The 288,358-nt window shown below is 40.6% G+C and overlaps 2 protein-coding genes, 1 long non-coding RNA gene and 1 other non-coding gene across 14 annotated transcripts; 2 read left to right on the forward strand and 2 right to left on the reverse strand.

Moving 5' to 3' along the window:
- The first annotated feature begins 10,449 nt into the window (after nucleotides 1-10,449).
- Nucleotides 10,450-136,480, forward strand: SCEL (sciellin). 11 transcript variants are annotated; one of them, XM_027557746.1, is made up of 34 exons: nucleotides 10,450-10,608; nucleotides 26,351-26,412; nucleotides 27,088-27,205; nucleotides 32,573-32,632; nucleotides 38,820-38,888; nucleotides 45,541-45,609; nucleotides 46,211-46,249; nucleotides 47,523-47,603; nucleotides 50,671-50,736; nucleotides 64,778-64,858; nucleotides 67,461-67,526; nucleotides 69,732-69,791; nucleotides 73,633-73,677; nucleotides 75,377-75,436; nucleotides 75,737-75,796; nucleotides 77,730-77,789; nucleotides 78,436-78,492; nucleotides 78,867-78,926; nucleotides 80,599-80,658; nucleotides 85,991-86,050; nucleotides 86,730-86,789; nucleotides 88,398-88,457; nucleotides 93,655-93,705; nucleotides 94,607-94,669; nucleotides 99,132-99,191; nucleotides 99,327-99,386; nucleotides 99,529-99,585; nucleotides 108,105-108,167; nucleotides 120,242-120,334; nucleotides 122,381-122,452; nucleotides 124,473-124,547; nucleotides 130,270-130,378; nucleotides 132,888-132,990; nucleotides 134,199-136,480. In XM_027557746.1, the coding sequence occupies exons 2-34, from the start codon at nucleotides 26,370-26,372 to the stop codon at nucleotides 134,213-134,215; spliced, it is 2,157 nt and encodes a 718-aa protein (XP_027413547.1). In that variant the 5' UTR covers nucleotides 10,450-10,608; nucleotides 26,351-26,369; the 3' UTR covers nucleotides 134,216-136,480. The 11 variants fall into 11 exon arrangements, with proteins under 11 accessions (XP_027413547.1, XP_027413552.1, XP_027413551.1 ...); XM_027557743.1 differs by having other exon boundaries at nucleotides 10,451-10,608; nucleotides 78,433-78,492; XM_027557745.1 differs by having other exon boundaries at nucleotides 10,451-10,608; nucleotides 78,433-78,492; nucleotides 94,610-94,669.
- On the reverse strand, nucleotides 78,171-78,243 carry TRNAR-CCU. Its single transcript has one exon. It is a non-coding gene; the product is annotated as a tRNA-Arg (tRNA).
- A 30,387-nt stretch (nucleotides 136,481-166,867) lies between the features above and the next one.
- Nucleotides 166,868-220,063, forward strand: SLAIN1 (SLAIN motif family member 1). The gene is given in 10 exon segments (XM_027557755.1): nucleotides 166,868-167,636; nucleotides 182,143-182,282; nucleotides 204,455-204,604; nucleotides 205,850-205,999; nucleotides 208,253-208,324; nucleotides 208,327-208,596; nucleotides 213,138-213,260; nucleotides 213,263-213,292; nucleotides 216,705-216,987; nucleotides 218,328-220,063. Coding segments are annotated over 10 exon segments (1,908 nt in total). The 5' UTR covers nucleotides 166,868-167,022; the 3' UTR covers nucleotides 218,404-220,063.
- Nucleotides 217,837-218,387, reverse strand: LOC113902449. The gene is made up of 2 exons (XR_003513825.1): nucleotides 218,298-218,387; nucleotides 217,837-217,965 (listed from the first exon to the last, which is right to left on the reverse strand). It is a non-coding gene; the product is annotated as an uncharacterized LOC113902449 (long non-coding RNA).
- Nucleotides 220,064-288,358: the final 68,295 nt, after the last annotated feature.

Genomic DNA, 288,358 nt, shown 5'->3' on the forward strand with positions numbered 1-288,358 from the left:
AAAGTTACTTTAAAAATGCATCTAGACCAACTTTCTGCTTGTGCCCTCTGCCTGGAACTATGTGGTATTTCAAAGTGGTTAGTGCAACTGAAGAACTGAATTTTAAATTGTATCTAATTTGATTAATTCTTATATAAGTTTTAATGTATTCATTATTTATTTTTGTCTGTGCTGAGTCTTGGCTGCTGTGCGAGCTTTTCTCTAGTTGTGGTGAGCAGGGGCTACTCTCTAGCTGCGGTTCATGGGCTTCTCATTGTGATGGCTTCTCTTACTGCAGGGCACGGACTCTCGGGCATGCAGGCTTCAGTAGTTGAGGCTCCCAGACTCTAGAGCACAGGCTCAATAGTTGTAGCCCATGAGTTTAGTTGCTCCGCAGGGTGCAGGATCTTCCTGGATCAGAGATCGAACTCCTGTCTCCTGCATTGGCAGTCTGAGCCATCAGGGAACTCCTAATTTAATTAATTTAAATTTAAATAACCACACATGGCTGGTGGCTGCTGCCTTGGAATCTAAGGAATTGATTCACGTTATGGGACATGAGGAACTTACGATGGGTTTGAAGCTGGGCAGGGACATAGTTGCATCTGTTTTGGAAAAGTAATGTTAAGGGGTGATGTGTCTTTCCTGGGAGAAGTTCTGACTTGCTGTGTGCCCTGCCTGGAGCCCACTTCTGAATAGTTACAAGGCCTAGGGGAGCAGTGCCCTGTCCCAGGCAGTGTTGTTGCCTTGGTCACAGCTGATTGAGATGGAGTAGGTGTCTGTGCAAGGTTGTCCTTGTCTGGCTCGCCAAAAGCCCAGCGGGCTGGGGGTGGGGGCAGTGGGGGTGGCTTGATGCAAGAGCTCTACCTACAGGGACCCAGCATGGCCTGGTGGCTGACCAGTGCAAGCAGCTTTCTCCCAGAGGATTTAAGCTGATCTGTGCAGGGACTGTGATAAATTGGTGACATGGTAGAACAAAGAAGCTGGAAGAAAATCAGAATCATGGTAGGGAGACTCATAGAATTGCTATCGGGTGCCCAGAGTTGCACTGGACAGCCACTGTTGCTTTGCAAAGTTAACCAATAGAGAATATTACGTAATTTCTAAAAAAGGCTGCTGACACTGTCTCCTGTCTTCCTTACAGTCCTCTGAATCTTTATACTGATTAATAGCATTGCTTTCTAACTTGTGCCCTGAGAGTTTCAGGGTGGTTTGAACCAGCTGATTGGCTTTATTTACTGTTAACAGTGAGACTGAGGACTGTACCTGGTGAGACTCTGGAACCCCTAGTCACATAGCAGGAATACTCTACGTGACTCGCAGCATGTAAGAAATTCCAGCTGAGACTCTGTTTGGGTGATTCATCCACATGTCAGTGGTTCTGGATATGAGAAAGAAAGTATATCCTGCAAAGACCCTTTCAGAGGAAGGGCAGGTGAACCCATGAGTAACTTTTCTGACCCTTTGATGAGACAGTCTTCAGCTGTGAGACTTGTCCTTAATGTGTTGCTACAGTGCATCTTGTTCTTATAACGAACTGTAGATTTCTAAGTGTCATCATTTTGGGTACCATGGCTTTTCCCATAGTTTATCTTGTTCTCTACTACCTGAAAAAGTCTGATGAACTCTGCTGGCATATTTGAACAAGGAAGAGGCCAGTTGTCAGGTGATGGAAGTAGTGTTCCCTCAAGATGGTGAGGTTTCCAGTCAAAGCGGGGGTGCTGAGAGTACAGAAGAAGGGGAAGGTTGGACTGAATTAAGGAGTAGGCTTGTTAATGATGGGCCAGTCACCATTTAATTGGACGAAGATATGAAATGGGCTTCCCAGGTGGTGCTAGTGGTAAAGAACCTGCCTGCCAATGCAGGAGACGCAAACGGGTTCTGTCCCTGGGTTAGGAAGATCCCCTGGAGAAGGAAATGGCAGCCCACTCCAGTATTCTTGCCTGGAGAATCCCATGGATGGAGGAGCCTGGTGGACTACAGTCCATGGGGTCACAAAGATACTTGACTAAAGCTACTTAACATGTGTACATGGAATGGAGAGAGGGGAGGAGGAGGCGATGACAATGAAGGATTCAACCTTAGGCAATAAGGGCAGCTATGCTAATATGGTTTGAGCAATCTCTATGAGATGCAGAGAAATCTCTTTTTTTAAGAGAATAGTGAAAGTTGTAACCTGTAGGTGAGTTGAAGAACCAATAATATAGCCTTTAGTTGAGCCTATTATATAGTCTATAGCCTATACTCCAGCCAGAGATAGAAAATTTTGATTAGAAAATCAGATTTAGAAAACAGATAAACCAGATGTTTGGCAAACAGTGGCTATACCTTGTATATGTCCTTTTATGGGGTTGCAGTCCATGGGATCGCAAAGAGTTAGACATGACTGGGGAACTGCACAACAATAATAACAACAGCAAGGTCCTTTTACTGTTTGTGATTATTATTCCTTCTTTCAGTCCACAATACTGAGTGCTGCTATGTGTCAAAACTATGCTACATGCTTAGAATAAAGCTAAATCTACAGGTCTGGCCTCTGATCGCAAGGGGCTGCTTGAGGTAACACCATGGAATATTTGGCTATGGAGAGACTAATGTAAAGTGGGAAGATTGTGAATTGAAGAAAATAAAAAGTGATGATTGTGAAACTATGAAATAACAATCTGGGTTTTTAAGTAAGGCTGTTTGCATAAAGATATTCACATAAGAATACTAGAATCTTGATAAATTGTTGGAAGATTTTGGAGCAGTTAAAATAATCAATGATCACTCTATGCTGACTCTGTTACTTTGGTAAAGTGATAAAAGAAGGTCTGCGCCAAATCTCACTCCTGGCCACGGGAACTGAATTTGCTAGGCTGCAAAACGACTGATTCTGGTGGGTACAGCAGCAAGGAGGAAGTTAGCAAAGCTTTCAGTGGGGGTTTCTCAACTTTGACACTATTGAGGTGAGTTTGGCGGCAAGCCCTGCTTACTCCATTACATCTCTGCTTCTAGTCTCTCATTAATTAAACCAGCCATGCCTCAGATTGCCAAACTCCAAACTATAAGCAAAATCATAAGCAAAATCTGGAAACATTAAGAAGAAAATCCAGGACGGCAGAATGGATGAACGGTTCATTTCCCTCTCAGCCACTTGAACTTCAAAACTGAGTGTCAACAATGTCTTCTAAGTTCAAGTGGAATTCTTTAGTCTCCTCACTATGTGACACCCTCAAAATTGCTCTGTATTACTTTAGCTTGATGTATTATAATTACTTAATTCAATGTCTATCTCCCCAGACATGGAGAGTGCCTGGAGACCAATCACCATGTCTCATTAATTTTTCTGTCCACTGGGACTGAAACAGTACCAGAAGCGTGTGTGTGTGCATGTGCTAAATCGCTTCAGTCGTGTCCTATTCTTTGCGACCCCATGGACTGTAGCCAGCCAGGCTCTTCTGTCCATTGGATTCTCCAGGAAAGAATACTGGAGTGGGTTGCCATAACCTCTTCCAGGAGATCTTCCCAACGCAGGGATCGAACCTGCGTCTCTTATGTCTCCTGCGTTGGCAGGCAGGTTCTGTATCAGTAGCGCCACCTGGGAAGTCCGTCCATGTGCATTTACTGATAAGAGCCACTGTTCTTTACTGTCACCCGTTATTCAGGGCTCAGACCTGATGTCAATGTAGCTCACCCTACAATCCAGCCACGGTCTCTTGGGTAAAGTGCCCATCTCCTTTCTGGCACTTTGGGGAGGCAGTGGACCTGCAAAGCCAAGAATGCAGGCTCTGCAGTCAGCCTGTCTAGGCGGGAATTCTGGACATGTCTAACTCCCAGCTGTGTGACCTTAGGCTTCCACTTTCTGCTGTCTATCACCTAACCACAGTTCCAATGGTTTCTATGGTGTAAGGTTTTTGTGAGGATTAAATGAAATAATAATATAGGTAAAGCATTAAGCAGTTAGAACTGGGCATGGAGCAACAGACTGGCTCAAAATTGGGAAAGGAGTACGTCAAGGCTGTATATTGTCACCCTGCTTATTTAACTTATATGCAGAGGACATCATGTGAAATCCTGGGCTGGATGAAGCATAAGCTTGATTCAAGATTGCTGGGAGAAATATCAATAACCTCAGATACGCGGATGACACCACGGCAGAAAGTGAAGAAGAATTAAAGACCCTCTTGATGAAAGTAAAAGACAAAAGTGAAAAATTTGGCTTAAAACTCGACATTCAGAAAACTAAGATCATGGCATCTGGTCCCATCACTTCATGGCAAATAGATGGGGAAACAATAGAAACAGTGAGAGGTTTTATTTTTTTGGGCTCCAAAATCACTGCAGATGGTGACTGCAGCCATGAAATTAAAAGACGCTTACTCCTTGGAAGAAAAGCTATGACCAACCTAGACAGCATATTAAAAAGCAGAGACATTACTTGGCCAACAAAAGGTCCATCTAGTCAAAGCTATGGTTTTTCCAGTAGTCATGTATGGATGTGAGAGTTAGATTATAAATAAAGCTGAGTGCTGAAGAATCGATGCTTTTGAACTGTGCTGTTGGAGAAGACTCTTGAGTGTCCCTTGGACTGCAAGGAGATCGAACCAGTCCATCCTAAAGGAAATTAGTCCTGAATATTCATTGGAAGGACTGATGCTGAAGCTGAAACTCCAGTACTCTGGCCAACTGATTTGAAGAACCGATTCCTTGGAAAAGACCCTGATGCTTGGAAAGATTGAAGGCGGGAGGAGAAGGGGATAGCAGAGGATGAGATAGTTGGATGGCATCACTGACTCGATGGACATGAATTTGAGCAAGCTCTGGAAGTTGGTGATAGACAACGAATCCTGGTATGCTGCAGTTCATGGGGTTGCAAAGAGCTGGACACAACTGAGTGACTGAACTGAACTGAACTGAACTGAACTGAAAGCCCTAAGCAGTGACTGGAACATCTTTAAACTATTGTTGTTGCTGTTGTTATTTTTTATCATCATCATTATAATCTTCATTTACCTTGCCTTATCTCTGCTGGTTTCTTTGGGTAAGGGTAGTTGCCTGTTTGGAGAATTAAGAAGAGTCAGAAAGCTTCAGGAACTCAGGGATGAGCCCTTTTGGGTCCTCCCGGTGTTGTATGTAAAGTGCAGGTATGGATTTGTGATTAAATAAACCTGATCTCTTCACTGCACCCTGTCTGGGTGGTAAAGAGATTGATGTCATCCTAATCCTCGCACTAAGAAAGACATGGACCTGAGAGTGAAGTGACTGTCTGCAGTGAGCAGTGGGTCTGCACAGGTGATGGTGCCCAGGTTCCTGTGGGGTCTCTGCTGGGCTCTCCGAGGTGGGTATGCATCATGCTGGCACTACCAGTGCCTATTAAGCAATGCACTTGCTCTTGCAACACTGGCAGTAAAGCAGTAATTCATTAATTCTGGCATCTGTCAACTCCCAGCCCAAGAGAAATTGGCACTGTAATTATCACTCAAATGATACCGCTTTTGTTGCAACATGTACATAACATTTCTTTTTTCCATCTGGGAGGAAAGTGGGAAGCCCTCTATCTTTCAACCTCTCAGAGTCCCTGCATGACAGATGTGAGAGCTTTGAGTTGCTGATTTGTCCTGTTTATATTTTTCTTTTGCATTTTCAGCATCACTTTTTGAATCTCTGTGGGTTGAGAAGGTATCTTAGTCTGTTCAGGTGGCTAAAACAAAATTACGCAGACCTGGTAGTTTAGAAACAACAGGAATTTGATTCTTCCAGGAGGCTGGGAAGTCTGAGATTAGACTGCCAGCATGGTGGGATGAGGCCCCTTTTCATGGTTCATACCCTGCATCTTCTTACTGTGTCTTTAGTTGTGGGAGGGGCTAGAAAGCTCTGAGGAGTGGGATCTCTTTTATAAGAACAATGATCCCATTCATGAAGCCTCCACCCTCATGACCTAGGCACCTCCCAAAGGCTCCACTTCCCAGCACTATCATCTTTGCAGGTTAGGATTTCACATATGAGTTTTGAGAGGACACAAACATTCAGACCAGGAGGAGGTGAAGATTTTTCATAGCAATCCTTTTTTTGTTTTTTTACTTTAAACTTTTTAATTAGTATTGAGGGTATAGTCAATTAATAGTATTGTACAACATTGCTCATTATTAGAGAATGCAAATCAAAACTACAATTAGATATCACTTCACACCAGTCAGAATGGTCATCATCAAAAATGCACAAACAATAAATGCTGGAGAGGGTGTGGAGAAAAGGGAACACTCTTGCACCATTGGTGGGAATGTAAATTGATACAACCACTATGGAAGACAGTATGGAGAGTCCTTAAAACACTAGGAATAAAACCGCCTTATGACCCAGCAATTCCACTCCTAGGCATATACCCTGAGGAAATAAAAATTGAAAGAGACACATGTATGCCATTGTTCATTGCAGCAGTATTTACAATAACTAGAACATGGAAGCAACCTAGATGTCCACTGACAGATGAATGGATAAAGAAGTTGTGGTACATATGCACAATGGAATATTACTCAGCCATAAAAAGGAACGCATTTGAGTCAGTTCTAATGAGGTGGATGAACCCAGAACCTATTATACAGAGGAAGTGAGTCAGAAAGAGGAAGATAACCACCATATTCTAACACATATATACGGAATCTAAAAAAATGGTACTGAAGAATTTACTTACAGGGCAGCAGTGGAGAAACAGACATATAGAGTAGACTTATGGACATGGGGAGAGAGGAGAAGAGGGTGAGATGTATGGAGAGAGTAACATGGAAGCTTATATTACCATATGTAAAATAGATAGCCAATGGGAATTTGCTGTATGGCTCAGGAAACTCAAACAGGGGCTCTGTATCAACCTAGAGGGGTGGAATGGGGAGGGAGATGGGAGGGAGGTTCAAAAGGGAGTGTATATATGTATACCTATGGCTGATTCATGTTGAGGTTTGACAGAAAACAACAAAATTCTGTAAAGAAATCCTTCAATAAAAAATAAATTAATTAAAAAATATAGTAGCTTCAAGTGAACAGCAAAGGGACTCAGCCATACATATACATGTATCCAATCTCCCCCAAATCGCCCTCCCATTCAGGCTGGCACATAATATTAGCAATTCTGAAATGAATGTATGACAAGTTCTTAAAACAATGCCTGGCACATGGACAGTGTTATATAAGTATTTGCTGCTGCTAAGTCGCTTCAGTCATGTCCGACTCTGTGCGACCCCATGGATGGCAGCCCACCAGGCTCCCCTGTCCCTGGGATTCTCCAGGTAAGAACACTGGAGTGGGTTGCCATTTCCTTCTCCAAGTATTTACTACTTTCCTTATAATGTAGTAATAAGTGCTCATTTTTTGGCTATTTGTTTCACTGGAATACAACATGTAGAAAAAGCTCTGCCCTGTTTCAGGCAATAGGTTCAGCAAACATTCCCCCATTTGAGAACCAATCGATCGTGGCTCTCCCCTATGTGGGGCTTCCCAAGTGGTGCTAGTGGTAAAGGATCCATCTGCCAACGCAGGAGACAAGGGTTGCAGGTTCGATCCCTGGGTCGGGAAGATCCCCTGGAGGAGGAAATGGCAACCCACTCCAGTATTCTTGCCTGGAGAATCCCATGGACAGAGAAGCCTGGTGGGCTACAGTCCATGGGGTCACAGAGTCAGGCACTACTGCTGCTGTTGCTACTAAGTCAATTCAGTCGTGTCTGACTCTGTGCAACCCCATAGACGGCAGCCCACCGGGTTCCCCCGTCCCTGGGATGCTCCAGGCAAAAACACTGGAGTGGGTTGCCATTTCCTTCTCCAATGCATGAAAGTGAAAAGGGAAAGTGAAGTCGCTCAGTAGTGTCTGACTCTGTGCGACCCCATAGATGGCAGCCCACCAGGCTCCCCAGTCCCTGGGATTCTCCAGGCAAGAGTACTGGAGTGGGTTGCCACTGCCTTCTCCGAAAGGAGTCTTCTATGAAAGTTCAAAGTCCCCTTACAAACCTCATTGTATCACCCCAGGCAGCCAGTGCCAAACGGTTGACATGGGCAACCTGGATAAAACATTTGCCATCCCAGCCTAGGAGCTTACATTCTAGAGGCCTCAAGAACTCTGCCTCTCATAGTGAACTAGGTGTGGTAAAGCTGAGTTATTCTAAGCATGTTCGAAGCTCCCCAGCTCAAAGCCTGAGTGAAACTAAGGCTAAACCTATTTGACCTCCTCCACCCCTGGCACATTCTTGATTGACCTCTTTGAACTTTAAGATTCTTAATTTTCAGCAGTCTTTTACCTGAATGTCTGTTCAGCAATGAGGAAGTCTGAATATTGCTGAGGTGTTTAGAATTAGCCCTTTTTTGAATCAAAGACTTAGTTCTAAATGGAAAGACACTGATGTGACTTACTAGTATAGGTTCTAGTATGTAAAATAAAAGGATAATAAAATAATAATTAACTAATTTTAATAATAAAAATCCTCAATTCTGTGCAGAAATGATTGTTTGGAAACTCAAAATCTTTAATGTATCGTGGGCGGTATATTTTTCTTCATTGCAAAGTAGAAAATTATTTTCTGTTTCTATATTCTACAAAGGATAAAAACATACATTTAAGCATTCTGTAATATATTACTTGTCCCTACAAGCTAACTCTGAGACTGTTTTAGCCCTTCATTCAGCTAAATGAATACTGAATGATCCTGAATATAATATTTCTAAAATACTTATTTTTTGAGATGAGCCAAGTCACATCTCGGTTTTTCAACTATCTCATCTGTAATATTAATGTCCAAACCTCAGTCCAACCAATATTTATGGGCCTCACAAAAATTTAGAATGTATTTCTTTTTTTTTTTAATGTATTTCTAAAATGCCTTTCAGACATAAAATTCTACAAAAGCACTGAATAAACATGTGTATATATACATATATATATATATGTAAACATGTGTATATATACATATATATATATAAACATACATATATATATATCTCAAGTCAAAGTGTTAGTCGCTCAGTCATGTCCAACTCTTTATGACCCCATGGACTGCAGCCTACCAGGTTCCTCTGTCCATGGGGATTCTCCAGGCAAGAACACTGGAGTGGGTAGCCATTTCCTTCTCCAGGGGATCTTCCCAACCCAGGGATCAAACTTGGGTTGCAGGCAGATTCTTTACCATCTGAACCACCAGGGAATATATATACATGTATATATATACACATATATATACATATATATATATATATATACATATATACATTGGAAAAGGAAATGGCAACCCTCTCCCATATTCTTGCCTGGAGAATCCCACATACAGAGGAGCCTAGGGGGCTACAGTCCATGGGGTCCCAAGAGTCGGACACAACTTACAGACTAAATCACCACCACCACTATATATATATATAAAACCTTTAAAGAACATTTTCAATTTGACTTTATTTTTTCAAAAAATTTTTGGCCCAGCCACACAGCATGTAAGATTTCAGCTCCATGGTTATGGATCGAATCCCTGTCCCCTGCATTGGAAGCATGGAGTTTCAACCATTGGATGGCCAAGGAAGTCCTTGTTTCCTTTTTAAATGTTCAAATCCTCAACCCAGAATAAGAGCACATTAAGATAGGGATGTCCCAGTCCATAATAGCTGCATCCTGCAATTGCCTGAACCTTCTAATGGGAATGTTTCTGTATCTTCTTATAGTCACTTCTATGACTGTAGTTCCTCTGGACTGTGGTTTTTCAGGAGCTGTCTTGAAATGGGGAGGATTTGGTTAATTATTGGTGTGGCAGATGAATAGAGGTGACCCAGGACATTCTAATGACTCGTTCCTCTCAGCAGTGTTCCAGATTCACTAAGCTTCTTTAAAGACTCCTGGCTGTCACGGAAGGTACATTTCAGAACCTGTAATAGGAGCCCCCACCTAGTGTGGCTCCGCTTCATTGTTTTTTGCTCTCTAAGGAGGTGTCGACACTGGAGTCTACTGGGCTCTCAGATGAGAAAGAAGTTTCCAGGATGCTTTTCACATTCTTATAGGCGGTGAAATCACAAAACGATCAGAATTCTTACGTTTACTTCAGGATGTAACAGATTGCTTTCCTATTTCCTGATCTCAGCCTTCCAAAGGACTTTTCTCCCCTAAGGATCTTGATTCCAAACAGCAGTGCATTTCCTGTGTGTGTATCTGGGCCCCAGTCTTCCAGGCACCATGGGCAGAGAAGAGATCCCTCCCAGCTTAAGTTTTGTGTTTTGTTTTTTAAAAGAGAATCCAAAATAGGTTGGATACTGTGGCACCTGGTCAAGGTAGAGTTGTATGTACTGTTGATGTCAATTAAAAGGGTGATAACAGAAGTACATATTTTTGGTCTACCAAGGCCATAAATTGCAGAAAGAATTCACCAAAGACAGCAGGTCGGTGAGTGAGCTGGTTTAATTGAATTGGTATTTGTACAAGGTGACACCCTCTCTCATACCACCCACCCCCTCCCTGGGTGACTCAGCCACTGAAGGAGAAGCCTCTGAACTGTTCATTAACGCAGGCAGGTGGAGGTGGAAACTGCTTTCAGTAAACCCCACGTACTCATTCGTCTCAGCCGGATCACCTGGGGGAATCACTGCAGGTTGTTTAGACAGAAAGTCCCGGTTTTCTGCCCAAGACAGGTAAGTTGAATTATATTTGCAAAGGTAAAGACATCTGCTTTATTGCATCACTTTCTCTGCTTCCTTTGCAAGTGGTTAAAATTAGAACTTACTCACTTAACTTTGTCTTCTTTCCGGTGAAATTTTGACAGCTTCCAACTGGCTGCTCTGCTTGTCCACAGCTCTGCTGCTCTTTGTTGTGATTTTAGATGGCGTTGCTTTTAAATTCTCCACAATTTTACACATTTCTGGCAGCAGAGAAATGAAAGCCTGTTTGAGTTTCCATGTGAGAGCTGTCAGCTGGCAAATCTGGTCACACATAAGGATAGTAAATTCTTAAATCGAGGGGCCAGCATTTGCTGGTTTACTTTCTCAAGATACTATAAAAACCTTTTTTAAAAGGAGCTCCCTGTCTTCACAGATGACACTTTTACTGAAATGGTGAGCTCTACCGTTTTATAGATAAGAAGTCTTATTTGTTTATCTTGACTGCTGAAAACACTTCAAGTCAGTCACTGAGCTATGTGAGAGGGCTAGCCCTCCACCCTGCCCTCTCCAAATAAGAAAATCATGTTTATTGAGTGAATGTATCAAGAAATAAAGCAGGGCGGGATTAACTGGCTGAGGGGTGGTATGCAGTTTCCCATAGAGATTCGTTCCTGTGCATTTTGCCAACTTGACTATGTTATATCCTGAGTTCCAATTTACAAATTGATTAATGTAGATGGGGGCAATTTTCAATGTCTATTCAAATCCTAGTCCTGCAAAACCAGTTTTAGAAGTCCTTTGATAAGAATAGAAAAGTTGTTTTAACCAGGCTTTCTTTTATAATTAATAGCTAAGCTGATTTGTCAGACCTGTGTTTTTCCTCCACCATTTCCATTCAAAACTCAGAGCTGTGGGAATCAAACCCAGGTGCTAATCACACTGAAAGAAAGAGAGCTCTCTTTCTTTCAGAAGGGTGCTTCCCACAGCACATCTGTCTCGGCCTTGGATTCTAGAGATTACATCACTTTCCATTGCTGAGCAGGTCACCTGCCATCTCAGAGGCATTTAGAGCTCAGTGCTCAAAGGTTACTGAGCAATTTTATAATTGGTTTTCAAACATTTTTAGCAATCAGAAAGCTAAAGGGTAGCATTTGTGGATTATAATTTTGTCATGAAATGTGATCAGATTTAAAACCGGCTTTCTCTTCCACCGTTTATAATGCACAAACGGTCCTTCTGATGTTTGCTGTCTTCCAGAACTTAAGTACTAGGAAAATCAATTTGAGAAAACTGTGAGATTACATCAATAAAAATTTTGGTAAAACATTTGGTTGATTCTGAATGTCAGGGTAGACAGAGAATGCAGATAAAAGGCCAGGATTTTTATTACAATTTTAGCTTCATGTGAAATCTTAGAGCCAATTGACATAAATTTGCAACTGGAGCAGTCAGCCCCATATAAGAAGATGATATAGTATGCACATGTAGGTTGTAGATAGGTTACAGGTTGTGATACACGCACTCAGAGCCAGCCTCACCTCAGCTGCCAGTCTGTAGGTGCTGTTCATCTGGCTGACTCCTCTAACGGCTGGAATTTTGGTTGAAATAGCTGAGAGATTCATTTTCCTGGGGACTTTGTCAACAAAGAGGAGATGTTTTGAATGACAAAGCCCAGACTGTGAAATAACTAAGCAGTCAACTCAAGCGATTTTCACTGATAGTGACCCTGTGATTTGGGCATCGACTCCAAGCACTCTTCAAGAGGGATGTGATAGATTCATTGACCAGCCAGCAGTCCATGGGAAACCTTTGCTGGCCCCACAGTTTGTCTTCTGACATGGTCCTGCTTCTAGGCTATTGGTTGATCATGTTTCTCTTGCTGAGAACTTTGAAATAAGGGTTTTGTGTATTAATTATTGGAAACTTGTCTGTAGTTGCTTGAAGTTTATTTTGAATCAAAAGTCTTTATCAAATATATTTCTTAAGGGTTTCTAGTCCTTGTAAAAAAATCCATGTGATTTTAGAATTTGGTGAAGGCCCTTCCTTAAATGGATGCTCTGTCAAATAACAGCTATATTTATTAGATTTGTGTTTATGTTAGTTGCTAAACTTTTTAAAGATATGAATCATCCTTTTACTGTGATTATTAAATGGAAGAGTGCTTTTTATAGCTACCCATTAAACAACAACTGGCTTACTTCTAGTTCTGAACTCATTGTAATTGTATACTTGAGAGCTCTAAGCGTCTAAATAATTTATTCTCTGTTTCTAGACCCAAGTTTTCCTGGCCTAAAATGTGATTAAGTCTCCTTTTAATGGAACCTTCTGGGAGAAAGTAATAAATCATATAGACCATACTTTTTTAAACTAGAATACACCCATCCAAGGAAACTGTGACAGTATTCCAGAAAATTCTTAGAAGCCACAAGATATGCAGAGTACATCTGCATCAAGAACTAATTTTAAATATTTTGGAGAAAACGGCCTCCCTGCAGCCTTACCTTCCTCACTCATCTTTCCCAGTGTTCTGTCTCTCATTAAGTAAACATTTGAAAGGAATCTACAGAAGGCTGGAATCCAGATAGACTTGGATTTAATTATGACCCCACTTTGACCAAGTGTCACTTATATGATCATACTTACCTCACAGTACCAGCAAATAAAAAGAAAATTTAGGGTTCCTACTTAATTATGCATATATTTGTATAATACGATAATATGACTTATGTAGTCTTTCACAAAAACACAAAGATATGTAAAACATGGAGAAAATTTCTGTATGAAAAATGTGGGACCTAGATTAAGAAAATCACAGAAGTTTACTATAAGGCCTAAACTTTGTTGAGAAAAAACGTCTTTGAGTAGGTTCCTGGATGAACAGATCGAACGTCACCAATGTCAGCTCTTCTTCAACCATTTTATAGGATTCATGCTGTTCCAATCAAAAGTGTTAATAGAATATTTCTTTTGAAATCAAAGAAAATAATTTTAATGTTTATCTTAAGAAATTAATAAATTAGAATAGCTGATATAATTTCTACAAGGGAAATTAGTGAGGGGTGCTTGTATTAAATATTAAAATGTATTATAAAAAGACAGAACTAAAATAGTTTGTTTCTGTTGCAAGAAACTAATGGTAGATCTATGGAACAGAAGAGACAGCAATGAAGCACATTCTTGAATATATAAGAAATTTTTTATGTGACAAAGGAAAAATCATGTATCAGTGGGAAAGGGATTATCAAAGTAAATCCATATAGATTAGAGTTTATATGTAAAAATAAAATACATCCTTTAATTAGACGAAAATGTGTAAATATTTATTAATCTCATTTTTGCAACAAATGTTCCTCTAGAATTGATTATGTGCCAGACACAATAATAATATTTGGAAATACAACTGTAGAGAAAATGGTCTTGGTAACAACCCTCAGATTTACAATGTGTGTGTGTGTTGGAGATGGAGACAAACTATTCAGCCACGCAAACAGGCAGTCTGTATGGTAATGTTGTTTTGGAGAGGTACTCTTTGCCTTGTGAACACTTAGTAAGCCTCTTAACTCAGCCTGGAGAAGTGAAGGCACAGTCAGGTTATGATGGTATCACTGAATGCCTCTAGGAGGATATGTAATGTGTGACCTTAAAAGTCTTTCCTGAAAGGAGAGTAAGGGTGATTTTCCTTCTCCATTTCCTTCTCCAATGCATGAAAGTGAGAAGTGAAAGTGAAGTCGCTCAGTCATGTCTGACTCTTGGCGACCCCATGGACTGCAGCCTTCCAGGCTCCTCCATCCATGGGATTTTCCAGGCAAGAGTACTGGAGTGGGGTGCCATTGCCTTCTCCAAGGGTGAAGAGAGGCTCAGAAAGAATGCTTTAGGCAAAAACTGTAGCGCACGCAACAGCATAAAGGTGATTAAGAGGATGGAGCCCTCAGGAATTGGAATGACAGTCTAGCAGTAGCTCAGATGGTAAAGCATCTGCCTGCAATGCAGGAGACCAAGGTTCAACCCCTGGGTCGGGAAGATCCCCTGGAGAAGAAAATGGCAACCCACTCCAGTATCCTTGCCTAGAAAATCCCATGGACAGAGGAGCCTGGCAGGCTACAGTCCATGGGGTCACAAAAAGTCAGATACGACTGAGTGGCTAAATTCCCTAGTAGAGCTTGAGTGAAGCATGGGGAGTGGGAAGAAAGAAGACCAGAGGGTACAGACTTGTAAGCCTTGTCAACAATTTGGATTTTATCCTGACAAAAATGGAGGCCATTGAAGAATTTTAAGCAGAGTGGTGACTTGTGAGAATGGATTAAGAGTGTAAGTCTAGAGATTGGGAATATAGGTAGGAAGCTGTTAAAACAGTAAGCAGATCATGTCAGCTTGAATATAGAAAGATAGACAATCAAGAGAGATGTAGGAGAAGAGTTACAGTATTTGGTGATCACTTGGATTTTGAGGTCAGAAAGAAAGTTTTATTGATGGTCTACAAGGGTTTTAAGGAGTGAAAGAATTCAAAAGGGGAAAAATAGAGAATTACAAAATTAGAAGCTGCTAATGAAAAATTAGAATTAGAAGCCAAATGAATACTGGGAAAGTAAAAATAAATATTTCTGACATATAAAGATGTCAGACATATAAACATTTTCCTACAAAGAAAATAAGAAAGCAATAAGAAATCTGTAATATTAATCAGTGGATAATTCACAAAATAAGACAATACCCAATAAAATTATAAAAATATGCATTTGAGCCAAAATGATTCTACTTTCACCTATTAAATTATTAAAGAGACTAATAAATGACAATTCTAAATCCTGGCCAGTGTGTGGACATTCATGTGCTGAGGGTGGATTGTAAACTGGTATAAAGTTTATGGGAAGATATTTCACAATAGAGACCAAGGACATTTTAGAAGTTCAACCCTTGGCAAATAATTTTACTTCTAAAGATTTATAAGACATAGATAAGAATAATAAGGGATGTGGTCAAAAGATTTGTATGGTTTTGTTGGAAAAAAACAGAGGAGTTATGTTATACTGATAGACCCACAAGATGAAATATTTTGTACTTGCAGAAGAATTAATTATTCAAATATTTTAAAATGGTATTGAAAATGTGCATCAATAGGCTGTAATATGCAAAATAATAATAATGGTAATAAAACAACCCTGGAGGAAAAGAACAAAGGTTGATGAAAGGTATCTGACTTTTTCCTTCTTTGTGCTTTCTTATATTTTCCACATTTTCTGTTGAACATATATTACTAATATAATAAGAGATTTTACTGTGTAAAATTGAGATGAAGAGTGACCAGATGACAGAGCTGTAGTGAGTATGAAATAAGATTAAAATAAAGAACTTAGGGTAACAGTGTTTTTGTTCATAGTACATGGTCTAAATTTGGGTTTTTTTACTCATTTAACAAATGTTTTCAGTTAGAACTGAAAATAGTGCTTGAGGGGCTCAGGCAATAGATAATTTTTATTAGATAGCATTTTTATTATTAATAATAAACATTAGACCAGTGTCATGATATGAATTTAATCACTGTCACAGAGACTAGGACTCTGCATGCTACAGCTTGATGTTATCTATCATCTGCAGTAAAGATTGGTGGTGGGAACAAGGGCAGCTGGGGGCTCATGCTAAAAGCAAGAACAAGCAGTAAAAACATTTTATGGTCGATGGTTTGTTGTTTAGTCACTCAGCCGTGTCCAAACTCTTTATGAACTTATGGACTGTAGCCCTCCAGGTTCCTCTGTCCGTGGGATTTCCCAGGCAAGAATACCGGAGTGGGTTGCCATTTCCTTCTCCAGGGGATCTACCTGACCCAGGGATTGAACCCGTGTCTCTTGCATATCCTGCATTGGCAGGCAGATTCTTTACCAATGAGTCACCAGGAAAGCCCTTGGTTGATAGTTTTCAGATTCCAAATTCATAGCGTATAGATAACTAACTGGCTGGCTCCAAGGTTTCCTTTGTGCTACATTCTGAACTATTTCACCCTCAGTAAGCAAGTTTTCTAATGGCAAGTGTAGACTGGGAAGCTGTTTAACTAAAGAAATAGCAAATTTCTAACCATCACAGCAGGCTAAGCAAGTCTTTCCCAGCCTCGTAATTATTGGATTTCCTTCTACAGTGCGTGTGAAGGCTAAACATAGTCCATTAACTTAAATGCACTTATTAACGTTTACACTTCGTGAAGCCCTGTTTGTTTTATCCTTACATAATATTTCATGTTCTTTTAGGTGATAATTAGTTGTTTGATGGTTTGTTGTATTTATCTCACAGAAGATAATGCTGTTGTTTATTGGGTTTTAATTATAGAGTTTCTCTTATTCTTCTGTTGAAAATAGTTTAATAGCCTTTGTGCTTTTTTCAGTTTCTAGGCGTTTTTCCCTATTATTAGTGATTTCTGGGAAGCAAGTACTAGTAGGTATTATTGAACCATGAAGGCTTTTTCATACACAAAAATGAATACCACCAAGCTACATATGTCATTCTAGACATTTTTGCTGTGTTTATTTCCATAGTCTATGTTTGCTTTTGGTTTTCCCCCCATCACTTTAGCGATTTCTCCTAAGCAACTATTCACATTTGGTCTTCCCTATAAAGATATCAATTTACCCAAGTCTATTAGAAGCTCAATAAATTAACTCTGGAGAGACTCTGGAGCATCCAACTATCTCTCTGCTGTTCCCATGATACTTTGTTAAGAAGATCAGAGAAAGTCTGCCCCAAATCTCTCAGTGGAGGTCCATCACAGATTTCTATTGCAAAGGAAACATCATTTCTCCTCACCCTTTCTTTTAACCTGGTAACTTTCTACCTATTGACACCTTTTTATTTCCCGAGCTTCTGGGACAGGAACTCTGATGTCAGCTCTGTTTGGATTGGAATCCCAATTGTGCACTAGCTTTGTAACTTGAGGCAAACTGCTCATCCTAAAAACCTCTTTCCAAAAAGAGAGATTTTTTTCCCCTACTTTCCTTTTTTTCTTTTTTTATTAGAGGACATTACTCAGCTATAAAACAGAAGGAACTAATATCACCCCCTCTCCACATTTCCAACTCATGCACTGCCTTCTGCAAACAGACTCTGACTTCATTGAAATCATTCATTATAAAGTTTACTTAGGTGGAGAAGGAGGATAATCACTGTATCAGCCTTAAGGCATTATGTGGATATGTATTATGCATAATACATGCATGCGTGCATGCTAAGCCGCTTCAGTCATGTCTGACTCTTTGTGACCCTGTGGACTGTAACCCAATAGGCTCCTCTGTCCATGGGATTCTCCATGCAAGAATACTGGAGTGGGTTGCCACGCCCTCTTCCAGGGGATCTTCCCCAACCCAGAGATTGAACCCATGTCTCCTGCAGCTCCAGCAATGCAGGCAGACTCTTGACTGCTGAGCCACTGGGGAAGCCCTGAGCATAATACATATACAATCTAAGCTGAATAGGGCTAACACTATCACGTGACCAAGTATCAGTGGTGAATTCTTTTTGTTGGCGTTTTTCTCTTTTCTTCTTTCATCTTCTAGTTTGTTATTCTATTTTCTGCTCTGCAATTTTTTTTCTTTTCTGTCTTGCTCTTCCTAGTCTCTTTTATCTCTGCACCACCTCATTCCAGTTGCTTTGCTCACACAATCTTTCTTAGGGAGAGTTAGCAGGGAGTGGTAACCCGTAGCCCTTATTAGGTATGTCGAGAGGCATTTTGTCCTTGGGAGGGAAGAGAGAAACCCACAAAGTCTTTTTGTCAGGAGGACCCAAAAGATGGAGAGGAGTGCAGCTTAGCTGGGAGGTGACCCAGGGGAGTCTTTGAGTTGGGCTAGGAGGAGCTGGGGCTGACTGGCTGCAGGGGCAGGGGGATCACCTGGTGACCTAAATCTCTCAAGGAAGTGCTATTATTCAAGATAGAAATTGAGAAGGCCCAGAGGGAGATGAAGAGAATCTGAAAAGGGGCAACTTGAGGAAATAGGGGATGTTTGATAGTTTCAAATGCATCCAAAGAAAACCATGGAAAACTTGACTGGCTTTGTAATTCAGAATTTAAGAAGACCAATGTTTTTCTAAAATCTAAATACAACATGTCTTTGGGCAGAAGCTGTAGAATTGGGTACAAACTAGTACTTTCTGGTGTTTGGCCACTAAGAGGAAACGAAAGAGAGGCCAAAAGTTGAAAATATATATATTTTTTCCTTCTACCATATTGACTTTTTTTGGCCATGCCACGTGGCTTCCCCAACCAGGGATCAAACCCAGGTCCCTGCAGTGGAAGTGTGAAGTCCTAACCACTGGACAGCCAGGGAATTCCCTCCCTATTGACTTTTGACAACATGATTTCACATCAGAGTTTTCAACTTAAGCATTTGGTGGTTTAAAAGGGAAAAGTTTCTGTAGTTCCCAGCATAATAGAGACACATCTTTTTACACATCTTTTCCCATAATATTACACATTTAAAATATACTTGTTGGCATATGTGCCAGTAACGGCATTTTAAGAAGCCAAGATGACAGTTGTATCTTTCTCATGAGAAGTTTAAAACTTGATTGGAAGGAAGCCAAGGACAGCACTTAGAAATAAATCTAATTGGCTGAACTGAGACTATTGAAGTGTGATTATCTGGGTGTTAAGTAAATATGAAACTCAGCATAACCTCAGCTGCTGAAATAAGTAATTTCTTTAAAAAATAATATAAAAATGAGATTTTGCTGCATGTATTTCTTGATATAACCAATTTGAAAGGTTTTTAATCCCCAATCCATTCTACAAATAGGTATTTGTTTAACAAGACCATTATTCACAGGGACCTATATTGTTGATCCATTTTTAATAGCAGTATAGAAAATTTCCATATGTAAAAAATGTATATTCTGGTCAAGATGGAGAGTGTTCCATTGCAGTAAAATTTCTGTGGAATTAGAGGTTGTTGAAAGAGGAGCTTGCACCTTAAAGGTTTTAGATTGGAGCTTCTAGAAATGGTTCTGGGGCCACCAAATGGACTGACATAAGGAGATAATTAGGGTGTTGTGGCCAGTGGGTCCTAAGGAAAAATAAAAGAGCAGAACCCTGAGGAAGTTTGTGCAGTTGTGAGTGAAACATGTAGATTTGATGGAAAAAAAAAATTTCCCACTGTATTAGTCATTTTTCACTTTAAAAAAAGCTCCCAGAGGGATGGTACGGGGAGGGAGGAGGGAGGAGGGTTCAGGATGGGGAACACGTGTATACCTGTAGCAGATTCATGTTGATATATGACAAAACCAATACAATATTGTAAAGCTAAAAAATAAACTTAAAAAAATAAATAAAGTGAGAAAAAAAAGCTCCTGCATACTTATTAAACTATTATCATTTAAAAATAGAATATATTATATTTTCCTGTCTCATTTCACATCAGCATTTGGTGGTTTAAAAGGAGTCAATGGACAGCAAGCAGCTAGGAAAGAGTATAAAACATTATCAAGCCACTGAACAGGGAGAGATTCAGAGAAGGAGTCAGGTAAGGAATAGTGCCAGGCCACTCACGGCTTCAGTGTGGCCATGGGAGGGGAGAGGCTCGGGGTTGAGCTGCCCAGTGGTGATGGAGCAGCTATTTACTACTGCTGCTCCTCCCAGCTACTCTCCCATTATCTCCCATCTTCTGGAACTCCTGGGCACTTCCTGCATATCTGGGATTTGTTACATCACATGATACTTTGTGCAACATGCAGTATCGTGCACTGAGAAGACCCTGGCGTTGCAATCATATAGACCTAATTGCAGTTCCTGGCTGTCACTTCCTCTGTGACCTTGGCCAGGTTATTTAGCCTCTCTTGAGTTCCTATAATTAGAGGTAATGATACTCATGTGGAGGATTAAATAAGACGATGTGCACTAAGCATGTGGCACAATCTGAAGCAACAGTAGGAACTAAACACATGATCCTTCTTGCTAGGGGCATCAAACACACGGACATGTTGCAAGAAATAGTGTTTTACTAATAAAAGAGTCACTAGTATCTCATATTTTGAAGACCACCATGGGCTTTTAGACCTTCTGTTTCAGACCTACACAATGACCTTGTAACAGGCAAGAAGAGCACTAAGCTTGAGTAACAAAAATATGAAAGAGTGATCTCATGAAGAACTAGGAGGTTTACTTCTCTCTCACCCAAAGTTAAGAATTAGATCATCCAGGGCTGTCTGGAAACTCTGTAAGGACCCCTGCTCCTTCTGACTTCCCGCTCTGCCATTGTTAGTGTGTGCCTTCAGTCCTGAGGTTAGTCCGTAGTCCAAACATGGCCACTCCTACCTTTAGTCTGGCAATTTCAGAGATGGGAAGTGTGAAGTGCAAAAGGCCTAATCCTTCCCAGGAACTTTCATGAAAGAGGGAACAAGTTGAAACTGGGGTGTCCCAGAGAAAGCAAGTGAGGTCACTGGAAGCTATTCCTAGAAAGTATCCCAGAGACTCTGGGGGTGGAGCCAGAAAGCTGTTTATGGGATACCAGAGGCTACTCATTGGCAGGGAGACAGCAGTAAGGGCCCTGATCTTGTCTGGATTTCAGAGCTTATGACTCCTGGAGAATGCCTGGCTACCAAAGCATGAAAATATCAGATGCTTCAGCAGGATCTGATTACAGCCAGCCTTGAATATAAGGTGTGTATGTGTGTGTTAGTCACTCAGTCATGTCCGACTCTGTGACCACATGGACTGTAGCCCTCCAGATTCCTCCGTCCATGAGGTTCTCCCGGCAAGAATACTGGAGTGGGTTGCCATTCCCTTCTTCAGGGGATCTTCCTAACCTGGGTTCGAACCCAGGTCTCCCGGATTACAGGCAGATTCTTTACCATCTGAGCCACCAGGGAAGCCCACATATACAGAGTTGCTACATATTACCACATTCCTCTGTCCGTCGGATTTCCCAGGCAAGAATACTGGAGTGGCTTGCAATTTCCTTCTCCATAGGACCTTCCCAACCCAGTGATTGAACGTAGGTCTCGTATATCTCTTGCACTGCAGGCAGATTCTTTATCTGCTGAGCCACTAGGGAAGGGTAAATATAAGGTAAAGAGGAGGTGCTATTCTCTCTACAACTGCAGGGAGTCTCTGGCAGAGAGGAAAAGATGAAGAACCGTGAGCTGGAAAACCTCAGGTGGAGTCCCAGCTTTGCCTCTCAGCCACTGCTCAAGCCATGTCTCTGCTAAGTTGGGATTATATTACTCTTAGAACATGGCTATGTAAATGAAATGAGATAAATTATATATTACTATAACATCATCTATAGAATTATTATTGTCTGAACTCTCCTCTTTCTTACCCAGCAGAGCCTAAAGGGGCAGCAGAAGCCTGGCTTGGGGGGAAATTGAGGTGGAATATGGGGAGGATACCAAAGAAAATCTAAAGAAACAACATCCAGATAGAACCCTACATATGTCCCCTTTAAGTCTGGCTTCTTTTGCTTAGCTTGTTTCAAGTTTCATCCACATTGTACTGCATATCAACATTTCATTTCTTTTAGTTGCCAACTAATATTCCACTGTATGGGTGTACCATATGCTGTGTACCCATTCATCCATTGATGGGCATCTGGGTTATTTTCACTTTTTGGCTATTTGGAATAATGCTGCCATGACTATTTGTGTGCACATTTTGTATGGACATAGGTTTGTAAGCTAGGAAGTATCAGGGAATACACAGATTAGGCTGCTCTGTGCGTTTGTTTGCTGTAGTGATTCCCTGAGAAGCTGTCCTGGTTCTCCTGCTGCCAGGCATTGCGGGCAGAGATCATGGGACTCCAGAGATGTCAAGAGTCAGGCAGGCCCTGCTGTGTACCAACCTTCTCTCAGTGTAATGCCAGGTACCCGTCCGGTCTTGCAGTGACTCATCACAACCATTATTGCTGGTTGCCGAGGAATGAGTTGGTTTCAGTTTAGAACCAGATTCTGCTTGTTTACACTTTGGCAGTTTACATCCTCTCCCTGAGCTTCAGGTGTCTTATCTGGGAGATGGAGGTAATAGCTGCTGTGCAGAGTTTATGTGAGGAAGAGTTTATGATGCCTCTGAGGTACCCTGTCACGAGCAGATACTATGGCAATGGACAACAGCCCTGTGCAGTGGGGCCATTAAAAAAAATGAAGGTCAGAGATACGGTGGCACGAAGCTCTTTGAATGACTTAGCTATTTTAGAAATGTTTAAACTACTTCCCCCATAAGGACTCTATTAGTTTGCTAGGGCTGCCAAAACAAAGTACCACAGGCTGGTAAGAGAAATTTGTTATCTGGGGGATTTCTTTGGAAGTCCTAAGGTTAAGGCTCTGAGATCTCAATGCAGGGGATGGGGCTCCATCCCTGGTTGGAGAACTGGGATCCCACATGCCATGTGGTGGGGCCAAAAGATTTTTTAAAAATTCTTTAAGAAAGAAAGAAATTTGTTGTCTCACAGTTCTGGAGGTTGAAAGTCTAAGATCAAGGTGTCCTCAGTTTTAGTTTCTCCTAAGGCCTGCCTTCGGAGAAGGCAATGGCACCCCACTCCAGTATTCTTGCCTGGGAAATCCCATGGACAGAGGAGCCTGGTAGGCTGCAGTCCATGGGGTCACGAAGAGTTGGACAGGACTGAGCAACTTCACTTTCACTTTCATGTACTGGAGAAGGAAATGACAACCCACTCCAGTATGCTTGCCTGGAGAATCCCAGGGACGGGAGCCTGGTGGGCTGCTGTCTATGGGGTCTCGCAGAGTCGAACACAACTGATGTGACTTAGCAGCAGCAAGGCCTCCCTTCTCAGTTTCAGGATGGCCACCTTCTTTCTGTCTGCGTCCTCTCACACCAGAGAAAAGGTTTGTGTGTCCAAATTCCTCTTCTTATAAGGTCAGAGGAGAGATTGGATTAGACCTCACCCTAATGGTCTCATTTTAAAGGAATCACTTCTTTAAAAGCCCTGCCTCCAAATACCGACACATCCTGAGACACTGGGGTGTTAGAAATTTTGAAAAGGACCTAACTCAGTGCATAGTAAGTACCGAGGGGGCATCTACTCTGTCCCACAGGCTGGAAATGAGAAGACACAGTCTTGGGTCTGACTTACAGAACACTCGGTCTTTTGTGAGAGACAAATAAGCAGTTAATTGCCAAATGCCTCTTCTCTGTGGACCCTGCCCTGTGTTTCATGGTTGAGTTTGCAATCTCTGCAAATACATTACCAGCTGTACATTCAGCATTCTGCCCATGTCAGAATCCCGGTTCAGTTGGCTACAAACCCTTCAGGTCTTTACTGGCTCAGGAAAAGGTTTATCAGAGCCCATTTAGAAACAGAAAGTTGGTTTGCCAAGAGCCCAGAGAAGTGAGGCCAGACTGAGGTGAAGTGAACAAGTGGTTGAGACTGAAGTTTGCCAGGCCCTTTTTCCTCCCCTTTCTTCCAAATTTAAGGGGCCTCCAAATACATGAGCGACTTCACTTTTAAGGACTTCCCTGATGGTAAAGCATCTGCCCACAATGCGGAAGACCAGGGTTCAATCTCTGGGTCGGGAAGATCCTCTGGAGAAGGAAATGGCAACCCACTCCAGTACTCTTGCCTGGAAAATCCCACAGACAGAGGAGCGTGGTAGGCTACAGTCCATGGGGTTGCAAAGGGTCAGACATGACTGAGCGACATCACTCACTCACTCAAATACATGAGACAGGGTCTGCTCTACACCCCTTGCGTGTCCAGCACCCAGTGGCCCAGGCCGTGCATCTCCTCCCCACTCCCAACCACACCTCCTCTATGTCTTTGCTTTATACTTTCCGAGGTGATAGAAGCCTGTGTCATCATCTTGATAGACAAATCTGACCCTCAAAACAACCACAGTTCATCTCATTTTACTCATAAGGGAGCTGAACTATAAATATCATTGCCAAAGTGACACAGTAGATGGCACACCTTAGATACAGGTCTTTCCAATTCCCTGGTGGTGAGGTGGTAAAGAGTCCATCTGCCAAACAGGAGACACGAGCTGACCCCTGGGTTGGGAAGAACCCCTGGAAAAAGAAATAGCAATCCACTCCGGTGGATTGTTTGGAGAATCCCATGGACAGAGGAGCCCGGCAGGCCACAGTCCACGGGGTCACAAAAGAGTCGGACGTAAGTTCATGACAACTTTTTAATTTCACTGAGACCTTGAGACTCTCTGCAGAGTGAATAGCTGCCAGTCTTATGCTGGTTGTTAGTCTGAGGTTGGGTCCTCTCAAAGCAGTGACTGAGAGGCCCTTGGGTGCCTGTGATTTATGAAGGGTATATGTCCAAGAGAAGGAGAAAGGGAAGAGGGGGAGGGTTGGGGAGGCAGGGGAATGAGCTGGGCAATGATGCGCCCCCTGCTGGCCTAACAATGCCACGGTGAGGGCTGAAGCCCCAGTCGCCCGCAGAAGTGGCTCTGCGTTCCGGGGTAGTCAAGTTGCTGGCTGCGGATGTAGTGGATGAGGGTGTACAACTGGCAGCCCCACCAGCCAAGGGCAATTTCCCAGAAGAGATGAAGCTGTGAGCCCATAGTGCCAAGCCCTAGGCTGGTAAAGTCACCAGCAGCTTCCTCTTCTCACCCACTCTTGGGGCACTGATATTCTAAATGAAGACCCCAGGGAAACAATGCCTTGATCCAGAAAATATATCTTTACCTTTTCAGGTCCTATAGTCCATTATCGTAGGAGATACATTTGAACCAGAGGGTGGGAGATGGGGGCTTTATAACCCTCACGTTATACCTGTAAACTGCTGTCTGATGATGCAACTGTAAGTCTCAACTCATTTATAGTTTGACAAGGGATTTTTGTGTACCTTGTTCAGATGATCATCACAACCTTATGAGGTAGGTAGTGGGTTTCATTAGACCATTTTACAGGGAGATTAAGTAGTTCAGAACTTTGATGTCATGAAGCTGGACCTAGGACTTGATTCTGACTCAAGACGGAGGGCCCCCCCACATTCCATACACCATCTGGTGGGATGGACTCTGCAAAAAATATAACACCCCACCTAGGGTGACCAAGTCATCACTATTGGCCCAGGACTTTTCCAGTTTAAAAACTGCTGCTGCTGTTGCTAAGTCGCTGCAGTTGTGTCCGACTCTGTGCGACCTAGTAGATGGTCGCCCACCAGGCTCCCCCATCCCTGAGATTCTCCAGGCAAGAACACTGGAGTGGCTTGCCATTTCCTTCTCCAATGCATGAAAGTGAAAAGTGAAAGTGAAGTCGTTCAGTCATGTCCGACTCTTAGCGACCCCATGGGCTGCAGCCCACCAGGCTCCTCTGTCCATGGGATTTTCCAGGCAAGAGCACTGGAAAGACTAGAAAGAGCATTGACTCCTCGGGTTTAAAAACTGAGAGTCTCACATTTGTGGAAATTCAGGGCTGACTTCTCTGTTAAGCAGAAAGGCCACACCTGGGGCTCGCAGTACCTTTAGGGCCCCAGAACAGACACTTGTCATATTATCTTTCTTGTCTCCACCTCCTGGCTCAGTGCCAAGCTCTCAATGCATATTTAGTCACTGAATAAATGAATTAACTGATGGGCTGATTCAGTCAATTGCCTGTCCTGTAACATAGGGGACACTAAATACTCCTGACTTCAGTATCTTCATCTGTAAAATAAATACATTGGAATAGATGAACTCTCATGTTCTCAGGGGACAGTTTATATCATATATCAAATCCAGGTTATGGGACTGTCCATATCATTGAAAAATGTGTCTCATTAGCAATGAACGAGCCCCTTGTTGATTCTTTGTTGAGTCATTGTCGTGTTTTTCCCCATCCCCGTTTTTCTTTTAGGTCCTGACTGGAAGGCAGCATGTCCAATTTCACCTTGAGAAAAACATCTCCCACAGGAAACGGTAATGTAGATGCTGTTTCCCTTACTCAGAAAACTTAAAAATCTGGGGAAAACAATCCATAGTTCCTAATTTTTTTCATGTAGCTATGAATGCTTAGAAGCAGCAGTCTAATTTAATTAACATGGCCAAAGTTAGGCTTAAGATAAAAGTCAGAGTGCTGTAGATTTAACTCATCTAATTGCAATTCAAAGATTTCTTTTAAAAATCATGTATAGGTGACCTTCTGTATTTCTGACTCCCATGGGATCAAAGAATCATGTTATTTATAATCAGAAGTGTCAAGACTTATTGAGTATTATAAGTACTTCCAAAACAGTCTTGTGTGTCCTTCCAAGGCATATTTCTTTCTGAGCAAAGTGGCCCACCCACTAAACCCAGTATTGATTTAGCTGAGCCTGTGGTTCTACCTTCCCAGCTGCAGGGCAGGGCTTCATAACGTGCACAGGTAGTTTCAGTTGGCACCAGAGCAGTCTTATATGTTATGTTATCTTTGATGATAGGTGTGGGATTTGTTCTTTCTTGCCAGTGCATCCTACTTTGAAACAGTACTGGAGGTTCCAGCCTGGAAGATGGAGGCTGGACCATCAGATGCGCCTCTCAAGATTTCCAAGTTAGCAAACACACACTCAACTCCATGGCACTGTGTCTCTTGAGGTTTCATTTTTCTGTTGTTAGATATGAGGACTACCACGCAGGGGACCACACTGAGGCAACAGGGTTTCCAAGAGGTCAACAAAAGAAGGACTTTCTTACAGGATAATAGCTGGATAAAGAAACGTCCTGAAGAGGAAAGGTAAGCGGGCATGGAGAGGAAGGAGCGGGGAGAAGAAAGAGCTATTCTCCATTTAGGAAACTAATGGCCGACTGGAAAGTGGATGCTTTTTTTTTCCTAAAGCACTTTGTTGCTTGGCCTCATTTTTGGTAAGATTTAGTAAACATACTTTGGTTATATCAGATTTTTAATATCTGATTTTTAATAATCTCTCTACCATCTTAAATATCCATATACCTAAAAGAACATGAGTTGTGAGTGAGAGAAAGCAGGATTTCAGTATTATGAGTAGCATAGACATTGATAACCTGAAAAAATAAAAAGACATTCCAGTTTCCAAAAAGGTAATATTTAGTCCATGGTGGGGATATTCCTGGTATATATTGATCATGTCAGTTGAAACAAACAGAAGTATGATTCCAAATTTACAAATTTAATAATAACTTATCTGAAATTTCCTTATAAGCAAGTGAAATAGATAAATTCTTGGCTCATTTTAGTTCCCACTGGCTGTATACCTCTAGATCCAGGAAGCTGCTAAATGCACTGTCACTTCGTGAGTGAAGACATTTACCAAGAAAGTATTGTCTGTTTTAACCATTACGTCTATTAGCTATATGTTTAAAGGTTTGAAGACTATGTCCCTAAATATATTGCCTCATTGCCAGCACAGATTTATAATAGATATTTGTCTAACCCAGATATATTTATTATAAATTGTGTGTGTATATATGTGTGTGTGTGTGTGTGTGTGTGTGTGTAGGAGGCTGTCTATGGGGTTGCACAGAGTCGGACACAACTGAAGCAACTGAGCAGCAGCAGCAGCAGCAGCAGCATACACACACATACATGTGTGTGTCCTTAGTCACTCAGTTGTATCCGATTCTTCGACTCCATGGACTGTAACCTGCCAGGCTCCTCTGTCCATGGGGACTTTCCAGGCAAGAAACTGGAGAGGGTTGCTATGCCCTCCTGCAAGGGGTCTTCCCAACCCAGGGATCAAACCCAGGTCTCTCGCATTGCAGGCAGATTCTTTACTGGCTGCGTCACCAGGGAAGCCCAAGAATACTGGAGTGGGTAGCCTAGCTCTTCTCCAGGGGAACTTCCTGACCCAGGATTTACCCGGGGTCTCCTGCATTGCAGACAGATTCTTTACCAGCTGAGCTACCAGGGAAGCCCATGTATATACATATGTGTGTGTGTATATATATATATATAGATAGATAGATAGATAGATAGACGCATATGCATATGCCTATGTTCTTTGATTCCCTCTTACATGTCAAGTTAGATGCAAGATACTTTACATATAAAGCATCACTAAATCTCACAACTATCATCAGTTCAGTTCAGTTCAGTTCAGTCGCTCAGTCGTGTCCGACTCTTTGCGACCCCATGAATCACAGCACGCCAGGCCTCCCTGTCCATCATCAACTCCCAGAGTTCACTCAGACTCATGTCCATTGAGTCGGTGATACCATCCAGCCATCTCATCCTCTGTTGTCCCCTTCTCCTGCCCACAATCCCTCCCAGCATCAGGGTCTTTTCCAACGAGTCAATTCTTCGCATGAGGTGCCCAAAGTACTGGAGTTTCAGCTTCAGCATCAGTCCTTCCAATGAACACCCAGGACTGATCTCCTTTAGGATGGACTGGTTGGATCTCCTTGCAGTCCAAGGGACTCTCAAGAGTCTTCTCCAACACCACAGTTCAAAAGCATCAATTCTTCAGCGCTCAGCTTTCTTCACAGTCCAACTCTCACATCCATACATGACCACTGGAAAAACCATAGCCTTGACTTCTGGCAAAGTAATGTCTCTGCTTTTGAATATGCTATCTAGGTTGGTCATAACTTTCCTTCCAAGGAGTAAGCGTCTTTTAATTTCATGGCTGCAATCACCATCTGCCGCGATTTTGGAGCCCCCCAAAATAAAGTCTGACACTGTTTCCACTGTTGCCCCATCTATTTCCCATGAAGTGATGGGACCAGATGCCATGATCTTCGTTTTCTGAATGTTGAGCTTTAAGCCAACTTTTTCACTCTCCTCTTTCACTTTCATCAAGAGGCTTTTTAGTTCCTCTTCACTTTCTGCCATAAGGGTGGTGTCACCTGCATATTTGAGGTTATTGATATTTCTCCCGACAATCTTGATTCCAGCTTGTGTTCCTTCCAGCCCAGCGTTTCTCATGATGTACTCTGCATAGAAGTTAAATAAGCAGGGTGACAATATACAGTCTTGTCATACTCCTTTTCCTATCTGGAACCAGTCTGTTGTTTCATGTCCAGTTCTAACTGTTGCTTCCTGACCTGCATACAGGTTTCTCAAGAGGCAGGTCAGGTTGTCTGGGATTCCCATCCCTTTAAGAATTTTCCACAGTTTATTGTGATCCACACAGTCAAAGGCTTTGGCATAGCCAATAAAGCAGAAATAGATGTTTTTCTGGAACTCTCTTGTTTTTTCAATGATCCAGCAGATGTTGGCAATTTGGTCTCTGGTTCCTCTGCTTTTTCTAAAACCAGCTTGAACATCTGGAAGTTCGTGGTTCACGTACTGCTGAAGCCTGGCTTGGAGAATTTTGAGCATTACTTTACTAGCATGTGAGATGAGTGCTTTTGTACAGTAGTTTGAGCATTCTTTGGCATTGCCTTTCTTTGGGATTGGAATGAAGACTGACCTTTTCCAGTCCTGTGGCCATTGCTGAGTTTTCCAGATTTGCTGGCATATTGAGTGTAGCACTTTCACAGCATCATCTTTCAGGATTTGAAATAGCTCCACTGGAATTCCATCACCTCCACTAGCTTTGTTCGTAGTGATGCTTTCTAAGGCCCACTTGACTTCACATTCCAGGATGTCTGGCTCTAGGTGAGTGATCACACCATCGTGATTATCTGGGTCGTGAAGCTTTTTTTGGTACAGTTCTTCTGTGTATTCTTGGTACCTCTTCTTAATATCTTCTGCTTCTGTTAGGCCCATACCATCTCTGTCCTTTATAGAGCCTATCTTTGCATGAAATATTCCTTTGGTATCTCTAATTTTCTTGAAGAGATCATACAAGGTAGTTATTACATTCTCATTTTACAGAAGAGGAGTCTGAGGCTCAGAGAAGTTAGGTAACTTGTCCAAGAGCGCACATCTATTAAGTGGTAGAGCTGAGAGTAACATGACCCATTGTCTTTCCGTTACACCAGCGGTTCTCAGTCAGGGACAATTTTGCTCCCAGGGTATGTTTGACAAGGTCAGGAGACATTTACAGATGTCCAAACTAGGGGTGGGGTACCCCTGACATCTAGTCAGTAGAGGCTAGGAATGCCACCAAACAACCTATTAATACAATGCACAGGACACTCCTCACAACAAAAAATGATCAAACCCATAGTGTCAAGAGCACTGAAGATGGGAAGCCTACATTACAGGATACTTACTTCAAGCTTTCTACTAAACTATTCATGCATGGTTGTTTGAGGAACATACTTGTAATTGGTGAACAAAAATGTCTCTTAAATTCTGTTATTAAATTCTATTATTTAAGGAACTATAGGGGTATTTGGAGATACACTAAGTTTTGGAGGTAACACTCTTAGATAACAATCAGTTTCACATACTAAGTTTTGGAGTTAACACTCTTGGCCTACAGTCATTTTCCTCTATAAAGCAACATTTACAGCTTCTATTGAAACCTATTATGACATTTCTATTTTTCCAAAGTGACAGAGGGAGATCAAAGGTAAATTTGGTGCTGCAAGTATTTGCACAGATGTGGGGAGATAGAGATGTCTAAGACAATTTACAGTCGGTAGGAGCGATGGTTTTATGCCAGGCACACTTCCTTAAAAAGGCCTAGGGAAGCTTGGACAGCGTGACAGCTTCTCAGTGAAGGGGAAATTGGCTCTGATGCTTCCCCCACACTTGCTGGCCCAGTGCTGGGCTCCTTGTTAGGATTTTTCTTCAGGCAAAAAGTGCGTCTGTCGTCTGCTGCTCTCCCCCAGGTGTAGGGAGGGGATAATTGGGAATCTGGAGGGTTCTCTTGGGATCTTTGAAGGTGTATATTTGCTGGAATTGTTTCAGTTTCACTGTTCATCTTTCTTTTTAATTATCTACTGCAGTTCTTTTATAGCTTTATTGTCGGTGGTTCCAGAGTGTTGAGTAACATTAGTGGAGCAGAACCAGGAGAAATGTAATATTTCAGGTTTGGTTGGGTTCACACTGAAAGGTTCAGATACTTACTCTCTGCCTTGGCTCAAGGCCAAAGTCTTTACTACATGTTTTGACATTTCCTAACATTGCCTGTGGGCTTCCCAGGTGGTAAAGAACCTGCCTGCCAGTGCTGGGGACATAAGAGGTGCAGGTTCAATCCCTGGGTTTGGAAGATCCCCTGGATGAGAGCATGGCAACCCATTCCAGTATTCTTCCCTGGAGAATCCCATGAACAGAGGAACCTGGCGGGCTACAGTCCCCTGGAAGATGGCATGGCAACCCACTCCAGTATTCTTGCCTAGAGAATCCCATGGAGAGAGAAACCTGACAGTCTGTAGGGTTGCAAAGAGTCAGACATGACTGAAGCAACCTCCCACATACACACACAACATTGCCTATATCTTCAGGTCCACTGTACAAAGTAAGAAGATAGAACTTCATTTTATGTATGAAGTCCTATTGCATGATTGACCAGTAGGAAAAGCAAAAGTTTGGAATATAGAGATCTGGGACCTAAACCTACCCTTGTCACTTGCTAATCTTTTAGCTTTAGGAAAGCCACAGACTCCTTGATTTTCTCATCCATGAATTGGATATGAGTGTCTCCCTTGCCTAATTTATAGGGTATTTTAAGGACCAAACAGAGCACACTATATAATCTCATGGGTCAAAAATAGGCTAAATCTGTGAACAATCAACCTTCTTAATCACAAATACTGGTATATATTTTCCTACACTTTGTCAAGGAAAACTATCAAGGTGATCGAGGGGAAAAATTTCAGACATAACAGGCTTAATTAAATTTAAAACATGTTTGAAAAAAAGTTTGCCTTCCTGCAGAAAAGCATGCTTCTAATATACACAAAGTAGTTGGCCAAGCATTCCCACACTCTGATGAAAGAAACCAAAACCAAAAAAACCAAAAAGCAAACACTCATTCTGTTGTGGAATCACCTGGAGATCTCATGGGATAAATCCGAATAATGGTCGTTTGTACTCCCAAACTTGTTTCTTTTCACCGTGCTCTTTCAAGTGGTGACTGGTTAAAATAAATGCATAGTTGTATTCTTACGCCTGAAGTAAAATGAATTAACTTTGCCAAGCATTGCGAGCTCTTTCCTGTCTGCCTTATTTAATGCTTACTAAAGGCTGTGATAACTTTTCACGTGACTTAATTTTGTTCTTTCTCTGCAGAGACGAAAATTACGGTAGGGCGGTGCTCCACAGACACAATTCCCACAATGCCTTGGACAGGTAGGTGTTTCAGACAAGTTACATCATTAGCAGAAACACAAAGACAGTTGTTTTTGAGAGTAGACTTGTTCGAGGCTGAATATTGGTGCCTAGCTGCAGGCTTTCCCTGATGTTCTGGGCACGTGAAAGAGAATCTGATAACATTAGGGATTTTCACAAAGCAAACTGTGCTTCTCCAGCTTTCTGCTCCCAAAATGCAGCTTGAAGGCATAGAATCATCAGTCCACTGCTCACCCTACCACGGTGGCCTTCCTGATGGGAAAGAGCAAGGGCTCCCACAGAAACATGATGAGGTAAGATATTTCCAAGCCTTAGAGAAAGGAACTCTAAAAGAGAAATAACAGCTGAGTTCACTTGCTTTATGGGACAGTATGTTTCTTTTCTGCGGACGGTGACTGCAGCCATGAAATTAAAAGATTCTTGCTCTTTGGAAGGAAAGCTATGACAAACCTACACAGCGTATTAAAAAGTAGAGACATCACTTTGCCAACTAGGTCCATAGAGTCAAAGCTGTGATTTTCCTAGTAGTCACGTATGGATGTGAGAGTTGGACCATAAAGAAGGCTGAGCACTGAAGAATCGATGGTTTTGAATGTGGTGCTGGAGAAGACCCTTGAGAGTCCCTTGACAACAAGGAGACCAAACCAGTCAATCCTAAAGGAAATCAACCCTGAATATTCATTGGAAGGACTGATGCTGAAGCTGAAACTCCAATACTTTGGCCACCTGATATGAAAAACTGACTTAAGGGAAAAATACCTGATGCTGGGAAAGATTGAGGGCAGGAAGAGAAGGAGGCAATAGAGGATGAGTTGGTTGGATGGCATCACTGACTCAATGGACATAAGTCTGAGCAAACTCCAGGAGATAGTGAAGGACAGAGAAGCCCAGTGTGTTGCAGTCTATAGGGTTTCAAAGAGTTGGACATAATTTAGTGACTGAAAACAACATTTCTTTTCAGAAACTCCTAGGCATGTGGAAAATCACTAAATGATACTCAGTGGCCAGACAAATGCAAATTAGTAGGAAAATTTAAGCAAAACTCATAGTCACAATGATGTAAATAATCTAAGATTGATAAAATGAAAAGACAATATTCTTACTAAAGCACATTGACACTAACACACATACAAAGAACCACACCCAGCAGAAGAACCTAGTTATTTCTCAGACAAAAGTGTTATCTGGTTTAATAGGCAGATTCATGGGGTCGCAAAGAGTCAGACATGACTGAGCAACTGAACTGAACCGAACTGACCACCAAGACATACTTAGTAAAGGACTATGATTGTTTTTCATGGTGGGGCTTTAAAAAGATAAGTATACATTGTAAAGTAACTGTTGTGTTATTTAGTTGCTAAGTTGTATACAACTCTTTTGTGACCCCCATGGACTGTAGTCCACCAGGCTCTTCTGTCCATGGAATTCTCTGGAGTGAGTTGCTACTTCATTCTCCAGGGGATCTTCCTGACCCAGGGATCAAACCCATGTCACCTACATTGGCAAGTGGATTCTTTACTACTGAACCACCTGGGAAGCCCCGAAGTAACTATACTCAAGTAAAAATTAATTAAAAAAACGTTAAGTGGACACTTTGAATATGTCTATTTTGGAATTTTTATCTGTGAATTTTTCTAAACCATTTAAAAAATGTTCAGAATTTTGATGTGTTGGAGGAGGAAATGACAACCTACTCCAGTGTTCTTGCCTGGAGAATCCCAGGGATGGCGGGGACTGGTGGGCTGCCATCTATGGGGTCACACAGAGCCGGACACGACTGAAGCGACTTAGCAGCAGCAAGGAACTAAAAAGCCTCTTGATGAAAGTGAAAGAGGAGAGTGAAAAAGTTGGCTTAAAGCTCAACATTCAGGAAACGAAGATCATGGCATCTGGTCCCATCACTTCATGGGAAATAGATGGGGAAACAGTGGAAACAGTGTCAGACTTTATTTTGGGGGGCTCCAAAATTGAGGCAGATGGTGATTGCAGCCATGAAATTAAAAGACACTTACTCCTTGGAAGGAAAATTATGACCAACCTAGATAGCATATTCAAAAGCAGAGACATTACTTTGCCAACAAAGGTCTGTCTAGGAAGGCTATGGTTTTTCCAGTAGTCATGTATGGATGTGAGGGTTGGACTGTGAAGAAAGCTGAGTGCCGAAGAATTGATGATTTTGAACTGTGGTGTTGGAGAAGACTCTTGAGAGTCCCTTGCACTGCAAGGAGATCCAACCAGTCCATCCTAAAGGAAATCAGTCCTGGGTGTTCACTGGAAGGACTGATGCTGAAGCTGAAACTCCAATACTTTAGCCACCTCATGCGAAGAGTTGACTCATTGGAAAAGACCCTATTGCTGGGAGGGATTGATGGCAGGAAGAGAAGGGGACAACAGAGGATGAGATGGCTGGATGACATCACCGACTCAATGGACATGAGTTTGAGTGAACTCTGGGAGTTGGTGATGGACAAGGAGGCCTGGCATGCTGTGATTCATGGGGTTGCAAAGAGTCGGACACGACTGAGCGACTAAACTGAACTGAACTGAAGGGTCCCGAGTTTACCCCCCTCTACATGAAGTATCCCACTGGTTTTTGGGTTCCCAGCCTTAGTTCTTCTGTTTGACTGTTCTGTGATTTAGCTGACTGTCCTGTGACCTGTCCTGGTCTTCATGATTTTGAAGCTTATGTTCTTGTTCTCTGTTGGCCCTCTCTTACCAAACAAAGGGAACCTGATAACTTGAATCCAGGCACTAGTGGAAAACACACCCTCCATTGTATTTGCCTTTCTCTGGAACTATTAAAGAACATACTTTTTGTGAAGCATGACCAGGAAAACTAATATTCATGTTCTTAATATGTTTCAAGATATGTGTGTGTGCTTAGTTGCTCAGTCATGTCCGACTCTTTGTGACCATGGACTGTAGCCCACTAGGTTTCTTTGTCTGTGGGGACTCTCCAGGCAAGAATACTGGAGTGGGTTGCCTTGCCCTCCTCCAGGGGATCTTCCCAACCCAGGGATCAAACCCAGGTTTCCCACATTACAGGTGGATTCTTTACCATCTGAGCTACCAGGGAAGCCCATGTTTCAAGATAATGTAATTGTAATGCCTTCTATGGTAATTTTATATATTTAAAATTGACTGAGCGACTGATCTGATATGATATGATCTGATCTGAACCCTTCATGTTGCTGGACAGCATTCTGGCTAAAGCAGCATATTGAGCTGCTTTAGTTTTATTTTATTTTATTTATTTATTTAGAAGTTTTATCTTCACAAATAAAAATCTATAAGCCTGAGACATTTCCCCCTGGACTCCTTGGCGAGTATCTCAAATGACATCTTTATAAAAGGTAGTGTAGGTTATTTTTCTCCTTGCATTTGCACAAACAGATGTCCATGTGACACTTTTGCATCCTTCTGCAGAGTTTGTGTCCACTTTGGTGCTCACCCAACACCACTTTGGAGCACCTACTGTGTGCTGACACTGTGCCAGGTGCTGGGAATACAAAGATGCATCAGACACCAGCTGTGATCTTAAGGCGCTCTCACATTTCATGGAAAAAGATGTATCCATAGACACAGATACTCAGATTTACCATGCAAAGTGCTTGTAGAAGTGTGGGCCATGCTATGGGAAGAAGCAGAGGGTAACTCTGACTGAAAGAGTGGAAGCCCGCCCTGAGGAAGTGCTCATTGGTGTTGCTGCTTGAAGGATGGAAGCTGTTTCCAACTAGGAAAGGGTAGCTGGTGAGCGAGGGGCTGGGAAAGAGGCACTTCCAGCAGAAGTGATAACATGCCCAAGAATTCCACATGAGCAGAGACTGAAAATAAAGGAAAATAAATAATTGTCTCGTCATGCTAGAAGACAAGCTTCATAGGACGCACAAACAGCAGGACATTTTACTATGTCCTTTCTCTGCAAGATCATTAACATGTGTCAAAGGAGGCAGAAGGCACAACAAATAGTACCAGTGGAGATGCCCTTCGGAGCCAGACAATATTCTGCAGTCTGGGAACAAAACGAAACCCTTGCTTCCATAAAACTTCAAGTGATTCAAGTGAAAGTCACTCAGTCACGTCCAACTCTTTGTGACCATGTACAGTCCATGGAATTCTCCAGACCAGAATACTGGAGAGGGTAGCCTTTCCATTCTCCAGGGGGTCTTCCAAATCCAGGGATTGAACCCAGGTCTCCCGCATTGCGGGTGGATTCTTTACAAGCTGAGCCACCAGAGAAATCCAAGAATACTGGAATGGGTAGCCTATCCCTTCTCCCATGGATCTTCCTGACCCAGGAATTGAACCGGGGTCTCCTGCATTGCAGGCGGATTCTTTACCCACTGAGCTATCAGGGAAGCTTCCTGGTTAAAGGTCGAGGAGGGAGAGATTGAATGTAGATGAACACAGTATGGTATGTCCTGTGGTGATAAGGACCTGAAAGAATGAAGCAGCTAATGAGACAAAGCAATGGCGTCTGTGAGGGGCTATTTCCTGGATGGGGGTCAGTTCCATCTGCACCCATGCATTACACCTGCTAATGAGTCTCACCATGACCTCACTCTGGAGTTTCCTTAAAAACACAAGAGATTGCATTAGCCATTTTTAATAAACATTATTCTTTCCTTAATAAACACTATTCCCTCTATCTCTGTTCATTCATGTCTGTTTATCCTCCAAGTCCCAGCTCAACCTGTATCTCATCCAGGAAGCCTTCTCTGATCCCCACCTCCTCCAAACAAGCTTTCTCAGCTTCAAACTCCCTTGTACTTGACCTGAACCTCTTTTCTGATACTGACCGCTTTCTATGCTTGGATGTACATGTCTTGTCCTGCTAGCTCTGTGTGTGCAGGGTCTGTCTATAGTTAATTCATAACTCATTCCTCAGCTGATGATATACTGTCATCAGTATAGTATATGGTTTACCTGCAAATATTTGCTTAATAAAGATACACTACATCAAGTTAAAAATTGCATCTTAAATAGTATACTGTTTTGGTACATTTTCTGATTCAGTACCTTTGATCTGTCAGCTTCAAATGATGCTTTGAAGTGCAAATACAGTCAATCATGGTAGAATTCTCCAAAGAGCTTACTTTCCCTGTATTACTGGGTTAAGACATTGAACAGGCTTTTCTTGCTGACTGATCAGTCTGATCAAGCTATCTCCAGTGCTTTGATGATCATGGTTCCTTCTCTAATTTTCTTGTCTTCTCTCTGCTCCCTCTTTTTCAAATTATCTGTCTGTCTCAGCTCTCTGCCACTGTCTCTCCTCCCCCTACTTCTCCCAGGCTCCCCTCTCTTCTCTTCTTCCTATCCATCCTTTCTCTTTTCTACCACTTTCCTCTGTTCATTTTCTTCCTGTGTTTCCTGTTTCTCTCTTTTCTTCTCTTGCTCCCTCTTTCTTCCAGCAAGGCCTCTTCTTTCAACCCTGTCCACGGTGCTGAACTGGTAATAGACTGATTTGTATGTAGCCATCCCACCGCTGCCAGACCAGAGTTTTGGAGAAGGCAATGGCACCCCACTCCAGTACTCCTGCCTGGAAAATCCCATGGACGGAGGAGCCTGGTAGGCTGCAGTCCATGGGGTCGCTAAGAGTCGGACACGACTGCACAACTTCGCTTTCATTTTTGACTTTCATGCATTGGAGAAGGAAATGGCAACCCACTCCAGTGTTCTTGCCTGGAGAATCACAGGGGCAGGTGGGCTGCTGTCTCTGGGGTCACACAGAGTTGGACACGACTGAAGCGACTTAGCAGTAGCAGCAGCAGCATTGTGCTGGCATAAGGCTCTGATGAAACTGTAAACAAACAGAGCTGATGATAAAGGATTGAGTTCCTCTTACACAAAAATCAACAACACTGAAAGCGGTACATATTAGTAATTAACTCTTTTGCATGATGTGTTGCTTGTTTCACATATCCTTATCTTTGACTTGAATACGTTCCATTGTAATTAGATTAATTGGACCTAAAGAAGAATTCTTTTATTAGCATGGGGAATTGGGTTTGCTAATTTATCCTAGTCAGGTCAAAGCCTGGGACAATTTTGGTACTCCAAATAGGCCTTTTCTGGTAACATATCTATCTCCCACCCCAACAGGCCAAGATTTTACCAAATCTGTGGAAGTTGTATAAACTATTTTTTATAATTTATTTGATCTTCCTATAATTATTTTTTGCTACAGGAAAACAAATGAGAGGGAAGAGCCAAAAGCCACAATCAGTCGGTACAGATCTGACGACACTTTGGACAGGTAAGGTGTTTTGAACCAGCAAGTGGAATGTGTAACATATGTTAAATCCCATTTCTTATAAGGCATGAGGCAGATAAATGTTTACCAAAGTGAGCTTCAAACTATGATATTTTATCCCCAGGAACAGAAGGGCTATAAAGATGGAATTATCTTCTTCAAAACTCACAAAATCTTGACTTGCTATGCTATTTTCCTAAAATCTTGCTAATAGTACATCAAAAGGAAAAATCCTAAAGGAACTGGTTTGAGTATAGATGGGATGGGCACTGCATGTTATCTTCTTAATTTTAAAAGGAGAATATAGTTTTTTGTGTGTGAGTCACCAGTTCTTGTTCTAACTTCTATTTTTCCATTCTGGAGGCAGAGAAACAGCAGTTTTTGTTTTAACTGTCTTATAGAGAGACTATACATTTTAATAACACAGTAGTTTTGATTCACTCTAGGATAAAGACATTAGCTCTTTAGAAAGTAAAACTGCTCTTTCGGCCATGGAGTCACCGCATGGCTGTACATGAGTCATTGTGTTGTGCCTGTTGTTGGCTCACTCCTAGGTGGAAGGAAAGGAAGGGCTCATAAATAGAAAACTTAGGAATATCTATTCAGGTTGAAGTGTAAATGCTACGAGTCACATTTAAATTTTATATCTCGTAGAGGTGCTTATCGGGAGAAGGCAATGACACCCCACTCCAGTACTCTTGCCTGGAAAATCCCATGGACAGAGGAGCCTGGAAGGCTGCAGTCCATGGGGTTGCTAGGAGTCGGACACGACTGGGCAACTTCACTTTCACTTTTCACCTTCATGCATTGGAGAAGGAAGTGGCAACCCACTCCAGTGTTCTTGCCTGGAGAATCCCAGGGATGGGGGAGCCTGGTGGGCTGCTCTCTATGGCGTCGCACAGAGACGGACACGACTGACGTGACTTAGCAGCAGCAGCAGAGGTGCTTCCCAGGTGGCTCAGTGTTAAAGAATCTGCCTGCCAGCATAGGAGACACAAGAGACTTGGATGCAGTGCCTGGGTGGGGAAGATCACCTGGAGGAGGTCATGGCAACCCACGCCAGTATTCTTGCCTAGAGAATTCTAGGGACATGAGACTGTTGGGCTACAGTCTGTGGGGTTGCATGGAGTCAGACACAACTTAGCAGCTGAGTACAGAAGTGTTTATTAAGCATAGATAAAGAACAAAGTTAATATCTTCATTTGGAGTCTAGACACACTGAATGCCCGAGGCCATCAATAGTCGAAGCCACACCCCTGTAGGCTAAAGATGTGCTGTCTTTGGAAACAAACATGCAACCTGCTGCCCTTGCAGCATATACACTGAAACTTATGGCATCTAATAGATTCCATATTCAGACCAGGCCAAAGTCAATTAAAACAGCAAATGCATGCACTTCTGCACTCTTTATAGGCTTTTAAGTCAATCTCCCTAATAGCGAACTAAGGGGGTGACATCTCTCTTGTAATTAACAACCTTGACAAGAATCAGTTTGTGAAAGTATATACCCAGGATCTCATCTCCACAGTACTGAGTGAGAGAGGAGTCACAGTGCTTCTGTCTGTTCATCTTGGCCTTGTGGGCTGTTCTAGTGCTCTGTTAATTGAAGCAGGAAACCCTACTTCTAGGGATGAATTTACAAGTGAGGCAATTATATCTCAAGAAAGGTAAATATGTGGGAGACCTAAGCCTTCACAGGCTGAATGTTTGTGTTTGAATGTTTATATCAGGCCAGTCAAGATGGAACCTTAGAACACCAGCAGTGAACTAGACCAGACCTCACAGTCAAGCCAGTTAGTCATTCTCAACCTCAGCAGCAGATTAGAAGCACTTAGAAAGTGAAGATGTCAGTCTCTCAGTCTTGTCTCTTTACTACCCCATGGACTATAGCCCACCAGGTTCCTCTGTCCATGGGGTTCTCTAGGCAAGAATATTGGAGTGGGTAGCCATTCCTTTCTCCAGGGGATCTTCCCAACCCAGGGATTGAACCTGGGTCTCCAGCACTGCAGGCAGATTCTTTACCATCTGAGCCACCAGGGAAGCCCAAATCACCTAGAGAGCTTTTGGACTGCACTGATAATTTCCTTCCAACAGCTCTTAGTCCCTAAATCCTAATCTAATTAGTCTGAGGGGGACTTGGGCATCTTTTAAAGTCTATGACATGATTCTGATGAGCAGCCAAAATTCCAAACCACCAAACCAGCCCAAACCCTTCATTTTAAAACTAGAAAATGAAGCCAGAGATTTCTTGCTTTATCTACACAGAGGATTAGCAGTGCATATTGGGAAGATGAGCTCCTTCCCCGGGCACTCCTATCCCCAGCTCACCCCCAACAGTGAACTGCATTCATCTCTCTAAATGTGGGCACAGGTGTGAGGGAGAGAACACAGACGAGGTCAAGAAAGGCAAGCCCTGGTAGCAGGAGTCAGACCCCATCATGCAGGGCATTCCAAGTGTAAGATGCGAAATAATTTTAGGAGGAAGATGATCAAATATATTAGGAGTGTGCATGTGTGTGCCGTTTTAGTACTAACGTGTGTAATAAGTAAATATGAGAAAAGTACTGAGTTACCTTTAAGGAGTTCCCTTTTAAAATATACATCTGTCGGTAAAAATATGAAGTGTTCTAAAGAAGCATAGGTAATCAATAGTACACCGTAGCATTTCGCTATGGCTCAAACCCTGAAGATTGTTTCATATCTAATTTGGAAAAACCAAGGTTAGGGAGACCTCTAGTGTTCTGTTGTGGAAGTGTAACTTTTCCTTTGGTTCTTTCGATCGTGTTGCTGATTAAGTATTTCCTGTCTCCAAGACTGACCAATCTATCTCATATCACAAGTTGATAGAAACTTCATTTCTAAGGGAAGTACCAAGTTAATCTCCCTAAGAAATGAGAAATTGATGAATACATTGGAATGATGTTTAAATTGATGATACATTGGAATGATGGTTCTGTCCATTATGATTTATATTATTTATATTTATATAAATTATTATTTACATTATACACAATTATTTATATGTTATTTATAGACTGACCCCCTAGTGTTGTGAAAGAGATAGTGGAGGTGAAAAATAATAACTGAAGAAAGACCTGTTGCTCATGAGTGTTGCAACAATTAGACTACAGAACCAGGTGTACGACAGTGGGCCCTATGGAAAGACTTGGAGACAGACTGCTTCCTGGTTGTATGGCCAAGAGAAAGCCACTCACATTCTCTGAGACTCTATTTCTTCAGCTATAAAATGAAAATAATTACATCTACCTTGTAGAGATGTTCTGAAGAGCAGAGAAAATTGCAGAGTAGTAGGGAGCTATTTTGACTATTCCACGCTATATTGCCCACAAAGACAAACACTGTAGAATTTTGATTAACTTCATTTAATTTTAACATCACAACTCTCCTTTATTTAAACCTTGAAGATGATTGAAATTAAGGTTCTGTTTTCTTTAGACAGATTGTTATTTTCAGGGTACCAGAGAAGCAATTTCCCAGGATTATTTTTATCTTATATGAAGATCTTATAGATGGCTCTAAAGTCTGAGCAGTTTGCAAGGAACATTTAAGTTTTATGATTTAGGATCGCATGACATCAAGTTTATGATATTCACCATGGTTTACTGCAGAACCCTTTAAATATAAACATATCAGAGGCTCAGTAGCAATTAGTGCAGAGAATATACTTGTAGTCTTTGGTCTAATGATCACCTGAGTGATCTTCATGAGTTTTTTTTTTTTTTGCATGTCTGTGCAAATCCTTTATTAAAGCAACAGCCAAAATACAGGATGGCTCACATTATTTTTTTTTCTTTTCTTGCTACTGTATCAACTTTAATACTAATCATTTGTTTATACCTTTAAATTATTTTTAAAAGGTAAACATTTATAATTTACAAATCAACAGAGTGACATTTCCATCCAGATACATTTTTCCATCTTATTTCCCACTTTTAACAAGGGATATCTAGAACCAGAGGGACAGCACATCAAATGGAAGAGCCAGCACCTTCTGCGAGCAGCAGCGCCAGACTGTCTAAGAGATACACTGAAGGTTTACATTCCTTATTAACTAAAAATAATTTATGCCAGAATATTCTCAAACCTATTTGCCTTCTGTTTTTACATTCTCTATGAGCTTCGATTTCGATGGTGGTATTCTGAGCATTAGACCCCTTACATATGACATCTCTAAAAAAAAATTTCAATTAAAGGTCATTATCACCATCATATAATATTTTCTCATATAACAGACACTCAGTCCTTCAGGAAGCATAACAAGCTATTTTGTTTTATTCCATTGCCTCCCCCCACACACACTAATTTGTTTAATCCAAACCTTGTTAATCACTGTAGAAACCCTACAAATCATTAGGAAGATGAACTTTGTTATATACTAGAGGATTTTTAAACAAACAAGTGAATGTAAAAGTGATTAATACCTTGAGGATGGTGGTGGTTTAGTTGCTAAGTTGTATCTGACTCTTTGTAATCCCATGGACTGTAGCCTGCCAGGCTCCTCTGTCCATGGGATTTCCCAGACAAGAATACTGGAGTGGGTTGCCATTTCCTTCTCCACATCATGAGTTTGAAATGCGGATTCATTCTGTACAAGTTAATACCTGGATTGTGAACAGTCAGTTGAGAATATGGAGCTCTGGATGATTCAGTGTTCCTCCCTTTTTGCATGCGAGAGTTACCAGTTTACATTCAAAGTATCAGCATTATGCACCATAAACAGAAACTGTGGGGTTGACTTGGGGAGTTTTCATGTATTAGTGTTAGTTATCAAGTGTTTTAGTTACACGTGTCACAATGACATCTAGGAACTGAAATCATTTTAAAGCTGGGAAAATAAGCCATATTTTTTCACCATGACTTGTTTTTAGAGCAAGGCAAGGTGATCATCCATCTTCCCAGGAACAGTTTATATAAAGCCCTGTAGTAAAGTGGATGGTGGGACTTCCCTGGTGGTCCAGTGGTTAAGAATCCACCTTGCGATTCACGGGTTCGATTTGTGATCAGGGACCTAAGGTCTCACATGTGGGATTGCAGCCAAGTCTGCTCACGGAAACTACTAAGCCCACCCACTACAAGGAAAGCTCTCGCTCGACACAATGAAGATCCTGTGTACTGCAACTTAGACCCGATGCAGCCTAAAGAAATATATAAATATTTTAAAAAAAGAAACAGATGCTATGTGCTCATTTCCATGGCTTATTTTTTTTAGATAACATAAATGATAAAGATAACAGTTTAGAGAAAATTATATTAATAGTAGACCCATAGTATGAGATCAGCAGAAGAATCTTGCGAACCTTTTGTTTTCCAGAACCTAATTTTTCCGCATCCTAGTTTTGTGCAACGTGGGGAAGGGAATGACAACCCACTCCAGTATTCTTGCCTGGAGAATCCCATGTACAGAGGAGCCTGGTGGGCTGCAGTCTATGGGGCTGCAGTTTTGTGCAAACCTGCAGAATCCAGAAGACAGCCTCACATCTCAGGAAGAGCTTTCCTTTCTGATGTGCTTTTCTAGGGGTTGCAGTTGTGAGATCCCACCACTGGCATGCAGGCTACAGGATTCCTAATTTGTCTTCTGACCCAAAAGACAGACAAACACACCTTTCCCAGACCTACTCTCCTATGGAGATCTGAGTTTAGAGTGTTTTAAACCTCTGATGGTCCCCAGGACCTATTAACACAATGTGTTAGTCAGTGTAAACAAATTTGCCAGGGTAGAGCAATTTTTGTGACGAGTTCTCTCCCCTGCCTCCAAATCTCCATGGTTTAGCCCAATAGAAGATTATTGCTTGCTCTCAGCAGAGTTCAAAGTGATAGCCTGGAAAATTAGGGGAAATCTCTGCTCCAGGAAATGACTCAGAGACCTAGGTTCTTTCCATGTTTTAATTCTACTATCTTCAACACGTGAGCACCAAAGCTACAGTAGAAGAGGAGGAAAGAGCATGGAGGATCGTGCAAGAGGTTTTATGGTGGTTTGGGAATCATGAATAATATTTCTGTCCACATGCTGTAGGATTCAATCACATGATCCCAATATACGTGTACTGAAGATTGGGATGTGCAGTCTTCCTGTGTGCTCAGAAGGAAAACAAAGAGATTGACAAACATATAGCCTTGTCTATACCATAGCGAACTCTGAGCTGGTGATGGGCAGGGAGGCCTGGTGTGCTGCGATTCATGGGATCGCAAAGAGTCGGACACGACTGAGTGACTGAAATGAACTGAACTGAACTGATCTGATGCCATAGAACATTTGTTTAAATTGCTTAAGTCTTCCATTGATTCCTTTCAGTGACATAGAAAGTACTGTCATTGGGTAAATTATTAAACAACAATGAAAAGGAAATAGTTAATGAATTAAATGCTCAGTGAGTCAGAAAGGCTAGCTGAAAAGCATAAACTTTAAAAGTTACAAACTGTCAAAATGGCCCAATAAATAGATTTTGTGGTGAGTATAATAGTTTTTTTTTTTAATTGTAAAATTTTATAAAATGTAACACCTGAAAAGCAATTGTTTTCACTAGAGAAAGGTTATGTTGATTCAGGCTAGAAGTGATTCTAGCCTGAAAGAGGTCTAAGAGGAGTTTAAAAACTTAAATGTTGATCCAGACTTTTGTCTTATTTCTTTATAAAGGATTTCAAACAGAAATGATGCTGCTAAAACATATAAGGCCAATACCCTGGATAACCGACTAACCAATAGGTACCAGTATCTACTAACTTGGGGAAAGGTTCAAGTACAATATTTTTCTAAGCATTACTTACTTACATACAGTTCTTCAGTCCTACTTATTATCTTTCTGTAAACCCTTATCCTCTATTTTTTAAACAGAAATAATTTTGGCATAAAAACTTGGCTCCTACTCATGGTTAAAGAAAAATAAAATCTTATTCCTGGCTTCAAAATGAAGAGAATTCATTTCTTCAGGCCATAATTCTTACCACATTTATATTTCTGTTTAAATTATCCTGGTGGCAACAGGATGTATTATGAAATACATGTAAATGTAAAGTTTACATTCCTAGTGTACAAAAATTATTGAACCCATCAAAGAAAAACACTGGGCTTAAAAGATGAAATTTCTAAAGAAAAAAACCTTTTTTTGGAATCTAATACACAAAAAGGTGAAAAATCATGAGATCAACTTTTCAAATGTATTCAACTACTGATACTTTCTTTTTCTTTCTCACAACTAATGTTAACTTTTAATAGTAATAACTCTAACTTCATGGACAACTGCAAATTGATGCAAGAATTTATTCTTTGCTGCTGGTCAAACTTTGCCTTCTTGTTTTCTTACCAGAAATGTGTCCACGTTTCAACCACCAGAAGTGACAAAGATGTATGTACTTCTCTAACTAATCTTACATTTTAAGAATAAAGTGTATTTCTTCCTATATGTCCAAGAAAAAATCAAGGTGTATTGTCTTTAGGCCAAAGTTTCATTGTAACACAGCCATGCCCGCCCCCGCCAACTTTGACAGGTTAAATAGTATTGATAGAAATACTGAAGTGGTCAGCAAAACTTAAAGTACTTTCTATGTGGACTTTAACACAAGAAGTTTGCCAACCTCTGCTCTAATCAAACACCGAAGCTTAAGTCATTCTTTATTTCTTTTCTTTTTAAAAGTCTAGATTCTTTACTTTTTTGCCCATAGAACTTTAAAATTTTTTCCTACTCCTATGGCAACTCTTTATTCTTGTACATTACGCTTGCCTCCCAAAACACCCATCACATCTACAGCTCAGCTGAGTCTTGAAATCATGGTTTTGCTAACAATCTGTATAGACAAAATGCATTTTCCCTGGAATGTACTAATGGTGGTTATAAACAAGCAAAGTAGATATATTTTTGAAAACTTGGTTGATTTTTAAATTTGTATTTTCAAAAAAAGTAATTTTCACCCTGGACTGCCCTCCAATAGTTGAAACAGGCCTGAGTCACTTCAATTTTTTGAGGGTCTGCATATATTAACAAATGCTAAATAGAGATTTGGCTTCCCTAGTGGCTCAGACAGTAAAGAACCTGCCTGCAATACAGGAGACCTGGGTTCAATCCCTGGGTCAGGAAGATCTCCTGGAGAAGGGAATGAAAACCCACTCCAGTATTCTTGCTTGGAGAATTCCATGGACAGAGAAGCTTAGTGGGCTACAGTCCACGGGGTCACACATAGTCAGACACGACTGAGCAACTAACACACACACAGATTTAAAACAGTGTGATTTTTAAATGTTTTCTTAAACAAGCTAATGTATTTAATAAAAAAAATTGTAATATAATTCTGTGAGTCACAGCATAGACAGGATTTAAAAATATTTGTTGGAATCGTTTGATGTGGAATCAAAGCACATTGAAATTGATTGGTCTGGGTTTCGGACACAGAATGTCATATAAGGAATGACTTCTCCATTCAATTCCTTCTGTTTTAATTATTTGAATGGAAGCCAGGTGATTTGTAAAATGGGTAAACTAAGGAAGAACTTTTTCTGTTGTTCTTTCATCCTCAAGTGAAACATTTTGTGGTGGGATTAGGAGTAGATTGTAAGTCCTTTCAAAGGTGGGATAAAATGAAGTTTCAGCAATGTGCTCACTGCTTGTTCTTGTGACAAAACAGGCAACCTGGAGGTCTGTCCAGTGCAAAGGCCACCAGCACCCCCACTTCCACCTCCACTACTACTCCTGTGAAGAAAAAGAGGTAGGATGGGCTTGTTGGGCGCCCCTCTTCCTGCTGTTCTCTCACAGATTGATCTTTATTAACGTCTGAACCAAATCATCCACCAAGGCCCCCGGGTCGCATCTAGAGTTTGCTCTCTGCCCTTCCTCCTCCTTCCCTCCTCCCCTTCCCAGGGATCCGGTGCCTACTGCCTTCTGCTGCCTTCACACTTCAGTCCTTTCCTCTCCAGTCTCCTTTTCAAAAATGCTGTCTTTTCCTTCAATTTTATTGAGAAATAATTGACATACATCGCTGTGTAAGCTTAAGATGTATAGTGTGATTTACACATATGGTGAGGTGATCACCCAGTATGTTTAATTAGCATCCATCATATCTTCCCAGGTGGCGCTAGTGGTAAGGAGCCCTCCTGCCAATGCAGGAGACATAAGAGACATGGGTTCGATCCCTGGGTGGGGAAGATCCCCTGAAGAAGTGCATGGCAACCCACTCCAGTGTTCTTGTCTGGAGAATCCCATGGGCAGAGGACCCTGGCGAGCCACAGTCCGTAGGGTTGCCAAGAGTTGAACATGATTGAAGCAACGTAGCATGCACAAGATTCATCATCTCACAGAACATCCATTATGTCAATAAAAACATTTCTCCTTTTGATGAGAACTCTTAAGATCTACTCTCTTAACTACTTTTCTATGTATAATGAAATGATATGAAAGAGAAGTTGCTCACTCGTGTCTGACTCTTTGCAACCCCAGGGACTGAAACCTGGCAGGCTCCTCTGTTCATGTGATTTTCCAGGCAAGAATACTGGAATGGGTTGCCATTTCCTTCTCCAGGGAATCTTCCTGACCCAGGGATAGAACCCAGGTCTCCCACATCGCAGACAGACTCTTTACCATCTGAGCCATCAGGGACTCCTATGTATAATACAATCATGGTAACTGTAGTCATCATGTTATATATTACAACCCTAGAGCTTATAACTTCTTTATCCTTTGTTGGACGATGTTTCAAATGGATATAAAATAAGTTGGCCTAAAGGACAAATAAAAAAATGTAAGTTTTTACCTTTTGGCCACCTTCCTCCAATCTCCCTCAATCTGCCTGCCTCTGATAACCACACATCTGATCTTGTTTTCATATGTGCCATCTTAGGGTCTTGAATAGCTAGGTAATGTTTTGATGCTAGAACTCAGATAGTAAAGCTACTTCAGGTAACGCATGTTAACAGAGTCCTACTACAGAGAATGCCTTATCCTGCACAACAGCTGCAGTGTGGCCTAGTGTCACTAGACTCCAGAAACCAGTCTGCATCTTGGAGGCCTCCTCTGCTATGTAGATCGGGTTTCCTCCACATTCAGGGTCAAGGGTCCTATCTGGAGGCATCAGTCTCTGTTTGTGTGCTTATTACCTCTTCCTTCAACTTCCCCTGTACGGCCTTCCACTTTCACCTGGGCTAACTTCCATTTATCTAGTAGGCATGGAGGAAGAGGTAGATCTTCAGTGGTAGAATCTTCTTTATGTAGCAGAATGGGATGGTGGGAGTGATTTTTGCATGTTGAAGGGAACATAGTACCAGTGAATCGTGACATGAATGGAAAACAAGCTTTCGTGAACCTCACTGCTTTTGATATTTTCTTATTTTCTTTGCTTGCTCCTCTGCCCATGCTTGGGCTTCCCAGATGGTGCTAGAGGTAAAGAACCTGCCTGCCAATGCATGAGACGCAAAAGACATGGGTTCCTCTCTGGGTCGGGAAGATCCCCTGGAGAAGGGCATGGCAACCCACTCCAGTATTTTTGCCTGGGACAATCCCCATGGACAGAGGAATCTGGCGGACTACAGTCCATGTGGTTGCAAAGAGTCAGAAACGACTGAAGCGACTTCGCACGCACACACAGGACTCTGCCTGGTATAGGGCAGGTGTTCAGTGCTTGCTGATGAGCTGGCTGACTGCCACGCTGCTCCTGAAATCCTCCTGGAGGGAAATGACTGATTCTATTTTCTCCTGCAGACGAAATTTTGATTGTGTCTACAGAGTCTCAGGAAATAAGATTATCCTTCTCTTGGATCCAAATTTCACACTTCCCCTGATCCTTTCTTTGTCGTTAGGAGAAACTGAAAGGGAAATTTAAGGTCAGTTAGTTCAATCTCCTACCCAGGGCAAGAATCTTTCCTCTGATAGGCTAGGCATCATTCAGGAGCATTGCAGCCAGAAGCATGACTCTCACTTTTGTGATGTGCCTTGACTAAGCTCTTAGGGGTTGCATTGAGCTGAAATTGGCTTTGATTTACTCCCATCCCATCAGCGCAGTCCTGAAATCTCAGAGAATAGACCAGCTTCGAGAATTTAAAGGACTCTCCTGTCCTTATCCTTGATCTTCCTTTTCCAGGCTATCTTACTCTCCTCTGAACATCATTTTTGATATATAACTTAGTCTTTTTGACAGAGTCCTTAGCTATCTCTACCAATTAAAATGATGTCTTAATAATGGGAAAACATCTTTCTAATTGGATGTGTGTGTGTGTGTGTGTGTGTGTGTGTGTACATTTATGTATAAATGTATGTGCTTAGTTGCTCATATATGCATCTATATAAAATTGAGCTTGGCATTGCTGTGGCATTCATTTATACTTTCAATATTCTTACTTTCAGCATTTCCTGTCATACAGAATTTTTAAAACCATATTTTGAGTAGAAGATAAGTGTTGTTATTTTTATTATGAAATGTTTCAGAAATGCAGACAAACAGAGAGGTGTGTTGATAATGAGCAACCATGAACCTACCATACAGATTCAACATTATTATTTTCCAGATTTCCTGCAGATTTATTTTTAAAAAGTGTCTACATTGTTTACTGTCAAAGGAAATGGGCAAAGGGATTTATTTGGGAGAGCAGATTGCCTGCAATATAGGCCGTTACTTCCTATGGCAGGAAGTAAATAGTTTTCATTTTATCTCTAAGACCTTGTAGGAAAGTCATCTCATTTCCTTTTCACCTGTCAATTTATTTTCAGCTTTTCCTGGAAGACATGCGGGTGGGGGGTCAGGTCTTTGGAGCACAATGCTTATAACTGATGTCATTTCTTAACAGACAGTCCTGGTTTCCACCACCTCCTCCAGGTTACACCACCACCCCAAACACAGGAGCAAGCAGAAGGTAAGAGAAAGATGTCAGAGGTAATTGCTATGTAATATGATGGAAGAATGTGTTAGATATTGACAACATATAACTGTGGATGCTTTGGAATAAAGCTGAGGCAATTTTGTGAACTCTGAGCTCTGAATAAGATAGTGCCCAGTGAAAGTGAGGTCAGGGTACAAGTGTGCCTGGTAGGAAATCTGACATGCTTTGAGGCGTAAATGACTGTATTTTTAGTTTGCTAAGGGTTGCTGTAGCAAAGTACCATAAAGGTGGGTGGTATGAGAGAAATGTATTGTCTCACAGTTGCAGAGGCTGGAAGCCCAAGAGCAAGGTGTTGACGGGGTTCCTTCTGAGAGTTGTGAGAAGGGATCTATTCCACCCTTTTTCCGGGCTTCCGGTGTTTTCCTAGCAATCTTTGGTATTCCTGAGTTTGTATAAGGGCTTCCCTGGTGGCTAAGATGGTAAAGAATCTGCCCTCAATGCAGGAGACCCAGGTTCGATCCCTTGGTCAGGAAGGTCCCCTTTAGAAGGGAATGGCTACCCACTCCAGTATTCTTGCCTGGAGAATTCCATGGACAGAGGGGCCTGGCGGGCTACAGTCCATGGGGTCGCGCCATTTCAATCTTCACCTTCATCTTTACATGGTGTTTACCCTGTGTGCCTGTCTGTGTCCAAAGTTCCCCCTCTTATAAGGACACCAGGCCTATCGAATGGGGGCTCATCCAACTCTGGTATGATCTCATCCTGACTCAGCTACTTATGTCCATGACTCATGCCTTACCTACTTGTGTCTACTAATGTCCCCATTTTCCAAACAAATTTGGAGAGGACATCATTCGATCCATAAGGGGGGCAGGGGAGAGAACAGGGCCCATCACTAGGTGGGGCCCAGTGTGGGCTCTCGTGCACAGTCAGTTTTGCTCTGATGAACCCAGATGTCAGGATGGGAATGTGTATGGCAAGTTCTTGGTGAACTTAAAGTGGCAGATGAGTAGTGTGTGTTTGCTTGTACTTTTTTGTTGCTGTTGAGAGCAATAATTATAACTAAATTAGAGCCCATGTGGAGAACACCTGGCTCTACCGTTTCCATACTGGGAATGTCAACAACTATTTAACTGAATAAATATTTAATAATAAGTGATTACTGTATGCCAGATATTGTTCTAGGATCTTGGGAGATATCAGGGAACAAAACACGGAGCCTACACTCAAGACTTCAGTGCAATAGCCACAGTGTAGGCCTCTAATAATCTATGTTGTCATTAGCACTTGACGAAAAATAGGTCTCCAAGGTGGTTTTGGTTTAGGTATCCAAAATTATTTTCATGTCATCAACCTCTAGAATATCTTCACCCAATATTTCCATGTTTAAATGGGATTCATTTTCCCAATCCAACACTTGGAAAAAGGGTATGAAGCAGTGCCCTTGTTTCATATGAGACTGTTTTATTTCCAAAAGTTTTCATCTGTTGAACAGGCTTTTAATGTGTCTTTAATTTCCCAAATAATAGGTATATTTGGAAATAAATGTCTTATAATTTAACTTGAATCTATAAGGACATAAATAACTTTAGTTGACTAATAGACAAAAAGAACTCTAATTGTCTTTCATACCCGTGGCTTCATCTGTATATATGTGTGTGTACATATGTATTATATTATATGTGTATAACATATGTATAAAATTATTGGACTTGTTGAAAAATCACAGCTTGGAATTATACCAACCTTCTCTTAAAATATTTTCTTTTTAAACCTGTTCATCTTTTTAAACCTGTGGGTGGTTTCCAATTATATGAACTGCCAAATATGGATTGTGTCTCTAATTATAACCTCCTTTCTCCTCGGGCTGTGTTTAGATATTTCTCCATGAGTGGTACCTTTCATGGAACTACCCAAGATATTATTGTAAGATACCACTGTATATTCCATCCAATTTTGTCTTGATAGACAGTAACTGATACTTAGAAACATTTATTATGAATTTCCCAAATAACTTATTTTTATCTTTTACCTGTTACTCCATTGTTCATGTAAATTATCATCATAATAAGCATGTGTTATGTAACTGTGTAAAGATGCGAAAGGACTATTCCTGCACCACCATCATATGTGCTCAGTGCACATTCAGCTATGGATCTGTTTGAACAGAACTGATACTGCCTGGCTATATGCCCTTACAATTTATGCATAGCTGGATGTGATTTACATGGAAGATAAAATTAGTTACAATGCTTCTATTTCTGATTTCTGGATCAGATGCCTAGCACCAGATTTAAGGGAGAGAGAAGATTATTGGATAAGGTTGATGAATTTAAATATCCACTCCTTTCTTAAAGTCACAGATTATTAATAGAATGGCTAGACCAAACGACTTCTCTTCGAGGATCAGAGCTAATGTTATCCCAAGCTTTCAAGGAAAGGAGTGAATAATAGCAGTATAGCAATGCCTTTGATTCCTAAAGCTCTTTTCTTTGGAACAGCTCCAAGTACTGCTTCTGTTTCTCACCTTTAATACCAGTGCATTCTCGGGGCTGAGAAGTAGCCTTTTCACCAGAAGCCAAAAACTAGAAGCAATTATTAAATGATGAAAGGAATCAAAGATTTCAAAAAGAGATCTTTGTCCCCAGAAGAACAAAAAGAAGATGGAAATAGGTCAGGAACAAATAAAAAGGGAGAACTGTGATTTTTAATACTAGCTAATAGCCAGTGCTAACTTTATTTCCCTTCCACCTTTACTAATTCACTGGTCTCCATCTCCCTCTCTCCCCTTTCTCCTCTTCTGCAAAAGAATTTCCCCTTAATACCAACACTCACTCTCGTTTCTGTTCTTCATTTTGTGAACCTTAATTTTTCCATCACCTAATCTTTCCAAGAGATTTCATTTTCTCCCACACACCCATTCCCAGTTATTACAAGGAGAGGTCATTTTCCTGAATGTTTTTCCCCTCTAACCTCTCTGTGATCTTTAACCCCATGGACTACCCCATTCCTCAGTTTTCCCTTTCTTGACTTACGTATTGTGGAAGAACCAAACTTAGTTGTGTTTGGATTGACAACTTGTATTGGTGTTGTGTTTGGATTAAAATCTGTTACAGGCATGATGTAAGCTGCACCCAAGTGGTCTTAAGCTTTTTTTTTAATCTATAGAAGAACCCATAATATCACACTTTTCTCTATATTTATATGTATATCTGTACCTATAACTCTACAAGTCTGTGTTTATGTCTACAGCCATTGATATTTCTATAGCTACATCTAGAAATATATCTACATCTCATTCTGTCTATATAATTAACATAAGGTTGGTGAATTCAGTTCAGTTCGGTTGCTCAGTTGTGTCCAACTCTTTGCAACCCCATGGACTGCAGCACGCCAGGCTTCCCTGTCTATCACCAACTCCTGGAGCCTACTCAAACTCATGTTGGTGAATTCAACTAGACTTTAAATGAGCAAGTTAAATTTTCTAATATAACTATACAGTAGAGCTAAAGAAAAAAGAAATTTCTTAAAACAAATATCATTTTATGTATGACACATATTAGTCTTACAATGAGAAGGTTAAGATCTGGTGAGCAAACAAAATTTTGGAATTAAGAATCAAATATCTCTGAAAGTCTCTTGCCCTCTTTCTGATAAAACAAGTAGAGAAAGAAGCTGTAATTCATGGTAGTAAGACACAGCAGGTAAAGTTCTGAACTTAAATAAAACTCTTTCTAGCTGATTGCTAAGGTAACTCCTTAGTCCTTGAATATAAATGTTCTCTGATCTCTTTTTTCTCTTGTTGAGAAGGGAAAACTCTAGCACAGGGTTTTGAATGACCAACGTGTATGTGCCGTGTGAGCTGTGCTTAGTCACTCAGTCATGTCCAACTCTTTGCGACCCCATGGACTGTAGCCCGCCTTTGTCAGAGGACAGGCTCCTTTGTCCATGGGGATTCCCCAGGCAAGAATACTGGCTGGAGCAGGTTGCCAAGCTGTCCTCAAGGGGTTCTTCCCAACCCAGAGATTGTACCCAGGTCTCCCGCATTCAGACGGATTCTTTACCATTTGATCCACGAGAGAAGCCATGAATACTGGAGTGGGTAGCCTATCCCTTCTCCAGGAGATCTTCCCAACCGAGGAGTCACACTGGGGTCTCCTGCACTACATGTGGACTCTTTACTAGCTGAGCTACCAGGGAAGCCTGTCAGCCTGTGTCAACAAGATTATTTCCTCTGAAATCCTCTTTTCAACTGCCATCAGAACCTATAGTTTCTTTTCATTTTAATCAGGACTGAATCAAATTTTAGCTCTGCAACCTTTGTTCCTCATTATACTGATCTGTCTCTCCTTCCTCTGTGATCACTGGTTTACCCCCTTTCCCATGTTCAAATCCCTTTCATTATTTCAGAATATCACTTCTGTTTTAATGTTTTGGTGTAATGTAATTTGAGCTCTATGTATTTGAGATTCTGAAATACATAGAAATACATGTGTCATCAATATGGAAAATTATTAGAAGGTCAGAGCCAGTGAAAGTTTTTCCTTTTCCACGTGTTTCATTTTAAAATTTGTCAGAAAGCCTGACGCAAAGCAGTTTGTCAGCAATCACTAGTGTCTATCTTAATTTCTCAAGTTCTTAAACTTTTTCTCATCTTTGAGTCTTCAAAAGAATGATAACATACGCCAGGACTTGAGCCAATGGTGTGGATAATAGGTGCCATTCATGAGAAGTGCTCAGTCAAATCACAATAAAGTACAGATGCAGCATTTCTAGGAAGTTAATATTAACGTCGCTTCTGATTTTAGAACCCACCTTTAACTCTTGGTATTCTGTTCACGGTAAATTGAAGTGCGCATGCCTTTGTATTTAGGTGATGCAGAGATACAGTGCTTTGATGGCATATGAAGCTCATTTAAGAACCTCGTGGAAGCCAGATTTAGGTAGCAGTTGCTTAAACAATATGAATGTTTACATTGTTACCCATTATAGTGATTCTGGAGAAACAATGAGGCAAACCACCAGCACCACCAGAAAAAAAAAAAAAAAAAAAAACCCAATGTGTTTTTTTCTGCAATCATCTCCAAAGACAGAAAATAAATTGTATAATATCTGATAAAATTAAAGTAGTGGAAACACATGCAGGAAATCACCATATTGTGAAATGCTTGCTACATACTTTCATAATTTCTCATCCATATTTGTTTCAATCTTCTCTTTCAGTGGTTTTCACTTCCACTTAGCTGATTGGTAGATATGAAGGAGGAAAAAATTTCTGATTGAGAAGTGGGTTGCTATGGCAACCTTGCACTACAGTTATATTTTTCCATCTGTAACTATAAATGGTAAAATGTAGCTTTTCTAATTATGCTGCAACATTTTTAACTCTATTGGTACCAAACCTTCTATGAAGTTTGCTGTCACCCTAAATTAAATCATTATATTTAATTTTTATCACAACAAACATCTTCTTGTATTAACTGGAAGCCATTTTGCAAAACCTAAGAGTCTAAAATGCTCAGTAAAATGTCAAAGTATAGTGATTTTAAAATTGTATTGGAATGCCTAGAATACCAATTATATTTATTCAAAATAATTAAAACATAAGCCTGAGTCAGGATTTGTTAGGAGAAAGTTAATTCAGAATGTGCTGCTATGGATTCAGCAATACTTGAAAATTTCTATCCCTCTGTGTCCACTGGAAGCTAAAGTTTATTTGTGCTCTTATATTAAATTATACTATTTAAATGTTATTAACCACAACTGAATATTCATACATTTGGAAAGTGCAGCATATGAATATTCAGGGTACTTAGCGCATAGCAAGTAGTATTCATGACTACTGTGGAATTGAAGATTCCTTGCAATATTCTGCCTTCTCATGGTCATGTAGTGGTTTGCCAGCCACAGATCTGAGCCAGTCTCATCCTTTTATAAATGAAGAAGCAGATTCTTCAGAGAGGATCAGTGTTCTTTCCATGATCAAACTGGAAGTCAGTGGCAAAACTAGTCTAAAATCTAGGTCTCTGAAATTTTTGTTCAGTCCATGCTCTTTGTTGTGATGTGGTTCATTGAAATGGTCCCTGGCCACTGAAAGTAAGACACTGTTAGGGCAATCATGCTTTTGAACAAATAATCGAAAGATTATTCTCTGGAATCTTTAGAATGCCTTGCATTCTGCAAGCTCTTTGAGACCATGGACCACGTCACACCTTTTCTAGTCTTGAATGCCCAACTTTGCTTGTTATATGTCCTAACATAATAACTAGGGCAGTTGTGGGATAAGTGCTTTTGAACTGATACCTTTGGGCAAGCAAATAATGCAGGATCTCTTACTGTTATTATATTTTCATTGGAAATACCTGGAAGGATAATGGTTTAATACAGTACAATAGAGCGCAGCAGTCCCCAACATTTTTGCACCAGGTTTTGTGGAAGATAATCTTTCCATGGACTAGGGAGGGGGGATGGTTTCAGGATGATTCAAGTGCATCACATCTATTATGTCTCTGCTGATCTGACAGGAGGTGAAGCTCAGGCAGTAACGTGAGTGGTGGGGAGCAACTGTAAATACAGATGAAGCTTCACTCACTAGCCCACCACTCACCTCCTCCTCTGCAGCCCAGTTCCTAACAGGCCACAGACCAAAGGGATGCCTGATATAGAGGAGAAAGCGTGGGATTAGACATGAGTAAGAGAGGTTAGAACCTTGGCTGAGTCACTTACTATCAGTGTGACCCAGGGCAAATTGCTTACCTTTTTTGAGACTCAGTGAAAAAAGTAAATTCTATACATAATTCATATATATATACACACACACACATTCCACAGGATAGATATACGGACTAAATAAAGTATGTGAGAAGTATGTCAACTTGGACAAGTTGACATGTTACTGAAATGCAAAAATGTAAGTTCCATTTTCTTTACTATTGTTGGGATAATAATTCTACTGGCAGGCTACAACAGCTAAGCATAATCCGAAGTGAAAACAAAACTCACCATCCGTTTTTTAAGAGTCAATTATTCTTTCAACCCTGACCTGTGTTGAGTCATAGAAACGTTCTTCACAAAGTCATTCTGGAACACAAGTAACAGAGCCAAGAAGTGACCTTTGCAGGAGCTTATGGAAATGAGGGAACATATACAGGTTGACAGTGATATCTCTATTAGCTCTGGCCTTTGGGCTACAATCTGCAGGTTTTCAAATGTTGCCCAGGAAAGCTGCCTTTTGATTCCTGGAAGTTATTTTTTACAATTATAGCAGCTAGTGTGGTGTCATCAACCCTGCGGAAGGTCTTACAGGCTGGAAGGAAAGACAGAGGCAGAATCAGGGTCAACTGATCCAGGCTTAAACAGCGCATCTCGAAGTGGTGTTCAAACAGGATCATTCCACATGAATGTCTCTTGTTTTTGTCTCTTTGAAGCATTCCAGGCCACAGCTTCCTGCCTCACTCTCACATTCTAAAGCCCCCGCTTGGCAGGGCCTCAAGCTCCTGGCTCAGCTTGAATGACGCCTCTGATTGCCCCCAGGGCCGGGGTTCTGTCATCTGTGACTGTCACTGTGGAGATGCAAAAAGCTCCTCTGAGATGGACTGAAGTCAGCGTGGCCTTGCCCTGACCCAGGCCAGCAGGGGTGTAAATGCATTATTCTCGCTTCTCTGCTTTTCTTGGCCTTCACAAATGCACATCTGACTTTTATTTCCCCAAACCATCTCCTTCCTGTACACCCAGATCTTCTTCTCGATTCATCTCTGCCTCTCAGACACACCCAGGCAGTCTTTCCGGCCTCTTTGAGGGCTTAATGGCTTCCCAGGTGGGGCTAGTGGTAAAGAACCCACCTGTCAATGCAGGAGACATGAGAGACAAGGGTTCGATCTCTGGGTTGGGAAGATCCCCTGGAGGGGGAAATGGCAACCCACTCCAGCATTCTAGCCTGGAGAATCCCATGGACAGAGGAGCCTGGTGGGCTACAGTCCACGGGCTTACAAAAGAGTCAGACACAACTGAAGTGACTTAGCACCACTTTACATGGAAGAAATTTAGCTTTTTATCACTGTGATTCTGGCATAAGCAAAGTTGGGCACCATCCCTTGTCTCCCTTTTTGTAAACCTCCTTTCCATCTTGTTACTACTCTCCTGCCTGTTTTCAGATATCCAGTGCTCTGTGTAGACTCATTAATACCTGGGGCCGACCAACTTCTTATCCTTTCCTCTGTCCCTGGAAGAGACGCACATAACCAGCTCATCAACACAGATGCATGAAAGACACATTATCATTTGAGTGACATTACATTGTTGCAACACAGGGATATGTTTTGAGAAGAGAAGATGATGACAATCAATACAAATAAAAGAACATCTAATTGTGAAATCTAACATTAGGTCAAAATGGGGAGAGTGTTTTCCTGTAAATTACTTTTTGCAGGCATATCATATTACACAATAACTCATCTGAGCACTCAGTGCCCACCAGGTACTCAGTGAAAGTGAAAGTCGCTCAGTTGTGTCTGATACTTTGCGACCTTGTTGACTATACAGTCCATGGAGTTCTTCAGGTCAGAATATTGGAGTAGGTAGCCTTTCCCTTCTCCAGGAGATCTTCCCAACCCAGGGATCGAACCCAGGTCTCCTGCATTGCAGGTAGGTTCTTTACCAGCTGAGCCACCAGGTACTTGGTAGTGGAGTCAACAACGGACAGTGGACTTCTATGGGACAGGTAACCTTGAACAGATTTTCAAAGCTTTAGACTCCTGTTCAGTACCCATTTTCCTTCATGCCAAATAAAAATTCAGCCAATCACTCTCTCTTCCAACACATCTTTATCAGGCACCAACATCGTGTACAGTCCTAGTACTTGGCGTGCAACTATCCTTTTAGGGACTTTCGGTCCAGCCAGGGTGGAGACAAAAAACTATGTGCAATTCAGACCACCACAGTATGTATTGTGAAGAAGGTGCACTACTGGGAGACATAGAAGAGTTCACCAGAGCACTGGGTACCACTCCGCACAGTAACTCCCTCAACCAGAGGCTGAAGGGCAAGGAGGGCTCTCCAGGTGGAAGGAGCAGGAGGTACGCCCCAGAGCAGAGAGACTGTGGTGTGGGGTGGGATGGGGTTAGGAAGTGCCAGTGGTTTGGCTCCTCTACAGCACTGGGTTCACATGGCATGAAAACAACCGCAGCCACAACCCTTACACTAAGCCAGGTGGAGCTCTAAAGCTTTGCATTGCCCTCTCGCTGGCTTCAAAGCTGCCATCAATACAAGAACCAGAAGACCCACTGTGCTCTGTGTCCACTCTTCCACTGTCTCTCACCCAGGGACTCACTGCCACACTCGGCCAGAAAAGCTTCAGGACTAACTCTATCATGTCCCCCACCCCTGTGGCCATGGATCCCTATGGGAACCCCAGTCAGATTATTTCTTATCGCTTGGACCATCCCCGAAGAGCTCCGTGCATCACTGAACCTGACCCAGGCCTGCTACTGCTGCTGCTTAGTCACTTTAGTTGTGTCTGACTCTGTGCAACCCCATAGACGGCAGCCCACCAGGCTCCCCCTTCCCTGGATTGTCCAGGCAAGAACACTGGAGTGGGTTGCCCTTTCCTTCTCCAATGCACGAATGTGAAAATTGAAAGTAAAAGTGAAGTCATGTCCGACTCTTCGTGACCCCATGGACTGCAGCCTACCAGGCTCCTCCGTCCATGGGATTTTCTAGGCAAGAGTACTGGAGTGGGGTGCCATTGCCTTCTCTGTGACCCAGCCCTACAAACCATCCCAATCCCTCAAACTGGTCCACAGACCTTCCTGGATATGTCATCCATTATCGTCAAAACTCATTCCTCTTCAGTCTTGTCTCTGACTGAATGATCTCTCCCCTCCTTGGTGGGTTCTCCCAGAGAACCCTGCTCCCTCAGCCTCCTTCCCAGTGACAGCTGCTTTTCTTCTAATCCCATGCACTGTGCGGTCTGAAGGAAGAGGAGGGATCCTGTTTGCTCCTTATTTCTAATTTCTATTTCTCCCTCCTCCCTAAAACTCCCTGTCCTCCTTGAAGCCATTCCCTTGTGAGCATCTCTCCTTCCCTGGAGTCATCTCAAGGTCTCTGAGTCACTCACCCTCACTCTGTGGGGACTTCAGCACTTGGCTCACTGTTTCCCCACACTCCTCCCATCGTAATGTCTGAAAGTGAAAGTCACTCCGTTGTGTCCGACTCTTTGTAACCCCATGGACTGTATACTCCTCGAAATTCTCTAGGCCAGAATCTTGGAGTGGGTAACCTTTCCCTTCTCCAGGGGATCTTCCCAACCCAAGGATCGAACCCAGGACTCCCACACTGCAGGTGGATTCTTTACCAGCTGAGCCACAAGGGAAGCCCAAGAATACTGGAGTGGGTAGCCTATCGCTTCTCCAGTGGATCTTCCCAACCCAGGAACTGAACCAGCATGTTCTGCATTGCAGTTGGATTCTTTACCAACTGAGCTATCAGGGAAGCCCTCATAATGCATGGTGCTTCCCAAATTCGTGTAATGGATCCTTCCCATCCTAGACTTTCACTTTCTTGATCTCCTCTCCAATGATCTTGTCCATTGCCCTACCCCAGCCACCCACAGATTTTTCCCTTGTAAGAGTGAAAAAGTTGGCTTAAAGCTCAACATTCAGAAAACGAAGATCATGGCATCCGGTCCCATCACTTCATGGGAAATAGATGGGGAAACAGTGGAAACAGTGTCAGACTTTATTTTTCTGGGCTCCAAAATCACTGAAGATGGTGACTGCAGCCATGAAATTAAAAGACACTTACTCCTTGGAAGGAAAGTTATGACCAACCTAGATAGCATATTCAAAAGCAGAGACATTACTTTGCCAACAAAGGTTCGTCTAGTCAAGGCTATGGTTTTTCCTGTGGTCATGTATGGATATGAGAGTTGGACTGTGAAGAAGGCTGAGCGCCGAAGAGTTGATGCTTTTGAACTGTGGTGTTGGAGAAGACTCTTGAGAGTCCCATGGACTGCAAGGAGATCCAACCAGTCCATTCTAAAGGAGATCAGCCCTGGGATTTCTTTGGAAGGACTGATGCTAAAGCTGAAACTCCAGTACTTTGGCCACCTCATGCGAAGAGTTGACTAGCTGAAACTCCAGTACTTTGGCCACCTCATGCGAAGAGTTGACTCATTGAAAAAGACTCTGATGCTGGGAGGGATTGGGGGCAGGAGGACAAGGGGACGACAGAGGATGAGATGGCTGGATGGTATCACTGACTCAATGGATGTGAGTCTGAGTGAACTCCGGGAGTTGGTGATGGACAGGGAGGCCTGGCGTGCTGCGATTCATGGGGTTGCAAAGAGTCGGACACGACTGAGCGACTAATCTGATCTGATCTGAAGAAACCATATACACTTCAAAACTTCAAAGTTTTCCTTTTTCTGGCTTCCATTTTCCATCTACTCACTTTCTATCTACACTTTCTGGTTCAGTCCCTCCAGTCCTCTGAGGCCAGAAGTTTCCCAGTCCCACAACCACCAGTCCATTGGTTCTATCGTCTTTCCACAGCCCTTCTCCCCTCACATCCTCACTTCCCTCCATGTCCATCTCAGCTCCCACAGTCCTTCACTGTAATCACCTCCTCACATACCCCTTCTCCTCCCTTGTCATCAGTCTTTATTACACTCTATTGGCTGAATTAGAAGCTTCCTTAAATCCACTCTCTGTTCAATCTGTTCCTGCCCCTGAAGTACTGAGTGTGGCAAAAGAAAGCAATGGCTATTGGCCTTATTTTAGTTCCATGAGCACTGACTTCAGCGGAGCCATTGGTGTTGCCCAAAGAGTCCTTGAGAGGCAGCATCATGGGGGATGGTTTATGGAGACAGACTTCTTGGTTTGGATTTTGCACTCTGCCCCTTACCAGCTGTATCATCACAGGGTATTTATTTTCACTTTCTGTGCCTCCATCTTTTCATCTATAAAATAGGAAGAAGTAGAATACTTATCTCTGGGATTGAAGGGAGGATTCAATGAGCTCGCTCTCTGTGCTTCCAAGACCAACCTTCCTGCATGTGCCCTCAGTCTCCTTACTTCCCATGTCTAAGCATTTTCTGCTCACTCTCCCGCACCATCAAATTTGCCATCTTACCTGGATCATTCCATCATCATATCTACATACTCTCATACGCTTCATTGACCTACCAACCTTCAGGTAGCTTCCCAATTTTCTCTTCCCTCTTCACTGTAAAGTGCCTCAAAAGAAATCTCTACGTCTATCCCTCCGCCTCCCATTTTCTTTGAGATCCACTCCTAGAAATTTTTTTTTTTTTCCACTACTGCTCCATCAAAACTGCCTTCGTCAGGTTTATCAATGACCCCTATATTGCCAACACCATGGTAACTCTTCACCCCAGTTTTATTTGACCTGTCAAATGTCTTGCATTTGGCAAGGCTAGTTACTCCTTCTGGAAACACTTGTCTCACTTGACTTCCTGGCACCACACCCTTGTATTTCTCTTCTTTTCTCTTTGGCTGCTTCTCTTCAGATTCCTTTGCTATTTCTTCCCCATATTCTTGATGTCTAAATATTGCTGGGATCAGGGGTTCCACCCTTGGCCCTCTTCCTTCTCTACTTAGGCTGACTTCCTGGGTGGTCTCATCCAGTTTCAAGTGTTAGATGCCATCTCAAAGTTGGTGATACTCTGTCTCCAACATCCTCATGGTTCAGTTTATTACTTCCTTCAGGTCTTGGCTTATATTTCACCTCACATGCAGGTGTTCCCACACCATCACTATATTCTCTCACTGTTTTATTTTCTTCTTAGTACTTTTCTTCATCTGCCATTTATTTATTTGTGTATAGAAAACCTTCTGGAAACAGGGAAATTATCCACTTTGTAGAGTGCTTCATGCATAGAAAGCTACCAATAAGTGTGTTAAATAAAAGCATGATTTCATTCAGTCCCAACAACACCCCCACAGTGCTGTTGGAAAGGTTACTACAAATGAGGAAATGGAATAATTTAGGCCCTTGTCACACAGCTGGCAATTCAGGCAGCCCAACTCCAGAGCCTACGTGCTCCCTAGTGCACTGCAGAAGCCAGAGAGGTACAGAGTCGAGATCACAGGGTATTTCTATGGAATTTATCTCGAGGGTTATGGCGAACTACTTGGGTAGGAGTTTGGGGGTAGGGAAGTGACATGCCCTGGATAAAGTGCTGTGTGTGTGCATGATAAATCACTTCAGTTGTGTCTGACTGTTTGTGACCCTATGGACTGTAGTCTGCCAAGCTCCTCTGTGGGACATGGGATTCTCCAGGCAAGAATACTGGAGTGGATAACCATGCCCTCTTCCAAGGGATTTTCCCAACCCAGGGATCAAACCCATGTCTCCTGCATCTCCTGCATTGCACGTGGATTCTTTACCACTGAGCCACCAGGGAAACCCAAGTAAAGGGCTGACTCCATCCCAAACATGCCCATAATTGCCTGCTTCAGTTCCTGGGCAATCAAATCATGCCATTTCAGAGGCTGTCTTGGTGCTTTGTTGGAAAGTTTAGGCTGACAGTGTTTATAAGCTCTGCCAGCATCAAACTGGCCTGTGCTGTCAATGTTTAAGGTGGATTTAGTTAAGAGCTTCAAATCAACTTCATCTTAATGTCTATGGAATTGAAAACCTTTCTTGCTGTTTCCATAGCAGCTTGATAGTTGACATAATTCCTAAAGAAGCTTATATATTAATTTAGCCCAGGAACCATTTAGTCTGTTCATGTGCTGCTGACCCAAAATATCACAACTTGAGTGAGATAGTCTAGTAAATTACTAAGCTGTTTAAAGTACACATAATGTTTCAAGCTATAGTTGGGGAGGACAGGGTTTCCAAAAATCTGATTAAATTAAGTCTCCTGTAATTTACAGATTTGACTTCTTTAAAGTTTAGAACTCCAAACATCCTAGCCTTTCCAGTAGCTCATACAGGAGGCTTGTAAGACGCACGAGATATTTCCACATAGACAATAAATGCATTTGGTGAATAGATGTTAAAATTCACCTGGTTTCCATGGTGAAATGAACTGCTGTTTTCTGTTCTAAAGGGAACCAACTGTTCACCCTCCGATACCTCCAAAGCCCAGTTCCACTGTTTCATCTCCTAACCAGCCGAAGCAAGATAATAGGTAAGACCTAACATTCCAGAATTTCTTGCAAAATGAAGTTTAAAGGAAATGACACCATATGAATTGTGACTTATGCAAAGCATGGGTATGTTTTTTGTGCAGGGTCACTGCAGAAGCACTTGGAAAGCTGCTCTAATTCCATTTGCCCACACAAATGTGTATTTATGTTTGCCTCTGGGGTCGCTGAGGGTAGGACACAACTGAGTGACTTCACTTTCACTTTTCACTTTCATGCATTGGAGAAGGAAATGGCAACCCACTCCAGTGTTCTTGCCTGGAGAATCCCAGGGAAGGGGGAGCCTGGTGGGCTGCCCTCTATGGGGTTGCACAGTGTCGGACACGACTGAAGTGACGTAGCAGCAGCAGCTGGATACTTATGGCTGCTACCTGTCCTGTGGAAACAGACTTTCAAGATAGAAACTGAGCAATAGTCACGCCCAGGAGATATTCATACTCAGGTGTCCTCTACTTTATGTATTGGGAACCAATATGTCAGGAAGCCTCTCTCCCTGTATATAAATATATATGTATATATGTGTGGCAGTGGAGGCTTAGTCACTCACTTGTTCCAACTCTCTGTGACCCCAAGGATAGTAACCCGCCAAGCTCCTCTGTCCATGGGATTTCCCAGGCAAGAAAACTGTGCAGGTTGCCGTTTCCTTCCCCAGGGGATCTTTCTGACCCAGGGATCAAACCCATGTCTCCTGCATTGAAGGTGGATTCTTCACCACTAAGCCACCAATGAAGCCCATTTATTGATATATATATGTATTGCTTATATATTGATATGTATATATATTGCAAAGAGTTGGATATGACTTAGCTATTGAATGACAGCAACAAGAACAAATATGTGTATAATATATATGTATATATTTATATACAAACACACACACACGTGTATATATATATATCTTAACTAGTTAAGATTCCCATTAAGAGCTACATTTTCTAACAAAAGATGTTCTTAAAACTTTGTGTTACTGTTCAAACCCTCCCTTACGTTAGAAAATACCTCTGGGTAGTTCTTTAGTCTTACTGAGACATTTGTAACTTATTTAAAAGCTACAACAAATTTTGAAAAATATTATAATTACCTTGCCTCCAAATCAAGGGAAAAAAAAGACAGACTTGCTTTTTCATTTTGAAACTCCAGTGCTCTCTAATTAATATTTAGCAACAAATACTTAGAGACTAATTTGGAGATCTGAGCACCTCCCCATGTGTTGCTGTTAAACAGTTTACTAATCTCAAGCTATTTTCCAAGACTCACACAGCACATTTCCACTATTGTTGAGAGATTTTTAAAATGGTGTCTCAGTGAAGACTGAATACATTAGATTTGCTTGATGGCCTGCCTTTGATTCTTTTGTATTTTTACTTTTTGATGGTGATTTTTTTGACAACATGTAGGACTATTGGAAAACTGTTCTTCATTAAGAGGATAACTTTGGCCAGAAAATGCTGATTGCGTGACAGGGCTATGTAGCTTTAGGCATTCAACTTAATGTGTTAAAAACTCAGGTCTGAATTTCTATTCACTGAAATGTCACAGGATCTTTGAAATTTTGTCCTTAGGAAGAGAAGATAATATTTTTTAATGTTAAAAAAATTCTTCTTCATTGAATTAATGAAAAATATAGGCCAGATTTATGACTTCTAATCTGTGCAATGGTTATAATTATACACTTGAAAATAACTTTTCAGGCTTTCTATCTTATATTATTTTTCCTTTTATTTTGACAGTATTGAGCAATGTAATATTAATGTGAATTGGATTTTTCAGAGGGCTAAAAAAGTTGGTGTTAGTACCTCCTGAATTCAAAACCTTGGATTCTAGAGCAGTGAATTGAATAGATTCAAAAGAAGCTAAATTTCATCAGAACTGGTCTAATCTGTTTTTACTACTCTAATTTATTTCTTCCACAAATGATCCTAAATATAAAATGAGGACAACTTGCATGTTTTAAACCCTGATTACTTTAATCACAGGAAGATGATTTTAATGAAAGAATATGAAAGGGAAGTGTTTCCTATGTAATTAACACATGTCCTCAGGAGTACAAAAAATAGTTGAATTTAGTTTCTTGAGAACAAGCAAGAATGTGTAAGTAGGTCAATTAGATACTTAGAAAAAAAGCTGAGAAAAGCCTTATACCACAAATTGTTATAGAACCTAACACTGTAAAATTTAATTCTAACAACTCAGTGTGGTCATTCCCAATGTGGTGGGTGTGCTGGAAAAATGTAAGTGTTTACCATATTATCTGAGCAAACATATTTTTTGATAGTATTCAAATGGGTTGAGTCTTTGAGAAAAAGATGTTCCTGACACCTAACAAAACATGATTTTTACTACTTAAAAACTTTGTATCATTATTTAATAGAGATAAGTGTATTTATCTAATAAAGATAAGTGCTTTATTGATGACTGAAAACTAAAATAAATGAACATGAACATATTTAGAAGTTTATTTCCACAGTGCTCTTATTCCAGAAAGCACACTTTCATCTCTTTGAATGTAAATGTTTCATAAATTTAAATTTAACAGAGAAGTGTTTTCTTATCTAACAGACATTATCTTTAATTTGAAAAATATAGGCAGATATATCCAGCTAAACCAAGTGTACATACAGAAGCCAACAGATCTGCTGAAAGAAATATAAGGTACAATGATCTATCCTGATATCTCTATATCTATATCTATATAATTGTATAAATGATAAAGTATGCTTTATTAGAATACTGAAACATACATGAAATTAATAAAACAGACAAAATCAGTTTTCCATCTGACTTCAATAGTGGGTAATAAATATTTTTATATGTACTTAGATAATTTTATTCCTTTTATTGCTATTTCTAAATATTACATTAAGAACAACCAAAATTCCCTGAATGTGATAACAGAATAAGATCAAACCCCTTAAGACAGGAAAATCTCTCTTTATTCCTAACACTTGTCCCAGAGTCTATGACATAAGCTGATGTTGATGTGTAAGGGAATAGGTGGAAATACAGTCATCTGACTGAACGTCTACAAAACCTTTGCTTGGAATTGGCTGTATGATAAGGTCACTGAGCTTCTCCTGCACCATCAGTAAAAGGCTTACAAATTGTATTGATGCTTTTGAGTAAGATTTCCCCATGACAGTCCTGGTTTACGCCTATTGTCTTAAACATCCCATCTGGTTTAGTATTTGTTTTAGATGTATCTTTATTTATTTATTTGAAAAAATACTATTTTTGAAATTAGTTTTTGAACAATGTTATTTTATAAGTCAACCAATATGATAAACCAGTTTGTTTTTTATGGTAAAAAACACAGCATTAATTTACCATCTTGTTCATGTGGGATAAGTCGCTTCAGTTGTGTCTAACTCTTTGCAACCCCATGGACTGTAGCCTTCCAGGTTCCTCTGTCCATGGGCTTCTCCAGGTAAGAATACTGGAGTGGGTTGCCGTTCCCTTCTCCAGGGGATCTTCCCGACCCAGGTTATCAAACCCATGTCTCTTATGCCTACCTCCATTGGCAGGCAAGTTCTTTACCACTAGAGCCACCTGGGAAGCCCATCTTAATTTCCCATCTTAACCATTATAATAAATCTTTATTTTAAACAATTTTTTTAACTGAAAACACTTTTAAAAGTGCAAAACTTTATGTATTTTTTTTTCTTTATTATCCCCCGTGACTCTTAGACTTATGTCACGCAGATACCTTACCTTTTAGGAGAGTTAAAGGAGTTACCTACTGACTTAAGGTACAGTTGTATCTCAGCATTTTCTACAGTATGTCCCATGTGCCACAAGATATCAATGAATGTTCTGGGAAAGAGGCATTTAAAAGCCAACACATTTAGGAAACACAGGAGAATAGATTTCTCTATCATGAATTTCCAGAGCCTTCAGTGTGCATATATGTACATTCCAAATCTCTAAAAGTCAGTTATGTTTCCTCAGTTCACTTGACTACAAAATTCTTTCTTCATGGAACTCTGTTAACTTTCTATACAGTATTGTTTATGAAACACAGGTCTTAATTCAGGTAAACCTAAAATTATTCCTTTTCATGACCTAGAGATGTAAGTCCATCACATGTCAGGTGATTCCACGTACCCTACAGTTTTAAATGTACTTTCTTTCCCTTTGGAAGCCTAAGAAGACAGATACTTTCACTTCATATAAGGGGTTAATTGATCTTCTGAATATGTTGCTCAATGTTGCTTGAAAACTGCAAGTGTTAGTCACTCAGTCGTGCCCGACTCTTTGAGCCCCTGTGAGTGGTAGCCTGCCACGCTCTTCTGTCCATGGGATTCTCCAGGCAAGAATGCTGGAGCGGGTTGCCATTCCCTTCTCCAGGGGATCTTCCCAACCCAGGGATCGAAGCCAGGTCTCCTGCATTGGCATGTGGATTCTTTACCATCTAAGCCACCAGGGAAGCCCAAGGATATATGCTCAGTGCCATTATAATGTTATGTATAATGTATGCTCAGTGACATTATAATGTTCTCTGGTTGATAGAAAAACTTCTAAACATACTCTGTGTTTACTTGTGCAGTTAATTGAATTTCCCCCCCATATCCTTTTTAAGTACATAACTTGCACATAGCCGATACACGTCTTTAGGAGAAACTGTAATTATTTCAGTGAGCACTAGGTGGCAGAGGCGATGCCCCGGTGGAGTGACTGGCGTGCACGTGTGCCCTTGTGTGAGTGCTGTGAGCTGATGTGATAGGCTATTGTTACTCAGTTAAAGTCAGTAATTTCTGATAACGTATGGACTTTTGCTTTCTTCACTGAACACGGTTACTTTAGTTCCTTTAAGCATAGCTCAGTTGTCATTGACATGAGTTTATTTTTCATTGTTTGAAGGAGTCAGGATCTGGAGAACATTGTCAAAGTGGCCACTTCGCTTCAGAAAACTAACAAGGGGTGAGCGCTCAAGAGGTTTTGAACTTGCATTTTTCTTCTCTCTCTGTTTCAAAAATGCTTAGCCAGTACCTTTAAATCTTCCAAATATGAACGAAAGCCTGATGCTGCTTATTATATATAATTTGAAGGAAGAAAGTCACTCTCTAGATTAGTGTTCCTGAGAAACGGGTAATACTGACACGGACGGACACTCTTCTTTCTCCGCTTTCTCTTCTGTGGAGTGACGCTCATGGTGCTGACCTTGCTCCAAATCCCCAGTCCTGTATGTATGTTCTGACCCGGGTCTGTGCTTGTCCATCTCCCCAGCACCCCCATATAGAATGCCCCAGGTTATTTTCAACTTCCTCCCCAAACGTGGTATTTCCTGCCTTCTCTGTGTTCTTTCATTCAGGCAAGCCCACCTTTCTGGAATCATTTTTGATTCTTCCATCTTGACCCCTCTATGTAGTATCAGGCATGTGTGGATTAGATGTCTAAAGTGCCCTGCACACACCCATGGTCTCACCCAGTTCACACCCTCATTGGTTCCGGCACAGGTTATCAGAGTAGCTATTCAGACTGACTGACACTCCTCCAGTCTCTTCTCCCACTAGACCATTACTACCATCACTGCTGGAGTTTTCTTTCTATGATTCTGCTTGAAAAATCACTCCACGTGGCTCCCCATGGCCTAGTCAATTGCATATAACTTCATGTAACGCCTTTGTTAACCTGGTTCTGACCTAACATTCCTTAGCAATTTTGGACTTCACCAGTTCCATTTATCCTACATTCAATACCAAATTAAACCACTTCCTTTCTGAAGTTTCCAGAGCCTCTGCCTTTGTCTATACCATTCTATTCATGACGCCTTTTCCAGCCTCAAGGCCACCGTATCAATACATTTAAGTTCTACCCATTTTTCAAGATCCAGATCAGATACCAACGCCTCTGTGAGGTCTTTTCCAAGTGAGTGACCCAGTGAGATGTGACTTCTGCCTCCTTAAGCGATTAGAGTCCTAGTATTCAAGTTACATAACAGCTAATCATATTTAGTATTGTTTTGTGGTATTTATGTAAATGTCTCATCTTCTTTGTTATCTCTTTAATCTCCTAGAGCAGATATTTTGTCTTTCTCACCATCTGTCATCTGCAAAGTCTAACACAATGCTTTGTGCAAAGCAGAAGTGTTTATATAGTGGATAATGGTAAGACAATGCTGAGCAGTGAGAAAACCTTGGGTATAAACATTCCGTGGTTTAATCCCGTGCCTACAGAATTTTTTTCCTTGTTCAGTGGAAGTTAGCAGTGCTAAGAGGGTTGTTAGGATTGCCAGCTCAAAGACCTGAGAAGGAGTCACAGAAGTGATGGTGAGCTCTTCTCTGCAGCTCATGGACACAGTCTAAATTTGGACAGAGACAGTGGAAAGTATCCTAAAATTTTTATTTTCATTTCTTCCGTTGTCTAAGTGTCTAGATTTCTCATTTTTTAATTTATTTTTGTTTGAGGAATATTTTTATGGGGATTGAACAGTGTTTTGGACTGGATAATTTTTGACAGCTGTTTAAGGGAGAGATAGGTGAGTGATGCCGAAGGGCAATTACGGTTTGGCACCAGTCAAACAAAAACAAAAAAAAATTAGCTTTCCTGTCCCCTCTTCCTCACCAGGATACACAAATTCCACAGCCAGACACGTTATTCACAGGGAGAAGCTGCTACTTTGACTGGGACCGGGGGAAATGTCTGATGCTCTGGGCTATATGTAGGGACTCGATATAGCTTTTATGTTTATCTGAGTTGCTTTGTAATACTCCTTTGGGAAATGGACTATTACTCCTATCTGACTAAGAGCATTTAATTTATTGCAAATGCAGTGGTGAAACTTAATATCCAAGCTTTCATCAACTTGATGCCATTTTTAAAGCCCAGCTTCTTCATTCACAATGCAGTAAACATTTTACTTAATTTCCCACAGAGTGTCTTTTCATGATCTATGCTAATTTTCTTGTGGAACCCCAAATCCTGATAATCTCATCATTGTGACTCACCAGTCAGAAAGGTTTGGAGCGAAAATGTATAGAGCTTGCTCTTTCCCTAGAGGACATGGAACAGATTTGTAGCCTCAGAGTTGGAAGGTAGAATTTCAAATAAGAGATGACAATATAGTGTTGTGTTAGGGTCTGGGTAACATTTATCCCATGCAAGGATAGAACATTAATCCATTTTTTGTCAGGATTAGCAACTTTCACATTTCTATATTTATTCTCAGCCTTTGGCTCTACCAATGAATACGCAATATTACTTGAAAGGATTCATCTCTGTGATGGCCGTTGATTGAATAAGTTTTTCAGGTCCCTGAGAGGACCATGCCAGTAACTATTCTGGTGATCTGCTGTACCAGGCATCTCTAAGCACATTAGTGACTCAGTGACCTCTCGAGAGCTGAGCCAAAGTCTTGGTGCCTCTAAATTCAGTTTAAAAAATAAATATGGCAAGCATTTTAAAAATGAAAACATTAATATTGCCTGGGTACTGTTTACTATAATTGCCAAAATTAATTGAGAGTTTATGACATGCTAGGCATCACGCTGATCACTTTCTATTCATTAACTTATTGGTTCTTTTCTGAGGGGGGGACGATTAGTATTCTTACTTTGCAACTGAAAAAACTGAGAGAGCAAGAGGTTAGACAACTCACCCAGAGTCACCAAGTAATAAGCAGTAAAGCCTGGATTGGAATCCAAGTATCCCTGACTTGGGAACCTGAATGTCTAACTACCTACTTCCTTGGCCTCCTGGTCTACACCAGTGATGACTCAAGAAGAAAGAGGAACATTGAGAAAGTGTGGAAAATGTGTGGTTTTAGAGCAGGAAGAAGAGAGAACCAAGATTTATGAACTGGAAAACTGGATGAGGAAGGCAAGAGAAATGAGGGTAAAGCGGGTAGATAGAAGGGATGAGGGGAGGAGGTTCTGTGAGGAGCAAACAGGAAGGAAAATCCACTCCAGTCACCTTCTTGGGGGAGAGGGCTGAGCTAAGGAATATTCCAGAACCCAGGGGTTTGGCTTAAACAGGTAGCTCCTGAAAAAGCAGCCAATAGACTTCACAGTTCTCAAATACAAAAGCAGGAGAGCAAATCTAGCTGACCTGGAATGAGGGAGAGTAGAATTCCAGAAAGAGACCAGACTTACTGATAAACAAGTATTTTCCAAAATTTTCTCTGTGCAAGCACATTATGCAAAGATAGAATCTATAATAAGTCAACATACCTATATTTTTTGATGCACTTTGACCTTGTATTAAGCATCTACTGTGTGAAAAACTCCGGATTAAGCACTGAAGAGGATCCAATATAAAACTGTTCTAAAATTTAAGTGGTGTGGGAGTGTGTGTATGTGTCTGTGTTTCTCTCTATGTACACTCACACTTATATATGTAGAAGCAAGGAGACAACTGTGTGACTCTTACTGGGTTGGGCAAAAAGTTTGGTTAGTGAATAAGTTGTTCAATAAAATTCTTGGTGAATCTGAAAAACATGTCTTATTTTTACTTAAAATTAAGCGAACTTTTTGGCCAACCTAATACATTACAAAGTATAGCAAGGTAAGTACCATAAAGGAGATATAAAAACCCAAAACACTGCAAAGCTTCCAAAAATGTAGGACTCTCTATTCACTAAAAGGACTGGGAAAGATTTGTTGCAGAAAGGTCTGTCTGAGGAGAGCTTTGGAAGATAGACATGTTTTTCATGGATGATGAAGGTGGGATATTTGTTGAACTTCAGAAAACTCAGAAACAGTTGTTTTAAGCTGAATCTGTCCCTGACTTTTACTGAATGGAGATATTCTTTCTCTTCCCAAAGTGAAGAATTGGATAATCTCATCAAAATGAACAAAAGTTTGAATAGGTAAGATCTTTTTTTTTTTTTTTTTGCTTTATTACTGAATTCCCTTTGGTGCTTTTCAGTAGTTTAGAGCATGAGGACCCATATACTGGGCTAGTCAAAAGTGTCCTACAAATCTTGGACAAAAAGCTTGCAGAAATCTTCATTTCATCATTGTTACAAATGGTTATTACAATTTAAAGGTACTAATATTAAACTGTCATTGATTTTCATACACCATTGTTTAGTAAAGCAGTTATAAAAATAAACACATTTATCTTCCTGAAATTCCATTATATTAGTATGTAAATAGTTTTGTTTGGTCACTGAATGCTTTTAGTTTAATCACTACAAAACCCACTAATTTTCTTAGTTAATATTACCTGCTTATTTTGAATCATTTGTAATTGCATAATTTACAGATCTTATTAATTGAAGCTTGAAGTGCAATTTTAGTTTTCTCTCTGTTACTTGGCCCACTAATGCACAAAATAAGTAGGTACCAGAGTGAAGGAGAAACAAAGCAAATATCAAATGAGTTCATAGATCTGATGATAAAGAGATGTGATTTTTCATGCCCTGTGTTGACAAAAATGATCTATTAATAAATGACTACCAAGGACTCACCTGGAAGGAAAGTTATGACCAACCTAGACAGCATATTAAAAAACAGAGACATTACTTTGACAACAAAGGCCCGTCTAGTCAAGGCTATGGTTTTTCCAGTGGTCATGTATGGATATGAGAATTGGACTATAAAGAAAGCTGACCACTGCAGAATTGATGCTTTTGAACTGTGGTGTTGGAGAAGACTCTTGAGAGTCCCTTGGACTGCAAGGAGATCCAACCAGTCCATCCTAAAGGAGATCAGTCCTGGGTGTTCATTGGAAGGACTGATGTTGAAGCTGAAACTCCAATACGTTGGCCACCTGATGCGAAAAGCTGACTCATTTGAAAAGACCCTGATGCTGGGAAAGATTGAGGGCAGGAGGAGAAGGGGACAACAGATGATGAGATGATTGGATGGCGTCACCAACTCAATGGACATGGGTTTGGGTGGACTCCAGGAATTGGTGATGGACAGGGAGGCCTGGCGTGCTGTGGTTCATGGGGTTGCAAAGAGTCGGACACGACTGAGTGACTGAACTGAACTGAACCAATGACTCACTACGATTTGCTGCTTTTCAGTTTGTTTTTTTTTTTTTTAATTTACAGAGAGAGGAGGTATTAGATCAGGAATCAGACTCCGCAGTCTGATGAGGCCAGGCGGGTAGAGATGCATGAAGGGAGCTGGCTCTGAAACATGGAGGGAGTGCCTGTCTCAGATGCCTGAATGTTTCTCAGCTCCAATTGCAATGTGCGAATTTGAGCCCAGAGTTGCAGGACACTTTCAGGAGATTCTGAAACTCCAGGCGTCCACATGTCATGATCAGCTTTGTAAATATTGGCTCATACTATAACATTTCTTGAATGCAAACAATGGACTTATTACAGCTTGCAGCTCCCCAGTTTGTATCTTCTTTTCTTTTCTCCAAGGTCCACTGCAGTTTAATATTTGAGTCTAGGAAAAAAATCTGTTTGGAATAAAGTGATTTCAAGAATTGTGGCTCATCTTTCCCAAACAACTTCTATTTCCTATCTCAGATATAAACTGATCTTTGCTTATATGAGTTAAGTATCCATCATTAATAGTGACAAGGTTTTTTACTCAATTCTTTTAAAGAAATCAAGGTCTCGATGGTCTCTTCAGAGCAAATCTTAAGTCAGAATTAATGGAGAAAAGGTAAGTGCATCTGTCTCTAACCTGAAAATATTATCTTCCAGATTGCTTGTTTTATTCTTTCAGACATTAGCTGGAAGGGAGTTATCTCCTCTGGCATAAAAATGTGCTAACAGATGGGGCGGTGCACTCAGTATTGTACATGTAGTTCAGACATAATTGCCCAGAAGGATTTCTGCTGCTCTATTCAGTAAGAGTAAATGAGCAATTCATGAAAATTTTTTACTGTATCTGACCTTTCAAGATAACATAATTTTTTTTTCAATATGCAGTCTCTTATTTTAATTTCTTTGTGTTTTTTAGAGCCAAAAGCCTTGAAAATCTCATCTTTGTGAATACCCGGACAGATAAAGATGGCAAAGGGTAAGATCTGATTGAGACTCTTACAGCCTTTTTTGATTGATTTGTAAACTGTGTGCCATTTCCTGGGGGAGACCTTCTGCTCAAGACAAGAGTCAGACAGGCTGGTGGAACAGACCCTTGATCAGGGTCAGGAGATGGGGGGGCGGGTATCTTGGTGCTACCTCTGTCACTAGGATCAATCAGGGTGACCCTGGACAAGTGGCCTCTGTTTCCTCAATCCATAAAATGAAGGGTATGATCTAAATAGATGGTCTCCAAGTTCCCTCTTACATCTAAAAGTGAAAGAAATCAAACAGATCACTAGACGTAGTGGACAATAGGCTGGTTTATGGACTATATATTCACTATAAGACATTTTGATGCCAATTGTATAGCCCCTCACCCCTGAAGTCTTTACCAGGGACTAAAGCATTTTTCAATTGGAATGTTGATCAACTCACTTCATTTGTCTATCACTCAGATGCACTTGTAAACATCTCAAGGTCAAAAGCCATGCTTTTATTGACTTTGTATCATAAAAAGTGTTAATTAATGGTCAGTAACTGAACATTTAAAGAAGTGGACTTACAGTTCTAGACTGACACTGATATACTAGAAAATGAATTACTACTGATATTATTTTTCATGTTGAAAAATATCAAACTTTTGACAGTTTCATTAAAGAAAATCCCAGAACAATCAAGAACTGCATAAGGCTAAAGACGTATGGGGTCTCCACTGCTTTTTCTCCAGATTGGCTATTTTTACCTTGTATTCGGTTAATCATTAGATTTGCCTTCCTAACATGATGATTTCTATTGTCCTGGTTATCTTTAAAAACCATTAATCTCTGCCAATCTGTGCACAGGCAGATATTCCAGCTTTCCTGGTCAAGCTTGGAAGTATGCCTTCTTAACCCTCTCTAATGTAGAGCATTTAACAAAATCTATATAGTAAAAATTGTTGACAATCACCACCTCCATTCAGACATTGAATACTTATTAACAACGTATTAGTATAGTATGAATCAGCAAGCATTATTATGGGTGATTTTTTTTTTAATAGAGAACAGATGAAGTGAGAAAACAGTCAATTCTCTATAAGTGGTTATATGAGTTTTCCATTAAAGTGGTGTAAATTAGGAAAAGGGAGATGAGTATCACAAGTCAATCATTGTATGGGCTAGGGAAGAAGTAAAAAGGGAATGATTTGTGATCTGGGATAGCTTGATAGTGACTGGGCTTTGATGCAGAAAAGACAGCTCTCAATGGTGTAGTAGGCGGCAGGCATAGTTCTTTTTCCTTCTTCCCTCCTTCTTCTTTATACAGAAAGAAAACCTCAGATGTCAACAGTCTTATCACAGTGAAAGACAGAGACAGATGAAAATAACATTGAACAATCGGGGGATTTAGAAAGATTAGCTTTCATTTTCCCTGTTTTAAGCTATCAGCCTGTGAAAGTTTTATTGGTTGTGACCAACTCATATAAAGCACTGGAGTCATCATAGAGTTATTTCTACTTTTCCAAGGTTTCTTTTTATTAAAGATAACTTTTCTAAATCTTCAAAGTGTTTAGATTCAAAATGCTGATCCTCTGATTTCTACCCTTAATATGAATGATTTTCATGTTTAAGGCAGACAATAGCTCAACACGTGTATTAAAGTTAGCTTCCCACCAACCCACCCTCGAAGGATAAAGAAAGCAAAAGTTGAAATGTGGAAAGAACTTTTAAATTGAGTTAATCACGACTGAGTCATGGTTGGGCCCTCACTATAGGATAGTTAGCATATCAGCATTTGGCATGAGAAGAGCTGCTTGAATTAAATATTTCTAAAGACTTCTGATGTTTTAGGTGCTGATAACATCTTACTCCTATTGTGAGAAATCTGCTGTTGAATTTTTCTCTTTCTCTCTTCACTGCTCTGCTCTCTCCACCCCCTCCAATGTTGTAAAGAAACCAAGGCCTTGGAAGTCTTATTAAAGTTAATCAAAGGGCTGACAAAATCAAGAAAGGGTAAGTAAAGCTTCTAACATGATGGGGCTCCCTTTTTTCATGCTAGCTTTTTACACCTCATTAGAAATGGAGTGTTATGGTTTCCTCTGTCACAGATGAGCCATTGTACTTTGGGGTCTGTCAGAGAGAGGAAGTAAGGAATATGATGAATCCTGTTTCTATAAGACCACATGCTTGCGTTGCCCTAATGTGCAAGAAAGCCTGTTATTCTATATTTTCTTAAATAACTTAAAAATGAGACAAATTTTCTATTTAAATTGAGAAATATAAAGGACAAAAAAGCAAAGTGAGAAGTGTGTTGGTAAAGTTTTTTTTTTTTTTTTTTTTTTTTTTTAATTTTTTTGGTTGTCTTGGGTCTTAGCTGCGGCATGAGAGATCTAGTTCCCTGACCAGGGATTGAACCTGGGCCCCCTGCATTAGGAGTGTAGAATCTTAACCACTGGACCACCAGGGAAGTCCTGGTGAAGCTTTTTAAACTGTGAAAATTAATAAAGATAAGCTAAGGAAAAATTACATCACAATTTCTCCAGTCAGTTGGCCCTGGAAACATCTGACACCCTTTCAGGAATGTTCTTGTTTATATGGTTTTCAGAGAAAACTGAATGCAATCTAACTGATACAGGTTTTCATATTTTTCCCAAAGAAGCCAAGATCTCAAAGAGGTTATTAAAGCAAATGCCACGACAGATCAGACAAGCAGAGGGTGAGATCAGCTTTTATGTTTCCGAATCTTGGTTATTTTCCCCTGGGTTAGCTGTGTGATTTTCTCAGCCCATTGAAGGGGGACATATCTTTGAGTCTGGCTCCTCTCCTCTGTGTCTGAACCCTATTGCCCCGAGCTTTACCCTGGAGAGTCTATAGAATGTTCTATCTTAATTTAAATTCACGTAGCCCAATAGAATCCTAGAGATTAAGTTAACTTTTTATTGATAGATATGTTTTATAACAAAAATTAATTTAATACTAGTATAATAATTTTCTCTGAAAGCTTGAATTAATCATAAATAAAGTGGAATGTGTATATTAAAAAATACTATGGGAATACTTTGAAACTGATCTAATTTTCTTTTTTTTAAGAAGTAAAGACCTTGATAGCATTATCAAAGTGAATCCCAAAGAAAGTGCAAACACCACTGGGTAAGACATACTAGTGTCTTTAAATCTGATTTCTGTAAGTGACAATAAAATAAAATGAGTTGACATTTTAATTTCAGAAACATGTTTTACTAGCATGGAATTGGATAATAATGAGGGGCTACATGACCTTTCACTGTCTGACTCTTTGCAACCCCATAGACTGTAGCCTGCCAGGCTGCTCTGTCCATGGGATTCTCCAGGGAAGAATACTGGAGTGGGTTGCCATTTCCTTCTCCAGGGGATCTTCCCAACTCAGAGAGTGAACCTGGGTCTCCTGCATTGCAGGAACATTCTTTACCATCTGAGCCACAGGGAAGGACAAAGATAAAATGATTTGGCACTTTAATTTCATAAACATGTTTTACTAGTATGGAATTGGATAAGAATGATGGGTCACATGACCTTTCCTCCTTGCTCCTCATAAGATTGCTTATTTTTGAAGAATTGTGCCAATGTTTGATAGGAAGTTGCCTTTTCTCCCAGATTTTGGTTTGGCTTTAGAGGTGAGTTATTGAATTGAATTCCTTTGTGTCTAAAGAAAGTGCAATCTTGACATTTTAAAAGTGAGTTTTTAAAATGGCAAAGGTAACCAAGAGTGAGGCTAGACTAAAATTCATGACAGCAACTTCTCTACGGATGGTGTCTCAGAAGGCAATCTAAGGGAGGCGCTGGGCGGTACACACTGCGAGTAAGAGCCTCTCATCCTGGCCTTGCTCAGAGCTGGGCCCACAGGCAGCAGGGCCCAGTCACAGTACTTCTGCCAGCTCCTCCTGCCACCTTTGGATTCGGGCTGTGCCCTTTCTGATATTTCTCAGTGCCTTTTAATGGAGGAAACATGCATCTCCCCAAGAAGTGAGTCGTTTATTTTCCTACCATGTTAAGGCCTTTTTCTTGCTCTTATAATTTACCATAATCTAATTATGGGCTTCCCTGTTGGCTCAGATGGTAAAGAATATGCCTGCAATGCAGGAGACTTGGGTTCAATCCTTAGGTTTGGAAGATCCCCTGGAAAAGGGAATGGCTACCCACTCCAGCATTCTTGCCTGGAGAATCCCATGGACAGAAGAGTCTATTGGGCTGCAGTCCATTGGGTTACAAAGAGTTGGACATGACTGAGCAACTAACACACACACACAATTTAATTATATTCTAAAAGGCTTGATTTGGGGGAGTGGTTGCATTTATATGAAGATATCTATTTTTATTATTTTAATACTGTAAAACTATTATTTATATTATTACTGTCATCTAAAAATAAAACAGGCAATTATATCTGATTTATTAGATGGAAATTTACATTATATCTGGATCCAGTATAGAACTTTATCTATTAATAACTTATGTTACTTCAGTGCCATCCATCTGGGATATTCAAACAAGATATATCCGAGGGCAAAGTTGATTTTGTTAAATAGTAAGTCTTTTAATGTATACATACACATTTTGAGAATAAAACAGAAACATGCTAAGTTTCTTGTTGATAAATTAAGAAACTTAAATGGTTTTTAGCTCAGGATGTGAGAGAAGAGTTTTAATTTGCATTTAGAGCTTTAAAAATTACATTGATAGAGAATGTGTATATTTTATCACTTCTTAATTTTTCCAATCATTGTTCACTTGATTAGTGTTTTATTTTAATGACATTCATTAAAACTCATTTCCTTACTCAAAGGAAGCAAGACCTCAATGGGCTTATTAAAGTAAACCCTGAAACACATAAAAATATTAAGAGGTAAGTAATTTAAAGCTTTTCATTTCTCCTTTGACATTTATAAACTTACTAGAATTCTGAGTATTTGCATTCAGGAGAGCAAATTGGAATTCAAACCAAACTGAACTATTTTTTCCCAAATACATCATATTAAGCAATTCTGTATGACTGATACACAGAAGTGACCTCTTGCATTTTATTCTCAGGTGACATCTGCTATAAGGTAGATTTTGAGAAATTTAATGGGAACTTGACCACCTTATCTAGTATTTATTGCTTTGTATGTATGTGTGTGTGAGGATGTATGTGTATGTACAGTGTAAATAGTAATGTCATATGTACACACTCTATATTTAGAATGGATAACCAACAAGGGCCTACTGTATACCACAGGGAACTCTGCTCCATGTTATGTGGCAGCCTGGGTGGGAGAGAAGGTTGAGGAAGAAGGGATACATGTATATATATGTTGACTCCTTTTGCTGTCTACCTGAAACTATCACAACATTGTTAATTGGCTATATTCCAATATAAAATAAATCAAAAGTTTTAAAAAATATACTTTAAGTTAATTTTATTTATTAAAGATATAAAAAACTGTGTTATATGTAAATGTATGTGTGCATATATAAGTGTGTTGATATGTGTATGAGTGTGTATTAATCAGGATTCTCCAGAGAAACAAAACAGTAGAATATACAGTAGAAATACAGTAGGGTATACAGGTAGAAAGGGAGATTTATTATAAGGAATTAGCACATACCCTTATGGATGCTGAGAGTTCCCAAGATCTATTGTTGGCAAGCTAGAGACCCAACCAGTTGTGTAGTTCCAGTTCCAGTTTGAAGGCCTTAGACCAGGAGAGCCCACGTTTAAGCTTCAGTTCAAGGGCAAGAGAAGAGCAATGTTTCAGGTCAAGCACTCAGGCAGGCAAAGTCTCCTCTTACCTCAGCCTTTTTGTTCTATTCAGTCTTTCAACTGAATAGCCATGGCCCACCCATGTTGGGGATGGCCATCTGCTTTACTCAGTCTACAGATTCAGATGTTAAGCTCATCCCCAAACTCCCCCACAGCATACCTGGAATAATATTTGACCAAACATCTGGGCACCCTGTGGCCTGGTCAAGCTGACATGTGAAATTAACCATCACAGTGTGGATATGAAAGTGAAAGTGTTAGTTGCTCAGCCATGTGACTCTCTGCAATCCCATGGACTGTAGCCCACCAGATTACTCTGTCCTTGGTCTAAACCACCAGGAAAGCCCATCGCAATGTGTATATTTATATATATAAATAAATGTATATGTGTGTATGTAAGTAGTATGTGTGTATAAGTGTACGTGTATGAATGCATAGTGAATATAAATAAGTGTATTCTGTGGGTGTGTAAGTAGTGTGTGTGAATGTGTTTATGTACAGATCATGTATGCATGTATACTATATTTGTATGCAGTGTGTATATATGTATGTTGTGTAATGTATGTTTAAAGATGAAGAGGTTAACAAAGTGTACTTTGTAAAAGACTTGCCCTACCCGTGAATTGCCAAGGAAATCTGGAAAGCTTATGTCCTCTTGCTTTTTTTTTATTTTTTAAAAGACAGATGGAACATATCTGAAACTGAGCTTGTTGTCATGTTGCTGAGAAGCATACCAAGTAATTCCATGTGGTTTCTTTTGAACCTCTTTCCATTCGTTCACTCAGTACATGATATTAGGAGTTGATTCTAAACTGTGGCACTAAAGCCTGCAGGCCCCGGCTGGCTGAAGCTGGTGTGCATCGTCAGGCCATCCTGTTCTCAGCAGTGCTGGTGTGGTTGCAGACCCAGTGACCTGTTGTGTTACAGACGTGCAGTTTTTTGCAGCCAATAAACTAAGAAGAAAGCGCTGATTTCCCTGGTTACCTAGGTGTTTCAGGGAGGGAGCTTGAGGCAGTGAAAGGGAGCAGGGAGTCTAAAGGATCAGGGTTCAAATTCTGGCCTTGTTACTTCCCCCATGCGTCAATTTAGAGATCATAATGCTATCATACTTGGCACATTGGAGATACAAATAATTAACAGCAATAATAAAGATTCACATGAATTATGTTTTCTTAATGATTTAGATGGGGCTTCCTTGGTGGCTCAGCGGTAAAAAATCTGCCTGCCAGTGCAGGAGATGTAGGTTTGATCTCTGGGTCGGAAATATCCACCAGAGAAGGAAATGGCAATCCACTCCAGGTTTCTTGCCTGGAGAATTCCAGGGACAGAGGACCCTGATAGACTACAGTCCACAGGGTAGCAAAGAGTTGGACATGACTTAGCGACTAAACAACAACAATGATTTAGATACTTTCAAATACTTAATTTACTTTGACTCTACAAGAGAAATTCATGGTTTATCTTTCTAATTTTTATTAAAGAGAGTATTTCAAATCATTACCTACTGTTTTTCATAGGTTGAGGGGTGTGTGTGTGTATGTGTTTGCCTACGTGTACACATGCACACACACAAATATGTATGCATTCACATGTGTATACTTGTGTGTGCATACGTGTGTGCCTACATGTGTGAATGCATATGAGTGTATGCATGTATGTGCAGACATGTGTGTGATTGTATACATCTGTCCAAATGCTTGTGCGTGCCTGAATATATGTGTGAGTATATCCGTGTGCTTTTGTATGTATATGAGTACCTATGTGCGCGATTGTGTATGTGTGTGCACTTGTGTGTATGTGTGTAAGAGTGTTGCAGTCTTTGTGTCTATTCATGTATTTGTATGTGTATGCTTCCTGGGAGCCTTAAGGGCAGTAGTCTTCTTTTTTCGTTTCATCAAGCATCATTAAACTCTGTGGATCTCTTAAAAATAAAACAAGATTGTCTCCCTCCCTTATTAAAAAACTTTCAAAGTTCTCTTAATTCAGGTAGAATTAAGTTCTAAACTTGAGCGATGGCCTTTCACATGTTCAGTAAAGTCCAGCCAAACTTAGCTCTTTTCTATCCAGCCTTACTCCTGCCTTAACACTTCTGTGATTGCTATTCCCACTTTGGGTAGCTCTATTCCCAAATTGTTAGCTTCTCAAAGAGACTGTTTCTAACCATTGAATATAATTACATCACCACGCCCTTCTCCAAACCTAGCATCACAGGCACCAGGCACTGATTTTTTAATACCATATGTTATTATCTAGAATTGTAGCATTCATTTGTATGTTTGATTGCATATAGCCTGCCTCTTGCCAAGTTAGAATGGAAGCTTCTTTTTTAAATTTACTGATTTTAATTTATTATTTTTGACTGCATGGGGTCTTCGTTGCTGCACGCGAGCTTTCTCTAGTTTCAGTGAGTGGGGACTGCCCTCCAGCTGCAGTGCATGGGTTTCTGTTTGTGGTGGCTTCTCTTGTGTGGAGCATGGGCTGTAGGGCATGTGGGCTTTAGTACTTGTGGCTTGTGGGCTCTAGAGCGCCAAACTCTAGTAATTGTGCCCTTAGTTGCCTGCAGCATGTAGGATCTTCCTAGACCAAGGATGGAAATAGTGTTCCCTGCATTGGCAGGCAGATTCTTAACCACTGGACCACCGGGAAGTCCTGGAATGGATGTTTCTTTAGGGTTAAGCCTGTCTGTATTGGTCACAGCTATCCCAGCACTTGGGGCCATGGTAGGCTTTCTGTAACTGTTTCTGGATTGAAAGACTGCATAAGTATTGAAGAGATATACACTATGAGGCACTGCTTCCCACCGTGGAGCTCAAAATATTATTTTCCATTACTACTTTAACTAGCACATTCTTCTTTATTGAGTTTATGAACCTTAAAATTTAGACAACCCTCTGGGTGCTTTATTCAAAATAAAGAGATCAAGGTCTCCAACAGAACCAACACATATTACAAGAGAGGAGTTGCAGTACTCAAAGTACTAGAAACAGAATTCTGGGAATATTTTTTTCTCAGTCACTGGCATTCGAATTCCACGTATTTTGTTTAGGCAACAAAGGGTTAAAAAAAATCAACATAGGATATTCTGGGGTAGAATAGTTGTTTTTTTCGGGGTTAACAATTTCATTATTTGCATGAAAAAGGTTCAAACTTTTTATTGCCGCTTTTAGCATGGATGTGCACATTCTCATACATCTGGAAATAAGTAAGAACTTGAGTCAGTATCTAGCTAGCTGCTTCCAGATATCTGTATCTTTTGATGTTGCATTGACACCACCTTGGAGACTTTATGATCTGATCTTAGCAGGGCCACGGGGCCTGGGGATACAGGGTGTAAATGTCCCTTCTGTGGATGTTCTTTACCCATATGTTATCCTCCGTAGATCAGAGGCACGTTGGCTAGCACTGGGAATGTGGAAAACACATGTAGAAGCAATAGGAAAAAGAAAAATTCCATTAAGATCAGAAGCACAGATCCTAAAGGGTAACTGTAAAATATTGAGTCATTCTCAGTGACTACATGGTGTTTTACATTACAATTTTACATTATAACTTACATTTCAAAAGTTGATAGATTTTAATCTTATTGTTTATTGCCAACACAACCAGTCAAAATTTGTAGTTTTAATACACAGTAGGTACCAGCAGGAGATAACAGATTGTATATTATGGACTTTAACAAATTGCTTCTTGTTATTGTTGTTCAGTCGCTGAGTCATGCATGTCTGACTCTTTGCGACCCCATGGACTGCAGTACACCAGGCTTCCCTGTCCTTCATCATATCCCGGAGCTTGCTCAAACTTATGTCCATTGAGCTGGTGATACCATCCAACCATCTCATCTTCTGTCACCTCCTTCTTCTTCTGCCTTCAATCTTTCCCAGCATCAGGGTCTTTTCCAATGAGTTGTCTCTTCATATCAGGTAGCCAAAGTATTGGAGCTTCGGCTTCAGCAGCAGTCCTTCAAATGAATATTCAGGGTATACTTATCTAAATCCAGTGTTTAAATAGAAAATCTGCTAACGGCTGACAATTTTACAAAATAAGTGTTCTCCAAAGTTCAAAATTCGCACAGCATGTTGGAAGCTGATGGGTAGAGTTGTGCCTTGTGGAATGTTTCAGGACTGTGTACACAGACTATTACAGAGTATGTTTAGTGCACCTGGAAAAGGTAAGGGCATAGCATTCAGTGAATCAAAGTAGAGGCCTATCTCAGTATTTGCTAGTGCCTGATGGCTCCAAGATTAAAGTATTGTCTCTCTGAGTCTCAATGAGTTTCAGAGATGTATAAATCCCTACATACTTCTGTGTGCTTTTAACAATCTTCAGCTCTTTGGCATGATCTCAGTGTTTATACTATTTCTGAGTTTTAATGAATAGTTTTATTAACTTGGTTGTAATCTGTTATCAACTTTACCACTTTTTCTATGTTTTAAAGGGGCCAGAGTCTTGACAATCTCATCCAAGTGACCCCTGAAGTTAACAGAAGTAACCCAAGGTGAGGATTACACCTTATCTTTCTTCCTTCCCATCAATTTGTGCATCAAGTTCTGAATCAGTCTGTGGCTCTCATTAGAGAAGCTGTGTTGAAAAGTGGTTTGGAGTCAAAACATCTGAATTCCACTACTTATCAGCTGGATATCTTTGAGCAAGTCCCTTGAATACCAAGCTGAGACTTCTTTAGTTATAAAATTAAGATCATAATGTCTGTTCCACTTTGTTGTTTGATTATTATAAAGATCCTGTGAAATAATGGATATAGAATCCCTTTAAAGAAAAAAGTGTTTAAATCCAAAAGTGTTTAAATTTCCATTTAAATACCTTTAAATGGAAATTATTAACAAAACACAGTTTAATTATAGCTATTGCATCAGGTAGAATACTAAATGGGGCTGACAAGGTGGGATTTTTGGGGGCAAATAATTCCAGAGATGATCTTTTAAACTCAATCTTGCCCTAATTTTATGGTTTTATTTTGAGGGTATATAGGAAACTGATACCAATGAAAGTCAAAAAAGTTTTACTGTTTTAAGTGAAACATATAGACTGGTATTGATTTATCTCAAAACTTAATTGTAAAATTCATCTTGAGCACATATATCCTATAAAGTAATTAGTTTGACTTAATTAGTTGACATAATTTCATTTTTACTTATTACGTTTCTTTTTGTTTAAAGTTCCAAAGACCTGGATAACCTCATCAAAGTGAACCCAAGAACTGGGGAAAGTGTGCAAGGGTAAGCTTTAGTACATTCCTCTTTTTTGTTTCATGTTAACCAATGCTTAAAAACATACTTAAATCATCATTTCAGCAGACTGACACTGCTATAGTATCAATGGTAGTTCAAGAAAAAGCGTGTAAGCTGCACTACCTCATATGTAAGCTGTTAAAGACTTTGGTCAGCCAATTTCTAATACAATGTAGGTATTTTGATTCAGTAGGTGCAGTGTTTTCCCGGGATGGACAAGACACGTTTTTTCACAATTATATATCATTTATCTGAAATGTCCAGAATGGCAAATCCATTGGCAACCAAGAAAATAAAGTGTTTGGTTGTCAAGGGCTGAGGGAAATGATGGTTTTCTGGGTAGTCTTTTATGTGCAATCATTTTACTTAGCTATTTTTTTAAAGCTTTTTGTTTTGTTTTGGGGTATAGCTGGTTAACAATGCTGTGATAGTTTCAGGTGGACAGCAAAGGGACTCACCCATTCATATACATGTATCCATTCTCCCTCTAACTCCCATCCCAGCTATCACATAACATAGAGCAGAGTTTCCTGTTCCAAACAGTAGTGGTCAGGACACTTTTATTGGTTAGTTTGTTTAATTTTCTTAAGCAGAGGGATGGCACAAGAGAGAGGAAAGAGCATCAGACCAGAGCCCAGAGATGTGGGTCTGGGCATGACTCTGCCCTCACTAACAGTGAGAAATGGCCCTGATCACGCTCCTGTTTGGACTTCGGTTTTCTCATGCTCACAGTGAGGAAATCGGGCCAGATGCTCCCTCGTCACTTCCAATGTCAATTCAGTTAATAATTTCCAATAAGACGGTTGGTGTTATGACAAGTGTGCACACTCTGGAGTTAATTACATAGCTTTCCATTCCAGCCTTGCCACTGCAGGCCACGTGGGGAAAGCTTCATCTTTGTGGGTCTCAGTTTTTGTGAAATGGAGATGATGATACTTCCTATTGTTGACCTGAAAAAAATAGATTGTCAGATATTTCTCCAGCTAAGACGGATTTGCTCAGATCATCAGAGAATTGTAGTCTGGGGTCTGCAACCATGGGGAGCCACATGCTAGTCCCTGCAGGGGAAGGAAGAACACTTTTATAGAGGGGAGGGGGGAAAGGAGATTGGGAGGACCAAAGTAAACAGAGAGTTCACAGCTTTTCAATTGGCTGAGTCCTCGCCAGGAAAGAAGAACAGTCTTTCCTCTTCCTGCTGGCTTTTGCTATTGGCACAGGGCAGGAGAGAGCCCCCATTCTGGTCTCCCAACTCTATTTCATTGAGGTTTCTGTTTATTAATATTTTTATACTATTTCATAGGGTTGATATGAGTATTGAATCATATAAATCACTTAGCACAGTGCCTGGCACATCATGAATTTTCTGAAACCACTAATTATTGTTCATTATTTCTATGTGGTTATAGTTAGGTCCAAATATATATTTTCAGAGTCAACAATGAAAACCCTCCAATCTCTTGAGATGATCTCTATTTTAATAAATATTTTCTAGTAAAATATTTTTGTAACAAAAAATGCTCTTCCATTTTAGTAAATATTTTCAACCACTTGATGTAACCTGTCATATGATCTCATCCCTTTTTCCATGTCTTAAAGGGACCAAAGTCTTGACAACGTCATCAGAGTGACTCCAGAAACAAACAAAACTAACCAAGGGTGAGGTTTATGAAGCTCTTCTATTTCTCCGTTTCATTCTGTTCAACTTAGAAAATATGATAAAACTGATTGTTCCATCAAAGAAACTGCCAATAAGGGGACCCAAAACAACAGCTCTGTATCAGAAAACTAGTGTTCAATTCCCTTATTCAGGGCTCCCTGGCTGTGAATATTTGTGGAGGAATTCCTTAAACTATGAGAATAATCTCTTATCCATGTGGGATTTGTTTTCCATGCTTGGGATTTCCTCAAAATAAATCGAGATTCCTCCTGGGATGAAGTATCTTCTCCAATTTCCTAGAAATAAGCAGCCTAAGAGAAGGTCTTCATGTGAAGAAAATCTCTTTCATTCATCCTCCATCTGTCATCATTTTTTCCCTCTCCTCTTCCATTTACACTCCAATAATTCCTAAAGTTGGGAGGTCATTTAAAAAAATTATAGTTAGTTCATTGAAATAGTAAAGAATACAAAAAATAATATTCTTTAAGGTACACTGTATTGAGTAAATAAAGAGATATAGCCAAACCATGAACCTATAAACACATATTGTTATGCTAGTTTGAATGTGAGTTAAATATAAAAGGTACCAAAGCATACCTTCTTCTCTCTCACAGAGTTTTCTATCTTACTTTGCTTCTAGGAATTCTATTTTTACAGTAGATAGCTATCATATAAAGTTTATTAGACTAGATCAGGAGTCAGACTTTTGCTTAAAGGGCTAGGGAATAAAATTTCAGTTATAGGGGCCCAAAACAGTCTTTATTTAAACTATCGATCATTAATAACACATTGTAAAGGAATGGGAATGGCTGTGTTCCAATAAGACTTTACTTGTAAAACCAGACTTCAGGCTGGATTTAGCTTGAGGACCATAGACTGCTGATTCCTAGGCAGTATTTCATGCGGGTAGGTGAAGAGGATCAACCCTGCATGAACTTGGAACAGCTTCCAAAACACAGCCTCCATTGCATGTATTGCTTCATTCACTTTATGGTTAGACTGAAGAATTTATCATTCTTTCGTTTGAATATTGAGTTCTAAATTGTCCTTGTATTTTGTTCACTAAATAAAAGTATAATGTATTGTCACTGTCTAAAGGTCAGATACCAAATCCAGAGACCACGTAATACTTTATGTTACAGATTAAGATTCTATAAAAGACAGTTATCCCTTGTCTCTCGTCCAAGATGACTTAGTTTGTAAAGTGAAGAAAGCCTTAATCATATGACCTTCCCCATGCAATTTGTGTGAGCCTTGTTTCGGCACCCACCCTCTGCCATGTCTTGCATTACATCATGTGTTCATCTCTTCCAGTTGGCAGTAAAATATTTTAGTTTAGAGAATATCTGTTAGCTGTATAGCCTTGAACAAATTATTTCACCTCCTAGAATTCTCAGCTTCTTTATCTGTAAAGTGGGGATTGTAAGAATTACCTTCTTTGAGAATTATCAGAAAAATTAGCTTATGAAGCATTTATTCCCCAAGTACTTATTAGACATTACCTATTGGTATTATTATTACTGTTACAGTTTTTCTTCATTGCTGAGTCCCCATTGCACCACTCAATGCTTAGTTCAAACAAGATACCTAAGAAGTAATCTATTCGGTTGAATCTTATGAAATTGCTGACATTCAACAATTTTTGACCCACAAGATGACAATTTCAAATAATTCAATATAACAGAATGCAATAATTTACATGGAAGGATATGAACACGATAAAATTCATTTATAGATTAATCCTAAAAATTAGTTAGGTGATAGAAGCCTTTCTAGTCTCTTTTCTTTTCAGGATATACAATAAACTGTCCAATAATAATGTGTATCAAGTTATATATCTTGTTTAGGCCTTTTGGTGTTAGAGTTGATATGAAAGCCCAGTGCAATAACAGAAATGTCTTTTTAGAGATTGTTGTTGTTTAGTCACTAGGTCGTGTCTGACTCTTTTGCAACCCCATGAACTGTATGTAGCCTGCCAGGGTCCTCTGTCCATGGGATTCTCCCGGAAAGAATCTATAGTGAGTTGCCATTTCCTTCTCCAGGGCATCTTCTCAACCCAGGGATCAAACCTGTCTCCTGCATTGGCAGGCGGGTTCTTTACCACTGAGCCACAAGGGAAGCCCCCTTTTAGAGCTATTATTGCCTCAGTTAAGTTCAGTTCAGTTGCTCAGTCTTGTCTGACTCTTTGCAACCCCATGAACCACAGCACGCCAGGCCTCCCTCTCCATCACCAACTCCCGGAGTCCGCCCAAACCCATGCCCATTGAGTCGGTGATGCCATCCAACCATCTCATCCTCTGTCATCCCCTTCTCCTCCTGCCCTCAATCATTCCCAGCATCAGGGTCTTTTCCAGTGAGTCAACTCTTCACATGAGGTGGCCAAAGTATTGGAGTTTCAGCTTCAGCATCAGTCCCTTCAATGAATACCTAGGATTGATCCCCTTTAGGATGGACTGGTTGGATCTCCTTGCAGTCCAAGGGACTCTCAAGAGTCTTCTCCAACACCATAGTTCAAAAGCATCAATTCTTCGGGGCTCAGCTTTCTTCACAGTCCAACTCTCACATCCATACATGACCACAGGAAAAAACATAGCCTTGACTAGATGGACCTTTGTTGGCAAAGTAATGTCTCTGCTTTTTAATATGCTGTCTAGATTGATCATAACTTTCCTTCCAAGGAGTAAGCATCTTTTAATTTCATGGCTGCAGTCACCATCTGCAGTGATTTTGGAACCCAGAAAAATGAAGTCAGCCACTGTTTCCACTGTTTCCCCATCTATTTCCCATGAAGTGATGGGACCAGATGCCATGATCTTCGTTTTCTGAATGTTGAGCTTTAAGCCATCTTTTTCACTGTCCTCTTTCACTTTCATCAAGAGGCTCTTTAGTTCCTCTTCACTTTCTGCCATAAAGGTGGTGTTATCTGCATATCTGAGGTTATTGATATTTCTCCCAGCAATTTTGATTCCAGTTTGTGCTTCTTCCAGTCCAGCATTTCTCATGATATACTCTGCATATAAGTTAAATAAGCAGGGTGACAATATACAGCCTTGACGTACTCCTTTTCCTATTTGGAACCAGCCTGTTGTTTCATGTCCAGTTCTAACTGTTGCTTCCTGACCTGCACACAGGTTTCTCAAGAGGCAGGTCAGGTGGTCTGGTATTCCCATCTCTTTCAGAATTTTCCACAGTTTATTGTGATCCACACAGTCAAAGACTTTGGCATAGTCAATAAAGCAGAAATAGATGTTTTTCTGGAACTCTCTTGCTTTTTCCATGATCCAGCGGATGTTGGCAATTTGATCTCTGGTTCCTCTGCCTTTTCTAAAACCAGCTTGAACATCTGGAAGTTCATGGTTCACGTATTGCTGAAGCATGGCTTGGAGAATTTTGAGCATTACTTTACTAGCGTGTGAGATGAGCACAATTGTACAGTAGTTTGAGCATCCTTTGGCATTGCCTTTCTTTGGGATTGGAATGAAAACTGACCTTTTCCAGTCCTTTGGCCACTGCTGAGTTTTCCAAATTTGCTGGCATCTTGAGTGCAGCACTTTCACAGCATCATCTTTCAGGATTTGAAATAGCTCAACTGTAATTCCATCACTTCCACTAGCTTTGTTCATAGTGATGCTTCCTAAGGCCCACTTGACTTCACATTCCAGGATGTCTGGCTCTAGGTGAGTGATCACACCATTGTGATTATCCGGGTCATGAACATCTTTTTTGTACAGTTCTTCCATGTATTCTTACCACTTGTTTTTAATATCATCTGCTTCTATTAGGTCCCTACCATTTCTGTCCTTTATTTAGCCCATCTTTATATGAAATGTTCCCTTGGTATCTCTAATTTTCTTGAAGAGATCTCTAGTCTTTCCCATTCTATTGTTTTCCTCTATTTCTTTTTATAAAAAGTAAATATAAAAAATGTATTTATTATAAAGAAAATAAATATTATTGCCTTTTTGAGTACAAAAGCAAATTTTATTGTCAGAAGTCTTCTTTGTTCTGATATAGACCATGCATGAAGCATGATTCTGAATTGTTTAATATCTTGGAGTTGCCTATGTTACATATTCATATTATTTATATTACTTCCATACCTTAGAATCAGGAAACACACTCTTTTTAATTTTTTTTTTAATTTTTAATTTTATTTTTAAACTTTACATAATTGTATTAGTTTTGTCAAATATCAAAATGAATCCACCACAGGTATACATGTGTTCCCCATCCTGAACCCTCCTCCCTCCTCCCTCCCCATACCATCCCTCTGGGTCGTCCCAGTGCACTAGCCCCAATCATCCAGTATCGTGCATCGAACCTGGACTGGCAATTCGTTTCATACATGATATTTTACATGTTTCAATGCCATTCTCCCAAATCTTCCCACCCTCTCCCTCTCCCACAGAGTCCATAAGACTGTTCTATACATCAGTGTCTCTTTTTCTGTCTCGTACACAGGGTTATTGTTACCATCTTTCTAAATTCCATATATATGCGTTAGTATACTGTATTGGTGTTTTTCTTTCTGGCTTACTTCACTCTGTATAATAGGCTCCAGTTTCATCCACCTCATTAGAACTGATTCAAATGTATTCTTTTTAATGGCTGAGTAATACTCCATTGTGTATATGTACCATAGTTTTTTTATCCATTCATCTGCTGATGGACATCTAGGTTGCTTCCATGTCCTGGCTATTATAAACTGTGCTGCAATGAACATTGGGGTACACGTGTCTCTTTCCCTTCTGGTTTCCTCAGTGTGTATGCCCTACACTCTTTTTTAAAAAGTTCCAGGGTTTTGTTTTGTTTTATTCTGAGGAGAGGGAAGCAAGGAATACATGGAAATGATGTACACTTCAGATTTTTCTCTTGTTCATTACAACCTTGAAACAAATTCTAAATGCTGATTCTAGTACCAAATACAATACAGGGAATAAGAAATTTAAGAGCAACTTAAATTGAGTTTGTCTTGAAAGGAATAAGAATAAAACTAAATTTTCATATATATGTAGTTGTATAAGAAATGAATTTATATTAGCTATCTGGTTTCACAGAGAACTAAAAAGAATATTCAAGTAAAATGAAGTTTTGAATTAGCAACAATCACTTTATTCAATATTAAGATTAAAAAAATATACAAGTTATAACTGATTTTATTTTATTTTACCAGCTATTAAAATTTACATTTTTCAGGAGCCAAGACCTGGACAGTCTTATTAAAGTGACTCCCTCAGCAAAGAAAAGGTAAGTTTGTCAGTATTGTTGAAGACTCATGAGCAAGTCTTCAATTTATGCCCCAGAATAAAGTTAATTATTTGGCTAAGGATGTTTGAAAGGGATATGAAAAAAAAAAAGAGAAAAATTGATTTGCTGACATGTAATAATGCTGGATAGGTTTTTATATTGCTTCAATTTGTTATATTATAATATTGTCAAATTGTAATATTGAAGCTAATTCTGTATAATGACGTGAGAAATTCATTTAATGCAATTATAGTTTAACTAGATTATTACTGCAAATTTAGTTAATAAATTATAAGTTCATAAAACTGAATAAACCAAAGAATATTGGCTTTGTTCTCTTTCATAAACCTGAGGATTAATTTTTAAGTGACTCTTCAGAAATTTGGTGACATAACATTCCAATACTTGATTAGAAATATTTCTGCAAGAGTTTGAATATGCTCTGGTCTTCTTAAGAAGTTAAGGCTCATTGTCCACTGGAGCAAAAGTTAAGAAAAGCATGACAGAATAGCCAAGCTGCCTCTCAAAATTATTGTGATAATAATGTTGGTGAAAAGCCTTGTGCAGTTGTAAGGAATTATTGTGAACAGAGAGAGGAAGGATGTGGACAGGAGGCAACATGTGGTTACCTAATTCGCTGTCAGTTATTTCTTATACTTGGCCTAAAGAAGGCCTTAACTTTCATGCAACTCAATTTATTTGCAAAAACAGAATGCTGATATTTAACTCAGTTGCTTTGAGGATTTAAAAAAGATAACTATTTTAGACAAAGTAAAAACTCAGTACATTTATCACTTTTTGTCTAGGATCCCATCAAATGATTTACAAGTGTCAAAAGAAAAAACACCAGTCATAAAATTTGCTAATTTCCAACTGGATTTGACCATTTATTTTGTTTTAGCAGTGAACAAGGTCTTGATGAACTTATTAATGTAAGCCCCAAAGCTGTCAAAAACACGGCTAGGTAAGACAAAGATGTTATTTATTCGCTTTGGTTTGTTTCTCCTTAACTAAGCATAATATGAATATAAATGACTTGTAATCATTCCATGGGCAAACTGAATGTAAATCTTGAAAAGTCATCATGAATTTTATATATCTCTGATAAATAAGATGTGTATTTGCTAATAGAAAGAAAGACAACTCAGATAAAGCAATTGAAGGGAGTGACTGGGCTAGAAACATAATTAGTCTATGCCCTGTTTATGATTTGTAGTATTGATGGCAATACCTTTGTTTCAGGGTTTGATTAAAATTTGTTAATGGTTGTTAATTTTTGAAAAAGAGATGGACATCTCATTAGATTCATTATAAGCAAATTTATTCATCTCATTTTTGGAAAGTGATAGTTGGTGGAAATTTTATGAGGTTCATTATTTTTTACATGATTTGCTGATCCTAGCAAAGTAATGGACCTAAAATGATAATTCTTTAAGTAGTATCTGTGATGATGAAAAATGAAATTCAATTTTTGCCTCTGGTTTATGGAGATTTTTATATCATTATACACTACTATTATAGACATATGTATATATTTAGATTATATATTTATATTTAATATTGTATATATTTAGATTTTTATATCATTATACACCACTATTATAGATATATATAATGTATATATTTAAAAATGTTTTTATGATTTCACTTTTTTGAGTTTATCTGGTACATAGAAAAATCACAAATTTTGGAGATGGAAAGAAGGAACCTCAGAGAACTCATAGCCCAGTTAGTCTGAACAATTTCGCAAACCACTATTCCAGTTAAAGCAGGGGCTGGTGGCTCAGATGGTAAAGAATCTGCCTGCAGTGCAGGAGACCTGGGTTCAATCCCTGGGTTGGAAAGATTCCCCCTTGGAGAAGGGAATGGTTACCCACTCCAGTATTCTTGCCTGGAGAATTCCCATGGACACAGGAACCTGGCGGGCTACAGTCCATGGGGTCTGCAGAGTCGGACACAACTGAGCAACTTTCACTTTTCACATTCCACTCAAACCTATTCAATTTACAGAAGAGGAAATTAAGACTCAGAAAGGTTAAGTGATTTGGCCAGGGTCACGGAGAAAACTAGTGGAAGATGAACAGTGGTTCTGTGATCTGTTAGGCAGTGAATAATTACTGAACACCTACTGGGTTTGAAGCTTACAACTAGGTATCATTAGGTGCACATTAGGTATAATTATAGGCCGTGGGTGCCAAAAAAGAGAATTCAGTAGACATACTCAATCTTATTAACAGCAGGCAATTATCATAGATTAAAGCTAATTATGTACTGGGGGCACAGAGATGGGACTCCAAGACAATAATAGGTTGTCAATTTAATATATTACATGTACTGCTTGCTGAATATAGAATGTATTGTCAGTGAGTTGCATTTAAAAAGAAAAGGAGAAATGAAATAGCTAATTCAGTAAATATGACAACCAGTAAAACTCATATTCATAGATTCCTAGGAGTAGAAGATGTTAAAGATGGGCAGAGGATTAGACTCAATCCCGTCTTCTCATTTTACAGATGAGAAGACAGAGGCCAGGGGCAAATATCTCATAGCCTTCTGTGAGTTCTTCCAACCCTCAGCCCAACTCCTGGTCTTTAAGTCACAGTTCACAGACTTTGATCTTAAAATAAAGGAAAGTTGATCTAGCACCTCAGGAAAGAGTGGAAATTATAAAGCTAGGCCTTTTGCTGTTGCCTTGAGACAGCTAGAGGATGTTCTCCACTGCTTTCACAGGGTCATGTGAAATGTTACTTCTGTCTTTGAAATGACTATGGCACAAATTTATGCCAATGACCACAAAACACCTTATAACTTTTGAACTACATGAAGTGGGTGCATGCTAAATCACTTTAGTCATGTCCAACTCTGCTACCCTATGGACCATAGCCCACCAGGCTCCTCTGTTCATGGCATTCTCCAGGCAAGAATACTAGAGTGTGTTGCCATGCCCTCCTCCAGGGGATCTTCCCCACCCAGGGATTGAACCCACATCTCTCATATCTCCTGCATTGGCAGGTGGGTTCTTCACCACTAGCACCACTTGGGAGACCCACATGAAAGTAATGATAGCTAAATGTGCCAGTGTATCGCCCTATATCCTTAAAGCAAAATAAACGAAAGCAGTAACTTGAATAGGAAAAACATAACACTTTTTCCTGGATAAAATTCAGATCTCAGATTCCTGTGTTTTTTAAGAATCCAGGGCCTGAAAAAAGTGTCTATTTCATTGAAATTCACTGAAATAAGTTGCATGATACTATCAATCAAGGCAATTCAGGACTTGGTTTATTAACACAGGTGTTGTCATTTTAGGAGAAGTGGTAAATCATAGCACGTGTTTATGTTTTCTAAGCTAGTGATTCTCAAATTGTAGACCAAAATCCATTAAATGGTCTTGTAATTAATTTAGTGACTGGCAGTCAGCATTCCCCCCCGCCCCAATTAACTAAAGTGAAACAGAGTAGAAAATGAGAGTTATTCTTACGTTGGGAATTCTTACTTTGTGAAGTTTATATTTTATTATGTATGTATGTCTGTCTTACTGACTGACTGAAAAGGTGGTGTGTTGTGCTATGATGTAAAATGTATTTTTTAATGACTTCTATGATATAGTACTCCTAGAACTATGAGTAGAACTATAGAACTCTGATACAGTTCTATGATATAGCACAGTTCTAAGTTTTGCAATGAACCAAGTTTTCTGTCCTGAGCAGAACAGTGAAAAAAGGAAGTTCTCATGCTCATGTTTGCTTTTTTATACAATTTACTCTTAATTATGCTGGTAGGTGAAAATTATATGTTGTTACACAAAAATATTGAGCTTGATCTTATGTATTAAAAGGTTGAGGCCTTTGAACATATTATTTCCTCTACAAAATTTTATTCTTTGTACTTTTTTTTTCTTTTAGTGTATGAATAATCAACATTTTAAAGATTGTCTTTCAGGCACAATTTAATTTTACACAGATTTTATAACCAGTTTATACAAGAAAATTATGTTTTGGATAATTCTCATATGTTTGGCATTTCTTTGATACTGTTTGTAGACACCAGTTGATTATCTTTAATTGAGAATATTATTACTGAAGATAATTCAAAACAGTGAAAATTCATTTAAGGGCTTTTTGTCTGCCATGGAGATCTAAGGACGAGGATAAGAGCTGAAACTCAGTGAAGCCATGAACTGGGAAGCAAATTCTGTGGAAAGGCTTAGGGGCTGGGGAGGGAAATGCACACCTTTTCCTCAGATTAAAAAAAATAATTTATTGGAATATAGTTGGTTTACAATGCTGTGTTAGTTTCAGGTTATATGTATACCACTCTTTTTTAGATTCTTTTCCCATGTAGGTTTTCTCAGACATTTTGATGATTAACCTCCAAGTGGTTCTCCTTTAGTTCTTAATCTCCCATCAGACTTTTGAAGAGTAAACTATATTTTTATTTAAGGGAAGAGGACTTTGGAGGGGGAAAGAGATACAGGCAGGTAACTGTCTAAAATATACTGGAAGCAGGTGTTATCAATCCCAAGATTTCTTGCTACTGTGGGCTATTCTATTTCTTTGGATAAATATTATAAAATGGTTTAGAGGAACACTTTGAAAAATCACTAATTTCCAGCCCTTAAAAACAAAGTATTATATGGATGCAATGAGTGATCGCAAACCATGGTCTCTAACTGAGGAAAGAAAGTCATAGCATTTCAACTGGGAAGTCGACAGTTATCAGAGCATGTCCCTAATCTGACCATGATTTCAGCTTTTTAAGTCATCATAGAGGAAAGAGAAGTCACAATTTTGATGGATTACTGGAACTCTCTTTGCCAAGCCTTACGTTAAGTATAATCCCAGTTTTGGTGCTTATTAATTTTTTACAAAATGATATCATTAGTTGATGAATATGGTTTTTAAAATATCAAGGACCTTGTAATCATTTGTATCTTCGTATTGTTAAAGCATTCCGGAGTAAAAGTGGTGAACCACAAGATGTCTGCTGTGGACTCTGAGTCAGCGTGCCCTGGTAGATGGGCTCTGACAACAAACTGTGTGAAGTTAGAGTAGTTTTTCTCTTGATCCTACACAATGTATCCTCCCTGGATTGATTGAAATGTATCTCAAGGCCATTCTATGCCAAACCAGTAGGTCTCATAGATGAGTTTTCCTGTTGGCTCAGTGGTAAAGAATCCTCCTGTCAATGCTCAATCCTGGGGTTGGGAAGATCATCTGGAGAAAGGGATGGCAACCTGCTCCAGTATTCCTGCCTGGGAAATCCCATCGACAGAGAAGTCTAGCGGGCTACAGTCCATGGGGTAGCAAAAGAGTCTGACAACAACAACAACCAATGATAAAATAGCTAATCCCTTCTTCCAGTTCCAACCAACTTAAACCTGGATTATCTCTAACAAAACTGCTTTAATTTTTTTGCACTTAAAGAAATCAAGATCTTGATAAGCTCATCAAAGTGAATCCTGAAATTCTCCTCAAAAATCAAAGGTAATAGAACTGTATTAATTTTTGTACTTTGGGTAGGAAGAATGTTCTGTTTTACTGTTAGTTCAAGCAGATTTATAACTTTAGTGATCTTACCAAAAGAATTTATAATTAACCTCTTTATTTTTCTATTTACAGAAACCAGGATCTCGATAAACTCATCAAAGTGAATCCTGCAGTAATCAGAAGCAATCAAAGGTAATCAAATAAAAGCAGTCATTTCATAGCTCTCCTGTCTGTTGCTCCTGACAGAGCAGATTTATAATACTGGTTTACAGACCTAGCACAAACAAAAAAACCCCATTACTGATTGGAGTTTGTGTTTTTCTCTTTTTAACAGCCAAGCTTTAGACAATCTCATTCAAGTGAAACCTTCAGCACTCAGAAATACTAAGCGGTAAGTGACTTTGCCTAACTATCTTGCTGCTGCTGCTAAGTCACTTCAGTCGTGTCCGACTCTGTTTGACCCCATAGACGTCAGCCCACGAGGCTCCCCCATCCCTGGGATTCTTCAGGCAAGAACACTGGAGTGGGTTGCTATTTCCTTCTCCAATGCAGGAAAGTGAAGAGTGAGAGTGAAGTCGCTCAGTCGTGTCCGACTCTTAGTGACCCCATGGACTGCAGCCCACCAGGCTCCTTCGTCCATGGGATTTTCCAGGCAAGAGCACTGGAGTGGGTTGCCATTGCCTGTACCCAAAGTTCTTTCTTTCTTCTCTTTTTAAAAAAGAAGCCTTTTGTTTTTCTTATGTTCAAATGAGCACACATTTATAACCCATGTGTTTCCTGTCAGCAAAGAACATGTTGTACTCTTCCGGAATCAATTGCATTCTCTCACATGCAGTTGTATATTTCTTATTTGCACGAAGACAAATTAGTGTTTGTTGTCTAGAGGAAATAGAGTATCAGGACTGAAATGAAAAATGTATGAAATTAATTAAGAGTAAAACACATTTTGGAGAAGCTGGACCAAACCAGTGATTTACATAGATGCTTACAGAGGATTGGAGCATTGGAAAGGATATTGAGTCTTCAGAATTACAGCTCCAAGTAAAGCCAGCAGATTTTAACCTTGAACTTCCATTTTGAGTTTTGTAAATATCTTTCAGTTCACTATCTTTATGTCATACATGTTTAGTTGCTAAGTTGTGTCCGACTCTTTGCAACCCCATGAACCATAGCCCACAACAGACTCCTCTGTCCATGGGATTTCCCAGGTGAGAATACTGGAATGGGTTGCTATTTTTTTCTCCAGGGAGTCTTTATGTCCTATCTTTATGTTATATCTTTCACCAAAAGAGCTTATTCATCAATAATGCACCAGAGTGCGTTGTATCAGAAGTCTACATTGTTCTGCTGACCTGAAATTTTGTTGTAATAAATATATAGCTAGGAATTATAGTCTCGCTATTCTGGGATGAAGAAAGCAAATAACATACAGAAAAGTGCTCTGAAGCCACGGTAGCAAGAGGACAGTGTGACATGCTTATCAGCCTGGTTCTTATGTCTTTTAGTTTGTTTTCTACATTAGTGTTTTCATTTGCCCTTTCTATTTGTGTGGGTTTTTTTTTTTTTTTCCTTTTCTTTAAAAAAATTTTACAACATTGTGTTGGTTCCTACCATACAACAATGCAAACCAACCATAATTACATGTATATTGCCTCCCCACACCCACCCCAGTCCTCCTCTCCACCTCTACGTCCAGCCTCCCTTCCCTCCCCCTATTCCACCCCTCTAGGTCATCACAGAGCGCTAGACTAAGCTCCTTGTGTTATACAGCAACTTCTCATAGCTATCCACTTTACACACGATAGTGTATACATATTGATGCTGTGCTGTGCTGTGCTTCATCACTTAGTCATGTCTGACTCTTCACGACCCTATGGACTATAGCCCGCCAGGCACCTCTGTCCTTGGTGATTCTCCAGGCAAGAATACTTGAGTGGGTTGCCATGCCCTCCTCCAAAGGCTCTTTCCAACCTAGGGATTGAACCCAGGTCTCCCCATTGCAAGTGGCTTCTATACTGCCTGAGCCACCAGGGAATCCCTGGAATGCTCCAGGCCAGAATACTGGAGTGGGTAGCCTTTGCCTTCTCCAGGGGATCTTCCCAACCCAGGGGCCAAACCCAGGTCTCCCACATTGCAGACAGATTCTTTACCAGCTGAGCCACAAGGAGGCGGGCGGGGGGTGTGGGGGCTGATTTGATGATAATCAGCCAGGATATTCAAGAATCATCGTAGAATGAACAGGAAAGACTGAGCTGCCTATTTGAAAAAAGGGAGTTCATTCAATGTGTTCAGTCACCAGTATCTACAGTGTATCTATGTGGCCCATTGATTTTAATGGGTAAAGAGAGGGGGCATTTTAACATGCCTCCCAGTAGAAATAATAGCCACAAAGCACTTTTACATCCAATTCAGTGTGACAGGAGCACTGATTATTTAATAGTATAACAGCAGTGAATCAGAGTTGCTTTTGTGTGACTTTGCTGACATTTCCAGCAGCTGTATATTTAATTCACAGTTAGGGGCGGAATAAGCTTCAGTCATCAATCAGAATGTGAGCAGGTGTCCCTGAGCTCTTCTAGGAGCCCAACAATGTGAACAAATGCAGATGTGCACAGAATTTTCATTTACTCAGGGAAAAACCATGTGACTTTTAGCAGTGAGTTTCACATTTTCATGAACCAACATTAAAGAAAGATAAATATTTCTCAATTATCTGTAGCCTATAAGCAGCTGCTCCCTTATGAAGGTTGAAACACATCCAGTGATACAGGTCTTTACTGTTAGAAGGGCATCGTTCATCTAAAGTAGAAAAAATACTCTGAACTATTTGTAGAATTACACACTGTGTGCGTGCTAAGTGGCTTTAGTCGTGTCTGACTCTTTCTGACCCTATGAAGGTAGCCTGCCAGGCTCCTCTGTCCATGGGAGTTTTCAGGCAAGAATACTGGAGTTGGTTGCCATGTCCTCCTCCAGGGGATCTTCCCGACCCAGGGATCGAACCCACGTCTCTTATGTCTTCTGCGTTGGCAGGCAAGTTCTTTACCGCTAGTGCCACCTGGGAAGCTCTTGTAGTATTATACTTCCTTCTTTATAAAGGGTTTCCTATTTGCGGAGACATGTCTTGCTAGTATTTCAATAAGACAAGAATTCTTCCCTATCTCCCTATTGTGTCTTTCTCACATTTCTGCTCAAGACAGAAAGCTGGAGATGGGAGGCCACCTTGACCCTTTCTGTTGCTTCATTCCCCGGAATCAATAGGTCAGTTTGAATGCTTCTCCTAATTATCTCAGGAACTGAGACACTTCATCATCCCCACTTGCTACTAGAGCCCAGCTTACTGTGAGGTCTCCTGACTAGTCCATCTGCTGGTCAGTGATACCTTCTGCCCTCAGTCCATCTGCCACACTGTCGAGTGATCTTCCTAAAACATAAATCTGATCCTGTCCTTCCTCTGATGAAATCCTTTGGTGTCTTCTCATTGCCACTGGATAACGTGTAGCCCTTAACCTGATTTCCAAAGCCTAGCATGATGTTGCCTCCACAGGTTTTCCACCCCCATTCCCTGCTAGGCCCCACCCACAAGCAAAGTCCAGCCACTCACTCTCTGACCTGCTCATACCTTGCTCCTCCGCCATCATTCTTGCAGGGATAACTGCTATTTATACTTCAAGTATGAGCTTAGATGTCTTTTACTCAGGCTCTGAGAAGCCCACCCTGACCCATCACTTCTGCTTCAGGTCCTTCTAGATGTTCTCAAGCTATTATTGTGTTCTGCAGAATGTTTGCCTCTTACAGGGAATTATTATTTAATAATCTGTCTTCAACTACTGGGTTTTTAAGAGCAAATATTGGGTCTGTCTTGTTCACTTCTTTATCTACAGTGCATAGCACAATGTGTGGCACACATTAGGTGCTTAATAAATATTCTCTGAGTTACATGCTAAATCTCAAAATAAATGAAGACCTGTGATCACCTAGCTAGATAAAACCTATAGTGCCTCATAACTCTAACACTCTGAGCCCTCAGGAGTAAAACCAGACTGGAGGGATCTGATATCCTATGACTGGCTTCCTTGCTTAAACCAATGACTCTATTTTGAGCCACAATCTCAATGAACCAGAGTGAATTAGAGCCACTGAAATTCTTGATCATATCTTATATTTAAAATATCTAAGTTGATCATTTTCTCTATGGACCTGTTAATTTCTTTAATACCAAATCTTTAAGGTTCCCTCATTAAAGCTAATTATAAAAATATGTAATGCTGGGCCCATATCAAGAAGTCAATAGAGTTGAAGAATTATAGCAGTTATCTCACTGTGTCCTACACTTCTTTCAGAGAGATAAATATTCCTTTTGAACTAAAGCTTAAAGCCTAAGATTTAGTTCTTGGCATAAAAGAAGTACCATAGTGAATTTTTTATATGGAGGCTTTTAATTTTGCAAATGTGTTTGATACTCTGCAAAAACAATTTAAGTAAGCTGTAGAGAGAGAAACATATTGCTGCTTTTAATAAACACCTCCCACACCCTCATAAGAGAGGAAGAGCAGTTGGGAGTGATCTGTTAACTTTCACGTAGAGCATATCTTATGAAAACCTGTATTATACGAGACATAATGATAGCTTGGTCCCTGGAATCTCTCTCTTTTTTTTTTTTTTGGCCTAATCTGCTTTGTTAAGAAGTGTTATATTCCTTAATGGGGCTGTGGAAAATAGATTGCATGATTATAACAGATAAATACCTATATTCCAAATGTATGCCATGACTCTACATAACAGATAACTCATATTTCTTCCTAAACATTTTGAAGTCTACATAAAGAAAAACATTTTTAGTTACTATGGTTAACAAAATTTCTTTATAGCACTTCTTGCTGGATCCACAGAGAATTGGTGGTTTTTCTTAAAGTTGATTCTGACTGCTCATAAAATTACAAAATTACCAGGTCATCCTTCCATCGAACCGCCACAGAAAGGGTTTGGAATCAAGCCTTTGTTTGACCCTGCAGCATTTGGCTGGGCTTCTATAAAAATCTATTTTTCACACTTTGACTCACAGCTTTTCATCTTCTATCATGGTGTAAAAGACATGACGTGATAGATGTGGTCTTAATTAAAAAATGAACATTTATTTTCACATTCTTCAGTTTGGTAAGTTTATGGGCAATCTGAACTTCTTTTTATTGTATCTCCAAATCTAGCTGATGACACCAGTCAGGGTGAACAGCCAGAGAAAATCCACATTTTGTACTTTTCATAACCTGGAACTTTTAATTTTGCTTTAAATATTAGTATAGAGGATTCAGAATAAAATCTTATAGCCCACTCTAGCAAACTTGATATGTGGCACCATTTAATAAAAACAGCAAAATTTCTATAACCCTAATAACATGGTTTATTTGATGATTCACAATTATATCCCTTTTGGAGTGTGCTTCTTTGAAGGCAAGTACAGGTTCCAATTTTGAATTATCTACCTGGAGTGGTTGAATTTGTGAGCTTCTGGTGTCTCCTCCTTGCTTAGGTCTAAATCCACTTCTGCCCTCCTTCACCATAGCTAGGATCCAAAAGATTGGGTCCTGGGGGTGGGGTTGGGGAATGAAAGTATAGACAGATCAAAGATGCAGTATCTGCAGCAACTGGGAGTGGAAAGTGCCAAGCAGGTAAGGGTAGCTGGCATCAGGCTCAGGAACTATACATAATAGTATCTGTCGTGAGGGCAGAAGTGAATCTGTATTTGTTCACTAGGACTGCCATAACTAGAACCATAGTCTGAGTGGGTTAAAACAGAAATTTGTTTTCTCATCATTCTGGAGTCTAGAGGTCTAAGATCAAGAAGTCAGTAGGGTTGGTTCCTTCTGAAGGCCCAGATGGAAGGATCTATTCCAGGCCTCCCTTCTTGGCTGGTAGAGGGCTGTCTTCACCATTTTTCTTCACGTTGCCTTCCATCTGTGTGTATCTGAGCCTAAATTCCTTCTTCTAATAAAGATGCCATTCATAGTGGATTAGGACCCACACTGATGACCTCATTTGAACATAAGGATCTCTGTAAAGACCCCCTTCTCCAAATAAAGGCACATTCTGACATGCTGGTGTTAGGACTTCAGCATATAAATTTGGTGGAAGGGCAATATTCGACCCCGTAAGGAAGTGTTCCAAAATAAGAAAACAAAGCTAGGGTTGGGAGCTGAGTGAAAAAAAGGAAATAAATACGTGCAATTCAGGGGTGAAGTAAGGCAGGTTCTGGGTGACTGATGCAAATGGAAGTGAAATGTCCATCACTGTCTCTTGTGAACATTTTCTCTGTGGTCCTGGTGCATAATTTGTACCTAGATGTGTGCGGAGCTGGCTATCTTAGAGGTTCAGGGCCTAACATCTTTCCCCTGGGGTCCTTTTCATGTCTTTTCCCAGAGCTGGGTAAGGTAGCAATAAATTTCCACCAGAGAAGGAGAAAAGAGAATTTAAATACATTTAAGGCCATAAGTATTTTTGGAGCAGCTACTGCGTGCAAGGCCGTGTTAAGTCACAGTAATGTGATTTTATTCTTAAGTCATAATGAAAAACACCAGCTTCCTTTAAAAATGCCACTCAGTTCATCCAAGGTTAGCTTTGGAGGGAGAATCACTTCCTAGGATAGAATCCTCCTTCCCCAAGATTCACATTTCTGGGTGCTCTCTCAGTGTTTGCCTCTGCCAACCATCCCAGTTTGACGTTGCTGGGAAACCGGATTATGGAAGACCATGATCCTTTAAAGTTAAGTCAAATACTTAATTTTTAATCCACTATTCACAAGTGTTTAGCGAAGAATTATTTTCAAATGTTAACGGGGAGGATAATTTAATACCCTGGCTGTTAAAATAGTATGGTGAGTCCTGAGGTCAAGAGGTGTTTCTAGTAATTAAGGAAGGACCATCAAGGACTATAAAGAAAGCTGAGTGCCAAAGAACTGATGCTTTTGAACTGTGGTGTTGGAGAAAACTCTTGAGAGTCCCTTGGACAGCAAGGAGATCCAACCTGTCAATCCTAAGGGAAATCAGTCCTGCATATTCATTGGAAGGACTGATGATGAAGCTGAAACTCCAATACTTTGGCCACCTGATGCAAAGAACCTACTCATTGGAAAAGACCCTGATGCTGGGAAAGATTGAAGGTGGGAGGAGAAGGGGACGACAGAGGATGAGATGGTTGGATGGCGTCACCGACTTGGTGGACATGAGCTTGAGTAGGCTCCGGGAGCTGGTGATGGACAGGGAAGCCTGGCATCCTGAAGTCCCCGGGGTCGCAAATAGGTGGACACGACTGAGTGACTAAACTGAACTGATCAAGGTTAAAAAGGAAAAGCCTGCTGTCTCTATTTCTAAATTCAAAAGATGAGATCTGGGAGGTCTCCTCACATAGTTCTAGGAGCTATGCTGGAGAAGTCAGTTTTGAATTTTACATTATTCAGACTGTAGCATCAAATGATTTTGATACTTCCAAGCTACTTCTGAAATCCTTTACTTTTTACATATATTAAATTGGCATATTTTCTACTATAACTCACATTAAAAATTAATTTAATTAATTTCTACATTTTCAAAGATATGTAGCTAGTATTTTAAATGTGAGCTTTAAGTATAGCTATGGAATGCTGCCCAATTAACATATTTATCAATTATTGATGGCTTGGATGTTATATAAAAAGAGTAGTAAGTCTCACTCCACATAAATACAAAGACTTCTATATTATTTTTTATCCTTATAAATATCAATTTGAGTCTGTACACTGATTCCATGTAAAAGAACCTTACTTGAAATCTACCATTCAGGACCAGAGAAGGGAGATTTATGAAAACTGGAGTTAATGCTAAAGATGTGAAAAGTTACAGCAGAAATGAAAATACAGTCCCTCAACATTTTGGAATCCATAGTGCCCACTGCTGTGTCACTACACTTCTATTAATTATCACTTATTTATTCTTACTCAGTTCAGGCACAACTATAGACATTGTGCCTATAAATTTTATTACACTAACTCATGTATTCTCACTGAAACCTTGTGGACTTAGATATTATCCTAGTTTACAAAAGGAAGCTTAGGAAGGTTGACTAACCGGCTCATAAAAGTAGGGGAAGAAATGGCCTCACTCTTACTCCTAAACCATCCTGCAAACCAGTAGAGTTGGTGACAAGGCTTTTCCAAACTCATGGAAGAAAATTAAGAACTACCAGTATTATAGAAAAAATATATAAACAGCTAATATGTACATAACACACCAGAGAACATTGTATCTCATGAAAGTGTGACAAATCATTGTAGCCCAAGATTTAAGAATCTAATTGTCCCATTCATCCTCCACATTGTGGACTGTTGATTCAAATTTTGGGTTGACTTCTCATGTCTCTGTTATGCAAAAGGCTGGAATGAAGACTCTAAATATTAAAGACTTGATTTCAGATGAGCAGGTGGCTCAGCTTCAAGCCTTGACTCTTACAAATTAGTTAATTGACCTTGGAAAATTCACTTAGAGTTGCTGAGCCTCGTATGCTGTCCTGCAAGATTCCGTGAGATCTAAATGAGATAATCCACATGGAAATACAAAGTTAGTCCTTTGTGATGTGAAGTATTCACACAACTGAGATATCAATCAGTTGTTTCTTTTCAGACTGAATTTCTCAAACCTTCCAAAAACTTAGTTCACTTCTCTCTCATAATGTAATTTGTCCTCTATTTGAGTTGTATAGATCTAATAGCTCAATGTCAGATTTTTAGTGTCCCATATTCTTTACAACCACAAATGACTGTATTTAAAATTATGTACTGGTTTAAAATTTTTTATTCTAATGCTTTATTTCTTAAAATTATATGTAACTAAATCACATATACATATATATGTATTTAAATATTTGCTTATTTTTTTCCTGTAGAGACCAGAACCTAGAAAATTTAACTGACATAAATTACAATGTGTCTAAGAATAAGAATGAAAGGTAAGACTTATTCTAATTTACGTTTTTCTTATGAATTCTATGTGAACCTTCAAGTCTTCCCTCGTGGCTCAGATGGTAAAGTGTATGCCCACAATGTGGGAGACCAGGGTTCGATCCCTGGGCTGGGAAGATCTCCTGGAGAAGGAAACGGCAACCCACTCCAGTACTCTTGCCTGGAGAATCCCACAGACAGGGGAGCCTGGTAGGCTACAGTCCATGGGGTCGCAAAGAGTCGGACACGACTGAGAGACTTCACTTTCACTTTCATATGAACCTTCATAAATTATGTAACCCTGGAAGATTTTCTCAGAGGTGGAACTGTACTATGATGTTTAAATATAAATACTATCTGAATTAAAAAAAAAAAATGTACAGGGTGCTTGGGTTTCCTTGGCTCAGTGGTAAAGAATCTGCCTGCCACTGCAAGAGACTTGGGTTCAATCCCTGGGTTGGGAAGATCCCCTGGAGAAGGAAATGGCAACCCAATTCAGTAATCTTGCCTGGGAAATCCCATGGACAGAGGAACCTGGCAGGCTACAGTCCACGGGGTTGCAAAGAGTCGGACACAACTGAGCGACTAAACAACTGAGCCACTAAACAACACCAACAGGGTGCTTAATAGCTGATCTGAAGAAAGGTAACAAAATTTGAATTCTGTTAGAATTTCTGACTAAGGGCCTGCTGTTCAATGACTTAGTGTAAAAGGCATGATGGAAATCGAGTGCTCTGCACTTGGGGTGTGAAGATTTATTTTTACTTACTGTTGCTTGGTAGGTTTTCAGCGGTGCAGAAAGCACTTTGAGAATCTCTGCCTTGGATACCTAGTGCTAAAAGAATGCGCAGATTTGTCACAGCCAGGAAACAGGACCTAATTTTGGAATTTCTTTACACCTCAGAGGATCCTGGCTTTAAAACTGTTGCACTTTTTGTTTCTTTTACAAGGAAACTTAGGATGCTTAGCTATGCTTCATTGTTTTACAGATTGTTTAAATTAGGAAACAATTTTCAAAGTTTTCCATGTTTAACTGTTCTTCCCCCCACATGTGGGAGGGCCTTAAAAGCAATGCTGCTGCTGCTGCTGCTAAGTCGCTCAGTCGTGTCTGACTCTGTGCGACCCCATGGGCTGCAGCCTACCAGGCTTCTCCATCCATGGGATTCTCCAGGCAAGAACACTGGAGTGGGTTGCCATTTCCTTCTCTAATGCATGAAAGTGGAAATTGAAAGTGAAGTCGCTCAGTCGTGTCCAACTCTTAGCGACCCCATGGACTGCAGCCTACCAGGCTCCTCCATCCATGGGATTCTCCAGGCAAGAACACTGGAGTGGGTTGCCATTTCCTTCTCTAATGCATGAAAGTGGAAATTGAAAGTGAAGTCGCTCAGTCGTGTCCAACTCTTAGCGACCCCATGGACTGCAGCCTACCAGGCTCCTCCATCCATGGGATGTAGGTTTCAGTTTTTAACCTTCCTAAGGTGCAGCTGCCTTTTCTGTTAAAAAAAAAAATTTTTTTTTTTTGTTATGTGAATAAGTGATATTGTTGGTATCATGCAGAGGACAGAAAAGTAGAAGAGCTGGCTCACTGCTTCGTTCGTTTGGTTTTCCTGTCTGTTAAAGGCTCTTTGCTATGCGAGGCACATAGTTTCTTTCTGTCCTCTTCATTCCCTAAATCATCTTCTGCTTTCTCTTTCTGTGATCTCAAGCAAGCCTTTGAGAGAACAAGGGAGGATACATTGTCAAAAGGATCCACCATTTTGGGAATAGTACTTTGTTTACAATTAACCAATCTCTTTCAAATATTATTTGGAAATGATCAAGATTTTAAAACTGACCATAAATGATGAAGTATCATGAAAGAACTTTTCCCTGAATGTGTTTTGAGAGGTGTTTCCATTTCAGTTGGGCTTGTTCATGAAACAGGATCTTACTAGAAAGATTAATGAGGAAACGGAAATTCAAGGGCAGGGACTGCAGCCTGCCAGGCTCCTCTGTCCATGGGATTCTCCAGGCAAGAATGCTGGAGTGAGTAGCCATTCACTTCCCCAGGGAATCTTCCCGGCCAAGGGTATCCTGTGTCATTGGCGGGTGACTTCTTTACCACTAGTGCCACCTGGGAAGCATATGGAAAGATTAATGAGGAAATGGAAATTCCAGGGCAGAAACGTTAGGCTGGCCAGGCTTCACAGAGGCCTTCCCTGGAAGGCTGCTCATCCGTGGCCAGAGGGCATTCCATCAGGAGTCCCCAGACATTAACCCTAGTGCTTTGTCATATTGTAGCTCAGTCATTCCTGAGTGTTGGCCTCTGCCTATTTTTCTCCTCTTCTTCCCTCTACTTATCATCATCCTTATTCTCTACCAGGGCTTCCCTGTGGCTCAGACAGTAAAGAATCTGCCTGCAATGTAGGAGACCTGGGTTTGATCCCTGGGTTGGGAAGATCCCCTGCAGAAGGAAATGGCTACCTTCAGTTTTCTTGCCTGGAGAGTTTCATGGACAGAGGAGCCTGGCAGGCTATAGTCCCTGGGGTCACAGAGTCAGACATGACTGAGTGACTAACACTTTCATTCTCTACTCTATAGCTGTTTGGTAACCAGGGACTTTAGCCACTTCCCAGTTTCTCCTTCCTTATAACTTCTCCTTCCTCATAACTTCTCCTTCCTCTAGCTTTCTGAGGCTGTCTGGTCTCCTTCAACAAGAAGATGGGGTTGTGGCCATCTGTGTAGAAGAGGTGTGTGATGGAAAACACCATGGCTGCCAGTAACATGTACATGGTCTCCTTTACTTTCCTACAATTTCATCTGTGCCTCCTGCCTAACATAACCCAATAACCGCATGTACATTCACAAATGCTCCCCTCTCCCAGTGGGGTTGTGATCATCACAGTCAGTTATGCCCAGAGGCCTTAACCACTGCTACAGAATCTTTTGCTCATCTCTGAGTTCTGTATCTAGATATCATTCATCCTTCTTCAGTTCTATCACAGTCTTAAACAGGATCTATCTACAAATTAAATGGAAAATGTAGCACTGCCCCAGCCATGACAGAACAACTCTGATAAAAATTTTCGCTTGAAAAAAAAAAAAAGTAGAAAAGAAATCCGGGCCCAGTTTTTGTGCCCATCTATTCTGTTTACAGGCTTCCCTGGTGGCTCACATGGTAAAGAATCTGCCTGCAATGCAGGAGACCCAGGTTCCCCTGGGTCAGAAAGATCTGCTGGAGAAGGGAATGGCTACTTACTCCAGTATTCTTGCCTGGAAAATTCCATGGACAGAATTCCTGGAAGGCTACAATCCATGGGGTCACTAAAAGTCGAACACACTGAGTGACTAACATTTCACTTCATTCTGTTTACAGAATAGAAAGTTTACTTTGACTCTCAAAATGGGTAAAGATTTAACTGAAAGAAAATTGAGAATCAGGGATTAAGAGATTTGATCAGGTAGAGAAAATTAGTAAATTAAAGTGGTGTTCTGGTCTCAAGTTCTCTATTTCTAGAAGTGGAATACTTCTTTGCTTTAATTTTATTTTTTACTGAAGTTTAATTGATTTACAATGTTGTGTTAGTTTCAAGTTTACAACAAAGGGATTCAGTTATACATATACACAATATATTCTTCTTCAGATTCTTTTCCCTTATAGATTATCACAATATATTGAGTTTAGTTCCCTGTGCTATACTGGGGGTCCTTGTTGTTTACGATTTCATATATAGTAGTATTCATGTTAATCCCAAACTCCTAATTTATCTCTGCTCCCCACCACTGCTATCCTCTTTGGTTACCATCAGATCAGATCAGTCGCTCAGTCGTGTCCGACTCTTTGGGACCCCATGAATTGCAGCACGCCAGGCCTCCCTCTCCATCACCACCTCCCGGAGTTCACTCAGACTCACGTCCATCGAGTCAGTGATGCCATCCAGCCATCTCATCCTCTGTCGTCCCCTTCTCCTCCTGCCCCCAATCCCTCCCAGCATCAGAGTCTTTTCCAATGAGTCAACTCTTCACTTGAGGTGGCCAAAGTACTGGAGTTTCAGCTTTAGCATCATTCCTTCCAAAGAAATCCCAGGGCTGATCTCCTTCAGAATGGACTGGTTGGATCTCCTTGCAGTTCAAGGGACTCTCAAGAGTCTTCTCCAACACCACAGTTCAAAAGCTTCAATTCTTCGGCGCTCAGCCTTCTTCACAGTCCAACTTTCACATCCATACATGACCACAGGAAAAACCATAGCCTTGACTAGATGAACACTTAAAATCTGTAAGTATTATAAGAACTCAAAACCTTGATAGTTTTGTGGAAGTAAATCCTAACACATAAAACAATTCAAAACGGTAAGCTCTTAGTAAACTGGCTTTGCTAGTGGCTCAGGAGTAAAGAACTTGCCTGCAATGCAGGAGACGTGAGTTCAGTCCCTTGGTTGAGAAGATTCCCTGGAGAAGGGCATGGCAACTGACTCCAGTATTCTTGCCTGGAGAATCCCATGGAAAGAGGAGCTTGGTGGGCTACAGTCTATAGCGTCACAAAGACTTGGACACAACTGAACAACTGAGCACAGCAGAAGCTCTCAGTATACTTTCGTTCTTCATGCAAAAGAGATTTATAAAGTTTGCAGTGACTTGGGTATTTATCAGTTGAAATTATTTTATGCTATTTAAAGTCAAGTTGTCACTCAGCCATAAAAAGGAATGCAACTGTGCCATTTGCAGAGACATGAATGTCACACAGAGCGAAGAAAGAAAGAGAAAAGCAAATATTGTGTATCAGTTTTATGTGGAATCTAGAAAAATGATACAAATGAACTTATTTGCAGAGCAGAAACAGAGATACAGATGTAGAGAACAAACAAGCGTATGGATACCAAGGGGTGAAGGGGAGGTGGGATGAATTGAGTGATTGGGATTGACATATATACACTCAGTTCAGTTCAGTTCAGTCGCTTAGTCATGTCTGACTCTTTGCAACACCATGAACTTCAGCATGCCAGGCTTCCCTGTCCATCACCAACTCCCAGAGCCTACTCAAACTCATGTCCATTGAGTCAGTGATGCCATCCAACCATCCTTTGTTGTCCCCTTCTCCTCCCACCTTCAATCATTCCCAGCATCGGGGTCTTTTCAAATGAGTCAGTTCTTCGCATCAGGTGGCCAAAATATTGGAGTTTCAGCTTCAACATCAGTCCTTCCAATGAATATTCAGGGCTGATTTTCTTTAGGATGGATCTGGTTGGAGATCTGGTTGGATCTCCTTGCCATCCAAGGAACTCTCAAGAGTCTTCTCCAATACCACAGTTCAAAAGCATCAATTCTTCGGCACTCAGCCTTCTTTATAGTCCAACTCTCACATCCATACATGACTACTGGAAAAACCAAAGCTTTGACTACAGGGGCCTTTGTTGGTAAAGTAATGTCTCCGCTTTTTAATATGCTGTCTAGATTGGTCATAACTTTTCTTCCAAGGAGCAAACATCTTTTAATTTCATGGCTGCAGTCACCATCTGCAGTGATTTTGAAACCCCCCAAAAATAACGTCTGTCACTGTTTCCATTGTTTCCCCATCTATTTGTCATGAAGTGATGGGGCCAGATAACGTGATCTTAGTTTTCTGAATGTTGAGTTTTAAGCCAACTTTTTCACTCTCCTCCTCTTTCACTTTCATCAAGAGGCTTTTTAGTTCTTCTTCACTTTCTGCCGTAAGTGTGGTGTTATTTGCATATCTGAGGTTATTGATATTTCTCCCAGCAATCTTGATTCTAGCTTGTGCTTCACCCAGTCCAGCACTTCTCATGATGTACTCTGCATATAAGTTAAATAAGCAGGGTGATGATACACAGCCTTGACGTACTCCTTTCCCAATTGGGAACCAGTCTGTTGTTCCATATACGCTACTATGTGTGAAACAGATGACTAATGAGAACCCACAGTATAGCAGTGGAGAAGGAAATGACAACCCACTCCAGTATTCTTGCCTGGAGTACCCCTGGACAGAGGAACCTGGTGGGCTACAGTCCACGGGGTTGCAAAGAGTCGGATATGACTGAGTGATTAAGCACCCTCACATTGTATAGCTCAGGAAACTGTACTCCGTGCTCTGTGGTGACCTAAATGGGAAGGAAATCCAAAAAAGAGGAAAATATGTACATGTACAGTGGATTCACTTTGCTGTACAGTGGAAACTAACACATATTGTAAAGCAACTATACCCCCATGAAAATTAATTTTTTTTTATTTTTTATTTATTTTTGCATTGATTGATTTTATTTTTAAACTTTACATAATTGTATTAGTTTTGCCAAATATCAAAATGAATCCGCCACAGGTATACATGTGTTCCCCATCCTGAACCCTCCTCCCTCCTCCCTCCCTATACCATCCCTCTGGGTCGTCCCAGTGCACTAAAGAAAAAGAAATTGAAGTCAGGTTGCCAAAGTTAAGTCAAATAGGACAATGGAAATTAAATAAATCTGTTAAGCTGAGACTTGTTTTATTTTATGAATGTATTTACTCTGTATAGTAACTGGATATCCACAAATATGTATGCAATCTGATTAGTATATTCAGAGTTGAAGACCATCACCACTATCACTTTTAGAACATTTTCATCACCTCAGAAAGAAACACCATGTCCATTAGCAGTCATGTATCATTTTCCCCCAGCCCTTAGCTCTGGACAACTACTAAGCTACTTTCTGTCTTTTTCAGTTTCTGATTCTGGACATTTCATATAAATGGAATCATAAAATATGTGGTCCTTTGTGACTATTTTCGCATGGCATAATGTTTTCAAAATTCACCCATGTTGTAACATGTCAGTATTTCTTTTTATTGCCAAATTTCACATATTCCATTATGTGAATAGACAGAATTTTATCTATTCATCAGCTGATGGGCTTTTGTGTTGTTTCCATTATCAGATTGTAATTCACTATTATGAACAGTGCTGTGATCAGCATTCATATAAAAGTTTTGTGTAGAGTTTTTTAATTTCTCTTGGTAGCGTATATACTTCAGTTCAGTTCAGTCGCTCAGCTGTGTCTGAGCTGTGGACTGTAGCATGCCAGGCCTCCCTGTCCATCACCAGTTCCGAGAGTTTACTCAAACTCATGTCCATTGAGTCAGTGATGCCATCCAACCATCTTATCCTCTGTTGTCCCCTTCTCCTCCCACCTTCAATCATTGCCAGCATCCGGGTCTTTTCAAATGAGTCAGTTCTTTGCATCAGGTGGCCAAAGTATTGGAGTTTCAGCTTCAACATCAGTCCTTCCAATGAACATTCAGGACTGATTTCCTCTAGGATGGACTTCGGGAGGGTATATACTTAGGGGGTGGAATTATTGGATCCTATAGTAACTCCATTTGAGGAACTACCAGTTTTCTTAAATCAGCAGTACCATTTGATGTTGTCATATCAAATGTCTGTGTATAAAAGTTTTAGATAGCTAAATTTTCAAGGTAAACTTCCACAGCAGAAAACATTTTCTCAAGTGAAATTCCATTTGGAATTTTGTAAGTTCCAACACAATATTTAGTTTATAGTTTAAGAAGCTATTTAATTTAGAGATGAAACTGTGACCATTGATTCTAAGTTACAATTCAGCAATTTATTTCAGTGAAGGATAACTTAATAATAAAGCTATGCAGCAAAAAAACACTGTGAGCCATAAGCTCTTTTTTATGAATATTATTCAAGGTGTCTAAGAGGAATACTTTGGTGGAGAGTTCTCCTTTGCAATGGTATCAGAATCACCTGCTGATCAGGGACCACACTTTAGAAATCAGTGCTCTTTTGGATAAAATGTCACACTGCCTCTAAGGCAGTGGTTCTCAATCTTGTCTTACATGTGAGACTCACTGGAGAGATTTAAAAGAATCCAAGTGCTCAAGCCATGTGCCTGCTAAGTTGCCCCAGTGGTGTCTGACTCTTTGCAACACTCTGGACTGTAGCCCACGAGGCTCCCCTCTGTCTATGGGATTCTCCAGGCAAGAATACTGGAGTAGGTTGCCATGCCCTCCTCCAGGGGAATCTTTCTGACCCAGGGACTGAACCCGAGTCTCTTAGGTCTCCTGCATTGGCAGTCGAGTTCTTTACCACTAGCACCACCTGGGAAGCCCTACACTAAACCAATTAAGTCAGAATATCTGATGTGGGACCCAGTAACATTTTTAATTTAATCTTGTTTTTTAATTGGTGGAAAATTGCTTTACAATGTTGTGTTGGTTTCTGTTGTACAACAAGGTGAATCAGTCATAATTATATATATACATCTCCTCTCCCTCTTGAGCCTCCCTCCCCTCCTCCATCCCCCTCCTCCAGGTCATCACACAGCACCAGGCTGGGCTCCCTGTGTTAAACAGCAACGTCCTCCCAGTTATCTATTTTACACGTGATAGTGTATATGTCAGTGCTGCTTTCTCAATTCATCCCACCCTCACCTTTCCCCACTGTGTCCGCAACTCTGTTCTCTACTAGGTTCATCAGTACCGTTTTTCTAAATTCCATATATATATTCCAATACTTGTTTTTCTCTTTCTGACTTACTTCAGTCTGTATAACAGGTTCTAGGTTCATCTACCTCACGACAACTGACTCGAATCCATTCCTTTTCATGGCTGAGTAATACTCCATCACATATATGTACCACATCTTCTTTAACATTCGTCTGTCAATGGACATCTAGGTTGCTCCCATGTCCTGCCTATTGTAAATGTTGGTGCAATGAACACTGGGTTACATGTGTCTCTTAAAATTGTGGTTTTCTCAGGGTATATGCCAAGTAGTGGGATTGTTGTGTCATATGGTAGATTTTCCCTAGTTTTTAAAGGAATTTCCATATTGTTTTCCATAATGGCTATATCAGTTTACATTCCTACTGAGAGTGCAGGAGGGTTACCTTTTCTCCATAACTTCTACAACATTTATTTTTGTAGATTTTTGGATGGTGGTCATTCTGAATGGTGTGAGGTGATACCTCATTGTGGTTTTGATCTGCATTTCCCTAATAATGAGAAATATTGAGCATCTTTTCTTGTGTTTATTGGAAATTTGTATGCCTTGGGAGAAATGTCCGTTTAAGTTTTCTGCCCACTTTTTGATTGGGTTGTTTGTTTTTCTGATATTGAACTGTATGAGCTGCTTATATATTTTGGAGAGTAATCCTTTTTAAAAGCACTACAGATTATTTAATTGGTTTCCAAAGAATTGTTTCTCTAACTATTTCTGTGATTCTAAATAATTTTAAAAATTAGTGTTACTACTTACTGGCATCAAGATAGAATTTCTTTAGTAAGATCTATCACCATCTCATGAAAAACAAAGCCGGGATTATCAACTATCACAGACCCTAAGACATGGTGATTATGTGGAAGTTGAGGAGAAGGCAATGACACCCCACTCCAGTACTCTTGCCTGGAAAATCCCATGGACAGAGGAGCCTGGTAGGCTGTAGTCCATGGGGTCACTAAGAGTTGGACACGACTGAGCGACTTCACTTTCACTTTTCACTTTCATGCTTTGGAGAAGGAAATGGCAACCCACTCCAGTGTTCTTGCCTGGAGAATCCCAGGGACGGAGGAGCCTGGTGGGTTGCCATCTATGGGGGTCGCACAGAGTCGGACATGACTGAAGCGACTTAGCAGCAACAGCAGCAGCAGCAGCAGTATCCTGATTTGGATCTGAAATTAAGAGGGGACATCAGTGAAAAAACTGGTAAAATAGAAATAAGTCTGTAGTTTTGCTAATGACATTGTACCAATGCTAATTATTTAGTTTTAACAAATGGATTGTGGTTGTGTGAGATGTTAAAATTAAGAGAAGCTGGGTGAAGAGTATACTGGAATTCTCTGAACTATCATTGCAATTATTCTATACCTTTAAAATTATCCAAGATAAAAGATTCTTTTTTTAAAAAAGTGTATTATCTTCCCAGATTATAAGAGGAACAAATCCAAGAAAGAATTTGCTGTTCCACATTCCAAATTTATTTTCTAACATCTGATTTTTTTTTGTTTGTTTACTTTACAATATTGTATTGGTTTTGCCATACATCAACAGGAATCTGCCACAGGTGTACATGTGTTCCCCATCCAGCATCTGATTTTTATTGACAATTATAAAGTATTGTTATTAGTCTCATTGTAAACACAACTAGGAAATGCTACTTGTGTTAGTCTGCTCAGGCTGCCATAACAAAATACCACAGACCAGGTGTTAAAAGACAGAATTTATTTTCTCACTCTTTTGGAGACTAAAATTCTAGATCAAGATACTGTTGAAACAGGAGGAAGGGCATGGGGTACAACCTTAAAAAGAATGACATGGCCACAGAACATGAATAAACTGGTTAAAACCATCTAGGTCCAAGATGGCTGAAGACTCATCTCCCAGTAGACCTTGAGCCTCATTATGTGCTCATTGTAATACATGGGCATATGCTAAATGACACACCCACCAGCATCATGACAGTTCTGAGGCCAGCCATAAAGGGTCAAAAATTGGGCAGTGGCCCAGTTCCTAGAAATCTCCACCCTTTCCCCCAAATAATTGGAATAATCTTCCCACTCACTAGCCTATGAAATTACCCAGCCCACAAAAACTAACCACACCACGTTTTGCGCCTCTCTCTTCTTGCCTTCTGCAACGGCCCACACTCTGTCTGTATAGTGAGCTTATCTCTAAATAAATCTACTTCTTACCTACCTCTGAATTCTTTCACGATGTAGCAAGAACATCAAATTCATGAGGAACAATGTCAGGATTGGTTTCTGATGAGAACTCTCTCCTTGGTTTGCATATGACTGTGTCTGACTATGTCCTCACACGGCCTTTCCTCTGTGTGTCCACAGAGAGAGAGAGCAAGCTCTAGTACCTCTTCCTCTTCTTATAAGGACACCCTGTCCTATGGGATTAAAGCCCCACCCTTATGATTTCACCTAACCTTTATTTCCTTTTTATAGGCCCTGTCTCCACATCACACTGGGGTATAGGGCTTCAATATAAGAATTTTTGGCAGGACACAATTCGATCCTTATCAGAACTGTTTGCAAAGTATTTCCCATTCCTATTACAGGTTTCACAAACTGGTAATGTTTGTGAATGATTTTACCTTTCTGAGGGCAGTACAAACACATTTCACACTCATTGACAACCTTTGTCCTTTGAAACTATTTGCTGAAATTGGGTTTTGTATTATTTGCTATATGATCTGAATATTTCCAAATAGTTCCTAGTTAGGTCTATTGTTCCAAAATGACATATCCTAATGATCACATTTGAGAATCTTCTGATAATATTCATGCTACTTTCTCATTGCCAAGTGTCTTTTGAAACATCTGTCTTAAAAGTAGAAGATGGTTTTCCACATGCCAGAGATGATAATATGTGAACAATTGTTTTTCTCTTTAAAAGCTACCTGGAAATGGAAGGAACAGACCAGTCAAGAATGATAAATCATGATTGAGATCTAAATTCTCCTCTTGATTTTTATGTCTTGCCTCTGTCAGAGTTTTCTAACATGAGGAAAGAAAAAGAGCTAAAGCTTTCACTATGCCTATGTTAATTTTCCACTGTTTCATAGGAAAAAGCAAATATGCCTACACTTTGTTGAACATAGTGACATTTTTAGATTAGCAGAAATCTAGGTCAAAGTTCTTTAGCGATCTTCAAAGTACTGCTTTTCTGTTAAAATGGAAACTGGGATTTCTCAAAGCAACCCCCAGATAATTTTCATTAAATAGATTAACTCCCAGATATGTTGTACATGAAAAACTTTCGAAAATGGCATTGGTGCTGTGAGAATGTTACTGCAACCAGTTTCATATGGTTCCTGCCCTTGGTTAAAAAAGTATTCTGTCCTACTGTTAGCTAATGTGACACATGCCTATAGATTATTCATAATGGTAAGACAGTTGTGTGTATGGAGGAGTAAAATAGTACATGTATTCTGTCTATGTATATGTGCAGAAACCAGGCAAACAGAAACAGCTTTACTATATGTTTACAAAAATGTTATTTGAACAGAATTTTAATAAAACAAAAATCCTCTAAGTGGCCTTGATTTTAAGTGCCAAATATTTGCATTTGCTTTCTCAGGCAAGATGGCCAGGTCACTGGATCTACTGAGACTTTAATCAGCCCGTCCTCTAGAACAGCTGCCTATTCTTATGAAGCCAGGAAGATGCTCAGGTACCGTGGTCAGTTATGGGATAAATGACAGGACCATTCTCCTTCTGGCTTTTTTTCTCCTGTTTTTTTTTTTTTTTTTTTCTTTAAGAAAACATCCACATGCAACCTGATCCTTCCTTTGAAATACAGAAAATTTTTTAATTTTGCTGTTGTTGTTTTTATGCATTTTTTTGTATTCCAATAAAACTTTCTTATTTTAGATTTAATTTTTAATTGAAAGATAATGCTTTACTGTATTGTGTTTGTTTTTGCCATGCATCAACATGAATCAGCCATAGGTACACATATGTCCCCTCCCTCCTGAACCTCCCTCCCGTCTCCCTCCCCATCCCACCCCTCTAGGGTGTTACAGAGCCCCAGTTTAAGTTTCCTGAGTCATACAGCAAATTCCCGTTGGATATCTATTTTACATATGTTAGTCGTATGTTTCTATGCTACTCTCTCCATTCGTCCCACCCTCTCCTTCCTCCCTCCTTGCCCATGTCTATAAGTCTGTTCTCTGTGTCTGTGTTTCCATTGCTTCCCTGCAAATAAGTTCATCAGTATCATCTTTCTAGATTCTATATATATGCATTAATATATGATATTTGTTTGAAGTGCAGAAATTTAAAATTTTAACCAGTGGCTTTATAGGCTTATACAAAGGTGTTGAGTAAACATCTTGGTCATCTGTAAGTTGTCAGTTATGAATAAATGTAGATGTGATTTTTCCTTAAAAGTCTATAATTTTTTAAAAAAACATGATTGTGACATTGAATTGACTTCCTTGCTGCTGCTGCTGCTGCTGCTAAGTCGCTTCAGTCGTGTCCGACTCTGTGAGACCCCTGAGACAGCAGCCCATCAGGCTCCCCCATCCCTGGGATTCTCCAGGCAAGAACACTGGAGTGGGTTGCCATTTCCTTCTCCAATGCATGAAAGTGAAAACTGAAAGTGAAGTCCCTCAGTTGTATCCGACTCTTAGCGACCCCACAGACGGCAGCCCACCAGGCTCCTCCGTCCATGGAATTTTCCAGGCAAGAGTACTGGAGTGGGGTGCCATTGCCTTCTCCGGATTGACTTCCTTAGGTAGATTTAAAGGTTTCACTAAATCATGTGTTATCATGTTGGTTAAGTAAGGTCCACTCTTTGCCTGAAATTTGTGGGGAAAGCAATGGTTTGGAAGTATGAATGAGACATTAGGGTAATAGACACTAAAACATAGTACACAAATATTCAAAGTAATCATCATGGTCTACAATAGACTTGCTAAGTGACTGATTTTCATAGTAGTATTCTGGAAATAGGCCAAGACAGTAGAAGTGAAGACAAAATGGGAAACATAAATTTTTCAGAAATGGATTAGTACCAATTTAACATTGATATTAAAAGACGCTTACTCCTTGGAAGGAAAGTTATGACCAACCTAGATAGCATATTCAAAAGCAGAGACATTACTTTGCCAACAAAGGTCCGTCTAGTCTAGGCTATGGTTTTTCCTGTGGTCATGTATGGATGTGAGAGTTGGACTATGAAGAAGGCTAAGCACCGAAGAATTGATGCTTTTGAACTGTGGTATTGGAGAAGACTCTTGAGAGTCCCTTGGACTGCAAGGAGATCCAACCAGTCCATTCTGAAGGAGATCAGCCCTGGGATTTCTTTGGAAGGAATGATGCTAAAGCTGAAACTCCAGTACTTTGGCCACCTCATGTGAAGAGTTGACTCATTGGAAAAGACTCTGATGCTGGGAGGGATTGGGGGCAGGAGGAGAAGGGGGCATCAGAAGATGAGATGGCTGGATGGCATCGCTGACTCGATGGACGTGAGTCTGAGTGAACTCCGGGAGTTGGTGATGGACAGGGAGGCCTGGTGTGCTGCGATTCATGGGGTCACAAAGAGTCGGACATGACTGAGCGACTGATGATCTGATCTGAACATTTATATTTCATGGGTTATAGTTTAGAAGGCATATATGAGGATTTTTTTTCCATTGGATTGTATAATTACCTTGTTAATTTGATTATCCTATAAACAAACTTTAAACATAAAGTCAAATGGTTTGTATTGCAGCTCCAATGCTGAAACCAGGCATGCAGGATCAAAAGATACAGTTGTGTACACAAGGACATACATGGAGAATAGGTACTGGAAATTTATTTGAAGTATTTTGCTTTATGTATTTTATAATTGTGAAATAATCTGTGTTTAAGAAGAAATGTCATTTTTTAAAGGTATGCTAATTTTTTTCAAATAACAGACCATTTAAAAGAGTACTGAGTTCTAGATATAAGTTAATAATTCTTTATAATCTTTCCATTATTTGTAGTAGTAGTGTTAGTCGCTCAGTTGTGTCCAACTCTTTGCAACCCCATGGACTGTAGCCTACCACCGTCCTCTATCCACAGGATTCTCCAGGCAAGAATACTGAAGTGGGTCACCATTCCCTTTTCCAGAGGATTTTCCCAATTCAGGGATCAAACCCAGGTCTCCTGTGTTGCAGGCATATTCTTTACCCTCTGAGCTACAGGGAGGTTATATTTTTAAGTAGCTGTCAAATAATTGTACAAAGTCATAGGACAGACTAAATGATATTTTAATATAACACATGTATACATCATAGGATTGTTATTTGAAAGTAGTCAAATAGACATACTTGCCCATAATGAACCTTATAAAATCACACAAGTATTCCTGTGCTAATTTGGAGTCACATTTTAATTGTTTCTGTTGCTCACCTCTAATCTGAAACAAGGGGTATAACTTTTTAGTAAACATGCTCAGGCCCAGAAATTCTGCTGCCCGATGTGATGGATGTCGAGGAAAATGTCCACCAAGATCAGGGATTCACAAGTTATTCAGTTTTTCAGGAGTCTATAAAAAAGAATTAGCCTAATTGTGGCATAGGGTAACAGTGGGGCATGCAAATATGGATAAACCATGGGTTGTATATGTGTTGATCATCACCCAGTTCAAAGAGACCAGAGAGCAGTGTACGGGGTGGGTATGGAGCCTCCATAAATTCAAGGTGTGTCAGGATTTGAGCAGCCTTCCCCCTCAAAAGGATTTTTCAAACCCAAATAAATTTCCTTGTGAAATGCAACCTCAACCTTGATTTTCCTACTTAATCCAACTCTCCCTAAAATCAACAGTGATTTAGAATCAAATCTGAGTTTGTCATTTACTGACCATGTGGCCTCAGCAAAGCCACTTGACTTCAATTTCCTGTCTCAATTTTCTGACCCATAAAATGGGAATGACTGTTCACATGTCATGCATCAATATGCACAAACTCACTTAGCACCGTGGGCTCTGTGATCCATAAAGCAGTTTCTCTTTCTGACAGCAACTGCCTGGAGGTTGTTTGGAGGGAGAGAGAAATTTCTCATTAAAAAATCCCAGGTGAGGCATGTGGAGTTACCCCTCACTGTATGAAATAATAGGAACACATTGCTTCTGGTCCTCATACGTTCCTGGGTAGCGTACATACTGGGGAGGCAATTACAGGCAGCCAGCCGGTTAGTGCAACGCACTCTTCATTTGTCTCCAGGAGCGAATGACATTCATGAACTGGAACGGAAAGGGAACAAAGAGGACTTTCGAAAGTTAAAATATTTTTTGCTTTATTTCAAACAATTTTTGGATGTTTTCATGTAAAAATAGAAGCTTCCAAGGTTTCCCCTAAAAGTTCAAGAGTATTTCTCTACGTGAATGATGTCTGTCTATATTTGCTTGCACTGAGTATAGTCATGCTTTGTGTATATTCTTTATGTTAGAACAACAGAGACCTTTCTTTTAGTAAAAATAAAGGAGGTGCAAGTACAAATTTTATGAAAAACGATAACTACTTTTCCTGCTTACACTTGTGCTTGCGATCTCCTTGCCCCATTCTTTACTTTGGTGGATATGTCGACTTAGGTCACCTTGGAGGTAACTTGCATATCAATACTTCTCCAGGGTAAAAAAAAAAAGAGTTGGTACATTGTCCTGACATATAACATATAACTCGCTTTGTTATTCACAAAGAATAACAATAGTGTGTGTGTGTGTGTGTGTGTGTGTGTGCGCGCTCTTCCTTGCCTACACAGGGGTATTAATATGTATCAATACTTCAACACTAGGGAAATAGTCCAGTTCTCACATGTCCATATGTGCTTGTTTCTAGCAAATCACCAAAGGATGGCTATCAGGAGACTGTCTCTGGAAAATACATACAAACTGTTTATTCGACTTCAGATAGGTGAGTATATCTGTACTTCCATACACACAAGTATACATATACCCATATCCACACATATATTAATAAACAGATATATTCTTGGGCTTCCTTGGTGGCTCAGATGGTAAAGAATCTGCCTGCCCATGTAGGAAATCCAGGTTCGATCCCCAAGTCAGGAAGATCTCTTGGAGGAGGGCATGGTAACCCACTCCAGAATTTTTGCCTGGAGAAATCCATGGACTGAGGAGCCTGGTGGGATACATATATATGTGTGTATTTATTTTTATAAATAATATGTTTTTATTAGATATGTGTATATGTACTTATAATATATATTTAATATATTTTTAGTATATATATATGCATTAAAGTATTACAAGTATATATATACTAAAGTATTATAAGTATATATATATTATATATATATATACACTAAAGTATTATAAGTATTTTATATATATACTATATATATACTAAAGGATTACAAGTATTTTATATATATATAGCATTCTTATTGTCCATTGAACTTGGAGATGACCCTCCTGAGAGTGATTGTTCTACTGCTGATTGTATGAGTGGAAGGAAATACAACCACCTCTGCATCCAGGAGTTTGTTCCTTGGCCTCCTGGCTGTCATTCTCTGATTTTGATGTATTTTGTTCCAGTAGAGCTTTCTGTGTTTTACAGCTGCCTCCCAGGCGAGTGTCTCTGCTGTGATCCCTGGGGTCCCCATTGCCACCACATTATTGGCCTCTAGGCTTCACTGCATCCCTAGATCATGTCCTCAGCCCTCTCTCCTTGTGGTCCTCTAGAGCCAGATCACCTTACAAACAGCTGCGTGGATGCACTGCTGTGACCCACTCCGAGCATGGGCTCAGTGCCCAGGAGGGAGGGCTAGGGTGAGCATCAATTTAATGCCAGTAAACTGACCCCAGCATTTTGCTCTTGATTACTCTCTTTTAGCATGTAATGCTCAGTGGGGCAAATAGGTGACACTCATGTGACACAAGTCTGCAGACTTCCAGCAGAGAAAATGAAAATAAATAATTCATGTTGCGACCCAACCACTGGAAACCAGCTGTAATACAAATGTCTGATATTCTGTTGACGGTGTTTCTCCATTGCTGGTGCTAAAATAAGGCTCACTGAGGGTCAGGACATATTTTTATGCATAGCCTTAGCTTGGGACACAGTCCTTGGCACCTCACAGATACTCAATAAATTGACTCCAGAAAAGAAAAAAAAAAAAAACAAAAAAACAAAACCTGTGTCCCATTTGCTGAGGGAAACATAGATGAACCAGGCATCAAAATTATATCCTCTTTTGGTCACTTTTGTGAGATCTTGTATTACCAAGGGTCTTCTGAGTGTCTTGGCTTTAAGTCATAGCTCTTTGATGTGACTACCTGAGCACCACAAATACTGTCTAGATAAGCAAAAAATAGAAAAAAAAAGACACAGAACTAGATTTTTCAAAATACTCTGAAAAGATCTTTGACTAACAGTATGATCTTAGTAAGGACATCAGCAACTTCAGAGTTTGGTGGGCTTATATTTTAATGGTTAGCTAAAGTGAAGGAAAACATCCTTCACTAAAGTATTGCTCTTAGTATGAAGAATTTCACTCCTGTTTCCCAAGTGGTCCTTGAAATTTTTTCAGTCACCAGAGCAAAAGTCAATTCTCCGTTAAAGCCTGTCAGTCAGGTAACATTTTCTGTTGATTATTGTGAGAAATTAGCTGTTTCCACACAGTTCTTATCTAGTCATGTCAATCCCATTTAAAGTCAAGTCATTAATACAGTTGGAGAAGGCAATGGCACCCCACTCCAGTACTCTTGCCTGGAAAATCCCATGGATGCAGGAGCCTGGTAGGCTGCAGTCCATGGGGTCACTAAGAGTCGGACACGACTGAGTGTCTTCACTTTCCCTCTTCACTTTCATGCATTGGAGAAGGAAATGGCAACCCACTCCAGTGTTCTTGCCTGGAGAATCCCAGGGACGGGGGAGCCTGGTGGGCTGCCGTCTATGGGGTCACACAGTCGGACACGACTGAAGCAGCAGCAGCAGCAGCATTAATGCAGTCATAAAAAAGAACAAAATAATGCCATCTGCAGTAACATGGATGGGTCTATGGATTATCAACTGAGTGAAGTAAGTCAGACACAGACAAATATATGGTGTCTGTCATATGTGGAATCAGAAAGGGTACAAACGAACTTATCTACAAAACAGAGATAGAGTCACAGATGTAGAAAACAAATTTATAGTTACCAAGGGATAGGGGAGGGAAGGGATAAATTGGGAGACTGGGACTGACATATATATACTACTATATATAAAATAAGAGATTCCCAGGTGGCTCAGTGGTAAAAATATCTGCCTGCCTATGCAAGAGATACAGGAGACATGGGTTTGATCTCTGAGTCAAGAAGATCCCCTGGAGAATGAAATGGCAACCCACTTCAGTATTCTTGTGTGAAAAATCCCATGGACAGATGAGCCTGGCGGGCTACAGTCCATGGGGTCACAAAGAGTCAGATACAACTGAGTGACTGAGCATGCACACACATTAAATTATTAGGGTATGAAAATTTATGACTAAGAGACCCAGTACTAGGGCAAACACTAAATTTAGTATGTTTTCTTCCTAATTATACCCAAGAATTAAACATTGCTTCAATTTATGATCACAATTTAAATTCTTAATAAATTAGAGTTTTAAGTCATGTTATATGTACTTTCATCACTTTCAGTTCAGTTCAGTCACTCAGTCATGTCTGACTCTTTGCGACCCCATGAACCACAGCACGCCAGGCCTCCCTGTCCATCACCAACTCCCGGAGTCCACCTAGACCCATGTCCATTGAGCTGGTGAAGCTGGTGACGCCATCCAACCATCTCATCCTCTGTTGTCCCCTTCTCCTCCTGCCCTCAATCTTTCTCAGCATCAGGGTCTTTTCAAATAAGTCAGCTCTTTGCATCAGGTGGCCAAAGTATTGGAGTTACAGCTTCAACATCAGTCCTTCCAATGAACACCCAGGACTGATCTCCTTTAGGATGGACTGGTTGGATCTCCTTGCAGTCCAAGGGACTCTCAAGAGTCTTCTCCAACACCACAATTCAAAAGCATCAATTCTTCGGCGCTCGGCTTTCTTTATAGTCCAACTCTCACATCCATACATGACCACTGGAAAAACCATAGCCTTGACTAGATGGACCTTTGTTGGCAAAGTAATGCCTCTGCTTTCCAAGGAGTAAGCGTCTTTTAATTTCATGGCTGCAATCACCATCTGCAGTGGTTTCAAATCATTTTCTGCATATTAAGTTTATAATAATGATTGTATTGGAAAACACATTAAAAGTGCTGTGGTCTAAGCTCACACACACACACACACACAATAAAGTGGCCAGTGCCACTTTATAGGATAAAGATCAAATCCTCTGCACAGGATTTATGGGCCTTCAGCACCTTGTCCTGCTGAATACGGACTAAAGTTCAACCACTTCAGCCACCCTCATTGTGTCTCACCTTGACACGTCCCGTTCACTCTGCTTAGAACCCTTCCATCATGCCCCTCCCCACCTCACCTTGAAAGCTCCTTCACCTTCAAGCTTTAACTCACCTGGCAGTTATGCTGACAAGCCTTTCCTACTTCACCCCAGAGATTAGCTGTTCATCTGGCTGTGCTCTCCTAACTCTTCACATGTCCGTAATACATGGCAATCATCCACTCACCTGGCTACCCTAGTGGAAAGAAACTTCTTCTTGAAGGAGACCTTCTCACTCTTCTTTATATTCCCAGCTCCTCTCTCAGTGTCTCTGGAATGCAAGGATGCTAGATAGTGCCTGCTTTCTACTCTTGAAGAGTTTACAGTCTAACATGGGAAATTTAAGCGTTTGTGTACATATGTATGGGCTTCCCCACTGACTCAGTCAGTAAGGAATCTGCCTGCAGTGTGGGAGACCAGGGTTCAATTCCTGCCTCAGGAAGATCCCTGGAGAAGGGAACGGCTACCCACTCCAGGATTCTTGTCTGGAGAATTTCGTGGAGAGAGGAGCCTCTCTTTCCCCCTCCTCCCATCCACTTTCCCTCCTCTCTGCTTCGAGTCCTGGTCCTGATGATAGGATTGATTGTGATTTCTGGGCATGACTAGTTTCTTATCATCTAGTAAGCCCAATCAAAGGGCAGGCCCAGAGGCAGCCCAGGGCTCTGTGGCCGCTCTGCCTTCATTCACATCCTGCCTCTGCCACTCACTGGCTGCATGACTTACCCTTCTATACCTCAGCTTCCTCTTGTGTACAATAATGATAAAAATAAGAGTAACCTGCTTCTCAGAGATGTTATAAAGAATAGACAGGTTTATATACACAAAGTGCATGGAAAATGTGCTACACGTGTTAAGCATATTAGCACTAAAGTATTAGCTATTTTATTTCACTACCCCAGTACTTTGGAAATTCCAGGCTTTTTATGCTAACACCCTGAGACTAACTAGTAAACTCTGCCCAAGGTGCTACTTAAGACTATCTAAGATCTTCCAAAAGGATAAGAATCACATAGTTATTGGCCCTTTATTAAGGCTCTGATGTGACTCGAGGGCTTTAGAACTTGCTAATCAATTATTTACTATTGAACATTATTTTTCCAAAGTAAATTGCCAACAAAGGTCCGTCTAGTCAAGGCTATGGTTTTTCCTGTGGTCATGTATGGATGTGAGAGTCGGACTGTGAAGAAAGCTGAGCACCGAAGAATTGATGCTTTTGAACTGTGGTGTTGGAGAAGACTCTTGAGAGTCCCTTGGACTGCAAGGAGATCCAACCAGTCCATTCTGAAGGAGATCAGCCCTGGGATTTCTTTGGAAGGAATGATGCTAAAGCTGAAACTCCAGTCCTTTGGCCATCTCATGGGAAGAGTTGACTCATTGGAAAAGACTCGGATGCTGGGAAGGATTGGGGGCAGGAGGAGAAGGGGATGACAGAGGATGAGATGGCTGGATGGCATCACTGACTCGTGGACGTGAGTCGGAATGAACTCCGGGAGTTGGTGATGGACAGGGAGGCCTGGTGTGCTGCGATTCATGGGGTCGCAAAGAGTCGGACATGACTGAGCGACTGAACTGAACTGAACTGAATCATTTATTTATCACTGAACATTAATTTTCCAAAGTAAATAGCAAAGGATTTTTGTCACTTAAGTCACCCTAATATTCTGAGTCTTGCAATGACACCAAGAGAATCAGCAAGGGAGAATTTGGTGATTCTGAACCCTATAGTCCAGGGTATCCATCATTTGTGAATTTACCAACATGTTCTTGAATGGATTTCTATTTTTGTACTACTGAATGTTTGAGAGTTAAATTTTTATATTAATCTTCAACGTAATTTTTCTATGATATATGTACATTAATAATTTAAAACCCTCTTCTAGCTTCAAGGGGGTACTTATAACCTAGTTCAATTAGGAAACTGTGAACATCTTTAACCTGCTCAGATGCACTTTTGATTGCTAATGAATTAATAATTTGAAACTGTCTTTTATGTTAATTCTTTGATATCATTCTGAAATAACTAGAAGAATCCAGTCTGTTACTAGGATAAGTAAGTCCTCAACTTTCCTTGATTTTTACACAATTTACTAAAGTATCAATAAAATTAACATGTTATTTCCATATGACTTTATGGGGAATACATCTGTCTTTTTCATGATGACAAATTTATTTTTAACTGCTTACATCTCTATAGGTCTGTCATTGAGAGAGACATGTGCACTTATTGTCGAAAACCCTTGGGCACAGAAACCAAGATGATTTTAGATGAATTACAAATTTGCTGCCATTCGACTTGCTTCAAGGTATGGCTATGTTTCTTGCATTTAATTCTCATACAAAATTGCATAATGACTAGAATAAAAATAATTATCTAATGGAATATATGAGATGAAGTTAAAACTTTCAGAAACACTGTCATGCACATTAATAATGCACTGTTTAAATGTTTTTTTGACTTCTCAGCTTGCAACTCCAAGGTTTATAATTACTCTCTTGACTTTAGGCTTAGAGTTGATTACTGATACGTTGATAACTCTTACTCTACAGATTTAAATCTATAAAAAGATAAACACTTGTTCTCTTTAGAAAAGTTTTTGCAGCATTTTCATAAATCATGCTGCTGCTTCTGCTAAGTCACTTCAGTCCTGTCCGATTCTGTCCGACCCCAGAGACGGCAGCCCACCAGGCTCCCCCGTCCCTGGGATTCTCCAGGCAAGAACATTGGAGTGGGTTGCCATTTCCTTCTCCAGTGCATGAAACTGAAAAGGGAAAGTGGAGTCACTCAGTCGTGTCCGACTCTGTGGGACCCCATGGACTGCAGCCTACCAGGCTCCTCCATCCATGGGAGTTTCCAGGCAAGAGTACTGGAGTGGGGTGCCATTCCTTTCTCCACATTGCAATAAACATATAATGAAATCCAAAAAGGAAAAGAAATTTTTGAGAAGAAAGTTACTGGCTTCTTACATCATAAAATTAGGATCGATGGGCTTAACAATAGTTAAAACTCAGCCTGCCTTTGAGAGCATGATTAATTATAATTAAATATGGCTTAGTAGAATGAGCCAGAGAAGGCAATGGCACCCCACTCCAGTACTCTTGCCTGGAAAATCCCATGGACAGAGGAGCCTGGTAGGCTGCAGCCCATAGGGTTGCAAAGAGTCGGACATGACTGAGCAACTTGTCAATATCAGTGTCTTAGTAGAATAATAATAATACTAAAGTGTACATAGTAGAATGTTTCTTTCACAATTTATGCTTTCATATGCCATTTCTTTTACTTTTCACAAAAGTATTAGGTAGGTCAACAATATAGTTTTTGGTATAACTAGGTGAGCACTTAACTAGGAACCTGAAGACCTGAGTTTGAGTTCTAACTGACACTAATTGTGGCCGTGTGACTTTGGACAATCATCTAAATTAGCTTAGCCTAAGTTTCTTCATCTGTAAAATGACATAGCTGATTAGACTAGTGGTTTTCAATCCAGAATGAACGTTATAATCATTCGGGGAGATGATGAGAAAAATAAAATGCTTGGGACCAGCCCCAGTTACATCATGTATCTTCGAGATGATTTCTGGGCATTGGTGTTTTTAAAGCCTTCTTAGATAGATCTAAAGGCAGCCAGTTTGAGAACCAGAGCCTGAATCTATGGGTCCTTTCTAGTGCTGATAGATTCTATGATTGATGCAAATTATCTGATTCAGTCAAGTAGATGTAATATTAGGCTAGCCAAAAAAGTCCATTTGGGTTTTCCAATAAGATGTTATGAACTTTTTGGCCAGCCCAATACTTTGACACTTGATTGCTTCTCTTTCAATTAGCTTCAGGCAATGACACAAATTCAATGCCTCATTTTGAGGCAACAAAATCCAAATTTAGGCCATCATATATAGAATTCTATATAAAGTAAGACATGAAAATTTCATAATTATTTCATTTTAAGACAGTAAACTTTCCTCGAAGTTATTCAAATTTACTCAGTGGAACAAAAATTAGTCTACAGCTCTTTATTTTAAATTATTATGCACAAAAGTTTTTAAAGAAGAAAATTCTCCTGATTATTGCCTTTGGTCAACAGGAATAATTTCCATTTTGTTATATTTTAGATGATTTATTTCCATTGTCAATTTAATCATAAAATACTACTGAGAATAAAAATACCCCCACACTCCTAAGAAAAGACAGATTACTCTATAGTCATAATTATAGAGAATTACCTGAACTGGCTTAAACATGTCTATACTGACCTATGACAATTTGTGTCAACGAACTTGAAAGCCAGCCGGTTGGCAGTAGACTTGCTCCAGTGAGCACAGGTTTAAGGTAGATGTCAAGCCTTTCTTGCCTCTTTAACCAGCATAACTTGAAACAAATTTCCCCTTAAATTGTGTCTGGAGTCAGGAGTTTGTTTTGCTCAATGACACTGTATCTGGACAGTGTAGCTCTCCATTAGTAAGCAAACAATATATATATTTAGTGTTCTAATTTGCAATATCCAACAGTATTGTCTTTGGCATAACCAATTTTTGAAAATATTCATCTACTTTATTGTGAGTTAGGTAGAAACTTCAGTAGTAGGTATGCCCTGAAATGCACACCTCCATAGTAGAGGGATTTATGAGAGAATTTGTTTGGAAAGTTTGGTGTGTGGATCAGACAAGTAGATTCTTACTTTTTCTCACCGTTCTTTTCATCAGAGTGTTGCTATAAAGGATGATATGGAATAAAGTAAAAGGTTCTTTTTTTAATCCTGTTAACCAAGAATCTAAACTTCATATCTAATGTAAACTTTATACATACCTTTCCTTTAGTGTGAAATATGCAAACAGCCTTTGGAAAACCTACAAGCAGGTGACAGTATTTGGATATATAGGCAGACAATACATTGTGAATCTTGCTACTCTAAAGTTGTAGGTAAGTGTTGAACTCTGTGAGAAACTATCACTAACATTAGTGAACTTTAGGTAGTGTTGAAATATTTCAAACCTGTGGGGGATTCATTTTGATATTTGGCAAAACTAATACAATTATGTAAAGTTTAAAAATAAAATAAAATTTTAAAAAATGGAAAGTATTTTATTAATTATATTAAAAATTCAGCTGCAGATACAATGGTAGCATTTCATTTATGGTATAAAATAAGTCAAAATTTATGTTTTCTTCTGGTATGAGACCAGACACAGATACGAATAAGTTTAGGTCATTTATTGTAGGAAATTTTCCATTTTTTGCAAACAAAAATATACCTTCTTTGCTCAGATCATTGTTAGAATTAGAATTAAAGTGTATTTCTGTGAATGATCTTTTATATTTGCACTGGAATATACTTTTATAATTTAATTTGGTTATTATACTAAACACCTTTTAATGTGAATTTTAAATGGAAAATTTAAAGTTAATTGTGTACTGGGGAGCTGGACAACAGCACTATGTAAAGGGAAAGTTTCCTGCTGGTGGCGAATGGAAAAGGAACATCTGTGGTTGTTACATGGGATCCAAAATATGGATTTTAATGACAAATGTGTGATATTAATGAGGTGCTTGGAGGCTACATCTGGAAAATGCTCTGAAAAATATTCAGAAACCCACGTTCCATCAGGCTGCAGAATCGATGACAAGAACAAAGCTAATTATATTCATACTTGGCTTTTTATTTTCTCATATTCCATTTTCTCATATTCCAGCCATTCTCATATTCCTTTTTCTTCCTCATTGAGCAGCCTTATCAGGATCCAGTGTTACATCAGGGGGCCTTGATATGCATGGCGGCAGGTCTAAAACTTTCAGTCCCAGGAGTCCATGAAATGGTTTAGGAGATGTGGTTACCAAAACACTCAGATGTCTTTGTGTCTTCCTCCCTATCTGTGTGCACTTTTATAGTACATATAAGTTATCAAGACATGATGCTCAAGCATGTCGTAAATATGAATACGGGGCATCAGTGCTTCATATTCACAGTATGACCAAAAGCCTTGCCACAGTGATGAATTCAGTAGGTGGTAAAAGTACACTGTTTAGTTCACCCCACCTCCACTGATGAATAATTATTTTTAAAACTTTAGTTATAAGCTTATTTTTGTACTGAATTTGTATATATAACTTATTTTCTTTACATTTTTCAGCCAAGTGGATTCAGTAATTCTGGCACATGAAAATCAAGAGGAAAGGATTCATCGAGAAATTAAAATTTTTATTATAAGAACATGTAATCTAAAAAAGCTTTTACACCAATGACTGACTCTTTGTATAACAATTCTGCTATTGCATAAATAATATAATTGCTTATACTAAGGTCACATACATAAAGGGAACCATCTGGTATCTGGTTAGATTTAGAGATAAAAAATTTAAGTGGTCTAGTTAGCAGCATCAAAGGAAGGATGTTTCTGATGGCAGTGAGCATTGTCAGCCTTGACCAGGTCCATCTCTGCTCAGTATTAGGCTGTGTATCATGGTTTCCATTAGAGACCAGGATTCCCAGTTTCTCATCTTTGTTTCCTTAGGGATTTGGATTTACAGATGTTACTGACATCTTGACAAAACTGCCAAGGAAGCAAGATATGTACATTTCTTATATGGAAAAGAAACGTTGATAGAAATTTTGGCAGAAAGATAAAGTCTGGCAGAAAGATGTTAGTGTATAAAGGTGTATGGACCTCAGAAAATCACTTAAACTATTCAGATTTTGGTGCTATTATCTGTAACATGAGGGGAAATGGAGAAAATGATTTCTGAGGTCGCTTTCTGCTCCAAAACTCTGAGATGCTAAAGCAAGTTTTTGTTTGATCTTTAGAATCATATCTGAATCTGTGTTTGTTAAGCATGCAGAACTAGATAGGATATCTAAACAATTTAACGTTGGTGTCATCCTTTAGTTTATTACAGATATAAGTTTTATAGAACATGTTTTATAAATACAAAGACATGCATTTATTGGTAATGGGTAAAAATCGCATGGCATGTATAGTTTACATATTATAATTTGTTACGCTTTCTTTTCAAAATCTGGATTTGTAAATGATCTATGAGAAATAATGGTAATGGACCACAAAGACATGTTCTTTAGCATGCTGTACCTATTCCTACTACATAGCATTTTATATTTACAGATGGCTTGTAAAAATAAAATGAACTGTCAGTTACACAGAATCTTCTTGTGCATCATCTATAAACATTACTCAGTGACATTGATATTGTCAATTATAGTGATCATAATTTATTGTATTCTGTGCTATACTACTTAATTTTTTGTCTGCTTAAGCCATAACATCGGTTTTTAAAGAGCTTTTTCTTAAGGAATTGAAAAGTCAGTAATCTTGTGTGAAATTATTATTATTAAAATTGAGACATCGCACTTATAAACTATTTTATATGCATATAGGAACTGCTTCTCAAAGGAAAGCATATGGAGCATTGAGAGGGGGTGAGATTCTAAGGGAGTTTAAGGCAGTTATAAAAAAATGACTAACTAAGGAGACCAAAAAGATAATCATGTTATTTTCTAACTGTTGCTAAATGTGAAGAATGATTCTTCCATATAATGATTTCAAGCATCTGTTCCTGTTAGATACTGGTCTACAAAGTGTTAAACACTAAATACTTATCAAAACACAGCAATGTGTAATCATTGTCCTATGGAGAGGAAGCCAGAAAAAACAATTAATAATAATTTGATATTCATTAATTCATGCTTGATGAGAAGTGGTGGTAATTGAGCCATATGTTTTATTGTTCTCTTATTACATGCTATCAGAGTGGATCAAAAGAAATAATTTTCTTAGAGTTGAAATTCGTGGCAGGAAAGGATGAGTAGAATAGTAGCCCTCTCTTTTATAGAGAGTGTATTAACATCTCAATGCCTTTGTAGTAATTAAAAATCATTTGAATGCCATTTTTAAAGGACTCTACTGTTGAATGCTTCACTTCAAAAAAAACCTAACAGGGGCACTCTTTCTCACTCTTCTGTAGCTATTTAATGGACCCTTTCTTCTACAATAATGTATTAAATTAAACCAAAAGCTGTTGTAAAAATAGAGTAGATAAAGAGTGAAGCGAAAAGGGCTGCTGATTTTACCAAGTCCACTTCATTATGTCTGGGATTATTTGCACCATAGGGATGACAGATTTCTAAAACAATTTTAAGATCTCATTTTTGTTTGCAGCGAATTATGTTATGATTGGCATATTTTTCCTGGACACAAGTGCCTACATCTCAGAATACCAGGCCCTGGATTCTATTACTAATTAAAAGATGTCTCTAAAAATAATTAATTGCTCTACTATGAAAGCATTCTTCTAAAAAACAAAATAAAATGTATCTAGTAATCTTGGAGATAGAATCTGTTAAAATCTTTTTTTTTTTCTTTTACTAAGGCCGAGAAATAAAAATTTATTCAAGAAGTAATCTGTGCATCCCTAATTATTTGATTGCAATCACTCCTATAATTAGATATGTGATGAGATGGTCCAGTTCTCACAACCGGGGCACTCTCTGACTTGTTTACTATGATAGAAAATCATGAGCATTTGGAACATTTTCCAACTCAGCTTGATTCAGAGCTCTACCAAAACAAGTGACTGTTTGGTCTACATTGAGGCAAACTAACAATGTTAATGTTATTTTTTTGTTGCTGTTGTAGTTGTTACTACTGAATATACTGGTTATTTGGTATAAGGTAAATAAATTATTTTTAGTATTCTACCTATTTCATAGCATTCAACAGTTCCCAGAGACACTTGTTCAGTCGCTAAGTATCGTCCGACTCTTTGCAACCCCATAGACTGCAGCACACCAGGCTTCCCTGTCCATCACCAACTCCCAGAACTTGCTCAAACTCATGTCCACTGAGTCAGTGATGCCAGCCAACCATCTTATCCCCTGTCACCCTCTTCTTCTCCTGCCCTCAAGATTTCCCAGCATCAGAGTCTTTTCTAATGAGTTGGCTCTTTGCATCAGGTGGCCAAAGTACTGGAGCTTCAGCTTCAGCATCAGTCCTTCCAATGAATATTCACGGTTTCCTTTAGAATTGATTGGCTTGATCTCCTTGCTGTCCAAGGGACTCTCAAGAGTCTTTTCCAGCACTTCAGTACTAAAGAATCCCTTCTTTGGCACTCAGCTTTCTTTATGGTCCAACTCTCACATCCACACATGACTACTGGAAAACCCACAGCTTTGACTAGACGGACCTTTGTTGGCAAAGTGCTGCCTCTGCTTTTTAATATGCTGTCTAGGTTTGTCATAGCTTTTTTCCAAGAAGCAAGCATCTTTTAATTTCATGGCTGCAGTCACCGTCCTCAGTGATTTTGGAGCCCAAGAAAATAAAATCTGCCACTGTTTCCATTTTCCCCCCATCTATTTGCCATGAAATGATGGGACCAGATGGCAAGATCTTAGTGTTTTGAATGTCGAGTTTTAAGTCAGTCTTTTCACTCGTATATACCGATATTAACTTGCATTGGCCATTTGTCTCACGAGTCTATTTCCTGCTACTTAAAGTGTGAGATTTAAAACATTGAAGTGCTGTTGTACCCACCAGCCCAAACACTGCATGATCTATAAATCTACGCTTACCCCCTTCTCAGATAACTCTTTCGTTAGATACCTAAGAGCTGTGGTATGTTTTGTATGTGCTACAGAATTGCTTGTTGACTTTGTCACAACACAACTGTTGGGCACCATCCTGATTCACGTTTACTGGACCTATTTGTCCTGCCATTTGAGAAATATGGCTTCTGATATATTATTGAAGTGTTCAGATGCCTCTTGAGTTAGGTAATGGTCTCAATTTTTTTCACTGGAATAGAGGAAACTGATTATCAGCATCACTTATAAATACCACCTTGGAAAGATCTTCTACCTTCATTGCCTTTGAAACATTCTCATTCGTACATGAAAATCCAATCATTCTAGAGTCTGTAGGAAAAAGTGCATGGCTTATAATCTACTGTCATTCATTCATCTGTTCACTTTCCAATAACTTAAAAATCTTCATTTAGAATCTATGTTCCAGATCTCCATGGTAACCAAAATAGCCAAGACTCCTGTCCTCATGGAACTTAAATTCTAAAGAAAGGTTGGAGGAGCAATTTGAAAGACAAAATGTAAATAAACACAATAATTTCTGAAAGCAAATAAGACCATGAAGGAAATAAAATACAGCAACCAGGTCAAGGGGCAGTATTTAAAAGTAATGTTGTCAGATGATATTTCAAATAACAGCTGAATGATGAGAAGGAAATAGCCTGGGGAAAAGCACTCCAAGAGAAGATATTTTAGGATTGGCCAAAATCATTCTACTTTCTGGGCTAAATGTGTCCTTGTTTCTCTTAAATATGAGATCCAGATTCATAGATGCCAAGAGACAGAGAACAGTCAAAGGATTTTTTAAGCTTCCTCTATTCCTCATGTAAAACAATATTCAGATATTACATAGATAGCTTTCAGGTCTCTGCCAATGGGTGGGTTACACCAAATGGTTACTCCATCTTGGTCCTCAGGCTGAAGTTGCTCACTGGATAAAGGAGTGACTGTGTCAGTGGTGGGTCTGAACCAATGCTCACCTGAAGTGGAAACAATGGGCCAGGTATGACATTTGCTCACCTCATTTGAGGCAGCACTCAGGATCTAGTTCCTTTCTGTTTTCAAAAAAGAGACAGTAAACAGTTAAGCAGCAGCATTTCAGGTCTAGAAGAGACTTCTCACAGGAATGTTACAAGTGTTACTTGTTCTATTCCTTTGTGGCAATATGAATAATGTATCTGGTTGAAAGGAACATACAGATCTTGATGTAACTTTCTTGACAGTTACAATTTGTTAATTTTACCTCTTTTCCCAAGAGAAAAGGAAAGATCACCAGCTTCAAGGACCCTTCAGGTCCATAAAGGCAAATTGGATTGGAAGTCTCCCACAAGAAAGTGTTTAGGCCCTAAGGTAAGTGTGACCTTAGCAATTACAGAAAGATTGCCAGGAGGCTGGAATTAGTGAACATGAAACGATGTGGTTGAAGAAGCAGACAAGAGATAAACTGTGGTTGTTTCATAATATATTATTAAAAATGTACATCATCAAATGAATGGTGATATTTCATCGAATTCATTTATGCCTTTTAAATTTGTTTCATTAAGACATTGTTGAATATAATTGGTTTCATGAACAGATTAAAATTATTTTGAGACAAATATAGTTTACTGATTTTTGACAAAAGCACAAAGAGAATTCAATGGAGAAAGAACAGTTTTTTAAAATAGTACTGAGATAATTGGACACCCATGTACAGAAAAGAAAAAAACAGTACCAAGACACAGACTTTACATCTTTTACAAAAATTAGCTCAAAGTGGATCATAGACTTAAATGTAAAATGCAAAACCACAAAACTTCTCAAAGAAAACTTAGGAGAAAAACAACATGACCTTAAACTTGGTTAAGAGTTTTTTGATATAACATCAAAAGTGCAATCTATAAAATTTTAAAAAAAGAATTTAAGTTCAACTTTGTTAAAATTTAAAATGTGTGCTCCATGAAAGACACTGTTAAGATAATGAAAAAATAAGCCACAGATTGGGAGAAAATACTTGCAAAGTACATATCTGGTAAAGAACTTGTTCTGCATATCAAAGAACTCTGAAGACTAACCACTAAGGAAACAAACAAACAAAAAAAACTTTTAAAAATGGGCAAAAGATCTGAAGAGTCACCTAAGCAAAGAAGATACACAGATTGCAAATAAACATATGAATGTCACTCAGTGTCACTTTTCACTGCTGCTAAATCACTTCAGTTGTGTCCGACTCTGTGCAACCCCAAAGACGGCAGCCCACCAGGCTCCCCCATCCCTGGGATTCTCCAGGCAAGAACACTGGAGTGGGTTGCCATTTCCTTCTCCAATGCATGAAAGTGAAAAGTGAAAGTGAAGTGGCTTAGTCGTGTCGACTCTTAGTGACCCCATGGACTGCAGCCTACCAGGCTCCTCCGTCCATGGGATTTTCCAGGCAAGAGTACTAGAGTGGGGTGCCATTGCCTTCTCCAACTTTTCATTAGGGAAATGCAAATTTAAATAATGATGAGACTACTTCCTGACTATTCAAATGGCTAAAAACTAAAACCTGAGAATGCCAATTGCTGGCAAGGATGCAGAGCAGCAGGAACACGCATTCATTACTGATGGGAATACAGAATGGTACAGCTGCTTGGGAAGACAGTTGGGCAGTTTCTTACAAAGCTAAACATATTCTTTCACATAAGTCAGTAATTGTGCTCCAAGGTTTCTATCCAACTAATTTAAAAACTTATGTTCATACAAAAAGCTGCACATAAATGTTTATAGCAGTTCTATTTACAGTCATCAAAAAACTGGAAGAAACTAAGATGTCCTTCAGTAAACAAGTGTCTCAACAAAGCTGTGGTATATCTATACAATGGAATAATATTCAGCAATAAAAAGGGATGAGTTATCAAATCTTCAGAAACATGTACACTTCTTCATTGCGTGTTGCTAAGTGAAAAAACCCAGTCTGAAAAAGAAACCATATTGTATGATTCCACTTATGTAATGGGCTTCTTTGGTACCTCAGTCAGTAAAGAATCTTCCTGCAGTGCAGGAGACACGGATTTGATCCCTGGGTCGGGAAGATCCCCTGGAGAAGGAAATGGCAGCCCACTCAAATATTCTTGCCTGGAGAATCCCATGGATAGAGGAGCTTGGCGGATTACCAATGGGTCGCAAGAGTTGGATGTGACTTAGTGACTAAACCAAACCACTTATGTAACATTCTAGAAAAGGCAAAACCATAGACACAAAGCAAAAAAAAAAGAGTACGTATTGAAGATCAGTGATTTCTGGGGCTTGGGGGGAGTGGGGCTGGAGAAATGGAGAGCTGAATAGGTGAAGCATGGGGAAACATTTAGTGCCATCGAACTATCCTGTATACTGTAATGGTGAACACATGACACTATGCGCTTGTCAAAACCCAAAGAACAGTTCAAAGAGTGAACTTTAACAAATGCAAATTTTAAATCTTATTTAAATCTTATTTAGGTTTTCGGGAGCAAGGGATCCCAGGATGGAATGCGGAATGCTGCAAAAGAATCCAGTAGTATCGGAAATGTGTGAGACAGTCTCAGTAAAGGTGTGGAGAGGAAAATGTGCTGACCTTAGTAACTTTGGAAAGGAGTGGAGTGTGTAAGACTAGAGACACAAGTAACAGTGCAAGAACATTATACTCTAGTGGATCAAATTGTTTTTCATGGAGTCAAGTTAACAATTTGGAAACCAGTATGTATATATATATATATATATATATATATATACATATATATATATATATATATATATATACTGGAATTGATAATTTAGTAAAGAGACAATAGTTGGTGGGAGCCAGATTTCTTACCTTTGGAGTTGGAGATTACAGATAAGGAGGGGAGGAAACAGGAAGGATCCTTGTGGTAATGAATGAGTTAAAGACATCAATATAATTTCATGTTTAGCTTAATATAGACACAGGTGATTATATATAGAAATATCTATAGGTATACACATTTATTAATACTTGGGTTAGTATACAAACATTTATTTTCTTGCTCTGTCAGCTGACAGAGCTTAGAAGCAATAAATCCAGATCTTGATTTTTAATACCATTCCCCAATAAAAGGGACAAAGGCTCCTTGGAGAAATGATTGGTTTAGGGCTGGGGCAGGATGTAGAGAAGATGCACCCAGAGCATCTTGTAGTGTCAGGAAGTAAGGAAATGCTCAAACATACACGTGCACATACATACAGGTACACATGAATTGTATGGATATGTCCAAGGGACACAGGAGTTGACTGAAAGAGCTCCCAATGGCCAAAGCTGACATTTGAGCAACTGAATAAATAATGTAGTATTGAATTATAACCCAAAGTATAAAATAAAGACTTGTGAGTCAGTGCTGGTATAAATAGATGATTGAATAAGTGAATAATGGAGGAGACACAAATCTCCTATTTACAATTCCAAATAATTGATGGAGCTACTCCATCCTCAAGGAGGTAGAGCATAACCCTTCACTTTCTGTATGTGGGCTGCACAGTACATACCTTCCAGAGCACAGAATGGGACAGGAAAAAAAGAAATTTACAGAGGAGGGATCTGACAAACACTACTTCAGACAGGTATCAAAATTAACATCAACAATCATTGATCATATTACTAGCATGCACTCTAGGATAGGATATGATAAAAATGGCACAGCCTCTCTGAAGCCTTCTTTCCCCCAACATATAGTGTGTGTGTGTGTGTGTGTGTGTGTGTGTGTTCAGCTGCTCAGTCTATAGACTCTTTGAAAGGGCATGAACCATAGCCCACCAGTCTCCCCGGTCCACAGGATTTTCCCAGTAAGAATCCTGCAATGGGCTGCCATTTCTTTTTCCGGGTGTGTGTGTGTGGGGGGTCTTCCCAACCCAGAGATCAAACCTACTTCTCCAGAGTGTCTCCTACCTTGCAGGCAGATTCTTTACCACTGAGCCACCAAGGAAAATACACATCTTTATTGAATGGTCCGTACTCCTCGGAACTGTCAAAGACATCAAAAATTTAAAAGTCTGAGACACCTTTGCAGCCAGAAAAGAGAGCCTGAGGAGCCATGACAACTGAATGTAATGTGGTTCCTGGATGAGACCCTGAAACAAGAAAGAACCTTTTATTCCCAAAGAATTCAGGATAAAATAGAGGCTTTAGTGTTTCTTTTTTATTTTTTTTAATTTTAAACAAAGACAGACTGCCACATGTAGACTCATTAGGATGTGTCTGGAGTCCTGGAAGCTTGGCTACCCTTCGTTTTTCTACAACTGGACCTTGAGAGCTTGTGTGCAGGTTCTAGCAGGGGAGCACAGCGTTTCGTATACCCTCAACCCAAGAATGGTCCTCCTCCATCTGGGAGGGTGGACCAAGTGTGCAGCTTTGAGAGGGACACACAGGGAGTGATGAGACAGGGAGGTCACCTACCTAGTCAGACAGATCCACCACATCATCCCTGGTGGTCAATATGGTGACAGGTGTTGCAGCCAGATCACCCTCACATCGAAGACTTTAGTTCATAATTGACTCATGAATTGTGACAAAGCAACCACACTAATGAAGGGTATTCATAATAGATGAACCTCTGTGTGAGATGTATGGGAACTCTGTGTCACCTTCACTGTACGTGCTAGTGCCTAGTTGCTCAGTTATGTCTGACTCTTGGACATATAGTCCACCACATCTTCTGCCCATGGCATTTTTCAGGCAAGAATACTGGCGTGGGCTGCCATTTTCTTCCTCCATAATGTTTTCAGTAAGTCTAAAACTACTCTAATATATATATATATATTTTTTAATAAATTAAATTGAGTAATTATTATTAAAACCCTCCTCTAGCTCACTGATGCTCGGAATGTGAAAAAAAATGATAGATATGGTGTTAGAATACAGACTGAACTTCATAACAATGAAAATCCAGGAAGATAAGGGCTCCAAACATAAAGAAATTTCTTCCTCTTCCACATGGCAGCCCTGAGTTGGGCTCTAGGCTCTGTGGGTAGAGCATCTCTGGTCTAACCTGGGGATGCTGACTGCTCCTATCCTGTTATTCAGCCGTGTCCTAGGGGGCTGCTTTTACCCCAAGATCTGAGCAGAATCACCAGTGTTACTTCTGCTTTCTAGCTCCATGGAAGGGAGAGTGGAGGCAGTCACTTTCTTTTTCTTTAACGTTTTTTTTTTTTTTAATTGCTGTAAAAGTCAGATATATGAAACATGCTATTTTAGCCAGATTTAACTGTACAGTTCAGTGGCACTAAGTACATTCACATTGTTGTATAACTCACCATCATCCATCTCCTAGATTTTTCACCATCCTAAACTGAAACCCTGTCCCCATTTAACGCTAAGTCCCTATACCTCCTCACCAACCCCTCTACCCCTGGCCCCTGGAAAAACTTGCACACAACACTCCTACTTGCATCCCTTTTGAAATCACTTGGGACGCATGGTTAGGTGGATTGCACAGCAGGACGAACTGTGATCTCTAGTCCAGATTACATTTGAGGATTTCTATTACTAAAGGAAGAAGGCTGAATAAAACTAGCATCTATGACAAATCTGTCCTTCTGGCTACCTGCTCAAATACCCAAGAGCACCTTTCTTTTTAAAAAAAAATTTTTCTTTATATATTTATTTGGCTGTACCGGGTCTTCCTTGCTGTGTGGCTTTTCTCTAATAGTAGAGAGAGGGGGCGACTCTCTAGTTGCAATGTGCAGGCTTCCCATTGCAGTGGCTTCTTCTGCTGCAGAGCATGGGCTGTAGGTCATGTGGGCTTCAGTCGTTGCAGCTGCCGGCTCTAGAGCACAGGCTCGATAGTTGTGGCATGTGGGCTCAGCTGCACTGTGGCATGTGGGATCTTTCTTGATCAGGGATGGAACCCATGTCTTCTGCACTGGCAGGCCCCCAAGTGCCCCTTTCTTCTCCCACACAGAACACACCCCTCAAGAGGGTGCATCCTGAAATCCCATTCCATCACTCATCCAGCTCAGAGGCCAGGAATTCTGCTTGACTCCCAGTGCCCTCTGGCAGGTCCTGATACGACTCCCTCCAGTGCAGAGACCTATAAATGGAAAGGGGCATTATCTATCCCTCAACCAGCCCATGCACCACTGTGCAGTACAAACAAGGCAATCAATTAGAACTCTCATTCAGAAAAGGGAAGAATGGCACCAGTCAGTGACCTATGGCAGCAAACATGCTTGCTGGGCAGCCATTGTGAAAAGTCCCCTGTGGTATTACGGTTCTTGGTTTGATCTGGTCTGTTCTCTGGGAGGCATTGTCTTGTCCACTGTCCACCATGGTCACATCTGAAGTGAGCATTGGAGGTTCGGATTTGGGGACCCAAGATTGCTTCAGGGTTGGAGGGGGAACGGCAAACTGTCATAGACTTCTATAAGCTTGGCTTCCATTATATTTTTTAGCAGAACAACTTGCTCAAAAACTTAATAGGCTTCTATTTGTTTCTAGTTAGTTCCATGTGAAATTAACATTAGCAAAGGCCTTGGGAGGTCATAGTTCTTTCATCTGCTGCTTCTGCTCTTTTATTTACTGGCCTCTGTGCTTAGCTCATCCCTCTCCTTCAACTAAATGACCTTTGCAGTTGATTCCCATTGTCTGAGGGAGAGTGTTGAATGGAAGGCCTGGTCCAGTCTCTGAGAAACATTGCTGTTTCCTGCTCTTTGTCATAAAGTTGCAGTTCGCTTTTCTAGCTTGACTGAGCGCTCATTCACTGGGCTTCCCAGGTGATGCTAGTGGTAAAAAAAGAAAAATCCACCTGCCAATGCAGGACAAGAGAGATGGGTTCCCTCCCTGGGTCAGGAAGATCCCTTGGAGAAGAGAATGGCAACCCACTTCAGTATTCTTGCCTGGAAAACCCCGTGGCCTGAGGAGCTTGGCAGGCTGCAGTCTGTGGGGTGGCAAAGAATTGGACACAACTGAGCACCTGAACACACACACACTGAACTCTCAATCAACTTAGACTGCAGCTCTCAGTGAGAGCAGAACTGCAATGCTTAAGTATTTAAGCTTGCAAACTGGCTAATGGACACCTTGCTTCATCTTTCTTATGATATCTTGTTAAATGCAGTAAGGAGCAGCAAACATGTACTGACTCTCTGAGCTTTTTTTCAATCTCTTCAGCTAGAATTATGGGCTCCATAGCTAAAGTAAGCAAGTGTTGTTTAGTCATGTCCAACTCTTTGGGACCCCATGGACTCTATCCCACCAGGCTCCTCTGTCCATGGAATTCTCCAGACAAGAATACTGGAGTGGGTTGCCATTCTCTTCTCCAGGAGATCTTCCCAACCTAGGGATCAAACCCAGGTCTCCCACATTGCAGGCAGATTTTTTACCATTTGAGCCACCAGGAAAACCCATATTTCAGTATACATCAGTATAATGTTCTCCAAGTTCATCCATCTTGTTGAGAATGGCAGGACTTCCCTGGTGGCTCAGATGGTAAAGTAAGCAAGAACTTGGCCAAATGTTTTTCCATGGCATAACAAAGGTCATCAAATTTCCAGCCTGCAACACTTCCTTGCTTCTTATTGCACAAACAACTGGCCCATACCACTTGTTTCAGGCTTTTATTTGATAGCAGCCTATCTCCAGCACCAGTTTCTAACTAAGTCAGGGCACAACCAAGTGGCTATAACAAAGAATCTCTAAAATACAGTGATTCAAACAGGGTGGATTTTTTTTTCTTTTTCTCATAAGAAAACAGGAGACTCTGTCCACAAAATTGTCTAAAGTGTATTGTTTTGCCATCCCTAGAATCTCATGATCAAAGCTAGCTCTTGTGACTGTGCCCCTGCCTGAAACAAGAGAAAAAGAAAGGATGTGATAAAGAATATGCTCGTGCTCCTGTGACTCACATGCAGTTGGCCACACTTAACAGCAGAGTCCCTTGGAAAGCAAGGAGATCAAACCAGTCAATCTTAAAGGAAATCAACCCTGAATACTCTTTGGAAGGACTGATGCTGAAGCTGAAGCTCCAATACTTCGGCCCCCCTGATTCAAAGAGCTGACTCGTTGGAAAACACCCTGTTGATGGGAAACATTGAAGGCAGCAGGAGAAGAGGGCAACAGAGGATGAGATGGTTGGATGGTATCACCAATGCAATGGATATGAATTGGGCAAACTCTGGGAGATGGTGAGGAACAGGGAAGCCTGGCGTTCTGCAGTCCATGGGGCCGAGAAGAACAACAAAAACAACAGCAGGAAGGTCATGACATGTCTCCTAGCCAAGCAATAGGTGTCAAGGTTTCTGGCACTAAAGGAAGATAGAGAAATGCATTGGGAGAGCAGGTTGTAGTCTTGGCACAGAGCTCAGTGAGCTTGGACTCCTGATTCATTCCTCCGGAGAGCTTATCGCTGGATGATGGTAACCCAGGGTCTCCTATAAATAAAGCATGCTTCGGCATACAAAGACATTGTGATTTATGCCTCCCAACCCTATCACTGTTAATAATGCCTTTTTTTTTTTTTTAAAGAATTTTTGATGTGGACCATGTTTGAAGTCTTTGTTGAATTTGTTACAAGATTGCTTCTGTTTTATGCTTTGGTTTTTCGGCCATGAGGCTCGTGGGACCTTAGCTCTGGGATGGACCATTGATCGAACCAGCACCCACTGCATTGGAAGCATGTCGCCTTAACCACTGGACTACCAGGGAAGTTCCAATAATGCCTTTCCTTGATGAACAAAGAATTTTACATCTGTGTGGCCATTTAAGTATGATTCTGACCCAGTATGCTCATTAACAGGATCCAGAAATGAAGAGGACTGGGGACTTCTGTCCCTGAACAGCTCCACGCTAGAGCTAGTCTGTCAGGGGCAAAGCTAGGATGGGAACCCAACATGCTAAAGTCTCTTTCACTAAATGTGGGGTTTTAAAATGAATGCAGTAATCTAAAAATGATCTCACCAGAATAGAATACAGTGACAGACTAAGCTTCACATGCCATTCTCTTATTTAGATAATTCAGTATTTTATTAACTTTTGGCATTACAATGACACACTGCTAACTCCTACTTAACTTGTGGTTTTTACAATTCTGGATCAATTTATGCCATACATTTGCAAAACAAGTTCTGTCCTAGCTTGCATTTGTATAGATTTCCTCTTTCATAAGTTATTTTTTTTGTGTGTGTGTGCTGTGCACGTGTGTCACTATTGAACTAGAGAAAGAGTCCTTTTGGATCTCATTTAACATGAGATGCTTGAAAGAGTCAAACTCTGGCACCAAACAACAATTTTACTAAAGTTGATATGTGTTTTACTTGTTATATGCCCCTGAATTTACTATATTTATCACTACTCTAAAAAAAGTAAAATTAAGATAAATCCATATTATTTTCTATATCTTGCTATTTTGTGTATATATTCTAATATTTCTTCCGGAAGCATAGCTTGCTGTTGTTGTTTTAGTTGCTAAGTCATGTCAGACTCTTTTGTGACCCCATGGACTGCAGCCTTCAGGCTCCTCTGTCCTTGGGATTTCCTAGGCAAAAATACTGCAGTGGGTTGCCATTACCTTCACCAGGGATCTTCCTGACACAGGGATTGAACCCGTGTCTCCTGCATTGGCAGGCAGATTCTTTACCACTGAGACACCCAGGAAGTGCAGGATATATAACATACTGGTCTATAGTTTTTGGTTCCTTTCTAAAATGCAGTTCCCTTTTTCACTTTTAGGATTTTCCTTACATTCTTTCACTTTACATTTTGTGTAGAAATAGATTTCACCATGCGCTTCTGTAAAGTTTGTGAGTCCCCAAAACTTCTGACATGAACTGCAAGTTCAGGAGGTCTCTAAGACCACTGTCCAGCTCAATTATTCATTAGAAGAACTCCTAGAAGCTGTCATATTCCTGGCTATGATTTATTATAGTGAAAGGATACAGATTAGTATCAGCCAAGGGAAGAAGCACTCAGGGCAGGATCTAGGAAATGCCAGGCACAGGTCTTCAGGTGTCTTCTCCAGGTGGATTTGTGTGTCCCATGCCTGTTTCTCCAAGCAATTATGTATGCCAATACACACCAAGTTGTGACAACCAGAGAAGGTCATCTCAACTTTGGTGCTGAGATGTTTTTACTGGGGTTCAGTCAGGTAGACTTGGTTGATGGCTCACATCATTGACCTTAGTCCACAGCACCCCACCTCCACTCCAGATAGGGCTCGTACTATGTGGCCCAAAGCCTTCACGGCAAATCTCAGAGTTAGAATAGAACATCTGGAGTGGCTCAGGGTCCCCCGGCAAATAGAGACACACATAGAAGGCAGGGGATTCCAGGGATCTCCCAGGAGTCAAAGGCAACTGCTCTCTGGGCAATGCTAATCCTTTACTACACATCTTTCAAGTAAATAGTATTGTAAATCTTGTAAATCCAGAGACACGTAGGGTTCAGTCCTATCACAGTGCTACATTCATTCAAGAAGCATAGTTCAACTCTTGAAATGTAATTAAGGAGAATTCCACCTTTCAGTAGTGACTCTCAAAGGACATGCAAGAGGACCCAAATACATACTCCACATCCGTTTTTATTAAAGTCCTCTTTGCTGCTGCTGCTAAGTCGCTTCAGTCGTGTCCGACTCTGTGCGACCCCATAGACGGCAGCCCACCAGGCTCCCCGTCCCTGGGATTCTCCAGGCAAGAACACTGGAGTGGGTTGCCATTTCCTTCTCCAATGCATGAAAAGTGAAAAGTGAAAGTGAAGTCGCTCAGTCATGTCCGACTCTTAGCGACCCCATAGACTGCAGCCTACCAGGCTCCTCCGTCCATGGGACTTTCCAGGCAAGAGTACTGGAGTGGGGTGCCATTGTCTTCTCCGAAAGTCCTCTTTCCCCATCCCCAATCCTATCTCCATGTATTGGAGAAGGAAATGGCAACCCATTCCAGTGTTCTTGCCTGGAGAATCCCAGGGACGGGGGAGCCTGGTGGGCTGCCATCTATGGGGTCGCACAGAGTTGGACACAACTGAAGCGACGCAGCAGCAGCAGCAATCCTATCTCCCCCAACCAGAAACAAAACAAAAAACCTCTTAAACCCACAGCCTACCTAATACTGCCCTCCTCCTTTTCTCTTTCTCATCACATTGTTTAGACATGAATTTAGGCTTAAATTCAGCGCAAAATTATCCATCCTCTTTAGAAATGGGAAGGGATGGCAAGCGGGGCTCACCAATGCATTTAGTGTGGGCGGCTGCGACCGGCGCATTTAGCGCGGGCAGCTACCCCACGTCCGAGGTCAGGGGCAGAAGCCGGGAGCACCCCACGCCTGAGAGGAGGTGGCCAAGAGGAGTTACCCCATGTCCAAGGTCAGGGGCAGCGGCGGAGAGTGCCAGGCTGAGATGGCGCAGGAACGGCCAGGAGGAGCTACCCCACGTCCGAGGTCAGGGGCCGTGGCTGGGAGGAGCAACCCCACCTCCAAGGAGCAGTGGCTGCGCAGGCGCAGGAGGGCCTAGAGGAGCTATTTCACGTTCAATGTCAGAAGGCACAGCGGTGAGGCAATACCCCTCGTCCAAGGTAAGGAGCAGCAGCTGTGCTTTGCTGGAGCAGCCGTGAAGAGATACCCCACGTCCAAGACAAGAGAAACCCAAGTAAGACGGTAGGTGTTGCAAGAGGGCATCAGAGGGCAGACACACTGAAACCATACTCACAGAAAACTAGTCAATCTAATCACACCAGGACCACAGCCTTGTGTAACTCAATGAAACTAAGCCATGCCCGTGGGGCAACCCAAGACGGGCGGGTCATGGTGGAGAGGTCTGACAGAATGTGGTCGACTGGAGAAGGGAATGGCAAACCACTTCAGTATTCTTGCCTTGAGAACCCCATGAACAGTATGAAAAAGCAAAATGATAGGATACTGAAAGAGGAACTCCCCAGGTCAGTAGGTGCCCAATATGCTACTGGAGATCAGTGGAGAAATAACTCCAGAAAGAATGAAAGGATGGAGCTAAAGCAAAAACAATACCCAGTTGTGGATGTGACTGGTGATAGAAGCAAGGTCTGATGCTGTAAAGAGCAATATTGCATAGGAACCTGGAATGTCAGGTCCTTGAATCAAGGCAAATTGGAAGTGGTCAAACAAGAGATGGCAAGAGTGAACGTCGACATTCTAGGAATCAGCGAACTAAAATGGACTGGAATGGGTGAATTTAAGTCAGATGACCATTATATCTACTACTGCGGGCAGGAATCCCTCAGAAGAAATGGAGTAGCCATCATGGTCAACAAAAGAGTTTGAAATGCAGTACTTGGATGCAATCTCAAAAACAACAGAATGATCTCTGTTCGTTTCCAAGGCAAACCATTCAATATCACAGTAATCCAAGTCTATGCCCCAACCAGTAACTCTGAAGAAGCTGAAGTTGAATGGTTCTATGAAAACCTACAAGACATTTTAGAACTAACACCCAAAAAAGATGTCTTTTTCATTATAGGGGACTGGAATGCAAAAGTAGGAAGTCAAGAAACACCTGGAGTAACAGGCAAATTTGGCCTTGGAATACAGAATGAAGCAGGGCAAAGACTAATAGAGTTTTGCCAAGAAAACGCACTGGTCATAGCAAACACCCTCTTCCAACAATACAAGAGAAGACTCTACACATGGACATCACCAGATGGTCAACACCAAAATCAGATTGATTATATTCTCTACAGCCAAAGATGGAGAAGCTCTATACCGTCAACAAAAACAAGACCAGGAGCTGACTGTGGCTCAGATCATGATCTCCTTATTGCCAAATTCAGACTGAAATTGAAGAAAGTAGGGAAAACCACTAGACCATTCAGATATGACCTAAATCAAACCCCTTATGATTATACAGTGGAAGTGAGAAATAGATTTAAGGGACTAGATCTGATAGATAGAGTGCCTGATGAACTATGGACTGAGGTTCCTGACATTGTACAGGAGACAGGGATCAAGACCATCCCCATGGAAAAGAAATGCAAAAAAGCAAAATGGCTGTCTGGGGAGGCCTTACAAATAGCTGTGAAAAGAAGAGAAGTGAAAAGCAAAGGAGAAAAGGAAAGATATAAGCATCTGAATGCAGAGTTCCAAAGAATAGCAAGAAGAGATAAGAAAGCCTTCCTCAGCGATCAATGCAAAGAAATAGAGGAAAACAACAGATATTCTGTAATAGGCAGGGAAATGGGGAAAATGAATGCATATGTCAATATTAATTATTTTTTCCTGACACAGTAACTTCCAATCACTGGGAATCAACTGTGTTTCAGACACTTTACATACATGTGTTTCTGGATCTAATATCTTACCTTTTCAGAGATGTCACAACCCAGGAAAATTTTCAACAATTGTAAGTGGAAGCAAAGTCATTCAAGAAATACTATAATAATTGCTGCTGATGTGCTTCATTCCATAATATGCCAGGAGCCGGTGAGGCATTCCACTCGTGACAAAGGTCATGAGGAAGGAGGCTCGGCATACGCAAAGGCGGGATCGAGCCTCAGGAGTCCCCCTGGATATTCTCGAGCATCTACCCCCCAAAAAACCAGAGTCTGCCTACTTTATTGCTTTGTGCTCTCACCTCTGACTTTACTGGGGGCTGTCCCCTACCACCATCTCGCTCTCTCTGTCAAAGAGTTAACTTACAGCTCCAATTAATAAAGTTCCTGGGCAATTAGGAGTGTTTAAATCCAAACCCCTCAGATGGCTCTCTAACTCGCCTGACAAGTTTACCTGGACTCCTACAGCTATGCATACAATTGTTTACAGTCTCCCAGCCTCAAGAGGCACGGGAAGCTTAAGATATTCAAATAGCTTAGAGCCTCTCAGAGAGTTAGAAACTGTCAGAATAAACTAGTAAAAGATTTCATTGATGAGCCAATGCTTGTTGCCAAGTTTTCACATCCCCTGAATTGTATCCCTGAATGTGTATTAATTAATATAGTTGGTATATAGAAAAAATAAGTAGTGGCCTTGGTGTTAGTAACTTTAGACCTTTAAGGTAATAAATTCTTTCCTTTGTTGTAAACCCATTACACATCCACCCTATAGGAATGCAATTTTATCTTCGCAAGATGGTGCCAAACCTTAAAATAATTACTCTTAGAGAAAATAAGTCTTTGTTGATAAGTCCTTGTCAAGAGTCATAAAATGTTAATAGGCCTTCTGGCCAGAAGATGATGTAAATCACCTAAACCATTTGTATACGATAAATTTGCAGGAAAGAAACCCTGGTTTTTGATAAGGATCAAAAACTGCTGACTTTGCATCCCCTATTATCCTCTATGTGTAACTTAGGGTATAAAAGCCCCTGTTGAAAATAAAGCTACGGGCCTTGCTCACCAACGCTTGGTCTCCCCATGTCATTCTTTTCACATTCTGGCTGAAGTCTCCATCTGAAGCGCGGAACCCACCATGCTTACTAATTATGCCTGGGCTTCTAAGACTCACTCGAGAAGGTGTCTACGGTGGGGCACCTTCCGCTATTCGAGAGGGCAACTGCGGCCTACGTAAGTGGTGCAAACTTCTTGTCTTGAAGTTTTATTGGTCTCCCGCTTAAACCAAGCTACTCAGCCTCTTTTCTCCACTGAATTTTCCTACTGAACTATCCTCATTCTATTACTCTTTATATCTCCAATTAGCATATAAATAGTGGCCTAGGCCGTCTCTCCTTCGAATACCCTGGATCAGCCGGGGCTGGATCCCAGCAATAATACTTTGATATGGTAAAGGAAATACATACTCCGGGGGGGGGGGGGGAGATTACATATGTAAGTATCAAAATATTAAGCTTCAAAAACTCCTTTTTCTTTATTATTATTATTTGTGGTTGTCTTCTAGCTCAATGCTGGATGATTAATTTAAGGAGGAAAAGTGAAAAAAAAAATTAGGATTCTACCAAATTTTAACAAACACAAAATACCAAAATGCAGGCACATATGCATTTTAACTCTTTCATTAGGTACTGAGACTTCTGTTCTATAAATGGGCTTCCCTGATAGCTCAGCTGGTACAGAATACACCCACAATGCAGAGACCCCGGTTTGAATCCTGGGTTGCTAAGATCCCCTGGAGAAGGGATAGGCTACCCTCTCAAGTATGCTTGGGGTTCCCTGGTGGCTCAAACAGTAAAGAATCTGTGTGCAATGGGGGAGACCTGGGTTTGATCCCTGGGTTGGGAAGATCCCCTGGAGGAGGGCATGGCAACCCACTCCAGTATTCTTGCCTGGAGAATCCTGGTGGACAGAGGAACCTGGTAGGCTACAGTCCACGGAGTCGCAAAGAGTTGGACACAACTGAGCAACTAAGCACATTCTATAAACTCTAGTATATATGGAGATGGCTGAATCTGTTATGAAGTTCCAATACACTTTATTTAGTAGAGAAAAATGAGCTACGGAGAAACTTCCCACTAGGTATGTACCCCTAAGAGTATCATCCATTAATTGTTAAACTGTCCATATATATGGTTCAGGGTACATTAAAACTGAATTTGAAACACAAGTTATATATTCTTTTGGCAAAAGAAAGAAACAAACTTTCCTTTCCCACCTCCTCCACCCCTTCACTCTTCCATTCCCAGCCCACTCCCACTTACCTCAGCCTCATGAAACTGTTTCAACATAGCAATTTACTATGTTTACATTTTTAAAACACTGACGCTGTATTATCAGTGCATCTCCCTCCTCCATTGTAATTTTTGAATCTACTCCAATATCTAGGCAGTGCTCACATGTCCCAATTTATACTATCAATGTTCTCTAAGTTTGTTTGAATCACAATTCCAAAAGCTCTGTCCATTGCATTTGATTAATATGCTCTTGGCTCTTAATCTAAAGATTTTTTTCCCCTCCATCTCTTTTTTTTTTTTTTCCACCATGCAGTTTTGTCATTTTTCAGAAGAGGAGGAAATGAAGAAGGGGATGGGGAGAAGGAGAAGTTGAGTTGTTTGTCTCAGAAAGTCTCCTACTGTTTATATATATATATATACATATATATATATATATATATATATACATACATACATATATACATTTGATGGTTTTTGACATGTTTTTGGCCCTCATATTGCTCTGTCTTGAGATGTGGTTAAGTTTAGGTTTGATGCTGGTGGTTGTAGTGGTGGTGGTGGTATGTGTATGTGTGTCTATATGAAGACTACTTCATAAGTGATATTGGGTACTTTCATCAGAAGCACATACTGTGTTTCATTTGGTGGTATTAACAATTTCATGGCAATTTCAAAATGTGATGTTTTCATTCTACTTTCCCCTTTTCATTTATTAGCCAGAGTACATCTATCAAAGGACACTTTCTCTCGTCCGCAGTTTGGTTACTCTGAATATGTATAGAAAAGGCAGGATAAAGACTTTATCCTTTATTTGAAAGTATTAATCCCTCAGTTGTGTCCGACTCTTTGCAACCCCATGAACTGTAGCCTACCAGGATCCTCTGTCCAAGGGGTTTTCCAGGCAAGAATACTGGAGTGGGTTGCTATTCCCTTCTCCAGGGGATCTTCCCAACCCAGGGATCGAACCCATGTCTCCTGCATTGTGGGCAGATTCTTTACCATTTGAGCTACCAGGGAAGCCTTTAGTTAACAGTTTCCAAAATAATAACTCAAAGCCCTAGTATTCTCCAAAGATTATCTGTGTATTTAAGTATTATTTTGAACCCCAGGATTTAAACATTATTTGATGTGTTTCAATCCATGTTAGAGACTGTTCCTTATTGACACTTAAGTCGTCTGATCTTTGAATGGTAGGAGCTTATACAAGTGGGCTCCGCGTCCTTTTCACACAATCCAACTAGACTTTGATAAAACGTTTCAAGCTTATCTAGTATATTTCCTACCTTAGCCCTCCCACTAGCCCCTTTTTTTCAAGGACCCATATCTCTGTCTGTAGAAAATGGTGTTTAAAGACCAAATTCTAGGCATTAGGGTAACATCGCTATTGGGTTGATCAATATCTCTAGCCATTTCAGTGGATAGTGCTAAAAATAATTTTTTTCACAAAAAATTTACATGAATCTGCACTGTTACTACAATTCAATTCAAGGTTGTAAGGTTAAACTCATTGGTGTTAGTGAATATCTCCTTTCCCCCATAGCCCATACTATGGTGCACACATCACAATCTCCAAATAGCTCTACCAACACCACTATCAGCAAAATATTTCCAGTAATTTCTTCAACTCAAATTAAAGTACCTCTAGGAAAGGGATGGAACCTTAACACTGACAGTATGAATTATTCTTTCTTAGCAAAAACTAATCCACATACGTTAAGCATATTTACTTAGTGTTATTTAAGATCTGTATCAAAATGTTGAAATACTGGGGTATATAGAGAAGTTCCTCTCAGGAAGATAACAGGATTTTCTTTGCAGAATTAGCACCTTGTAATTCAAATGAGTCACCAGAAAGTCTATAACTAATTCTTATCTCTGCTATGCATCAACCAGAAGGCTAACATTTTTACAAAGGAACCCTCTTGTAATGTGACAAGATTCACAGTAAGTTGATCTCCTTCCATGAGAAAGGCTCAGTAGGGGTCAAGCCATACCCGATTATACCACTGTTCAGTCTAGAAGCCCTGAACAGTTACCATAGCCACTGGGAAGCACTGAAGTAACAGATGGTAAATATAAAAGAACAGCTTTTAAAATTTAAAACAAATCTAAATGTAAACCTTCCTTATCATCTCCATTCCATGCTTTCCCAAAAAAGGGGTGAAAACCATCACAAGTACAATTCTGAGATGTTTATTTAAAAAGTATCCTTTATCCTAGTTTTCAAAATCCACTACAATCCTATTAAACAGTGGTTTGTCCTTGGTGTTTTTTTTATTTTTTGGTAAGGTGTGAATGAGTGTTAAGTTGCTTCAGGAACCTCCAACTCTTTGTGACCCCATGGACTGAATCTGTCAGGCTCCTCTGTCCAATGGGATTGTCCAGGCAAGAATACTGAAGTGGGTTGTCATTCCTTTCTCTAGAGGATCTTCCCAACCCAGGGATGGAATTTGTGTCTCTTACATCTCCTGCATTGGCAGGCAGGTTCTTTACAACTAGCGCCACCTGGGAAGCCCAAAGAAAACATTACATAATAATGAATTATACACAAGAAGATATAAATCATGAACTTATATGCATAAATATACAACACAACAAATATGTATGTTCATACATACAATATCAGGATAGGACATTCAAACACTTTTCAGCGAGATAACTGATAATCTAGTAAGACTGTAGAAGATTTGAATAACATTAGTGACTTGATTTCAAATAAATTTATACAAATTATATATTTCATAAAGTTTTTGTTTAGATAAGTATTATATATTTATATGTGTATAAATATATAATGTGTTTGCATCTTGCACATAACAAATAGAATTACATATATTATTCAAGCACACTTGGAATATTTCCAAATGCTGGCAGTATCCTAGGATACAAAAGAAGTCTCACCAAATTTCAATGAATCAATTACTCAGACAAAGAGAAATAATGTCTGATCTCACTTACATATGGAATCTAAAAACAGAACACAATAAAACAAAACAAAAAAATGAATTCACAGATACAGAGTGCATGGTTTGATGGTAGAGAGGTGGTCAAAAGGTACAAACTTCCAGTTATAAAATAAATAAGTCATGGGGATATAATATTCAGCTTGATGACTATAGTTTAAAAATATCATGTTATATATTTGTATGTTGCTAAGGGGGTAGATCTTAAAAGTTCTTATTACAAGAAAAAAAATGTAAATACATTAGGATGTTAGCTAGACTTACTGTGGTGGTTGTTTCACAACACATATGATTATTGAATCATCGTGCTGTACACCTGAAACTAATACAATATTATATGCCAATAATATCTCAATTTAAAGAATCAGTGAATCTGATTTATATACACTATGACTTCTAATCACAATGCCATTAAATAAGAAATCATTGAGAAATCTGTTTGCAGGTCAAGAAGCAATAGTTAGAACTGGACATGGACCAACAGACTGATTCCAGATAGGAAAAGGAGTACGTCAAGGCTGTATATTGTCACCCTGCTTATTTAACTTATATGCAGAGTACATCATGAGAAATGCTGGGCTGGAGGAAGCACAAGCTGGAATCAAGATTGCTGGGAGAAATATCAATAACCTCAGATATGCAGATGACACCACACTTATGGCAGAAAGCAAAGAAGAACTAAAGAGCCTCTTGATGAAAGTGAAAGAGGAGAGTGCAAAAGTTGGCTTAAAGCTCAACATTCAGAAAACTAAGATCATGGCATCAGATCCCATCACTTCATGGCAAATAGAAGGGGAAACAGTGGAAATAATGATAGATTTTATTTTTGGGGGCTCCAAAATCACTGCAGATGGTATCTGTAGCCATGAAATTTTTAACGCTTACTCCTTGGAAGGAAAGTTATAACCAAACCTAGACAAAATATTAAAAAGCAGAGACATTACTTTGCCAACAAAGGTCCGTCTAGTCAAGGCTATGGTTTTTCCAGTAGTCATGTATGGATGTGAGAGTTGGAATATAAAGAAAGTTGGGTGCCGAAAAATTGATGCTTTTGAACTGTGGTGTTGGAGAAGACTCTTGAGAGTCCCTTGGACTGCAAGGAGATCCAACCAGTCCATCTTAAATGAAATCAGTCTTGAATATTCACTGGGAGGACTGATGTTGAAGCTGAAACTCCAAGACTTTGGCCACTTGATGCGAAGAGCTAATTCATTGGAAAAAACCCTGATGCTGGGAAAGATTGAGGGCAGGAGGAGAAGAGGACAACAGAGGATGAGATGGTTGGATGGCATCACCAACTCAATGGATATGAGTTTGAGTAAACTCTGGGAGTTGGTGATGGACAGGGAGGCCTGGCATGCTGCAGTCCATGGGGTTGCAAAGAGTCGGACATGACTGAGCGACTGAACTGAACTGAACTGAGTAAAAAATAATAAGAAAGTTTAGATATACATTTAAACTAAAACTATATTTTTAAATTACAAATGAACTCAAGATACAATCACAATGAATTTCTAGCCAGATAACCATAAAAGCAGGAGATTCCAAAATTTAAGGGGGTCAGCCAAAATATTTAAGATAAATCTCAGCCTTCAATTTATTTAGTAGCAGGAAACATTTACTTAAAATTACATTGTAGCGGGCAGTGCCGTGGGCATACCTGGTGGCTCAGATGGTAAAGAATCTGCCTGCAATGATCCCTGGGTCAGGAAGATCCCCTGGAGAAGGAAATGGCAACCCATTCCAGTATTCTTGCCTGAAGAATTCCATGGACAGAGAAGCATGGTGGGCTACAGTCTGTGGGGTTGCAAAGAGTCGACTGAGGGACGGACTTAACACTTCCACTTTTCACTTCGGACAGTGCTATATAGTAAATAGGTCCAGTTCTCTTTTAGGTCACAGGATACTGTTGCCAAAACTCTGGTCACTGGTGCTGATTAGAAACACAGGGACAGAGTTTTGGGTAAGGGAGGAAAGAGTAGCTTTTATTGCTTTGCCAGGCAAAGGGGGGCCACAGTGGCCTAATGCCTTCAAGACTGTGCCCTCCAACACTGGAGAGGGTAGTGGGGAGTTTTATAGTGTTCAAAGAGTGGGGCGTGATCAGCTTGTGGCCAATTCTTGGATTGGTTGGCATCAAGGTGAAGTCTGAAGTGTCATCAACCTTCTGGTTTCACCTAGTCTAGGGTCTATGTTCTTGTGGTCAGCAGTTTTCATCTGGAGGGGGTCTGCTTCCTATAAAAACAACTCAGGAATGTGTGTCAGACCTTTATCTATATCTTTCAGGGAACTGCGAGTTCAGTGATTCTGCTCTGTGGCAGAATTATAATCTAAATTGTTACTAGTTCCCCCGTCCAACAGCTAGTCTTTGTTTCTACACCTTCGCATTTCCCAATCATTAACTACTGAGTCGGCATTTTATTTCAAAAGACAAAGACATAGGGGTTTGTCCATAGTTTCAGTTCCATGACATACTCCTGTTACTTTAAAAGTGTATGTAACCCTGTGACTTGCTTTGGGCAATGAAATGTGGATAGAAGGAACTTTTGCCACATTCAGGCAGTAGCTTTCTGAGCTATCATGCGGGTTGTCCAGGTACTTTATTCTTACCTCGGCAATGATGCATGCTAAATTGCTTCAGCCTTGTCTGACTTTGCAGCCCTATGGATTGCAGCCCGCCAGGCTCCTCTGTCCATGAAATTCTCCAGGCAAGAATGCTGGAGTGGATTGTCATGGCCTTCTCCAGGGGATCTTCCCAGCCCCGGGATTGAACTCGCATCTCTTACATCTCCTGCATTGGCAGGCAAGTTTACCTTTACCTTGGTAAACTAGGTATCCATAGTTTACCACTAGCGCCACCTGGGAAGCCCTTAGCAATGATAGATACCTGAGCAAAGGCGACAGTCTTCTGAGTCGCACTCTAGCTCTCTCCCTGTGTGTCCACATGTGCAAGGCCACGGCATCCTAGAGACAGATTGCTACCATCTCACTTTCAAGTTGGGTTTCCACATTAGACTCTGTGGAAGATATCTGTCTTCAATGAATGAAATTAATTTAGATCTCTCTTCTTTGAAGCTGTGTTTGCAATCTGTTGGTCTCATCACCTACTGAGCCTGATCTTTTAAAATTTTATTGTCTGTTGTTTTCTGTTTCTAGGTTTTCAGTAGCACATGAGAACGTTCAGACACTGTTTTCATAGACTAATAGAAAGTGGTTACAATTACCATTAAATAAAGCCTACAGTCTGAAAACAGAGGCTTTAAACTGGCTACAAAGCTGGAAATCTGTCTAGTAGTTAACCCCTGACCCTCCCCCATCCTATTTGCTATTCTTTAGTTCTCAGAGTAAATATCTCTGAGATATTTTGCATTCTGTTTTGATGAAAGGGATCATATCTTTTAATAAAGAATTTTCTGGGGCTTTTGGGGCAGTCCAGTGGTTAAGAATCCACCCTTCTAATGCAGGGGGCACAAGTTCAATCCCTGGGTCAGGAACTAAGATCCCACGTGCCACGTGCTGTGGACCCCCCACTCCAAAACTGGTTCATAATAAAGTATTTTCTGTTAATTGACACTTCCTTTCTGAAACTAAACAAACAAAAAATATTCCTGAAGATGAGAAGTAAGAACATATTTGTAATCTTGATGACAAAGTCCTTCAGTGACATGATTATAACTGTTGCCTCCATGAAGGATTTAGGATGAGTGAAATAGTGAAACACAGATAACCTGGTTTTGGGTCTCAATTATTGCATTTTCTGAAAATTCATTATGTGCACTGACCATTGTTAGGCACTCACTGTAGGTTTATTTTGAGTAAACTTGCAGTGACTTCTTTGAGGCTGGCTTATACTGATAATTTCTAGAATGTGATGCTGTGCCAAGAGAACACTGCACTGTTTTCTGTATTGCCTTTTGCTTAGATTCCCATAATGTCCTTGCAGCTATGCCAGTAACTTGAAAGAGAACTAAAGGATCCACTATCATAGAAGGACTTCTTGCTCCGCTGTGTCAGACTTTCAAATGATTTCTGACTTTGATTTGTAACACTCCAGTGCGATCACAAATTTTTGCAAAGAAGTTTTTTTTAATAAAAGCTTTGGAAATTATCAAAGAAAAAAAGAGCTCTTTTGAATTAAAGAAAGAAAACTACCACATTGACTTTTATGATGAGAAATACATTTGAGGAAAACAAGAAATTAGATTGTTCAAAATTCAAACACTTTCAAAAGCTCTAGACATCCAGTGCAATGGTAACATAGAGTACCAATTTTTGCAACCAAGACTCAAGTTATACCAGATTCATTTTTCTCTCATAAAGTTAAAAAAATGAAGGAAAAATGAAAAGATGCCTATTTTTCAAGGTTTAAATAACCTTATATGTTTTCTTTCAAAAAGAACAACTTGTTCAAAAGTGTCTTAGTTTTGAAAGTTTCAGATTTTGAAATGTTTATGAATGTCAAAAAATGACGTTTACATTTTTGAATTTTTAAATATATCCAAAATCATGATGGGATCTGTTCAAACCCAACAAAGGCTGTAACTTGGTTTCTTCTGAGTATTCTTCAGAGCGGTTTTGACATGTGAAGAATCCAAATGCCTAGAAATACAATACAAAGCAGTGATAGTTCATGCTGTTTTGTCATCTGTGCAGAAATAAGCATTGAATGAATAGCCTTTGTACTGTCAGAAGTGTTGTACCAGCACTGGCAACTTTGTTGATTTTGGAAACCTACTGTTTTCTCATCTGTGCTTGGTGACTTTTTAAGTTCCAGTAATATTTGCTTGTTAATGAATCAGACTTTGTTCAAGGCATTCTTGGCTATTGATTTTGCATAAGTCAATAGTTTTTATTGATAAACCATTAAGAACAGAGTATGGTATTCTGCTGGGTTCAATTTAAGACCAGAAAAGACATACTGCAATTAACAAGCTAGGACTGCCTAGCTTTCAATTCTTGGCTCTGCCACTTTGTAGCTGGGTAACTTTGGGTAGGGGCTTCCCAGGTGCCTTAGTGGTAAACAATCTGCCTACTGATGCAGGAGACACAGGAGACAAGGGTTATATCCCTGGATCAGGAAGATGCCCTGGAGGAAGAAATGGCAACCCACTACAATATTCTTGCCTGAAAAATCCCATGGACAGAGAAGCCTGGTGGGCTACAGTTCATGGGGTTGACTGAGCGACTGAGCACACAACTTTGGGTAATTTGTTTGACTTCCTGTGCCTCAGTTTCCTCATTTATAAAACAAGACTAATTACAGAAAGTACTTCAAAGGGCGTTTGATGATTAAATGAGTTAATGCAAGTAAAGGGCTTAGAACCTGTGGCATTTAGTAAGACCCCTAGCTACTATTAAGGTAAATATTTAAAGTTTCATTTTAGTGGGCATGGTAGATGTGTGAGTGATTCATAAAAACAAAACAAATTGACCACAGAGGAAATGATACTGATCAGGAGTTAGAGCTCTGTGCTGTATCCTACTTCTGTTGCTGCTTTGAAATATCCTAGATTCTGTCTGATAAATGAATATCACAATACTTGCCCAATGCCTCGCTTGCTTGATAAGGGAATCAAATGAAATAACATATACTTTCTACATGAAGTCTTCCCAAAATTTTAGCCAAAATTAATTGTTCCTTCTTGGGCACTCCCTAAGCTTTCGACTTGTATTTTTATCATGACACATAACACACTAAGTCTTAATCAATTGTTTATATGCTTCTTTCACCAACTCGATAAGGTCTTGGTGGTGGAGACACTGTCTTACTTTTAAAAGGTTATCTAGCATCGTGACTTGAACATAATAGATACATGATAAGTGTTTATTAAAAAGGGCTTGACAAGGATACCTTGCCAAGTCAACAGAATTATTATTATTACTATTATGGTTATAGTAACTACCATTATATGTAACTTTACAGGGTATAATTACAGGGTTGTTGGCGTGAATTCTAGTGGTAGGGTTGGGTGGGGTCTGAATGGAGCAACCCATACAGAGATTGATTTACATAAATTCTAGCTTCATATATTTTTGTTTTCTCTCTGTGTTATTCCCTTACTCTAAAATCCACACATTAATGCAGCAAGCATTTTTCTAGCTTTTAATTAGGTCAGACGTGAAATAATTATCATGGAATCTGCAAAAAGCCTTCTAATCCTCCCATGCTGTTACCATATGACAAATGAGGCTTATAGAAGTAACCAATTAGGGTCTTGTCTAAATTTCAGCTAGAACTTGGGTATTTATTTATTTATTCATCTATTCTTTAAAAAGACACTTCAATGTGTTTTTGCTAAGTGCTGGATTTGCTGGACACTGGACAAGGGTAGTGAGGACCCACATTATTCAGGACTATTTTGCATGGATAAACAGGAATCTCAACTAAGAGGGGAAAAAGAAATCAAAGACTGTAGTCTTTCTAAATGAACTTGAAAATGGAGCTGGAGATCTTTAATCTTCAGGTGATTTTCTCAGGTGGCACAGTAGTAAAAGAATCCACCTGCTAACGCAGGAGAGGCAAGAGACACGGGTTTGATCCCTGGGTTGGGAAGATCCCCTGGAGGAGGGCATGGGAACCCACTCCAGTATTCTAGCCTGGAAAATTTCATGGACAGAGAAACCTGGCAGGCTACAGTCCAGGCGGTCACAAAGAATTGGACATGATTGAGTACACAACCCTTGGTAACGTATCAGGTGATTTTCTCTCCTTATAGTATTTGGATTTATCAACTTGAATGAATGTAGTGGTCATATTAGGGTATATCCATTGCACTGATGGAAAATCTACATTTAAAACATAAGGGGCTTACTCTTAGTAGAATTTCACTCTAAGACAAAGGCACAAAGAGAACGGTGGTTGGGCCACTAGAAACTGTGCCAAGAATTTTCAAGACTGAATTGGGCAAGTAATCTAACTTCGTTAGCCTATCTGTGAAACTAGGATAATGGACTGTTCCTAGATTTACTTGGAGAATCAGATTTACAGACTCAGGAAGAAACTATGCTGTCTTTGCAATTTTGTGGATGAATCAATTTGGTGTCCATAGATACTATTCCAGGTATAGTGAAAAATACAAATCAAAATAAGTTATTTTCTCTCTTGAATTTCACTAGAGTGACCCAGTGACCACAATTCTGGAGTGTAAGGAATGGGGAGCGCTGGTGAAATACCTGTTTCTTTATCTGATTTTGAATGTGTGATAGATGGATAATTCTCATCAATTTATGGTGTTTCAAATGTATACTTAAAGTATAAAGTTTTTAATGAGATATGTGCCTTTATTTTCCATATCTTGTTTGTAAATCTCTGCAATCACCCCATGTATTTCATTTAAAACAAAAATATTTTAAAATTGAGAAGCTAGGCATGCAATTTCTTTCAACACACAGAGCTTACAAATTTGCATCAAAATAAAAAAAAATCAAGACTGCTTAATTGAAACCTTGACACCATCAACCTCTTTAATTACGTGTTAAAGAGACAGGCATCCTGGAGATAAGCAACTTAAAATCAGTGTGCATTTTGAGTGTTTCTGGGTGTGTACATATGTAATTCCCAGAAGGGGAAAAAAAGAGGTGCTTTCATAGAAAAGAAAGAGATAATTTAAAATTTCTCTATTCCTGAATTTCTTCACACTTAAACAGGAAGAGGGCAAATTTTTCTTTTTGGAAGAAGAATGCAGAATAGAAATTTAGGATGGGAACGTTTCATCTCTTTGCGAGGTCTAAATTTCAAGGAATGCTCTCTGGAGACAACAAAGATTTTTTAAAATACTAATTGCTACTTAGAAAACAGTTCTCAGGATTGACTACTGATTGCTTGGATATATTCTATACACCTTACTGAGTATATGGGGGAGGAGCAGGATTTTTTCCTCTCCTTCTCCAGAGTATATAAATTTTGCAGAAAAATGACTCCTTTTCTTTATGTCTTAATTCTGTCTTCGCTCTTCTGCGCCTATTCCCAATTTCTTTTGCTAATGTGGAACCCAGCAGCTCTTTGTTCTCATTGTATCTGTTGTCTCCCTTTGTGTTGCAAGGATACTGCTCTCTGCATCTGCCACTGAGCATGCGGAAAATCCTTCCATAGATTCTTTACTTTAGGACTTTCAGTAGAATTACTCCACTTCTCCAGGTTTTAGTAATAACCAGAATATCTAGAAGCTAGACGGAAACTTGGAAAGGTGATGGGTGATACAGGTGGTTCCGGTGGTCTAGCAAGCTGGGACGCTTGGTAGGAAGACTCAGGGAACCAATTACACATATTTATCTGATTTACGGAAGATCTCACCAAACAAGTGAAATGGAGATCACCCTCCCTACACACAGAAGTTGGAGATAGAAATGGGCAACTGACAAGACACAAGTGTTTCTGAGCAGGAAGGCACAGAGCTGTATCTGTCATAAAACCAACAGATACAATGTGGGAGCAGTTCCAGAGGGATGTGGTACATGGTCACGCAGACTGGTATGGAAAAGTCCCAGAGCTTCACTAGATAGTGTATCATCTGAGGATGAGAGCCAGTTGTGCGGAAGTGTCTTATAATAAAGCCCTCAGACTTTTCTCCGTGTTAAACACCCCCAATTACTACGTCAATATTAATGGAATGAAACTTGACTCAGTTCTTCTGCTTAAGAACCCTTCCCCAACCCCGTTTAAAAGCAGATCTATCAATAATTTCCGGAAGATGGAAGAAAAGGCAGTTCGCAGGAGAGACAGGGGTACCCGGGTCAGAGTTCCTAGGTTTTCTGCTTTTCTTCCCCACCCCCACCCCAGCAAGACCCAAGAGCTTGTAAATTATTTAACAGATGGAACATCATTCAATTTTACTAATGTTTCTCCCACAATGATTTTTTTGTCTGTTATGTTCACTTGAATGCTTGGCCAACTCTTAGATCGGTATCTGGCGCAGAGTTAAGAGCTCAAAGATCTTTTGTTTAATGAATGTATGATTATATACATGGTATAAAAATGCTCTTTTTCGTGTTAAACATTGGTGGTAGTAGAACAGTTCAAATCGGACGACTTTAGAATAAGCTGGACACTTGGCTCTTTACCAACTGGTCACTTTCCCCCTCTTCGTGAGAGGGCGATTTTCTTTCTCCTGGACTCTTCGCTCTCTCACCACTCTGTTTTTGCATTACCAATTAGGGGCTTAACAGCATCATCTCAAAGCCTTTCCGCTCCACGTTTTTACTTTTTGGTACTCAACGTTCCCTGGCCTTTTGGATTTCGATTGGTTTAACCAGCTAGTGGCTAGTAGATGCTGTCGTTCAGCACAAGCGCTCTGGCAAAAGACCAAACCTGCGGGCATTCTCCGTACCCCGCCAAGGCAGGCACCTGCAGCGCCTGCTTTTTTGGAACACCGCCCCTGGTTCTCAAGTCGGCGCACTTCGCTCGCCGGCCGCGGCTAGAGGAAGTGCCGGTGGCGGGAAAGTGCTGGCCGCGTCCAATCAGGCACCTGGGATTGGGTAGCGTGGGCGGGGGCGGTGGCCCAAGGACCCCGGCCCGCGCCCCGCCCCTCGCGAGCGCCTCGGGCCCCCACCTCGAAGTCCTGTCCTACACCCCGGCCCCGCCCACCAGGCGCCCGCGCCCCGCCCCGCCCGGGGGCCGCGGCTAAAACCCGGAGCCTTCACTGCGCCCAGGGGACTGGAGGGACGCTCTGAGCATGTGCAGAGCGGCTCGGCGGCGGCTGCTTCGGCGGGAGGCTGGGCCCGGGTGCTGATGCGAATCGCCCGCTCGGCCTCCGCCTAGCGTGGTCGTCAGTCCGGGCCGGGGCGGTAGGGAAGGAGCCGTAGCTTCTCCCTGCGGCGCGAGGAGCCGGTGCTTCGGCACGCCCCCACCCCCTCCCCGGGTGTCCGAGGCGCCCTCTGGGCCCACGATGATGGCGGAGCAGGTGAAATGCGCTTCGGCGGGGGGCGGCTCCGGAGCGGGCTCCGGGCAGGTGGTGAACACCGAGCTGGAGGTGAAGAAGCTGAAGGAGCTGGTGCGCATGCTGGAGAAGCAAAACGAGCAGCTGCGTAGCCAGACGGCCACCGCGTCCGCCGCCCCGCACCTGCTGCTCCTGTCGCCGCCGCCGCCGCCCGCCGCGCCGCCGCCCGCCGGGGCCTGTAGCCCCTTGGCCCCGCGGAGCCCTCCGGCCGCCGCCGCCGCCTCGGGGGGCCTGGGGTTGGGGCTGGCCTTGGCTGCGGGGGGAGGCGGCGGCAGCGGCGGCTCCAGCCCCGCTTTCCCGGGGACCTACTGCCTGCCCAGCCCGGCGCCCTCCCTGCTCTGCAGCCTGGCGCAGCCCCCCGAGGCTCCCTTCGTCTACTTCAAGCCTGCGGCGGGCTTCTTCGGCGCGGGCGGCTGCGGCGGCGGCCCGGAGCCCGGGGGCGCGGGGACACCGCCGGGGGCCGCCGCCGCGCCCTCCTCGCCGCCCCCCACGCTGCTGGACGAGGTGGAGCCGCTGGATCTGGAGAGCTTGGCCGCCTGGCGGGACGAGGACGACTACACCTGGTATTGCCGAGCTCCGCTGCGACCCCCGGGGAGGGCGAGGGCTGGGCGGGAGAGTGGGGGGACCACAGCCATCGTCCGTAGACGGGGTGACCAGGCAGATGCTGAGCTGGGCGATAAGCAGAGGCTGTTGAACCAGGGTGGAAACCTATTTTCTCATAGTTCAGGCTGATCATCAACAGGCTGACCCGTTGTCTGGGGATGAGCTAGCTGGTCCTTTTCATCTTGTTTTGTCTTTGCTGATGATTGGGTACCAAAGCTCCTCGTTAGCGTTAACTGCAAAATCCACGCTGTCTTTTTGTCACTCGGTCCTGCTTTTTTTTTTCTTCAGTCTTTTGGGGGATGGGTAGGGGTTGGCCTCTATCTGCGCTGTTACTGTTCTGTCCTCCCAAACCAAGACTGGGGGCAGCATTGGCGTGCTGTCCCTACCTCCTTGGTACCCTGAGCCACCTAGTGATGGCTCTCTCTTGAAGAGGTTCGTTCTGTCTGTTGATTGTCTTCATTCGCTGCATCTTTGATAGCTTCTCACTTCAGAGACTGACTTGCTTTTCGCAGTGTGCTGAACTCACTGGCTTTCCTATCAGTAAGGGTGATAAGAAAAAAAAAAGCTTTTCGGGGAATGGTGTGAGCAGCTTGAAGGCACTCTGTTACCTAGGACCCGAGGAACTTGCTTAAAAAAATAAATTCGTGATTGAAGAAAAGTGAGCTTAGAGAAGCTGCTTTTATTTATTTATTTTTTAGGAACTACAAGTTATCTGAAAACTTGAGGCTGGCAGCCCTTATTCGCTTGAAATCTGTTAGCTCTATTTTCACAGATCAGTGGGTGCCTGGGGGCGGTAGTGGTTGTAGTTCTGATTTCTTTATTTGTAATGGTGCTTGCTCATGGAGTAGTCACTTCATGCCTTTAGGTTGGTTCACATTGTCCTTGGTCACTAGAGGCAGTGTGATGTGGTCAGATGAGTAGATCCTTCAGATCAGGTGGGACTTAGGTTCAGGCCTGGTGAATGAACAGCATTCACGTCTACTTAGCAGTGGCCTGAAGAATAGTTGTAGTCCTTTTCTCTATAATCTCAGGTCCTCTTCCTGTCTTCAGGCTGGGTTTTCCTCACTTTCTTTGTGTTTCTGTTCTGATTGCTCAGGAGGGAATGAGAGATGGAGAACCTTTTTGGTTCCTTTTTTTCGCACTCTTACGGTGAGAACTGTGACTGTAAGGTTCACTAATTGACTTGATTCTGAGAGTCAAAATACTTGGAGCTCTTTCTATAAATAGGGGTAGTCATTCTCCTTCTGATTATGTTCAGGCAGCTGGGCAGGAGGCACAGGTTGTAAATATTGAAGCCACTCACTGCTTTCTGGAACTTTAACCATTTCATTTTTGTAAAGTCCAGGCTGTATTGTAACTTCAAATTCAGCCTGAATATGGCACCAGAAAATGCCCTCATGGTGGTTCTTAAGGTAGTTCCTAGTAACTGTAAGCCCTTTCGCCACTTTCAAATTATTTTAGATTGATTTAGTCCCCACTTGGCCTTTTCTGGAGATGTGTGCTTAAATAATAGAAGGAAACTTACTGTATTTTGGATGGGGATCGATCCTGTGCTTTAAAACTATTAGCATTTTAAAACTTATTATGATATACTTACTATTTTACAAGTGTATTAGATTTACTAGCACATATGTTGTGAATATAATTGTAATATTTTCTTTTATTAAATGGATTTCAACTATATTTTGTTATCCTCCAACTGTTGCTAGTATTTTGATACCTAGGGTTTCCTTTTGTAGTTAAATTTTTGTCAAAACAGCATTAAAGTAACTTAAAAAATCACCTACGTAATGAGATTAGCCAATCAGCACTTGAGATGATTTGAAGCAAATCTAACCAGGTTTGAGTTGTAGCAGGATTTACTAATTTCACTCATCAAGTATATAGGTGAATGAATAAATCAATGCCTTGACACTTTACGGATGTTTCTACAGACCAATGGGACACCGTTTAGAGTATCTTCTTCAGAACAAACCAGGGTTAGAATCCCAAATGGAAAAACAGGGAGGGGTTGTTAATCTTAGTGGGATGGACTTAAATTTTTTTTTAAGTCCCCTGATTTATAGAAAATCATAGCATTTTTATACATTGAGATTTTTGTATTGCAGTACTTGGTTTATTGCTGAACAAGCAGTCAACGGGATTTACTTTTCAAAACTAAGCCCACTTGTTGATGCTTGAAGAGTTCTCTGATGTTCCTTCATCCCCATAAACCTCATCTCCCACCCTGGTGACGTCATTTGGCTTCCATGATGTGTTTGCAGGAGAGCAGCTTCACTTCCCACCCCTATTTATTAAGAAACAATTAAAGCTGACAAAATATGTACTTGATTATTTTTTAAAAAATTTTAAAATTTTACATATTCATGGTAAAAGACAAAACACAGAAGTGAATATAAAGTCACAAAGGTCTTCCCTTTTGTCCTTAATTTACTACTGTGACTGAGGTAACCTTGTTAACCTTCAAGATAATTATACAAATTAACATGCAAATGTACACATCAGTACTTTTACACTTAGCTTTCATTATATGTATCTTGCCAGTCTGTCCCCCTGTGCAAACAGTTGGATCATTTTTTCCCTGCAAACTTTAAACTTTTTATTTTGTATTGGATTATAGCCAATTAACATTTTGTGGTAGTTTCAGGTATAGAGTGAAGGGGCTCTGCCATACATATACAGGGATCCTTTCTCCCCCAAACCCACTTCCTATCCAGGCTGACACATAACATTGAGTAGAGTTCTATGTCTTACACAACAGGCTCTTGTTGGTTATCCATTTTGAATGTAGCAGTGTGTACGTGACCTTCCCAAACTCCCTAACTATCCCTTTGTCCCCGCAATCATAAGTTGGTTTTCTAAGTCTATAAGTCTCTTCCTGTTTTGTAAGTTCATTTGTATCTTTTCTTTTTAGATTCGTTATTAAAGTAACACTGTTAAGGAATAAGTTACTGTTAACTTTTATTACCTACAATTTTTCATGCATTTTTATCATGACTTTATCCTAATGGGTTAAACAAATTGATTATTTAGAATAGTACTTCCTGCTTAAATGTCATAGAGAAAGTTCAGGAAAGAAAGTGCGCAAATGTAAGTTAATCATTGAACATTTTAGAAGTTCTTTTATGCAAGGCTACTTCAAATAAAATCTTAGAATATAACTGTTCATCTTCTGTTACAACCTAGGCAAAATTTGGCTCAAGAGAAAACAGTGAATAACAGAATAACATTTGCTTGGTGATAGTTTATTAATCAGTCAGATCTCATAGGCCTTTTTTCCCAAACAAGTTATTTAACCTAAAAGCATCTTCTGATTAAAAAAAATTGGATGTAAGAACGATGTGTTCTGCTTTTTGTTTTGAAGAAAAGCTTTGAAACAAAACAATTGTCTCATTTCTTCAAATTCTTATCTTAGTTGAATTTTAAAGTGTTTAACTTTGCCTCAGTATAGTCTGGTTATTTTAGCACAGTTCTGCTAGAATTAAATGTGTGAAAATTGAGTTGGTGGTTTCAGAATCTTAAGTCCAGTTATTACAATTCTATAGTAAACTTTACATCCTGCTCTGCTGTTGATGCCATCATATTATGAACTTGACAGCCTCAGCTCTCCAGGAGACCACAGACTAGAAAGTATAGCAGAGAAACTGATCAGCAGCAGCAAATTAAAAGCTCAAAAGGACTAAAGTCCCAGTTCACGCATGAATGATTTGCTGGTCTGTACAGAAGAATGTTTTAAAGGGCTCTGTCCCAGTGTTACCAGGCTAAAAAGGACCAGGGTCCTTCTTAGGACCAGGAGAGGGAATCAGACTGGTATGAAGTGCCCATGGGAACAGTAAGTCATTAAGTGCATACTGGACCTTTCTCTGACCTATTTCAGTGTTAAGGGACTGAAGCTCCAAGGAGAAATAACTTATGTGAACCTCTTCAGTTATTTACTGAAAGAATTGACTAAAAATCAGGTTATGTGGATTCAAAAGCATTTATACCATTGATTATTTTTTTTTCCTCCAGGCATGGTTGTGACCCATTAGTAGGCTCCAAAGTCCATTTCATGGACTGACCTGTATTATTTTTTAATGAAGTGCAATAGACTATAAAATTAGGATCAGAGTGCCTGTATCTTATAATGCAAACATGGGTTGATTAAACTTATTTCAGTTTTATGTGTATATGTCCTACGTTGAAATAGTAAGTGCACTTGTGCATTATGGCTAAAGTTAGAATTTTCTAACTCCCAAGTTTTTCTGTTTTAAAGCAAAATGGATTTGGAAAAACAAGTAGAAGAGCACAGTTCCGTGAGGATAGTGTAGCGCTGGGGCATCTCAGGGCCTGCACACCTCAACCAGAAGACGAGCGTATTCAGACAATGTCAAGATTAAAACATGCCAGCTGATATAAAATATAACCATATAAGGAAGCATTTATTTTAGTGGAGTAGCAATTAGCAGAGTATTGGGGTTTATGTAAAAGGGATGTGGCAGGGATTTTAACTTGCTCAGTTGGGAAGGACAGGGGAAAAGTTCTTAATGATACAAGGGTAAAATGGTGGAAAATACAAATTACGGAAAGTTTAGTGAATGAGATATTCATCCTCCTTGTATACCACCAGGGCCCTGGACAGCTGGCTAAAATCATTGCCAGTTTTGCATCAAAGCTGTTGAACACCTTGTGCTATACATATGGCACAGCTAAATTAGACCACCTAAACTGTTTTGGGTTTTTTTTTTATAATTGATTTTCAGTGAAAAGACCAGAGGGTACTTCACTTTCTGACAATGCTAATTGAAAATACGCAGTGTTTTCTCAGAGCAAGGGGAGTTGACTGAAGTCTCTGCTGATGTGCCTTCTTAAATGAGTAACTTTGAAAACCCTGCAGGGAGAGGTTGAAATAGAGTTTAGATCTAAATGTGGAGGGAGAGGGAGTGTCTGCGTTAGGACCCTTTAATAACTAAAATTTAGACTTGATGTATCCTTTTAAATAGTTTAGTGGGGGTAGATTTCTGACCGGCTTAACCCTAGCAGGTGCTACTGAATCTAAGCTGACTAAAGATTGATTGATTGTGCTAATCAGCTACCGTGTTTTACCTTTGCTTAATATAAAACTTCTAGTGATTGAAGCCTCTTAAAATGGCTTTTCTGAAAATTGACACATTTTCCTTTTCCGTGACAGGTCTGTGATATGCATGTAATTGTTTTGCAGTAACATTTATTTTTGATTATCTGCAAAAAGGTTGTTTTTAGAACCAAACGTTGAGATTAGCCAAGACAATTTTTCTAGACATTCTGAAATACATTTGAAGCATTAAGGGTTATTATGGTAGACTTTGAATATTCCTTTTGGAAGATTTGAAGAGAGGGGAAGGAAAATTAGAGTGTGACGTTTTAAATGATAGCTTTTCTAATATTTGTAGGATCCTCAAGTGTTAGACTAAGGCTTTTTAGATATTCTTGCCAGATTCTAACATACCATCAATGAAACAGTACAAGGTGAAAGAGCAATTGGTAGGAGGTATGTTGTATTAACAGTGGCAAATTAGGATATTGTAAATATTGCTGGCATTGTAATGCTGAGGTGAACTTTATGACTTCTCAGAAGATAAGAGCCATTTACGAGAAACACAGGTTTTACCTTGCTTATGTAATTTTGGAGACATACTCAGGGAGTTTGTAACCACATGGTCTTCATAACTAATTGCCCTTTACTTCCTTTTAAATCCAGTTCTAGGCCTAGCCAGAGACGTAGTAGGGCTCAAAACTATCCTGGAAACTTTGTTTTAGAGGCTGACTTAAAAATGATCCTTTGTCTTCATTCCATATATTTTCATAGTGCTTCTAAAGTTCTGTCAAAGTTATACAATAAATAGGATGTAAATAATACAAAAAACGCATCTATACAGAGACCTATTACAGAAAGCAACTGTCTGCTACCCCTGAGTCTTCCATATAGATACTGCTGTGTACTCCCTTAGCAGTTTCTTCATTCTTTATTTCTAAGGTCTTTATACCACATGATCTTAAAAATCTATAGACTTGTTTTAGAAAATAAAGACTAAGCACTCTTCCCTTCATCCGCCATATGTTCTTCCCTTTCTCATAAGAGTTTTCATAGTTTCTTCCCTTAAATTGTTAGTTATTACTGTTACTAGCTGAGCCCTGTTAATTGTATGTTACATTCATTTTCTCCAATCTCTTTGTTCTTCCCAAGAGTTAGTAACAGCCTCTCTGTTTTCTTTTCACTTTCTTTAATCCCTTGTTACTAATTATTTGTCTAAACGTGCTCCTGGAGTCATAAAGTTTCTCAAGAAGGTCAAAGATATTTGATGATACCTTAAATCTGTTTTTAAAAATTTACTTTGTGGTGGCATCCCTTCTAGAACCCTTAATTCCATCGCTCCATCCTTTACTGCCGGCTCCTTAGACTAGATGCACAGTGCTCTTGTCATTGGTAACTCCTTCGGTTTCTTGGTAGTATTGATCTCCTGTTTCATAAACCTTTGTCTCAGAATTTCATTTATTCTTGTGGGTGGGGTGCAGTCTCAGTAGCTTTCTGAGGACATGCACGAGAAGGACTTTGAAATCTTGTGTATTTGACAATGTCCGTATTCTGTTCTCATGCAAGATTCATAGTTGGGCTGGCTATAAAAGTCTAAGTCAGTTATTTTTCCTCATGTGTAAGGGCCCTGTTCCATGGTTTCAGTTTTTATTGTTTTACAGCTGTTGAAGCGCACTGTGATTTGGACGGTGAATTCTTTGTGACTTTTTCTTTGGTTTTCTTTCTTTACTCCTAAGGCTCTTAAGTGTCATTGTGTACCTTGTATGGGTCTGTCTCCTCACTGGTCGCACTGGGCATTTGTGGGCGCCTTCAGTCTAGAACTTGATGGCCTGCCTTCAACTTTGGAAAATTTTCGGCCTTTACAAAACCTTTCTTCACTTTCATGTTGTTTAGAACTTAAAACAGTCAGATGGGCCCTGCCTGGTACAATTTTAATTTTCTTATCCCTCTCCTCCTGTTGTTAATCTTTGTGTTTTGCTCCTGGAAGACTTCCTCAACTTGATCTTTCAAGCTCACTTATTGAATGTTTTGTTTCTTCTATTAACAGTTGAAAAGTTTCATTTGCCAAGAAAGAAGTAACTGCTTCTTTGTAAATATCCTGGTTTTGTCTTGTGAATACAACATTTTTTTCTCAGTTGATGTCAGTTATAATCATCTTGGACTTTCATCTGTTACCTGCATTGTTTTTCTCTTTAGTTCTTTTTTCCCCTTCTACTTCTAGTCTCATGGTTTTACTTAAAAGGAATATTCCATGTATCTGATGTCTTTTGTTGTCTCTTCATACCCAAAGGTGGTATTGAAATTGATCTGTCAAGGCTCTGTGTGGATGGAGCTCTTTGGCTGACTTTACTAGACATGGGGTAGGTGGTCAGTTGAGGTTTCATTACCACTAGGTCTTCTCTCGGGTTCATCTGGGTCTCCAAACATAAACTTTCTGTACTCCTGGGAGATAGAAGGCAGTCAGCTTTAGGAATGTAAAGGGGAAAACAGGGCAAGTTAGCAAGAAGATTCAGAGAAGGCAATGGCACCCCACTCCAGCACTCTTGCCTGGAAAATCCCATGGATGGAGGAGCCTGGTAGGCTGCAGTCCACGGGGTCGCTAAGAGTCAGACACGACTGAGCGACTTCACTTTCACTTTTCACTTTGCTGCATTGGAGAAGGAAATGGCAACCCACTCCAGTGTTCTTGCCTGGAGAATCCCATGGATGGGGGAGCCTGGTGGGCTGCCGTCTATGGGGTCGCACAGAGTTGGATACGACTGAAGTGACTTAGCAGTAGCAGCAGCAGCAAGAAGATTTTCAGTTAGTCCCTCTGGTTCAGTGAGGTGCTTCCTCTCTCTTTCAGCTAGGTTTGGTGTGCCTGAAGTCAGTTTCTCTGGGTCACCCTTAGCCACATAGTAAGCCTCTGGTCTTAGGCGGTGGTGGAGGAGTGGTGGGACTTGCGTATGCAGTAGAGAAGGTGATCTGAGGTCCCAGTTATTCCTTATGCAGACTTTCAAGTGAATTCTTTGCTTTCAGTCACAGGCTCACCTCCATAGTCTATGAACTGCAGGATAGGGGTGAGACGTAGTAGCAGAAAGCATGAATGGACAACGGAAGATGAAAGAGATAACTCCCTGTACGTGACCATGGCGGAGCGGGTCCCAGAGCAGTCGCAAATGCCTCTGGGACGTGAGTGCTGCTTTTCAATGTGCTGTAAGGCCATGTGGTCAAATGAGAGAACCAGATTACGTGGGCATGGAGAGATTAAGCACATCTTTCTAAGGGGATCCCCTGCAAGTGAAAAGCAAAACACGCTACCAAAAAACCCCCCAGAATGATGGGAGTGTGTGAAATCCCTAGGCAGGCTGGTTGGTGGAGGTTTCTAGTGGCAGGAGGAAGGAACAGTTGTCCCGGGAGATGCTGGAGGTGATTTGCAGAGACGCACTTCACATGGGCGCTGAGATAGGTTCGTAAACAAGCCAAGGCTCAGACAGTGCATGAACTTGTGTGTGTATTAAGCAGTGAGGAAATTTTATTAAAAGAAACTGAAATATAAAGAAGTTGCATGGTGACTAGTGTTGTGGCTCATGTCTGTGGGGGCTGTGGCACCTGCCTGATAGATGGCAGCTCCGGGCTCACTGAAGGACAGGATGCAGTCAGCTGCTTATTGTCTTGGTGACATTTTTAATAAAGATTCATTACTGTGTAAGTGAACTGTGAAGTGCATATATTTAAAATGTACTATTTTGTATATATTGACGTATGTATAATCCATAAAGCTATCACCACAGTCAAGATACTGAATATATTCCAGCACTCCAAACTTCCTTGTGGCCCCTTGTATTTCATTCTCTCCTGATCCTGACCACCTCCAACTCAGCCACTGGTCTGTTTTCTGTCAGTCGAGGTTAGTTTGCATTTTCTGCACTTCTTTATCAGTGAAATCACAGAGCATGTCCTTTTTTTGTTTGGTCTGGCTTCTTTAAATCAAGGTATGACAAGTCCCCTCTGAGAGTGCATTTGTAAGTCCAGCAGTTAGCCTGGGTGCTCAGCTAACACAATTGGCTATATAGTACTGTGCTGTAATAGGTTTATAATACTTTTAACACAAACACAAATAATGTTAATACATAAAAAACAAAAGACAGTTTTAAACTTTCAGTAGAGTACCTTAAAGTACAGTAGTACAGTACAGCGGCTCTACCATTGTTTTGCCTTGCTTCACTCTGTTATTTTCACTTTTGTTTCCATTGTTATTGCTTGTCACTTCTTAGTGGTACCCACTACATCACTGCTGCTTTTCCACTTGCTTACATACATCATGGGTTTAAAGATAGTGTCCTCTATACAGTCCTACGCAGTAAAGTACACAAAAGACCAACCGATTATAGAGGATGCACGCACGTTCACGGACAGCGTATGCCAGTCACGTGAACCATTACAACTTAACGTGATTAGTTGGATACGAATGCATGTTTGCAGCTTTGAAAGTTTGTGATTTGAAGGTTCTGATGTAGGGGACTTTATTTAATTATTTTGAAATTCATGTGTTGTTATATGAATCACTAGTTCATTTGTTTTTATTGTGAGGGTTTTAGATGATAGGGACACAATAATGGTTTGTCTTATCTGTTTATCTTTTTATGAACATTGAGGTTTTCAGTTTGGGGCTATTAAGTCTTTGTGTGGACACACAGCATTTGTGTCTTTCTGGTAAATACTTTATGACTTTTGAGTGGCTGGATCAGAGAGTAGGTGTATGTTAATTTTTAAAAGAAGCTGGCAGAATCTTTTCCAAAGTGGTTGTGCCATTTTATATTTCCACTGGCAGTGTAGCAGAGTTTCCTTTGCACCAGATTGTCACCAAGGCTTGCTATGGCTAGTCTTCTCCTTAGGCATTCTAATAGCTGTGTAGCAGTGTCTCACTGGGGCTCTCATTTTTCCCTAATGAGTAATGGTGAGCATCTTTTCAACATCTGTTTGCCATCCATTGATCTTTGATGAAATGTCTGTTTAAATCTTTTGTTAATTTTTTAAAAAACTGGGTTGCTTATTGAGTTTGTAGAATTTCATATGTATTCCCCTTATAAGTTCTTTTATCTGATAAATGATTTGTAAGTGTTTTCTCCCAATCCATGGTTAGTGATTCATTCTCTTAATAGTCTGTTTCAAAGAGCAGAGAGACTTGTTAGTTTTGGTGAAGTCCAGTTTTTTCTTTTTTTTTTTCTTTTCTAGATCATGCTTTCAGTCTAAAAAATGTATCTAAGTAATACTTGCCAACCCAAAGACAGCAGGACTTTCATCTATGGTTTCTTCTAAAAGTTTTACAGTTTAGGTTTCACATTTTTGTGATCTGTTTTGAGTTAACTTTGGATATTGTGTCAAGTATGGATCAAGGCTCACTTTTTGCATGTATTTGTTCCAGCACTGTTCGTTCAAAACACTGCCTCTTGTTCATTGAATTGTCTTTGTAGTTTGTCAAAAATCAGTTTTCCATGTATCTGTATTTCTATTTATGGACCATCTGGTTTTTCCATTGATCTATTTATCCTCGTGCCGTCCTATTGATAAATTGTCTTCATTACTGTAGTCTCATGATAAGTCTTAATTAGTTAGCAGTAGCTCTCCGAATTCATTGTTTTGGCTATTCTAGGATCTTTGCACTTACATATGAATTTTAGAATCAGCTTTTACAAAAAGCCTGCTGAGATTTTGATTGGAATTTTGTTAAATGGATCAATTTAGGGCTAAGTGACATCTTCACAATATTTAGTTCTCTGACCCATGGACATGGCCTGTCTATATATGTATCTTTTAAAATTTCTCTCAGGACGATTATTATAGTTCTCAAGGAAAAGGTCTTGGCATCTTTCATCAGATTTATCCTTAGGCATCTTGTGGGTTTTTTTTATGCTATTGTAAATGGAAGTGAAATCTCAAAAATACTGATTGTTAGTAATTTTCTTTTTTTTTAGTTGCTCTTTTCTTTTGTACTTTGATCTGGTGTTCTATACTTCTGCTGCTAAGCTCACTTATTCTAGTATTTTTTTTGTATATTCTGGGCTTCACTGATAGCTCAGTTGGTAAAGAATCCACCTGCAATGCAGGAGACCCTGGTTCAACTCCTGGGTCAGGAGGATCCCGTGGAGAAGGGATAGGCTACCCACTCCAGTATTCTTGGGCTTTCCTGGTGGTTCAGCTGGTAAAGAATCCGCCTGCAATGCAGGATACCTGGGTTCAATCCCTGGGTTGGTAAGATCCCCTGGAGAAGGGAAAGGCTACCCACTTCAGTATTCTGGCCTGGAGTATTCTGTGGACTGTATGGTCCATGGAGTTGCAAAGAGTTGGACTTGACTAAGCAACTTTCACTTCACTTTATTTATTCCTCAGTGTTTTACATAGATGACCATGTCATAAAACAGATAAATTTGTTTCTATCCAAGCCAAATTGTTGCCTGATTGCAGTGGCCAGAACCTGCAGACCTCGTATTGTTCTTGATATTAAGGGGGAAGTGTTCAGCCTTTCACCGTTCAGTTCAGTCCAGTCGCTCAGTCGTGTCCGACTCTGTGCGACCCCATGAATTGCAGCACACCAGGCCTCCCTGTCAATCACCATCTCCCGGAGTTCACTCAGACTCACGTCCATCGAGTTGGTGATGCCATCCAGCCATCTCATCCTCTGTCGTCCCCTTTTCCTCCTGCCCCCAATCCCTCCCAGCATCAGAGTCTTTTCCAATGAGTCAACTCTTTGCATGAGGTGGCCAAAGTACTGGAGTTTCAGCTTTCACCGTTAAGGAGCCTTTTTTGGTGGTCGTTTAGTTTTGAAATCGTGTCTACTCTTGCAACCCCATGGACTTGTAGCCTGCCAGGCTCCTTTGTCCATGGGATTCTCCAGGCAAGAATACTGGAGTGGGTTGCCATTTCCTTCTCCAAGCTTTTTTTGTAGATGTCTTTAATAAGACTGATGATGTTTCCTCCTGTTTCCAATTTACTGAGTTTTTATCAGGAATGGATGTCATATGTTTTTCTTTGTATTTTGAGATTATCATATGGTTTTTCTATTTTAGTATATGTGGTAAGTTACACTGATATTTGAATGTTAAGCCAACCTTTCATTCATGGGATAAATCTCACTTGGTAATGATGTATTCCTTTTACATATGGTTGTACTGAATTCGCTAAAACATTTAGACCTGTTGGTTCTGTGTTCATAAGGGTCTTCAGTTTCCTACCTTGTGATGTCTGTATCTGGTTTGGGTATCAGGTTTCATGGCTGTGCTGGTCTCAGACTGTTAGCATGTGGGGCTCTCTTCTATTATTTTGAAAGAATTTGTGAAGAATTGTTGTTCCTCAAATACTTGGTAGAATTAGATAATGAAATGTTCTGGGCCTTGGCTTTTCTTTGTGGGTAGGTTTTGTTTGTCTTTGTATTATTCTTCTAACATGTGTATTTATTTTTAAAGTGCACATGTTGTAGCAAACATAATTGCGTCTCTTGTGACCCCTTTAAACATGAGGAGAAACTTGCTCGCATGCCCATCAAAGTATTTCCCCTTAGTTTTTATTGCTCAGTGTGTCTAGGGCGTGTGCTTAAACTGATCATTGGGCAAATGGGATTAATGGAATTGGCACAGTTGGCTCAGCTCAGCACATCCCTCTCAAGGTAGAGTCTCCAGATGGCAGTATCAGTATTACTTGGGAACTTGTTAGACGTTGAGTTCTTTGATCTCACTCCAGACCTACTGAATCGGGTTGGAGCTGCCTGCAATGATCAGGTGTTAGCAATTTGTGTTTTAACAAATCCTCAGATTTTGATACGTCAAAGATTGAAAACAACTGGCCTAGACTAATGTTTACCTAGGGGTATAGAGAGAGCTTTGTGGTAATAGTTTAGGGGTCTGACAGCAAGGAAGGGTGAAAGGCGAGGATCCACATAGCTTGGTAATCATCTTGCCACAGCAGGCCAAGGTGGGACTCAGGAATAAGAATTTTGAACTAACCAATATACTGTCAATGAAGCCAGGACTGTGGGCCACATTCTAAGGGAAGAATGATATGTTAGGAGTACTATTAAATTGATTAAAAGAGGTATTTTGGAACCTTCCTCTCTAACAGGAGTCAGCAAACCGTGTCCCATGGGCATATTGGACCTACTGCCTGGTTTAAAATCTAGCTAATCAGCTTAGATTTTTACATTTTTAAATGATGGGGAAAAATCAAAAGAATACTGTTTTGTGACATGTGAAAATTATGGGGAATTCAGCATTCCGTATCTATAAATAAAGTTTATAGGAACAACAGCCATACTTGTTATTTATCATCTGTGATATTTTGGGGTTGCAGAGGCAGAATTAAGTGGTTACGACAGAGACTGTGGCCCCAAAGCCTATATATTTACTAGCTGGTCCTTTATAGAAAAAAGCTTGCCAACCGTGAACTATAAGGGTAATTTGCTAAATAGTACATTCCGCAACCATCTGGGATAAATTACTCTAATAGGTGGTGGACCAGACTGTAACATAAAAGAGTGAATAACAAAGTATGTTATTTCAGGAATACCACCGCATTGGAATCATGGTAACTTTGCTTGAAAGAGTTTTACTTTAATGAGATTTGTAATTAGAATGCAGCTTTATATAGCAAGGTCAATTACTGGAGCCTGTGATTGTAATTTTCTTTCTTCCTTTTTTTAGTCAACTGCTGGTTAAGCCTGAAGATAAAGCTTTTTGTATTGCCCTATCACTAGAAAATATTCTAAAATGTACCAGGAGAGAAAAATCCATGTTATGACTTGAGTGGCTCTGGGGTGGTTATCCTGCCCACTTCTGTGTAATAGTGTGGGTGCTGGAGTGAGCTCTTCCCAAAACAAATTTTTGAAAGCAGTCAGGTTTTAATTGAGATGTAAGGACCTACCAAATTTAGTATAGATCTGAGACAGGGGACATACCTGATATATTTAAGGGTTGAGAGAATCAACACATAGCTGACTTTCATTTGTTTTTAGACTTATTTTTTAAAATGCAAGTCAAATTTGCCTTGTTTGCCACATCATGTTTATATGCGTGACCCCAAGGTCACAGAAAATGCTGTCATCAAAGAGATGAGATGAAAATGTTCATTTCCAGAAATACAAGTGAGCTGGTCAAATCATCATGGTGGCCCCTTTGAGGTCAGTTCAGTAACAAAAGCCCCAGATCTCTGACCCGCTGAGACAATATTCCGTAGTTTTTTGAAGTCCTCCTTGCCACCAAGCTACAGAAGGTGTCATCTTCTACTCGGGGATGTTTGTCTATTAAAAATAACTTTGATATTTTGAAATAATTAAATGTTAAGTTATAGAAACTGTTAAATACATGTTGTTTTCTCAAGTAGAAGAGAGGTAATCTCTATATAGCTATATAATCCCTATAATGCAGATTTCTTTTTTTAAGGTTGTACGTTGGCTCTTCAAAGACATTCCCGTCATCAGAGAAATCCCTGAGTCCTTTGCAGTGGTGTAGACATGTCCTAGATAACCCGACTCCGGAGATGGAAGCAGCAAGGCGTTCCCTGTGCTTTAGACTGGAGCAAGGTAACCGCGACCCGTCTACCCACCTCCTCAAACTCCCGCCACTGTCCACTGGGTCTTGTTGCTGGTTTTGGAGTAGACACTGAAACACCTTACCCTGAGGGGCGGGTGTTGCATGCAATTCACTTCACATGTTTACACAAGAGGGTTTCTCAGTGTAGAATATATTTAGTTCTGTGCTTGTTTTCAGTCATGTTTTCAGCTCCTTTTAGTGTTGTAGGAATACATATTTTTCTATTTTTTTTTTCTGTGTTTACAAACATACCACTAAATAAAATGGATCAGTCTTACATTCTCCTCGGATGGTTATAAGATTGTGTGGTTGAATTCCAAGATAGCAAACTGGGGTTCCACTGGGATCTGGGTACAGACCCTTTGAGTTCCCTAAATGTTTACTTGGATGTGTTAACTGGAAGTCTTAACTTTTATAAACTACGAGATAGTCTTCATATTCTATGTAACATTAATTACGGAGCCCAGCATACGTTAAAAAAAAAAAATCAGGATAGTTGTAGCAGGGAAAGAGAAAGCAAAAGGACTGAGCAGTACTCAGCTCTTGGCTATTTTGATAAAGCAGGCTAGTACTTAAGGCTGTGATTGCTGAGACTTTTGCTTGTTTCCTATGCTCTTGGTATCTGTTTCATTATTGAGGAACACTTTATTCCATGGATCACTCATGTCCAGATCACACTGGAGCTTGAAAACGGGGTTAAGCGTTAATCTTAACCCTCCAGATGAAAGAATCAGAGTAGTTGGGAGTAGGGCCAAGAGAATCTACATTGACAAGGTCACCAGTGCAATTCCTAAGCACGTTGAGGTTTGAGAACATGGCCTATCAAACTCTTGAAGGGTAACAAATGCTTATAAAATGTGGACATGATAAGATAGCTCTTAATTCTCGAGCTCTTAATTCAGACAGTCAGAACATTAAGTTCTTGATGTCTTTCATTGTGTTCTAACTGTGTTTATCTGAGGCAGTGACTCCACTCACTTTTAGGCGTGAGAACAGGGATGGTTAGAGAAGTTTATTAATGAGGACACAGTGGTCTTTGGAAGCAGAGCCAGGGCCTGGGTCTCCCTGACACTGAAGGCTGGTCTTAAGTAGTATTCCATACTGCTTTACTGGCAGAGTTAACAGAAAATGGGGGCAGACGTCCGTTTTAAATGTATCACGTTCAGTCATGTCCTACTGTTTGTGACCCCATGAAATGTAGCCCGCTAAGGCTCCTCTGTCCATGGGGTTCTCCAGGCAAGAATACTGGAGTGGGTTGCTGTTTTCTCCTCCAGGGGATCTTTCCAAACCAGGGATTGAACCCGAGTCTCCTGCATTGGCAGGTAGATTCTTTACCACTGAGCCACCTGTGGGGAAGGCCAAATTAGAAATCAGCAAGTTTTACTAGCATTTTAACTGAAACGAAATAAGTGATGTAGTAATGGAAAGTTTGAAGAGTGGAGTAGGAACAAAGGATTTCAGTTCAGTTGCTCAGTCGTGTCCGACTCTTTGTCACCCCATAGACTGTGGCATGCCAGGCTTCCCTGTCCATCACCAACTCTGGGAGCTTACTCAAACTCATGTCCATCGAGTCGGTGATGCCATCCAACCATATCATCCTCTGTCGTTCCCTTCTCCTCCCGGCTTCAATGTTTCCCACCATCAGGGTCTTTTCCAGTGAGTCAGTTCTTTGCATCAGGTGGCCAAAGTATTGGAGTTTCAGCTTCAGCATCAGTCCTTCCAGTGAGTATTCAGGACTGATTTCCTTTAGTATTGACTGGTTGGATCTCCTTGCAGTCCAAGGGACTCTCAAGACTCTTCTTCAACACCACAGTTCAAAAGCATCAACTCTTCAGTGCTCAGCTTTCTTTATAGTCCAACTCTTATATCCATACACGACTACTGGAAAAACCATAGCTTTGACTAGATGGACCTTTGTTGGCCAAGTAATGTCTCTGCTTTTTAATATGTTGTCTAGGTTGGTCATATCTTTTCTTGCAAGGAGCAAGCGTCTTTTAATTTCATGGCTGCAGTCACCATCTGCAGTGATTTTGGAGAAAGAGAAAATAAAGTCTGTCACTGTTTTCATCATTTCCCCGTCTATTTGAGTGATCATGATCTTAGTTTTCTGAATGTTGAGCTTTAAGCCAGCTTTTTCACTCTTCTCTTTCACTTTCATCAAGAGACTTTTTAGTTCCTCTTCACTTTTTGCTATTAGGGTGGTGTCATCTGCAGATCTGAGGTTATTGATGTTTCTCCCAGAAATCTTGATTCCAGCTTATGCTTCATCCAGCCCAGCATTTCGCATGATGTACTCTGCATATAAGTTAAATAAGCAGAGTGACAGTATATAGCCTTGACGTACTCCTTGCCTGATTTGGAACCAGTCTGTTGTTACATGCCCAGTTCTAACTGTTGCTTCTTGACCTGCATACCCATTTCTCAGGAGGCAGGTCAGGTGGTCTGGTATTCCCATCTCTTGAAGAATTTCCCACAGTTTGTTGTGATCCACACAGTCAAACGCTTTGGCATAGTCAGTAAAGCAGAAGTAGATGTTTTTCTGGACCTCTCTTGCTTTTTTGATGATCTGGTGGATGTTGGCGATTTTATCTCTGGTTCCTCTGCCTTTTCTAAATCCAGCTTGAACATCTGGAAGTTCATGGTTCATATACTGTTGAAGCCTGGCTTGGAGAATTTTGAGCATTACTTTGCTACCATGTGAGATGAGTGCAGTTGTGTGGTAGTTTGAACATTCTTTGGCATTGCCTTTCTTTGGGATTGGAATGAAAACTGACCTTTTCCAGTCCTGTAGCCACTGCTGCATTTTCCAAATTTGCTGGCATATTGAGTGCAGCACTTTCACAGCATCATCTTTTAGGATTTGAAATAGCTCAACTGGAATTCCATCACCTCCACTAGCTTTGTTTGTAATGATGCTTGACTTCACATTCCAGGATGTTTGGCTCTAGGTGAGTGATCATACCTTCATGATTATCTGGGTGGTGAAGATCTTTTTTGTCTAGTTCTTCTGTGTATTCTTGCCACCTTTTCTTAATATCTTCTGCTTCTGTTAGGTCCATACCATTTCTGTCCTTTATTGAGCCCATCTTTGCATGAAATGTTCCCTTGGTATCTCTAATATGCTTGAAGAGATCTCTAGTCTTTCATATTCTGTTGTTTTCCTCTGTTTCTTTGCATTGATCACTGAGGAAGGCTTTACTATCTCTCCTTGCTATTCTTTGAAATTTGCATTCAAATGGATATCTTTCCTTTTCCCCTTTCTTTCGCTTCTCTTCTTTTCACAGCTATTTGTAAGGCCTCCTCAGACAACCATTTTGGCTTTTTGCATTTCTTTTTCTTAGGGTTAAAACTTTGGTGACAGATGCATGTGTAAGATTATGGCCAAGACTCTGCTCTTGATTCTGGTCTCATTTCCCTGAATGGCCCTAAGCAGATCAGCAAACTCCCTGGGCTTTCCTCTTTCAAGGGTTGTATCCTTAAGTTTCCTTATTCCGACACCTCTGATTCAAGGACTTCTTTTGTGTATGTTTTCATCTATGCATTTGGCTCAGTTTCATTTGAAATTAAAATTCAGTTAGAATCCTTTAAGTTCAAGGATCAACAATATGAAAGAGATCAGACAGGAAATATTTTAGGCTCTGTGGGCCATCCAATTCTGCCATCCCTAGAAAACAGCTGTATATATAAACATTAGTGGACAAGGCTGTGGACAGAGAATTGAGTTTCCATGGGATTTTTTTTTCATGTGTCAAGAAATACACTGTTTTTTAAATTTTTGCTTTTTACCATTTTTAATGGTTAAAAATATTCATAGTTGGTGGTACTCTACAAAGAAGCAGGAAGGATTTGGGCCCCCCAGGTCATAGGTTTGCCGACCCCTGCTTTAGTTCACTTGCACACAAGGTGATTTAACACAATGTAACATATTATAGCTGAAAAATTAATCCTAATTGGTGGTTATTTTTGAGATTTTAGATTTATTATCTAGTTTTTCATCTAGTTTTTTACTCTAGATATTTTATCTAGATTTTATCTAGTGCCTTATTATCTAGTTTTCATTTCATTGGCAAGGGGCTCAGGCAGAATTGTGAGGTCAGGAGGACAAGAATTACAGTTTTATTCATAGTGTAATTTAACTTTCATATGAAGGTATTTGAGCAGAGAACTAGCTTTTCAAATCCAAAATTAGTCTTTTACTAAATTTGTATATAAATCTAAATCCTCTTTGGCTGTGACATTAAATGCTTTTGTTCCAAAGATCCATGATCCATAATCCCATTATGAGATAAGAAATGGATTAGAATAGGTGGTCCAATGGATTAAAAACAGTGTTTGAAGGTTAATATGTTATATAGCACAATACGTCTATAGTTTAGTATTAGTCCTCTGGACGTAATAGGGAAAATAGTAAGTTCCCACCACATTGTCCCGTGCCCGTTTTATTACCCAGATGCAGTTTCTTGAAAGCTCTTCTGGTTTTGTTGTCTACCCTCTTTTAAATTCCATGCTTTTATGGCTATTGCTTGAGTTATCCAATTTAGTCAATATCGGTTGGCTTTCTACTTTGAGTGGTGACGGTTTCATTGTTAACTCCCACCTCTCCCCCTCCCCAGCTATTTCTTTTCTCGGCATATTCTCCCATGTAGCTTTTACCAATCTTGGGATACGTCAGTACTGATTATGATAGCAAGAGTCATATCTAAGCCATGCAATATTTTATCATTGTTTCTTTTTTGTTTTATTTAACTTTGTTTTTCCTAGAGTTAGTGACCTTTGTCATTAATTTATCCTCGGACTCTCCAAATGAAACCTTCACAGTGCGGTTAGATGTGGACTCCGACCAAGGGTTTTCATGAGGTTTAACTCTTCCTCCAGGTAGTGCCCTTGTTGTCCCCACAGCCTTACCTGTTCTCTGTAGGCCTGTGTACATCTATCATGGTGGGACTTCCTTTGCCCTCATCCTGGGAATTCCGCATTGTGTCTTCTGCATCACATTGCTAATAGTGGAGACTTCTAGTGAAGTCTCCCAGTTTAGTGAAGTGTATTCTGCTGTTGCTTTTTGTGGGGAGCAGGAGAGGAAAGAGGATATGTGGGAGGTAAACGCCGAGAATGTTGTATGTCTGAAAATGACTCTGTTGTACCTGTCTTTTACACTTTGTTCTTTGGGCTGCATTTAGATTTCTTGGTTTGAAACCATTTCCAACAGTTGAGAAGGTAGTGTTACATTATGTTTTAGCTTGAGGATTGCTGTCAAAGTCCTATACCGTTCTCATTTTTGATCTCTCTGCTTAAAATACACTGGATATTTTAGAATCTTTTCTTCCTGGTATTTTGAAATTGCTGTGTTTTTTTTTTTTTTTTTTTTGGTGCTAGACAGTGGTCTGTTCTAATCTGGAAACTTCAGCTCTGCAAAATTTCATGCATTGCTTCTTTGTAATCGCCCTTCCCCTCCAGTTTTCTCTGTTCTTTCTTTCTAGCTACTCCTTTAGTCAGATACTGAATTTCTTAGACTGGTGTTCAGATTTTATATTTTTCTCTCCTTTTTTTTACTCTTGATATTTTTGGGGGGGACGTATTCTGCTTTCTTGAAGATTTAAAAAGTGCATCTGCTGAAGTCTTGCCAAGTATTTATTATGGACCTGGTTTGTGTTGAGCACCGTTTTAGGTGATGGGGATCCAGAAGTGCCCATATCATATTTGAAGTCTGTCCTCATGGAGTTTACAAGCTAGTTTACAGATAGTCTCTTGATCCCCCCGTCTTTTCGTAAGGCACCCTTATTTGTGTGAAGTATTGTAAATCTAGCAGCTTTGTGTTTCAGTTTTAAGTGATCAAACCTGTCTCTGAGAAAGCAGGAGAGGAGCAGCTGCATGAGCCAGAAAGGGAGCCCAAGGGTTTTAATGCTTTTCCCATACACTTTGCATCAGTCATCTTGTGTCTGCTACCAGTCTCCCTGTGGGTAGGGTAGGGTAGGGTAGAATGCCGTACCCTCTGGGACCCTTACCTTCAGTTTCAGAGCTTTTCCAGGCCCTTGTTCATTTATCCTCCACTGTGGACCGTCAGAATGTTGAAACCCAACTGGGTCCATCACCTAATGTTTATCTGGTTTTTTAATTTCTAAACAAAATGATTCTTCTTAGTCTGATAATATGTCCTCTCCTATTCTCCATGTGGATTTAGACTTGGGTTAGCTGCAGTTCTAGGGTGGTATTGTAAGATAATAGAGAAGAAATCATAATTAATCCTCCATACTGAAGAATTCTTATTGGAGTAATTTATAGCTAATTATTACAGCTAATTAACTGGCATCAGAAATTATAGTTTTAACTTAAACTTTATTTATAAAATAGCATGCATGGTCAAATGGAGTAATGTATTTTAGAAGTTTCAAGTAATTCAGTCATAAAGTGTTTTCTTTTTGTTTAGACTTCCTTTCTCTCCCTTGAACCATCAGCATCTTCACGTAACAAACATCGCTGACCATCTGTGAGACCAGGGTTGTATCTAAATTGCCCGAGGACAGGACTCTGTTCTGTTGATCTTACCAACTGTAGAAGGGGACCTGACATATAGACACGTTAATGGTTGAATGAAGGGATGTAGTGGACGAGGTTTTGATCTAGTAGATGTAGTGCATCAGCCCTACCTAACTCTGTAGTCAGGCATGCCACGTGTTTCCAGGGTCTTGCTTATAAATGGGGCCATCTAACAGATTTCACAGGGCTGTTAGATTTCAGGAAATGTTGAATGTGAACTTAATATGAAAAATGGGAAGTGCTATATAAATAAATGGACACATTCCTAATATGTAGTTCTTTCTTTAGAGACTGAACCAAAAACTACAGGGAATCCTCTTAGTTTGGCTATTTATAGACAATGAATAGTGGTTTTTTTTTTCTCCTTTTGGGGGTGAGACTGTTTTCTCTACCTATAAATAAAGATACTTGGTACAGCTAGGGGTCTCAAATGGAAGTTTTACAAGTATAGTTTATTCAGTAATAGAAAATTCAAGAGGACCTCTTGAGTCTGTTCCTTTTCTTCTTAGATCTCTCTTCCGTTTCTGACATACTTGTCTCCATTCTTGCCCACTTCCCCCACCCCTTAGAATATAAATAACAAATACCATAGAACTTTCATGGGTAGCATTAACTTGCATGATATCCTAAACTGAAATAAGGCTAATCTAGAGTCTTTTGTTAAGTCTGTGTCGTGAGACTGGGACGTTAAATAACCAAGTAACGATCAAAAAGTTTATCTAAGTAATATGAAACACCCAATAATGTGGCTCAGTTAATTTGGGGCCAGTTAATAAAAGCTTATCTTGCCTTAAGATTCTTGAATGTCCATAGCTATTGAATCAGGACAGGTCACACTTGAGGAGCATGGGTTTAGTTTTCACCAACAGTGTCACCCTGCACACCTAGCCATCTTGGGTCATGTTTCCCTGTGACTGTCTCTCATTTCCCCTGGGAAGATGTCCTAAGCAAATGTGAAGAGTGAAGAGATATTGCTTCTTTATGGAGCTTTTCCTCTTATCTTCATATGACATCAGTTCCCATTCTTGTCTCAGTTGTTATGATGGAGTGTTTCTCTCTAAATTTAGCCAGTGAAGAAGGAAGTTGTCAGCTAACCCAGTGCTCTGAAGGTGGCCTTTTTCATTAGCAAAAGCCACACAAATTGAACTGAGACGTTAAGAACCTTATCGAGTGTCTGTCACCCGGAGCCTGTCCAGTTTCTCCTTGCGTGGGCCTGAGATGGTATCTCCATCAGCTCGTGTTTCCAGTCTTGAGGTGCTCTGTCAGATTCAGAACACAAAATTAAAACTGAGTCCATATGGTTCATTTTAGGTAAGCTTCGTAAAGGGTTCCCTTTCTTGTTGGAGAAGTAATCTGGAATCACACTAAAATGTTTCTATGGAGACAGGGTCTCTTGACATTTGCCCTTATCTCTGTGTGCTGGAAATCGAAGCTGCATTGTCATGGCCGTGTGCTTCCATCACAGCCTCGCTTTACTTTGGGACTCAGGATAGCTCCAGTGTGTGTGCCTCATTATCGGGAAGGATGTTGAGTACAGGAAGTAACACACTAATAGGGACTGTGTTCCCGTGAAATTAACTTTCCATCCCTTTATATCCAGCATATATATATATATATATATATATATATATCTCCATCCTTTATATATGTTATTTGCCAGATATTCCCAAACAATCACCCTTGCTTTTAATTGCCAATTATGCATGTGTTTCTGTTTGGTTTAGTTTTGTTTTATATTTCTACCATGATTAGAAATAAGCTTATTTATTAAAATAAGCATTAAGTTATATGACAGTACATAACATTTGTTATAAAGGAGACATAATTGATATGCTATTTTGTTATCTACCCTAATGAGAAAAAATAAAACAGATTCTCCCAAAGCAGTTGTTTACTGCTTTTCACGCAGCTCTGATGATTGATGGCACTTGTCTTTATGGCAGTAGAATTTTCTTTCGGTAGGTGCTCATACTTGCTTCTTGGGGCCTCTGTGTGTTTAGTCACTCCTTTGTGTCTAACTCTTTGCGACCCCATGAACTGTAGCCCACCAGGCTCTTCTGTCCATGGGGAGAATACTGGAGTGGGTTGCCATTTCCTCCTCCAGGGGATCTTCCCTGCCTCGGATGGAACCTGCATCTTTCGCATCGAAGACGGATTCTTTACCCACTGAGCCATCAGGGAAGCCCTGGAACCGCTACAAAACAGTCAATTTCTGCAAGAATTTGTAGACATCTTTCCTGAGACACTAGGCCTTGATCAGAGATGATTCAGATGCTGAATCGTGAACTAAATGTATGGAGCACTTGCTCAGTGCAGGCGCAGTGCTGAGGGCTGAGGGTGCAGTAGTGGGATGAGCTTTCCACCTGGCCTTTGGAGATGTGTCCTGTACAAGGAACGGCGGACACCGATAGCAGCTCTCGTTCTCTTTTTTTCCTTTCCCTTAACCATTGTTCCCCATCCCTTTTGGCACCAGGGACTGGTGTCATGGAAGACAGTTTTTCCGCAGACCGGGGTGGGGGCGTTTTGGGGTGATTCAAGCACATGGCATTTATTGTGCACTGGATTTCTGTAATCAGCCCCACCTCAGATCATCAGGTGTTAGATCCCAGAGGCTGGGGGCCCCTGCCTTAAAACAAGCATCATGATGTTCAGGGGCCTGAGGGGGTGTGGCCGGGAAATGCTTTCCTGGGGATGTGACATGTCAAAGCCTCAGCAAAAGTTCGGCTGGTGATAGTGGGGGAGGAGGGCAGGGAGCAGCCCAGACCACAAGAGCTGCTGTAGGAAGGCCCTGAGACCGGACGAGGCTCGTGATGTAAGAGGTGCTGGCAGACCATCGTGGTGGGAGTGGAGCGCAGGGAAGTGAAGAGAGAAAATGTGAGCTGAGTGACTCAAGAGACTAGGGTAGAGGACTCTGGACTCTCTCGAGATGGTCGGGAAGCGTTTGAATAGTTTAGGCAAAGGAGTGGCGTGACTGGACAGGAAAGCCTCAAGGTATTGTCTGAGTTGGCTTACACGACTGAGCGTTTTATGAAATCTGGCGAGATTTGGAAAGTTGAAATAGCGATTTTAGAAATTCTTTGGCATGTTGAAGTTAGGCTTTAGCATTTTCTTCAGATAATTCTTTAACTTGTTCAGTCACTGAGTTGTCTGATTCTTTGTGACCCCGTGCACTACAGCATACCAGGCCCCCCGTCCCTGCAGCTTAAACTTAAAAATGTTTTCCTCCTGCTTCTCTCATTAACATCCTGAATTTCTTGTGTGGCCTCCTTTGAGAGGCAGGAGTTTAAAATGTGGCCACACACATCATTGTGCTTAATTTACTTTGAAAAGACACGGCGTTGACAGGCTCGTGTATTTCGAATGCATGGCGCTTTACACTGGTGTGCAATGGCACGTGTCGTGTGCTTGACTTTGGAGCCCCTGTCACTGTGTGTTGAACACTTGTGAGTTTAGTATTTTTCCACTTCTTACAGCTGTAAGACTGCAGTTCGTGAACTGGGGTGACTTTAAAAGTGTAAATTGTATGACAGTCAGGTTTTAGTCATCTTGTGTGTGCTTGTGTGTTCATACACATGTGTAAGTATGCACATGCAGTGTGACCGTGTGTGATCTTCCGTTTTCATTGCATTTTTTGGATAATGAAGTGGAATCAGGAAAAGGATACTCGCGCAGTATGAGTTGCTAGTGTGTGCTGAAGCTGATGACCACAAGTTGGTGGGGTGTCTCATCATCAGGGTAAAACCAGGTATGTATGCTTACAGGAAGCAGAGAGATCTGATTGAGAAGCAGAGCTCGAGGCGACGCCAGGTGTCCATGTTAGACTCAGGAAGCGGGCAGGAGGAGTATTAGAGGAACTCTGAAAGCCTACCGCCTTCCTCCCCTGAGAGAGAGAGACCTTTCCTTTGTGTGGTTGGGAATCTCAGCCCCTCTGCTGCTCTACGTCCAGGCACCTGTGGGGAGCATGCTTATGGAACAGGCCACCTCTTTACGTAGTGGCTGTCGTCCGTTTTCTTAGAGGCAGCTTGGGGTAATACCTATACTAGTGCAGAAGAAACTCATGCTAGTTACCTGTTCAGATGAACTTAGTCTTTATTCATAAATAATGAACCAGCAATCAAGTCTCACTTGTGGTTTGAGAAAACTTAAGAGCATGAACAAAATAGATCAATTACTTGTAAGAAGAACGTAACTATGGGAATTGAGAGATCAGTGTGTTCCAATTCAGGAGGGTAATACAGTTTTCAAACAAGAACAGCTTGCTCAGAAGAGCAGTGGTCAAAGTATTACTATTTTTAGCCATTTTTAACTTCTTGAAAGTACTGAAGTAAAAATGGAGAGGGCTAAGAACCAAGCCACTTCTCTGAATTAGGCAAAGGAATCTCCCCAGAAGAGAAAATTGAGAGAAGTTACAAGAGGAGAAAGGGATGACAGAGGATGAGATGGCTGGATGGCATCACCGACTCGTTGGACATGAGTTTGGTTAAACTCTGGGAGTTGGTGATGGACAGGGAGGCCTGGCGTGCTGCAGTTCATGGGGTTGCAAAGAGTTGGACATGACTCAGCGACTGAACTGAGGGCACTTGGAGGACAGACTCAGAATCTCTTATCTTTAACAGTTGTAGAAACAGGAACAGATAGTTTAAAGGAAGAAAGAATCAGTAAATAACGGAATAAATTTTCTTTGAGCTGAAAAAAGACAAGCCCTCAGCATACACTAGGCTAGGTGAAAAAAGACCTTGATATCCTGATTTAATTCAGATTTTCCAGGGTTAAGGAGAAAATCCTAAAAATGTGCTAAGAAAGAAATAAGTTCTCTTCAACATTAGTAGACCTTAGACATTGCTTAAGTATTTAATATTGGGTGCAAGATGGGAAATACTATCTTTAAAGTTTTGAGGGAAAGTTCATTTCAAACTGTAATTTTGTACCCAGGCAAATAATAAGTTATGGAGACAAGTGGAAGAAGTTTTTGGATCTGTGAAGACTTAGAAAATTTTACTTTATGCCTCTTATTTTCATGATGGAAAAAGTAACAGGAAAAAGATGCATCAGGTCTCAAAAACATTGGCCACTGAGATGACCTAGGAGAAGGCAAGGAATATAAGAAAACGAGTTGGCTCTGCAGGCTGGTGATGTTCGGGTCTAGTGCCAAACAGTTAGTTCTCTTTTTGATTTTTTTTTTTTGGTCCTTTCACAATGCTCAGTTCTCCAGTTAATGGTACTTACTTCACGAAAACACTGAAATGCCACATTTATGTGGCTTAACAGCCAGTGGTCACCTTAAAGCAGGTTTAGCACAGAACGAATTCACAGGAAACCTTGACAAAATTGAGATAGAACCATCAAATCTGCGGACAGAAGGTTGGAGAGGGTGAGCATGCCCTAAATGTCGAAACTTCTCACTGCAGGGAGTCAGGTACAAGCGAGCTGGTGGTTTGTCTACTTAAAGTTGCACTTACATGTGAATTACATAGCTGTTGCGAATTCCAAGGCAACACTCCTGGAAAAGGGATCTGGCTGTTTTTTACTTTTATGTATATTTTAATGTTCTTCTCCATGGAGATATTTTAATAAAATCATGGAGGTGTTTAGTTTTAGGGCCGAAAAATGTTTCTGCTTTGTTAAAACTTGGCTGTTTAGGTGTACTTTCTACCACCACTCCAGATTAGTAGGTCAGAGGCCTTTTCTGCCACTGGAATGTCGGCCACATATATTGTGTCCCTTCCTGACAGAAGAGTACCCCAGCTCATGAGATACTAGACAGGCAGGATGGTCCAGAATCCATTTCTAGCACTCTTCTCTTTAGGAACTTCTGCGTGCTGTCTCTTGGCCTCCTGGGCTTGGATTCTTAGCACACTGTATGTGTTCTTGGGCAGAAAGACCCGTACCGGTTATCCGGGCTTCCCAGGTGCCTCAGTGGTCAAGAGTCCACCTGCAGTTCAGGAGACCTGGGTGGGGAAGATCCTGTGGAGAAGGGAAAGGCTACCCACTCTGGTATTCTTACCTGGAGAATTCCATGGATAGAGGAGCCTGGTGGGCTGACAGTCCATAGGATCACAAAGCGTCAGACAAGACTGAGCCACTAACACTTTCTTTGCAGTCTGTCCTTAGTGTTGGTTGGGGGGAACCCACTATACTGACATGAGGTCATGTAGCTTGTTTCTTCATAGCCTCAGAATCTGTAACATCTTCCCTGTCTTATCACTGCCGTGTAGAACTTGAGTTGTTCTGACCAGCTGTCATGACTTGGCTCTTGTCAAAATTGAGAACAGCTGTGTGCAGTCCACATGACACCATTGCATCACTGATAGAGCCTTAAGTCACTCTTTTCCCTTGTTCTTTGCGGGTTCTGTTATTACTTCCACGTAGGCCGTCTTCTTACATTCTGTGGCCATCTTCACTGTCCTTAAATTTGATGTAAGCCATAGCAGTCAGACCTGGGGGGAAAATGACTTCTCCACAAGGGAATTTTTAAACATGCCTTTGAAGTCTAGTTACTACTAAGTTTAGATTTATTTTTAATCTCCCCTGTTAATTGCAGATGGCAAGTCTGATGATGATGATGACTTGTGAAGCTGTAGAGGTCACTCCAGCCCTGGATAACACTGGATTTGGTCCATGTGCACTTAAAGCTGGCAGCTTATCTTCAGTTCTGACCAGTGATTAAGTGGAAACAAGTGGACAATCCACAGAATTTCTCTTCCCAGCCCTCATTTCCCAGCTTGACTTGTAGACCATTGTCCTGGTTAGAGAAGACCCGAGAAGGACCCAGTAGTAGGAGAAGGACCCAGTAGTAGCTGCGAGAGAAGAGTGTTCAGCATGTGGTCTCGGGACTGGTGAGGGTCTGAGAAGTAGCAGAGGCCTAATGCCTGAATCGTGATGATGAGCCCTTTAACCAGGAATGTTAGTTTATCTATGAAGTTCAGATTAAGAGTGATTATGAAACTGATCCTTACGGAATAAATATTAAGTAATGCTCCTTCGTGGTGAAATTTTGTAAGTCGTATTCAACAAGTATTAAACGTTTATCTGCCAATCTTTGGGAATATACACCATCTTTTAGTTCCTTGCAAGGAACTAAATGTATTTGAAAGGAACTAATGTATTTAAAATCTTAATCCTAATGTTGCAGTTACTTTCTTGACCATTTCTGGGTATTATTTATATGCTTAAATGAACTCTTTCATTAGATGTTTCTTAATGGTGGCAGTCAGGTTTTTATAAATTATTTATAAACTATTACACTGAATATGAAGTTTAAATACTGAGTATCAGCATGCTCTGGGATCATAGGTATATATATTATATTTATGTATAAAACATATCATAATTTTAAATCATTACATTTGTCATCATAGGTTGAATGAACTGAACTTGTCGGAAGAGATTCAAGTTAAGCTAGTAGGTTTTTCTAGCTGTAATTGGAAGATGGAGAGACTTGGGTTTGAGGAGTAACTTTCTCTGATTAGGTAGCCTGTAAGAGTACACCAATTAAGGACCTCATCATCTGGTTCTTTAATCTTTCTGTGAATCCACTGGCACATGCATATGAGTTGAATCCTCTTTACTTTGGGAAAGAGCACTAATGATCACCTATTTCAGAGTAGCAATAGGACCTCCTAGATTCCGTATGCTTGTTTATCAGGCCACGGAGAAATTAATGCTACTGAAGTCCACCAAGTAATAACAGTGGATCAGATAAGCCACAAGCCATATGTCACTACTCCAGGGGCCTGGCACAGGTGGGAGCCAAGTCGGCAGTGCTTACATCCTGTTAACTTAAGTCCAGAAAACCTTCACCTCTGTCTGTGCAGTCGGTTTATAATAGTGAACCTGCGAAATGCTGTGTTTGCCCATGGTTTTTAGTCCCTGTGTTTAAGCTTAGTCCAAACGTTTGAGTACATCTGTGTGCCAAGCATTTCTACGGACTGTGGATACATAAAGCTGTAATATGATCACCTAGGAAGTTTATTCTGGAGAGGATGGTTTGTGAAAACAGAGCTCTTCCTGCCCCAGTGACTTGTGGGCTTGGATCAAAATGCTGTGGTCTGGATACAGCTTCTTGCCAATACGAGAAGAGTTAGTGTCGCCCGTCCTTCAGTGATCCTGGAGCCCCCTGTAACTGGTATTAGTAAAGGGCTGTGTAGTTGAATTCCTCAGCTTGGCTTAAAACTGAGGGCTGCCTGTTTGCTAAGTTGTTTCAGTCTTGCCTGACTCTTTACAACCCTATGGCCTGTGGCCCGCCAGGCTCCTCTGACCGTGGGGATTCTCCAGGCAAGAATACTGGAGTGGGTTGCCATGCCTTCCTCCAGGGGATCATCCCAAACCAGGGATCGAACCTGCGACTGTTGCATCTCCTGCACTGGCAGAGGGGTTCTTTACCACTGTCTCCGTCTGGGAAGCCCTGAGGGCTGCCTACCTGTTGTATAAAAGAAAGAATAAAATAGGAAGGATTGAGTGTGTGTTAATCTCTCCTTGCTTCCTTTTCCTCTGCCTTCTGGGACTCTATGGGAAAGAACATCATTATTTAAGAGTCAGAGATATGATTTAGGAGCCTGTGGTTTTGAAGAAACCGTATTTCTTAGAAAATGTGTCATTTGGGACATTTGTTTCCTCTGAGATAGTCTTTGGGTAAATAATTGAGAACTGTTGACCTATCCTGGTCAAACCATTGAAGGTTCAAGATTCACTACTTTGTTTGAGTTGGTAACAGCTGAGGAAAGATTAAGCCTGGGGACTCATTTAAATGAGCTATAATGTAAAAAGCATACACATCATTTTGAGAAGAGAGGCTAAACTGCCTAAGTATTAGGAAAAGTGGATCATTTCTGCATCTTCCTTTCTTCCACCCAGCTTCCAGGACATTTCCCCTTAGAATTTAATAAAATGTCTTCGCTTCAACTTGCTGTCACTTTTCTGTCAGTTCAGTCAGTTCAGTCACTCAGTTGTGTCTGACTCTTTGTGACTCCATGAATTGCAGCACGCCAGGCCTCCCTGTCCATCACCAACTCCTGGAGTTCACTCAAACTCATGTCCATCGAGTCAGTGATGCCATCCAGCCATCTCATCCTCTGCCGTCCCCTTCTCCTTCTGCCCTCAATCCCTCCCAGCATCAGAGTCTTTTCCAATGAGTCAACTCTTCGCATGAGGTGGCCAAAGTACTGGAGTTTCAGCTTTAGCATCATTCCTTCCAAAGAACACCCAGAACCGATCTCCTTTAGAATGGACTGATTGGATCTCCTTGCAGTCCAAGGGACTCTCCAGGAGTCTTCTCCCACACCACAGTTCAAAAGCATCAATTCTTTGGCGCTCAGCTTTCTTCACAGTCCAACTCTCCTTTTCTGTAGTCTTAAAAAATGTTCTGTGGTTTGTGAATACATGCTGCAGACTTCTGTCACACTTGCCACAGCCCTGCCTGTTACCCTCCTACGATCACACCTTCTCTTCCAATTAGAACACAGGAACACAAGAATGCTACACAGATTTGCTCCAGGTCTGAGCACTAGCATCTGGCAAAATGGAGGCCGGAACTCTGGTGTCCAGTGTCTTTCAGTCTTGTGTGTCTTTACTACAGCATGTTAGGAAAAAATGACAGTGAAGAAGCATGCTATCGGCCATTATTGTTATATTTCAACCTCTGGCATACCCTTGCGATAGAATATTAATCCTATGTATTTATAAAAGGAAATATTAAAAAACTGGTATGTGTATTATTAGTCCAAGGGTTGGCAAATTATGGCCATATCTGGTCTCCTACCTGTTTTTGTATGGCCTCTTTCACATTTTAAAATGGTTGAAAAAAATTAAAAGAACAGTATTTCATGACCCATATTTTCTATTAAATTCAGCTCTTGGTATATAGAAAGTTTTGTTGGTGCATAGTCATAGTCACTCATGTGTGTTTTGTCTGTGGCTGACTTCATGCCATGTTGGTAGAGTGGGCAGGGTTGAGTGGTTGCAGCACAGACCCGATGGTGGCAAAGCCTGAAATGCTTACTGCCTGGCCCTTTACAGAAAATGTTTGCCAGTTCTTGTGTTGACCTGTTGCTGTGGTCTCTGACTTTTGTTGGCATTGAACACAGCCATGTAGCCCTTCCAGACTCCCATCTAACTCCTCTTACTAAGATCGTACCCTGGATCTCTCAAATTCCCTAGTGGCAAATAACCTTCAGTCACTAGAGTTTTATTTTTTCCCTTACTCTTTATAACAAGTGGTCACTCTGACATTTCTATGAATAATACAACCGCCACAGTTCCAACTGTCTTAACCCAACAGGACATAAATGCCCTTTAGAGAATCATGAAGAGGACACTTGCTAATGTCATGTGTTCTATTTAGGACTGCCTATTGAGATTAGTTTTCTTCCAGAGAGATGCTGTGTAGACTCGCCTACATGATAGCTCATACTTGTCCCAGGTCATTACCCTTCACAGATTCTTTATTCCAGCCTCTGCCTTCTCAGCATGTTTGTTGCCTTTTAATTTACAGATAAGAGGCCACAAAACCCACCTTCATCTCCTGCCTCCTCTGCTGGTTCTCCCTTTCCCACACTTAAATGCTCCTTCCTGAAGCCTCTTCTCTTTTCCTTCCTTACAGTGTCCTTGGGTGCTTTCATTCATGCTTGTGGCTTCACCTAACAGTTGCTTGCTGATGTCCTCTGGTCTCTCTGTCTCTGGCCCTCTCTCCTGAATTCTGACTCTACTGGAGACCAGCATGCAGGCATGTCCTTGAATTCAGTTCATTTTTTCTTAAGCATGCTTGTCTCATCTCCCCCATTTTAGTGGATGACACCTGTGTCTTGGAATCCGCGATGTTGGCCTTGCCTGCCTTCTTTCCTCTGCTGCCTGTATTCATTGAGTCACCAGGTATCTCCACTTCAGCTTAGATGTCACTTAACATGTTCTCACCTTGTGTTCTGCTAATACTTAATTTGGTGCCTTGTGAGGTCTCTACCAGCTCCGCTGGGAAGCCTCCTAACCAGTCTCCCAGTCACCAGTCTCTACCCAAGTAGTGCATCATCTGTATGGCTGTTTATGCCATCATAAAATAGCGTAGCTGGTCATGACTTTCTCCTTTACAAAGTCAAAACGCTAACTGAATATTAAAGCCAATACTGTATACTAGCAGTTACCAACCTTTTTGGGACCAGGGACAAGTTTCCTGGAAGACAATTGTTCCACAGACTGGAAGTGGGGGATGGTTTCAGTTTGATTCAAGTGCCTTACCTTTATTGTGCACTTTATTTCTGTAGTTATTACATCAGTTCTGCCTCAGATCACCAGGCATTAGATCCTGGAGGTTGGGGAACCCTGCTGCCTGTGACAGGACATAAACAGATCCTCCCAACGTTTCTAGCCCTGATTCTTCTCCACATTGCCTTTGCTTCTGTCCTAACATTGGCCATCCCCTGAATATGCATCTCTTGTTCATGTCTCCATGGCTTTGCACGTGTGATATAGTTGAGCAGTTACTGAAAAGTGCTCTTATAGGTATAGTTCTTCAGCCGGTCTCAAGCTGGACTGACATGTCTCGACTCACCTTTGTCTTCAAAGATACACTAAATCGTAGTTATAATAGGTTTAAGAAAGTTGGCAGAATCATTTAGATGTGAAAGGAATGGTGGAATGGTTTGAAACGGGGGACTATTAGGGAAGCTGCCAAGATTTTAACCACGTTCAACGTTTGTGTGTTGGACGTTGTATTAGGTACTCAACTGGCTCTGTCTACAATGAGGGGAAAGTGTGAAAATGATGGTTTCCATAGTAGAGCGTTGCTTTATTTTGAACTTTTCTAGGTTGATGCATACTGTCCTTTTGAGGATTATCACTAGGATTTTCACATTAGATCAGTTATTCTTTTTATGTGAATTAAACCATGCTGAATTCTTAGATTTTGATTATATGCATGGATATATATGTATGTGTGTGTGTGTATATATACACACACAACAAAAATTCAAATATTTACAATGAGTCTAAGCAAAGATGATCAAGATATGGAGTATCATTTTTTCTGGAAGAATTTTTCTTAGGAATATTTAGTGTCGAAAATTTAAAATATTTACATTCTTTTTTAAACCTCTCCCATTACCTGTCCTTTATGATTTTTCTTGACATTATCACCACTGGAGCATTTATCAAATTGATTTTTGCAGAGGAAGTCATATTTTGCTTAATGATGTATAAAAAATAGCTTCACAGATAGAGTGTAATTTATTTTTTTAAGTTAGACCACTTTGAAGGTGTACATAAAATAACTTGACAGGCCATTAGACACTCAAACTAGCTTCTATCTAGGAAGATAAGGGATCCATCCACAATTTAGTATTGATACTTTGTCACGTTTATTTCAGTAGAAAATGCTTATTAGATAGAAGGTGGCAAAGTTGCAAGCTTAACCAATACCAATTATATTCTTAACAAGAAAGCTTTAGAAACTCTTTAGATGTGGGCAGTGGGGTACAGGACAGTGGATAAGGGTACGAGTGAGATGATCTGTAGTACCTTCCAGATGTTATATTTGGTGAAAAGCCACTGCACTACTTAAGAAAGGAAGAGAGCAACATGGTTAAAAGTGGTCAGTGACCGCCACAAGCCTGCTGGTGATGGTCAGAGCAAGCTGGCTGAGGGTGGCATGGGTGGCCGGAAGTTGGTGAAGGAATAGCAAGAGATGGCCAGGGTATTGATCAAGGAAGTGGCTGTAGGACCACACAGTGCAGACAGAAGTGTTCTGGTGGAAAGTCGAACTTAGGTATTTAGGGATGAACGACTTGCCAAGTTAAGACTTGCCAAACAAGTCTGTTTAATCCAAGTTGAAGAAGGCCTTTACTTAAAACTCTGGAGTAGGAAGATAGGAAAATTAGCTGTTTAGAAGTTTATCACTCATTTTGGCCTTCATCAAAAAATTGTCTTGCTCCTTTCTTCAGTTCAGTCACTCAGTCATGTCTGACTCTTTGCGACCCCATGAACTGCAGCACGCCAGGCTTCCCTGTCCATCACCAACTCCCAGAGCTTGCTCAAACTCATGTCCATTGAGTTGGTGATGCCATCCAACCATCTCATCATCTGTCATCTCCTTCTCCTTCTGCCTTCAATCTTTCTCAGCATCAGGGTCTTTTCCAATGAGTCAGTTCTTCGCATCAGGTGGCCAAAGTGTTGGAGCTTTTAGGACTGATTTCCTTTAGGATTGACTGGTTTGATCTCCTTGCGGTCCAAGGGACCCTCAAAGAGTCTTCTCCAAAATCACAGTTTAAAAGCATCAGTTCTTGGACGCTCAGGTTTTTTTTACGGTCCAACTCTCACATCCATACGTAGATTCTTAGGGTCATTCTAATCATCATATTAAGCCTCTCAAATAATTTGATACCCTTATATGCAGAAAATCCATTAAATTAATTGGAAAAAGCAGAACTGCCTTGTGAAAAGTTCTCTTGTTTGTTTCTAATCTCTGTGAAAATGCTTCCCGTTAAAGTTGTTCCAGTTCTTCAGCTACAGAGTGAAGAATAACTGGGATGCAGTGGCTTCCACTCTCCTCCCCTCTCCTCCTCCACCACCACCATGGGCACTAATACAACATCATTGTTTTGTTTGCTTGCCTCCGCAACAGTTCTCCTCCCTTTTCTTAAAATCCTCCATGCCGAGAGGACAATGCAGGGCTTTCTTTCTCGCAATAGGTGCTAATTGTGTTCTTAGTTGGGATCTTGCTGTCATAGCCACAATCACTGTGCCATTATACTGGGTGGCTGGGTCACAGAAGTCATTGTGCAGAGTAATGAATGCTGTTTAGTTGTGATGCGTTGTCGCCTGCATCTGTGGGTGAGAACACGCAATCACTGTAATCTGGTGAGTGATCAGACTGGTGTGACATAACATCATCTGTTAAGCAGGTGAGCAGTCAGAAAGAGCAGTTGGGTGTTGCTTTTTTCTTTAATATAGAATTGTTAATGAGAAACTTTGAAGGTATGAAACAAACTACATAGTGGGTGTTGCATCTTAACTGCTATTTCTCAGTGTATCTGGGGCTCAGTTTACATATCTGGTGGTTTAGGGCAAGGAATACCAGCTCTGCACATCTCTGCTCTGGGCAGGTTGGGAAGGACTCCTTAACCCCCAGAGAATTGCATGTTGGATAAGGGTCGTGACGTGTCAACCAGGAACGTGGCTTCCTGGCAGAGTCCAGTTCTTGAAAAGTGTGGATTCTGAAAACGGAATTGCTGAATGCAAATTCCTCAGCTAGTTCTTTCATCTTTATAGGGAACAGGTACTTCTGTAGTTGTTCATATGGGATGTACTATCTCTCGATAATTCTTGCCAAAGTAACAGGAAGCATTTTGCTCTTGTAAGTAACCTTGGTGATATTTTGCAAGGACCTCACCAGCCCTGGGATTGAAGCTCGTTAACTTTCTTGCCTGCCCACAGCCCACAGCTTCTTCTTTTCCACCCCACTGCCCCCCATTTTTGAACACTTTTCAGCTATTTGCTCATTAGCATCGCTCATTAAAAGTGTCCTGGGGGGTGCATTTCAGAGCAGTCCTTTTTATACATGTTTCTTCAAGTTTTGTCAGATTTCCAGCAAATATAACCAAATTACTGCTCAAAGTGAAACTTAATTTAATTTATATTTTTTATGGAGGAGGGAAATATGTTAATTAGGACGTGTGAGATAATGTACAGTTAGATCACCTGCCCATGCAGGTACATTCCTCCTTGTTCCTTGTTTGTTTAGTTGCTAAGTTGTGTCCGACTCTTCGTGACCCCATGGACTGTAGCCCACCCAGCTTCTTTGTCCATGAGGTTTCCCAGGCAAGAATACCGGAGTGGGTTGCCATTTCCTTTCTTCCGTATTTTATAGTATTAAATTAATAATGTGTGTAATCCTACCTTTAAAAGTTGCATAAATAACATGTTCAGTGCAGAAAATTTGGGAAATATTTTTTTATGAAGAAAAAAATCCAACAGATTATCAATTATCTCTATGCCTGCTATCTAAAATAACTATCAGTAAGTTTTGGTGTATATACACCCTTGTGGTATTTTTATAGATCATTTTTCCATAAAATTTGTTTTGGCCTCAAGCCCATTCAGAAATGTGGTAGTCATTTTAAGTTTCTTCCATAATCCATGAACAAGTTTTCATAAAAATATTTTGATCAACATTTGTTAATAGTAAATGGATTGAAAATAAACTTTAGGACAAAACTATAGGACCATTAACAGTTAATATTAAAAGAACTGTTTCTGTAATTATAAAGATAAATTGCTTTGAATTTTTCTTTTGACCTTAACATTTTATATTATTAAAACATTTAAGTTTTTTTGTGCAGAAATAGAAAAACAGAAAACATTCATAATGAGGAAATTAAAGACAAATTTTCACTGTTATATAGACATACTGACTGTGAGCAAGGTGCTCCCGATTGATTTGTTCTTCATGGTGGTAGAAATAGGACCCTTATTCACAAATAGCCCGTTTTTACATATTTTTCCCTAAGAGAAATGAGAGGCAGTTAAGAGTGAAAAGTTGCTTTGTCTCTTCGTTTTTTTTTAACCTCTTCCCTTTCTCTCTGACCAGTCCACGTTTGCTTCTGTATGGCTAACTGCTGCTGTTTATTTTCTGCTTCTGTGACAGCCAGCCGATGGCGAAGTCTCTTCCCTTCAAATGTCTCACTGGCTTTTCCTTATAGTCCTGTGGCGAGACTCAGCCCTTATAGCAATGGCATTAATACTCCCAGCTTCTCTAAAACCTCAAATAAAGCAATACTAACACCTGAAAGAACAGGTAATATTTCAACTTCTTGATTAGCTGCTTACTTTGTGAATCGGTCACCAAACACAGCTTAAAAAATAATCCACCTTTCATTGCAAAGCTTGAGGGTAATTTTATCATGATGGGGAGTTTGCTGCATATCTACTTTGTACGAAAAAGGCTAGCATTAATTTATACTTTAATATCATTAATCTGCTCTTCATTTTGTATAGCAGGCAGCTTTACCTCCTTATCAAATGTGTATATTACATATATGTATTTCCAAATGTGCTTTTAAAATTAAATGTTGAACAAAATAGAGGTACTTTCATAATGGTTGAAGATTATAAGACTTTTATATCTTGTTTAAAAACTTTTTGATCACTTTTTAAGTCAGGGTTATATAGAAAGAATAGTCATAGTAGCTTTATATGTGATGGCCATCTCAACAGTTCCTTCATTGTTTGAGCACTGGTGTGATTCCATTCTTATAATTTTCTCTCTTGGGTCCTTTCTTCCTTGGTTGTCTTATCTCAAGTCACTGCTTACTTTCATGAGTGACTTCTAGTCTCCTGTGAGGACTCTATCATCACAGATAGAGTGGTCAAGGTTTATGAAGGTTTTGTGTGTGCTTTTGTGTGGACATGTGCCTTTTATGTATGATATTCTTATCCATGTCTGGCACTGCTGTTTGCACCTGTTTAAAAAAAGTACCAGATTAAAATTTATTTTAAAATATATAATCCATTATTACCAGCAACAAGCGTGTCTTATTATTAATTGGAAGTGTACAGCATGTGCCTCTTAATGCCTGTAGGCATATAGTTAAGCTAATAGGATGCAGGTTTAGCATGATTGATTTTTCTTGTCTTATGGTGGTAAACAATACATGTAACGTGAAATCTACTGAAATCTACCTTCTTGACAGTTTTTGTAGTGTACAGCAGAGAGTGGTTTTCGAACTATAAACACGCACTTTGAAACCAGAAGATGAGTGGTTTTGTGCATGTGAATTACAGACACGTGAGAACACGCGTATTGTCTTGCCATTGTCTTGTCACAGTGGTGTGCTGGCCGTTTTTTTTTTTTGGTGACTTATGAAAACAGGAAAAATACAGAGGAGTCTCTTTTTTTTTCTGTTTTTATATATCCATCAGCCACTCTGTGTCCTTGGATTGGAGAATGCCTTGATTTGCTGACTGTTGATGTATAAACTGTAAAGCACTTACAGATATCAGTTCTTTAGAGTTAATAACAAACGTGCTTCCTTGTTTTTAGGTTACACATCCAGGGGCTCCCCTCTGAGTCCCCAGTCATCCATAGACAGTGAGCTGAGTACTTCTGAGCTGGAAGACGATTCTATCTCCATGGGATACAAGTTACAGGACCTCACAGATGTTCAGATCATGGCTCGTCTGCAAGAAGAAAGTATGTTCCTCTTTGTAAACTAGAAAACGTCTTACACTAGAGGCTTCTACTTGAAATCTAAGATTTCAGGCATTTCTCCCCCAGTTAATGGGCAAACAGTTCTATTCTTTCTCTTATACCATCCTACTCTGGAGGTAGAGGAGTTAAGTGCTTCTCAGTCTCATGACCATTGTAAAATATTGAGATGTACTCCAGCCAAAATACGTGAATGTAAAAACATTGCCAGTATAGCCACTGTGGAAACAGTTTGCCAGTTTCTTAGAGTAACTGCCATTTCTATAAGGCCCAGCACAATTGTATTCTTAGGCATTTATCCTAGAACGATGGAAACTTGTGTTCAAAAACACAAAACATGTACATGAATGTGCATAGCAGCTTTATTTGTAATAATAGCTAAAAACCAGAATGATCTCTGATGTCCTTCAATAATAAGTGGTCCGTCAAGCTGGGATACCTCCATACTGTGGAGTACTACTCAGCAAGAAGAAAGAAGAAAGTCTGATAGACATACCATCTTGGGTGTATCTCCAGGGAATTATGCTGAGTGAAAAAGATGCCCCAGGTTGCATACTGTATAATTCCCTTTAGATAACATTTTGGAATGACATTTTAGAAATGGATGGCATAATAGTGGCTGTTGGGCTCAGGGACATGGGACACGATGTGGGCTCTCAGGAGGGAGGTGGGCATGGTTATAAGAGGGCAGCATGAGGGATTTGGGGAGCCTGTAGCAGTTTGGAGTGTGGTGGTAGTTATACCAGTCTACAGGTGATAAAATTGTATAGAATTTAATACGAACACATGTACATATATATAAATAATAGTGGGAAAATCTAAGTCTGATGGGTTTGTATCACTGCCAGTATTCTAGTTGTCCTCTTATGCTACGATTTTGCACAGTGATACCATCAAGGAAAGTGGGCAAAGTGAGTGTGCAGTTATCTTAATAAACAGTCCACTAAAAATGCCTTCTCAGATGCAAACTTTTTAATATAGAGAGTGGATAAACAACAAGAGCCTGCTGTGTAGCAGAGGGAACTATCTCAGTATCCTGAGATGAACCATAAAGAAAAAGAATCACTTTGCCATGCAGTAGAAATTAACAAAACATTGTAAGTTAACTATATTTCAATAAAAAACATATATTTCTCAAGATACATAATTATGGAAGAGATAATTAGAAATGGGACAGTTTAGGGGATAATTGGAAATGGTTGTGCAATAAAGTTACAGCAAGTAATCTGAGAGTGAACGACTTCCATGGTATTAATGGTATCAAAAAGCAAGAGAAGATGTAGATCACAGAACTGGGCTAAGCTTATTTTGGAGTTAGCTTCTCAGGCCAACATAAATAGAAATAGCCAAGTATCATTTGAGCAAAAACAGTTTCCTGCTTTTAGAATTGAGCAAGGCTGCTATGAGAAACACTATGTTTCTTGTGCAGGATTAAATAAGATAACATTTTGAAAGGAAAAGTGATTATTTTATATTCTATGACAGTAAACTGACAGTAACTCTTTCTAAAAAACAGGTAGCTGAGAGATGAGATGTCAGCCTCAGGAGTTAAGTAGTCAGGCACAGGCCACTTTAAAAAAAGTTGTGAGTTGGCAGTGAGATAAATAAGTAGAGACTTGCAGGTTGACTATTTTTAGATGACTGTCATTGAGGATGACCCCAGAAACTACTGAAGTTTTGAAGTGTTAGCATGCTTTGAAAAAGGTAATATTAGTAACAAAAAGAACAAGAGAAGTGACCTTGTTAGGAAAATATTGTGCCTTAGGTTTTGAACTTTCCTTTGACTTTGAAAGCTGGGGTGGGGAGCAGAAGGAGCGCCTACATGGGCAGAGAGTTGATTCTTTGAATTGTCTTAACTCACAGTTAACTGCTCCTAATGATGATGAATAGGTTTTCCTACGCACCCTTCCTAAGCATCTCTCCAGATTTCATCAGGAATTGCTTAGGGATATTGACAGACACTGATTAATGAACTGGAGCCGTGTATTTAATCATCCCTGGAATTAGGGCAGTTTTTTTTTTCCCCTAAAACAGGATAGTCTAGTATTAGCTGTCCGTTTGGTAGGTAAATGTGTCTATTTTCTTGGGTTTTAATAAACTAAGAGCAAGACAGCGGGTCTCCATTTGAATCGTGTGCTTGGCATGAATTTTCCTGCAATATTTGATGAACTAGAACTCAATAATTAAGCCAAACTGAAATGTCTCCTAAGGTAATAGTATTTCCTGTTGTTCTTACAGGTCTCAGGCAAGACTATGCTTCTACTTCAGCATCTGTGTCGAGACACAGCTCCAGTGTGTCACTGAATTCAGGAAAAAAGGGACATGTAGTGATCAAGAATATGATCGATTCAGCCTGGAGGATGAGGAGGAATTCGATCATTTGCCACCACCTCAGCCCCGTCTTCCAAGATGTTCCCCTTTCCAAAGAGGAATACCCCATTCACAGACTTTCTCCAGCATTCGGGAGTGTAGGAGGAGCCCCAGTTCGCAGTATTTTCCTTCAAATAATTACCAGCAGCAACAGTATTATTCACCTCAAGTCCAGACTCCAGATCAGCAGCCAAACAGGACCAATGAAGGAGGTAGGTTGTAGGCCGTTTTGGTATCTGATATGCTTAGATCTTTCCTATGTGGCCAAGAAATGGATTGTTTCTGAGGTGAACTTAAGTACAGCCTCAAGGCCTTACCAGTTCAGTTGATGTACACTTAAGTCTCTGATTGATCCGCTTTTGATTACGTGTCTCAGACTTAGAGATTTACAGCTTCAAGAAAACCTCTGTGATGTAACAGATGGAGTCAGAAATGGGAAGCATCTTTATGTTGCGCCTGGTATAAGTATAGTGCGGCAGGGTTGCGGGAGTTGAGGGGCTCGTGGAAGAGCTTCATAGAGTTGGAGGCACAGAGCTGCACCCTCCCTTGTCTTTCTCGAAACCCCGCGTCTCTCCCCACCTGCCTCTGGCTCAGAATGCTGGATGGTGAGCCTGGACGACGGTGCTTGGCGAGGCTGCTGCTTGTGCATGTGGAGACCTAGGGGATGCTGGAGTGTGCTTTCCCCTGACTTCTTGACATCTAGAGTTAGGTCTGCACAGCAGTGTGGATATGGAGGCTGAGGTTGTGTGTGGTAACAGCAAGGTGATGTGTCCTGATGTCAACACAGAGGGTTGGAATATATGTTATTCTCTTTTGTATTTTTTTTCTACCTCCCTCTTCATCATTTATCTTCCTTCCTCACTCCCAGGAGTTATAGATCATGACTTCCAAGAACTACATGGAGAATAATCATGTGATATTTTAGCCTGGTATGTTTTTACGATAACGATCAGTCCAACCCTCACACACAAATCCTGTAGCGTATGGAGAAACAAGCCATATTTATAGACTTATATTTTTGAATTATTATGTAGTACCATTTCTCACACCTGGGCCCAGAAATGATCATTTAAGCAAGTTATTTAAAAATGTTGCAAGGGCAGATACAAATTGTACTAGTCATCACCTGCCAGCATGTACGAAGTTTTTACTTTATCTTCCTCTGTACTTGTAATTTTCATGCTAATTGAGAGATCATTTGAACATATTTAAGGTTTAATAGTTAGAACTTATCTCTGTTTAATACTTTCAGATTTCAAATCTAAAAGAAAACTGTGGCAGGTAAAGTGACTGCCATTGATGATCAATTCATTAAAGCTCATAATATCAAAGACAGTAACTACCGGATCATTAAAACTGCGGGAGAGAGCACCCAGAGTTGTTCCCATGAAGGGTTTTTTTTTTTTTTTGTCATATCCTGCCTATCCAGTAGATGCTCCCTCTGCATCTTGATTAGTATTGTCAGTGGGATCATTTTTCCCCCTTAGAAAAGTGGTGTTAACTTACATTCAACACCATTATGAAAAGGATTAGGTTTACCTAAACCTGTGTTACGATGGTTCCTATTAGGAAAATGGAAACATATCTCAGGCTAGTGTCTGACTGTGGTAGTTTTATTTCTCTAAAAGGGCTGGTCTCTACATGCAAAGGAAATGGAAGATAACAGCAGTTCTCTGGATTGAACGTCTGGCTGATCAACTTGATGGCTGAGCACACAAGCTGTGAAGGCTGGTAGACGCTGAGTTGCCAGTCTGGCCTACCACTTACACCTTTCCCTGTCTTCCCATGTCTCTGAGTTTTCATTCATTTGGTTACAAAATGTAGATAAGTAACATCCCTTTCTTAGAAAACTCAGGTATCAAGTCATCTGATATAGGTTCTCCTTCGTGTAACATGTAATCCTTTAACCTAAGTTTTTATAAGGAATCAATGAAATGATGACTGTTTCTCCTGAAACAAAAATTGCTGACAAAGTTAAAAGTGCTAAAAAGTAAAGGTTGTATCCTCATTTCCACTTTTTTTTAAACTTTTACTAATATGGCGCAGATATCTGAACCTTCATTTGTTACCACAGTATTATTTAAACAAAATTGTAGAATAAGAGTTGTAACTTGGAAACTAATCTATCAATTATTTTTCTAAATTATTAAAATAATATAGATGGAAGAAAACAATTGTTATAATACTGATCTAATTTAATTAAAAATAAAACAGAAATGTGTGGTAATAACTATTTCCATAGCTCCTACCCTGCTTGGGTTCAAAAGGGATGGCTCTTCAAAGTCCTTGGAATATTTCTGGGGCTCATGGGATTAAAAGGAGCACTCAGTAGTCCCTCCTTACCTGTGACTTCGGTTACCCATGGTCATCTGCAGTCTGAAAATGTTAAATGGAAAATTCCAGAAATACAGAGTTGTAAGTTTTAAAGCGTGTGCTGTCCTGAGTACTGTGAGGAAATCTTGTGCCTTCCTGCTGTGTCCCAGGTGGGACACGCGTCCTCCCTCTGTCAGGTGTATCCAGGCTCTGCATGCTACCTGCCCGTCAGTACCTGTGCAGGAGAAACTTCCTAAGGTTCATTGTGTGTGTTAGTCACTCAGTGGTGTCTGACTCTCTGTGACTCCATGACTGTAGCCCACCAGACTCCTCTGTCCATGGCATTCTCTAGGCAAGAATGCTGGAGTGGGTTGCCATTCCCTTCTCCAGGGGATCTTCCCAATCCAGGGATTGAATCTGGGTCTCCTGCACTTCAGGCATATACTTTACCGTCTGAGCCACCAGGGAAGCTTTATAAAGTTCAGTACTATGTATTAATACTATTGATGGATTCAGGCATTCCCGAGGGTCTTGAAACGTATCACCTGCTGTTAAGAAAGGGAGGGACTACTGTATTTTGAGTAGTTTGCTAAGTATGATAAATGATTAAATCTTACAAAACATTTGCTAACTGTAATTTTTAGGATTTGGCGGGGGAGGAGGGTGATCAGTGACATGTTGGTATTATCCTGAGGACCTGTATTGACGGGAAGGCTAGCTTTAGATGTTTGGTGGGTAACTGGCTGCTGCCTTTATTCCTTAATGGATCCCTAAAGATGGTAATAGAAGAAAAGATTGAGAAACAATGGTCTAGACTATAATCCCATTGAGAGTTGGAAACTCGCCTAACACACTGTATACCATGAGTGAGTGAAAGTTGCTCCGCAATGTCTGACTCTTTGCGACCCCATGCACTATATAGTCCATGAAATTTTCCAGGTCAGAATGGGGAGTGGGTAGCCGTTCCCTTCTCCAGGGACTCTTCACAATGCAGGGATCGAACCAGGTCTCCCACATTGCAGGCACATTCTTTACCAGCTGAGCCATAAGGGAAGCCCACTGTATAGCATAAATATGCGTTTATTCATTCATTCCATAAAATGAGGAATGGTGTCCAAGAGGAAGGACCAGCATGCTCACGGATGCAGGGACATGTGAAGTATTTGGAAACGCTGTGGTTCACTCTGGTTGGCGAGCAGGCTGTGAGGCAGGGGCAGCAGGAGGTGAGGGTGGAGAGGTCTGCAGGGACCACACCTTGGAAGGGTCTTTGCTCAGCCCAGGAGCTTGGGCTTTCAGAGGAAGGGGAAGGGGAGTGATTGGAGGGTTTTAGGAAGTGGCTGAAAGTCACCAGCTATATGGAAGGTGGGGAGGAACAGACGGTGCACAGAAACCTGTTAAGATGATTCTGTGAAAATGTGGATGACAGATCATGAGGTCTGTGCTAGGGTGGTAGATGGAGATGTGTTAAATATTTACGAGGCAGAATTGACAGGACTTGGAGTTGAGGAGGAAGAAGGGAGGTGAAACTTGGAAGCTAACACCCCTTTCTAGATTAGGTGACTTCAGGGATCTAAGTGATGTAGATGGAGCTGTGTCTGTGTGAAGGAGAGAAAAAGCAATCAGGTTTGTCCTTGAATGGGTTTTTGCTTAGTATTCAAATATATCTGTTTTCTGAGCTTGAATGACCTGATATATATACATTGGCTTGGCGGGCGTGGTATTAATAAAGAGAAAACTGTCTACATTGTAGAGCTACAGTCTTGTGTGTGCATACATGCTAAGTTGCTTCGTGGCTGAATTAAAATTCATAGAGGTCTGTGTGTGGCTTACTCTCTGCTGCCTCTTAGTGGTAGAAGGTGTATTCAGCAAGAAAAAGAAAGGGAAGTGTCTGAAGTCTCCAAAGGTTTGGTGGCATACTCATGACCCTTAAAACTTTCCAGAAGTTAATGTGATCATGTTGATGTGATGAGTGGCTTTCTCAAAACATCTCAAGTTAGAATTTTAAAAATTTCTTCCTTTTTGATGTTCTACCAAAAGTTTCAGTAATAATTGGTTTGACACCTCTAGGTGTTTTTTTTAACTAACATGTAACAATTTCTAGGGTTTTTTTTTTTTTTTTAATGTTAATGGCTGTAAGATTATTGTCTAACCTCATTTTGATATAATTTTATCTAAGAACAGACAGCTAATTGACTAGCTAATCCCTCCCTTTTTTAAAGAAAAAATGCTTTCCATTAGCTGTTTGTTTGGTGGAGCCTTTCTGAAGATATTAAGTGTCTCCCTATACGAGGGGTAATCAGCTTCTTAGAGTTCATAACACGTATTATAATTTGTTTGTCATTGAACAAAATATGATTTCTCTTTGTATTTACTTTTGAAATCTAGTGTCTTAATCAGCATAAGTAGTGATTTTTTTTAACACAGTAAAATACTTTTCTAGACAAGCTCCGAAGAAGTATGCCTAACCTAGCTCGGATGCCAAGTACAACCACTATTAGTAGCAATGGGAGTTCTCCAGTCACCGTGCGGAATAGTCAGAGTTTTGACTCAAGCTTGCATGGAGCTGCAATGGAATTTCAAGAATACAGTCTTGTAGTAAGTATGACAGATTTTTTGGTAATTTCAGTTAGTTATAACACCATTAGGAAAATATCTTACTATTTCATTTTTCTTTCTTTCTCTGAACACTACAGAGAAAGTTATCCTTTTGACTTTTATTTTGTATTTCACCATTAAGAAGTATTTTCACTGGTGCCTGTTAATAATTAGCAAATTATATGTTACCAATTAATAATTAGCAAATTGTATGTTAGCCTTTATACCTAAGGATAGAAGTAGAAGCCCTGAATGGTGATTGATCTCTTTACTCATCATACAAAAATGTTTTCTGTGCGGTCCTGCCTCTTTCTAGCTGTGCACTTGATATATTTACTCAGAGGAAAGCACAGCTATTCTGTCCAGCTCTTACTGTGGTCTTGTTTTGCATCAGTCCATAGCTTTCCCGGGGCAAATGAAGTTCTGTTTTAGTGTGACTGAAGAGTAGGATTTACCTACTTCATTGCAGTTTGCCCACAGTCTTTCATTCTCTGTATGTTTTACCCAGTGATGAGGAGCATGGTGAGAGTACAGTCTAGCGTTCTTGTGTTCTCACTTTGTGTTGGGAAGTCTTGGCTCCAGGTTCCCTGCCCCCCACGAATGCTGCCTGTATGGGTTGCTGCTGCTGCTAAGTCACTTCAGTCATGTCCGACTCTGTGCGACCCCATAGATGGCAGCCTACCAGGCTCCCCCATCCCTGGGATTCTCCAGGCAAGAACACTGGAGTGGGTTGCCATTTCCTTCTCCAATGCATGAAAGTGAAAAATGAAAGTGAAGTCGCTCAGTCGTGTCCGACTCTTCGCGACCCCATGGACTGCAGCCCACCAGGCTCCTCCGTCCATGGGATTTTCCAGGCAAGAGTGCTGGAGTGGGGTGCCATTGCCTTCTCTGACCTGTATGGGTAGTCAGGGTTAAGTCCAAGACTGACCCCTGGGAGGCAGATTCAAGGCCACAGGCCCAGTATTGATGTACCCAGACCTGGAAGGCCAAGTGTGTGGCCGAGCACCATCAACCAGATGGCTTAGGTTTCCACCCAGCAGACTCCTTGGTGCCCCTGATAAACTACCCTAGGTTCCTCCACAGGTTGAGAATGGGTCAGGTTTCTGGTTGCTGCTTGTGTCATTCACTGTGTCACACTGTACTGTCGTTAATGTTCATCTTCCATACTGGCTTACTGGCTTTTCCTAGGTGTGGACCATAGTTCATCTGACTTTCTGTCCCCAGCACCTGACTTGCTGCTGGGCACATTGAGCTCTCAGGAGATGTTTGAACAAATGTATAAATGAACACTGTAGGGCTGGATCTTAGGTCTTCATCTATTAATATTTGAATTAAAGGCTTGTGTAAAGACACAGAAGATGGCCTAGGAACTAATGGTGGGAAACTGAGGACTGCTTTCTAATTTTATGTCAGGAGGTTAGGGCAGATGGCCAAATACATCATGATGAAATTTAACTGAGATAGAAGTTCTGTGCTTGAGTATAAAAGTCAACAGTATAAACATAGAAGGGGAAAATACAGTCATGACAGTAGCAAACAGGGTGATGGTGAGGAGTTTTTGTGAACTCTAATTCGGTGTGGATCAGTAGCACAGTTTGAGTGCCAGAAAAATGTAAGTAACCCAAAATAGAACATACCCTACAAACAATGAAAAGTCTTGATGGAAGTCCTGAAAAAATGATGAGAGCATGTCAAAAGGATACAGGAAACAGCTTGATGAAACTCCCAGAGACCAAACCTGCGACAGATTGAGCTACAGAATAAATGATTATATTAAAAGATTATAACCCATAGATTAAATCATCATAGCTTCATACTTAATTGAATAAATGGAGAAGAGGGGAAATTCTTCTTTATAGAAGAATTGCAATTAATAAACATAAAGAAATGAAATAGAAAAATCATTGTGTGTAACTCAAGCATAATAATGAGAGAAACAAAAGAACTTGAGTGTTAATGTGTAAGAGGAGGTCAGTCGTGAACTTGTTTCAGATCTCAGGACTCTGTTCTCATTGACTTTGATCCCTAAGCAAATATCCTTTATACATCATGCATGTATATGAACATCATGCGTGTATATAAACATCATGTGTGTGTTTCGTGAAGAGCTAGTTCTGGACTGGTGTGCCTTCTGGAGCGAACAGAGTGAACAGAGAAGGTTGGAGAGGCAACTCCAGAAGGAAGACGCTAGGTTTGCAGGCAACAGCTCGAGTCTGGGTCTTTTCTTAGTCATACATGCATGGGAAACGGTGTATCCTTTCTGATCCTTGTTTTCTCATTTGTAAAATTAGGCTTGTGTCTATTAATCTTGACTAGTTTCTCTGTTATTTCTTTTTAAACTCAATGTAGTTATCTGTCTTGTGTGTAGGAGAGTTAATGGGACTAATAGGACTGCCTTCCTGAAATAACTCTTCTGGAGTTTCATTTCAAATGATATACTTTTTGAAATTTCATTTAATCTGTAGTTAAATTTTAGAATTGGTATCTTAGCAATATTAGTTTTCTAATTCATTAACATGGAATATCCCCTCATTTACTTAGGTCTTATCTGTCAAAGTTTTGTAGCTTCCTGTATAGAGGTTTAATACAGCTATAGTTAAGTTTATTCCTAAGTATTTTATCTTAAAAATGCTTTCATAAGTAGCATTTTTTTCAAATTTTAGTTCACTGATAATTTAGAAATACAACTGATTTTTTTTCTATTTTGATGTTATGTTCAGCAGCTTTGATAACTTCATTATCCTAATAGTTATAAATTTGGAATATACTTGTAATATAATACATCTGAACACCAATGCGTATTCAAGAATGTTCATAAAACCCCAGACTTGGAAGTAACCAAGCTTTGCATCATCAGGAGAATGGATTTTAACATACATTCTGTGGAATACCACACAGCAATGCAAATATATGGATAAATCTCAAAAACATAATGTTGAGTCAAAGAAGCCAGTCACAGAAGAGAACATACTCTGTAATTCCATTTACATGAAGATCAAAATAGGAATAACAAATCTGTGGTGATAAAAATGAAAGTAACAGTCACTTGCGGGGCGTGTTGATTGGGAGAGGATGCGTGAGAAGCTGCTGAAGCGCCGGCAGTGTTTGCTGTCTTGATGTGGATATGGTTACATGAGTGTGTTCATGTCACAATTTCATTTCGTTCTAGGCTTAACGTTTGGGTGCCTTTAGCCTGGCGTGCTACAGTCCATGGAGTTGCAAAGAGTTGGATTAGCACAACTTAGCTGCTAAACGATAACACTTTATGTATATGGTGTTTCAGAAGACACTGGGCCCAGTATGCAGATACCTTCATGTGTACATTTAAAACCCTTTCAGACAGCATCAGTGTCTTTGGGTACGACACACGTGCAGACAGTGGTGAACGTGTACATGTTCTCTCTCCTCCTAGTTCCGTCCCCAGGACAGCTCCAGCACAGGATCCACAGCGTGGGACATTTCCCAGCATCAGTGCGGCAGCCTCTTAAAGCCACGGCCTACGTGAGCCCAACCGTCCAGGGCAGCAGTAACGCGCCCTTATCCAACAGCTTACAGTTATACTCCAACACGGGGATCCCCACCCCCACCAAAGCTGCAGCTTCGGGCATCATGGGCCGCAGCGCACTTCCAAGACCTTCACTGGCAATAAATGGGAGTAATCTGCCTCGAAGCAAAATTGCACAGCCTGTCAGAAGGTGAGAGCCTTGGTCCGTTCTTCCTTGTAACCCTGTTCGTGGTCTGCAGTTAGAAACCGCCGCAGGCACCACCCTGACATTTCCTCTGTCTAACCCTGGTCGGTTACTCTTCCCCTTGTGGCCTGACTCGTGACCTCCTGCCTCTGGATTCAATATTTTTCAATCTTTTTTTTTTGTTTTTTTTAATCAGAATGGGCACAAATGATGTTAGGCATGTACACAACACACCCTCCTCCCACAGTCATGATTTAAAAAGCATCTTAGTGACGTTTCAGTTCAGTTCAGTCCAGTCGCTCAAAGTGGTGTTTAGTTGGGGTTTATTAGCTTATGTTGGGAACTTTGGTATGTTCCAGGTAGAATTTTTTAAATTGCACATTGCTTGCCGGGCACATGTTCAATGAGCTCACAGTCATGTTGTGTCCTTTCTGAAGTGGATCTGCTGGAGTGTTTTATGGTTAAAAAACAATTCCATAAAAGTGAGTTGACAAATTAGATGATGCGACAATGGAGGCAGTAAATACATACAACTCTTACAAGAAATTAGTATTTGAAGGAGGAGAGGGAGGGGAGCCATGGTGACAGTTTGCAAAGGATGTGGAAACAAATTTTTTTTATTTATGCATTAGGTATGTATAGTTTTTATTTTCTGATGCATAATAGGTGCTCAGATCAAAAGCAAATTTAGAAACTATTGCAAAACAAAAGTAAATAATCTTACTATCCAGATAGAAATCACTTTCGTGCGTGTTAGTTCAGTGCAGGGCTGTGTTTCATTCATGACTGAATAGAATCACATTGTTTGATGCATATGTTACCTGTGGACAGTACATTTGTCCTTGGATGTCTGTCTTCGAACTAATCTCCTGGATAGGCTGTCATTGCCAGATAGAGGGTCTGGTTCCCCAAACTTAGGCAAACATTGGTTTTAACACTTTTTAAAAATTTGCTGCCAACATAATAGGCAAATCTCTTGATTATCTGTAAGATTGAATACAAATAGAATTACATGAAGAAATTTTCAGTGAAGCAACCACTGATGTTTTCAGGCCATTTTTCTGTCATGTTTATCTTTCTCTCTGATTTTAAAATGCTCTTACTACACTTAAGGATATTGGTCGTTTTCCCCTTATGTTGCACATCTGCCTGTGCACATACAACACTCGTGGCAGCGTGCTGGGAACTGGATATTCCTGAGGATGGGCATGTTGACGGCCAGAACCCCAAGGCACACAGGGGAAAGTGCCAGCACGCTGTCACTGCTGGGGTGAGGGTGGGGAGACCAGAGCGCGATGACTTGTGGGGTTACTTACAAGCCATTTCCTTTTTTAATCCTTTCACAGTTTCCTTCAGCCTCCAAAGCCTCTGTCTTCACTCAGCACGCTGAGGGATGGAAACTGGAGAGACGGTTGCTACTGATGCAGTTTTCTGTACCCTTGAGGAGTGGGAAAGAACTGGAAATGAGGGTCGTGTTACCCAGCTGGCTGGGTAACAGCGGGTGTCAGGATATTCTTTCCCTTCTGCATTTTAACACATTTACTGCATTGTTTTTCAGTGGACCAATCACCAGAGACTAATTATTGCACTTAAATATTTGCCTGAGATACTGCAACGTTCACAGATCCGCGGTTGCAGTATTGTGACACTTAGAGCTAGGACGTTTTTGTAGAACTGATAATGTACCTGAATCCTTTTTGAGAGAGTTGAGGTGTATCCATAATGCTTTCTTTGCCATCTGAGGTTTTTGTTTCTTTTTTTTAACCTGTTCAATTTACTTACATGTTCTAAACATCTTCCCATTACATGTTCTGTATTTTAATACATTGCATATTTACAACTAGGTTATATAACGTATGCTTTGAAATTTACTTTTTTATAGTTTACAGGAATTTTATTTTTTGTGCCTATTTCTTTTTACACCTATGTGAACCACTATGGAACAACTTAAATTTTGTGCCATAAAAATATTTTTGTGGTAAGGTACTATTTTTTTAGCTCTAGGGATATATCAGCAAAAATCCATCACACAATTGAGACATAATTTTCTGTTGAATGAGCACAATGTAAGCTGAAGCATTGCAAGGAGACAGCCAGACAGCAGCGTGAAATGGGTCTTGTTGTTTTCATTGTTAACTTATTGTCATTCCTGGCTTTCATATTTATAATGGCATCATGAGCTCATTGCACTTAATACCTGCAGTGTTTGCTACTGTACCACAATTGATTTTCAAAACTTTTACAGAGGATGAAACTGTAACGTTTTATTAACAATGCTTCTGGAAATGAATGCATTTTAAAGCAAATAAATCTTTTTGATAGACCTTTTACAAAATCCATTTGCACTAATGAATGCTTTCTTACGGGATATGACTTACTATTTGTTACTGTGTACACCGCTGTTTTGGAATGTTTAGAAATAAAGACTATTTCGGCAATATCAGGTCACGCATGAATGTGCAGCATAAATGATACCAACCCCACACCTATGTTTCACCGCAATCGTGAAAGCATTGTGATGCTCTTGAACAGGTCAGTCAGACCTAAAGTGCGTAGGCAGAGTATTCACATTTGTAAGCAACTCTTTTTCTCTCAAATGCTCGGGATAAGATATGTGAGATTTTAGCTCTGTAGTGGGGTTTGGGTCCCCATGTAAGAAGGTCACTAGAACCCAAAGAACCAGAAACCCATTCCTGGATGAATACTGTCAGTGGAGATGCCAATATTTTATGGGGGTTGAACTTGAAGTACTTTCTCAATGTCAGTGAAACAGCAAGGTATTATTAGTCTACACTTTATTTGATATATATTGGAAAACTTCTTGCCAGAAGGTGCTATGGAAAGGTTAGGTAAAGGTTTTATTGTCAAGTTTTAAAATAGAGTTTTTCTGAAGTTATTTGAGATTTTTATTTTTAAAAAGTGTGCCTTTCTTCATAGTTCCATGGAGAAAAACAGTGAGGCTGACTTTTGAATCCAGGTGTATCTGATCTCAGAAGTCTGTTTTTACCACTACTGCACTCTTCTGTGAACATATATAGTCAAGTCAGTACATTTAATAAAAAATGAGTTTATATTCTGCTGAGAAGATGAAAGAATTCAACTCATTTGCAAATCAAATATTTCATTTATATTCAAAAGAGTCTGTTCAGCCCTTGCAATAAAAACCAAAGATCCCTGCACCTTGGAATTTACATTCCAGTTAGGAGAGAGACACTAAACCACATACAAGTAAGTAGATTGCAATACATTAGGTCTTCAGTGCTATGGCAAAAAAGGAAAAGGAGCTGAACATCAGGGGAGTTGAGAGAGTGGAGATGGGGAGAGATCACACTATTAAGTGGGGTCATCTGGGTAGATCTCACTGAGAAGTTGACACCTGAACAAAGACTTAGAGATGGAGGGTCCGCCCTAAAGCTATTTCACAGCCTCGTTCACCTGGAATTCTACCGGACACAAAATGATGTTGGTGGTCATTTTCGCAATTCTCCCTAGGGTGGTATAGAACATTTATTCTAGATGCATACAGGAGAATTTAATGTATTACATCAACAGAGGCCCTAGGGTACAGCTTCTCAAAACGTGGTCCTCACACTAGCCGCATTAGAATTAGCATTTCTTGGAAACTTACTAGAAATGCAGATCTTTAAGCTCACCCCAGACCTATTGACCCTCTAGGGGCCCTCTAGGTGGTTTGAAGAGCCATCTGTGAGAAGAGCTGCTGGAAAGGAGGAAGCCACCTAGGCGAAGGCTTAGGACAGTGTACATCCATCTGGGATGTCTGAGGAAGAGCAGAGAGGCCAATGTGGCTGCAGGCAGAAGGAACACGAGGGAAGCGGTAGAGATGAGATCGGAAAGGAGAGAGGGGAAGGCCTGTGGAGGGCATGTGGGCCACAACGAGGCTTAGACTCTACTCTGGAACGGGAGCTGTTCATGGTTTTGAGCAGCAGCATTCATGATTTGACTTTTTAAAAGTATCACTCGTATTTCATGGGAACAGACTAAGAAATGGAGATGCGTAAAAATGAACTGTTCGATTTAGGCGAGAGAGATGATGAGCTAGGCCAGCAGGATAGTAATGGAGGAGATAAAATGGTCAGATTCAGGCTACCTTTTAAAACTGTAGCTATCAGGAGGTCTTTGTGGATTGGATGTACTGTTAGAAACCAGAAGAAAAACTCCAGGTGTTTGGGCTGGCCACTAGAAGGATGGAGTTCCTCCAACAGAGATGAGGAAGCTGTGGGTGGGGAAGGTTTGAAACCATGGTCATCTGGCTGAGCTCACGGACACCCTGTATCTCACCTGCAGTCCTCACACTGGGTAATAAACCGGAACGCACACAGAAGGGGTCCTGAGAAGCTCAGTTCTCCAACACAGAAGGGAACTGTAATGCTGAGTGAACTCAGCCAATCTAGCCCAACTGACACGTGTACTAGTTAGCTATTGCTACATAACAGGCTTCCGTCATGGCTCTGTGGTAAAGAATCTGCCTGCCAATGCAAGAAACAGGTTCGATCACTGGGTTGGGAAGATCCCCTGGAGAAGGAAATGGCAACACACTCCAGTGTTCTTGCCTGGAGAATTCCATGGGCAGAGGAGCCTGGTCAGCCACAGTCACTGGAGCTGCAGAGAGTATGACGCGACTGAGCAGCTAAGCACAGAACAGCCTTACACTTAGGTTTTGCTAACTAGAGTAGTTCTGCTACCTTTTCCTTCAAGAGTGTCATGGATATTCTTGTTCCTTTGCATTTCCGTATGTATTTTTAAATAAACTAGCCAGAAAAACACCCTGTTGGAATTTTGATGGGATTGCATTGAAATTATAATTCAATGTGTTGGAAATTGACTGTTTACATATTGAATTTTAAAATCCTCAAACATGGTCTACCTCTTCTTTTATGGACTGAGGTATTCTTTAATCTCAATAAAAATATGCAGGTTCTCCCCAGAGGACTGAAATGCCTTTTGCAAGGTTAATTTCTAGGTGTGTGATACTTTTTTATGTGATGTTATACTTATGATATTTAAAAAATTTCATTCCTAATGGTTGGTTTCAAATGTTTTATTCAACCACCTTAAATGTATATAAGTTATATTAATTTATATTTAGACTCTTCATATACACAGTCAAATGTATGAATATTAGATTTCTTTCTTTCCTGTATCTTGCCTGTGATCTTCAATGAAGTATTACATACAAATGATAACAGATAACCATCTTTCTGCTAATTGAAAAGCTTTCTGGTTTTACCATTAGGTTTCAAATTTGCTGATAGCTGTTTATCATAAAAGAATGTGAATTTTAACAGACTTCCTGCATCTATTAAAATGTGATTCTCAGGTTTTTTAAGTTTATTTTTAATTGGAGGATAGTTAGCTTACAATATTGTAATGATTTCTGCTATATAACACCATGAATCTGCCACAGAGATACACGCATCCTCTTCCTTCTAAACCTCCCTCCCACTTGCCTCCCCATCCCACCTCTCTAGGTTGCCACAGAGCATTGGCATGTGATTATCTCATTTAATCTATTAATGTGATGACTTTATGATGGATTTTTTTTAATGTTGAATCAACTTTGAATTATTGAGATAAATCCAACTTGGTCATAATGCATTATTCTTTTTTAAAATAGATTAATTTGATTTACTAATATTTAGAAGTTTTGTCCAACTTTTGGAATAAAATTGTTTTATACTTGTTCTTTCTCAAACTGTCCCTATTAGGCTTTGGAATGAAGATGGTGTTAGTCTCATAAAATGAGTTGAGGAGTACTTTGTGTTTTTGTAGCTGGGAGGATTTGTTTAATATTGGAGTTATTTCTCCCTTACGTATGTGATAAATCTTAGTGGTAAAGTCACTGGGGCCTGGAGTCCAGTCAAGTCATGTTTTTAAAATCTGATCTTGTGTTTTGTCTACTTCCAAAAGCATGATTAAACCTCTTTATCGGTGGATTATCTATATACTCTTTAGAGTTCTGTCAGATTTTGCTGTGTGTCTTCTTATGCCACATGATTTGGTGTGTGCATACTTAGTATCTTTCATCTTCCTGGCAAAGTGAACCTGTTATCTTTGAACCAGTCTTCTGTATCTTTTTTAAAAATGTCTTAAAAATCTATTTTTCAGATCTTAAATAGCTATATATTTCTTTTAGTGTTTGTATGATATATATTTTTAAACCTTTGCTTTCAAACTTTTATTATCAGGTTAAACAGCATACAATTCAGTATTTTTTAGAACCTATAATGAAAGTCTTTGTCCTTGAACTTGATCATTTAAGCCATTGTATATAAAATATTACTGACATATTTAGATAGAAGTCTATCACCTTCTTAATGAGTTTTGTTTGTTACATCTATTCCTTCTCCCCCATTTTTGTCTTCCTTTAGATCATTTTTTTCATTCTACCTTTGTCTCCTGTTAGGTTGAAAATTATACCCTAATCCTCCTTTGCTCTTCTTTTAGTGGTTAACCCCCAAAATGACAATTTGTGCTCTTAACCTATCAAATAATAATTTACCTTTATCATCCTCCTAGGTAACAAAAGGACCCCCAAATCACCTTACATTTAATCCTTAAATTGTATGTGAAATTCATGATTCAGCCAGGGACTGGGGAGAAGAGACAATATTTAGATTTTGGGGACTCCTTAAAATTCAGAGAAATCAGACTTAGCCATGTAAACAATATTTACATGTAAAAGATATTTAGAGAAAGAGTGGTGACCGGACCAAGGGAATGATCAGCTTCTATAAGGTCAGCAATGTGATCTTAAAGCAGGTTCTGAGTTCACTCAGCTAACAAATCACTGAGGCTGTCAGGCTTTGTTCTAAGAGGCCCCCAGGGTATCCCAGCCAACAAGTCAGTTGTGGTCTCTACCTTCATGGAAGTGACACTATTGATTCTAGTAAGAGAGAAATTCAAATCTTAACAAATACCATGTCTTTCCTATAAAGGAACAAGCAAGGAGCTAAGATACAGAGTAACGGGGGATGGGAGGAGTGGGGAGGATGCTCCAGAAAGGCCTTTCTGAGAAGAGATTTAAGCTGAGGATGCATATGAATTCATCAAATGAAGACAAACGGGAAGGTTATATTTGGGAGTGTACACAGGGCCAAAAAAACGTTGGTGGGGCTGGACCTTAATGGCCCAGCTGGCTCTGTGCTTTGTGGGCCCAGTTCACAATGAACAGTGTGAAAACATACTAAGAATTACAGGATGGCAGCAGTCCAGCATTAAAGCAACCATGGGGCCCTTCTGAGCACCAGGCTACGTGCCACTGCACAGGTCCCAAGCCCACAAAGCCAGCCCTGGCTGGAGAGAGAGGCAGGAACATGAGCTGGGGAACCTCAACTAAGGAAGGGCTTTGAATTTTACTCCAAGTTCGATGGGAAGCTATTTATTAATAGTAACACTAACACTCACACTTTTCTTCCTATGTGCCTGACACTCCACGAAGCTCTTTAGAAGTTTTCTCCTAATTTAATCTTCACACAGTTTGATTGTTCTAAAATTACACTTGTGTGATTTTAATTTGTGGAAGTGACTGAGTGATGACATCAGGAGGTTGATCCACTGAAACAAGACTTTTATGACTCACCTTTCCGGAGAGGAAGGGGCAGGTCACAGCACTCAGGGCCAGGCTGTGGTCAGGAGGTGGAAGTCTAGGCTGGAGTCTCTAGCTGGGGTCTCTGTGAGAAAGAATAGCAAAGCAGAGTAAACAAGTCTAGAACTGGCTGATCTGAATAGTTCCAGGGGCGGGGCGGGGGGGGGGGGTTGCTATAAGGTGTTTCTAGTTGCCTAGTACTTGGCCCTGGTTTGATGAGGATGGGGAGTGTGGGTTTGGTGTGTGAGAACTGGATAATAAGGGTTGGGGACCCGGCCTTGGAGCAGCCAGTCTGCCCACTCAGGAGAGAGGTCAACACTTGGCTGATAGTTTGATGCTGTGATGAACGGACGCCGAATAGACATAACAAATCTAAGAAAACACAGTTAAAACACCCACTGACGTAAATACTACTGAGCGTGTGTGCATGTTCAGTCATATACGCAGTTGTAAATGACTCTTTCAACCTCATGGACAGTAGCCCTCCAGGCTCTTCTGTCCATGGGATGTCTCAGGCAAGAATATTGGAGTGGGTTGACATTTCCTCCTCCAGGGGATCTTCCTGACCCAGGGATTGAATCAGAGTCTCTCACATCTCCTGCATTGCAGGTGGATTCTTCACTGCTGAGCCACCAGAGAAGCCTCTAAATACTATTAGCATCCCCACTTTATTTTGTTTTTCTACATCCTTAGGATTTATTTTCAGAGAAAGCAATGGCACCCCACTCCAGTACTCTTGCCTGGAAAATCCCGTGAACAGAGGGGCCTGGTGGGCTGCAGTCCATGGGGTTTCGAAGAGTCAGACACGACTGAGCGACTTCACTTTCACTTTTCACTTTCCTGCATTGGAGAAGGAAATGGCAACCCACTCCAGTGTTCTTGCCTGGAGAATCCCAGGAACGGGGGAGCCTGGTAGGCTGCCGTCTCTGGGGTCGCACAGAGTCAGACATGACTGAAGCGACTTAGCAGCAGCAGCAGCAGCAGCAGCAGGATTTATTTTATACCTGGGAGTGGATACTTTTTGACCCTCTTCACCCATTTTTACCTACTCTCCACTCCCTGCCTCTGGAAACCAGCAGTTTGTTCTCTCTGAATTTAGGAGCTCGTTTTTGTTGTTCCTGTTTAGAGTCACTATATACGTGAGCTCATATGCCATGTGTCTTTCTGTTACCTATTAGAGAAGTTAAACAATGTCACAGAGCTATTGGGTGTCAAAGCTCAGATGTGAACCCTGGCTTTTAATCAAAAAGTAACTTGCACAAATAGGAAGTTAAAATTCATTTTACATGGAGAAAGGACTACAGAGAGCCAAGTGTGGAAGTGAGCACAGAGTGGGGTGGTCATTCCTTGTGGAGGGGGCAGTACATGAGCAGGGAAGTGGTATGTGCAAGAACAGATGCTAAAATGCTTGGTCAATCTGGTGAGCTGTTCGATTTAGCAGCCTGCTGTCTGCAGCGGAGCGCTGGAAGAGATTCAGCTGAAGGCGTGGGCAGGGGTTAATTTAGGGGGACTTGGAACCCATGCAGAGTACAAAAGGGAGCCAACTCTTGCCGAGAGAAGACTGGAAGGCAAGAATGCCATCTAAGATGGCATCAGCCTGGGCTCAGTGCAGGGGCCACAGACTAGCTGTTTTGAAGCAGAAGGAATTTGATGGAGGAAATGAATGGCTATAAGATCACTGGAAAGACAGGTGGGCCTCTGAGAATAGCTCCTCACCCAACATTGCAGACCAGGAGACGGGCTAACGGTACGAGAGATGGGGCAGACAGAATCGGAAGCTGCCCTGAAATCCTTGGCTCCACTAATGCATGGCCCATGCTCTGGTCCAGGGATCAGGGCATGCTGCATCCAGGCTTCATCACTGTGCCCTCCAGACCTGCAGCAACAAAAAGCAGATGGACCATGTGCCCAAGTGTCCCACCCATGAAAGCACTGGTCAGATGAGGGACTCCTGCTGATGTTGCCACAGAATAAAGCCAGTGCTTCTGTGTTTGCCCACAGAAGGTCAGATATTTGGTAAAGAGTCCAACTGCCAACCCAGGAGACACAAGGGACGCGTGTTCGATCCCTGGGCTGGGAAGATCCCCTAGAGTAGGAAATTGGCAACCCACTCTGGTATTTCTTGCTTGGAAAATTCCACAGACAGAGGAGCCTGGAGGTCTATAGTCCATGGGGACCCAAAGAGTCAGACACGACTTAGTGACTGAACAACAATAAAGAGTCAGACACGACAGAGCATGCACACGCCCAGGGTAATTCAGGCCTGCAAGAGCATCTGACCAATGGACCCTTGGCTGCATCTGGAATCCTTGCAGCAAGAAAGTCTGAGGGATGAGGGTTTCAGCTGTTCTCTGCAGTGGAGGGAGCCACCCCCATCAGACCACCACATCCGCATCCACCACAGAGATGACTGTACATGCCTGGCAGACAGTGGATAGGGAAGGGAAAGGCATGGGAGATGTGGAGAAGGTAAGACAGGCAGGGCTTGGTCCCTTACTAGAAAAGACTTTAACCAGAACTGAGCCAATTTAATACATGGCCTTGGCAGAGCCATTTCAGTGAACGTCATGTCCAATGATGAGAGGTGAGTAGGGGCTGTGGTCCGTTTTCTGCAGCCTCCCAGATGAGAAGCTATCACAGGTGTGTTGCTGTGACATGGATATGACGCGGGTCACCACTTTTCTCACTCTGATGTCATTTTCCTCATCTCTCACTGCTTGACAGTTAAGTCAGTGGTGACGAAGGGCTCCATTTCTGCAGTAATAGCTGGGCTACTAAGGACAGATCTATTCATCTGACTTTCCCCAGAGGCAATCAACTCTGAATATTCACTGGAAGGACTGATGCTGAAGCTGAAGCTCCAATACTTTGGTCACCTTATGTGAAGAGTTGACTCATTGGAAAGACCCTGATGCTGGGAAAGTTTGAGGGCAGGAGGAGAAGGGAAGGACAGAGAATGCCATGGTTAGAGGGCATCACCAAATCAGTAGACATTAGTTTGAGCAAATTCCTGGAAATGGTGAAGGACAGGGAAGCCTGGTGTGCTCCAGTCCATGGGGTTGCAAAGAGTTGGACACGACTGAGTGGATAAAAAATAACAAGAGTCAGATTCTGAGACAATGGTCAGCAGTTTAACTGGGAGGTGTGGGACGTGCCACAGGTGAATGGGAATCAGGGGAGAACCAGGAAAGGGGGCACTCAAGGGGGTTTAGTTGGCCACCTGCCAAAACTGAAGCCCATAACTATACTCTGGGAAAGAGTGAACACACCCCAGAGGGTCTCCCACTCAGAACTGAGATGTTTGTTCAGCAGCTCCCCGCAGTCAAAGGGTGTTAAGTCCCCAGATCTCCCCATCTGCTATGTTGGGTGACAAAGCTTTGCCTTCCTCAGCTTCAAAGAAACTGGAGCCTATTATACAGAGTGAAGTAAGTCAAAAAGAAAAACACCAATACAGTATATTAACACATATATATGGAATTTAGAAAGATGGTAACAATGATCCTATATGCGAGACAGCAAAAGAGACACAGATGTATAGAACAGTCTTTTGGACTCTGTGGGAGAGGGCGAGGGTGGGATGGTTTGGGAGACTGGCACTGAAACATGTATATTATCATATGTGAAACGAATCACCAGTCCAGGTTCGATGCATGAGACAGATGCTCAGGGCTGGTGCACTGGGATGACCCTGAGGGATGGGATGGTGGGGGAGGTGGGAGGGGGTTTCAGGATGGGGAACACATGTACACCTGTGGCAGAAGCATGTCAATGTATGGCAAAACCCACCACAATATTGTAATTAGCCTCCAATTAATTTACAAAAAAGAAAGACACAACTGGCTGGCGGTCAGTGCACACTACTGGGTCAGGGTCTGAAAACTACTGATCCTGGCCCACAGCCCATCTTCCCACAATCTTATATAAGCTAATAGTGATTTTTACATTTTTATAGAATTGCGTAGAGCATATGTGACAGAGACGATGCATGGCCTGCAAAGCCTAAAATGTTTACTTTGTGACCCTTTCACAGAAAAGTTTTCCTGACCCCTGATGTGGATTATCTTGCAGTAACAAAGAATCCCCACATTTCAGGCAAAAAACAGCCATTTCTCTTGTGTCCTCTAGGGCAGGTGTCCCCAGCTTCCAGGATCTAATGCCTGATGATCTGAGTTGGAGCTGATATAATAATAATAATGATAGAAATAAAGTGCAGAATAAATATAATGTGCTCCCCAAACTGTCCCCCTTGCCCAGTTCTGTGGAGAAATTGTCTTCCACGAAACTGGTCCCTGGTGCCAGAAAGGTTGGGGACCACTGCCTGGGGTCCAGTGGACTCAGAGGAGGCTTTGCTACACCGTGGTCATGCTAACCCTTCCGATAACAGGACTTTCTCAGCAGGGAGCGGCAGGGCTCATCAGAGCAGAGAGAGAAAACTGAGTCAGAGACAAAGCCCCGAGTACTCCAGAGCGAGAGGGAAGTGAGCCATCTCCGCTGCACGTAACCAGAGCTGCCCACACAGCCTCTCTAGCTGCACAGGAAGTAGGGAACATGATCTGTGTCCAGGAAGCAGAGGCGATCTGGGAATATTGGTGAGCTCTGCTCAAGGCTACCCGCATTCTTTCACATCTTCCCTCCATTTCCCCAATATAATTAAACAAGCTTTTAACCTCAGCAATATTGACTTCATATACTATATTTTCCAGGAGATAATGAATATTTTATGTCTTTATTTTAACCTTTTTTATTTTGTATTAGAGTGTAGCTGATTAACAGTATTGTGATACTAATAGGTTCAAGTGGACAGCTAAGGGACTCAGCCGTGCATATTTCTGTATCCATTCTCCCCCAAACTCCCCTCCCAGCCAGGTTGTCACATTAGCATAGAGCAGAGTTCCCTGTGCTACGCAATAACCATTTCATTAAAAAAACTGCTTTACATTCCACACAGCTCTGATAGTCAAAAATGTCAGTGATCTATCAATCCCAATTTTTATTTATTTTCCTTCAAGATATTACTCTGGAGCCTCCTCACTTCTGTTGTTACCCGAGCCTGCTGCACAGCTGAGTTTCCTTTGCTTCTCTCCTGGACCGGATCTCCTGTTTCCTAACACCAGATCCCTCTCAGTTTATTCCTGCGTTTTCATGGAGCACACTTATTAGTATTGGGTTGGCCCAAAAGTTTGTTCGGATTTTTTAGAGATGTAACATAAAGACCTGAATGAACTTTTGGGTCAACCCAAGATTGAGGGCAGGAGAAGGGGATGACAGAGAATGAGACGGATAGTATCACTGACTCAATAGACATGAGTTTGGGCAAACTTCAGGGGACCGTGAAGGACAGGAAAGCCTGGCGTGCTGCAGCCCATCGGGTCACAGAGTTAGACACGACTTAGCAACTGAAAAACAACAATAGCTTCCTTGAAAAAGGGTATACAGAAGATATATTGCTTTGAAGACATCAGGTTTAAGTATGCTTTAAGGTGCTGCTACTTGACTGGTCACATAGAATTCCAACTTGAAAATCATTTACATTTAGAATTTTGATGTCATCCTTTTATTGTCTTCTAGATCCCAGTGTCATTACTCAGAAATTCTATGCTGTTCTTCTTCTCAGTCCTCTATATTTCCCCTTTTATTTTCTGAGCCTTTGGTGTTCCAGTTTCATTGTACTTGGTACTCAAAGGGGCCTGGAAATCTGAAAACTGTCAACGAAATATTACTCAGTTGATTTAAGAAAGAAATGGAAAATTTTACTGGAGCCAAATTGAGGATTATGACACAGGAACACCATCTTGGAAAGTTCCAAGAACTGGAGCTTCTTTATATGTGTATGTGTGTGTGTGTGTGTGTGTGTGTGTGTGTTTAAAGCATGACTATACTTTAAATGAAGTATTACTGACAGTTACAAAATCCAGATTTGCAAGTACATAGTGGTGGGCCATAGTGACTCTTCACAAGATCAAGAAGGAATGTTCTCTTTTAAGGAGCTGTCTTATGGGTGCAAGGAGAATGCTGTGCTTTATGGCAGAGCAGGTGTTTCTGCCCATGAGCGAGGTTTGGCTGATGCCTAACTGCAAGATACGCAGGGCACAGCAGAGAGGAGGGAAGAAGCCAAAAGGCAGAGAAAAATTTTTATGTTTGTATTATTTTTTGGTCTTGCCATAGAATGTGAATTTTATTTTACAAAAACTCATGCCTATTTTCTATTTTTGTGTTGTAATTTGTCCCCTTCTCTGTACTTTTTCTGTCCTCCTTTCCTAGAACTGCTGTTAATACTACGACTTTTCCTATTTTTCCTCTTCCATTATCCATCCTTTTGCATTTCTCTCCTGAGAGCTCCTCTAATATGTTTCAAACAGTTGTGATTTTTTTAAAAAAATTTAGGCTATTTTGAATTCCTATGACCTCCTTTTACTGTTCTGTTATTCCTTTCTCATAGTATTCTGTTTTATATTTTCATGGAAGCAGTATGTTCTTTTCCCTTTCTGAGAAAGGTAATAGAGTTGTTTGACATTTTCTTCCATTTCTTTTATTTTCTTAGTTCCTTCAAAGCTTCTTTTTGTTTCTTTTGGTCTTTCTCTGGTATGTGGAGACTGGCAATATTTAGCAGTGAGGCACTGAAGCTGATGGAAAGACAGACATGTGTCTATGGGGCTTGTCGATCAATGATTCTTTGACTGCTTCCTGTGATCTTGTGATAACTCCCAAGTGTCAGAACTCTAGGGTGGTTTAGTATCTCCAAAGAGGGACCCTCTGACTTTTTGCTTTGGGGAAATAAGCTTGATGGTAGGTCCTCCATTGTGTGAGGAGGATTCTGAATTTGCTTGAATCCCTTGACTTCAGGATAGCTTCTCACCATCCCTCTCCTTTGTGTCTGGTGGCCCTGGAGGTGAATCATTATTCATTTTATTCAAAAGTAAACACCCCATCTCTTAAAAGTGTAGGCTATGGTTAGTCCCTTGATTGCATATAGTGAAGGTAAGGACCTAAGAAATTAATTGCTTTGTCTGTCATCTTTTAAATAATCTTCCTGTTTTCAGATTCTGTTCCCCTTCCCACCCTCCCGTCTATGGTCTGGGGTTCTGCAAACTCAGTCTTCTTGATTCTTTCAGGGCAGACATGCTCTAAATATTTTTGGCAGGGACATCCTACAGAATGAGAAGATGTATTTGCAAACCTCATATCTGACAGGGAGTTAATATGAGAAATATATAAAGAACTCACACAATCAATAACAAAAAAAAATCAAATAAACCAATTAAAAAATGAGTAAAGAGTCAAATAGACATTTCTCCAAATATGATATGAAAGGCATACAGGTATATGAAGAGAATCCCAACATCATTAGTCATTAGGGAAATGCAAATTAAACCATAATGAGATATCACCTCACACTTGTTAGAATGACCTTCATAAGAAAAAAGACAAAAAATGCTAGCATGAATACAACTACTATGGAAACACTATGGAAGAGCCTTAAAAAATTATAAATAGAACTCCCATATGATCCAGCAATTCCAGTTCTGGGAATATGTCCAAAGGAAACAAAAACAGTAATTTGAGAAGATATCTTTATCCCCATGTTCATAGCAACATTATTTATAGTAGCCAATATATGGAAACAACCTGAGTGTCCATAGATGCATGAATGGAAAAAGAAGTTGTGATATATATGTGTGTGTGTGTGTGCGTGTGTGTATATAATTCAGCCATAAAACTGAGAAAATATCACCACTTGTGACAACATTGATGAATCTCATTGAAGGCATTATGCAAATTGAACAAGTCAGTTAGAGAAAGATAAATACTGTATGATCTTACTGTGTGGAAAAAAAAAAACAAAACCCAAAACACAAACTCTTAGGAAAATAGGTCAGGCTTGCAGTTCCCAGAGGTGAAGGGTGTGGGTAGGGGAGGGGAAATTGGAGGCGGCTGGTCCAAAGTTATAAAGGAAAGTTTTAAAGTAAATAAATACTAGGGATGTAATGTATAACACGATGACTACAACTGACACAGATACATACGTTAAGAGTAAATCTTAAGAGTTCTTATCACAGGAGAAATTTTTTTCCTTTTTAAAAATTATATCTATATGAGAAGATGGATGTTAGCTGAATCTATTGTGGTAATCATTCATAATATATGTAAATCAAACCCTCATGCCCTGTGCCTGAAACTTATTCAGTGATGTATGTCAATTATTTCTCATAAGATTGGGGAAAAATTAGCAAGTTGAATTCAACAGTACATTAAAAGCATCATATATCCAGGTCAAGTTGGATTTATTCCAGTGATGCAGGGCTGGTTCAACATCTGCAAATCAATGTGAAACATTACATTAACAAAATGAAAGGTAAAAAGCATATAATCACCTCAACAGGTGCAGAGAAAATATTTGACAAAATTCAACATCCATTTATGACAAAAACTTTTCAACAAAGCAGGTATGAAGGAAACATACTCAACATAATAGCAGCCATATATGACAAGATCACAGCTAACATCATACTCAATGATGAAAAGCTGAAAGCTTTTCCTCTAAAATCAAGAACAAGACAAAAATGCCCACTTTCAACACTTTTATTCAACAAAGTGTTGGAAGCTCTAGCCATGGCAGTTAGGCAAGAAAAAGAAAAGGCATTCAAATTGGAAAGGAAGAAGTAAAACTGTCATTATTTGCAGATGACATGATATTACATATAGAAAACCCTTAAGATGCCATCCAAAATTGTTAGAATAAGTGAATTTGTTGTAGGATGCAAAATTAATACTTAATAATCTGCTGCATTTCTATACACTAATAATGAACTGTCAAGAGAAATTTTTAAAATCCCATTTAAAATTGCATCAAAAACAATACAATACCCAGGAATAAAATTAACCAAGGAGGTAAAATACCTGTACACTGAAACTACAAGACATTAAAGAAAAAAAAATGAAAAGGACACAAATAAATGGAAATATATTCTGTGGTCATGAGTTGGAGGAATTAATATTGTTAAAATGTCTATACTACCCAAAGCAATCTATAGATTCAATGCAATCTCTATAAAAATTCCAGTGGTATTTGTTATAGAAATGGCACAAACAGTCCCCAAATTTGTATTGTTGTTGTTCAGTCACTCAGTACAGTTGTGTCCAACTCTGCAGCCCCATGGACTGCAGCACACCAGGCTTCCCTGTCCTTCACCAGCTCCAGGAGCTTGCTCATGTCCATTGAGTCAGTGATGCCATCCAACCATATAGTCCTCTGTCATCCCCTTCCCCTCCTGCCTTCAATCTTTCCCAGCATCAGGGTCTTTTCCAATGAATAGATTCTTCACATCAGGTGGCCAGAGTATTGGAGCTTCAATTTCAGCATCAGTCATTCTGATGAATATTAAGGGTTGATTTCCTTTAGGATTGACTGGTTTGATCTCCTTGCAGTCCAAGGGACTCTCAAGAGTCTTCTTCAGTACCACAGTTCAAAAGCATCAACTCTTTGGTGCTCAGCCTTCTTTATGGTCCAACTCTCACATCTATATATGACTACTGGAAAAATCATAGCTTTGACTATATGGATCTTTGTTGGGAAAGTAATGTCTCTGCTTTTTAATGTTGTCTAGGTTTGTCATATTTTTTCTTCCAAGGAGCAAGCATCTTTAAGTTTCATGGCTGCAGTCACCATCCACAGTGATTTTGGAGCCCAAGAAAATAAAGTCTGTCACAGCTTCTATTGTTTCTCCACCTATTTGACATGAAGTGATGGGACTGGATGCCATGATCTTAGTATTTTGAATGTTGAGTTTTAAGTCAGCTTTTTCATTCTCCTCTTTCACCTTCATCAAGAGGCTTTTAAGTCCCTCTTCCAAAATTTGTATGGAACCATGAGCAAGAAGAGCAAAGCTGGAAGCAGCACACTCCTTGATTTTAAACTCTATTACAAAACTACAGCAATCCAAGCAGTGTGATAGGGGCATCAAAACAATACATAGATCAATGGTACAGAATGGAGAGCCCAGGAATAAACCCACATACATTACCACAGAGAAGCTAAGAACGTACAAGGGGGAAAGAACAGTCTCTTCAATAAGTGGTATTGGAAAACTGGAGAGCTACATGCAAAAGAATGAGAGGATCACTGCACAAAGCACAAAAATTAACTCAAAATGCATTAAAGACTTGAACATGACATCTGAAATCCTAAAATTCCTAGAGGAAGTAAGTTCCTTGACATCAATCTTGGCAAAGAATTTTTTGAATCCAACCAGAAAAGTAACAAAAACAAAAATAAATCAATGGGACTAGCTCAAATTAAAAGACTTCTGCACATCAAAGGAAACCATCAATAAAAAGGCAACCTACTAGCTGGGAGAAACTGTTTTCAAATTGTCTGATAAACAGGCTTCCCTGGTGGCTCAGATAGGAAAGAATCTGCAAGGCAGGAGACCAGGTTCGACCCCTGGGTTGGGAAGATCTCCTGGAGAAGGAAATGGCAACCTGCTCCCAGTATTCTTGCCTGGAAAATTCTACAGACAGAGAACCCTGGCAGGCTACAGTCCATGGGGTCAGAAAGAGTCAAGCATGACTGATCGACTAACACTTCCACTTCCATCTGATAAATGGGTTAATATTCAAAATATATAAGGAGCTCCTACAACTCAATAGTAAAACCCCAAACAATCTGATTTAATAATGGGTAGAATGTCTGAATAGACATTTTTCCATAGAAGACATACAGATGGCCAGCAGGTACATGAAAGCTGGCTCAACACCACTAATCATCAGCGAAATGCAAATCACAGCCGCAGGGAGGTATCTCACGCCTGCTGGAATGGCTACTAGCCAAAAGACAAGAAATAAGTGTTGGTGGGGATGTGTTGAAAAGGGAACCCTTATGCACTATTGCTGGGAATATCAGCCGATATGGGAGACAGTGTGGTGGTTCCTCTGGTGGCTCAGACTGTGAAGAACCTGCCTGCAATGCTGGATACCCAGGTCCAATCCCTGGTTAGGGAATATCCCCTGGAGGAGGGGATGGCTACCCATTCCAATATCCTTGCCTGGAGAATTCCATGGACAGAGGAGCCTGGTGGGCTATCGTCCATGGAATCTCAAAGAACTGGACATGACTGAGTGACTAACACATTTCACCTTCATGGAGGTTCCTCAAAATATTACAAATAGAACTACCATACAATCCAGCAATTCAACTTCTGGATATTTATCCTAAGAAAATGAAAACACTAATCAAAAAGTTATCTGCACTCCCATGTTCATTGCAGCATTATTTACAATAGCCAAGATATGAAACAACCTCAGTGTCTGTGGAAGTATGAATGGATAAAAAAATGTGACATACGTATATTATGAATGAAATACTCACACACAGTAGAATATTATATATTATGGGTAGACCTGGAAGCAATTGTGTAAAGTGAAATAAGTCAGAGAAAGAGAGAAATAATGTATGTTCTTTTATACATGGGATCAAAAATTGGTAACCAAGCTCTTAGAGATTAGTGGTTACCAGAAATGGGAATGGGGGGATGTGGGCTGAGAGAAATGAGTGAAGGGGTTCAAAAGGTTTAAAAATCAAACAAAAAAGAGATACAGCTTTTCACACGTTAGCATATTTAGCATGAAAGTCACATAAAACATATCCATACATGTAGGAAGAATTTCATTTTGCTAGCTGCTATCTCTTCCTTTGCTACATGATAAACTTCTAAATACAGCAAATATGAGGCTAATTAATAGTTGTAGAATGGCTAAGAAACTACCAATTGCTTCACTACGTTTTAAAAAATAATATTTAAGGGACAAGGGACATTAATAAATTCACATTTTGTGTTTCTGGGTGTCTCATTAATTTTGAAGTGTGTAAACTTTTGTTTTTAAGACTATTTGAAAGAATATACTGTCTGGTTTATTATTTTCATTGCACAATTAATCAAACAAACAGGATGATATTATAAAATCCTGCACTTTTTTCTTTTTAGATTGAGATGCAAATAAAATCAAAGTTTGATGATTAGAGGAGCATTTTTTTATACAATTCGTATTTTTAGATCCAGTAGTTAAACCTAAAATTGAGCATATCTCTGTATTTTGCATGCAGTTCTCTTTACCTTCTAATAACATCGATTTGAAGGACAACTGGACTGTAATGACAAAGTTATGATTAAGAATTCAGAGTATATGACAAGCACCCTGAAGTAACACTGAAAGTTCATAACTCATACTCAGTGAAAAGGCCTGACATTTTTGCAAAGGATAAAACTATGCTGCATTTTGCTTCATGATGAATTGTCAAGTATAACATTAAATTGCGGAACATTAACTCTATTACTTTTCTATTGCTGCACTTGACGAACTGTCATAAACTTAGTGGCTTAGAACAACACAAGATTATTATCTAACGGTTTGCAGAGGTCAGAAGTCCAGGTTCAGCTGCACTGCGCTGTCTGCTCAGGGTTTCTCAGGGCTGAAATGGAGGCGTCTCACGGGATGCCTCCTTTTTGAAGCTCGGGTTCTTCTTCCATGCTGGTTCGTGCTGTTCGCTAAATTCACATCCTTAACAGTGGAGGCCCCAAGGGCCCTGTTCCGGTGGCCGTCAGCCTGGCTTAGGCTCAGCTCCTAAAGGTTCCACCTGGCTACATGGCTCCTGCCCTTGCCAATGTCCTTTTAATAGGAGGCCCAGTCCTGTTAGGGCTTCCCTTGCGGCTCAGCTGGTACAGAATGCATCTGCTATGAGGGAGACCTGGCTTCCATCCCTGGGTTGGGAAGATCCCCTGGAGAAGGAAAAGGCTACCCACTTCAGTATTCTGGCCTGGAGAATTCCATGGGTTGAAAAGAGTTGGACACGACTGAGCGACTTTCACTTTCCAGTCCTGTTAAAGGCTGACTTGATTAGATTTGGCCCACCTGAATAATCTCTTTTGATTAGCTCAAAAGTCAATAGGTTAGTAATCTAATTAGAGGAGGGATTCTCTCTTTTAGTTTCCTGCTGGGAACGCACGCAAGTGGGATTATATCGAAATTGTCCACCAGGGGGCAGTAATCTTAGGGCCACCATAGAATTCTATCTTCCACATACATTGGTCCACTACGTTTTAATTTTTTTAAATATTTATTTGGCTGTGCTGGGTTTTATTTGCAGCAGGAGGGATCTTCATATGGGATCTTTAGTTGTGACTTGTGGGATCTAGTTCCGTGACCAGGAATTGAATCCAGGCCTCCTGAATTGAGAGCTTGGAGTCTTAGCCTCTGGAGCACCAGGGAAGCCCCTTGCTGTTAGGTTGACGGTCAAATTCACCATCCTGTGTCAGAAAATCGAGTGAGATACTAGTGAAGAAAAGAGCAAACGACCTCCTCTAGCTAAGATATGAGCTTCCCTGGTGGCTCAGTGGTGAAGAATCCGCCTGCTATGCAGGAGAGGCAGGTTCATCGCTAGGTGGGGAAGATCCCTTGAAGGAGGAAATGGCAACCTACTCTAGTATTCTTGCCTGGACAGAGGAGCCTGGTGGTCTGTAGTCCATAAGGTGGCAAAGAATCGGACATGACTTAGAGACTAAACAACAAGAGCTAAGATGTGCATGTGCTACCTTGTTCCATCACTTGAGTCTTACTCCACAATGCCCGTTTCTTAATGAGCGCTGGTCTCACTGAGGATCTTTTCAATCCTTTCTAGTATTTTCTACTTATTCTTTTCTGTTCCATTTGATAACTCTTTAAAAAAGTTTATCAGGACTCACAAAATGAATTTCAAAAACTGATTTCATGATCCATGGTTTGAAAAACATTGCGAAGGGACACATTTTATTTAAATTGGCCACCTGGAAACTTTCACTTTAGAAAGAAACACAAATATACTTATGAAAAAAATAATTATTTCTGAGTGAATTAATACAGACTAAATTATAAGTGCAGATGGGTCAACAAACATGTCATCCTCAAAATTTCACTTAAAATTCTTTTAAGATAATTAGCAATACCACTTCAGTCCACAGGAGGGCAACATCTGTTTTAGTTATATTTTAGGATTAACTGTAAACATGCTGTTTTGCAGAGAATAGGAGTTCTGTTAAGTGAATTATTTATAGTGTACCGGTGTAAGCAAAAAGTGGTTTATGCTTGGTTATTGAGAATCAATCCCATCAATACCAAAAGAGCTGCCATTTATTTTGGGGTCGGATCCAATAGAATCAGTTGGAATTCTCTTTCCTCTTGGATTTCTCTTATTCCATTTTCCTTTTCTTTTATGTCCTTTCTGTCCATCTCTGGCCTATGTTCTTGCACAGGTGATCCATGGAAAGCCAGATTGCCATAGGTCCTGAGGAAATGGAGTCATCAAGTCCAGATGCCGACTCAGATTCTTTGTGAAGTGCCTTTCTGAGTTTCCAAGCTGAACTTGAACCTCAATCACCTGGCTTGCGACATGTGCTAATAATCAGAGGCTCTTGTGGTACCACTTGGGTGGACCGATGTCACTCTCTTAACTAGTGTGAGAGCGGAGTCCTGCCTGGAGTGGGCCAGCACATGTAAAAAACATTCTTAGACCGCTAGGCCTTTTAAGGCTTAAAGGTATTTTGAATCCCTTCTTGCCTTTACTCTGGACACACCACGATCTTGTGGCGACCCACTATGACCGTTTAACATTGTTGTTGGATTTGACCTCACCCTGTGGCTCCGTCACTAGGAAGTTGGCAGGAGGCCCTGAACATTCTAACTAGGTGTGGAACGAATTCCCTGCCTTTTGTTCCACTTAGGCCTGTATCGTCACAGGTGCTAACCCTGACCCTTCTGTCTGGGGAGGGTTTGGGTTAACCAGATCCTGTTTCCACATTTCTAAAGGGCCTGAAGGGCATCAAGAGCAGCCACCCATGTGTGGAGTTCATTTCCCTTCTTACCAGTGTCAGGTGAAAAGTTTTTCACTTGCTCTGCTTTCTCTTGCCTTTGAGCCTCTGCCTCTGTTGCTGCTCTGCTCTGACTCACATTCCTCAGCCCTCTCCTTGTCTCCATGTCCTGCTTCAGGAGTTACCTGAAACCACTTTTGAGAGCGGTGGCCTGTGGCTGGTGGGTCTCATAGCCCCTCATAAGCTGGCATCATAGGTGCCTGTTGACTTCTTGGTCTCTCACAATAGATGGTAGCCCCCCCACCCCTGCCAAGACCTGTTGTGGTGCCAGGGACCTAGTAGGTGCACAACAAAACCTGTTGTATGAATGAAGTGAAAAATAACTGCTAATGCTCTGGTTGACCTTGAGTTGATAGACAAGGTACTTGACAGATAGGTTGGTGCATAGTCAAACTTGTAGGTAGACAGGACCAACATGGTAGGAGTCAAGGGACTTAGATGTATCTGGATGGAAAAAGTGTTCATCGTGGGGTGGGATGAGATCAAGAAACTGTGGGGATGGGGAAGCTAAGCTGATGAGGGTGGATGCATGAAGAGTCTGACGAGGTCTGGGGGTGTGGGTCACACATGCAGCTGAATGCTTTGGTTCTGGAAGGGACAGGTGACAGGCCTTCAGCTTGGTGGCCTTTTTCTTTGGTTGCTGGGACCAGTAGGCAACGCAGGAGGCTTACTGGCTGCCTGGGGTTGGGAGGAGGCGCCTCTCAGAAGGGCAGCACTGGAAGAGGGTCACCCTCTGGAGTCTGGGCACTTGACCTGGACCCTGAGTGGCATTTGGACAGTAGGAGCCTGATATTCTGGAGCAGAGGAGGAGTAACACACTGCCTGGTGAAAAATCCCCCACACTACAAAATTGCTGGAGCTGGGCGTTCCCGGTTTTGGATTTGCTCCAAAATGTAGGCTCCTTTTTTTATTCTTTTAAATATTTCATTATAAAACTCCAAGTCCCGCCCCCCCCAAAAAAATAAAATGGGGGTTTCCCTGCTGGCTCAGTGGTAAAGAATGCACCTGCCCATGCAGGAGACACGGGTTCGATCCCCGATCTGGGACGATCCCACTTGCCACCAGGCAGCTGGGCCCGAGAACCACAACTATTGAGCCTGTGCTCTAGAGTCTGGGAGCTGCAGCTGCTGAAACTCTTGGTTGCAGCACCCGTGCTCTGCAAAAGGGAAGCCATCATGGAGAAGCCTGCACGCCGCAACCAGAGAGGGACCCCACTCGCCGCAACTAGAAGAAGCCTGCGTGCAGCAACGAAGACCCAGCACAGCCCAACATAATGAATAAACAAATAAAATGCTGAGGAGAAATAAAGGGGAAAAAAATCTTAAAAAAAAAGCAAACACCTCTTACTGTAATTCTTCAGCATCATGCCCCTCTCTTCCCCATCTCCCAAGTCCTAGAACCTAAAAAGGCATCACCAACACTCAGACACCAGTTTCCAGGAAGAGCCCAGCCATGCTGAGCTTGTTTTTCTTCTCTTTCCTGGAAGTGAACTTGGCCCCTAGGGTTGGTGTGGCCCAGGGTGTCTGAGTCGCCCCCCTGGTAAGACTGGCATTTCAGTGCTTGAAATGGAAATGGGCAATTGTTTGAAGGAGAGCAGTTCAGGACGGGCATGTGAGGAGCATAGAATGGTGTATGTTTCCATAGCTAGGGAATTCCAGAATCAACCATTTTAAACCACAGTTTGAAGATACCTTGGAAAAAAACTGTCTTATTATGGCCTAGAAAGAACCATATTTCGGAAATTAGATAGCTTCTCTGAATGTAGATCTTCTCCGTTTGGTCTTGGAAAGGCAAACCCTTACGGAAAAACAACCCTCAGAAAGTTAATAAGTGAATGCTTGATTGCTTTGCTGCTATTAGAGATATTTTTAGTTGCTGTCAACAAACTTAGTTTTGCTTAATTCAGAATAAATGTCTGGGAAGGTACATAAGGTTGTTACAGATGCACATGTAAAGATTAGGCGAATGGGTGAGTTGAACATTTGTCCTTTAAGTTTATTTATTTTTTTTCATAACTATACCCAAAAGGAGGAGATGGTTAAAATAACTAAAAAGTAAGACAGATGTATGATATGGGGCTTCCCAGATGACGCTAGTGGTAAAGAACCTGCCTGCCAATACAAGAGACATAAGAGATGTGGGTTTGACTCCTGGGTCTGAAGATCCCCTGGAGGAGGGCATGGCACTGACTCCAGTATCCTTGCCTGCAGAATCCCACTGACAGAGGAGCCTGGCAGTCCATAGGGTCACAAAGAGTCGGACACGACTAAAGAAACTTAGCAACATGCATGTCTGATAGAGTAAAAAGATTCAAGGATAAAAACGCTCACTGAGGTAATTTTTATAATAATAAAAATAGGAAATAATCTAGATGAGCATCAGTAGGAATGTAGATTAAAAAAAACCCTGGGACACAGTGGAGAACTATGGTAGCTAAGGTGAATGGGTTGCAGTCTATGAAATAACATGGAAAAATCTTGGCAATGTATCTTTTCAACTATACTGAAATCCAATCAGCATAGAATGGAAACATAGTTTTGAATGAAGAAAGTAAGTGGCAAAGGATTTATGCAAAATGATAAAATTTTAATTTGAAACAAAGTGATACACTGTATCATGTGTATATGTTTATAACAAAACTTGCAAATACTTTTAAGGAAGAATAAATCCCACATTCAGGACACTGATTGTCCTTGGGCTAGGAGGGGAAGGAGATGGGGGATTGGGATTGTAGTTAAAACTATAAATGTCATACTTTTAAAAATAAATTTCTGAAGCCAAAATGATGAAATGTTAAAGTGTATTAAATTGGGGGTGATAGATACACAGATGTCTATTTTATTGTATCTTGTATATTTTGCTCTTTTGGTGGTTTGGAGCTACAATCATAAAATTGAGATGCATCTAAAAAGTAAGCCTCGGATAAGGATTATGGTTTTTTATTTCTTTGTTTTTGATTGTGCTGGGTCTTCATTGCTGAGCACGGGCTCTCTCTAGTTGCGGTGGGCGAAGGCTGCTCCCTAGTTACGGTGTGTGGGTGGTGCATTGCGGTGGCTTCTCTTGCTTCTCCCGGGCTCTAGAACACAAGCTCAGTCGTTGCAGCTCACGACGTTAGTGGCTCCTCGGCAGGTGGGATTTTTCCCAACCAGGGATCAAGCTCGTGTACCCTGCACTGGCAGGTAGATTCTTAGCCACTGGATCACCAGGGAAGTCTCAGAATTATTGTTAACAGACTCGGTTTATCTATTCCCAGCCTCTTCAGATAGAAACCCCATTTTGTTCCATTGTGCCCAGCTGATGCTGTGCCTCTGAAATCACTGGGGGAAAGGAGAGGCTTCCAGAGGGTGTGGAAATGCAAACCGAAGCAAGTCGTCAGCAGCCAGGAGGTTTTTATTTTCTCCCAAATGGGGACTCTTTGAAGGGAAGGACAGTCTTTGATCTTCCTATATCCATCCAGCATATCCAGCCAAGTGCTAGGAACACAAAGGCAGCTAAAAATATCAATAACAAAGCTTCTGGTTGTGCTTCTGAGCATTCAGGGCAGGTTCACATGGATTCCCTCCTGTTGCCTCACGGGGGTCCTGGGAACCTGATTCAGATCACATTACCAGCGCTTCTCTGTCTAATCACGACGGGCTTGTCCTGTTCAAAACAGAATCAGGAGAAATATTGTTCTAAGAGAGATGACCTGGGACATCCTGCTGAGATAAGTTGGTCTGGATTGCGTTTGGCTCATCTTGTTACAGGACTGATAAACGTCCAGAACAATGACCGTGTGTTTCTCTGTTGGATTTTATTGAAAGGATCTTGCATCCAATTCTTCTGGCTTTGACAGAGCCTTAGCATCTTGTCTCAGTGCCTGCCTTACAATTTCTGAGGGTTTTCATGGTTTCTGTCTATAAACCAGCACTTTGAAAATTCCCTGCATGAAAGATGTAGTAAGAGTTGTTGTTCAGTTGTTCAGTCGTGTCCGACTCTTTGAGACCCCATGGACTGCAGCACACCAAGCTTCCCTGTCTTTCACTGTCTCCCTGAGTTTGCTCAAACTCATGTCCATTGAGTCAGTGATGCCATCCAACCATCTCGTCCTCTGTCGTCCCCTTCTCCTTTGAGTAAGAGTTACATCAAGTTGTTTCAGGAAAATGACATGTCTGTGCTTATTGGGCCCAAGTTTGTCACTCTCTAGGCAAGAGAAGACAGGGTGACATGCTTAGCACAGTCCATTGGATCTGATTTTTATATCACAGGTTAGCCATGAAAGCAGATGGCCAGAGAGGACCAGAACACTGTGTGTGTGTTACTCTGCAGAAATCTTTCTGCCATTAACATCCTAATTTCTGATAATGTTCTTTTGATTCACAGCAGATGGTTTGATTGTTTCCAAAGGATTAAGAAAAAACCCTGAATGAAAGTCTGATAGCTCCTTTAGGCTGGTGAGTGCAGTCAAGTGGGTGTGGGTTCCACTCTAGGCCCAGCTGCCTCACCAAGAAAAATGATTTTAAAGAATGCAGAGAAAGTAAAGACATCAGACAATTTCTTGAGGGATGGGAGGTAGCAAATTATGATGTAGGGAATGATCTCTGTGAGGGCTAAGGAGGCAGAAGTGAAGTGTGGAAACCCAGAGCCCTTTTTAAAAAATTTATTTTTATATCTTTATTCACAAAGAAATTTGGTCAATAATTTCTTTATTTAATAATTTTATTTTTTAATTCATTTTTAAATTTTTGGCTGTGCTGTGTCTTTGTTGCTGTGGAGGCTTTTCTCTAGTTGCAGCAAGGAGAGGGGCTTCTCCTTTTGCAGAGCAGAGTCTTTAGAGCACAGGCTCAGTAGTTGTGATGTGAGGACTTAGTTACTCTGAGACATGTGGGATCTTCCCGACCAGGGATCAAACCCATGTCTCCCACACTGGCAGGTGGATTTTTTACCTCTAGACCACCAGGGAAGCCCTTTTTTCTAGTGGGCACACCACTGCATGGTGTCTATTCGAAGGCGTGGAGTCAGGTAGCAGGTTGGGTCATGATGGGAAGGAAGAAGAGATGTGGTTTGGAGGAGGAAGATGGGAAAACTCTAGCATTGCTTATGGCTTCAGACGTGACATGTCAACTAGACTTGACTTCTGATTTTGGTGGAAAAGCAAGACAAAGACACAGATCTGAGTTCTCACTGTGTTCTGGGCACGTCACTGAACACTTGAAAGTAAGTTTTAATCCGCATGTCAAACATAATTGTATATTTTTTAGGTTAATCTTTTCAGAAGAGAAAACTAAGCTTAGAGAAATTTACTTCTCCAAGTTCATGTAGTAAATGGGAGAGGGGGAATTTAAGTCCACGTTTGTACTTGACTTCAAAGCCATGTTTATTCTACTTATTACTCACTATTTGGACCGTGGAGTGGATCGTAATGCAAATGAAGGCAGCTGTGGTGTGCACAAACACAACACACACATTCACTCACTCACACGCTTACATTGTGTTCACAGAGGTGACAGCTCAGTGTGTGTCCCCCAGTAACACAGGCTGATCAGCTGAAAGGACGGGAAGAAAACATTAGAACTTTCACTTACATTTTCATCTCGGGTCTTTTAAATGACTACTTTCTGTGCATATTATAAATACTGTATTATGTACATTATTTTTACACATATATGTATGTGTGTATGTATGCCTGTGTCTGTTTATATATATGCATATGATGTGTGATCAGAAATGTTTGACGAGTGATGATATAGACCAGGGGTTGGAAATTACAGCTCGTGGACCAAATCCAACCCACTACCTGATTTTGTAAATAAAGTTTTAATGGGTCACAGTCATGTTCATTTGTTTACATATTGTCTGTAGCTGCGTCAAGTAGTTGCGAAACAGACCACACGGCCTGCAAAGCCCAAAATGTTTCCCAGGTGGCCTTTTACAGAAAATGCTTGCCACCCCCAGATTTGTGCAGTCGAAGTAGACAGTGTAACGGTTGAAGCAAAAGCTTTGCCCAAAATCATAAATTGACTTTCCATCACTGTTCTTCCTAGAAGTTTAGCAGAGAGTTGAACTGTGAAGAAGGCTGAGCGCTGAAGAATTGATGCTTTTGAACTGTGGTGTTGGAGCAGACTCTTGAGAGTCCCTTGGACTGCAAGGAGATCCAACCAGTCCATTCTGAAGGAGATCAGCCCTGGGATTTCTTTGGAAGGACTGATGCTAAAGTTCAAACTCCAGTACTTTGGCCACCTCATGCAAAGAGTTGACTCATTGGAAAAGACTCTGATGCTGGGAGGGATTGGGGGCAAGAGGAGAAGGGGATGACAGAGGATGAGATGGCTGGATGGCATCACTGACTCAATGGACGTGAGTCTGAGCGAACTCCGGGAGTTGGTGATGGACAGGGAGGCCTGGAGTGCTGCAATTCATGGGGTGGCAAAGAGTCGGACACGACTGAGCGACTGATCTGATCTGATCTGAATGGGTGTGTGTGGAGAAGGAAATGGCAACCCACTCCAGTGTTCTTGCCTGGAGAATCCCAGGGACAGGGGAGCCTGGTGGGCTGCCGTCTATGGGGTCGCACAGAGTTGGACACGACTGAAGTGACTTAGCAGCAGCAGCAGCAGCAGCAGCAATGGGTATGTGTGTGCTCAGTCCTGTCTGACTCTTTGTGACTCCATGTGCTGTAGCCTACCAGGCTCTTCTGTCCATGGAATGCTCCCAGCAAGAATAGTGGAGTGGGTTGCCATGCCCTCCTCCTGAATTTTCCCAATCCAGGGATCGAACCCGCATCTCTTTCCTCTCCTGCAGTGGCAGGTGTATTCTTTACCACTAGTGCCATCTGGAAGCACAGGAGAGCCTAACAGAAGTGGCTAAAACCTAATGCCTCATCTCAACAATCAGAAGTCAACGTTTTATTTAGTACTTGATATCTCATTACCTAAAATCCTAGCATCTTATAAACCTATTCTGTGCAAAGCAGGTTATGATGAGCAGGCAACAGTGTTAGCACAGAAAAAGTAAAGGGAAATGTACAACAAGGAACAACAAAGGATACTTTCTATGAAAGCCAGGATTAATCTACCTGCCTGCAACCTGGCTCCCCAGCGCACCTCCACTTATCTTCCTCAGCTGCAGGAGCTACAGAATTATAGCTGGAAGCTCAGTCTTGCTTGGTACTTGGTCAGTGTACAGACCAGCTTGGCCTCAGCTCCACGAGCAGGTTGTTTCTGGAGTAATTCTAGGATTTGTTCTGTCTGGGGCTCAGTTTTCCTGTTTATGGTCTCACTGGGATGAGCTACTGAGTTAGGGTTGCAACCCAGCCACAAGCTACTGAGTTAGGGTTGCAACTACATTTTAACCCTACCTGCCCTTATACCTACAAAAATGGTTTTCTTCCCTCCTCACTCAAAACTTTTCAGGATCCTGATGTCTCCACAAGGGGATCTGAATCGATGCCATGTGCTCATGCTAAGTTGCTTCAGTCATGTCCAGCTCTTTGTGATCCCATGGACTGAAGCCTGCCAGGCTCCTCTGTCCATGGGATTTTCCAGGCAAGAATACTGAAGTGGGTTGCCATGCCCTCCTCCAGGGGATCTTCCTGATCCAGGGATTGAACCCGTATCTGTTATGTCTCCTGCATTGGCAGGAGGGTTCTTTACCGCTAGTACCACCTGGAAGCCCCACACCTACGCCTTATTTATTAATAACTCGAAGACTCAGAGTTAAAGAGCCTGGATCACAACCACATCTCTGCTTGAACTCAGACACCATGCTTTGGGCTGCTGGCTGTTCTTAGCCTCAGAACTAGGTTAGCCTCTCTGGCACATTCCATGCAGATCCCTGCTTGTTGCCCTCCTCTGACAGCCCATTTGGAGGCCCGAGCATGCTTTGCAAGTAAGAACATAAGGGTTTTGTCTGCAGTCTTCCTGAGCAGTAAAATTCGAGCTTCAAATATTTGAAATAAACGGGGCAACAGAACAAAGTCACTTAGGAGATAAATAAGTCACAACTGAGATGTTTCTCAAGTGATTAAGCATCTCGCCTGTAAGCCTAGTTCTTCATGTTGAATTCCTAACAGCTTTTTCAACCCCTTTCAGGTCAGAAGAGTTGGCGTGAGGTCTGAACCCTCTAACTTGACAGTGATCAGAGACGAATAATTCCCTCTAGCCATGACTCCTATTTTCAGTGGAGATTGTGGTTGCAATACCATTCCAGGCCTCAGAGGCTCTCATCAGGGTCCCCAGTCTCCGAAATGGAAAATGTCCACTTAACCCTGCTGAGTCAGTTAAGCAAAACTTAGTATTGATACCGAATTGCTACATGATATTACATGGCGGTCGGTTGACCCAGCTGCCACTCACTGCTGTTGTTCAGTCACCAAATCGTGTTTGACTCTTAGCAACCCCATGGACTGCAGCACACCAGCCATTCACTACCTAGTTGTTATGGATGCTCACAGATTGTTACCTTGCTTTTGTTTGGGTAACCTTAAGATAAAACTAATGATCCTTTGGGATCTGGTCCTTTACTCTCCTCCCTCTAGGCAGACAGATTCTTCAGCATATAAATCAAATTAGATTTCGTCTCTGATTCAAATTTCTCATGGTTTCCCAGAGAAATAAGTAAGACTCACAAAGCCCTGCGAATCTTCACCCTCCTCATCCTTTAGCCACGTCCAGCTTCTCTGCTCATTTCAACCTTAGAGCCTTTGTGGTTGCTGGTTTCCCTGCCAGGAATGCTCTTCCCCAAGATCTTTGTGTGATCACCTCAATATTATCACCTTGTCTTAGCACGAATGTCACCTCCTCAGAGAAGTCTTCCCTGACTACCCTAACAAGATAGATACTCTTCCTCGCTCTTACTTTCTTCCCCAGTTACCCTATTTTACTATCTTCATACACTTATCACTGTATGGATTTACGTTGTATTGTTTATGTCATTTTCTTTGCTTGCTTTTTTTTTTTTAATCATCCATCCATTTATTCATTTATGTCCACATTCAACAAGAATAAATTCCATGTAGGCTGAAGGTCATTTGTCCAGTTGCCTACCTTATATTCAGAGAATAGTAGTCTGTTCTTAAGTAAATATTTTTGGGCAAAGGATTAAAGGGACAAATGAAGCAACGGGGTAGCTTTCTCTGCTTCTTGCATCATTTATCTTCTTCCAGTGTTTCATTTTCATGAAATTCTCACGTGCATCCTCTCAACCAGGCCCCATATTTCACAAATATCCTCTAGAAACCCCTAAACTGACTTTGAAGTCAAGATTTTCCTCATCCCTGTAGACAAACAGGAAACGCAACTGAACATCTCTATTTCTAAACTGCTAACGGTAGCTCCTTCGACTTCCACCCCGTTAAGCCTACCCACAGTTATTAACAAGAAGGCCCCCAAACCCCCTCTGCTAAATGCTCACATATTCTCATAAGTTTATCAAATTAAATGATGGAAGTTGAGCAGGCTGTGGGAAGTTTAACATATTGTGCCAATTAAGATTATATGTGCATTTCAGAGACATTATGTCTTATTGATTTTGAGAAATGTGCTATCTTAAAAGAGCCCAGATACAAAATGGAAGCCAATAGCAATTCCTCAAACGTCTTTAAACCATACATTTTTAATCGATTTCATGCAGGTGTATCAGCAAGAATTTGATCAGAGAAGCAGAAGTGATAAAAAAAGATTTATTATAGGGATTTGACTTTGTGTAATTATGGGACTTGTTAAGTCATTATGTAAATCCGCTGCCTTCATGGCTAGTACTGGGTCTAGTTCAGCTGGGAGAAGGCGGAGGGAAGAAGGGCATGAAGTGTGGAAGATGAAGGACAAAGTGAAACCTAGTGAAGGTTAGTGGGTACTTGTGTTGGTCTCTCGCTGGAATTCACGGTGGTCTTCTTTGATTGCTTCCATGCTTTCTACTTTGATGGCATGGGTGACTGCAAAAGAACTGATGCTCTTTGCTCTTTACCGAGTGGGAGCTGAAAGAACTGAGGCCTGGATGTTGCCCCATACCGCCAAGGTGAGCCAGCATGTCTGTGACAATGTGGAGGCGCAATAGCGCTTGACTCGCGACCAGTCTTCCCTGCATAAACATGGCTGCCGCTTCACTTTCACCTTCTAAATCTTGAATGCATTTTTCTTTCAGCCAATTCCAGCTCGAATCATTCAAGGAAAAGTGTTCCTGTCTTAGCTGCTCTCACACAACCCCAAGTCACCGTAGAAAGTAGCAGATCTTATAAATCCCTACCATCCACACAGTCATAAATGTCTACTTCTTTGAAGCTCATTGATTCCATATCATTCTGGGTACTCATTTACACTTTACTTCCAAGCAGTGCCTCACTTTTAGGAAGTCACTTAAATATTGCACTGGCTAATTAAGGGCATTTTGATGATATCTCTAACTGGCTTTTATACCATTACATCCTGACTCTGTGATCTACCTTTTTGTTTTTCTTTTGAAGATTTGTTTATTTTTGGCTGCTCTGGGTCTTTGCTGCCTTCGGGCCTTCTCTAGTTGTGGTGAGCATAGGCTACTATTCCTTGAGGTGTGCTGGCTTCTCACTGCTGTGGCTTCTCTTGTTGTGGCTCCCAGGCTCTAGAGCACAGGCACAGTATCTGCGGTGCAGCGGCTTAGTTACCCTGGGATCCTCCCAGACTAGGGATTGAACCCACGTCCCTTACATCGGCAGGCGGACGCTTAACCAACAGACCAGCAGGGAAGTCTAGTCTTCTTATTTTTTAATTTAAAAGAACTGAATATAGAAAACTCAACCAATCAAAATGATCTTTGATCAATGTGCATACCTATATTCTAGGTCTAAATCTAGGAAGTTTTATAATATTTATTTTTTCAGATATAAATATCGAACTCTTTGTGGATGAAATGACATGATGTGTGTGATTTGCTTCAAAGTAATAAGGGAAAGAAGGAAGTGCCAGAGAAGGAAGGGAGTAAATAAGAAATACAATAGAAAATAAAAGAATAATTGCTGAGGTTCATAATTGTTGATGTGGGTAATGGGTTCATTACACACACCATTCCCTCTACTTATGTATATGTTTGAAATCTCCATAAGTGTTTATAGAAACAGTTGCTTGCCAAAGAATTTTGGTTATTGCATTTTGTTTTTTCTCAATTTACTATTGACTAAGAAAAATGAGGTGCCTTCATTATAAGATCCCCAGGGAGACAGAGCCCTCTGCCCATATGATAATTTATACCTACTGGTCCTCATAAATTATTCTTCCCAGCCCCAACCTTCTGGTTGCAATTCCAGACCTGGGAACATTTGTTCACTGACACAGCAAGACATTATTCAATATGCAAAATGTAATACAATCCCCTGTATTGCTTCACCCTTGACCTCCCTCAGCCCCTCTTCTGGCAGAGCCTTTCTGGTCCAGTTTCAGAGAGAATAAATCTCCTGCCTCATGTCTGTGTTGGTCACCCAGCTGTGAAAGCCAGGAAGTGGACTTGGAAGTCTGTTTCTTACAAAGATTTGAATGAATTCTGTTGTATCAGCCCCCTCTCACATCCTTTTGAGAACTGACTTCAGTTTTTGGCTCCATTAAATCAATTATAATTAGTCCTTGGAATTTCCAACTTCCAAAATGATACTGACATATATTGTTTCCTATTATCCCACCTATAATGCTTTTTGTTTTTATTAATTAGTATCATTTTTATCCTTCATTCCAAATTTTAGGGTTGAGAGGGAGCTAGAGATAAGCACATTTGTTTAATCCAATCCCTTTAGCTGAAAATCCCTGCTTGAGCCTGTCAGCCCAGATCATTGCCTCCCTTTATTTTCACAGGACTCATCTCTGGTGTCTTGTGTGGATCTATCTTCTTCCTCATATGTTAACTGGTTGAATATTTTGAACCATGCCTTCCCGGACTTGCAGTATTTGCCAGGCTCACCTGCTGAACCAGATTCCTACTTTTAGAATCTTTTGATCAGTACGGTCTCTCCAGACACGAGTAATGCTTCCTTGGAGAATTAGTATCTAGCTTAACCAAATCACTCAGAGTGATCATTACCATCAGAAGTATCAAGACATACTGTGGAAGAGACACTGATGCGTACTTTACAAGCAGAAACCAGGAGAATTCTACCTTCTGGAAGCTTATAGCGTCCAATCCTGCTTGGAAACAGCAGCTCTGTGAGTTCAGCTGAGTCCATTAATAGGTTCAGTAAAAGGGATTGTCTTTCTCTTATAGGGATCAAAGGTTCCTTCTGGTCATTTTGTTTTTAGTATGTGAGACATCTTTGGAGTTAGTGGCAAGCTTCCAGAGGTGATGATGATAGCTCCCCTCTGTCCACCTTATAGAGCTGGCAGAGAGGGAAACCAGCAAAAGAAGAAGCCAGGGCATTGGAAGAAATCCTGGGAAGTTTTGCCCGTGGAATGAGGGGTGGGGGGAGGTCTTTTTTCTATCCTCCACCACAATCTCAATTTTGTTGAGATCCAGAAGGAATTATGATCCTGAGCCAATTTGTAAAGCTGCATTTGGAATGTGTACTTGCATTTAGACAGTGCTCTCTACTAACACTAAAAGAGTGATTTTGACACAGCATGTGTGTGTGCTAAGTCCCTTCAGTGGTATATGACCTTTTGTGACTCTATGGACTATAGCACCCCACGCTCCTCTGTCCATGGGATTCTCCAGGCAAGACTATGGCAGTAGATTGCCGTTTCCTTCTCCGGGGGATCCTCCCGATCCAGGAATCGAACCTGCATCTCTTATGTCTCCTGCACTGCCAGGAGCATTCTTTACCTCTAGCATCACCTCTGATACAGTAATTAGAGTTAAATACTTAAAGGAAGATAGTCCACTATTCTGCAAGCCCTGGTTTTTGCTTCTTCATTAATACTTCTTGTTGCAAGCTCAGACAGAGCCTTCTGATAATAACACATTTTTTTCCTCCACTTTCTTTTGCTTCTGCCTCCTCTGCTTCTTCTCTTCAATTATTATTATTTAACATTCATTCCCTGTTAGCTCAACTGGTAAAGAATCTGCCTGTAATGCAAGAGACCCCAGTTCTATGCCTGGTTGGGAGGATCCCCTGGAGAAGGGATAGGCTATCCACTCTAGTATTCTTGCCTGGGAAATCCTGTGGACAGAGGAGCCTGGTGGGCTACAGTCCATGGGGTTGCAAAGAGTTGAACCCAACTGAGCAACTAAGCCCAAGAACATCACAACATTCATTGAGTTCTTGATATTGGAGATTAGAAAGAGTAGTAAGACATATCTCTTGTCCTCAAGGAGCTTACCATCAATACAAGAACACTGAACTTGGGGACTAGTATTCAGTTAAGAAGAGCATGTGCATCATCAATCGCTCAGTCGTGTCTGACCCTTTTTGTGACTCCATGGATTGTACCTGGCCAGGCTCCTCTGTCCATGGGCTTTTCCAGGCAAGAAGAATGGAATGGTCTGCCATTTCCTTCTCCAGGGGATCTTCCCGACCCAGGGATCAAACCGATGTCTCCTGCATTGACAGGTGGATTCTTTACCATTGAGTCACCTGGAAAGCCCTCAGTTAAGAAGAAGAGATAAAATTCCAAAAAGAACCAGATTTTCATTTTCCATTTTCTTTTTTCTTTAACCTGGTGCTCTGTGACAATCTAGAGGGTTGGATGGGGTAGGATTGGGAAGGAGATTCAGGAGGGAGGGGACATACATATGCCTATGGATGGTTCATGTTAATGTATGGCTGAAGCAACACAATATTGTGAGGCAATTATCCTCCAATTACAAACAAATACATTTAAAAAACCTTCATTCTCATTCTCTGCTTTACTCTGTGTCTGTGCAGATGCATGTCACTATCATGTGCAAGCCTTCCAATTTTGCATGGTTAATGCACATGTGACCCACATTTGCCCAACTCCCTTGTTTTTCACAGAAGGATGTGTCATCTTTGGTTTGGATTCGTTAGTTCTTAATGAGGAAGTCTGCCTCAAACTCACCCATCCTTTTTGTGGGAGAGGTGTCACCCTTCCCTTCTCCTGAAATAAAACTGGTTGCAAACAAACTTCTCATCTGTTTCATATTTCTGTGTGCACGACTCATGAGGTTAGAATTGGTTTCTTCCATTATCTTAATTGAATCCATCTTCTACATGTAAACATTTTAAAAGGAAATGTGAATTGTGCAAGGGTAGATTAGGACCCTTAGTTTGAGGCCTCTTTTTGTTATTAATTGGCTGCATTTCCCATGCTGTTCAGGCATGGTTTTTTGCCTCAGTTTCCCAATCCTGGGAATTCCCTTTAGAGTAATGGCTGTTTATTTCATGAATGTTGCAGATAAGAAAAAGTTTGCATGAACAGGCATGAAACATACTTTCTGTTTAAACCACTTTTGAGGCTGGAACATCACAAAATATAGCTTCCCATTGCCCCAGCACAAAGCAAAGATGTATAATGTTTTTATATTTCCTCTGTGTAGTTCAAAGTTTGTTTTGAATTTATTAATCAGTTGCAAGCCTCCTTTCTTGTTTTGGGGAAAGCTATATTGTTCTGATGAGATAAAATAAGCTTAAATGTGTCCAACTTGTGAAGATAAATTTTTCTATGCCTTATAATTCCCTGTCTTCATTTTCTTCACATTATGCCTTTTCTTCTATATCCATATGTTATTTTTGCCTGATTAAAGTGAAAGTAACTTTAAAAAGTCTAGCAGTGAGATTAAATTTTCTCCTTGTTCAAATAGACTATTAAAAAAAGATCTAGGTTCATAAGGTTGTAGGGGATAAAATTAAGATATTTTGAAATATCTTAATGATTTTTCTTTTAAATTAAGATATTTTGCATCTATGTACAGCATATCTGAAGTTGTTTCTGCTCTTATTCCACCTTAACAGGAAAATCTGTTTCCATAAAATAAACAGTAGTCCCATTGCCATGGATTCTTTATCTTATGCGACTAAGGATTTACTATGATGCCTTGAGAATATTACTCAGTTTACCAAAATCTGGTTTGTACATACATTTTCAAAAATTGCATGAAATCATGCATGTCGTTCTCCACAAAGCAGACAGTCATATTTTAAAACATTATTTAAATAATGCCTCATCTCTCCTTAAGATTCCATGTAGATTTTCTATTGTATTTAGAACAGAACCCAAACTCCTTCCTGTGGCCCTTGAGGCCCAATGTCATTTGACTCAGGCCTCTTCTGCACATTTTTTTCCTCCATTTCCTTCCACTTACTATATTCCCCAATACTAACTCATTGATTCGTTTATTCACTTGACAAGTATTTTTTGAGGGCCTAATATGTATTAGGCCGACTCTTTGCGACCCCATGGACTGTAGCCTACCAGGCTCCTCTGTCCATGGGATTTTCCAGGCAATAGTACTGGAGTGGATTGCCATTTCCTTCTCCAGGGGATCTTCCCAACCCAGGGGTCAAACCTGGGTCTCCCGCATTGTAGACAGACGCTTTACCATCTGTCTACAATGTAATATGTATTAGGTACTGTTATATGTGGGGCTTCCTGGTGGCTCAGGGGTAAAGAATCTGCCTGCAGTGCAGGAGATGCAAGAGACAGGGGTCCAATCCCTAGGTTGGAAAGATCCCCTGGAGGAGGAAATGGCAACCCACACCAGTGTTCTTGCCAGAACAATCCCATGGGCTTGGTGGGCTATATAACCCATGGTGTTGCAAAGAGTCAGTCATGACTGAGCATGCATGCACACTGTTCTATACACTATAAATACCACTTAGAACAAATGCAGCAAAGTCTTTCCTCATATGGAATTAGTAACTTGGGTGACAAATAATAAACACAATAATATGTTATGTGTTAGGACATCCAGCGAAACCAAATACAGTGTACTGCAGCTGTTGCTGCTGCTGCTGCTGCTAAGTCGCTTCAGTCGTGTCCGACTCTGTGTGACCCCAGAGACGGCAGCCCACCAGGCTCCCCTGTCCCTGGGATTCTCCAGGCCAGAATACTGGAGTGGGTTGCCATTTCCTTCTCCAATGCTTGAAAGTGAAGAGTGAAAGTGAAGTCGCTCAGTCGTGTCTGACTCTTAGGGACTCCATGGACTGCAGCCTACCAGGCTCCTCTGTCCATGGGATTTTCCAGGCAAGAGTACTGGAGTGGGGTGCCATTGCCTTTTCCGAAATACAGTGTACACTTTGGGGCAAAGATGGAGGAAGATCTCTGGTTGGGTAGTAAGGGAGTCCTCTTTAAGATGATAACATTTTAAAAGAAGTGAATGGAATGAGAGGATGGATGAATGAGGAGGTTTGGAGAAAGAGCATTCTAGGTAGAGGAAACAGTGAATGCAAAGGCTTGATCTAGAAGTAAGTTTGTGTGTTTGATGCACCAAGAGAAGGGGGTGGAAAAGAATGAGTGAGGGAAGAATGGACTACGAGATCATAGAGACTCGAAGGACCAGGTCATGTAAGAACTTGTAGATGAAAAGCTGGATTTTATTCTGAGTGTGTTGGTAATATATTTTCAAAGTGTAAGAGAAGAAGCTAGGGTTGGGGGTTGGAGGGCATTACTGCATTTGTATAGGTGAGTGTGCATGCAGGCTAAGTCACTCCAGTCGTATCTGACTCTTTGTGACTCTATGGAGTGTAGACTGCCAGGCTCGTCTGTCCATGGGATTCTCCAGGCAAGAACACTGGGGTGGGTTGCCATGCCCTTCTCCAGGGGATCTTTCTGATCCAGGGATCAAACCTGCATCTCTTACATCTCCTCTGTTGGCAGGTGGGTTCATTACGCCAGTGCCACCTGGGAAGTGAATAGGTGAGAGATGATGGAATCTGGGACTAGGAACGGAGAAGGCGATGGCACCCACTCCAGCACTCTTGCCTGGAAAATCCCATGGACGGAGGAGCCTGGTAGGCTGCAGTCCATGGGGTTGCTAAGAGTTGGGCACGACTGAGCGACTTCACTTTCACTCTTCACTTTCATGCATTGGAGAAGGAAATGGCAACCCACTCCAGTGTTCTTGCCTGGAGAATCCCAGGGACAGGGGAACCTTGTGGGCTGTTGCCTCTGGGGTCGCACAGAGTCGGACACGACTGAAGCGGCTTAGCAGCAGCAGCAGGGATTAGGAAAATGGCAATAGATTGTGAAGAAATGTCTGGATTCTAGAATTTTTACCATGACATTTATTATTTTATTTTATAAATTTTTTCATTGAGATTAAATAAATTGCAAGATTTAAAAATGTACAATGTGCTGATTTTATATTTGTATACACTATGAAAATATCCCCCTCAAAAAGTTAATTACCACTGATGCATTCATCAATTCACATATTTACTGGATTTTTTTTTTGTTTGTTTCGGGTGAGAACATTTAAATTCTCCTCTCTTAGCAGTTTCAGAGTTTTTTTTTAAAGATTACATCAAAGGTATTACTGTTGGATTCGATATACTATGTAAGAGGTCAATGAATTTAAGGATGACTCCTGCAGTTTTAGCCAAAGCAACTGGATTAGTGAAGGCTCCATTTACTAAAAGTGGAAAGATTGAGAGAGGATCATGATTTGAGGGGAAAGAAAGGGTTTTGTTTTTTGTTTTTTGGATACACAGAATCTGAGCTGCCTGTTAGAGATTCATTGGAAGATGTCTAGGCAATTCAAAATGTAAATCTGAAGCTTATGGCGGAGTTTGTGTCTGGGATATCCAGATGGTATTTGCAACTGAAACAGCAGCTAAAATAAATTAGGGAGTTGATGTGGCTAAAAAAGGGGGAAGAAGAGGAGAAATTGCCTGCACGAGAGGTTGTGGAGGGCCATTAGTTGAGGCAGAAGGAAAACTGGACTGTGTAATTTTCTGGAAACTAAGATGCTAAAGACTTTCAAGTGGAGGAAATAATCACCAGTGTCAAAGCCTATCAGCCAGGTCATGTGAGGTGAGGACTGTCTGGACAACTGGATTTGGCAGCAGAGAACCACTGGTCACCTTGACAAAAGTCACTGATGTGCAGCAGTGGGGTGGAATTTAGCAAATTGATATTATTCAGCAATTTAGCAGCTGGCTTGGGCTTCCCTGATAGCTCAGTTGGTAAAGAATCCACTTGCAATGCAGGAGACCTCAGTTCAATTCCTGGGTCATGAAGATCCACTGGAGAAGGGATAGGCTACCCACTCCAGTATTCTTGGGCTTCCTTTGTGGCTCAGCTGGTTAAGAATCTGCCTGTAATGCAGGAGACCTGGGTTCGATCCCTAGGTTGGGAAGATCCCCTGGAGAAGGGAAAGGCTACCCACTCCAGTATTCTGGCCTGGAGAATTCCATGGACTGTATCAAAGAGTTGGCCATGACAGAGTGACTTTCACTTTAAGAAATACATTGAATTCAAAAATAAAGCAATATTATTTTTGTTTAGTAATGCATTAATGTTAAGACTAAAATAGCTGAGGTTGCCAGAGTTCAAGGTCTTTGTGAAGTTACTTGAAACTTCGAGTTCATAAAAAAAGTGAGTACAGGAGGTGAGTTCTTCAGTTATAGGTACTCAGACTCACAGGCAGTGTGGGATGAAGTGATTGTGCATAATTTCCAGGGCCAAATAGTCTGAGTTCAAATCCTTGATTTCTGTCTGTCCAAATTTCACTCAGTCAAACTCTTGAGTTTTTATTTATTTGCACAAAGTAGGAATAATATTGGCAACGTCAAGAAATTGCTACTAGAATTTACTGGAATAACATGTGTAAAGGGACTAGTAGCACAGTCCCTTACCTTCCCTCTCTGAGAAGTTTTAGAAAAGTCACACAAACACCACCTGTGCCACAGCTTATGCCAAAAGAGGGGCTTCTGTCTCCTTGGATTTCTCTTATTCTAGAGAAATAAAAATAGTTCAATTAAAAATGTCAGCTCATCCAAGTGTGGATAAAGTTACTCCCCATGCTTAGAACACTTTCCCTGGGAGAAGTGATCCTGTTGTTTTCTTTTTAAAGAGGATAAACAAGAAGATCCTACTGTGTAGCACAGAGAAATATATTCCATATCCTGTGATCAACCATAATGGAAAAGAATATATATGTATAACTGAACCACTTTGCTGTACAGCAGAAACAACATTGTAAATCAACTAGACTCCAATAAAAAAGAGAAGTAATTTCTGTGCCCCGCCCCCAACCTCAATGCTTCTCTCTCTCCCTCTCACCTTGCTCCGTCTCTCATCTCTCTCAACATTCTCTTAATTTTTCTGTACATTTCTACTTTCTTCTGTCTACTTCCCTTGGTTTCTGATTTTACAGATGATGTGAAGATGCTGGGAAAGATGGAGGGCAGGAGGAGAATGGGGGAGACAAAGGATGAAATGGTTAGATGGCATCATCGACTCAGAGGACATCAGTTTGAGCAAACTCCAGGAGTTAGTGAAGGACAGAGGAGCCAGGTGTGCTGCAGTCCATGGGGTCACAAAGAGTCAGATAGGACTTAGTGACTGAACAACAAATGTGTGTTGGGGGGAAGGGGACGTCTTAATTTGTAAAGACATGGTTGACACCAGTGATGGCTGCGTCACTGACGTTTTCTCTAGGAATTCCCACCAGGTGATTCCCCGACTCTCCTCCAGCTCTTCTGCTTCTGTGTGGCTGAGGACAGAGAGGACTCATTCCTGTTCTTGTGTTGCACATAGCATGACAGAAGACCTCCATGGAAACTTCTACGGATCTTACCTGTGATCTCTCTCAGACTTGTCCCTTTTCCCCAGACTTTTCCTCTTTCCATGAAATATCTTCTTAGTTGGGGAATCTGCATCCTCAGCAGCTCATGGAGCTGCAGAACTCCTGCCCTCTGTGCATGATCCACCAGGCTGTCCCTTCACTCTCATAGTCCTTCCTCCCTGTCTCTGAGTTGCTTTCCGGCAGCGGGTCCTGGTCCTCCTGTGTAGGTAGGACTATTCCTGCATAGCCATTGCTCAGGAGGTAGAAGACTTTCAGGCCGAGTGACAAATAATGGCATTTCAGAAAGCTGAGTCCTGGAAGGGATTACTCTCCGGAGAGTTGTGAGTTCCGCTGCATCTTTTGTTTATTTCATGGAGGTGAATGAGCCTGCAGAGACAAATGTGCTCCAAGATGTCCCTGGAGCAAGGTTACAGCCCTGGTTTTTGCCTAGGTTGTGCCTGTCACACTCCACTGCTGCTCACACAGAGGAAGGAGAGGCAGGCTTTGCTCTGGACTCATTGAGGTGTGCAAGAGGAAAGGGGACCCACACACTGACCCGAGCTGGGCTTTCTCTGTCTCTTGTAGGTAGTCAGATTTTCTGTGCATGTGTCCTTGGGGAGCCTTCAAGTGCTTACATGAACTTGACAAGCACCTGTGATTTATATTTTGAATCTTGCCCAAGTTTGTACAGTGAACTTTTGGTTTAGACTGTGGGGGACATTTTGAGCCGACACTGAGAAGGCTGCTTGAAAACCAAATGATGTAAGTTGAGGTGCAACTGCTCTGAATTGTTTTTAAATGGAGTAAATAAGAACTTCTGGAAACATGTACGCAGAGCCAGTGTGGAGATTCTTGGCTAAGAACAGATGGGGATGGGAGATCCGTGTGAACTCTGAAAAGCCTTGCTACCCACATTTCAGTTTTCACTTATGCTTCACAAAGAAGCATCTGTTACATAAACCACAGAAGCCCATCAACGTTACTGAATCTTGAAGCTCAAGGTGGGTTGAGAAGCAGAGTGTCAAATGTGGGTCTCATGATTTCAATCAAGTCCTGTTAGAAAGATTCATCTTTACAAAATGAACTGTGTGTTTGGAAAAAATAACCTTGAAAAATTCCCACAACCAATAACTGAAGGAAATCTTTTGCATTTTAGATAAGTTGCAGTCTTTTATGAACTTGAACTTGCAGTGTCAGTATCCCAACATCTTATAAAAGAGCCAGATGAGTGTATTTGCTGTTCTAGGTGAATCTCTGGGTTACAGGAAATGTTTTAAGGCTCGTTTTGGTTTTCTTTTTAAGGAAGTATCAATAGTTTTAAATAACAAAAGCAAATTCACCCAACTTGCTACAGAATGCTAATCTACAAAGACTTGACTGTTTTCAGAAAATGAACGTCACTGACTTGTGTTTGACTCTTTTGCGAGTCCATGAACTGTAGCCTGCCAGACTCCTCTGTCCATGGAATTCTCCAGGCAAGAATACTGGAGTGGGTTGCCACGGCCTTCTCCAGGGGATCTCCCCAACTTGGGGATTGAACCTGGGTCTTCTGCATTGCAGGCAGATTCTTTATCATCTGGGAAAGGCTTGAAAAGCCCAAGCCTATGACAGTTTTCAGAACCCCATAAATCAGCTTTATGTCCACCATGTGAAAGTTCTAAAATCTTAGAAGAGAAGGTTAAAAGTAAAATCTCAAAGGCCACTCTAGCTGCTGTTTTTCCACATAAAATGGACTACAATAACAGCAACAGAGGAACAAGACCAAAATTCCAACCCCAACTGCAGACGACTGCCAGATGGTTCTTATCTCATAAAAACTCACATAAATATCAAGAAGGCACATCAGATCTTCTGTTTTTGTTGTTGTTGTTGTTGTTGTGTTTCTATCACTTGTTATCTTATCTATAAATTTTCCCCAGAGTGGGAATTAAATAGGATCCTTCCTTCTACATTTGTTATCTACTTTAGGAATTAAGGGGGATCCTACCATCTTTTCTCATGAGATTGTGAACTGTGATGGTTGATGAAAAGCGCTCAGTTGCAAGGCATCAGATTCAACTGAACACCAGCTTCTTTGGTCCCCAAGACACTACGGAGGGCACAGAGTTTGGAATGTTCTCTACTGTGAAGTTCCTGGGGCCCTTGGGAAAATACACGCTCCTGCAGAACTGCATTTGAGCAGTGACACTTCAGTAGTTGCTTTGTTTCTCTGGGTTGAGATGAGAAGTTTTCTTACATGGAATGTGTTCACCATGGTGAAAGCCCATCATGTTGATGGTGGGACTTCCCTGGTGGCTCAGTGGTAAAGAATCTGCCTGCCAAGCATGAGACACGGGTTTGATCCCTGGTCTGGGAAGATACACTGGAGAAGGAAATGGCAATCCACTCCAGTATTCTTGCCTGGGAAATCCTATGAATAGAGGAGCCTGGCGGGCTACAGTCCATTGGGTTGCAAAGAGTTGGGACACGATTTAGCAACTGGGTGTGCAAAAAAAAAAAGAAAAGAAAAAAGAAAAAATGGTAGATAGAATGAATTCTACCTGATTCTAGATGCTGAAGATAATTCAGCTATATAAGTTTGGGTTCTGGACTTATCTCTTTAACAAAACAAACCATATGAGAGTTTAAGGCTGGTCAGGATGCTGGCTATGGCGTCACAGGTTTAAAATGATCAAAAAACTTCATGTTTTCCAAAAATTCCTATGCAATTGTGTTAACTCGTGTAATAAGGAGCTATTGTTTTTCTAAAGGATGATTTTATACAAAAATTTCCAGGGTGTTTTTCATAAACCCTCAAAGATGGAATGTTGGTAAAACATGGCATATACTGCACATTATCGGTCAGTTTTTGCAGAGAGTGGTTATTGTTCCTATTGCACCATAGTCATTTCTCTTTTTGTGTGTGTGCATAGTTTTGTGTGCACAGAGTGTGTGCATAGCACTTTGGCCCCTTGATAAGAAGAGCTAACTCATTGGAAAGGACCCTAATGCTGGGAAAGATTGAAGGCAGGAGGAGAAGGGGGTGATAGAGGATGAGATGGTTAGATAGCATCACCGATTCAATGGACATGAATCTCAGCAAACTCCAGGAGATAGTGAAGGACAGGGAAGCCTGGCATGCTGCAATCCATGGGGTCGCATAGAGTTAGACATGACTTAACAATGGAACAACAACAAATAATCTTGTCTTAGTAGTTATCAAGTACCTGAAAAGCAGAGGCTCTATTATTGGTTTTTTTATTTACCTTTTCTAGAGGGGAAATGGAGGCTCCATTATGGGGTATCTGCTACTGGAGGAGAGGCTGAGGACTAACCACCGAGGCTCTCAGTCCTTGTTTTGCACGTCATCAAGAGTCAGGACTTCATGAAGACCCTGGAGGTGTGATGAGGACATCTTAGACACCTTTACACAGCTCTTGCTTTATGCCCATGCTCAGAGGACAAATCCTGGGTGCCTCTTCAGGGAACTAACCTTGCCCCACTCTACCCATCATCTTACTTACTTTCTGCTTTATGTCTTGGCTCATGGCAGAACTAGATGAAGTATTTTTTGTTTGTTTGTTTTACTCCTGAGAGTGGCAAAAATAACTTCAAGCAATCTTTGCTTTCCAGTCTATGTTTAAACATATTGAAACACAGTAATTGACATCGACCACATAAGAAGACTGACGGTATGCCAAGTACAGAGAAGGTGGTGTGTGTGTTCTCTGTTCTTCTCAATCCTTCTGTTCTCACCCATCATAATCAGCATGGTGACCTTCTTCCTTTTCTTTGATGGAAACAAGCGAGTTTCTATCTCGTGGCCTTTACATCTGCTGATGCTTTTGTCTGAACTGCTTTGAAATGCTCCTCCCTCTGCCTTGTATAACTGATGCTGCTCATCCCTTGGGTCTCAGCCCAGTATCACTTTCTTAAGGAGACTCCTATGACCAACTTCTCTGTCACAGCATTCACCTCACTTACTCTATTGGAATGATCTTGTTTATTGGCTTATATTCTTATTTTCCATCTCCCCTCATAAGAATATACACTGCCAAAGAGAAGGAACCTTGCCTGTCTTATTTTCTGCTCTGTTCCCAGTATGCAGAGCACTTTGTAGTATGTACACAACCTACTCTACTGGTTGAATAAATGATCTCATGGTTAGATACTGAATAATAGTTTGTAACAACCGTATGAAATATTACTTTTCTCATTAAGAAAAAATGAGACTTGGGGAAATTAAGTAATTATCTTGGTATTGCAGAGCCAGCAAATGGAATGTTTTGTTACTGAATTTGTCAGATTTTCATGATCACCAGTAACTGTATCTTTGTTCCCATTTTCAGCCTTGTCACACAATCACAAGAATCACCTTGAAATGTAACTAATGTGCTTAACCCTAGGACATTCGTTCATTTATTTATACCTTGATAAACTCCAGTGAAATTTCAAGTGACCACAATACACACTCTGAAGCTAGATGATGTTTGCGATCAAATCAGTGGAAGAAGATAAACATCCCAAGAGTAGATGAGATTTAAAATGTAGGATGTACATTGAGGTGCATGTATCTTTTTGAAATATTGTTTTAATTTTTTTCTGGCTTTATACCCAGGAGTGGAATTCCTGGATCATATATTTTATTTTTAGTTTTTTGAGGAACTTCTGTTTTATTGTTCATAGTGGCTGCACCGATTTACATTCCCATCAACAGTGTGCAAGGGCTCCCTTTACTCCACATTTTCACCACATTTGCTATTTGCAAGCTTTTTCATGCTAGCCATTCTGACAGGTATGAAGTAATATCTCATTGTTGCTTTGATTTGCATTTTTCTAATAATTAGCAATATTAAACAACTTTGCAAGTGCCTGTTAACCATCTGTATGTCTTTGAGAAAATGCCTGTTCAAGTCTTTTGCCCATTTTTTGATTGGGTTGTTTTCATTATATTGAGTTGTATAAGCTGTTTATATATTTTAGAATATTAACTCCTTGCTGCTCATATCATTTGTGAATATTTTCCCATTCAGTAGGTTGTATTTTTCTTTTGTTAATGGTTTCCTTTGCTGTGAAAAAACTTTTAACTTGAATTAGTCTTATTTGCTTATTTTTGGTCTTGCCTTAAGAGACAGATCCAGAAAAATATTGCTATGGTTTATGTCAAAGAGTGTTCTGCCTATGTTTTCCTCTAGGAGGTCTATAGTTTCAGGTCTTACATTTAAGTGTTCAATCCTCCTTATTTTTGTATATGGTGTGAGGAAATGTTATAACCTCATTCTTTATGTATTTGTCCAGTTTTCCCAGCACTGTTTAGCAGCACTATTTACAATAGCCAAGATGTGGAAGCAACCCAGATATCCATCATCAGGTGAATGGCTAAAAAATGTGCAGTTTTTCCATTTGTGCCAATTTTTCTATTGTTAGACCTAGAGAATATTATGCTTGGTGAAATAAGCCAGACAATGACAGATACTATATGATATCATTTAGGCATGGAATCTAACAATTACAACAAATAAATTAATATAGCAAAGAAGAAACAGCCTGACAGATGTAGAAAACAAACTAGAGGTTACTAGTGGGGAGACAGAAGGGGGAGTTGCAAGATAGGGGTATGAGATTCAGAAATGTGAATTACTATGTATAAAATAGATAAGCAATAAGGATATACTGTACAGCACAGGGAAATATAGCGATTATTTTTCTAATAGCTTTTAATGGACTGAATAATCCATAAAAATGTTATGCTCTACACCAGAAACTAACATAACACTGCAAATCCACTGTCAGTTCAGTTCAGTCGCTTGGTCGTGTCCGACTCTTTGCAACCCCATGGACTGCAGCACTCCAGCTTCCCTATCCATCACCAACTCCCAGAGTTCACTCAAACTCATGTCCATCGTGTCGGTGATGTCATCCAACCATCTCATCCTCTGTTGTCCCCTTCTCCTCCCTCCTTCAGTCTTTCCCAGCATCAGGGTCTTTTCCAGTGAGTCAGTTCTTCACACCAAATGGCCAAAGTATTGGAGTTTCAGCTTCAACATCAGTCCTTCCAATGGATACTCAGAACTGATTTCCTTTAGGATTGATTGGTTGGATCTCCTTGCAGTCCAAGGGACTCTCAAGAGTCTTCTCCAACACCACAGTTCAAAAACATCAATTCTTCAGTGCTCAGCTTTCTTTATAGTCCAATTCTCACATCCATACATGACTACTGGAAAAACCATAGCTTTGACTAGTTGGATCTTTGTTGGCAAAGTAATGTCTCTGCTTTTTAATATACTGTCTAGGTTGGTCATAGCTTTCCTTTCAAGGAGCGTCTTTTAATTTCATGGCTGCAGTCACCATCTGCAGTGATTTTGGAGCCCAAGAAAATGAAGTGTTTCATTGTTTCCACTGTTTCTCCATCTATTTGCCATGAAGTGATGGGACCGGATGCCATAATCTTAGTTTTCTGAATGTTGAGTTTTAAGCCAACTTTTTCACTCTCCTCTTTCACTTTCATCAAGAAGATCTTTAGTTCTTCTTCACTTTCTTCCATAAAGGTGGTGTCATCTACGTATCTGAAGTTATTAATATCTCTCCTGGAAATCTTGATTCCAGCTTGTGCTTCATCCAGCCCAGTGTTTTACATGATGAACTCTGCATATAAATTAAATAAGCAGGGTGAAAATATACAGCCTTGATGTACTCCTTTCCTGATTTGGAACCAGTCTGTTGTTCCATGTCCAGTTCTAGCTGTTGCTTCTTGACCTGCATACCCATTCCTCAGGAGGCAAGTCAGGTGGTCTGGTAGTCCCATCTTTTTAGGAAATTTTCACAGTTTGTTGTGATCCACACAGTCAAAGGCTTTGTCATAGGCAATAAAGCAGAAATAGATGTTTCTCTGGAACTCTCTTGTTTTATCAATGATCCAGGGGATGTTGGCAATTTGATCTTTGGTTCCTTGGCCTTTTCTAAATCCAGCTTGAACATCTGGAAGTTCACGGTTCATGTACTGTTGAAGTCTGGCTTGGAGAATTTTGATCATCACTTTGCTAGCTTGTGAGATGAGTGCAATTGTGTGGTAGTTTGAACATTCTTTGGCATTGTCTTTCCCTGGGATTGGAATGAAAAGTTACCTTTGTCAGTCCTGTGGCCCCTGCTGAGTTTTCCAGATTTGCTGGCATATTGAGTACAGCACTTTCACAGCATCATTTTCAGGATTTGAAATAACTCAATGGGAATTCCATCACCTCCACTAGCTTTGTTCATAGTGTTGCTTCCTAAGGCCCACTTGACTTTACATTCCAGGATGTCTGGCTCTAGGTGAGTGATCACACCATCATGGTTATCTGGGTCATGAACATCTTTTTTGTTTAGTTCTTCTGTGCATTCTTGCCACGTCTTCTTAATATCTTCTGCTTTTGTTAGGTCCATACCATTTCTGCCCTTTATTGTGCCCATCTTTGCATGAAATGTTCCCTTGGTAGCTCTAATTTTCTTGAAGAAATCTCTAGTCTTTCCCATTCTATTGTTTTCCTCAATTTTTTGCATTGGTCACTAAAGAAGGCTTTCTTATCTTTTCTTTCTGTTCTTTGGAACTCTGCATTCAAATGGGTGTATCTTTCCTTTTCTCTTTTGCCTTTAGCTTCTCTTCTTTTCTCAGCTATTAGTAAGGTCTCATCAGACAACCATTTTGCCTTTTTGCATTTCTTTTTCTTGGGGATGTCTTGATCCCTGTCTCCTACACAATGTCACGAACCTCTGTCCATAGTTCTTCAGGCACTCTGTCTAGCAGATCTAATCCCTTGAATCTATTTGTCACTTCCACTGTGTAATTGTAAGGGATTTGATTTAGGTCATATCTGAATGGTCTAGTGGTTTTCTCTACTTTCTTCAATTTAAGTCTGAATTTGACAACAAGGAGTTCATGATCTGAGCCACAGTCAGCTTTTGGTCTTGTTTTTGCTGACTGTATAGAGCTTTTCCATCTTTGGCTGCAAAGAATATAATCAATCTGATTTCGGTATTGACCATCTGATGATGTCCAAGTGTAGAGTCTTCTCTTGTGTTGTTGGAAGAGGGTGTTTGCTTGAATCAAGGCAAATCAGAAGTGGTCCAACAGGAGATGCCAAAAGTGAACATTGACATTTTAGGAATCAGTGAACTAAAATGGACTGGAATGGGTGAATTTAACTCAGATGACCATTATATCTACCACTGTGGGAAAGAATCCCTTAGAAGAAATGGAGTAGTATCATAGTCAACAAAAGAGTCCAAAATACAGTACTTTATGCAATCTCAAAAACAACAGTATGATCTCTGTTCGTTTCCAAGGCAAACCATTCAATATCACAGTAATCCAAGTCTATGCCCTGACCAGCAATGCTGAAGAAGCTGAAGTTGAACAGTTCTATGAAGACCTACAAGACCTTCTAGAAATAACACCCCCAAAAGGTATCCTTTTCATTATAGGGGACTCAGTGCAAAAGTAGGAAGTCAAGAGGTATCTGGAGTAACAGGCAAATTTGTCCTTGGAAGACAAAACGCAGGTCAACTCCACTGTAGGTCAATAAAAAAATGTAGGATGAATCTCAGATAAATAGATGTAATGCTCATCAGAAACTGGTGCATATTCATGAATGAGCTGCAACTTTGGTTTTACATTGTCTAGAAGAGAAAAAAAAAAAAAACCCACCACATTCTTTACAGTGTTCATAAGGCAAAAATGAACCAATTATTCTAAAGTAGAGCAATTTTGAAACCCCAGAAAAGTATCCTTGGCTTTTCTCATAAAAGATGCAATACAGCGTGAGAAATAACTTTCTCTGTTGCATCTATATATTGTGCTTATGTTAGTCTCTCAGTCTTGTCTGACTCTTTGCGACTCAGTGGACTGTAGCCCACCAGGCTCCTCTGTGCATGTAATTCTCCAGGCAAGAATACTGGAGTGGATTGCCATTCCCTTCTCCAGCATCTATATGGGAAATAAACCCAAAATTCTCATGTTTGTCTCCCTGGTGGCTCAGTTGGTAAAGAATCTGCCTGCAATGTGGGAGACCTGGATTTGATCCCTGGTTGGGAAGATCCCTTGTAGGAGGGCATGGTAACCCACTCCAGTATTCTTTCCTGGAGAATCCCCATGGACAGAGGAGCCTGACAGGCTTTAGTCCATGAAGTCGAAACACGATTGAGTGACTAAGCACAGCCCAGTCCTTTATGACAGCACACCAAAGTAAAAAACAGTTCCATGAGGACCCCCAAAATAATTCTGTGGAGATCCCAAAATGATGCTATTGGTTGTCCAGCTTGTTGCTGGGATGGCTTCCTGAAAGATACATGTTAGATCACTTTGATTTACATCAGGTCATAAATACTGTTCTCTATCCAGGCTGATCAGTACTAATTAGCAGTTAATCCAAGGAGGGTGGGAGATGCATGCCCACACACACATATGTAAATTCTGGCAACTACTTAGAGTTCAAAGACTCTGATACTGGTTAGGTGGATAATCATAAGCTCAGAATTACTGAAGATCAGAATAGGCTAGTCAGCTTGGTATAGATCATTGGATCTGTGGTTGAAATTTTAAGGAAGTGTACTTGAATTTTAAGAGTTGTTGATGTAGTTTTGACTTGTGCAATGGGGAGTATTTTATTAATAGGGCGCATTTCTGTGTCATACTCTTTTCTACCACCTAGTGTTAGTTCTGAGGCCTGGGGCATCCACTCGACACTCTGAATGCTTGTTCTTACTTATTCTTGCCATAGTTGAAGGAAGTGGAACGTTTAATTGTGGCTCTGGACTGACACCTCATCCTATCTCTTGTAAGTTGTTATTTAATTTTGTCTAAATTTATTGAATCACCTGGATGGCTCAAAATATTAAATAGATGTAATAAGATTTCCACACACAAGCAAGTAATTTCCAACAGTGGTTTGATTATACAAGATGGGAAATCTTTGGCATGTCAAGCATATGAGATGCTGGGAACTAAATCAACGAAACACTAATCAGTTCATTTAGGAACTAATAACATCAGCCCCGAGGCTACAAGAGGCATTCATACTGGGCTTCCTCCATGAGGGGCTCATGGTCTCTGAACTGGTAGGAGAGTGGATTTCATCAGATAAGCTGTCAAATGCTTCATAGAACATGCCTTGGAGAATTAAGCTTCCACTGTTCATACAATTTTATCAGACACTAGCAAAGTAGATTTTCCAGTAAAACAGGAAATTGCCCTAAGGGCATGCTTTTGAACATTTATTCAAGATGTACTTTAAATGCTGTTTCAGCTGTCATTTTTTGCTATCGGCAGAAATGTCTTTGCTTTTGTTTCAGATGAACAGTTCTCTTTAATCACCAAAATCAACTAAAATGCAGAGAAAACAAGAGCTGTAAAAATTAAAGCCTGTGCAAGAAGGGGTAAAGATAGGTGGGTTTGGATGCAAAAGCAAGTTAAGTTGATTTGGAGCTATGGTTGGTATCCTGAATTAGCAACAAAAAGATTTCTTTCTTTAAATAAGGTTAGTAAGATGTTATAAAAGAATGAATATGGGGGCACTATAGCACAGGAGTTAAAGGCATAAACTCGGGAGGTAGCCTGCCTAATTTCAGATATCAGTTCCAACAATTCTCACTTTTGGACTTTGAGCACATTATTAACTGCTTTGTGCCTCAGTTTCCTTATCTGTGAAACAAGAATAATTACCTAATGCATGTGGCTATTGTGCAGATAAAGTAGAACGCTTTGTAAGCACAAGATAATGATTTGCTAGATCATGGAAAAAGCAAGAGAGTTCCAGAAAAACATCTATTTCTGCTTTATTGACTATGCCAAAGCCTTTGACTGTGTGGATCACAAGAAACTGTGGAAAATTCTGAAAGAGATGGGAATACCAGAACACCTGATCTGCCTCTTGAGAAATTTGTATGCAGGTCAGGAAGCAACAGTTAGAACTGGACATGGAACAACAGACTGGTTCCAAATAGGAAAAGGAGTTCGTCAAGGCTGTATATTGTCACCCTGTTTATTTAACTTATATGTAGAGTACATCATGAGAAACACTGGACTGGAAGAAGCACAAGCTGGAATCAAGATTGCCGGGAGAAATATCAATCACCTCAGATACGCAGATGACACCACCCTTATGGCAGAAAGTGAAGAGGAACTCAAAAGCCTCTTGATGAAAGTGAAAGTGGAGAGTGAAAAGTTGGCTTAAAGCTCAACATTCAGAAAATGAAGATCATGGCACCCGGTCCCACCACTTCATGGGAAATAGATGGGGAAACAGTGGAAACAGTGTCAGACTTTATTATTGGGGCTCCAAAATCACTACAGATGGTGACTGCAGCCATGAAATTAAAAGACGCTTACTCCTTGGAAGGAAAGTTATGATCAACCTAGATAGCATTTTCAAAAGCAGAGACATTACTTTGCTAACAAAGGTTCGTCTAGTCAAGGCTATGGTTTTTCCTGTGGTCATGTATGGATGTGAGAGTTGGACTGTGAAGAAGGCTGAGCGCCGAAGAATTGATGCTTTTGAACTGTGGTGTTGGAGAAGACTCTTGAGAGTCCCTTGGACTGCAAGGAGATCCAACCAGTCCATTCTGAAGGAGATCAGCCCTGGGACTTCTTTGGAAGGAATGATGCTAAAGCTGAAACTCCAGTACTTTGGCCACCTCATGCGAAGAGTTGACTCATTGGAAAAGACTCTGATGCTGGGAGGGATTGGGGGCAGGAGGAGAAGGGGACGGCAGAGGATGAGATGGTTGGATGGCATCACTGACTCGATGGACGTGAGTCCGAGTGAACTCCGGGAGTTGGTGATGGACAGGGAGGCCTGGCGTGCTGCAATTCATGGGGTCGCAAAGAGTCAGACACGACTGAGCGACTGATCTGATCTGATAGTTCTCTATGAAATCAGTAAGGACTTCTATAAAAGTTATAATACAGACATATTGACTATACAGCCATTTAAAGCATCAAAGTTAATAACTTCTGGAAGGTACATCAGTATAAGATTTTAGGAGCCAATTTAAAGTTTCCAAATTTGGGAAAACAGAATGTGTGTCTCAGAAATATGGAATGAATATATAGCCATATCTAGTTGTTGAAACACTCAGTTTTCAACAAGCAGAACAATTAGAGCCTTCACACCTTTCAGTAGGAAACAACTCCTGGTGGATGGTAAATACCTACCATAAAATAAAACATTGTTTTATACAAATAAGCTTATTATAGCCCTTAAATGAAAACATAGTTACTTCCCATTTTATTATTTATTAATCTAAGCCAGTGTGTCAGGAAATGACTGATCTCATGTGGTATTCATGCGGTCCTTTACTTTCTTCTGATAAAAAAGACTAGAAGAGCCATTAATGTCTTTTGCCGCAAGTCATTTTGTGGAAGCATCAGTTCATTTCCTATGTAAAGGAAAATGAAGTCGCCTCCTTGACACGTGTTCTAAAAGGCAAATATGGCATTATTAAACTATAGTCCAAGTCGGTAAGAAGCAAATTGCTTCAGGTTGCTTCAGTGGTCTGTATGGATAACACAGCCACACGGCCCCCTGGATGACCTGCTATTTATCTTTGAACAATGCTGGATATACCTTATATAGAGATGTTGACTTTTACTCAACTTTTAAACTTATCCCAAAGAGGACAAACATATCTGTTGACCAAGCTCACTCTTTGATTTGCAAAGAATATAACTTTGTTCTGAAGTTTATAAAAGCTCATTCCTCAGTTTGTCAGAATGACTTTCATCTTGAGTGGCCTGTGGAATGGTATCCAGTCTTCCCACTGCACCTGTCTGGTAAGGAGACATCATGTTATCCCCACTGGAGAGAGTGCCAAAGGACAGTGGAACAAGTCTAAGTGATTTGCCTAAATTATATCTTAAAAAGAGATCGTAACTTCACACCATCATTTTACTTTACTTTTACTTTCTTTTTAGAATCTTTGAGAAACAAATTGACTACCAAGGAAGGATCTCTGTTTATCAGTTTTGGCTTCCTTTAAGGGACAGACAGTAAGAGTCTTAATTAGGTAATACCACATTTGGGTATCTATCCATCATGCCTATGAACAGCCCTCTTCTCATTCCTACTGTTGCTTTTTTCCTAACTCCTAAAGGATTTATGATTCTAGTGGTTGATTCTTATTGCTGTTGTTTAGTTGCTAAGTCGTATCTGATTCTTTTGTGATCCCCTGGATTATAGCCTGCCAGGCTCCTCTGGGATTTCCAGAGATCCCATGGACTTCTGTCCGTGGGATTTCCTAGGCAAGAATACTGGAGTGGGTTGCCATTTTCTACTCCAGGGAATCTTCCCAACTCAGGGATCAAACCCCTGTTTCCGGTATTGATTGGCAAGAAGATTCTTTACTGCTGAGCCAGCAGGGAAGCCCATTTTGATCGTGAAGCTGTCACCTAAAAGGAATATGGCCTCCCTGAGAAATTCAGTTTTAGAGGGGAAACTGGAATGGAAGTAGGAATGTGGAAAAAAAGATTTTGAACATCTCCCATGTACCAGGTACTATGCAAGTCCATTTTATGTGTGATCATAATTGTTTGTCACAATAATCCCATGCATTCTTCTAATTCATCACACTCACTGCAGAAGAGCTAGAGATGCTGTCAACAGCAATACATCTTTATTTAAAAACATGAACTACAGTTGACTTACAGTATTCCAAAGAAAACATGCAAGGGCCAACAGGCACATGAAAAGATGCTGAACATCATTAATCATCAGGGTGATGAAAATCAAAACCACAACGAGATATCACCTCATGCCTGTCAGAATGACTATCCTCAAAAACATGGCAACAGTACTTAACTTTGGCTACACATTAGAATTGCCTGCGTTTGAGAGGAACTTTAAAAAAATCCTTTTGCCTAGACAATATTTAGCACAATGGAATCAGAATCTGTAGGGGTAGAACTCAACCCAGATGTTTTTTTTTTTTTTTTAATGTTCTGCTGATGGAGCCAATGTGCAGGCCAGATTGAGAACCACTGACCTAAAGAATGGTCTCCTTTCCCTGCTGCGCCTGCTTCACAGAGGGAAGTGTGAGAGCAAATCCAAGAGCAAACTCATTCACTTAAGTGTTTACTTTCTATGGACTCTCATCTTCATATTTTAATAGGATAGAAAAGGAACTCTTAAAATTAATACTTTAAATCAGAAGCTTTAGAAGGGTTGTTTCCAGGTTAGGTTTTGGGTTGGTTGTGTTCAGGATTATGTGTTCCTGTCAACAGGTAAATGGATTTGGCTTGTGTGTGGTGTTTTGGCTGTTTATGAATCAAGCTGTTGGGAATATTTGTGTATAAATCTTTATGTAGATGTGTGTTTTCATTTCTATTGGATAAACATCTAGAATAGATATGCTTGGTAATATGGTAGGAGTATGTTTAACTTGATAAGAAACCGCTTTCCAAACTGATGTATATTCCCATCAACAATATGTAAGAGGGATTTCCGTGGTGGTTCAGTGGCTAAGACTCTGTGCTCCCAATGCAAGGGGCTCAGGTTTGATTCCTGGGCAGGAAACTAGATCCCACATGCTAAAACTAAGAGTTTTCATGCCTCAACTAAAGATCCTGCATGCTGCAACTGAAGATCCTAGATGCTGCAGTGAAGATCAAAGATCCTGTGGGCTACAACTAAGATTTGGCACAGCCAAATAAATAAATAAAATAAAAACAATATATGAGAATTTGAATCACTCAACCTCCTTGCAAATACTTGGTATGGTCAGGGTCTTCAATTTTATCCACTTACTGGCTGTGCATGATATCTCACTGTAGTTTGAATGTACTTTTTTCTAATGATTAATGATGTTGAAAATGTTCTCATAGTAATATTGATGATTTATATATATTCTTTCATGAAGTGTGTTTGACTCATAAACTATTTTACAGTTAGGTTAATTGTCTTATTATTGAGCTGACATTTTTTCTCAGTGGAATTTCTGTGAAAGAATTAACCACTTATGCCCAAAGGCATCTACTATATGCATTATCTGCTGTCCATTGCTTTATTATGGCATAAATTATGTGCCATTCTTGGGAGAATACCTTGGAAGAATAGGAAAATAGTCCTATAAATTTCTGATTTCAGGTGCAAAACCTTGTTAAAATTCATTTTCACATATAATGCGTAATATTTCCCCCCTTCTGGTGGTTTATCTTTTTGTTTTCTCTTGATCTCAAAGAGAAGTTTTTTATTTTGATGGTGCCTAATTATAATTTTTAATTCTTCATTTTGGGTCATTTCTTACAAATCTTTTCCCATCCCAAAGTTAACAATGTTTCTCCCATGTTTTCTTCTAGAAGTTTTATAATTTTTGCTTTTACATAGAGGTAGGTATTCTGTTGAGTTTAATTTTGCATATGTTATGAGCTAAGAGTCAAGTTTACTTGTTGTTCATGAGTATCCAATCATTCCAAAATCATTTGTTAGAATAGTCTGTCCTTCTCCATTGAGTTACTTTACTATCTCTTTAAAAAATTATTGACCTTATATATATGGATTTGTGAACTTTCTTTTCTGTTCCATGGGTCTAAATTTCTTTCCTTCTGCTGATACCACACTGTCATGTCTGATAACTTAATAGTACATCTTGAAGTCAGAACAATAACTCTTCCAAGTTGGCTCTCCTTTCTATCACAGTTGTTTTGGCTATTTGTATTTCCATATACATTTTAGAATCAAGTTGTCAATTCTTAGAAAAGAAACTGCTGGGATTTTGATTTTGATTCCATCAAATCTATAGCTAATTTTCAGAAGGATTGACATTAACCATATCGAATGCTCCAATCCATATATATATACAGTATACATTGTATTTATTTAGGTCCAACTCAGTTTCTCTCCGGAGAAGGCAATGGCACCCCACTCCAGTACTCTTGCCTGGAAAATCCCATGGACTGAGGAGCCTGGTAGGCTGCAGTCCATGGGGTCGCTAAGAGTCGGACAAGACTCAGTGACTTCACTTTCACTTTTCACTTTCATGCATTGGAGAAGGAAATGGAAACCCACTCCAGTGTCCTTGCCTGGAGAATCCCAGGGACGGGGGAGCCTGGTGGGCTGCCATATATGGGGTCGCACAGAGTCGGACATGACTGAAGTGACTTGGCAGCAGTAGCAGCAGTTTCTCTCAGGGCTTTCCTGGTGGCTCAGTTGGTAAAGAATCCGCCTGTAATACAGGAGACCTGGGTTTGATCCCAGGGTTAGGAAGATCCCCTGGAAGAGGGCATGGCAACCCACCCCAGTATTCTTGCCTGGAGAATCCCTATGGACAGAGGAGACTGAGGGGTTACAGTCCATGGTGTTGCAAAGTCAGACACCACCAAGTGACTAAGCACACAGTTTCTCTCAACATCGCTTTTCATTGAAAAGACTTTACGCATATTTTTAAAAATTGTCCCTAAGCAGTTTATGTTTCAGAAAGATTTTAAAAGTGGTATTTAAATTTTTAAAATTTTCTAAGTGTTTATTATTTTCTGAAGTGACTATACAATATCATATTATACATATATAAAAATACAATGGGTTTTTATATGTTGATCTTTATCCTGCAGCTTTCCTAACTTCATTTATTAGTTCTTGTATATTTTTTATTATAGATTCTGTCTGTAGTTTTTTCTACATACCTAGAGCAGTGTTCTTTGTGGAAAAATACAGTTTTATTTTTTTCCTTTCCTTTTGTTTTCTTATCTCATTTCTCTGGCTAGAACGTTGTTGAATAGAAGCAAAGAGAGCAGAATCCGTCCCTTGTTCCTGATCCTAGAGGGAAAACATTGTTTTTTTTAAATACGACATTAGCTGTAGGGTTTTCATAAGTGACCTTTATCAAGTCGAAGAATTTTCCTTTATTTTCAGTTTGCTGAAAATTTTTTTATCACTAATGAGTATTGAACTTTACCAAATTAATTTTTATGAAACTTTTAAAATGCCATTGCCCCCATATTTGTTCCATAAAAAATCCTTGTGGAAAAACAAAAAAATAGGAACGTGTTATCTAGTGTTAGTGGGGATCATCTTCATGTAGAAATTTCTTATACTCCTACATTCTGTGTAAAAAACAGGCACACCATATTTCTCAACTTTTCTCAAACTTTTAAAAATACTAAACTCTATCTTTTGAAATAAAAATATAAAATATCTACCTGGTAATTCAACAAATAGTTTCAGGGCACCAGTAGTAGGTTGAGTAGTCCCCACTCCAGATTAAAATAGTCAGGCTTTCCAAAAGTAATTAACAGAATGAATAATTAATAACTACAGCATTAATTAAAGGGAATGACACTAGTGGTAAAGAACCTGCCTGCTAATGCAAGAGACATAAGAGACTTGGGTTTGATCCCTGGGTCTGGAAGAGCCCCTGGAGGAGGGCATGGCAACCCACTCTAGTGTTCTTGCCTGGAGAATCCCATGGACAGAGGAGCCTGGGGGACTACAGTTCACGGGGTTGCAAAGAGCAGGACATGACTGAGGTGATTTGGCATGCATGCATGCAATACTGGCTTAAGTATGAAAAGAAAAGGACCAAAGAAACAAGATAAAGTTTACAAACAGATCTACCTGTAAATGGTTATCTGATTTATGACACAGTTGACACTGCCATATAATAGGTAAGAATGATCTTTTGAATAAATATTTCAGAGTCAATATGATATTGATAGGAAAAATAAGTTAACTTGACTCTAACTCACAAACACCAACATCCACATCAAGGTGTAAATATGAAAGAAACAATAACAAAATTTTTAGAAGAACTACATCTTCATGATCACACAGCAGGTGATCATGTCCTAGACAGGGACAAAAAACCCTCTAAAACATGAAAGAGAAAATGGTCAATTGAATATTAAAATTGAGAACTTCTGTTTATCAGAAGATATCACCAAGGTAGTAAAAAAGACAACTGACAGAGTGGGTGAAAATATTTGCAATCATAGAAGTACTAAGAAGTACTTAGAAGTACTAAGAACTTAGAAGTACTAAGAACTTCTACCAGTTAAAAAGAAACAAATATAAAAATAAATATAAAAAATGGACAAAATACTGGAATAGACACTTCACTGGTAATTATGCCAGTATTAGTTATCTTTAATTAATTCTGTAATAATTGATTCTGTGAATTTACTTTTGGAATGCCCAAGAAGAGAATATCCAAGTGATCAATATGTATATGAAACATGGTTTACTTTTATTAGTCATCAGAAAAATGCAAGTTAAATCCACAGTGTGACTGAATATATATCTACTAGAATGGCTAAAATGAAAAAAGAAAAAAAAATGCAAAACACTGGTAAGGAAGTAAAGTAACCAGAATGCTTGTGCACCGTTAGTTGGACTATAAACAGGAACAATCACTGGACTATCTGGGGAAAATATTTGACATATTAATATGCATATCTATGTCCCCATAATTCTACTCCTGCTTACATTCCCTAAAGAAATGCAAATACATATTCAAAATTCATATGTACAGACTTGTTCGTGAAAAGAAAGTAAGAAAGGGAAAATGTTAGTCGCTCAGTTGTGTTTGACTCTTTGCCACCCCGTGGACTGTAGCCCACCAGGCTCCTCTGACCATGGGATTCTCCAGGTAAGAGTACTGGAGTGGGTAGCCATTCCCTTCTCCAGGGGATCTTCCTGACCCAGGGATTAAACCCAGGTCTCTTGCATTGTAGGCAGATTCTTAACCATCTGAACCACCAGGGAAGCCTGCTCCTCAATAGTAGAATCAATAATAAGTTGAAGTATCTTCACATACTTCTTTCTTTAAAGAAAGATTTCTTTCGTTTATTTGACTGCATCAGGTCTTAGTTGTGGGCACTCAGAACCTTCATTGCTGCAAATCGGCTCAGCGGTTGTGGCACATGGGCTTAGTTTCCCTGTGGGCATGTTTCCCTGCATTGGAAGGTGGGTTCTTAAGCGGATTCTTAAGCCCTGGACCACCAGGGAAGTTCCTACTTCTTTCGGTGAGAATGAATATGCTACATCTACATGCAATAACAAAGGAGAATTTTAGAAACACAGTATTGAATGAAAGAAAGCAGACACACAAAATGTCTCTTTCCACTTGTGTACAGTTTGAATCGGTTAAATCTAATGTTTGTTTATACAATTCATGAGAGTGGTTGTCCTTGAGGAGGCTGGTAGTGACTGGAAGAGGACTCAAGGGTGGATTCTGAGCCACCAAACGCATTGACTTTTTCTGTTTCTGTGGGTTCAGAACAACATCCTCAAATACTCTGTCCCCAGCTCATGGCTGTTTCCTCCCAGCATGTACAAACCAGAGCCATTTGGCACAGGCACATGAATTTTCTGGTAAAAACTGTAGGTGTTAACAGTTTTTTTAGGAACTTACTCAGAAGATCCTAGGAATTTGCGGAGATGATTAGAAGACTCTATACAGTTTTGTGGGTTTTTTTTTTTTTTTTGCCTTCTCTTGTGTTTTCCTGAGTCTTGGTGGTGATGGTTCTTCTGTTGCCCTCTCTGCAATCTATTATCCTCTCCACTTTGTGGCCCAGAAGATTGCTCCCTTTCTGAATTCTGATTGGTCTCAGCCAAAGGGAAACACTGACAGGAGATGAAAGGACTAGAAGAAAGATAATCAGTGTATTTCATGTCCTCTCTCTTTCTTCTTTGATTGTCTTTGGGAGGAGCGGAATACTACAGCTCTTCCCTGGCGGATCCTCCTCTGTGGCTCCAGACTTCATTGTACTCTGATGACACTATTTCCTCTCCTTGCTTCTTTAACCAAAGTGATAGCCTTGCCTTCCTTTTGTTGTTAATATCTCTGTGCCTTGATATCTCTTGTTGGTTCCTTTAACCCAGCACTCACCCCTGTAGTTATTCCCTTTATTAAAATCCTTTTATTCGAATAGGCTTCCCTGATAGCTCAGTTGGTAAAGAATCCGCCTGCAATTCAGGAGACCATAGTGTGATTCCTGGGCTGGGAAGATCTGCTGGAGAAGGGAAAGGCTACCCACTCCAGTATTCTTGGGCTTCCCTCATGGCTCAGCTGCTAAAGCAATACGGGAGACCTAGGTTCGATCCCTGGGTTGAGAAGATCCCTTGGAGAAGGGAACAGCTATCCATTCCAGTATTCTGGCCTGGAGAATTCCATGGACTGTATAGTCCATGGGGTCTCAAAGAGTTGGACACAACTGAGAGACTTTCACTTTATTAGCATATTTGTTCTGAGTCCAAGCTTTTACTGTTCACTGCATGACAAGCAACAAGCCAATAAGTCAAGAGATGAGTTATTGGCACAAGGAATAGCGATTTTATTTGGAAAGTCAGCAGACTGAGATTTTGAACTCAAAGAATCATCTTGTCTGAGTTAGAATTCAGGCTTCTTTTGTGTTAAAAAGGCAAGCCAAACATTTCCTAGTTCTGGCTAGCCCAGAGGGGATGTGTTCACTTCTTCCTCCCTGTAGTCATTCACAGATGTCATATTTCAGTAAAGCCCAAATAAGTGCCAATGTTTAAATTCATTCAGTTAGGCTCCTGTCTGTAATTCTATGGAGGAAACATTTTATTAGATCAAGTAAGATGAATAAATTATAATAACCATTGTGGAATAATGTTCTGAATTCTGTACATTAATATAATGAAGCACTCATGAGCATCTGGGCTTCCCTAGTGGCTCAGATGGTAAAGAATCCCACTGCAATGTGGGAGACCTGGGTTCAATCGCTGGGTCAGGAAGATCCCCTGGAGGAGGGAATGGCAACCCACTCTAGGATTCTTGCCTGGAGAGTCCCATAGACAGAAGAGCCTCATGGGCTACAGTCCATGGGGTTGCAAAGGGTTGGACATGACTGAGCAACTAACACTTTCACAATGAAGCCCCCAAATGCTGATTTCCTAAAATAACCAATGACTTTGATGTCAGGTACATATTATTGCATAGACTGGACGTTGGATACTGAATCCAGGTCCAGCCAGGTGTTCTTTTCCTAGAAGTCTCTTGAGTAGTTTACATGTGTTGTGTTGGGTGAGATTGAGCTTTCATATGGACACTAGAGACAAAGAGTAAAGTCTTCCTTCTAGTATTCATGTAATTGTATGGATCTTCAGGGCTCTCAGCAATAAGCTTGATTAGAGGGCTGGTTGCAAAGCCCCATTAGAGGTGAACAGGGTCCTCTCTCTCTTATTCATCTGCACTGCTGGTAGAGTTAATGTTTTGAGTCTGAAGGACACTATGACTGTTATCAGTTTTATTGGACAAGTGAATATAAAGGTAATTAAAGAGACCATGCCTAATAACCCAACTCTTACAATTTAAAAGTAAGAAAGAGGCCTGATAGGGTACCAGGGATACACCTATCATCCTAATTAAGTGCTAACAAGACAGTTGTCCTCACTTTGGTAACTTCAGTGTATTCCCCCTGTTAACGGTCTCCATCCAGTGGACTCATCTACAATTCTTAATTCTTGCCCACAGTTACCCTTCATTCTCCACATGAGCAATGTTTCTAAAGGTTTCAGTGTTTAGCAGGTGGTGTCCCCAAAGCACTCACCCCAAATTGCCCGTCCACTTTATTCATTCATCCACCATTTTACACCTTCCCCCTGCAGTTCAGGTTTGGCCAAATTGCCACCCAGTTTGAACTTGTCATCTCTCCTAGCATTTCTACTTTATTAAGCAAGCACATCTTGTAAATGAAAACAAGAGAAGATGCGTGGCTAGCTCATTCTGTTTTTTATTTAAATTAAAAAATCACCTAACCACCAGAATTGCTGAGGGAAGCCGGTGGGGATAGATCAAGTAAATAAATGAATCAGGTGAGGATGGACAAGTGAATATTCAAATACAAGTAGCAGTTTTCTAAATTAGAAAAGCCTTCTACTCGAGCTATAGTCAAACCACTCAGTGCTGTGGTCTAAACTGTCTGAAAGACAGGAAATTCTGTTCTTAGAAATACAGAATAACAGTTACTGATGTTTGTCCTATACAAGTCAAAGAAAAACTCTTTGCACAATTATCTGAAAACCTCCTCTTTTTGTTTGACAGTTTGCTTAGTATCTTTTTAATTATAAGAAATTCTGGGAAGGGATCTTTTCTGTAAGGGAGATTAGGAAAGTTAAACCCAAATAGCCTGGCCAATGGGCTTTCCTGATGGCTCAGCGGTAAAGAATCCATCTGCCAATGCAGGACTCATTGGTTCAGTCCCTGGGTTGGAACCATCCCCTGGAGAAGGGAATGGCAACCCACTCCAGTGTTCTTGCCTGGGAAATCCCATGGACAGAGGAGCCTGGCTGGCCACAGTCCATGGGGGTCCACAGGACTGAGCAACTAAACATCAGCAGCAACAGCTGCTACCAATATTTGCTGAATGTTGACTCTAAGAAGAATTGGATAAGCTATTTCTATATAACCACAGGCCTGGGTGTAGTTCCATGGACAAGATAATAGCTTTAGTTGAAGGGTCAGTGGTAAAATGATGACATCTTGATCTGTTCATAATTCACAAAGAATAATTTCCTTTAGGGATAATGAACTTCTACAGTGTGCAGCAAAGTATAGTCCACTCCCAAAACATCTTTTCCAAAATTCTAGAAACTTCTGTGTAGCTTCCTGAGAAATTTAGTAATCCTTACAGTTGTCACTAGAAAATTCATGAGGGTATTCTGAATGGCTCTGGCTTGTACATGCTGGGAGAAAACAGCCACAGGCTATGGACAAAGTACGTGAGGACGTCGATCAGAATCCACAGAAACAGAAAAAGTTAAGTCTAAGCCACAGATGGCTCAGAATCTGGGAACACTGACCAACCAAGGATCTGGATAAAGAGACCTGTCGATCTATTTCAGGGACCTACAGAGAGCCAGAACAACAAATCCATGTCTCTCTCCACCTCTAAACGCTTCCATTAGATAAACCATCAGCATTTCAAACTCACCACATTCCATTTGTCCATCATGAAAAATGAGGAAGACAGAAAGAGTAACAGGTTTCTGGTTGCTGATGTATGTGTAAGTTTGGTGACGGGCTTATGTGGGGGATGATACGGGAGTGTTGAGGTACAGACATTTGTAGACAAATGCTAGTTTAATATATGTTTTAACTATTAGAATATTGGATTCATGATAAAAAGCTATTTTCCTTTTGGAATTAAGCTTTCTTTTGTGTAATAATTTTGATTCTTATTAATTACTGTTTCCTTTAAAAAAAAAAAGTGTATCTTCTTTAGGGACTATCTGGGGCCCAGTAATTCCATCTTCCTAATAATTTATGACTGTCCTGCTTCACCTCCTGGTTGACAACTGTTTGCAGGTTCAGTCTTAATGAAAAATTTCCCCTCATTTTCTTTCCAGTGATGGGCACTCTGTACCCGCCTTCTGCCAGCCAGATTGCAAACAAAATATGTTCTTTGCAGCGTTCATCAAAATGTATGTTGTTTTACCTGGAAATGATGTTTGGTAGATAATCATAATGGTGTGATCACTCACCTAGAGCCAGACATCCTGGAATGTGAAGTCAAGTGGGCCTTAGGAAAGCATCACTATGAACAAAGCTAGTGGAGGTGATGGAATTCCAGTGGAGCTATTTCAAATCCTGAAAGATGATGCTGTGAAAGTGCTGCACTCAATATGTCAGCAAATTTGGAAAACTCAGCAGTGGCCACAGGACTGGAAAAGGTCAGTTTTCATTCCAATCCCAAAGAAAGGCAATACCAAAGAATGCTCAAACTATCCGCACAATTGCACTCATCTCATGGAGAAGACAATGGCACCCCACTCCAGTACTCTTGCCTGGAAAATCCCATGGATGGAGGAGCCTGGTGGGCTGCAGTCCGTGGGGTCGATAGAGTCAGACAAGACTCAGCGACTTCACTTTAACTTTTCACTTTCCTGCATTGGAGAAGGCAGTGGCAACCCACTCCAGTGTTCTTGCCTGGAGAATCCCAGGGACGGGGGAGCCTTGTGGGCTGCCATCTATGGGGTCACACAGAGTTGGCCACGACTGAAGCGACTTAGCAGCAGCAGCAGCAGCAGCAGCATATGCTAGTAAAGTAATGCTCAAAATTCTCCAAGCCAGGCTTAAGCAATACGTGAACTGTGAACTTCTTGATGTTCAAGTTGGTTTTAGCAAAGGCAGAGGAACCAGAGATCAAATTGCAAACATCTGCTGGATCATGGAAAAAGCAAGAGAGTTCCAGAAAAACATCTATTTCTGCTTTATTGACTATGCCAAAGCCTTTGACTGTGTGGATCACAAGTAAACTGTGGAAAATTCTGAAAGAGATGGGAATACCAGACCACTTGACCTGCCTCTTGAGAAACCTATATGCAGGTCAGGAAGCAACAGTTAGAACTGGACATAGAACAACAGACTGGTTCCAAATAGGAAAAGGAGTACGTCAAGGCTGCATATTGTCACCCTGCTTATTTAACTTATATGCAGAGTACATCATGAGAAACGTTGGGCTGGAAGAAGCACAAGCTGGAATCAAGATTGCCAGGAGAAATATCAATCACCTCAGATATGCAGATGACACCACCCTTATGGCAGAAAGTGAAGAGGAACTGAAAAGCCTCTTGATGAAATTGAAAGAGGAGAGTGAAAAAGGCTTAAAGCTCAACATTCAGAAAATGAAGATCATGGCATCTGGTCCCATCACTTCATGGGAAATAGATGGGGAAACAGTGGAAACAGTGTCAGACTTTATTTTGGGGGGCTCCAAAATCACTGCAGATGGTGACTGCAGCCATGAAATTAAAAGATGCTTACTCCTTGGAAGGAAAGTTATGACCAATCTAGACAGCATATTAAAAAGCAGAGACATTACTTTGCCAACAAAGGTCCATCTAGTCAAGGCTATGGTTTTTCTAGTGGTCATGTATGGATGTGAGAGTTGGACTGTGAAGAAAGCTGAGCACTGAAGAGTTGATGCTTTTGAACTGTGGTGCTGGAGAAGACTCTTGAGAGTCCCTTGGACTGCAAGGAGATCCAACCAGTCCATCCTAAAGGAGATCAGTCCTGGGTGTTCATTGGGAGGACTGATGCTGAAGCTGAAACTCCAATAGTTTGGCCACCTGATGCGAGGAGCTGACTCATTGGAAAAGACCCTGTGCTGGGAGGGATTGGGGACAGGAGGAGAAGGGGATGACAGAGGATGAGATGGCTGGATGGCATCACTGACTTGATGGACATGAGTTTGGGTAAACTCTGGGAGTTGGTGATGGACAGGGAGGCCTGACGTGCTGTGATTCATGGGGTCACAAAGAGTTGGACACGAGTGAGCGACTGAACTAAACTGAACTGAAAGTTCTTTAGCTTAAGGAAAAATATTCTGTATTCTGTCACACATAATACTAACTCCCATATGCTTGAGTCCTTGTTGATCACATTCAGTGATTTTCAGGAGAGCTGGTTTTTCTGTGACTAAAGTCAGTAACGAGATGCAGGAAGACAACTAGACTTTTAATCTGCATTCTGCCACTGGAAGACAAAATAAAATTCCATTGGGGTAGGAAGAATATTCTGTTTGAATTGATATCATATTATAGCCACTAGCATCTTGGTGCTGTCTCCATGCCTCAGTATGGGTATATCTGTGTTCACTATCTCAGAGGACAACTGCTAGAAGGCAGGGACCTGGTTGGTGTCATTTTTTGTATGACCCAATAGAAAGCTATTGGGTATGATATCCACAATATGCAGTCTGGAGCTATCATTTGAGATGACTATGCCTGCTTGAGCAAAGAATCTTGGTTGGCGTTCCAGAGCTTAAAACTAGGCCTTAGATCCCAAACAAAAAATTTCTTGATTTCAGGGGTTACTTTTGACTGACTTATTGTAACTAATCTCCTATGGTACTTATATATAAGTCAAAACATCAACTAAATAATGGAAAAATAACTTCCCTCCTTCCTTCTTCCCTTTCTGCCTCTTTCTGAACTTCCTTCCTTTTTTCCTTCTTCCTGAAACCAATCAGTACATTCCTTCTATTTGTTTGAACTTTTACATAGTCTCTCTTATTTATGGAGGCTCCTATTTTATTGATGAAGAAATTGAAGTTCAAAAATATTGAATAAACCATCCATGTTCACACAACTCATATATGGCCGAGTCTAGATATGAGTTTCATACAGCTTCAAATTTTCTGTGATTTTTAAAATTTATTTAACCACATTGGAATGTAGTCTTCTGGCCCACTAATGGTCTTCTTCCCCTACAGGAAAATCTTCATGGAAAGCTTTACTATAACAGAAGTATTTATAATTAGAGTAAAAGGTAAGCAGAATGATTCAATACAACGCTACTATAATTGAGCAACTTAGCTGGATTATTTTATTTCCTCTGAAAGAAATGAAATTTCCTACCAAAGGAATCCTATATGTAATTTCATAAGCCAGAGAACCCTTTTACCTGTACAATATTTTGAGACACTCTAAAAAATGTTTCTTCTTTCTGCTTCCCTGTTTTGTTAAGCCAGTTGGCCTTCAAATGAAACACAGCATTACTAATAAGACAGAAAGAGACAAATGCTGAGAACTTGAAAAGAGCAAAGGAGCCTGAGTCCTCAATAATATTGTTGAACCACTGTATCTATCTAAGTATTGCTTATCTCCAAATCACTTAATAAGAAAATGAAAAATTATGTTTATGGTTTATGCCATTGTTTGTCAAGTTTTCTGTGATTTGCTGCTCAAAGTTTTCCTTACTGATATATTGAACTTTATGAGAGTGCAGAAGAAATACATTCTGCCTAACTGAGTTAAATACAGACACTAAAATTCATATTTGCAATGATTTTGAATTGCTTATCCCTTTGCTTGGCTCATAAATTAGGTTTAAGTCCAGAGTTCCAAGTAGTAGAGTTTTTTCCCAGCTCCTGAAAACACTTTTAGTTTAGAGATGCCCCCACTCTAGAATGTACTATCACATAAGATAGTGATCTCCCTGTCTCTGGGAGGGGAGCTACACAGGGGCCGAATAACCATCTGTCATAGGCACTATGGAAAGGATGTCTGTGCTGGCTGGGAGATTGGATAGGATGGCCTCTCCTAAATCTATTGACTGATTTTTCTAAGTCTTGAAGATGTTAAATAGAAGTGGCCTCTTTATTACATACCTTATTCACTAGGTGAGCTTGGACAAAGGAAACACATCCAAACTTTGGTTACATCTCTACCTAGTTTTGTGAACTTAAGAAAGTATGTCATCCTAGTTTCTATTCTAGTCTCTATAAAATGAGGAAAGGATTTGTTAAAAAAAAATTAGAACACTCTTCTTTTTTTGTTAATGTCTTATTACATGTGTGTTATTTGCTCAATTGTGTCCAGCTATTTTCTACCCCATGGACTGTAGCCCACCAGGCTCCTCTGTTGATGGGATTCTCCAAGCAAGACTACTTCTCCAGGGGTTCTTCCTAACCCAGGGATTGAACACGGGTGTCCTGCATTGCAGGTAGATTCTTTACCATCTGAGCCACCGGGGAAGCCCAGTAAAGTAGTTTTAACTAGAAAAGCAGAGCATCTCTGGTCCTCCTGCCCCTATCAGTTCATTCCTCTCCTGTTGGCCCCCATGGGACTGAGGAGTCTGTACAGCATAGTTTGAGCAATTCTCTCTGGAATGTTTCCAAGATCTTTCTAATCAGAGCCTTTTATGATTTGACTACAGGGTACAGAGCACTTCCCAGGTGGCACTAGTGGTAAAGAACTTACCTGAAAATGCAGAAGACATGAGAGACATGGGTTTGATCACTGGGTTGGGGAGATCTCCTGGAAGAGGGCATGGCAACCACTCCAGTATTCTTTCTGGGGAATCCAATGGGCAGAGGAGCTTGGTGGACTACAGTCCATGGGGTCACACAGAGTTGAACACAACTGAAGAGACTTAGAGTGCCTGATGAACTATGGAATGAGGTTCGTGACATTGTACAGGAGACAGGGATCAAGACCATCCCCATGGAAAAGAAATGCAGAAAAGCAAAACGGCTGTCTGGGGAGGCCTTACAAATAGCCTGTGAAAAGAAGAGAAGTGAAAAGCAAAGGAGAAAATGAAAAATATAAGCATCTGAATGCAGAGTTCCAAAGAATAGCAAGAAGAGATAAGAAAGCCTTCCTCAGCGATCAATGCAAAGAAATAGAGGAAAACAACAGAATGGGAAAGACTAGTGATCTCTTCAAGAAAATTAGAGATACCAAGGGAACATTTAATGCAAAGATGGGCTCGATAAAGGACAGAAATTGTATGGACCTAACAGAAGCAGAAGATATTAACAAGAGGTGGCAAGAATACACAGAAGAACTGTACAAAAAAGATCTTCACCACCCAGATAATCACGATGGTGTGATCACTGACCTAGAGCCAGACATCCTGGAATGTGAAGTCCAGTGGGCCTTAGAAAGCATCACTATGAACAAAGCTAGTAGAGGTAATGGAATTCCAGTGGAGCTATTTCAAATCCTGAAAGATGATGCTGTGAAAGTGCTGCGCTCAAGATGCCAGCAAATTTGGAAAACTCAGCAGTGGCCACAGGACTGGAAAAGGTCAGTTTTCATTCCAATCCCAAAGAAAGACAATGCCAAAGAATGCTCAAACTACCGCACAATTGCACTCATCTCACACACTAGTAAAGTAATGCTCAAAATTCTCCAAGCCAGGCTTCAGCAATATGTGAACTATGAACTTCCTGATGTTCTCGCTGGTTTTAGAAAACGCAGAGGAACCAGAGATCAAATTGCCAACATCTGCTGGATCATGGAAAAAGCAAGAGAGTTCCAGAAAAACATCTATTTCTGCTTTATTGACTATGCCAAAGCCTTTTACTGTGTGGATCACAAGAAACTGTGGAAAATTCTGAAAGAGATGGGAATACCAGATCACCTGATCTGCCTCTTGAGAAATCTGTATGCAGGTCAGGAAGCAACAGTTAGAACTGGACATGGAACAACAGACTGGTTCCAAATAGGAAAAGGAGTACGTCAAGGCTGTATATTGTCACCCTGCTTATTTAACTTACATGCAGAGTACATCATGAGAAACGCTGGACTGGAAGAAACACAAGCTGGAATCAAGATTGCCGGGAGAAATATCAATCACCTCAGATATGCAGATGACACCACCCTTATGGCAGAAAGTGAAGAGGAACTCAAAGCCTCTTGATGAAAGTGAAAGTGGAGAGTGAAAAAGTTGGCTTAAAGCTCAACATTCAGAAAACGAAGATCATGGCATCTGGTCCCATCACTTCATGGGAAATAGATGGGGAAACAGTGAAAACAGTGTCAGACTTTATTTTTCTGGGCTCCAA

Source organism: Bos indicus x Bos taurus, chromosome 12 (assembly GCF_003369695.1).
Source record: "Bos indicus x Bos taurus breed Angus x Brahman F1 hybrid chromosome 12, Bos_hybrid_MaternalHap_v2.0, whole genome shotgun sequence".
NCBI classification, from domain to species: domain Eukaryota; kingdom Metazoa; phylum Chordata; class Mammalia; order Artiodactyla; family Bovidae; genus Bos; species Bos indicus x Bos taurus.

Bases quoted from the DNA above. Each gene is read 5' to 3' on its own strand.
- SCEL (XM_027557743.1), top strand. From the start codon at position 26,370: ATGTCCAATTTCACCTTGAGAAAAACATCTCCCACAGGAAACG. The intron at 86,051-86,729 runs GTGAGGATTACA...TTTTGTTTAAAG, and splicing joins GTTAACAGAAGTAACCCAAG to TTCCAAAGACCTGGATAACC. The intron at 94,670-99,131 runs GTAAGACAAAGA...TTGCACTTAAAG, and splicing joins GCTGTCAAAAACACGGCTAG to AAATCAAGATCTTGATAAGC.